Genomic DNA, 241534 nt, shown 5'->3' with positions numbered 1-241534 from the left:
TTAACCTAAACAAACAGGAGCCTGCAAAGTGATTTTTAACCTCTTATATTGCCATCCATTGAAGGAACATCAGATGTCACAGTGCAAACTGTATTCCTGTTCCCCTTCCTGGCAGGAAGACTTCTAGTCTGCACATTTTCTGCATGGAGGCTGCTGAAAGCAAGAGATGTGAGTTTCATAATAAAGATTTGCTCAGTGCTTTTAATGTAAATCTTTTCCTCCTCTTTGTTCTGTCCGCAAGGGCAGAGCAGGGCCTTGCAGGACACATCCCTTCACAATACCATTAATCTTTGGTCCCTTATTAAAAAAAAAGAGAGATCTGGGTTAGTCAGGCTGCTGGGGGTGATAGAATGCAGCACAGATGGAGAGGACTGAGTGGAAAGGGCATTTGTGTTTTAGTTTGAAGGACAGGTGTCTGCCAAGGAAGGCGGGAACCTCCCTTGGAATGCAGAATATGACCCCCTTCCCTCTGAATTATTATAACTTTGAAACGATGGAACTTTCAGGCAAAGATACCAGAAAAGGAATAGCAGTTCCTTACTAGCGTGTGTGTGTATAACAAGGCAAGCCAACACCAAGCCCGGCAGCACCGACGAGCAGACGCAGAGCCCCAGGGCCTGGTCCCGGCTGCAGGCACCTTCCCCTGCGGTGCAGTTCCGGGCACAGCCAGCAGGGGCGCTGCTGGCTCCCGGCCGGGCAGGGCGGGGCGATGATTCCCCCGGGGCTGCAGGGGGCGCTGTGGCGCGAGCTTGGCTGCCTCTCTGTGCACGGCAATGGCGGGCGAGGGTGGAAGGGATGGAGAAGGGGCTGCCTTTGGAACCCTCAGGGACGGCCGGTCCTGCTGCACCTCTGGCTGGTGAAATGGACTGCAGCAGGAACCTTGGAAGCAGCTGGAATGGCAGAGGTGAGCTGATCCTGTTGTAATAAATGAGATGTAACAGAAATTCTGCAGCATGAGCAGGGGCCGCGGAGCATCCCAGCAGGCAGGGGTATGGGTAGCGAAAACTGGGAGCAGCGGCAGAAAGCAGCCTGGCTCCTGAACACGGCTGGGAGACCCTCCCTCTGAGAGGGAAGGGGTTCGGGGTCCCAGGGCTTCCCCTGAGGCACCAGAGCAGATGGTGAAGGTCCTTTTTTAGTGAGGTAGGGTGTTAACAAGGTCCCAGTGCAACGGCCACTCCCACAAGCAGAGCTTCACTCATGGTAGGACAAGTCAGCAGGAGACGGAGCCTCTCAGGGGTGGCAAATTCTCCCTACAGCAACTACAGCCTTGTCTCCCCTCTGATGCCGAGAGAGCCAGAGAGAGCCAGGAGCTATGCCCAGCCCCTTCCCCCTACCCAAATCTCCTGGTGTCTCTGCCCCCCCTAGAGAAACCCCTCAGCTAAGAGAGTAGCCAGCCCTACCCTTCCCCTGAACGGCGGCAACTTCTTTTTTCGCTCTTAAGTACCAGTCAGTTTTGTCTCCTAGCAACATATGGGAAAAAATTCCCTGAGAGAAAGCAAACAAAAGGAGCAATCCTAACCTCCAACAATTTGTTACACATGAGAGTCTCAGAGCCAACAGGCACATGTGCAGAGGTGAAACTGCAAAGCTGGCTCATGGACCCCCGTTCCCCAAATCACAGTCTGCTTGCTGTGCCCATCTTCCTCTCGGCCCCTTACCTGCTAGATCAGAGGAGCAAAAACTCCTTCCAATCTCGTACATTTTGCTTGACAGTGGCAGAGCAAGAGAAGTTGAAGTTCACCTGTAGCAGCCCATGGAGAGCCACCTTTCCCTGTGTGCTCACTATGTGTGACTTCAAAACCACTGAAGTCAGACATAGTGATCACACAAGGAAAGGTGGCTCCCGTGGTCCCCTGCACAGTGGCCTCAGGGCTGCCAGCTGTGGTTGTGCTGCCTCCCAGCTCTCTGCAGTTCACCCGGTGTGGATTCTCCGTGAAAGGAATGAGAAGAAGGTGTTATTACAAAAAACCTGTGTGCCTGATGGTAAATAAGGCTAGATACAAAGAGGTGAAAGAAGCAGTGGGGAGAGCCATAAATAACATGGAAATTCCACTATTTGACACAGACTATTACTCACCCAAGACTGTGCTACATCTATGGATTTAGAGAGAAAGAACAGAGAAATGGGGAAAAAGAAAAACGGGGTGGGGGGGTACATTAGAAGGGAGTATTAAGCATTTTGGGAAGTCTGTACCTCTCAAGTACAGCAGCCACAGGGGAAAGAGAGAAGGGAAATGCGGCCGGGAAATTAGGATAAAAAGGAGGCTGTGTCCTCTAACAATTTTGAGAGACCTCATGGGGAATGCCCCATGGCCACTGCCTTTATTCGCATACTGTGAAAGGACTCCTCTGTCTCCTTTTTGAGCATAAACCTCTGGTGTTTGTAGATTCATTTTTCTGATATCCTTGTGAAAAATGACAATCACTTGTTTATAAAATTTTAAAAGTTTTAAATAGTAATAAAATGGTTATAAAGATAGTAATAATATTATAGTAATAAAAATTTGGACAAGTAGGATTAGGACAATACAAGACAATAAAAACAAAGAGTTATGGACAATCAGGTACCTTTTTCTGGGCAAAATAAGCCCGAAAAAGGACCCCCGTTAACAGAGGATTAACCCTTAAAAGCAATAGCCTGTTGCATATTCATACATTTCATACATGATGCATAAATTCCATTCAAACAAAGGATTCTGTCTGGTCAGTGTCAACTTCTTCCTCTGAATCCTAACGGCATCTTCATGGCTGAGCAAGACGGGAAGAAGTTGGTTTCTTCTGATAAGGGAGCAATAAATTCTTTTCCTCCGAAACATTTGGGTGTCCTGTGGCTGCTATCTCAGTGCGAGTACCTCATTCCTCTCTTTAAAAAAAGTATCTTACATAGCATAGTTTCTATTTTAGCATTATGCTATAACCTAAAACTATATTTAACACACTACTTAAGAAAATGAATACAGCATAACTTTCTAACATAAGGCATATAATATTCATTTTAATATTTGCAAAAAGCCAATCATAAAATATGCATTGTTCACATCCATGCATTATCACAAGGTTCACGTACCTTACAATTGTCATGTAACCTTTATTTATGTATAAAAAAGCTGAGATTACTGTCTCTTTTTTCCCTGTTCACTCAGGGCTCTCTCTTCAAACCAAGCTGCAGCAGAACTTTTCACGGAGCAAAATGGAAGATCCCCATTCCCAGCAACCACATGGATCCTGATGTGAGAAACAACTATTACTTTTAAAATTTCAAAGGTTTATTAAACCTTAACAAAAATACAGAGACAGTACATTATAAATGAATAATGTGATGGTTGGCTCTCACAATTAAGAGATGGATATTATGTGTATGTTGTAGTATATGGTAGAGATAATTCATGCTATTTATGTATAAAATATTGTAAAATCCAAGCTATGTCTTTTGACCACCCCAGCCGGGAGCAGAGTCTTATTTTTATTCAATTAGTTCCCGGACAACATTAAGATAATATCAAGTCTGTTAACGTATGAATGGAAACTTCCTGGGCCATGATCACTGACTTCCCTGGAATGTCAGGGCCACTCAAGAGTGATCTGCAACTCGAAGATTGCATCTACTACCAGCGCCACCGTTTACATGTGAATGCTGACTTCTCCGGAGTGCTCTGACATCATCTAGACACCTGGAACCAGACTTTTGTCTAACCCTGCCCATGTATGGCCCCAGTTCTGCATGTGAAGGGACACAAAGGAACATTGGTCATTTCTGCCCCAGGCAGAATAAACTGTATATAAGCTCGATGCGAGAAGCAGTCAGGGTGAACCAAAGGAGAGACTGACATTTTGGCGGTCAGATCCAGGTTCACCCAGCACAGATCCCGGGGTTGATGCTGCCTTGGCTGTGGTGGTTTTTTCTCAAAATTCTGTTTCGCTGACAATCTAATAAATCATTGTGAAATTTTCTTATAAAGACAATCTAATAAATCATTGTGAAATTTTCTTATAAATTTGGCTCCCGATTTGATAATTTATAACAATTTGGTAGACCCCGACATGATGATACTGGGGTTCGGGACCCCCTTTCCCACCCGGGGGGCGCCCTGCTGATTTCAGCAGCCCAAGTGGGATTGGATTCCAAAAAACCCAATCAAATTCACAAAGAGCCACAACCGGAGCCGTGAGCCGTAACCGGAGTCGTGAGCTGCAACCAGAGCCACAGCCAAGGGGGATAAAAGGGCCCAATTCTCAGCAAGCTCGGAATGATCTAGAGTGACCTCCAAGACTCGAGTTTTTTTTCACTCGGAAAAATTTACATGCACAAAGAAATCCACACAGGAAAAGGAACCATGTGTGTGAGACGTGACTTCGTCACAAAGTGAGAGCAGACCCCACGATCGCAGTTCCACCATCCCACGAGGGACATGATTGATCAAGGGGGAAGTGCAAGACTTTTTCAAACACACGAGACCCGGGGCTCAGAGAGGGAGTCTAGGGGAAAAACTGGTCACGGTTGGGATCAGGAGGGGGGAAGAGGCGAGCCTGGAAAATTCCAGGAACCCATCTGCCTTATGAAACTGGAGGAAACAGGTAAAAATCAGCCCAAAAAGTCGGCAGAGCGGTTCGCTGTTCAACTGAGGCAGGCTGGTGGCTTTTCGCGAGCTGGGAGGCCTGACATCGGAAAGAAAGATGGGACCTGCGACGGGTGTCCCGGTGAAACAAGAAAAGGTAAGAAAAATTGTAAAGCTTCTTGAGAAAATGGGGTTGGGAAAGAGCAGACTCCAGAGAAAAGCTCAGGAAAAACCCTCCCAAGTCCCTGGAAGAATTGTACCAGAAATCCCCAGAGATAGTTCCCTGGGATGCATGCTGGAACACTGGGACGAAAACCCGCGGAGGGTGGGGAAGTCCAAGGAGAAAATTATCCATTTTTGTATGGAAAAATGGAGAGGGAGATTGGAAAATACGTGGTCTGGCCGATATTCGGCACGTTTGAAACCTGGACTTGTGAGTCTTTGTTTGACCACGTGGCTGGTTGCAGCCCACGGGATCCTGAGGAAATCAAGTACGCTGACATGTGGAGGCATGCTTGTTCGGGTCTATACCTGGTATGAGCTCTCCGGCACGTGGCAAAAGCTGGAAAGGAATGGGAACCATTGGAAAATCTTCCACCCCCTTGCCTTGTGGCCCTGCAGCAGCCCAATCCCCTGCAGGCACAAGCAGCACCAGGAATGCCTCTCGAAGCAGGGGCTCTGCAAGCCCAGGTGACCGCACTGCCACCACCACCAGAGCAGGCGGCGGCATCCGCTTTCCCACATGGCCACGCAGCAGCGGCGCAGCCGTGCCTGCAGGTGTCTCTGAAAATCGAGGAAAGAAAGGTAGATGTCTCTAGGGACATCTCTCCCCTGGCACGTCTGTTGCAGTGTGATGCCATTTCCTGCTTCAGCTATCCCAGTAGTTTCCCAGGTGTGGCAATACTTTCTTCCTTCCCCTCCCCCTTGCCTCCTTGCTAAGTGCTGTCAGTCAATCTTTATCATTCCAGCAGGGGCGTCCTGTGATTGGCAAAAGTTCAAAAGATGCCCCTCAGCCCTGGGGTCATTAGGTTAGCCAAGTGTCACTTGTCCCCTGAGACCTCGCCCCTCCCACCTGGTTGGTGCCATACCTGTCCCTTACCTCCCCCTGCCTTCGAGCTTAAAAGACACGGAGACCATGCGGTCGGGATTCCGTGGAGCTGTTACCAAGATTCAGACATATGTGACTTTGGAATAAACTCTGGATTAAACCCTCTGCAGGATCCGTCTCCTTTTCCTCTTCACCTAGCCTGGAGCCTTTCCATCAGAGGTAAATTGAGTTTCTACCATGCCTGGACTTGTTCCAAGTGCCTAACTGCAACTTCCAGCCAGCCAAAGGTGTCTCTGAGGTGAAATACCACAGCTGCCACCTTTGGTCCAGCAGCAAGGGTCAGACAGGCCCAGGCACGTTCCACCTGGTAATATTGGGATTTTATTCCAATACCGCTGGGTTAGTAGGTGCCAAGAGCTGCTGTACCGGGTCCCCGCTGGCCATCACCCACACAGGTTCCCGCCTAAGGCCTCCGAGACCCTGCACAGCCGAGCCTGTCTCTGACCTTCAGCAGCGCCGCTGCTGCACCTCTGGGCCGGTGAGCGTTGGGAGTTATTGTGCCATGTCCCAGCTTGCTGCTACCCACATGGCCTCCTGCCACAGTTTCTGAGACCCTGCTGCTCACACAAGCACAGTCAAACACCCCCTAAATTCAATAACCCTCAACCTGGCACTCCCAGGTGTTCTTGAGCCCCCCAAATCCAGTGACCCTCAGCCTGGCACCTCCAGGTATTCTTGAGCCCCCCCAAAATCCGGTGACCCTCAACCTGGTGTCCCCAGGTGTTCTTGAGCCCCTCTGTATCTGGTAACTCTCTCAAGTCTCACATGCACTCTAAGCATACTCTTGGACTCTCACACACACATGCGAATACTCACAATTTTCATCTGCAGTTTTTTCCCCGGGGAATTTTTTCTCCCCCCTCTTCTTTTTCATTATTTAGTCCTCTGCTGTCCCTGGGGTGTTGACCTGCAATCGCCCCAATGGTCCCAGGAAAACTCATTTGAGCTGCTGAACTTGTATCAGAGCACATTTCTCTTTCAAAATCTCCTAGGGCCACTGAGACGAGGTTTTCTCCCGGACGACTCCCCAAAATCATCTGGGAGAAAATATCAATCCACAAACATCAGAGGTTTATGTCCAAAAAGGAGACAGACGAGACTTTTTTACTTTATTCAAATAAAGAGAGAGGCCATGGGGCATTCACCTGGGGTTTCTCAGCTTTTGGAGGATGCAGACTCCTTTTTATCCCAACTTCCCGGCCGCATTTCCCTTCTCTCTTTCCCCTGTGGCTGAGTTACTTGGAAGGTACAGACTTCCCGGAATGCCTCATACCGAAGATTTTCCTCTAATGTACACCCCCCCTTTTTCATTTTAAATTCTTATGTAATTTAGGGTTTTTCCCCATTGCTTCTTTCATCTTTCATTATTCAATTTCATTTATCAGTAAACCTACAGTTTGTTTGTAAAGGCAAATATCTTTTTCTGTTCATCAATCAGTGGAATCCTTCCCGTTGTTTCTTTTATCTCTCAATGCTAGTTTTATCTACCAGCAGACCCACAGATTGATTGTAAAGACAAATCCGTCATTTGTCTCAATGAGAAACAATGCTCATTTTTTAAATTTTAAAGGTTTATTAAACCTTAACAAAAATACAGCAGAAGACTGAATAAGGAAAAATTACAGTGCTGGGAGCATGGAGCTAAACCGCCACGTGCTTGTCTAAAAAATGGATGTTCCGCCTTTTATATTGTTAGCCCCTCCCAAAGTCTTGTCTGTCGACTCCTTCCTCACTTCCAGTGGTGGAGATCACTTTCTTACGTCTTGATATGAGGTCAGGTGTCACCATAGTACCATAGTAACAAGCTGACCCTCTCCAAATGTCCCAACTACTGAGGCCATCCTGTGACAACAAGGGGGAGGAGAAAGAGGACTGTGGGAGGACATATTACAGTAACATAACTATACATCTACAATACTTCTCTTAACATATGCGTAATATTCACCCCTCAGTTGTGAGAGCCAACCAACGCATTACTCATCTATAACACTGACACGACACTGCTGGGCATCGAGGGGCTGGGCCCATGCAAGCACTGCCCCAAAGGATGAAGGCCTTGTATCCTGATGGCATTAGGGCATATTCTGTATTCCTGCAGTCCTGTACTCCGTGGATCTGATTGGCAAACCATTGAATCCACATGGTGCAGTAATTGCAGTCATCCTTTCACCCTCTTAGCCAGAGTCAGGGACTCTCTGCTCCTGGTCAGTGTATTCAGTGTTGGATTCCTGTGGTTTCAAACCCCAAGTCCCCTCACCAAGGTCTGGAGAAGTGGTCTCAGCCCTTCTTCTGCATCTGTAATGATGAAGTTATCAGCATGATACATACATTCAGGAGCATCAACCAGTTCCAGTGCAGCCTGAATAAGTCCATGACAAATGGTAAAGCTGTGCTTCTACCCCTAGGACAGTCAATTCCAGATGTGTTGGATACCCCTTCACATAACCGCAAACTGTGGCTTTCTCTCTGCTGCCACAAGGACTGAGATAGACAGAGGGGCAATATCAGTTGTGGCATTCCATTGGGCTGCTTGGACTCTAGTTGGTACTGGAGCTCCAGCACATCTGGGACAGCAACACTTGGTAGTGTTGCGACTGTCAAGGTGATGAGAGCCCACTTCTATCTCCCCACTCCATCAAATTTTAACAGTGGCCATATGCAGTGGTTAAAGAGTGAGTGGGTTCTGCTGATCACTCCTTGCCTCTCCAGCTGACAGCTCATTGCTGGGAACCAGGGAGTGTCAGACAGTGGGTTATTGCCACCATCAGCAGCTGCTACTCTTCAGCCTCACAGCAACCCCACAACAGAGGCATCCTCCAAGAGGCCAGGCAAGAGAGACAGGTGCTTAATTTTCTCTGTACCAACAGCAGCAACACCAAAGACCCAGCAGTAGCCATCAGCAGTAGCCACAGCTCTCTTAATAGAGAGCAAGCAGGCACAACTTCCCAAGGATATTTCCTGGGAATCACAGTGAGGAACCTCAGAGAAAGAAAAAACAATTCTTATCTCATTTGCTGCTCCTGTTGTTTTGCGCATGTGGAATGTGTTGGAAGATTATTTACCTGAATTAATTTGGTAATTGGATTCTGCTGAGGATTGTTTTGTTTCCTTGGCCAATCACAAAAAGCTGTGTCCTGACTCTTGGGCAGAGAGTCATGAGTTTTCTTTAGTATTCTTCAGTAGTTAGTAGTAAGTATGATATAGTATAGTATGTATCTCTTTAATATAGTTGTAATGTAATATAATATAGTTTTAATAAAGTGAGTGTTCAACATTCCAAAGACTTGGACTCGGATGCCAGTCATTCCCAGACATTGGGGTTGCCTGATTTTACTATGCAGTACCCCTTTGGGTCCTTGAATTACCATCCCTTGACATAGCCTGTGCCAAGGATACACAGGCCTTTCGACTGGTTTTAGCACTTGTGTCCTATTAAGTTCACTTCAGCCTCCAATACAGACAACAGTTGGGCTTCACTGGCTTGTTTCCTTTAGCTTTTATTGCTGAGCTTGACTCCATTTGGCCAGTCAGGGTCAGCAGTCCTGGCTGTGTCCCCTCCCAGCTGCCTGCTTACCTGCAGTCTTCCAGCACCTGGTAGGGAAGATCCATCTCTGCAGAAATTTTGGTACATGGGTCAGGAGTGATGTATTTCATCTTGGAACAACAAGGAGACACCCACACCCCTCACGTTCCCCAGGGTTTGCAATGTGTAAAATAATTTCTTTGCCTCACGCAGAACCTATGTGGAGCTTACCCAGGTTTCACCACAGCTTTTGTTTGCTGAGTAGTAAGTATTAGCCCATGTGAAGTTCTGGCCTCTGGCCCCTCCAAAGGTCCTCCATGGCTGCTGGACCACAAGACAACTGTGTGGTGGGGTTTGCACACCACTGAGCTGTGGGGCACAGAACTCGGAGGGGAGCCTGATGGCTCACAGGGCCATAACCTCAGGCTGCACTGAGCAGGAAAGGGGGCTTGGTAATAGTTCTGTGCATACCAAGAGCCTTTGGTGTAGGATGATAATGAGGCACAAGAATATATTTAGGCACAGGTGAACCTCTGAACTGATAGCTCTACATTTCTTTTATGTGGACCACACATTTTATAACACAACCACCAGGCATGTTGGGATCTAGTCTATGTGAATTTTTTCCTTTCCCAGGTGAAGGCAAAAATATACTGAGATTCCAGATGCACAGAAATAGGCCAAAGGCTTCACACAACTCAATTGCTGTAAACCACTTGGCACTAGCCAAAGCAACGTGGTTATCATTGTTGAAGGATCAGGAACTACTGGCTGTGGTACAGTCACCCATTCATTCATTGCTCACAAGTCTTGGACAAGTCTATAAACTATTTTTCCATCCAAGAGTAGACTACGGTTTTTACAGGCAAGGTTGGAATATTACAGGGATACTTATGGGGTATTGAAGGAAAAGACCACATGTGTTGGGAGAAAAGAGGCCAGGGAATTAGAAAATTGGGGTTGGTATTGGGTGGCAGTTCCCTTTGCCCACAGCTGTGCCCACCAGAGCTTAAAACTGCTCATAGTTACCACTTTGCAGTAGTAACCTGTGTGAGCTGTTTTCCCATCCTGTGACTCAAGAGGATTTCATGGTGTGCTGGGAAACTGTCTTGGGGTGATTTTATAATGCTGCTTTATTTCCTAACTACCTGCTTTTATGCCCAGAAAACGACTGCTGTAGCTTTCCCATGGAGCTGGCGGGTTGGGCGGGGAGCCTTGGGCTCCTGTGGGCCCTGTTCCAGCTCTCTCTGGTGTAGCTGGGGACTACAATGATTGTTACTTCGTTGCCCTTTTTTGGCTTTTTTTCCTGGATTAATTTTCACTAATTTAGGCAAGAAGCTTCTGGGGTTTTTTGTTTGTTTTATTTCCCTTCCCCGGCCTGGAGGATTTTCCCTGGTAAATCTTTTCAGCAGCTTTTTTTGTTGCTTTTGTCTTGTTTTGTTTTTTGGGTTTTTGATTTTGTGGTTTTGTGGTTTTGTTGTTGTTGTTTGTTTGTTTTGTTTGGGTTCTTGTTTTGTTTTGGTTTGATTTTGGTTTAGTTTGGGGTGTGGTTTTTTTGTTTGTTTTTTTTTCTCCAGCCCGGGGAGCCTGCAGGGCAGCTCTGGCCTCTCGGAAAGACTGAGCCAGAAAAAGAAGGGACATTAAACTCCACCAACTTTGCCTGCTGCGAGGAGAATACTCACTCCAGAAACCCAACAGGTTCTCAGCTGCTGTGAGCTCTGTTCTCCTCCCCTCACAAGGACAGGCAGCCACGCAGCGGCGAGGTGAGGGTAGTGTTATGTTTGCCCAATTATCCCATCATAAAAAAAACCCAAAAATATTTGAGATAGCAGCAATTTTAATTGAATAGTTTAGAAAATATATATTGATAATATAATTTGATTAAAAACAAGGGATAATTTGGTTCCAATAATAGCGCATAAGCAAAAGATAACCGTGGGGTAGGGAGTGCAGGGCTCTTGGACCCTTGCCACCTCACGTACGAGCTTGCCAAGTGAAGATTCCCCCCTTTTATGCCATGTGTCAATGTCATCTCCTCCCATTTTCGATTCATCACACTTCTACCTCCACCCTCATCACCACCTTTACCGCGCATGCTCCACCACTCGGTTTGGTGGTCGCACAAGTCTTTGGGGGTCGTCATTGATGAAGGCCTCTACTCTTCCTCTTTGTCCTTTAATTCACCTTTGGGTTACACATGCGAAGCCAGCCAGTACAATGTAATCCAAAACTAACATATTACTGCATTTAAGCATCAAAGCAATAAATCTCTTACAGCTGGCATTTTCCTGGGACCCAACCAGATTTTCCCTTCTTTCTGTTAATTTTTAGTAACTGTTATCTCTTGCTTTTTCCTCCTGTCCTTGAACATCTGCAGGGAGGGAGGGTGGAGCCCCTCCTTTCCCTTTATTTTTTTGGCATTACAACTTTTAACTGTTTTATTATTTCCAAATATTAATTACTGTATCAGTATTGATTACTGTTTCAATTTTATCAGCACGAATCATACCTATTTACCACAGTGGGGTGTAAGGTTCCATTTCCTTTTTTTCCTGTGCTTTTTGGGTATCTTGCTTTGTTAATAAAGAGTTTTCTTTTTTTTTTCACTTTCATCCCCTGGTATCCATTTCTCTCATTGGCAGAAGAAAAGGGAATTATTAAAGCCCTCTCTCTTTAGAGAAAAACACTAATTTTAGAGCATTTTTCTCCTAGAATTTGTCTCCAAACACAAGCCTGACTGACAAGGTAGAAGGCAGCAGTGCTCAGCCAACTCTATTCATCCAGGGTTGGAACTACAGCTTTAAAAAAAAAAAAGAACAACATCAGAGGGAAGACCATTAGCATTCAAAGGAGCAAAGGAAAAGATTTGTTTTGTTGTAAGGCCTTTTTGCAATCTAGAGAGTGTCACTCATTCACTAATCATATTATTAACGCTGCTCTACTAGTTACACTCTCTGACAAGTCCTGTTGTGGTTTACACTGCTGGCAGCAGCATCTGGGACAAAATATTGCATAAACCAAATGGAGAATGGGGAGCTAAAAAGAAGTTTCCAACTTTCTCTGGAAAGCTCCTTTCAAAATTCAGGGTTCATTTTCAAATCTCATTTGAGATGCTTTGGTCAGGAGTCACTGGTTTCTCCCTGGTGTGAGAAATGACTGCGCACTTTACATTTTAAAAGGTTTATTAAACCTTAACAAATATAACAAAGGACTGAATAAGGAAACACGGCAGTGCACTGGGAGCATGTGACTGCCTGCCATGTGCTCACCCACAAAATGGCTGCTCTGCTTTTTATACCCCTGGGGGGGTTGCCCCAGGCAATCCTGGCCCCTCCCAAAGTTTGTCAATTAACTATTCTTCACCGTCCATTGGTGGAAACTAATTTCTTACAACTTGATTGGGGGTCAGGTGGTGTCATGCCACGCCACCCTAGCAACAAGCCTCCCCTATTCACAAATGCCCCAAGCAAGGGGCATGTGTACTTGCCCTCCCTCTGCACCCTGATGACCTAGGCTGATCAGGGGCAACAATACAGAGGAGGAAAAGGGGACTATGGGGAGAACAGAGGACATCCAAAAAACAGATCACAATAACATAAGCATACATCAATAAAACTTCTCCTAACATACACACAGTATTCATCGCCTAACTGCGAGAGCCAATCATCATATTACTCATCTATAACGCTGGCCAGTGACTCAGTACTGACAGCTGCAGGTAAGGGGACATCACTCCATGCCCCACCTCTGCCCACTCACAATTCTCCCAAGCAGCACATTGGGCACCGCAGGATGCCACTACCCATTGCTTTTGTGAAGCAGGCAGTGGGAACAGCTGCCAGGGAGCAGCAGCCTGGGATGGTGGAGGGGACAGGACTCTGTGCCAGGCACTCTGCTGTCTCCTGGTACCCAGATGGAGCCCTGCCCTCACTTACTGGAGACCTCCAGTCTCTCTGCTTCAACACTGAAGCACTTCCCCCTCTATAAAATCATCATGATTCATCACTATTTCTACCAGATTTTTTTTCCATCTTTCTATCAATCACATTCTCTGGAACAGCTTCCATATGTTTGCCTGATAGAGATGGTAAAATCAGTGATTCCTTGTGGTGGTGCGTGGTGTAATGTTGTTTTAATTCAGTCTGGCTCGTCCTGAAAAGCTCCCCCTTCCTCCCTGGAAATCCCCAAGTTCTTATCGTTATTTGTCTATCACGTTTCCCCTCCCTGTTGTCTCCACCCCTGCCCCTTTGTCCATCACTCGGCAGCCCTGCCTTTCCTTCTAGAACCTTCTCCCCAGGGTGTTGAGTGATTGGGCAAGGGCAGGGACCCCTCCCCAGTTTTTTGCTGATTCGTCAGTTTCATGTGTTCATCAAACTATGTATCAGTTTTTTCATACCCTCATTTGCTGTCGTGTTGCCCCTCCCAGGCCCTCCCCCTTCCCTTATAAGCTGTTACTTGCCCTCAGTTCGGCGCTCAGTCCTTCTCCCTCCACCCTGCTTTTTCTCCCCCTTCGACCTTCCTTCAATAAACCTGCCAACCCTTCCTGAAGGCTGAGTCCCTCTTTCCTTGCCTGCGCCTCCCTGCGTTTGCCGCCCTCCTTCGCTCTCGTATCGTGGATCTCTTCGGGACCCATAGGCGCGATAGGAGCTCCGGGCTCCTCAAGCGCCCCTTCGTCGCTGATCGGGGCTGAACGTGAGCCGGGCAAACTCATCATCTCAGCACCGCAGCAGTTTGGCGCCCAACGCGTGGCGTGAAGACCCTTGCATCTGAGGCAGTCTGTGGATCCTGGAACATCGTTCGGAGGACTGTATCTCGGAGCAGGAGTCCCACGACGCGCGGGTTGGATTGTTCTAATCCTTTGGGCGACTCACCGCTCTCCGTGTAGCACGCCCTCGTTTCGGGAGGCGCGGTGCTCCGGAGAGAAGAAGGCGACACCCTCCCAGCGCACCCTAAAGAGGCCGCCTTCGGCGCAGGCAGCTCCCGCTAGCAGCAGCCTTGTTTCGTCCCCCTGACTGGTGAGTCTCTTGGCTGTGTTGTGCAGCCCACCACCTGACCCCACGGAAAACCTGGCGTAGGCATCCCGGTCCTCTCCTCGGCCAGCGGGAGGGGGAGGTCAGGGTCAGTGGGGACCCCGTTCAGTTTTATTTCAGATTCTTTTCGCTTTCCCTGTTGCTAGTGGTAGAGCGAGTGGCCGACCCCTGCGTGTTCCATCAGCAATTATGGGTGCTAAACTGTCGGCCACTCAGAAAGGGGTTTTTTACCAAGTTGTGGGTACCCTGGGGGGTGGGAATTATAAGTTTAATAAAAGGGAAGTTAAAAGTTTAGTCCGCTGGCTGACCCGTACCTACCCCGATTTGAATGCCGAGTCAGTCTTGGATCCCAGATTCCTGAAGCGGGTCCAATCCCGCCTTCAGAGAGAGATTCAAGCTGGCAGCAAATCTTTTCAGAGCCATTTTTGTTTAATATCCCTTTTGATTTCTGCCCTCGCTGTTAAACCCTCCTCCCGGACCCAGCCAGCGGACCCCCAGTTATACCCCAGTTCTCCCCGTCCCCATGCACCTGCCCTTCATTCCTCGCGCCCTCCTTCCCGAACCGAGTCCCTGCGGGGAGCAGCCCGCGACAGCCCCGCGCCAGGGAGTCACCCGTCCCTGAGTTCCTCGCGGGCGACCCGGTCCCCGAGCCTCCGGAGGTCTGGCCAACCTCCAGAGGAGACTGTCCCTGTTCCCTCTTCTCGCACCCCCTCGACCCCAGTTGTTAAACCCAAAGTTCGGTTCAACTCTCCGCAGTCCCCTCGCCAAGATGGCGTCAAATCATCTCAAAATGGAGGGGACCGCGTGTTCAATCCTAAAAAATCCCCTTCCCCTTCCCAGAGTTCCCCCACTCCTTCCCGAGCCCCTCCCCAAATCCCTCCCCTTCCTCCCTCGCGGGTTCCTCCCACGTCCCCCCCCCTTCCCCCTCCCCCTTCTCCTCCCCCTCCTCCTCCGCCCCCTGCTCCCGAAACTCCTCCCCCTCCTCCCCCGCCTTCACCCCCTGCAACTCCTCCCCCTTCCCCTCCTCTCCCACCACCCCCCGCCTCCGCAACGACGTCAATGAGCCCCTCCCATAAGGGGAGGCACTTTGCTGCAGAACCCTCCCTCCAGTTCCCACGCCGGGACCCTCCCTCTCCCGCTTCCGGTTCCCACGCCCTCCCTTCCGGTTCCCACGCTCTGGGGGCTAGCGGGGAGAGAGTCCCGAGCCGGAGACCGGAGCTGTCTGCAGTCCCATCAGCAGCCCCGGTCGTTTATCATCCCGCGGGGGATGGGACAGCCCTGGCTCAATGGGTCCCCTTCTCTCATTCGTCCATGAAGGAGCTGTGCAAAGCACAGAAAGAGTTCGGGAGGGACTCCGAATATTTTCGGGGACTCCTTCAGGCCGTCCTGGCGGAGTCGGTCATTACACCTGCCGACCTCCGCCGAGTCTTCCGCTGCCTCCTCAATTCCACCGAGCAAGTGCTCTGGGAGGCAGCGTGGAGAAAGGAAGCCTTGAAGGTGCTCCCGTCCCTATGGGATTCCCCGAACTCCCGGACGAGTGTAGACGGAGAGGTCATTTCCATTGACCATATGCTTGGGACGGGGAACTGGAGTGACGGAGCAACCCAAGCCAGAGCCATACCCGTGGAGGTCCTGCAGCAAACTGCCCGGGCGGCCGAGAAGGCCTTCTTGGGGTTGCGAGCGGCCGCACCCCAGGTCCCATATGCCAAAGTCCTGCAGAGTGCCGAGGAACCATTCCTCGAGTTTGTGGAGCGGCTCCGAAAATCCATTAACTATCAGGTTGAAGGAGAACACTTGCAGGCCGAGCTGTTAAAAGAGATGGCATTCCTCAATGCCAACTTGGCTTGCAAAGATGCAATCAACAGCCTCCCTCTGGAGCCAGCTCCCACCCTGCGGGACATGCTTTTGGTGTGTTGGGAAAAAAGTATTAGTTCCATCAGGTACCGGACCACCACCTGCCGCAGCCGCCCGCCTGAGGACACCTTTCCGTCCCGCCGCCGCCGCCGTCGAGGAGCCCCCATTCACCACCGACGTCTGTCCCACTACCGCGCAACCGCTGCCACCAACGTCGACCCCGGTGCCCAAGCCTCCAGCCACACCGTGTCATCTGTGTGGGAAGCTGGGGCACTGGATGCCCGCATGCCCCCTCAAACAGCAGTTTTATGAGTTTAAAAAGTCCGTGCAGGGGACCCACGGGCAAACTGTTCAAAAAAACTAATTAAACAGCGCAGCGGCCCCCTGCGCCAGGACACAAATGCGGAGGCCTGTTCACACCATCCGTCCTGGCGGGAGAAGAGGGAGAACAGTGAGATAATGCCTCCAACTGGACTTGACCTTCATGCCGGACTGACACAAACACCACCCATTGATACTCATGCTCTTTCATCCTGTGTTTCCTCCCGTAGGTTGCAGCTTGCGGAACCATTACATCTCCGTTCCGCCGGTTTCCACCACGTTGCTGTCCTCCCGGAGGGTCTAACAAACTGGGAACGTCAAAGCCACAGTCTCCTCGTCCTAGGCGACACAAAGGCGACCCCACCAGAAGTGAGTATTGTCCCGAGCCTGCTTCCCGCTGGCTCGGAACAAATCTCACTCATGCTGCATTGTGTCCACCCCCCGCTCTTCCTACCGAAGGGGCAAATAATGGCCCAATTCTTTGTCGTGTCACCACCGTATGCTGTTTCCGATTTATCACCTCCGGAATTTCAATCGGCAACCCAGGCTCCAGACATACCCACAGTAGCCTGGGCTCAAACTCTTGGGCATGAAAAGCCCAAACTTATTTGTAAATTAAAAAAGGGGGGAGAGCAAGTCGCACTACGCGGCTTGCTGGACACAGGGGCAGACGTCACGGTTATTCCCTCTCGGGATTGGCCGTCGCGTTGGGAATTGCAAAGCGTCCCTGGCCACATCAGAGGTGTAGGAGGGCTTCAATTGGCAAAACAATCGAAGAGCATCGTACAAATTACGGGGCCCGACGGACAATTGGCTTCGGTTCGTCCGTTTGTTTTAGATTATACGGAACCCCTGTGGGGGAGGGATCTCTTGGCCCAGTGGGGAGCCCGAATTGACCTACCAGTGGCTCCCCAGGTTTTTCGGGCAGCGACCACTGCTGAGCGCCCCACCTGGAAGCTGGATTGGCTTTCGGATGAACCAGTACAGGTGGCGCAGTGGCCGCTAAACAAACAAAAATTAGCGGCGCTCAACGAGCTCGTGCAGGAACAACTACAGAAAGGGCATTTAGTAGAGTCCATGTCGCCTTGGAACTCTCCCATCTTTGTCATCAAAAAGCCCAACAAAGACAAATGGCGACTCCTGCATGACCTCCGTCAAATCAATGCAGTTATCAAAGACATGGGACCCCTCCAACCAGGGATGCCGTCCCCTGCGATGCTCCCTAAAGATTGGAATTTGGCAATTGTTGATATAAAAGACTGTTTTTTCCAAATTCCCCTACACCCTGATGACGCGCCGCGCTTCGCCTTCACGGTTCCATCCATCAACCGTGAAGCCCCAGGCAAGCGCTACCATTGGACAGTATTGCCACAAGGCATGAAGTGCAGCCCGGTGATCTGCCAATGGTACGTCGCTTCCCTGCTGACCCCTGTTCGTGCAGCTGTGGAGTCAGCCGTCATCCATCATTATATGGATGACATTTTGGTTTGTGCGCCAGACGACGACCTGTTGGCCCATGCGCTTGACCTGACAACCACTGCGTTGGTTGCTGCAGGGTTTGAGCTGGCGCAGGAAAAGATTCAAAGGATGCCACCCTGGCGGTACCTCGGCCTTGAAATTACCAAGCGGACCATTGTTCCGCAAAAATTGGCAATAAAAAATAATATCCAAAGCCTAGCAGATGCCCACCAACTGTGTGGTTCTTTAAATTGGGTGAGACCTTGGCTAGGTATTCCCACGGAAGACCTAGCCCCTCTCTTCAATTTGTTGAAGGGAGGAGAAGAGCTGAGTTCTCCCAGGACCCTCACCCCGGAGGCCAAAACCGCTCTGGAGAAAATTCAGGGTTTAATCTCGGCCAGGCAGGCCCACCGGTACCAACCGGGCCTGCCATTCCGTTTCATTGTTTTGGGGAAACTGCCACATCTTCACGGCATGCTCTTCCAGTGGGACGGAGTCATCGGGAAGAGCAAGGACCGCGGGGCGAAGGACCCTCTCTTGATCATAGAGTGGGTATTCCTGAGCCACCATAGGTCCAAAAGAATGACATCGCCACTGGAGCTGGTGGCTGACCTGATCCGGAAAGCGAGATCACGGATCAGGGAGCTGGCAGGTGAGGACTTGACGTGCATTCATCTTCCCATTAAATTCGGCACGGGCCACCTCAAATTAACAATGTTTGAGAACGTCCTTCAGACGAATGAACTTTTACAACTAGCTCTGGACAGCTACACGGGCCAAATTACGATAGATCGGCCGGCCCACAAATTGTTTAATCAAGAATTTGTTTTCACCATCAAGTCAGTACAGAGCAAGAGACCCCTCGATGCCCTGACCGTTTTTACTGACGCATCTGGAGCATCCCACAAGTCAGTGATGACTTGGCGGGACCCTCAAACTCAGCGGTGGGAGGCAGACATCTCTGTGGTAGAAGGATCGCCACAAGTGGCTGAGTTAGATGCAGTCGTCCGAGCTTTTGAGAGGTTCTCTGAGCCCTTCAATTTGGTAACTGATTCGGCATATGTAGCCGGTGTAGTGTCCAGAGCAGAGGGAGCAATCCTCCAGGACGTCTCGAACGTTCGTCTCTTCGAGCTACTCTCCAAAATTGTAAATTTAGTCTCCCACCGAGAGCAGCCCTTCTACGTAATGCACGTTAGGTCACACACCGATTTGCCGGGGTTCATTGCAGAGGGCAACAGGCGCGCTGATGCCCTTGCCGCTCCTGTTCAGGTAGCCCCGCTCCCTGATCGCTTCGGTCAGGCCAAACTAAGCCACCAGCTGTTCCACCAAAACGCGCCTGGCCTTGTTCGCCAGTTCAATCTGACGCGTGAACAAGCCAAAGCTATCGTGGCGACATGTCCCCAGTGCCAGTCCCACCAGCTTCCATCATTGGGCCTGGGGACAAATCCTAGAGGACTTTCAAGCTGCGAAGTGTGGCAAACAGATGTCACTCATGTTCCCTCCTTTGGCCGGTTGAGCTTTGTTCATGTCTCAATAGACACTTTCTCCGGCGCGGTATTCGCCTCCGCCCACACGGGAGAAAGGGCAGCAGATGTCGAAAAACACCTACTTCAGGCATTTGCTGTTCTGGGCATCCCTAGGCTGCTCAAAACTGATAATGGGCCTGCGTACAAGTCCAGGGAACTGCGCCAGTTCCTGCAGCAATGGGGAATAGAACATCGAACAGGCATCCCCTATTCCCCGACAGGCCAAGCCATGGTAGAGAGGGCTCACCAAAGCCTTAAGAAAATCTTAGAGCGACAGAAATCCACCACAAAGGTAGAGCCCCCTCACATCAGACTCTCAAAGGCGATGTTCACTTTGAATTTTTTGAACTGTTCCTTTGAGAGCCTGAACCCGCCCATGGTTAGACACTTCGGGAACCACAACGCGCTGCAACCTACAGCCAAGCCTCCGGTCCTCATCAAGGACCCGGAGACTTGGCAGACCCAAGGACCCTTTGACTTGGTGACCTGGGGGAGAGGGTACGCTTGCGTCCTCACTCCTTCTGGTCCCAAGTGGGTGCCCTCAAAATGGGTTCGGCCTTTTGTGCCCAGGGAAGCGAAACACCGGACGAAAGAGCAACAAGTCCGTGTCGCCAGTTGGAGGCGCCGAAGAAAGCCCCCTGACCCCCTTCTTCCGCCTATCTGTTTTTTATTCAGTGATGAGCCAGAACCATTCGAATATTTAGTTCACGTTTCTTAAAACCCAGTTCTCCTTCCCTGATACTGCCTCTTTTTAGTTTTTCAGGTATGGCACGGCCCCAGACACACCCAGTTGCCACCTACCTCCTTTGGGCCACGCTCACCACCAGCTGCTCTGCATGGACTCTCCCCCAGCCGAAACCTAATGTTTGGCGGACCCTCGCGGAAGCCCTGGGGCAAGATCACCTTTGCCTGAACACGGCGGCAGCTGAAGACCCGATGGCGTCTTGCCTCGTGGGGATCCCGCTCCCCCCTTCCCAGCTTCCCTCCCCTTTCAATTATATTTACTCCTTCAGAACTACCCCGAAATCCCCCACTGCTTTTTGGAACGCCTGGAGAGACCACCTCCGCTTACAACCTACTCTTGAGGTGAACCCTCCAGAGCTCCATTTGCTCGGCTCTGCACTTGCCCCAGTTTGCCTCATTTTTCGATATATCCCCAGCCCCGGTAATCCTCTATATTTTAGAGAAGCCCCGGGTTCCCAACACCCCCCCTCTGCCTCACTCCGGTATCCACGCACTCTGACCCTGTTGAACCCCTCCAATGCCTCCTATCCCCCGAACCAATGGTGCAAACGTGTTGAAAAAATCCCTCTAGCTACCTCCCCGAATGACAAAACAGTGACCCTTCCCCATGGTTTGTTCTTAATTTGCGGAAACCGAGCTTGGGCGGGAATCCCATCTAATCCTATCGGGGGACCATGTGCATTAGGCCGGCTGTCCCTGTTTACACCCAACCTGACCCATATTATCGATTGGCAGAATAAAAGCGCAAGCCTCAATTCGACCTTCGATTCAAAACGTATCAAAAGAGATTTAAAGAATTTAGATGAAGGCTGCGACTCTGTGATTGAACATTGGGACCGTACAAAAGCGACTGCCCTCACAGTTTTACTTCCTTGGGTAGCGATCGCGAAGTCACTAGGCGAATTGGGCCGCCTAGAGTGTTGGGTTGTAAAACAGGCCAACCTTACGTCAGCCGCCCTAACGGACCTCCTTTATGATGAGAAAGTCACGAGGCAAGCCACACTCCAAAACAGAGCCGCCATCGATTTCCTCCTCCTGTTACACCAGCATAAGTGCGAGGAGTTTGAAGGTCTCTGCTGCCTCAACCTCTCATCCAGGGCTGAAGACGCGAGGGTCTCCATTGAGCGCATGCAAGATCATCTAGAAAATATCAAAGCGCAAACTACCGACTGGCTGGGGGACATGTTCCGCGGGTGGGGGTTTTCAAACTGGGCAGTAGCCATCCTGAAACCAATCGTTTATTTATGTTTCTCACTTATACTTGTGTTACTCGCTGCCTCAATACTGTGGAAAGTACTGAAAAACTTTATTAACCGAGCCCTCTCCTCTCCGGAAGTCCTCCGACTCCGAGCACCCCCCAACTCACCGGAAGAGAACTCTTGGGAGGACCCTGACGAAGAGGACAGTATGGGGCCCTTGGACCAAGAACTGTCCTATGAAGAAGGCCCTGAGGACAGCGAATTTGAACCTTGAGAACATGAACTCAGATAATTATAATAAGTTAGTCCCCCCCATCCCCCCTTTCCTTTTTGTTTGTTTGCGAAAGGGGGAGATGTGGTGGTGCGTGGTGTAATGTTGTTTTAATTCAGTCTGGCTCGTCCTGAAAAGCTCCCCCTTTCTCCCTGGAAATCCCCAAGTTCTTATCGTTATTTGTCTATCACGTTTCCCCTCCCCTATCCATCAGATGTGTCTTGTTGTCCCCACCCCTGGCCTTTGTCCATCACTCGGCAGCCCTGCCTTTCCTTCTAGAACCTTCTCCCCAGGGTGTCAAGTGATTGGGCAAGGGCAGGGACCCCTCCCCAGTTTTTTGCTGATTTGTTAGCTTCATGTGTTCATCAAACTATGTATCAGTTTTTTCATACCCTCATTTGCTGTCGTGTTGCCCCTCCCAGGCCCTCCCCCTTCCCTTATAAGCTGTTACTTGCCCTCAGTTCGGTGCTCAGTCCTTCTCCCTCCACCCTGCTTTTTCTCCCCCTTCGACCTTCCTTCAATAAACCTGCCAACCCTTCCTGAAGGCTGAGTCCCTCTTTCCTTGCCTGCGCCTCCCTGCGTTTGCCGCCCTCCTTCGCTCTCGTATCGTGGATCTCTTCGGGACCCATAGGCGCAATAGGAGCTCCGGGCTCCTCAAGCGCCCCTTCGTCGCTGATCGGGGCTGAACGTGAGCCGGGCAAACTCATCATCTCAGCACCGCAGCAAGTTTGGCGTCAGGGTCCTCCCAAGAGTTTTCTTCCGGTGAGTTGGAGGGCGCTCGGAGTTGGAGGACTTCCGGAGAGGAGAGGGCTTGGTTAATAAAGTTTTTCAGTACTTTCCACAGTATTGAGGCAGCGAGTAACACAAGTATAAGTGAGAAACATAAATAAACGATCGGTTTCAGGATGGCTACTGCCCAGTTTGAAAACCCCCACCCGCGGAACACCCCCCCTCTGCCTCACTCCGGTATCCACGCACTCTGACCCTGTTGAACCCCTCCAATGCCTCCTATCTCCCGAACCAATGGTGCAAACGTGTTGAAAAAATCCCTCTAGCCACCTCCCCGAATGACAAAGCAGTGACCCTTCCCCATGGTTTGTTCTTAATTTGCGGAAACCGAGCTTGGGCGGGAATCCCATCTAATCCTATCGGGGGACCATGTGCGTTAGGCCGGCTGTCCCTGTTTACACCCAACCTGACCCATATTATCGATTGGCAGAATAAAAGCGCAAGCCTCAATTCGACCTTCGATTCAAAACGTATCAAAAGAGATTTAAAGAATTTAGATGAAGGCTGCGACTCTGTGATTGAACATTGGGACCGTACAAAAGCGACTGCCCTCACAGTTTTACTTCCTTGGGTAGCGATCGCGAAGTCACTAGGCGAATTGGGCCGCCTAGAGTGTTGGGTTGTAAAACAGGCCAATCTTACGTCAGCCGCCCTAACGGACCTCCTTTATGATGAGAAAGTCACGAGGCAAGCCACACTCCAAAACAGAGCCGCCATCGATTTCCTCCTCCTGTTACACCAGCACAAGTGCGAGGAGTTTGAAGGTCTCTGCTGCCTCAACCTCTCATCCAGGGCTGAAGACGCGAGAGTCTCCATTGAACGCATGCAAAATCATATTGAAAATATCAAAGCGCAAACTACCGACTGGCTGGGGGACATGTTCCGCGGGTGGGGGTTTTCAAACTGGGCAGTAGCCATCCTGAAACCGATCGTTTATTTATGTTTCTCACTTATACTTGTGTTACTCGCTGCCTCAATACTGTGGAAAGTACTGAAAAACTTTATTAACCGAGCCCTCTCCTCTCCGGAAGTCCTCCAACTCCGAGCGCCCTCCAACTCACCGGAAGAAAACTCTTGGGAGGACCCTGACGAAGAAGACAGTATGGGGCCCTTGGACCAAGAACTGTCCTATGAAGAAGGCCCTGAGGACAGCGAATTTGAACCTTGAGAACATGAACTCAGATAATTATAATAAGTTAGTCCCCCCCATCCCCCCTTTCCTTTTTGTTTGTTTGCGAAAGGGGGAGATGTGGTGGTGCGTGGTGTAATGTTGTTTTAATTCAGTCTGGCTCGTCCTGAAAAGCTCCCCCTTCCTCCCTGGAAATCCCCAAGTTCTTATCGTTATTTGTCTATCACGTTTCCCCTCCCTGTTGTCTCCACCCCTGCCCCTTTGTCCATCACTCGGCAGCTCTGCCTTTCCTTCTAGAACCTTCTCCCCAGGGTGTCGAGTGATTGGGCAAGGGCAGGGACCCCTCCCCAGTTTTTTGCTGATTCGTCAGTTTCATGTGTTCATCAAACTATGTATCAGTTTTTTCATACCCTCATTTGCTGTCGTGTTGCCCCTCCCAGGCCCTCCCCCTTCCCTTATAAGCTGTTACTTGCCCTCAGTTCGGCGCTCAGTCCTTCTCCCTCCACCCTGCTTTTTCTCCCCCTTCGACCTTCCTTCAATAAACCTGCCAACCCTTCCTGAAGGCTGAGTCCCTCTTTCCTTGCCTGCGCCTCCCTGCGTTTGCCGCCCTCCTTCGCTCTTGTATCGTGGATCTCTTCGGGACCCATAGGCGCGATAGGAGCTCCGGGCTCCTCAAGCGCCCCTTCGTCGCTGATCAGGGCTGAACGTGAGCCGGGCAAACTCATCATCTCAGCACCGCAGCAATTCCTCAAATCCCTTTTGAAAAGTGGAATGGCATTTGCCATGTCCCTGTCCCCTCCTGTCAAGGGCATTTTATCTTGTGGTTGCATAAGCAGGTAGATGACTAATGGTTGTTTAGTCTACAACACAGGAGTATGATCTAGTGCAAGCTATTTCTTCTTATGAGCAATTTGTCTCAAGATTTCTTCTACTTACTTCAGTTTGAAACAGATTTTATGGCTGACTCATTCCACATAAAGAAAAATCTCAGCCAGTGAATTGCCTGAAGCTGTTTTGGAGTAAACAGCATTGCAAAGGCTTCATCTGTCTTCTTGAAAACCTTACAGATTTTTTCCAGTCGTGAACCTCAGTGCTGTTGGATAATTAGCAGACAGAGATGGAGTTTATCTTGACTTGGCGCCTCAGAGAAATTTTTCATCACATCCTTGTCCAGCTGCTCATCCTGGGGTGTGGCTCTCCCCCTGCCCACATTTGGCACCCAGCTGGGCAGAGGGCTGGGAGTTTCATCCCAACCTTCCTACCCAGAAAGACACCACTGCTCACAACTGCCTGCTTCAGAGCCTGCTCTGAGCCCTGTGAGAAACAGGATGTTTCCTGCCCAGCTGCATCAGGGACAAAATTTGTGACACAGGTCTGCTGTAGAGAAGCAAGTGCTCAGGTGTGACTGAGCTTCAGAAAATTGTATCTAAAGTAGATTTATTTTTAGTAAGCATTTAATCAGTTTTTTTTATTACACTGTACCATGCATAGAAGAGGATGTCTTCTATCAATAATGTTTTAATTCACTAATTATTTTACAAACATGGAGCATATTTCCAATTCGAAGCTCCAGCCCAAACTACTCAGTTTCCAGGACTATGCACTGAGTTAATTCTATATCCATTTACATCAGTTTGATATGTATTTTACATATAACATATATAAGTCATATATCATTAACATATCATAGATAACATATGTATAATCTTAGCCATTCATTTACAGACATACACCTTTATATGTATATCTTTAATCTGGATGTTTTGGCTGCTTCCTCAGCCTGCTCTTCTGAACCTGACAATACCACAAGTGTCTTATGAAGATTTTCTTCCCCTTTACTGTAACCCTGGTGGCATTGTCCCACTTAGAGATTTTTCAGAAAAAGAGATGTGAAAAAATGTATTCCATCAGTCACATTCCCACATTTTCCATTGCTTCCACTGCACATCTCTAACATGGAGATGTACTTTCAGGCATGCTGAGCTTTCACTGCTTTATTTTCCATTAATACTTACAAGGGAGTGAACACAAAAAGGAACCACTAAACAAGTAAACACTTACTGATGGAAAGGCGTGGATTTGTAACGGAAAAAAGGAATCTGATGTCTACTTTCTAGGCTGAAAGACAGGGAGCTACTCCTATTTTCACACACAGAGCCAGTGTTCCCAGCTGCTGTGTCTGGAGCAGGGTCTAGCTCAGGCAGAAATGGAGTTTTGCTGAAAAGAAGCAGAAGTATCTTTTGTGTTTGGCTGCTGGACAGGTTGTATGGTTCCTTCAAAGATGGTCTGTGTCAACAAACCAGCCAGCCTACACAGAGTTCTCTGCCTTGAGAGCACTGAGCAGTCAGCCTCAGCCTGGCCCTATTTACACCATGAGCTGCACTGCCCCTCGAGTGTCCTCAGTAAATGGTCAACATGACAGACGTGCAGTGATGGTGTGGAAGGTGTTTTCAACATGCCAATGAAACAAGAAGAGTGCTCCTTTAAACTCTTCTGCTTTCATGAAAGACTCGGAAAGTCACAAGTGAACCATGGGCTGTGATACAAAGCAATGAGGTTAGTGGAGAGCAGCATTGCCCCGTGCTCTCAGCATTACAGTCTCTGTTTTATGGGGAGAAGCAGCCTTTTGTAGTAGTTCTTTGAGCAGCTGGTACGAGCCAAGGCACAGCATTCAGGGAGCTTTCTGGATATGAGCTCCATATCCTGGCTGGGACTGAAAGTGAGGAGTCATCACCTGTGTAGCCTGGAGAGATGCTGGACAGATGGAGCCAGCAGGAGAAATCCGTCCTGGCAAAGCAGAGCTGCAGGCAGCCCCTGCAGGAGTACAGGCTCCAGCCAGGAGCTGCCAGGCAAACTTTGCTCTCTGCATGAAACTGGAAAGGCATGGAAAATTAATCTTACTGGCCCAGTAGATCTGAACAAACCTTGTGAGGCCTGGGGATGCAGGGATGGCATAGCTATGCTTGTACCCCACTCTTCCCACGACTACTTCAACAGAAGGCAGAGGCGTCTTGTCAGAATCAGCCCCAGGTTCTTCACTGCCTGTCACCGGATCCCTATTGACCCTTCTTGGTGCTCAGTGGAAACAAGGCATCCATCAACTGGGAAAGCCCTCAACAATCAGTCTCCTGTGGGAAAATCAATGGAATAGGCCCCCTTCACCGTGCAATGAAGAAGCATATACATGGCATTCTTCTTTCTGTGCTGTCACAAGAACTGTCAGAGAGGAAAAGGTGAGATTTTAAACTCCTTGCAGAATCAGACCAATCCCAGCAGCCTTCCAGCTCTGTTAGATGCTTTGATGGGGACTCAGTTTTGTCAAAGTTGTATCTCTGGCAGATATTCCCTCTTCAGAAAGGGCTGAAGGCAAATATGCAGAGATGTTCCAACATCTCTGATTGCAACAAAAACCAATAGTGTTTTGGAAAATCTGACTTGGATTAGTTAGAAGAGAGGCTGGCAGAGACAGACTGAATTCTAGCTGTTATTTTCCAAATCCAACTTTCCTCTGAATGCAAACACTCCATTTAGCTGCACTAAATGTGCACACTGTGCAAGTGATGGGTAAGAGTTATGTTGGCTTAAGACAGTTTTATCTCTTTGTAGTGAACAGTTAATTTTTCTATAAATCTTGAAAGATAATTAATTGAATTAAAATACATTACAATATTGTTTCAATACTGTCTTAGTATTTTTAACTACAGACCTGAATGGAGGGAGTAGTTGCCTCATTACTACTGATCTCCTACATCAACTCACATAAACTGTAGATTTTGAAATGAAAGAATATTCAGCCAAAGCTTTGTGAGGGATTTAGGCTGACACAAGAACTTTTACAGCTATATCTTGCTTGTTCAGAAATGAACAGAAACCTGTGCTCTCCTGATGTTGATAAGGGCAGTAGAACAGAACAGCATTTACTCTTATCAAGGACAGTGGAACACAACAACACAGCTTTGGAGAAACAAATAAAGGATGTAAATCAGGCAAACAGAAGTCAAGCAGGTAACAAATTGCAAGAAGGATGCCAGCTCAGCTCTGCAAGGCTGACAAAACAGAAGTTAGGCAAAACAACAACATTGCATTTACTCAAAAGCAGGGGTCGAGGAATAGTCACCTAAAATGGACACCAGAATTTGAAGACTGTTATAAATGATCAGCCAGAAATCCAAATTAATAAATGCGAAAGATTTTATTTCCACAACCAAAATAGGGTCCTCAAAAACCACAGTCAAGGAGACAGCGTCGAGCCCAGGATGGGTGCTGGGTGAACCTGGATCTGACCTCTATCACAGGGGATATCCCTCTGTTCATGAATGCCGCTTCCAGTGGGGCTGTTTTATTCATTTTTTTATGCCTCAGGCAGAGGTGCCCCTATTTCTTTTGTAACCTCACATATGTATGACAGTTTCTTTCACTGTGCAGGGCTGGACAATCGCTGTTTCCTGAGTAGTGGCAGGCACTGATGTGTCAGGGAAGTTGCATATTCAGATGTAAGTTCCTTGGCAGATGGTTATCTTGATTGATGGTATCTACCAAGCAATGATCACCCTTGGGTGTTCCCTGGTGGCTCCAGAGGAAGCCCATCTCTGTGCTGGCCACGTTCTTTCATTGGTAAACGAAGCATTGTTCTCCTGCTGCCTCCAGGAGTTTCAAAATTCCATAGTTATCTGTCTCTGGTCTGCTTGTGGTCAGAGACTTGGATTTTACAATTTTTATAGTATACATTCTCCCCTAAGCATGAATTATTTTATAACATATATTACAAAGACGGACCCCAAAGAACCATGTAAGGACTTCTGGTAAGATGTGTGGCTATGTAAAATAAAGCCAAGGAAGCAGGGATAGCTAATGAATATGTAATCAGTGTGCATGATAAAATCCCTGTTCACCCAACACTCATCCCACTGGAATGGAGGAAGGATCCCCCTGAGAGACCAGCATGTTACCATAAAGAATGTCTTCTTCTAATACTCAAAACTGTGTTATAAAGTTTCTATCCGGCCAATTTCAGTATCAGTGCAAAGTCAACTGGCCCATCCAGGGCCTCGACAGCTCCATCCTCTTGGAGCCTTGGCCCAGAGCCACACTGAGCACACTTGGCTCGACTGAACAACTCCAAAAGCACTGAGGAACCCCAGCCCTGACGGCCTGTACAGCCAAAGAGCCATCTGCTTCCCAGCCCCCACCTATGCCCACATGGTGGTTATTGCTACATTGGATGTTCAACATCTCAGTGTATAATTTTGCATGACATTGCCAGCAGCACCACTTTTCTTCAGTGTCTTCCAGGAAAAAAATAGAAACAAACAATTTCTGGGAGAACTGCAGGAAAAAACCCCACAGGTCAGTCAAAAACACATGGGGAGGAGGTGGTGTTAGGGCAAATGCTGCTGCCTTTTGGGGGGTCCTGGACTGCTGTTCTGCAGCACAGGCACAGATGAGATAATAATGGAATTATCACAGAATCACTAAGGTTTGAAAAGCCCTCTGACACCATCAAGTCCGGTTGTTAACTCAGCACTGTCTGGGCCACCACTGAACCACATCCCTCTGTCGAGGAATCCATTCAGTGCCAGAGCTGGTGGTGCAGCTGCAGTGACAGCTGCAGATTGAACTCCCTGAAGGGAGGCTGGGAAATGCCAGCCCTGTGCATTACAAAGGGCACTGGATTTGTGGCCCAGCCAGGTGCTCAGACAATGCAAGAGCTGAGGACTAGGGAGAAAGAGCTAAGACTTGCACAAGCTTGGACTGTGAGGGAATAAAAGCCCAGGAGTCCTTTGTTGGGCTGCTCCTTGGAGGCACCAGATTGTTATAAATGATCAATCAAAAGCTAATGTAATATATGGTAGGGATAATTCATGCTATTAATGTATGGTATAAAATATTGTGAAATCCAAACCATGTCTTTTGACCACCCCAGCCAGGAGCAGCTGTCTTATTTAGATTCAACTAGTTCCGGGACACAAGATAACGATCTACGCCTTAACGTAACAATAGAAGCTTCCAGGGTGATAATCACCAGTTTCTTGAGTTGTCCAGAGCCACCCAAGAGCTATTATCGCCTTGCCTATTGCGATAGTCAGCTGCACCAACCTGATACATCTGAATATATGGCTCCTCCTAAGTGGATCGACGCCGATGGCACACCTGGACTCAGCCTTTGTCCACCTCTGCACATGGAAAGCAACAGTGATGCATGTGAAGAGACACAAAGGAAATTCGGTCATCTTTGCCTCGGGCAGAATAAACTGTACAAAACTTCACTGCGCAAAGCCATGAGCATGAACGGGGGAGACTCTGACACTTGGGAGGTCAGATCCAGGTTCACCCGGCACCGATCCTGGGCTTGATGCTGTGTCTTTGGCTGTGGTGGTTTTGAAGACCGAACTTCGGTCTCACCGACAAATTAATAAATCTTTGCTAAATTTTTGATAATTTCGGCTCACGATTTGATCATTTAAAACACTAATTTATCAAAAAATGAGAAAATATTTATTTATCTTTTTCCACAATCAAAATACGGTCTTCAAAACCACCACAGCCAAAGAGACAGCGTCGAGCCTGGGTGTGGCGCTGGGTGAACCTGGATCCGGCCTCTATCGCATTGGACCCTCCCCCCGTTCACGAGAGCCACTTCTAGTGGGGATGTTTTATACAGTTTAATATGCCCGAGGCGAAGGACTACAAGTTTCTTTTGTAACTCCGCATATTCATAGTTGGTTCTTTCACTGTGCAGAGCTGGACAATCGCCATTTCCTGGTTGATAGCCAGCCTTGATCGAATCCCGGCAATGTTATTCACAGGGCAACGATCGCTCTTAGGCATCTTCCTGATCACTCTTAAGCATCTTCCGATGGCTCGGGATGGCGGTGATCATTGCGCTGGGTGCGTCTATTCATAAGCTAAATGCCGATAGTTATCCTGCTGCCTTCATGAATTTTGGAATTTGAATAGACATCTGCCTCTCAGGCTGCTTGTGGTCAGAGACTCATTTGGATTTTACAATCTTTATAAAATACATTCTTTTATAGCATTAATTATTTCTCAACATATATTACAAGCTCAAGCTGTTTCACTGTTACTGTGCAGGAAATAAAGGGCTTTATGGAACGAGACATCCGAGACTCCCATGGGAAACCTGGGGTTGAACTGGTGAGAAAGCTGGTCTGCCTGTGAGAGTGGGGAGTGCAGGGAGTCAAGCAGGGCACGCCTCAACTCACTGGAGCTGCTGCTGCTGCAAAGGGGCTTCAGTCCCAGCAGTTAAAGTCACTGGTGGTGGAAGAGTGACTGCCAGAGAGTCTTTGGAATGGGACAGACTGGGAAGTTTCCTTAACACCCAGCTGCCCCATCCACATATTTTTTGAACACTTCCAGGAGTGGTAACTCCCACACTGCCCTGGGCAGCCTCTTCCAATGCCTGACTACCATTTTAGTGAAGAAGTTTTCCCTGATATCCAATCTAGTCGTTCCTTGGTAGAAACTTGAGGCCATTTCCTCTTATCCTGTCACTTGTTGCCAGAGAAAACAGCCTGGCTCCATCCCCCTGTCAGGGAGTTGCAGAGTCTCACCTGAGCCTCCTTTTCTCCAGGCTGACCCCCTCCAGCTCCCTCAGCCACTCCTCATGATCTTGTGCTGCAAACCCTTTTCCAGCTGTGTTGCCCTTCTCTGGATAAACTCCAGCACCTAATCCATAGGGACAACATCAAGGACTGTAGGGACCAGCCACACTAGAGAGCCTAAAAGCAGCTTCCTGGGTGAGAGAGCCAGGGCAATGATTTACAGTCGTGTGGCAGGAAATTCCCCTCTTTCTACCTCTGTTCAAACTAGGTCATCTAGTTTACATAATCCCTAAAAATGTAAACAGCAGTATTGATATTTCTGCTAATAGTGCCTGCACAAGTCCACACTTAAATCCTCTTCCTTCCTCTCTAGCTCTTGGTAACCCAGGCAAGTTCAAAGGTATTACAAAGAGCTGGAATTATGCTTGGTATTGTGCAAGAAGGGGCAGACATTACTTGTCATGGTACTATTTAATGGCTTTTTTGTTTCTATATGAAACAAAAATTAAATATATGTAATTAAAAATTGTCGAATTAGAATAAGGTTGGTGGGGTGTAATACACATTGTAGGGGTCTGCCCAAGGGACAAGCTACTTAAAAGCCAAGGTCCCTTCAGAGGCAAGCTGACAAGGCACAGCTGCAGACAGGCACCTTCCTGTAAGTGAGGCAGGGAGGAGGGCACTGGGCTGAGCGGGAATGAGATCTCCCAAGCGTGGGGTGGGGCTCCCAGGTGAGGCTGGCCAGGGCCATTCAGGCCTCCCTGGGTACGCTCAGCTCCACCACGGGGCCATTTCAGCCAGGCTGGCTTGTACCCAGTGATCACTTAGTGCACACTTCTGAAGAGGGATCTCAAAGAAAATCCCGGTCCTCGTAGGGAGGCACAGTCAATACAGCTGGTGTGGTCTGCCTGAACTGCTGTTTGCTCCAAGACCTGTTCAAGGGCAAAGACCACAGGATGGCACCAGAAACCAGGGCACAGGCTAGGTTTGGGAAATACCTCGATCCTAAATGTTTAGGGTAAAGCCCTACCGAGGGTAAGGCGAGAGGCCTTGGGAATGCCACACTACTCCGGGAAGGGAGTGCTTCCACTTGGAGACGTTCCTAGAAAAGGGGAAAGGCAGGAGGAGGTGGAGGATAGCACGCGGTCTCCGCGGAGCGCTGGCAGACAGGTACGGCTGCGGCCCTTGAGCGGGGATGGAGGGACAGCCGTGCTCACAGGAGGTCACCCTATCGAGCCACGGCAGCACCGGCGCGGTCCCAAGCCCAAGCAGCACAGCTCCGCCCGCGCTGCCCTCACGGCCGGGGCGGGCCGCGCGGGGCCCGGCGGGCGCGCGCAGCGAGGCGGCGCCATCTGCCGGCGGGAGGGGGAAGCTGCGAGAGGCGCCGCCCGAGGGCGGTGGGAGGCGGCGCCATGTTGTTTGTAGTCCCGACCCCGCGCAGGGGCGGCTTTCGCGCAGGCGCAGAGAGCTCCGTGCCGCGGCGGGCGGAGTGCGGAGGTGCCGCGGTCCAGGTGAGTCCCAGGCCGGCCGCGCCGGGATCCCCCCCGCACCCGCGGGACCCCGCGGAACCGCTGCGGCTCCGAGACGCGCGGCTGCCCCTGGGCAGTAGGTGCCACGCGGCAACGGCAGGCGGGCCGGAGTCAATAGCAGCCGCGCCCGTGGGCGCTGTGTGTCCCGTCGGGTGATTTCGCCGCGAGGGGGGTCGGTGCCGCCGCCGTCACCCGCCGAGACGCGCCGCTGAGGGGGGGCTCAGCGCAGCCCGGCTCCGCTGTGAGGCGCCGGCCGAGGGACCCGCTCCCCCCGCAGGAGTGGGAAATGATCCTCGTCACACCGGGCTGCGCTGGGAGTGGGGGAAACGCCTCGGAAGTGCCCGAGGTTATTGCGGAGATGATTTTTTCATGTAAATAACGGACGGGAGTGCGTCGGGCGTTCTGCTTTCTTTCAATTTATAGCTTTTCTTTACGGTATTCAGATCTCAGAATTCTCATTTGTTTTATTTAGTTCGGACAACGCAAACTGGGTGTTTATGTTTAATTCGGTCCAGCCTTGTAGGGATATGAATGGGAAAGGAATAGCTTTTGAAGATTTTCGTTGGCTTGATACATTATGTCTCTTTTTTCTGTTTAATGAATATTTTGTATTTAGTGTAAGTCACAAGGAGTAATTAAATACGTTGTCTCGAAATCAGAGGCTTCTGCTACCTTGAAGATAATCATTCTAAAGGGCACTACAGAAGATGGGGTATTACAAAACAAGCGAGGCTGTGAGCCCTGTCCCGCTGCCCGGCGGCTCGTGGCGCTGCCTCGGGGTGTTGTATTGCCGATTGAGAGCCTGGGGTCTGCACCTTCTTTGGTGGCACGCAAGGGGGTCGGAGCCGGTGTGCGATAGTGTCGTGATAAAGTACAGTCACAGCATGAATTGCTGTGAGGTTGTGACTTGGTCACACGCGTGTTTGCTCCAGAGAACAGGAGCTGTCTGGTAAGGATCAGGGGGTTGTGTGTGGGAAATCCAGAAGAGTTTTTGTGTTTGAATACTGAGGTGATGAGAAGATGGGGGTTACAAGTGGAGAGGAATAGAATACAAGTATGTAAGGCTGGGTTGGACAGGGCTTGGAGCAGACTGGTCTAGTGGAAGATGTCCCTGCCCGTGTCAGGTGGGTTGGTATTGGGTGAGCTTTAAGGTCCCTCCCAAACCAGGCCATTCTATGAAGAATCTGGTTCTGCTTTGTGTGTCAGGCATGCTTGTGAGTCTCCCATGTTCAGAGGACTTGGAGGCTCATTGCTTTAGCTTCTGCTTTGCCTTGTCTGTAGAAACATTTGTCTTCCAAATGATGGAGCCTGGCAAACCAGGTGCAGCAGCAGCAGAGCATCAGTCTGTGGGAAAAAGCAGAAAGGTGATGTAGAGTGAGGGAGCTCAATTTAAAATTAACATGAAAATTTTCTAGCACAATAATTTCCTTGGGCTAGGCGAGCAGACCTTACCAGATGTCTCGCTTAGTGAACTGGGGTGGAGTCCTGAAGAAGCAAAGTGATCAGTAGGATTCATCTGGATTATTGGCCACTGGACTGGGAATTGTTGAGGGGGCTCAAGATGGGCAATGACTGTTCCAATTTCAATTATTTATTTGGAATTTTGAGCCCTGTGTGGCACACAAAGCACCATGTCTTAGGGCAGCAGCTTCATGTGCCTTATATTTGCCTTGTATCAAGATGTTTGCAAAGGTAGAAGCTGGAAATATTACACAATGAAAATTAAACAATATTATACAATTAAAATTATACAACTGCTCGAAGCAGCATTATTGAAGCCTGTAACTATATTCCTAGCTACTCATTCTCCATCTGAGGTTAAAAATTAATTGAAATTAATAAAGGTGTTTGATTTGGATTTTTCTAATCTCACCTTCAGAAACCCTCCAGTGCTCCCATTTGCAGCTCTTATTTCACATTGGTCATACACAGTCCTCAGTGTTTTCCATTGGAAAGTGTAAGTGTAGTGGTACCTTTAGATTTTGGAAGTTTTATTACATACAACATGTACTATGATTCCTTAAAGATATGCTAGAAAATATTTTTAGAGATAATTCTGAGACTTCTTTTTTAAACATTCTTCTATTGTATGCTCAAGGTAAGCATTACAGCAAAGTAGTAATATAGGTATTTCAGTAAGAAGCACAAAAAATATAATTGTAGTATAGTTTAAGGATGAAAATAAAAACAAAAAAGAAAGCAATTCAGCTTTAAATTTTGGGGGGAGGATTGCTTTTATGTGTAAGAAGAGACTAGGGGTTTTAATTTTTAATTACTTCATTTTCATTCTCACAAACAGTATCTTGGTTTCCTCCTGAAAAATGGCGAAGCCAAACCCTCAGTTCTGTTTCCATAGGCAGTGCTGACAACATAACCCTCCCTGAGCAGCGCTTATCTTGTACTCATTGTGTCAGCTGTGTCTTGGATAAAAGTAAATATGTCTGTGCTGCCCGTGTTGGGCACTGTGTAGGGCTGGCTCAGGCTGTTTAAGTCTGTGAATATGATGGCCTGGTTTAACCTGTGATGGTTCCAGGAGCCTGAGGAGCGGTTTGGTAGTTTCCTTGGGTAATGTTGAAGACGGTGGTCCTGTTAGGTGTCTCACTACTCCTCAGTGGTTTCATGTTTATGCAAATGTGGTTTGGGAGGAATAATAAAATCCTGTATTGCTTTTCTCTGGGAATTCTCAGTGTCCTGGCCAGTCCGGTCTGTTATTAAGCAGAGCAGTTGTGATTTGGTCCTGCTGTGGAAAGGGTTGGGTGACTGTGCCTACTACTGTGCAAAGCAGAATTGATGAGAGACTTAAATAACCTCACTTGGTTTTCAGTTCTGCTCTTGTAAATTCTGAATTATAAATGGAATTTGCTGGATTTTTAATGACCTTATTGATGACTCACCATTTTCTATCTGGTCATGTCCCATTGTATTCTGTGACTGGTATAGCACCATTTATTATGGTAATCCAATGAGTGCTGTGGGAAGCATGGAAGGAATAGCTCTGTTTTCATTTGGCTATTGTCCTTTCCAGACTTGGATGCATTTCTCTATTTACAATGGGCCTAGTTCCCCAAAGGGGTTTTCCTTATTTATGTAATATAAAACTAGGAGAGGTTATAAATGTAGTGTTTAATTTTAAAGTACCCTTTACTATTTGGTCATATATAAACCAGACTCTCTTTGTAGTTAGCAGATGGACTAAAGATGTGTAGCTGCACTATTTTTTCCGTCCACAAGAGCTGGAATTGTGGCTTTTACCTGTGAGTTTGAACAGAGAAAGTAGGCAATCAGTTGCTTCCTTTTCACCTCTGCTTTGGTGATGAAGCTGTGTGTTACATCTTAAACTGATCAAAAGACTGGCTTCCATGCCAAAGGGGTGGTCACATATTCTTGCTCTCTCTTGTACCCCCTTCAGCATTTACTGGAGGTTTTCCTGATGCAGTTCAGTTTGCTGAATAATCAGAGTACTAATCCAGCCCCTCTGTGTCCTCATCTCCCCAGAAGATCAGCTTTTGCCAGGTAAGAAAGCTGAGTGAGTTCAAAAAGGTCTGGGGAGTACCAGAGACATAATTGATTTTTGTCATGTAAGAACAGTGTTCTTTTCTAACAGTGACCAAAAAGAGAAGATCATAAGATCAGGATGTGTAATATAAACCTTTGCCTGATGGTCCTCCTGTCCCTTGTCATTTGTAGGATATCAAGAGGTAGATGTTGTTTGCTTTTATTTTGCTCATGATAAATGCATTTTTCTTCTGTGAACTAGCCCTTGTCTCCCATCCATTTAAATGTAAGGCACTGCCACATCCCAGGGGAGATTTTCCAGAGCACAGAATCGCCTTGTAGGTGCTGACTACCTCTGTTTTGTTTTGAATTTGACGGTTGCTGGCTTAATTTCCTATCTCTTAGCTGTTGTATTGTTTGGACACAGTAAATAATTGATCTCAATTTACCTTCTCCATTCAGTTGATGATTTCTGTTGTATTTCACTGCAGCAATCTCTGTTTCCAGGCAGAAGAACCCTAGCCTGATTGATTATTTCTCATTTGTATTTTCAAACCTTGTTTCCTTTTAAAAAATATTTTCCTTTCCATTATGTTCCCTTGAAAGGAAGGAGCAGGCACTGCATCCAGGATTTAAGATGTAGCCATTCTATATTTTTATATGGTAGTTTCATTACTAATAATTTTCTAACGTTATTTTTTTGTGCGTTGAATTTCTTTGAACTCATGCTTTACTCAATCTGTTGTGACTCCAGCAAGATTTTCTGAATGTTAATGGTCGGTTTGGAGCACACTACTCTATATGTGAAATAAGGACAACTTATCTTGAGACTGGAACTTTATTTGTGCTGAACTTAATCTGTTGTTTTATTTCTCCATTATTACTCTCAGAGGGTTTTTCTGCAGATCTTCAGCCAGCCTTTCTCTTTGTTCTCAGAATAGCTTGTATCCTCAGGAGACTTTCACTACTCCTTGCCCCTTTTTCCGGACTTTAGGAATACAGGGTATAGTAGAGTGCTGCAAAAGGCTCCTTGCAGTCTCTCTCCCTGGGAAAATTGACCACTTATGCCCACCCTCTGTGGTCTGCGTTCAGCTGCGTGTTAGTGCAGGCAGGGGCTTTCCCACTCGTCCGGATGTTGACTGTGCGGAGCTCCGCCTGCTGTGAGCGCTGCCCAGGGAGAGGCTCTGCGCATCCTGTGCCCCTCTGGCACTCCTGCTGCCCCACAGTGAGCCTCGTCTGCAAACAGCTTGGGCTGAAAATGAGCCCAACAAATGACAAATTAATGCTGATTTAGTAGTGTTGTACTGGCAGGATACACATGTGGGGGTTTAATTAGAATCAGTTCAGTCAGGTCAGTGCATATCTGTGCTTGCTGCTGCTGATTGAAACTGCAACCTTATGGGCTGAACTGCAGTCTAGTGTCTGTGCATACGCTTCCTATTTCAAATGGTCCCATTTGATGCTGTAGTTAGATTAACACAGCTTGGTGTATGAATTACACCTAGGTCCTAATTCAGTTGATTTTGTGACTGTGTCTTTGATGGTTTCTCTGTGCTGAGGCAGATGAACAGTCTGACCCTGGGTTAAGCTCTGGAATTCCTTAAACAAAGACAGTGATTAAGGAAGGGGTTTAGTGCATTATGTAAATTAATAAGGATCTAGTAATACTTTTTATCCTATATATGGACTTTATTGTAATTTATTTATAAGCATCATAAATACTTAAAAAATACAACTGGAAATTCACAAATTTTGCTGCTGATACCCTTATAGTGTGTTCTAGAATTATTTGGCGTCTGTGTACATTTAAGTTTTATAAATACAAAGGACATAGATCTTCATTGAAATTTCTGTTCTCTCTAAACTGATTTTTCAGATCTGTTCTTTAAAATTTGCCTCGATTCTCCAGTACTGTTGTCACATGTAGTAGTTTTCTGCTGAGGGTTTTTTTGGTCTGTTTTTGTGTGGAAACTGAAGTTAGGTTCTTGTGTTTTTAACAGTTTCTTTTGGCTATGGTAGTTTTGGCTACTACTTAGCCAGTAAAATCTGGGGATGGGGGAATGGTTTCAGGATGTGAAGGTTATTTCTACCTTTGCATAGGTAGAAAGAAAAACTTGATTTGTGTAAGTGTGTAGTTTTATGACTCAGACTGGAAAAGGAGAGCTTGTGTCCAGATGGCAGATGTGACTTGGGGAGTGGTTTAAGTCTGCTTTTCTGTTCTGCCAGCTCACATGCTGCGTGGTTTGTCTCTGCCTTGGTGGAGAACTAATACAACAGCACTGGGAGTGTTGGGCAAGGACCGGCTGCTCAGTTGACAAAGAAGTGGTTTTAATCATTGTATAAGAGCTCTACATTTGCTATTTTGCTTATGCAGTTCATTCTGATATGGTTTTCCAGAAAGAAATGGCCCTTGTTACAAATTAAGCTTATTTTTTCCTTTAGTTTGGATGAAAAGGTTATCAAATACATATCATATGGCCCTCAGGAAAGGCAGGGAAGATTTTTTTTCTCATTTTACAATGCATTTGGGCTTGATCCATTGGCTGACCTAAAGAAAGGCACAGAGTTTAGTGAAAATCTTCATGTGGATTAGCTCAACCACAGAATAAAACTATTCTTTCCTGACATGTTTTAAGTAATTAATTGGAAGCATTCATTATTGGGCAAAAAAAAAAAATCAGTGAGAAATTTTTTTTTTATTACTTCTAGCAGTAGGTGGATGGAACACTCACCAGGTGTTTCCGCCAATTCATGTTTATTAAACAGTCTGTGAGGTCACCAGTCAGTGAGTGGCCTCTCTGCTCCATCCCCACACAGGTGAGCATGGTCACACTGCTGTGAGGTCAAGTGCCTGTGGGGGTCTGCTTTGGAGTTGAGAGCAGAACTGAGGGACTGCCAGGCTGCTGGTTCACAGTGAGGACATTACTTATAGAGGAGGGATATTATTCAGCATTTTAAAATGTGCAATGCCTATATCATGCAACCACTGTAGCTGCTGCTGTGGTGTTGTAAGAAACACAAGGAAGGAGATGTTGCTTAGAAAATTGTCCATCAGGATGTTTCCTTGGTGAGTCCTTGGTTGCCTGTGTTAGCCTGTGGTGCTGGGCTGTAGCCTGGGTTGTCTCCCTGGCTGTAATGTGACTTGGTAGTGTCGGGCACCACGCTAATTCGTGCTGCTCTGCTGTAGAACTGAATTATTGTAACTGAAGAGTTGGCATAGTCTAGGGCTCTCAACTGCCATTTTTCAGTTACTAACCTGTCATTGCCAAGATTTCAGCACAAATGTCTAAGTTGCAAAAGGACTGGACTTTTCCAGCAGAGTGAATACAAAAGCACGGCGGGGGGGGGCTGTAGCTTTGTAGAAAAAGAGCTAATGGAGTAGTTCAGGTCATCTTTGCTTAAGTGTAATTTTGTTTTTTCCCACTGCCACACTGAAGAAAAAGCAAGGCCTCCACCACAGAGAGGAGCAGTGCTATGGGCTGTGTGCTGTAGAGATCCAGGTGTACCCCAGCCTGGGAATGCTGCCATATGTGGTGGGGGTCTTGACATAAGAGAGTAAAGGTTTAACTTTTTTTTTTTTGCCACACTGAGCAGAACCATTGCCCAGATATTCAATACCTTTTGGACACTTAATTTCTGTATTTGTAACCGCTTTAAATAGACTTGGAGTTCATGGCTATCCTGCCCCTGGACTCAGTCGTGGGGTTGACCACATGAGGCAGGAGCCAGAGACAAGTTGCCTGTGATTTCAAGGGATCACAAAGTTTTTCTAAGCTTCTACTAAAATGCCCCAAACAACTCAAAGTATTTCCAGCTGCCAGCCAAGCTTCAGGAAAAGCACCTCCACGTGTGGGCGAGCTCTGTTGCTCTCCAAATGCTTTTTTCCTGATCTCTTCAGCAGCAGTTCAAATCTTAAAAATATGAGCATTTCTCCTGTTTCCAACATGCAAAAGAGTTATTTATGTGGAATTGCAAAGTGTGATGCTTGCAGTTGGAGAAGCTTTTGAAAAAACTTAAGGCCACATTTTTGTTTTTTGTTCTCCTGGTGTTTGAATATGTGCTTGTCTGGATGTATTCCATGTGGTCAGAGGATCTGTGACCAGACTCTTCGGTCACAGTAATTGCTGACTGATTTTTTGTGGCTGTGCTCCAAGGGAAGGAGCCATCTCAGGTCTGTGATGGTTACTCAGAGGTGTTACTTGCTTTAAAAGTAGTTGACTGTACTGCAGCACTCCCTGTCACTCAGCCAGTGTTCCAGTTCTCACCCAGGACCTGCAAGGAAGTTAAAAACCTTTGCTGATCTGATTTCCTTGGGGTCTATCCTGGTTTTTCTGAAATTCTGTGGTGGCGTTCTGGGAAGCATAGAGTTAGAGGTTCAGGGATAAAAAATGCTGTCATACTTGCTTTCCACCACCCCCCTCCCCCCACCCAAATCTTGCTTTCTGATATATCTATACTTTGGGTGGAAAATGGAAGATTTTTTTATGATTTAGTGTTTTAGTTATTGGACTGAATGATCTTAAAAGATCTTTTCCAGTCTTAAGGACATGCCACCTTTCTGATCCCTCTCTGGCCTGAGATAGTCATACCAAAGTAGTAACAGAGACTTCTTGTGCCTTCCTTAACTACATGTTTTTTACTGGTTTTGTTTGTTTGGTTTCCTGTTGATGTTGACTATGTCGTCATTAATTCTTTCTAAATGCATAGGAATGTTGGCAACAGTTTCTGAATTTTAGGTAGCCTGACAGGCCTGTATCCAGGTATTTGAGCAGTTCTTGAAATCTGGGAAACAACAGTGTCAACACCAGGGCTGCCTGGTCACTTCAGAAGTACTTCAGAAGCTTCAAAAGAATAATGAACCCATCAAGGCCTTTGGATAGTGATTGAGCTTACACTGTGAGAAATGGCTTTTGATGTGACATTTGGTAGTAATCGTCTAAATGAAGTGTTTGCAAGGGGAATTCTAGGCCACTATAACTATATATATGCTGCACTCACACCAGTATAAAAATGGCTTTAAAACTATTTGCAGAGCTTACCAGTTGGTTTCTCAGGAGAGGGAGTCTGGTGCCTGTTCCACGTGAATGCATTCCATTTCTGGCAGTGATTTTAGGCGTTAGATAATTACATTTCCTTACTGAACATTGTTTAAGAAGTCTGCCATTTTGCCTTTATTTTATTTATTTATTTTATTTTTAACTGTGATATCCTGAAGGAAGCAGAATTTCTGTAGGAATTCCAGCATCAGCAGTGAAGAGCAGATGAGAATGTGCAGTGCTGGGAGGCAGCGCAGAAGCAGCTTTTGGGAAGGGACAGTGAGCTCAGTGCTTGTGCCACTTGGTGCTGAGCTTCAGGAAATGTCCTCAAGAACTGGTTTGATCTGGGGAGAAAAAACTTTCTTCTTCTTTTTTCCTTGTTTAAAAACATGTTTTTGAGGTTGTGAAACAAGCCCAAGACAGCCTTCAAATGCCAGCTTTGGAAATTGTGCTGCATAGGATTTCTCAGACAGATGGAGGAGACATTCACTGAGCATTTTTTTATCTTTTTTTGTCAGTAGTAGAAGAGTAATGCATGTTTTTCCTTGGGCCTTATAAAAGATAACTGCTTTTTCCCCTCTTGACTTCAATTGTTTTATTTTTCTTTAATAAAGACAGGAGTTTCTTAACAATAAAAGTAATAAAACAGACAGAGAAGCCTGTGCTCCCTTTAAAAAAAGGAAGAAATAAGAAATAGGATAAAGTCCTTTGTATGGCATAGTAAACTTTGAAGAAATTCACAGCAGAATAGAAATATGAATTTTAAACTGTGTATAAATGCAGGAGAAATACTGTCAGTACTTAATTTTCATAAAATAAGAACTGTTTAGGCACGTATTACTCAGCCATTTAGGGAGGTTTCCAGAATATGAATCTCTCTGCTTTCTCTCATTGGTAGATAGTAGTTCTTGGGGAAAAAAAAATTGGAATAGCTTAAAACACATTGCACCAGAAAGCTTAATTTGTTATGTGATCACTAATTCTCTGAACTGCAAAGTGTTGTAATACAGATATCTTGCTTTCCAATACTTTTATTCACTGATGTGATATATTAATGTTTTCTCAGATCTCTAGTCTTCAACTGTTCTGGGCTATATGGATTGATTATAAACATGGCACTTATGCTGCTGTTATGATCCTAAATGAACTGCTTATGCAGAAGCCATCATCAATCACCTTGTTGGCCCAAAACTTACTTAAGCAAATACAGTCTTTGTATTGTCAAAACATTCAGTAAGGAAAAGCTCACAGAGTTTAAATCCTGATCTTTAAATATTTCATTTAGTGAAGTCTGAAGTATTTTTAGCCTATCCTTAATCACTGGACTCAAATTTTCTTTTGTGTTTTTAAGGAAACACCAAGGTTTTTGAGCAGCAGTGATTCCAGGGTCTGGGACCTCAGCTTTCAAGACTGGCACTTACCTTTCCATCCATCAAGGGACTTGTTCCATGCCCTTGGTCTCTGCTTTCCTGCAGCAGGGTTCAATAATCTGTGTGGATCAGAGGTACAGGGAAAGCCAGGTTGTGGGGAGCAGGGGTGTCGTCCTCCTAGCGTCTTCTGATGCCTCTGAACTCCTGGGTGCAGTTGCAGTAGGAGGGGGATTTCTTTCTCTTGTCTGGCCAAGCAGACAAGGCCTGCAGTGGTTTCTGAGCAACTATGAGAAAGTTCCATCCTTATTTTACTGGCATGCCTGTATACTGCTAATTTTTAACAATTGCATCTTAACAAGGACATCTACTGCTTCTTCCTCTGAGCACCTGCATTAACAGATCACCTCAATCTGGTAAGAAGTTTGGTGGAGCGGTGCTGTGCTGTTTCTCTCCTGCAGTGGCTTGATGAAGAGCCATGACTTTTATTACTGCTGATTGCATAGTAGAAGGTAGAAAACAGCTTTCAGTCAGTGATGGTGAGGGTTCTATTTTCCTCCAAGCTGTCTGCAGAGGCATTGCAGGAGAAGTAGCTTCGGAGCTTTTACCTCTTTCTTGGTTTCTTCCCTGATTACGTCTTAATTTGGAGGAAAATCAAAACACTTAATCTCTAACTGAGGTGAATATTTAACAGGAGTGTATCACGTGCCACTGTATTGAGCTTCAGTGGAAATTGTTGGTCCCTTCATTCAGTGCAAAGTTATTTCACACTGACTCAAAAGATCCCAAGAGAAACAAGACTACTTAATCCCAATGTGTGGTTTGGTAAAGGAATTGCGGAAAAAAACCATTTGTATTCCTGTGCCAAACAGGAGGTTCAGATAGATCGAAGGAACTGATCTCTGACTTCACTGTATTGAGTAATATTGACATAAGAAGCATTGCCTGAAGGGTCCAAGAAGACCAAGAGTACAGCCTAGAAAGAGATCATGATGAACTTACTCAACTAAACCAGATCAAGCCATTGTTTTGAAAAGAAATGAATGCCTGAGCCTGTGATGATTCCCTCTGCACCCTTCATTTCATCAAAGCTCTTGGACAAGGAGAGGAGAGGGTAGGATTTCTCTGCAGTAGATGGATGCTTTTTCTCTTTGCAGCTCCTAACATAGCTCATACATGAATGGAGCAAAGGTACTCAAAAGGGATAATTAAAAAAAAAAAGTTGTAGTCAACTTGAGGTCAAGAGAGAAGTATATGAGCATTCGATTTAAAATTATGTAGTAAAATATTTTTAATGAAATTCCCAACTCTGGGAGTGATGGGGGAAGCAGAGTATTGTGTCAAAGGTTGCATATACATTTATGAAAGTTTGTGGCAGCATTAAGGCACACTTCCAAAGAGAAACTGATAGATCTCCCTGAGGAAGTCCTATAAAGCAGTAAAATCATATGAATAATCAACACTGGAGCCCATTATCAGCATAATGAGCAAACTCTTGATTATAAGAGAACTAGAAAAGAGAGAGAGAGGTGATGAGAGATCAAAGGCATGGAATTAGAAGAGAGAAGGAGACGTTAAACGGTTTGGGACTTTGCTCCTTGGAAGGAAGCCACTGGGAGGACAAAGGGAAGTAGTGAAGCTTTATGAAAGGGTGACTGGTGCAGGAGGTGAGTGAAGAATAATTGGCATTTCTGAGACCATGAAGACTATTGGGACATCCAATGAAAATATAGCTATAAATCAGACAGATGGAAGATCTATTTTATACAGTGTTTTCACCATATTAACCATTGCCAGAGAATGATATGGAAGACAAAAGCACAGAGAAGTAAAAGTTAGAAAAAGAAACTGAAGGCAAGTGACATTTATTTGTATCAATAAACATACATTATCATAGTTACCTCTGAGGAAACATGAAAAAAATCCTGTGGCACTAAGTGATAAAGCAGCATTTTAAATTCAGCAGTGACGTAATGTGGCTAGACAACAGCCCCCACTGTATGTGTACAGTGATGAGCTCTGAATTGGTTTTCCAGTCAGAGGCATAACTGGGGTTTATAATAGGCAGCTCTATCAAAATATTATCTCATTGTTTAGAAAAGCAAATTGAAGGTTAGATGCTTGTGGAAAAATAATAGTGATCAAACTAGGAAACAGTGTGTAAGCTCACAATGCAGCTGTGTTGTGAGTGCTGCATGAGTTCTAGTCCCATCGCTCTCAAAGACCCAGTGAAACTGGTAGAGATTCTGAAAAGGCTGATGTGAATGATCAAAGGTGTGCAGTGAATTCCTTGTAAAGAATAATAAATAGATCAAAGCTCTTCACTTTCAAAAAGATGTCTTTGAAGAGGTATGATGGAAGTACAGTCTTAGCAGCATGGCATGTATGTGAACCCATTATTCACTGTCTCTTTTGATAAAAAATTTTAGACCACCAAATGGAAATAGTGGGTTGCAGGCTCAAAACAAAGTGAGATATTTCTAAAGTGGGAGCAGGACTTCCTCCTTTCTCTTTGGCATCAAGTCTTTAATCTGTTGGAACAATTTCCTGGATTTAAGCTGATTTATTCTGCAGTTAACACTTCATTAGAACGCTGTTCATGGGGCTTTGTAAGATTAGCTTTAGAGCTCTGTGCACAAGAGAAATCCTTTCAAATGGTGGAGTAGGTATATGCAGCCTGGCAGGCTAAAACGGCCCCTCTGATCAATTTTCATTGGGAAAATTAGTACAACTTCTCAACAAAATATTATAGTAGAAATACCTAGTAAAGTCAAATACAGTTCCTGCAGCTCAGGACATACTGCCTCACCTTGTGTGTGGTGTTTTCAGGTTGTGGTTGGAGTATTAAAACGTCTGTGACAGCAAGACCTAATGCACCCTCTTTGTCTGGTCATTAGCTGGGATGGTGGCACTTTCTTACACTGTGGTCCGTAGTTCCAGCTGCCTCTACTACAAAAATAATACGACATTAAAATACCAACCAGTTGCAATAGTGTTGTTTTTGTATTGCTCCACAGGAGTTAGAAAAGCAGGTGTTTTTGGATTCATGGAAACTGGATATGACTTCAGTGTACAGGTACTATTTATTTGCAGTTTGTCACCTATGCTTTGTTATGTTTGCATATTTATTGGCAGAATTAATTTCTTGCAGTTTTAGGCTGATGTAGCACCTTGCTAAGCACTTCTTTACTGAATTGTAAAGACAGACTTCACTAACTTAAACTCATAAACTACTCAAGTGAACTGTGCTTTTGACTTGTGTTTAATATCTGCTCCTGACCTGCAGAAGGGCATCTAGTCACAGAAGCATGTCATTATTTTCAGTTCATTAAATAAAAGCTATAATCTGTAAATCCTTGAGATATTTGGAGTTTGAAAGAGTAGGGAGTGGAGTGGTGCAGTCTGCTGGTATTGCTGAGCTAGCCCCTCATGGTCGCTTGTGTTAGCATATGGTCTCAGGAACCTTGTGTCTCCCTGGGGACACCTTGCTCCTGAGCAGGGCATGGCTGTGCCCAAGACTGAATCTGACTCTTGAGGTGCTGAGGAAATGTTCAGTGCTAAGGTGAGTTACTATCATTTTACTTTTAAAGTGTTATTGTGATCCAGAGTAATTGAATTACTGAGGTTTCACAGATAACTAAATGTCCTGTGCTCTGTGGGTGCTTTCAGACCTCTCCACTAGTCAGCTAAAGCTCATTAGCTGAAATTGCTGTGGACAAGGCTCAAAAGAGTACCCACGCTTTGGTTCCCTCATGGTGGCTTAAACAAATATGATACTCTTTACAATTGGGTTTGGCACCTGATTGTACCACAACTCACCTGACTAATACTGTCTTTCTTACGGTATGATTGGTACGATTGCCCTTCTTCAGAACATTTTAAATATTTTCTGAGGATTTTTTTAGATACCCCCAACTATAACACTGCAATACTGGACATGGGGTATGTAATAATACAGCTGCCATTTTCCAAAAGGATATGGCAATGAAGCTTGGAAAGGGAGGAAAAAAGAGTAATGTTGGAGTGAATAACTTTCATTTTATATCTAAGATGCCTGCATCAGCTTAAATTCTGCTTAAAGGTTAATATGGGAGAAATGTGCAAGTAATGTTATGGAAAGGAAATACTACACCAAGTAAAAGTATTTGATAATTTTTCTCCAGATGAGTGTTGGCAAGCCACCCTGTCTGTAGAGAGGGTTTTGTCACGCTTTTTTAGGGTCGAGGCTGGTGTTCTTATCCTTGTTGTTTGCCAAGGGCCTTGGAAAGTTCCTTCTCTGGACAGCACGTGTGGTCAGTGGGACTTGTGACTGCTCAGAGCTGTTCAAATGGTCTGTCAGAGTTAGTTTTTGATAAAATCTTCAGAATGTGCTACTTTATATTGTATATTTTGGGGGATTTTTGTAATAGTGGGGTGAAAGAGTATTCTGTAATAATAGGTCAAGCTCTTGATAATTTTTGTGTCTCAAGGAAGAAGTCTTAATATTTCATGGGTGAGGCTGCCTTACTGTTTTACTGCAGCACAAAGTGTGAGAATAAATAACTTCTGTATTCACAAGGAACAGCAGTGTTTCAGTGCACTGGGGGAAGAAGCTTCTGCAGGACTCAGGAGAGACAGACACTGCCTGAAGTACAGATGGATGTACAAGCAAAGGGGAATTATTGTCAGGTGCTCTTCTTTTGCTGTATCCTAGACATTTGCTCTTGAACTGAATCAGACTGATGATGCAATACTCAGATCTTGCACAATTCTTCACATGTTCTTTTTCTGGAAAGTATTGAACATTTTTCAGAGTTGGCAATCAATTTAATATTAAGCCTGTTATTTTGATATATTAACATCTGCCCTGAAAAACTTACCAGGAAATTAATTTCTGCTCCAACTATGCCTTTAATGTGAAGTATCTGAGTTGACTCCTTATTCATTATAAAACAGTTTTAGAAAGGGAATTTTTAAATTCTTCTGATGTGTTCATTTTCATTTTTCTTTTTATTCTGGCCTGTGATATTTTCAGGTTAAAAATCTCATTGATTATACCACTTGCAGCAAAGGAAATTCCTGTTGGATAAAAGGAAGCTACTTTTGCAATTAGAATGGTATGTAATGCTAGAATCTACATCCTTAGAGATTTTTAAATCTGTAAGGCCCTGAAAACAACTGGATCCAGCTTTGAAATGGCTCTTGCTTGGAGAGTAATCGCTCCTCCAGAAATCTCTTCCAGCTTCTATGGTTCTGCAATTGCATCCAGGTCCCATAAACAGAAACCGTGCCCATGTTCCTGCTGTGCTGTCCTTACCTGCAAGAGACTGTGATTAGGCTTCTGAGAAACTTCCTCTTAATTCTTAATTGAGGAACTAGTTTTAGACTTGGGTGTAGTCAGCTTTTTCCTTCATTGTTGCTTTGGTGTGGTGCATCCTCATCTCACGCTGATTTCTAGGGAATTAAATCAGGAATTGATCTGCTGTAATCAACTCTTTCTAAACACGGAGGGGTTAAGCATTAAACCCATGTGATGGTCCACCTTTATTCAGGACTAGAGTACTAATAAACTAAATAAATTGTATTGAGATCTTCAGTTAGTTTTGAAAGAAGTAAAATCTTCAGAGGGTCTGTTTACAATGACTGCACATCCTAGTTCTCAATTGCCCTTGGGGTAATGGATTTCCATCATAAGATATGTGATGTGAAACTGTCTTAAGCTTGTGAATATTTTCTATATTCCAAATGTACCTAACTGAATTTCACTTAGTAGGAACTACCTTAACTTGCACTGTTAAAGTAAACTCTGAGTTGATCTAACCCATGGAATTTGGTGTGGAGAAGTTTGGGTGAGGAAAAAAGAAGTTACTGCTTTTACCTGGTAGATATTGCAAGCAAAAGCTATACAGATTCAGCTTACCTTTCTAAAAACTGCTCTTTTTTTGGTATAAGTTGTTTACCCAGTTCAGTTCACACAGTAGATAGCTTTGGTTTCTCATTTTGATCACTGAGATTTTAACAGGAATTGGTGTGGGGGTGAATGAGGAAAGGGAGGGAAAGAAGGATGGAGAAAAAGGGAAACAGAAGTTCTGTTAGCATTTTAGGAAGGCAAGGGCTTGGATCTTAGAAGTATAGGAGGATGTGCCTGCTGTACTTTTGCAGATCTCAGGCAGTAATGACCAGAGCTTTTGCAGGAACAGTTTAACTCACAAGCAGCCAGAACCAAGAACATCCACTGGAAATCTAGAGAGCAAATTGGGTTTGAGTGAACGTGCAACCTGGTGAGTAGGTGAGTTTCCTCCTTAGGCCTATCTGACAGAATTTGGGAAGGCATGTTTGGTACAGAGTGCCACCTGCCTTTGGCTTCCAGCTGCTTGCAGAAAAGCATTCCTTATTTTATGAAAAACATCACTTGCAGTTTTATAACTGACTTCAAACACAAGTCGTTCTTATGAGTGATGTTTGACTTAAGTAGCTGGTGTTTTCTGTCCTATGTCTCTATCGTATTTATGCATGTGTTTGCAAACTGCCCCTGTAATTTGTAAGGGAGGATGCTTACAGTGGCTGAAAGAAAATGTGGTCCATTGCTGCATCACAGAATCACAAACTGCTTTAGGTTGGAAGGGACCTCAAATAACTCATTTCAACCCCTTGCCATGGGCAGGGGCACCCTGCACTAGACCAGGTTGCTCAAAGCCCCATCTAGACTGGCATTAAGCACTTCAAGGGGTGTTTCTACCCTCTGTGAAATAAGACATTATTACCTGGTTTATCAAAAGGCTTCTATCCATTTCAGAAACTTATAACATAAATGTCCATGCTGATGTGTACTCAGGTATTCATTTTTAGCCCTAGTTACTTGTATCCACAGACCACCATAAAGACTCTAATGAGTTTGTGAATATATTTCCCTACCCTTTTGTATGTGATCCTCAGCTTAGACTGCAGGATTTGAAGGCAGTTCCAGAGGTCACTCACTACATGTCTGGTCCTCATTACATGAGTTGGTTCTAATGTTTATGTGGCTGTCTGATAGGCTGTTTCAGCTCACTAAGCAAGCAGAAAGCTAGCCTGGCAAAAAGTCTGCATTACACTTGCTCATGTTGCAGTCAAGCGTGCCAGACCCCAAGGCAGGGTTTGGGTCGTGGCTGCAAGGGGATGGAGCAAAGGAGAGAGCTTAAGGGTCTGGGTTTTCTTTCAGAAGCTGTGAGGTGAAACTCTAGTTCCTCTATATGTCCTGAAATAATACCTTACAACAAGGTGACTCAATTTAGCAAAATTAGAGTTCTGTCCTATGTTCTGTATACACTCTATCCAGATGGATTAGATTTATCATACATACCTTGAAGCTAAGTGCAGGCCCCTGCAAATCATCCGGCAGTGTCCTGAGCATGTACGTTATCTGCTCTCTGCTGCGGGGGAAGAGCTAATGCTGCCTAGACATATGCTTTCTTACAATCCAACCTCAAATTGAAATACCTGATAGATTTAGAAAAAAAAGATGGCACACAAGGAGCCTTTTCATCAGTCAGTTCACTGATCCAGGTGAAAGGTAGCCCTGGAAAAAACACATGAGAGAGAGAATAAAGAGATCTGATTTGCCATGTTACAGCATAATCATCAGCCTGGTGCAAGGGAAGGAGAGGTAGGAAGTTCTATCTGGTGTAGGGAGGACAGGAGCATCCCTTTTGGCAGAAACTCACCGTTGTTCTAAATGAGTAATGAAATGACCTCCTGAATTGGTCTGTCCTGTAACCATTACTGTTTTTAACTGTGCTAAGTGAAGTTGCCTCTCCTGGCCAGCTGCCTCAGGAGGGACATGCAATTCAGCCTGACATAAACAAGGATGTTTTCTGTTTGGAAGCAGATTCACAGACTGGAAATTCCAGAAGGGACGGCTGAGTGGCAGTCATAATGAATCTGAAGTAATGGCACTGATACTTGAGAAGAGGTTGTCCTTCAATGACACAGGATAGGCCAAAAAGGAAAGAGCTTGTTCTGAGAAGCTCAAGGAGCAGTACTACATGCATAGGAGGATTATTTTATTAATGAAGAAGAAGGGATAAAAAGCATGTAATAAAAATCTTACTTTAGTAATTTATTTTTCATACAACATGGTCTTAAAATTTGTGTTGCTCCTGTGAATGCCCCTTTTGCAAGCAGCCTGCAGCTAGAGCAGATTAAGATAGTGAAACTGCATCCCAAGACCTATGTCTGTCTTCTATGTTTTTCGATATTCTGATTAACCATCAATATTTCATATTGAACAATACGTATTTGCTGTGATAAAACTTATGGACTCTGCCATGTCCACCATAGTGGATAACTTGAAATTGGAGCTGTTGAAGTGTTTGATCAGCTTTTGCCTGCAAGTATACTACTTTCTGATGGCCCAAATTTTTTTTTTCAAGTTTGAGTGAAGAAGAAAAGCTGCAAAGACACAAGTGATTTAGATGTATCTACATGCACAGCACAGTGAAAGGCTGTGAAGAAGCATTTGTGTCTTCTTAGCTGCTGAGGAGCAGAATTATTTGTTCTTCCTGAACTTTGCATGTGTCTGTGATGATTTTTAAGTTTGGTTTATCCAGACTGCACATATATTTGTGTGTGTATGTATATATATATGTATATACCCTGTTCATGCCAAGGGATCACCTTCACCAGTGAATACATTACTATGTTGGCTTTAGGTTGTACAGTTTATATATTTGAGTGAACACAAAGTTTAAATAAAAGTTACTCTACAAATTTTCTTGTGCATTTGATTTCAATATTTTTCTTGTCCCAGTAGCACCCCTCACAAATGAACTAAAAAATTTCAATCTAAATTGCATTAGAAAATATGAAAACTGAGGGCTAAATAATTCTTTGTTTAGCTATACAATAACTTAAATACTGGTTCCTCACAGACAGCAAGAAGGCTCAGTTTGGTGGAATGGTTATATTATGGAATGGTTTGTGTTGAAAGGGCCCTTTAAGTCCACCTTCCACTAGACCAAGTTGTTCCAAGCCCCATCTAACCTGGCCTTGAGTCACTGCAATTTAATGTTTAGTAACCGGTGAAAATGCAACTTTTTCAGTAAGATAAATGAAATGCAAAATCAGCATTAAATTTCAGTAAATTGAAATGTGATATTTAATGATAAAAATCGTTATTAAAATCTCATTTAAACAGATTTCCAGTCCACCTTGCTCTGGAATGCTTTACTTTGCTCAATGCAATATGTATTCACATTTGATTAGTTTTTTTTCACTTAAAGTGTGAAAACACAGTCGATTAGTAGGAAGCATGGCTGAAATGAAGCAGAAACAAGCTTGAAAATAAAACTGCAGAGGAAATGAAGGATCTGGTGGAAAGCAGTCAGATTTCATCCTAAGCTGCTTAAAAGCACGTTCCTGCTGAAGACAGCATTTTCCCCACTTGCCATGGGTGGGTGTGTGCTGGGGAGCAATTGAGTTCAGCTACACATAGTGAGTGCTGGAGGGTGGGGACACAGGACAGGGAGCAGATGGTAGGAGCAGAAAGTGCTGTGGATGCCTCGATGGTGACACTGCTGATTGTTTTGATTTGGGCAAACATCTAGCCAAAACCCTCAGGGGCCCTCACCGGTGCCTGGGTGGGACATCCTGAACTACAGGGCTGATGGAAGTAGTTAACCCAGAAGATGAGAAGCATCTTGGAAGAGATCCCTTTGAACACGTCCTTCACCATGAAACTGCCAAGAAGATCTCTGTGGTTTAGTCTGAGCTCTGTGGGCTCTGACACTGCCTAACACTGGTGTTGCTTTAGTATGATGCCACTGGGCAGCAATGGACATAGAACATCATGTGAGTAACGTGACTTGTCACAGCTATAGCTGGTTTGAAGCTGAACAGATAAATTTGGCCATAACAGAAACCCAAGTTGGCTAGCCTAGTTTGTTATAGAGGTAAACAAGTTCCCGGGTAAGGCAATGATAGGTTGGATTGGAACTCCAGCTCAGGACCCCAGCCAATCCCATTCAGTCCTGAATGCAGACATATCGTTGGCCAGTGAGATCTTGACCAATCAGGTGTTCAACTGCAGGAATTTTGAGCTCCCTGTGAAAGGGCACGTCCATCCACAAATGTTGGCTGTTGTCTTGTGACCCTTGGTGCGCTCAGTCGTGTGCCTGTCTCCGACACTGCAACCCTAACATAATAATGAATGGTGGTAACAGTCACAGCTTATTTCATTTGCAAAACCATTTAAAAGGGATACCATGATCAGAAGAGACTTTTTCAAAGACAATAATTTACACAATTTTCATCACAGAAATTTCTCATTCCAGTTTATATCCTGGGTGTCTCCACTCTAAAACTTCTTGGACTGTCCTGTATAGGGGAGCTAAGCATAGTTCTGTGTTTTCAGGGACACTGATCCAGATAATGTAAACCACTTTAAAGACTTTAATAGCATTCTTGCTTAATCAGCCCTATAGTCAATGCCTGTTAGTTCAGGCATCCAGCAGGAACAGTGTCCTTCTTGCTGAGCCCAGTTACACCCATAACAGTATGATATTGCTTTTAATTAAAATTGGATTCATCCAGAATTAATGGAAAGCTAGGCACAGACCTTTTTCTTACAAAACCATTGTTAAATGTAGGTCTTGTTTAAACATCTTAGAAACTTATATGCACCAGCTGACATGTCTGTCCTAGGTGTAGCTCAGATTCCAGGGATGTAAAATCATGGCTTAGGAAGCTGCTGTTCCTTTGCTCAAGTGCAGTGATGCCTTAAAGAGCTAGGAATAAAACAAAACACTTTTGAGACAATATTATTATAGGAGGTAATATACAGGCTGGTCTTCATTGGGGGCCTCCAGGGGCAGATATGGAAAAATGCCAACCCCCACATAGGGTGAATACAGCTTTGTAATTTTAGCAAATTAGTATAATTGACAAGAATCCCCAATTAGAAGCAGAAGTGATGAGGTAACTCCTCCTTTTCTGATTTCTCCCCCTTCTTAGATAAGAACTAAGCTCTGTTTATGAAAATGTGTCTCGATGAGCTGGTTTCAACCTTGGCTCCCTGAGAGTCTAACCTTGGGCCTCCAGGGCTTGGAGCCTCAGGTACATGTTTGTCTTTCTGCCTGTCAGGGTAGGGAAGAGTAGTGGAGTTAGCTAGGAACTATATAACTATGCAACAATAATCTACAGAGCTATGAATATATATGAAGGAAATATAAAAGCAAAAATAATTTTGGCAACAGCAGAACCTGGGACTGCACTGGTGAAGCAGAACACAATTTCTTTCTGTAGGCACGCAGTTTATCTTGGAGGTGGAGCACCATGTGGCACGGTTCCAAAAACACATGAGCTGGAATGCAAAGTGAGCAACCTTGGAAAATACTTTGAAACTGAATTCGGGCCCTTTGCCTGTTTCTCTGGAACTTTACCATGTCAGCCAGCATTTTAGTATAGAAAACAGAGTCGCCTGTGCAGGTTTTGGGAAGCACATTGCTGTCCAGAGGCTTGCATAGGGCAGAGGAACAACAGAACAGGAATGCCCAAGGGTCTCAAGGCCCATACATGAAAATTAGCTGAGATCTATATGCCAAGACTGTGGTTTGCCCAGCCAGGCTGAGGAGCCCTGCCAGGCAGCTGATTTTCCCCTCTATGGGAGAGTAACACAGGAGGCACAGGAAGTGGGAATCCCCTTATAAAGAAAGGGAGAAGTTGCAGTGATGAGCTACACAGCAAAATGGCTCAAGAAATAAATGCCTGAGCAGTAAGCCTGCAGATCATGGATAGTGTACTTTGGTTCTGGCATGGGTTGTAAATTGTGGATTTATTTCCATCTTCATTTGCATACCTAGGAGCAACACTTCTGCTTTCCATCTTATAAGACGTAGCTGGCTTGTCAGGGAGTGGTTCTCTTGAACCTTACCCGGATTGTCATGGCTGTGAGTCCCAAGAGAGGAGCTTCTTCAGCTTGCCTCGCTTGTCTGCCAAATGAGGGAGCATATGCTTAGGTACATTTAATGCCATGTTTTGTAGCATAGCTTGACAACTGATGGGTGTAATTTTGCCTCAGTGTGGTTAATATACAAAGTAAGAGTGTAAGTGCCTATGGAGGTGACACATTATAAGCTATAGTCAAATTGAGGTGAAAACCCAAGAATTTTTAGCCTCTGAATGCAAGGTTTGGTTGCACTGAGTTCCTAAATAGTGTGGAGAGATTGTACCTCCCTAAGAAAACAGATTTGAATTCAAGATGCAGCTCTGCAGCTCTTGCAGCTCCTAACCCTGCAGGAAGCAGTTGTGCCAGAGCTTAAATGACCAGAAAGCAGAGCCTCAGAACCTACAGATATTGCACCTCACACTCAGTGGGTGCAGGCCTGTAGTACTCATGGTCTTGACTACTGAACTTAACTCCAATTTCTTTCTTTGTATATTGAAATGATGTAAATTGAGAGCAGCCTTGTCTTTGAGTAAACATGCAAACATATATTTAAGATCTTATTTATAGGTAGATGGTCTCTTTCTGGGGTTCGCCTGCCTTATTTTTTTGTAGCCTTCTGTCTTCTACCCTGATTCTAGTCTCTGTGCCTAATAATTCACCACATCTTTCCTGGATTCTTGTCTTACTGGTTTTCAAGGAACAAAGAATCTACTTCAGCCTTTAAGAACCCTTTGGAAAGGGATAGATAGTTTCAGTTGGGGGATTTGGGTGTATTTATAGTAAGATATAAATAGAGGCAAGAGGAATACTTGCAAAGCAGGTGGTACTGGGCCATCTATAGAAAAAAATGTATCATTTATACATGGATTGTTTCAGGCAAACCTTTTGCTTTGCCTGTGGCCTGACTTCTACAAGAATCTTTTCAGTGTTATGAATATTTATGCTGGTTTGTTGTGGTATTTTAAACTTGCGTTCAGCTTATGAAATGACATGTTTGTCTCTTTAAATAACAGGAGGAATGGAGGGAGTAAATTGGCTCCTGGGCAGACAAGTCTGCAGAGCTTTTACAAGGAGTCTTAGCATGGTTGGAAGGGAGGATAGCCCAGCTCACCAACACCCCATCCTTTCCTTTGCTTCTGCACTTGGAGATGTGCTCTACAAAGGTCTCTCCACTACAAAGCATCCTCTTTTGAAAGTTTTTTAGGCCTTTTTTGCTCAAATGTGCCCATTTGCCATGTTTCAAACCAAAACACATGCTATGTTGACATAGCAGAGTGCTCAGGTGAAGTTGTGGCAAATAGTCATATAGAGCTAGTAGATTTTATGCTGTAATGACGAATTACCCAGATTTAATCTAGGGCAATCACACTGAGCTTGCTAAGATCTTGGGAAAAGAAAAGTATGTGCATCTGCCAATGGAATACCCTCTGACCAAATTAAAATGAAGTCCTGAGGCTGTGTCAGCCATTTTCTGGAGAGCTCACCAGTGAGTGGATTGGGAAAAGCTGGTTCAGCAAGCTAAAAAAGCTGCTTGCAAGGAGTGATGGTGACCCCCTATGTCTTTTCCTTCAAAAAGCCTTGAAAAAACTGTACAAGCTAGGTGAATAGATATAGACTCTAAATTTTTAGGAAAAAAATCCACTCTCTGAGGCTGTGCAGGTTTAATCTCTCTGTGTGATTTTGCTCTCATTAGAGCAGTTGTCAGTAACTTCCTGGCTCACCTCAGTATTTGGGCCCCACTGGAGGGACCCTTCATAGTTCTTACTTCTGGGTGAGAATGTGCTATGAGCTGAGAGGCTTCCCAGGCTGACTGTGCTGCAGACTCTCTGCAAAGCAAGTCTCTTACTCTTCTGCAAACTTCCCTACAGAGGTTTTCACAGCTATTTGAACCCAGCTATTGTTAAGAAAGGTGTCTCTTCTGTCTCAAGGAAGTTTCACATAAATCTCAGCATCTAAATTAGCAGTCCTTTTTTGTTGCTGTCCAGCTTGTTTTAAGGAAGGGGCAGCACATATTGCATATTATGGCTTACAGCAGCTTGCCCTAGAGAACCCCTTTCCCTTGAGACAGCATTTAGAGCAATAGTAGACTAGGAAGATAAGGATCAGATTAATTTCAGAGTTGTTTCAATATTGCTTATTGTGTGCACTATAGTTGTATCTAGAGACCATGTATCAAAGTTCATGAGATAAATGCATTTGATAATCCTTGCTTTGAACCCCTACTAGATTTTTATTCTTCTCATATAATAAATGATCAACAATGTTGTGCATGAGTACAAAATGTGTGTCTCTCCTGCTCTAGACTTTGCACACTTCATGGATGTGCTTGTATTGACAGCCAACAGCATACCTGGGCAGATTTGTGTAGGATGCATCTCAGGCCTCTCTGGGACTTTGTATAGCTCAGGGGAAAATAGAAGAGATATCTGCAAGGCTATAGCAAAAGTTTCTTTGAGCAATCTAATGCAGAGCAATTGGTGGTCTGAGATGTTCTTTGGTCAGCCACGGCTCAGTAGAGAGGAGTTATTATATTGGTGTCTTCCTTCTCTTTAGACTCTGGTTTAGGGAAAAATGCAAGGTGTGAACTCAAGGTTCAGGAAAACTCCCACGTATATAAAAACCCACAGAAAAAGGTGGCTGGTGTGTGCGCAGTTTATTTGTTCCTTTGGGTAGAGTGGACAACTTCTTTGTCTCTTGGGTGACCCCAAGAATAAGTATGACCTTCTTGCCTGCCACCAGTAGATGTCTTTTCAAAGGAGCATAAGAGAAGGGATATGCTCTCCCACTAATGAGATGAAGGTGGTCATTCTAGTACTGGGTCATCTGACTGCACCTTATCTGCAGATAAGCTTTCTGATGCTTGTTTGAAATTCCTTTTGTGTCTGTAACCTCATGTGATGCTGTTCTGGAGAGAACCTGGTAGATGTTGAGGTCTTGATCAGTCCCAGTATATATGGAAGTTGTAATTCCTTAGTAGAAATTTTTTTTTTATTCCATTATATCTCAGCAGTATGACAGTAAAGAGCTTTCCTCTGGGGCTTACAGTGCACTACATAATGGCTCTTACCCCTCTTCTGAATAAAAATTCATTGTGGAGTAAGGGGGCTGTTGCCTGTAAATTAACTGATTTTTTGAAACTCTCACAACTGGTGTGTTTTACAGCAAAAGAAGTCTGAAAAAAAAAATAATTGAGTTTCCCAAAGCTAAAAGAGATGTTCCTATGGCTGATTTTCAGAAGGAAAGGCATTTTGGTTTTATTTGTTTTGTGATAGACTGGCTTCAGCCCCCCACCCCACCCTGTGTTAGTTCTGGCACAAAGGGTGCAGCTTTGCAGCATTTGGGGTGAGGGGGACCCCTTCTCCCCAGCACAAGTTTGTGTTGAATTAAAGTGGGTGGCGAACACAAGTGTTCTTTTCCCACTCTTTTTCTTCTGTGGTTAGTAGCCGGTAATATCTTAGACAAAGAATTTGATTTGTGACAGTATTCAGACGTATTTTCATGGCACACTCAGCTGATGCCCAGGGAAGTCCACCACATGCTTACTTCTGTTCCATCAAATGAAGTTGGTGACTTTGTTTATTTCATCTGCAATAATAGGTACAATTTTCCTGAACAACCAGGTAGTCTGCACCACCAGGCGTGGTCATCTCTTGCCAAAGCCCTTTTCATGTTGCTTGCAGGTGCTTGCACTAAAAATTCTTCTGTCTAGAAACACAGCTAGAGTGTCTAGAGTAAAAATTAAATGCATTGTAAACTTAGCCATATTATTCATCCATCTTCATTGCTGTATTTATAATACTCAAAGATTTCTCCTCTGGCTCCGTGGTAACAGCAATTTCCCACAGACATATGGCAGCTTCTTATACTGTTGATTACATTTTTTTCTTTCCTTTGCTGACTCTGCACTATCTGATAGAGTGATGGTTTGGGCTGCCAAGCTAACAGTGTTGTCTCCACATGTTTCACTGGACCAGCACTATCTAGGGCGGTTTTTATATCTCACCTTGTATGGCAAGGGCTGCCCTGAGTTCTGGACTCTCGTATGCTCTGCCAGCAAGGAGCGTGGATCTCTACACCTCTGTCTCCTGTGTGTGGATGTGGTTTTGGCTGTGTGTCTCAGGAATACAGCACAGCCTTGCCTTTGCTGGCAGGATGCTGGGGTTTGGGTATGTAGGGCATGGCAGGGGAAGTCAGTATTACCACATACTAAACAGTTTTTCATTCTGCTGATCAGGTAATTTCCAGTTCGTTTCCAGACAAGCTATGGCTGAAATACCAGCAATGCATGGAAGTAGATGCAGTTTCTCACTTGAAAGGCCTGAGCTTTCAGGGCAGCTTTCTGTGGGCAGGGCAAGGAGTAACCAGACTGACACAGTGAGAGCAGCACAGGGTTTGCCTTCTGCATTTTACAGGTGCTTTGTGTTGCATCAAGAACCAGCTTCTTGCAGGCTTAATTTGAAGCACAGACAAGTCTAATGAAAAATCTCTCAGCATTCTTTGATTAGCATATCTTGTAATGCTGTTTCTAACAATATGCCTTTGTTTCAGAATCCCTATTTGCTGCTTTGAGGATTAATTGGCTCTACTTCCAGCACAATGGATGAACTGCAGGATGTTCAGCTGACAGAGATCAAGCCACTCCTGAATGACAAGGTAATGCTGGCTGCTGCTTTGTCCTCACAGGTGTACTCAGGATAACTTTGTGTCTGGCAAGGAGCCCTAGCTGCCAGAATCTGTCCACAGATTGAAGTACCTTAAGTACTGAAACCCAGTAAATTCTTCCCCCCTCTGGTAATCTACCACCACCCACTCTCCCAAAGTCTCCGGGAAAGACAGACCACAACAATTCAGGTAATTTTGGAGTCCTGGCCAAACAGTACGTCGTGCCTGTACTGAGGATTTGCAAAGGCTGGACAGCAATTGGAAAGGTGATCCCATTCCTAACCTGGTGTAGCTGTAGAACCCCTAGTAAGTTTCTCCTTGTTAGAGAAGTGCTGTATTGTATCCTGGTTTTTGTTTGGTTGGTTTTGGGTTGTTGTTGTTTCGTTTTGTTGTTTGGTTTGGTTTTTTTACTTTTTTTTTTGTTGAAAATATTCTGTCTTAAATGATCCTTTAGTGTTTTGACCCCTAATAAAAAAGCCCTGTCTCCCTGGATTTAGTAGTGGAGAGCAATTTCCTTTTAATATCTGCAGACCCCACTTAGAACAGCCCAGATTTATGCAATACTGAGACTTTGGAAAATCACTGTATTGCAGTAGCTGTTTAAGTCCTTCACTCTGTGGGCTGGGGAAGAGCTATCTGGGCTCAGCGGATTCTGCCTCAAACTGTTGCTGAGAGTGCCTAAGTTCACTACAGGGAAGATCTAGCATCTTGCATCTGCAAACTGTGATCATGAGCAATGTGGTTTGGTCACTTTCCATAGCTCGCAGCCAAGTCTAATGATGTGGGAATGAGTTCCTAAGGCTTTGCTGTTTGATGGCTGATGAGCAGGACCTGGCTTGTGCTGCCAAAGGGCTGTCTGTGGTGCTTTGTCCACTCACTGTGTGCCTGCAGAAGACTGCATTGTCCCCCACAAAATGGGTGAAATCTCTGGAAATCTGCTATGTTTTAATCTGTACTGATTAGTTTTCGCTCATTTCTTTAGTGTTCTAACATATCTGTTTTTAGTATCCGTGAAATCTAAAAACTCAGCTGAAATCTGCAGTCCAGCTGCCTGATCTGACAGACTAGTGCTGACTACTGGGCTTCCACCATTAAAAAAAAAAATGTTTCCTGGAAGGATGAGTCTTGAAAGTACAAAATCAGTGTAGATCAGCAAATAAAAATATGGAATACAGGCTTTGAGGGCAGTTTGTAATTTCAAAACAAGAGAGAAACATTTACAGAAGACAAACTTCCTAAAGGCAGTGGCCCAGATCTTGCTCATGATTCTCCTGGGATTTTCTGTATTTGAACTGGGTAGATTGCCCTTGCTTCAGTCAGCTGACCTAAGTCAGAGATGTTGAGGTATGCCAAATCAAAGTGGTTTTCCCTTTATAAGTTTCCAGTCTTTGTCTCAAGTATTGCCTGGACAGCCCCATCCAGTTCTTACTGTGGTGTCCATTGTGGTTCAAATGCAGAGTTCTCACCCAAACAGAACACCAAGTGGTGTTAACCAGGGTGCAGAAGGGCACACACAGAATGATTACTTCTTTGCTTAACTCAGTGTTGAAGTTACAGGAAATATTTATTATCTCAGTAGGGAGTAATATGAAGGGTAGCTCCAGAACCATCCTCAGTACTGCATGGGAAGAGAAATATGCTGTGGCTCTCCTTTTCACACTTTTACAAAATGAGGGCCTCAGGGAGCAGCCACCTTCAAGGTCTGGCCCTTATTAGAGCTTTCAAGCTTGAGAAAAAATGTGTACTTTTTAGATATAGTTTATGGAGCATGAGGGTGTGGTGCAATAACCTGCTGTTCTGTGCAACATATCAGAGTCCAAAATCTATTGAGCTGGCGGTTCACTAAGGTTTTTACTGACAACCCACTTTAGATATAGGAGTTTGAGCCAGCATGGATTAATGGCCAGAAATAGTACAGTAACACTCTTAAGGTGCTAATGAGTGAGTGCTCATGAACTCCTCAGACACAAAGGCTACTGTACACAGAGAAGGAGCTCTGGAGTCTCAGACTCTTAAACCAGTGGAATTACCAATGGAAGTGGAAATTGGTTGTATCTTGTTCACTGGTCTGAACTATAGGTAATGCCACTGTGGATCACTGAGTCCTGGCTTTTTTCTGCCTCAAATCAGCAAAAAGTTATGAACTTGACTTTTGAAGAATATAAACACTATTTTGTTTGCATGTAACTTGGTGTTAGTTATTGTGTAACTCATATCAAGTGCAGGAAAGTAAAATACATTATGTTTGTTCACCTCATTCAGGCTCACTAAAATGCAGCGACTTTTTACTGGGGAAGCGAAGGAACTTCAAATGTTCCCATTTTGTTGAAAGAGAGAGAAAAAGAGAGTATTGCTTGATCAGAAAAACTATACCAGTGACACTTTGTTATTCTGGCACCTTTGACTCCTATTAATTCAGCCTCAGTGAAAAGTTATCGAAACGTCAGAGCCAGATTCAGGAAATGAAATGGGCAGCCCTTAGGCTGGATTAAGTCAGCCAAGGCAGCGCTGTGCTTTGAGGTGCAGCCATCTCGTGTTTAGAGGCCTGAAAAACTTGCCTTAAAGTTTCTCAAATTAAGACAATGAATAAATGGTTTAAAGTCAGATTTTCAGTGTGTTAAAATCAAGGATGTGAGAGTCAGGGCACATCAGCTTCTTTTGCCTCATGGTATGCCTTGACAACAAGCAGCCCAATTCAGAGCCTCATTCCTTACTTTGTGTCATTTCCTTCCCACTCGCTTGGGGAATCTCAGACTTTTCTAAGTACAAATGCAGGTCACTTTCTTTTTTACTTAGCATGCACCATCCAAATCCTGTGCCATATACAGACATTTCTCGTTTCTCCATAAAGAAATGGGTGACTGAACTGACCTGCTTCATGAGCTGGTGATGGTGTCAGAAATCTCAATTAATTTCAGGGTCTCAAACTGAAATAAGAGGAGACTGCTTTTTATTTTCTTTTCCCCAGTACTCAGGATTTAGTGGTTTTTGCTATGTCCTGCTCAAAACATGGCCAGAGTTCCATACTTAACACACAGGAGGAAAGAGGGGAATGGATTCTTAAAACAGATTTGCAGATATTTCAAATGTCTCAAAGTGTAGAATATAGGTAGCAACCCTTGTTCTTATTTACAAGACAAGGCTCTGCAGCAAGGAAAACACAGCCATGTGTTTACACATGGGGAGGAATGAGGGTGCTCAGCCAGAAGAAATTTTTGGAGTGTTTCTGTTGTCCATATGTGATCCTATTAATTTTAGTACTAAGGTGCTCTGTTGATTTGGCACAGCCTGGTTTTTGGTAGTGAGGGAGGGCCACAGGAGTAGTTTCTGTGAGAAGCTGCTAGAAGCTTCCACCATGTCCAACAGAGCCAATCTCTGATGGCTCTGAAGATGGACATGCTGTTGGCCCAGTTAGAGAGGCTGGTAATGCCTCTGTGATGACACAGTTAAGCAGAAAAATTGATACACGCATGTGCGCAGTTTTCTCCAGGGGTGGTGAGGTGCCACGGCTGCTGCCGTCCTGGCGCAGCGCATGGCAAGCCTCTGCCGCCTGGCCAACCCCAGCCAGCCGTGTCGTGGGAAGAAGGGCAGGGGCAGTGGCAGCAGCCTCTCCTTCCCAGGCCCCGCAGGAAGAGAGGGGTTAAATAGCGCGGGGCTGTGGTGGCCGTCACTGCCTGCTTGGTGGTGGTGGGGCCGCGTGGCCAGCAGCAGAAACATGGTAAGAGACTCTCTGGCACAGAACCTAGATGAGATTGATCTCTCGGAGCTGCGGGATCCTGTAGGAATCTTTGAATTAGCAGAACTTGTTACCAAAAGCACCTATGAGCAGCAGTTTTACTTCCAGTCAGAGAAGAGGAAGACATGAGCACATGTGAGGGAGAACAACAGGGCAACACCAAGGTCAGTGGAAAAAGAGGGGGAAGAGGTGCTCCAAGTGTCAAAACTGAGATTCCTCTGCAGGCCATGATGAGCACCAAGGTGAAGCAGCTGTGCCCCTGCAGCCCATGAGGTCCATGGGCGATGCAGAGATCCACTCACAGCCCATTGGAGAAGTGCTCCTGCCAGAGTGGGTGGATGCCAAAGAAAGCTGTGATCCAGTGGGAGACCCAAATGGAGAGAGAGCCCCTGCCTCCAGAGACAGAGCCTTTGCTTCCAAACTAGAGCAGCCCATCCTTAGAGGACTAAACCCCGTGGACGAGTGATCCACACCGCATCAGTATTGGGAAGACAGTTTGCCTGTGGGAGTGACGCATGTCATGGCAGTTTTGGGCAGACTGCTGCTCATGAGATTAGAGCCACGCTGGAGAAGTTCATGGAGAGCAGTCTCCCATGGGAGAGGCCCCATGGCATAGCAAAGAAAAGACTCCTCTTCCTGAGCAAACGAGTGGCGAACTGACCAAAACCCCCATGCCCTGTCTCCTTGCACTGTCGGTGGGAAGGAGGAAGGGGTTGGGGGAAAAACGATGTTTTAAAGGCTTCTTTTATGTCTCATTATCCTCCTCTGACTCTGTTAATAATAAATTTCCTTTACACCTTTAAATTTGAACCTGTTTTGCCCTTAGAGTGTTTTCTCCCGTCCTCATGAGTTGAGACTCATGAGCCCTTTGGTAATTTTTTTCCCCTCTCCTCTGCCCAGATGAGAACAAGAGAGGGTGAATGAATGGCTTTCATGGGTACCTGGCATTTGGCCAGTATAAGTCATAATGGGTGCTATGCCTAAAACACACCCCTAAGCTGGGATGCCATCTCAAGTGGTTTGCTCAGCCTTCTGCTGATAGCTGTCAGTGATGTAACGTACTGTGTGGTTAGAGACAGTGTTTCACAAAGCACATAAGCACATGGACAGGTTCCTGCAGATCTTCTAACCTGCAGGATGCCAAGTGGGTGCTGTACTGACTGTGTTCACCTGCATGCAAGGGGTCACCCTTGGGGAAGAGTCAGTGATGAACTACTGCGTGCAGTTCCCATGGACTTGGATTTCAGGAGCTTGCAGGTCCCTGTGTCTGTCATGGAACAATCCTATACCTGCAGCAATGGCTGCACAGAAGCTGACTGCATGTCTTGTTTTCCTGCACTCAGTACGTGAGATCCCAGGAGTAGTTCCTTTAGGAGTTTTGCATCCAAATTGTTAATGGACACAAGGAATAGACAAAACCCAGTCCCATATGCAGCCCAGCTGTGGCCAGTGTCCTTCCTATGTGCATCTGTCCCTGCTTGAACACTCAGCTGTGCACACAGGTACTCACTTCCCTTGGCTGGTAGCCTCCCTATAGCCCTAGGACCTTGTTGTATATGAATGGGCAGATCTTGCATGGAGTTTGCTTGTACAGATCTTGCATTTCATTGCTTACCTGACTGCAGCCAGTCTTAACTGTGTTATAACAGAGTTCTCTATGGGAAGCTTTCATGCTGTTATTGGGGGTGTTCTGGAGCATTGTGCTGATCTCCTTTTTTCTTTTTTTTTCTTTTTTCCTGTTTTTCATTAACAGAATGCAGCTCGCAACTTCCAGGACTTCGACTGTCAGGTAAGATCTTGTGTAGGAGACAGGATCAGTTGGTAACTCCCCATAGCTCAGCAGTAATGTTGCGAGAGTTGATTTTAATTTTAGCTCCTGTTAAGGTTTGTTCAATAAGAACTGGAATATATCCAGTGACGGAAATTGCCCTTCACCCTTTCATGCCAAGCAGCATGAAGGTTCTGAGTTCTGAGGTGCTGACTGCTATGCCAAGGCTGCACAACACCTTGCAGGATGGCTGGTCTCCTGAATAACAGTTTATTGGAAAACTGCAGTGTGCTGAAGAACTGCAGTTCTTTCACATCCCATCTGGTTCACTGGCTGGGAAAGGAGGAGCTTGCATGCTCTACCTACATGTCTTGAGAGGAGAGGGAAGTGAGAGAGCTGTCCCAGGTACAGCACACTGCTTTGCTGGGCCTGTTTTGACACAGCCATGGTTGTTTACCAGGAGTTTATTGATGGTACAGAGGTGAGCACAATGGCTCTGCTTGCCAAAGGAATAATCCTTTTGTAGAAGTGATTGCTCCACCAGCATCTAAGACAGAGGACATGCTCTGTGATAGGCAGAACAGATCACTGAGATTCTCTGGGGCATTCTGTGGAGCACAGGCTCATTTCCCATACCAGATTATCCTGCTGCCTTCTCACTGAGCACGTGGGTATGGTTCTAGTGGCTATTGTTTCTCTCTAGCAGTTGGAGGCTGCTGTGTCTGTAGTCCTCTGCTCAGCACAGGGCAGGTCATACAGCACTGCGGTAGCACACTAGGGGCTGGCAACATCATGATAAATTTACTAGAAGTCTGTTGATGTAGGCGGTTCCAGGAAACCATTTGCAAGCCTATGCACAGCAGGAATGTAGTAAATACAGTCCTATGAAGGTAGTCCATATTTTTTCCTTCTCTGGAAAGCAGCAATAGTGTTAAGCAATGATTTTTCTTTTGAAATAAAGTTAGATAATTGGTTTAAAACACTTTCCTGTGCTGTCATGTCTCCATCTATCTGTATCTTCTCTTGCCTTTAGAGGTAAAGTTTGCTCCCGTGTCAGATGGGTAATGGGTAAAAACAGGTGCAATGCCTTTCAGTAAGTGTAAACAGCAGAGGCACTTCCTACTGTGGTCTATGTGCCAGGATTGGGAAGAATATGAATATATTGTGTATTGGCCTCTGCTGCCAGTTCTCTACTGACCCACCAAAGCTCTGGGTGTGCCCACACCTTGCCTGGCTGTGAGCAGCATGGCTTGAGGGAGCCAGAGCAGAGTGGGAAGGTGGGAAAGAGGCCCTGGCACAGAGCTGTGTGTAGCTGCTGCCTTTTGGCTCTACACTTTCCCTCAACAAGGAAAGCCTCTTTGCACTTTTCTTTAAACAGAGCCCCAGATCTGAAGCTGGGCAAACCTCACAGAAACCTGGCACTGCAGTCACCAACCTGCCCACTCAGCATGTCCCAGAGCTGTGGCTGTCCTCTCCAGGGCTGAGCTTTGGGAAAACCTGAATGGTCTGCAGCCAGGGAGTGATACTCTGGGGAGTGCTAGGCCAGGAATGACAGGATTGTTGATTCTGTGCTTTACTGTAGATCACCAGTGAGCTGGTGGTCATGGCAACAGTGGGGCAGGAGGCAAGATGTTCTTTCTGGGAAACCATATAATTAATGTAGAATACTTTTTTTTTTTTTTTAAGTAAGATGTTAACACGGTGTCTCTCATGACTGTAAATATTGTCCCAGCCTCACCTTCCTCCAGCATCTCTCCCTGCAAGGTGTAGTTTCAGGGCACACCTGGCTTGACATTCCCCCCACATCATAGCTGGAAAGTACTGCAAAGGCTGGTTTAAGTCTCTGAAATCTGCCAGAGAGGATGGATGCTGTATTGGATCCTTGGGTTTTCTGTCTCAGTTGCTAGTACCAGGAACTGTGCTTTACACATAGAGACTGAGCTTGTGTCCTGTGAAAAATTACTGCTGCTTTTTAATTTAGCAAAGCACATCTGGCTTCCACATCCAGGCCTCTGTGAACCTTGTGTGGCTTTACCAGTGTCAGGGGAATTTGAAGTGAAGAAGGTTACCAGGGCTTTCAGAGGAAGGGACATCCTCTTGTGCCCCACCCACTTAGGCTGGGGCAGTGTTTTAATTTGTCCTGAGTTTCACAGGGAGGAAGAGCCTTGGGGAGGATTTCAGTTTGACAAGAAGAGGCACAAACTGGCCACAGACTGATGAAAGCTGATAACTGGAAGATGATTTCCAGTTACAGTGCAGTGAAGCTCTCAATCAGCTTCCAATAGCAGCAACATCTGCGAGGGCCCTGGTGAGTTTTAAGGTAAAATTTAAAGAATTTGTGAGATAGATTTTATTATCTTATACAGTGTAGTGTTTGCAATATGAGACCATGGCATCAGTGATGTGAGATCTGCATTTCAGACCTTTTTATTTTTCTAATAGTTGAAAAAAAGCTGTTTTAAATGGAGTTAAAGCTGTAGTTTTGACTGGGGCTGACCACATCCTGAGCTGTGCTTGCAGGGCTGCAGACAGTGCAGTGAGGGAAAGGGGTGGTGAGGGAAAGGTGAGCCTCTGTCAGCACTGTTGATAACCCTGTCAGCAGTGCAGATCCAACGTATTCCCTGTTGGAACACATCCTGTTTTATTTGTCTGTACTACTCTGTGCCCTTGGCCTTGAGGTCATTTGCTGTAACTCTATGCTAGAATTTCACAGAGTGTGCTGAGTTGGAAGGGACCCACAAGAATCATTGAGTCCAACTCTTAAGTGAATGGCCCATATTGAACCCACCACCTCTGGTGTTATTAGCACCATGCTCTTAACCAACTGAACTAACCTCAGGGTCCCAGCTCCTTCCAGGACTGACTGATGTTCCTGCCCTAGCTTCTCCTTGGATACAGCCAGAGTAACAGCCACCCTCAGTGTTAGTTGTGTGGTGCTTTTAGACCTCCCTCTGTCTGAAATCTGGAATTTCAAAATATTCTCTGCAGCTGGGCCATGCTTCTGAATGTGTTTAGTTAAATCCCATCTCAGGAACATGTCATTAGCACTGTCACTGACTCTAGGAGGCATGTAGGATCAGGCACACAGGTTCCCCACACTGTTTTCTGTATATTTGACATGTGTTACTTTTCAATGGAACATGTATATTTAAGGTTTGTAAGATCTTTCCTTTGGTGAAAAGGGGTAATGCCATTGTGAATTTCTATTAATTTCCCTGTATGTTTGGTTTTATTTTTGAGTAACTTTCCAGGATCAGATCAGAGCAAAGTCAACAGCACAAGTTTCTTCTTCTTCCTACTTCTGAAGTTTGTTATTCTGGGGTGAATGTGTGTGAGGAAGCTTTTACCTTTTCTGGTACAGCTGACTTCCAGATACAGCTGTCCTGGTTTTCTTAAACTGTTCATATGCAAGCAACAAAAGCTAACCCTGATACATAACGGATTGCCTGGGTGTCAGTAAACAACCCCACATAATCTGGTAGCTGCAGTGAGATGAAGTGGAAAGCTGGCACAGGGGCTTAGCAGTCTTTATCAATATGAATTTAGGTTATTCTCAGAACTAAAAAGCATTAACCTACATCTGAGTCCTACATTTTACTTGAAAGCAGTATGAACCGTAATGAAGTCTAGGCTTGGCTTTTCCCAATGTCATGGGCAGATGGTCAAATAAATGGTCTGGAATGCTGATGAACAGATGGTATGGTGATCTGTTAATTAATCTGCACTGTTAATAGAGCTGTGCCTGTGCTTTTATTATTATCTGCAGACCCTCTGCCGCTTTCAGAAGTAGATGTTCTGTCTCAGCCTACATCTCTCTCTTCTTTTCCAGATTATTTGCTTTAAATAGAAATGAAGGAATATGCTGTTATATTTGTAAAACTATCCAACTAAACCTGTGTTATGTTTCAGTCTGAAATAAGCTGGCATTTGATCTGATTAGTTGATTTGATCATTTGAGCTGCCTCTACTGCTTCCCACCAACAGGAAGACAGAGAAGTGTTTGGCTTTTCAGCACACACCATGCAAAAGGGGGCTTGGAGTGTGGAGGTGGTCTGGGATTTGGCTGAGTATTTGCAGAAAGCTCTCGAGGAGGAGGTGTGAATAAGTAAGTCCAGGACATGCAGGGTTCATCTGAAACAGAAAGGACAAGGCATGCATAAACCCTTCGAGGATAGAAATTGTCTGGCATAAAAATGTGCTGTCTTGCTGGCATTAATGGAAATTGTGGAATTACTCAGTTGCTTGTGCCCAGAGTAAAACACGGCACAGTGTTTGCAGAGTTAATGTCAGACCTTGATAAGGAATTTTTTGCCACTTACTTTTACTGAAAGTGTCACTTTTCAATAAGCACATGTTTGTACTGATTCAGTTTTGGAGAAGTTCTTTTGCAAGTATGTGAACTTAAAAGTAGTTTGAAGCTTTTTGAATCTGCATTTTTAAAAGTTTGCTTATCCTTTCATTATGTCTTCACTTTATTTTTACTTGCTCTGCTGTCAAAAAGGGTATGTGCTGCTGAGAGATTATTGACATATTCCACTGTGTGCATTTCCTGATGTTGGAGAGGTTGAATTGAAACTGTCCTCATTTTTTGAAACTGTGTTCATTTTTCATTTAAGACATCTTGTGAATGCTACCCTGTGGCATTGATTACAAGATGTTTTAAGGCATCTTCTGTTTACTGTGCTGAGATAAAATAGACTGTTAGCACTTTTGAAGAAGGGTTTGGTTTCTTTGTGTGAATAATGGGGGCTGTTCTCATCCCTATTGAAACATTTTGTCTGGGATATTGAGGGCCATTTTCCTCTGATTTGTACAACGAGTTCTTTTGATAAAAGTTCTAAAGTGAAATTAATTAGAACACATAAGATGTTTTGATCTAGAAAGCAAGTCTATTTAATACCTGCTAGATTAATGCTGCTCCTAATCTTATTAAAACTAGCATCACCACTAAAGTACTGGTTTTGACTTCTGACATCACAGCAAAAAACACTGTATAGATAACAATTACTAAAATAGAATTTTATTTTGGCCTCCTTTTTTTGCATAATTTATGTTTCTTGGGAAACTTTTCCTGTGATTCCTCCCATCTGGTTTTCTATCTAAAACCTCACTTTTTTTGTAAAACTGCTGTGTTGAGTTCTGAAAAGTTTTAACTAGCTGGACTTGGACTGAAACATGACTCTTACTTCTAAATGAATGTGCACAGTCCTTCCCTGGGGTTTACATAAACATTAGTTTTGCTTTCTGTATTCTGTGACAACAGTGTGCCAAAGGGGTGATTATGCATTTGTAATATTTGAAGTTCATGTACTTTTTATGTTCTTGTGAGTAAGTTTTTAGAGCAAAGCAAATAAATGTGCTTTATGTTGAGCCATTTTCATCCATTATGCAACATCCATTAATGGTATTTCACAGCAATTAATGAGTAACTGTACTACCAGGTTTAATTCAATGCAGTTCTAGTTCCCAGGGATGTGGAAAAGTTGGAGACACAGAACACAGCCCCACATTCTCTTCTTCAAGAGATTTTAAGATGTTCACTGTCTTGAGCAAGGTACTGAAATACAGACTGGAACATCATATTAGTAGGAGGACTGTCCTTGGCTAGAAACATGGCCCTTGGCTTACCTTCCAGGTTCCTTGAGGAGTTAAGGTGGTCTGGGGTCTAGCAGTCACACAAACTATTTCAGGCTCACCTGTGTATTACCACATTCAGATCTCTGTTGTGCAGGCTTCAGGTTTACAAAGGCTGTATGTCTGCAGGTGGTGGCTTCTTTAGTCCATTGCCCAGGGGATGGGAGAGAGCCAGAGGTTCTCCGTTCTGTTTGCAGCCCAGGGGGAAGGCTGCAATCTCACACTCTGCTGTCTCGAAACAGCAGTGCAGAGTGCCCCCCTGCCAGCCCTGCACAGAGCAGAGCTCAGCTGCCATGGTTTAATTCACCCTGAACTATTACAGATCTAGGCAGGTCCAGTTTCCTGCCTTAGGTGGGGACGGGGGCGATCTACTCTCAGAGCAGGAGTAAGAAGCACCATGTATTCCTCAGTCTGTGCTGGGTGCCTTGCTTATGACACTGGATACTTGACTGGAGTGCAAGAAAGTTGTGGTTTTAACTGCTTCTTGTAACACATGGGCAGGGCAGGAGATGGAGAAGTGCATCTTTCTACATTTCAGACATGTTGTCATTAATTGCTTACTGGTCTCAGCATTGCATGGTTGTAGGAGTTCGTGATTTCTACTTTGGGAGCACAAACCCAACCTGTCAGCCGTGCTTGTGTTGTAGCTCACTTGACTGAGTTCCTTTGACTGCAAAGCCAATGTCTGTTCTCTGGCAGGATCTGTGTTTGGAAGTGACTTGCCAGTTCTTGCTGGCTGACACTGAGCATTAGCAAGGGTCAGAGAGGGAGTGGGTCCATCCTTCACCATCACCTGCCTTTGGAACAGGTGCTTGCAACTCTGTCTCCTGATGCTTTTGAGTTTGTGTAAGCAGATTGAATGTCTCATTCTTCTGCTGCTCTCAGTTCTCACTCAGAATTTCTCTGATTTAACACTTAATCCAATTACACAGAGTACCAGAAACTATTGCTCTCCTGCATAGATCATATTGTGTTTTCTATTAATAAATTTCTGCTCTGTTTGGAAGTGACCAATTTACTTCAAGATGTTGTTTTAAATCTGATTTTGATTTGCTTCCCATGCAGCCATCTCCTTCAACTCCACAATTTCTAAAATAATTTTGCACTGAGAAGGAGATGGGAAGCACTTAGCTGCCAGCTGCCTTAAGGTTGGCAGTATTATAATGGGAAGAGTTACCAGGTGGTGATGTTTTACAGTCTTACAATATTTTTTTCTTATCTTACAGTCATAGTTTATGGTATTGTTTTAGTAATGTGTAAAAATTTGAGGGCAGCTCTTGCCGAGAGCAGGACAACGGAGTCTCTGCTTTAGTCTCTCCGTAGTTAGTGGCTGGGATAGGCTGCTCCAGGAGCATAATGTGGTTGGTTTTCACTTTTGCCAGGACTGGCAAAGATGATGTAAAGTAAATAGCTGTAGCCACAGTCAGTGAAAATGGGAGAGCCTGCCCTGAGTAATCTGCATCTCTTCCACCTTACAGCAAAGCAGCAGAGGCAGTTCTCTTTGCCTTAGGTGAACCAGGAACTGAATATCCTTAAGTTGAAAGATTTTTGGGGATGTTTCTAGCCCTATGCTACTACAGACATTCAGCAAGCTTGGGCAGAGTACAAGCAACAGATGCCTTGCTGCTCTGTGTTCTCCTGTGTTTTCATGTTAGAAAAAATTTTTGAAGGGATTTCACAATGTGTTCGTTATTGTCAATCTCCAAATCAAATAAAATCCCAAATTTTTAAGGAACTAATTTTGAACTTTGAGAGCTTTACATTGGGAGTAAAACTCATCTGGTAATGCCAAAAAAGAAGCTTAATAAATTAGTCATGAAAAGCACTGGTAATATGAATTCTAGTCATTAATCATTCCCACTGTGAAACAAATGGTTTCTTCAACCTTTAATAACCTTTAAAACTTAAGTACTGGATCACACTGTGACATGGGTTTGTGGGAGCATAGCTGGAATTTGGACTGCTACCTCTGCTTCCTGTGAGTTTCTGGAGCTCAAGGCATTGAGAACCTCTGGAGCTGCTGTTGGATGCCTCACTCCTTCACTCAGAATGTTTTTTCTCAATATGGGAATTTTTTGGTGGTGTTAAGGAAACTTCCCTGTCCAATCCTCCCAGAGCTACTCTGGCAGTCACTTGCACCACCTGAACTGGGACCAAGCCCCTGGCAGCTCACATCCCACACTCAGTCACAGCAGGTTTCTAACTGCTTCTACCCCAGGTTTTCCATAGCAGAGTCACAGATGTCCAGATCCCTAAGATAATTTAATCATGGTGCAAAAGCTAAATAGCAAAGCAACAAAGAGCTCGAGCTGGTGCCTCCAAAAAGGGACCCCAAACAAAGGATCCCCTGGGGTTTTATCCCTTCACAGCACAGGGAAGGTCTGAGGGTCCTCAGCTGCTTCAGTGTCTCTGAGTCTGGGTCCCCTCTCTGGGCCTCAGGTCCTTGGCCCCTTTTCTGCAAAGGTTCTTCAGTTTATGGCCTCTTGCTGTGAGCTTAGGCTCCTGCCCCTCCAGAGCTCAACCAGTAGTTCCACTGCAGCTGCAACTGAAGCTACTGGCACTGAATGGATTCTTTAACAGGTGGAACCTGTCAGTGGCACTGTCATTGTTTCCCTCTCTGGCCAAAGGCAGAGGGTGGCAGTCAGAAATGGTTCCTACATTTGAACCTTTTTACCATGTGTCTACTTCTTTCCATAATCAGTCCCACAGTAGATTCAGGCTTTGTCAGTCATAGTTGGGTGTGGGTTTTCCTCTTCAGTTTGAGAAACATTCAGAAATGTTAAGGGCAAATGGAATAATGTCCTGGCCTTATCTGACCTGCAAATGCCCAGCAAGGAATGCCTTCCAGCAGTTCTTGTCTGAGTGTGATCTCAGATATTTTAAAGTTTCTCTTGGGTTGTGTTTTATCACTTTCCTGTATCTGAGCCACTATGGTTCACACACACTTCTGAAGTGCAAGGCTCTTTGATCAAGAGCAGAGATTCTCAGGAGCTGGCACTATAGAGATTATAGCAAAACTCACAGGACAGTGAACCCAACTGTGCACTCCCGCCTACAGATTTCTGTAAGACCATCAGCTCACTGGACGTGGGGCAGGGCAGATGGACAGGAGAAGGACTCTTTCCAGTGGCACTTCATCATGAAGTCAGCCAATCAAAGTTGCATCTGTTACACGGTGACAACACTGCATTTTAGCCACAAACTTCTGTGGAGCAGCAGGTTAAGGAGCTTCAGAGCGTGAGAAACCATCATTGACATGATTCTGAGGGCAGAGAAATGTATTCTGTGCCTTCCAAGAGCTGCTCTGCGATGGGAACCATAATGTATTCCAGATCAACATCCTTGGGGACAAGGAAAAAACTAACCAGCAAACCACAGAAAACTTCACTAGTTTTGCACTCAAAGTTCAGAACAAAGCCTGCACAGAAATAGAGAAGATTGTTGAACATAAACTGAGCAGAGAGCAAATGCCCACTCTCCATTGCAGCAGAGACAAGGAATGGTGCCAGAAAGCCAGCATGTCTAACAGAAGGGCAGGGAGGTTATTGTAAACAAAGCATTTTTTAAAAAGCTAGAGAAAATGGAAGAGGTTGTAAACTCTAACTCGTTAAATATATGAACAGAGAGGGGTTTGAGAGATGATTTGCAAAGGGGAAAAACACAACTTTCCTGTTTCAGATCTGTCAAAATGGAACCTGGAAGAGAGGCTTACAGCTAGTCATAGCAGAAAAACTAAACATAATTTTTTTCTGCATGCAGGCTTGGCACAGAACAACTCGCAGAGAGCACTGTGCTGGAATGCTTTGTGGAGAGTCAGCACAGATCCTGCCTTAACCCACAGTGCCTGCTGCAGAGGCTCTACAAAAATAATATTTATGCATTTGTAGCAGGTTGCCAGAACTGGAAGTATCAACCCAGGAGTTTTAAATAAGTTTAAAGATTAAATAGTTAAGGTGTTAAGTGAGAGGTTATGCTCCTCTGTTGAATCTGCCATGGTGCCCAATGATTCATCTGCCAGACATTTTATAAGACAGATCAGAATTCAGAGGAATTCTGGAAATACACTGACCAACTATACCAGACAGACTGATACAATTAGCAGAGTACAGTGGATCAATGACACTGATAAATATTGGGAAAGGGTAATGTAAGTTTTTAAATGGAAGAAGTCCTGCTCTGCAGAGCTGTTGGAATTCTTCATATCAATCAGTAGTGATATAAAGATAATTCAGTCAATGCAGCCTACTTGGATTTCCAAGAGACAGGACCAAAAAGAGTCTTAAGACATATCTCTTAAGGGACTTAGGAGACCATGCAGTCAGAAGAGAAGTCCACTGATGGATGAAATACTTACTAAAAAACCCAGCATTTGTCTTCACAGTCGAGATCACTTGAGGAGCACTCTGGAGGTCTGTACTGGGACCTGTGCTGCTTAAATATACTCCCTAGAGGTATGGAAAAAGTGATGGAAGGTGCAGTGACAAAACTTATCTGCCTTTGGGTAAACAAAATGTACTGCACATTGAGTCGAACCTTCCTAGAGTGGAAAATGAAAGCATGGGCTCAGAGCAGATGATAACCCGGAGGCGTAAGACCTTAACATTGCAGGGGATGAGTGACAATGTCAGCACAGGGCTTGTGGCTTTCAGCAAAGCAAATCAATCCTTTTTCATCAGGAACAGAGAACAAAGCAACTCCATTGTGCTGCTTTGTGCATCCACAACATGTGCCTGCATGCATTTGGCAACCTTGCTGAGCCCCTTGGCTCAGCAAGGACAGAGCTCCCTGGGGCAGTTTTGGAGGACCAGCAGTATGGTCAGGGTCAGCTGCGGTACTGGGGCGGGCTGGATAGTCGCAAGCATATCAGCCCAGAAAGGAGCATGTGAGGGTCACGAGCTGTTAGGGTATTGCTTCTGGGGAGTATGGAAATGCGGTCAGTTGCTCCCCAGCTTCCAAACCAAAGGCAAGGAGATGTCATGCAAAATCAGCAGATACGAGATGGGGAATTATGTGATTCTTTACCCCACACATTAATAAGGTTCAGCTGCTCTGGTCACAGGGGGAGAGCGGTACCAAAAGCACGAGTGTTGGGCAGTTGCAGCCCTATCCTCAGAAAGTTGAAGACCACGCCTCCAGTTAAGGAAGTCTTACTGGACCTACAGATTGCTGGAAGCTGGAAAAGTAACCAGATGGGAAACTGTTACAAGATGCAAGTGTTTGAGAACTTGTATCACTTTATCCTTTTCCCCTAGCACAGGCTCCTGAAGTCATTCCAGCAGGCTACAGCTGCAGCTGGTCTCCATGCCTTCTGTTCTTCCTTCATCATTGCTCTTCTCATTCCCGACCTCCAGGCACTGCTGGTGTTTGAAGCTATGAATCCCAGGTGCTCTGGGTGGATCAATGGCAGCTGCCTGCCCAGCCTCAGCAGCAAGTGTGGCACTGGCAGTGCCTGCGGCTGCTGAGGGCCGGCTCTGGGAGCCACACTGCCTCTGCTACCCACCTCCTGTTTGCAGCAGGTGGGCTGCAGCTGCTGTTTATTTTTATCTACCGTACAAATAAAGGCAAAAGATAAAAATGTCTTTTTTCACAAGAAAAACTTCTGATAAAGTTTTCAATCCCTAAGTGAAAATTGAATTCTATTCAGCTCTTCAAAACACAACCTGTGGATCATGAGCTTCTCTTGCATTCATCTCCCTTATTTTAAAGACTGCAGGTTTGCAAAAGTCTGGCTGTCTCCTGGCCACGTGTTTTCCACTTGCCTTCTCGTATCACTGCTTCCCTGCACTAGACCAGATAAGCATTCAGATGTTAGCTGGAATTGAGCACCTGCAAAGTAACAAACCTTGAATCTCTTTTCAAACTACACTGATATAGTGTGAGCAGAGAGCAGAAAGAAACCAAGTGTGCCAGAGTCTGGAAGTGTCTGTTACTTTCCAGCACAACACTTCTACACAAGCAGATGGCAAATACCAGGAGTAAACATGCCAGAACTGTGTTTTGGAACTGGGCAGCAGTTAGGCAGCTGTGAAGGGTGTCTACAAGAAGGACATGAGGAAAGTATGTTTGTCACGGGCAGAGGGTGCAGCCTGCAAAGTTCCTGTTCTCTCACTGAGTGCTCTGGTACCCACTGTAAGTGAGTTATTCTGCTCCACATTTGAGCGAGTAATAGGCCAGTAATAATGTAACTAAATAATAACTTTTGGGGGGCAGTTCAAGGTAGCAGTTGTATAAGTGTAGAGACTGTGTTGTTATCTAAACCATAATACCTAAGCTTCAGTTTAAGCTCCCATCTCATGCTGTCCTGTGGCTTTGATACATAGGAGAGCTGTTGTGGAGACAAACGGGTGATGGGGAGTCATGCGTACGCTAATTGTGTGTCATCTGAAAATGATTTTGTCCTTTGCAATCAGAGATTGAGATAAAAGCCCTAAAACTCCAGGGAAAGTTTCAAAGAAAATAAAGTTTGCTGTAAAAACTGACATTGAATCACTCTCAGGGAAACTGGGGGTAAAACTCAGTAAGTTCAAATGTAATTACAGAAAAGACTGTATTGCAGACATATTTCAATATCATCAGCTCTTTTGTTGCTTTCTTTGCTTTTCTCATTATTTTCTCAGTATAGTGTTTGTGCTTCTGTTTGATAGTTGAGCTTTTGCTGCTGCCTATAGAACCTCCGTCATCTCCTGCAGGTCTCCTCCCTTCATGAGCTGTGAATCAGTTTAATTGATCTTGTGATCAGGGCAAGGCCATTCCTTCTGCCACCCGATGCACTTCCTTTGGGCTCTGAACCAGAACCAGTATTTGCCAGACCACTCTATGAGCTTCTTAACTCACTGACCTGGCAGTAGTCTAACAAAGCAAGATTAATTAAAAAAAAAAAAAAAGGTAACTGGATAGCTGCTTATGGAAGAGCCTAGCAAGTGCCAAAGCTGGCAGAGAGACCTGCTCTTAGTGGAAGTCCTTAGTCCAGCCCTCAGGGGTGTAAGGAAGTGCAGGTTAGGGTTGCAGGTTCCGGCCACCTGGGCACTTGCTGCACTCTCCATTGAGTTCGCTGTATTTCGCCCTTCCAGCCACCTGCACTGCCAGTTGCCTTCTCCAAAAGTGGCCACTTTATTTAAAGGACTCATTAACACTTGTAGGCTTGGAGAGCACTAAACTGGAGTCCAGTGCTGTGGCTGCACAGCACATCCTTCAGAAGTACAGGACAGAGCTTTGTCCAGCTCAGCAGAGCACTCCTGAGAGCTGAGACATGGGCAAGGGGCAGAGCCTGGAGGTTTGCTGGAGGCTGAGGAAGCAGGGACTGCATCCTGGGCTACTTTGTGCAGCCTTGCTGTGAGGACAGGAATTCCTGCCACGTGGACACATGCTCACTTTGCACACACAGACGAGTCCTTTCCTACCCCTAATCTCCGAAGGAAAAGGGAGCCAGGTGAGCCTCAGATAAGGTAATGTCGTCTGCAGATGGGTCTCTGCTGCTTTGTAGATAAGTACTCCAGCTTCTGTACATGCGCAATGCAACAGCTGCATGCAGGCAAAACCAAGCCCCATTCTGAGGACAAGGACAGACAGGGGTGTCTTGTTATCCTTCAAACACAAGCTTCGAGAAGGTTTCAGGCTACCTCGTGTGATTTGGCTGGGCCAGTGTCCTCCTGTTGCCACAATCCTGGAGCAAGGGGAAGAGACAGGCTTTGGAGTCCTTGAAAAGACACACAGCTGGTGAAGGAAGGTCTTGCACTGCAAGAACTAAATCAGTCTGCCCCACAACCAGCTCTCAAGAGTGCCCAGAAAGTGGGTGAGGTGGATTTCTGATGTGCTGCAAGGCAGGTACTCTCACCAGTCCTGTATTTGATTTAATGACTTTCAGGTTGTTCAAAATTACTGTTAAAAAAAAAAATTCATATACTTTATGTAAACTAGTAAAACATATTTCTGAGGTTGTAATGTCCCATCTTCAAGCTGAACCATGTGGCTTTTTCCTAAGCAGGCATTTTCTTAATATCAAGAAAATAATTGGTGCTTTTTATAGTTACTGTAAGAGCATGCCTCTCCATTGATTTCTGTAGATAAGAGAAGGGATCTACAAGTGATATTGTGTATCCAGCTTTCCTGACATCTCCACAGCTTTTCCAAAGTCCATAGATATCCCGGAGATCTTGATCATGAGAAGATGCAGCCTCTGACCATTTGCATGTCTGTACAAAAGCAAGCTGCTTTGGCCAGTGGTTGAACACAGAGATTGGACACAGAGGTTTGACAGGATTGTGAATTGGCCAGGTTGGGTGGATCTTGGATCTACTGTCCACCTGATACAGTGGACAGTATCCCTGCATGTGGACAGGAGGTGGAATGAGATGGTGTTTAAGGTCCCTTCCAACCCTAACCATTCTGTGATTTCAAGAGCTGTACTGTGGGTAGGAGAGCAGTGTTAACATGGGAATGAGGTCCTTGCTGCTGGCCCTCAGTTAGGGTTCCCTGTGAAGGCAGCACATGTAACACTGGGGCTCCTTCTTCTCTCTCTGCAGGAACATGACATTGAGACAGCTTTCGGAGTGGTTCATGTCACCATGCGGGGCACACCCAAGGGGAACAGACCTGTCATCCTCACATACCATGACATTGGCCTCAACCGTAAGCCCTTGCATTGCCAGGACCCTGAAAAAGTGATTATTCGTGGTATTTGCTTTTGAGCATGGGGAGTAGCAGGCCTGGTATGGAGCTGAGATGAGGTCATTCCAAGGTGAAAAGATAAAGGTCTGCAGGAGAGAGAGCACATGGCTCTGTCCATTCTAACTGCCCTTGAAAGGTAGGGCCAAGGTGGAAAGATGGAAATAGGTCCACCCAACACACAGTAGTGCTCTAGCTGACTTGCTGCACTGTGTGATAGGGCATCCATTCCATGGGTGCTGGGCAGGTGAACAAGTCTCTTCTACATGGCTGCAGCAGTAGTGTAATGTTCTGGTGGTGGGGGCAGTTGGTCTTTTGACATCTCCCCACACAAAATGTACTATTACCTTCACACAGGTACTTCTCTGTGAGTGCTTTAAGTACCCAGGTGCTGTGAGGCCCTGCTTTCCAGGGCATTGTAGGCTGACTGTTGTTTGTCTGCCTGCCCTCCAGTCATGGTAATTCCATTGCTGAGACTCACTGCTGCATCGCAGTTTTGTGCAGAGGCACAGCACGTACACCATGCAGCACCCACTGCCCTATGGTCTCAGTGGGGGCTTGAGCTCCTGCAGGTGTGTGCCGTGGTGTTTGAAGGGTGGCTTGCAATAAAACTTAAAGAAGGGTCTAATTTCTTCTTGTTGTTGTTTCAGACAAATCCTGTTTTAATGCATTCTTTAACTTTGAAGACATGCAAGAGATCACCCATCATTTTGCTGTGTGCCATGTGGATGCACCAGGCCAACAGGAAGGAGCCCCCCCATTCCCATCTGGGTAAGAGCTCTGCAGTCACCCATGTTGTTCAGTCTGGACTGAGGTAGCACGCAGTTTAAGCCAGCTGGGACTGCCAGGCTGAGTGTAGTGGTAAGCAGATGCCAACATCAGAGGAAATGGCAAGATGAGGAAGCTTCCCAAGGGTCATTCAGAGAACTCTCCAATTACTAAGACATGGGTAAAGACCTCACTAGGGCTAAGTCTGGTACCACCTTCCTGACTTGAACATGAACCCAGCACACTGCAGTCGAGCTGGCATTTCATCTGTCCTTCTTGCCACAGAAGTATGACTGCCCAAAGGACCACAGCTCTGTGTTAGTCTTGCTCTGAGGGATGGGATCCACACAGTCAGCTGAAACATACAGTATTGTTGCACATTAATAACCTGTGCATGTCTGCCAGATGTTCTTTGTCCCTCCTACCTTGAGTGGAACTGGAAGGTAACCTCTGTCAGGCTGTATTTGGAGGTGCTCCCTTGCTTTTCAGGTACCAGTATCCCAGTATGGATGAACTGGCTGAAATGTTACCTGCTGTTCTGACACATCTAAAGTAAGTCTCTGAAGGGAAATGGGGTGAGGCAGCTAGATACCTCTATTCCAGCACCTACTTCCGTCTCTGCTTGCCATGACTGATATGCTCACTGAGGTGTCCCAAGAGGCACAAGTATCTACTAACCAGTGGGACCCTCTCTAGTTTTATGCTGGGGACAACATCTGCTACATGAAGCAATTTATGGCTGCTGCATCATTGCTGCATTGTTTTGAAAACAAACCATAAGTGCATAGCTGGATACAGAGGGGAAAGGCTTTGCCTCTAGGGATGCTTCAGCTGAGCTAACTTAGTTGTGCTGACTGTGAAATGCCTGTATTTCAGCCTGAAAAGCTTCATTGGGATTGGCCTAGGCGCTGGTGCTTATGTCCTCAGCAGGTGTGCAGTAAGTATCTCTTCACTGCTTGTCACTCATGTGAGCTGTGGTCATCGTTGTGGGGCATGGGCAAAGTAACATTCAGTAATTACAGTAGGGCTGCAGGGAGCCATGGGAGAGCTACCTCCATCCAGATGGTTGTGTTGGAGCAGTCACGGTTACTCTGAAGCTGTGCCAGGCATGGAAACATTGTAATGTGATGTCTTTGAGTCAGCAGAGCCCATCCTGAGTGCTAGTAAGAGTCAGTCTTGAATCTTCACAGAGACTGGCTGCACTACTGTGTGCTGTGTCCACTGTTTGTGGCACCAAAGAATGGATGTGGTGATGTACTCCAAACTAGTGTTGATGTGGAATGTGCTTTGTCACTAAAAGGAAGCAGATTTTGCTCCACCCTTACACAAGAGAGCTGCTTCTATTTCAGTACCCACTTATACATTTCTCTCTAGTGTAGTGTTCATGTGAAATCAGTGGGTATTGTTTAGTACGATACAGGAATTTATCAGGAATTCACCTGAGTCTTTCAGAGTTACTGCTAAAAAATCCCTGGAAATCTGACATTTTCAGTAAAATTTACTTCAGGTTGTTGTGTGAGAGAGTTGCCAGTTGTTTAGGCCACTATAATTTCTTCAAGCCATTGTGCTGGGCAGCTGCCCCTCCTTACACAAAGTTCTCTGTTTCCCATTCCCTACAGTCAGGATTGAGCTGGGGCAGTGTGAGGCATTGGTGTTTCACTGTTCCTTCTGTATCTTGGATAGTTTTCAGCCTTGCTAAAGAGGAATTTGTGCAAATCAGCCTTAGTCCTCAACGAAGTGCCACAAGTGTGCCCTTGACACACTCCCTGGGCTGTGGGCAGTTTCCTGCTGAGGACAGAGATGTTTCCTTCTCCTTCACATCAGTGCAGCAGAACAGGAGAGCTGCCTTGGAGTGACCCCAGAACTCAACAGAGGCTGGTTGCCTCTGATTTCTGAGTTTGTATTTGCAAGCAGTTCTCATAAGTGCTTCTTACCTGTGCAGCCCAGGTACAGCCCGAGGCACACTGGAGGGTTTTGGGTTGCTGGATGGAGCAGGGGAAGGAGTGTCCGCAGGGCGGGGGGGGCAGCAGGGGTGCTGCCTGGGGAGAGGGTGCCCCTGTAGCTCAAGCTTTCTCTACTGCAGGGGCTTGGGGGGGCTCAGCACTAACTCCCCTGCTGTTTGCCCCATTTCCACTGGGAAAACTGTCTCTTCCTTGAGGAGAATGAGGTGCTCTCCAGGCACAGTAGTTTGTCGAGGTTCTTCACAGAGGTGCTGGATTGGAGCAAAGAAGGTTGCTGATACTTGTAACACACAGGGCCTGAGCAGGACCTGCAGCTGTGCCAGGCACACAGGTCACCAGAAGGCACTGCTGAGTCTATAGGTGCTGTGGAGCACCTCAGTGCCACAAATGAGTCAGGTCTGGTCTTGCTGGGAGCCACTGGCTACCCAGCACAGAGGAGCTCCCTAGTATGTCTTGCACCTTTTGCAAGAAGCTTTCCAGCTGCTGCACCAGCTGTTGACCTCTGCGTGGACTGAATCATCCTTCTGAGTGTGCCTCTGCTCTCTCCCCACAGCTCAGCCACCCTGACCTGGTGGAGGGACTTGTTCTTATTAATGTTGATCCATGTGCAAAGGGGTGGATTGACTGGGCAGCATCTAAGGTGAGATTCTGCTTTCCCACACATGTGCTCTCCACAGCACCTAATGAACAGTGTGTAGAGTAAAAACAAAAGGACACAATACAGGATATGTTCCATTTCTGGGGAAAACTGTACAATTTCATTTCTTGTCCCTGCTGCATTCTAAGTCTGGATATAATATGGTCTCTGCCAGAGGAGTATGGTTGGGTGTGATCATGTGAATGAGAAATGCAGATTAACTGCTTGGATCACTCAGCTTTCCTCTGATTCTTCTGCTTGCAGGCTTCATTTGATTGATATTGAATGAATCTCTTAATTATTCTCTTATTCTGGTGCCTTAAAGTTATTTAAGGTTTCAGGTTTTTTGGAGAGCTGGGTTGTGTATACAGTTTCTTTGAAGCTTTGCATGTCCATCCCAAGCTTCAGACATTTGCTTCTTATATAATATGAATAGTTTCTTCATTGTTTCCTTTACTCTGAGTAGCTGTTTTGCAATGTGTGATAAAACTGCATTTTCCTGTTACTCTCCTCCTCATTCATGGTCACTCTTCAGTTTTCAGGCTGGACAACCAACATAGTGGATATTGTCTTGGCACATCATTTTGGCCATGTAAGTACCCAGCAGATGCTAATGTTGCCTGTGCAACTGTGCATGGAGCTATAACTTCTGTATGTGTCTGCTCCCAAATAGTTCTGGTCCATTAGACAAGGGTTGCCACAGGTAGTACCATTTTCTCTGTGAGTCAAGCTCACATTTGGGTTGGCATGCTGGGGGGCATACACATCCTCACTCTTGCCCTCACTGTCTCCAGGCCATGCACTGGTGATAGAACTCCTTTGTGGTGCCTGGGACACTGTCCACAGAAACAAGTGGCAGCCAGTTCTCTGTAGCCAGCATGGAAGCCTTTGGACTGTGGGTAGAGCACAGGTCAGCTGGGAGCTGGCAGTGGGATCTTGTATCTGTCCAGATGTTGAACTGCTGCATTCTGCTCTTCATCTTACCCTTCAGTTTCAGCAGAGGCAAACCAGCCCCTCCTGAAAACTTTGAATACAGCAATGCCTTCTGTTTGGGATTAGCTGTCTCTCAACCAGCAAGCTAACTGGGCAATGACAGGGATAGTGCCTTGTGCACACTGTATATGCCACACAGCAGATCAGTCCCTGACCTGGAGTCTTCTTGCAACAACACATCGGCACTGAAAGGAATGCTTCCTTCTCCAGCACCACTTCCTCCTGTGCACATCCTGCTCTCTTCCCACTGTCAAGCCCCTTCATTGTATATAGTGCTTCCTCACATTCCCTGTTCTCTCTGGTTCTCTCAGAATGTAGTTTCTTCCTAGAACTGGCTGCTGGAATTGAACTTTCCCCTGGTCACTGTCTTACAGCTTAAGTATTTTTTTACTTTATTACGTTTATTAGTATTATTACGTACTTTGCTTCTTAAACATAAAGCGTAAATGGAAGACCTGCCAAACACAGAGTGATTTGTATCTGTGTAAGCATTACTGAGGTTTGGGAGTTAACTAATCCCATCTCAGGATACTTGTACTCTGGCAGCAGCTTGTGCACTGTCAGTTGTAAAGTGTAGTCACATTACCAAAGCATGGCATGTACCAGCACATCACATGAACACCTCATGTCTCTGGGATCCTTATGCAGTGTGGAGTTGCTGCCCTCTGTGTCACTGTTCACAGAGAATGACGTGTGTGGACGCGCTTTAATGCTTTGGCATTTTTATGACTGTTGCTTCTTTACTTGTGGAAAGTGTTTCCTGTTCTTCAGTTCTTCTACTTTTGTACAGGAGGAACTGCAGGCAAATCTAGATTTGATCCAAACATACAGGCTTCATATTGCGCAGGACATTAACCAAGATAACCTTCAGCTGTTCCTCACCTCATACAACAGGTATCGGATACCTTTTTGCCTGACAAACAGCTCCCATAGCTTCCCCATAGCTCAGTAAATTTGCTGCCATATATATTATCCTACTGGGTATTGTATCAGGGGAACCTTTGTCCTAAGCCTAGTTTTCAGCTGTTACCTTGAGCCAAACCTAGCCCTTGTGTCTGCCCACAGGCACTGTCATACCTCAGTAGCTCATCTCTGGGCACACAGCAATGCCATGAGAGGATGAATCCTGTTGTCTGGGGATGACTGCTGGGACTCCTGATCAGGGCAAGATGCACAGAGTTGCCTGGGTGCTGGAGCCAGCACTCATGGTTGGATTTTGTGTGCCCTCATGATAATCAGTTTCCTCAGCAGATTAATGAAGAATTGTTCTGTTTTGTCTTTCAGTCGTAAAGATCTAGAAATTGAGAGACCAGTTGTTGGTGTCAATGAAATGACTGCAAAAACACTCAAGTAAGTTGTCTGAATCAGCCTATCTCAATTGCTGACTCTGCAGTCTCTTCAGCAGAAAAGATGGTGTTGCTTCTCAGCAAGAACTGCACCAAGCTCAAGCACTGGGAAGACTGTCCAAGACAGTTCCAGGCTGTCATACAGGACTGTCAGCTGCAATGGGGCAGAGGTGTCTGGAAGTCCTCTCATTAAGAACACATTGAATTTCTCCAGAAGGCAGGGTCAGAGGCACATGTGTGCAACAACAGTGCCAGTTGGTGTGCATGGAGAGGACAGTCTGGGTGCATCTGCAAGCCCTGGACAATTTTTTGGTACAACAGAATGCCAAGGTGATGGCAGGCAAGGATTTTGCTGAGCCTTTTTTTTTTTTTTTTTTTTTTGCTGAGCCTTTCATGAGGGTGTTGATTCACAAAGCTCAACCTTCTCAGAAACCCCTTTGATGCACTTGGAGTAACATCTCTGTTTTGGCTTTTGACCAGGTGCCCTGCCTTGCTTGTTGTTGGTGACAACTCACCTGCTGTGGAAGCAGTGGTATGTATCCATGAACTCTTTCCTCTTGTGACATTAGCCCCACAAGTCACTTAGCAACCCTGCAGTGCTTTCACCTTGCTCAGAATTACAGACAGTGGCTCTTTGTCCCAAGCTCTTTTTCAGTCCTCCAGCTATTCATGGGAGAGCCAAGGCTCAGGGGCCCTGAATGGCTCTCAGGGCAACTCCAAGGTGAGGATGGCAGAATCTGAATGAGCACCCTGCTCAACAGGTGATGCAAAGGACCCTGCTTGGGATCATGCATCCTTCCCTGAGCTCTGCCAGGCTGCTGCCTGCAGTTTGGTTCCAGTCTTGAATTGCTGTTGTTTTGCTGTTACTCTGGGGCTACCTGGGGATTAAAAATAACTGAGTGTGACTCCAGTTCTTATGGTAGAGCTCTCTTGGAGTAGTGCATCACCAGGAAGGCAGCACCTAGGAGCTCTGTCCTCTGCAGACACCCATAACCCACTTCCCTCCCAGCACAGCTGGGGCATGGCACAGGGTAGTGTGGTTGTGATGGATGTTGCTCCTCCCTGTCAGCCAGGGATTGTGGGGAGACCAGAAAGTTGTGAACAAAAGCAGCAGTCTAAAACTGTGGAAGAGTATAGGAGTCTCCTGAAGCAGTAAATTGAACCCAGGAGCCATGCATGGAGAACATTTTCTGGCCATGGCCTGTTGCCTTGGTCTATTTGATCTGGAAGTCTGAAATTAAGTCTGCAAGTTTTGACTTTTCTAGGATACTATCCTTGAAGATTCCCATTGCTTACTGGCCACAGTACAGTACAGGATAGGGTCTTCTGCATATTAGTGTGCCTGTCTGGCTGCCCAGGTTCCCTGCCCAGAATAACCTCCCCTAATGTGGTTGCTTTTCCTATAGTCTCTGCCTATTCTCTTTTTGCAGCAGTCTTAACAGAGAAGACGTGGTCGTGACCTCCTTGTCTGGCCAGGGGACTAAGTGACCTCCCTTATGCTGCATTGCACAGAAGTCTCCTTCCCTCCCAGTCTTGCTGTCAGAGCACAGAAGGTGCTCCAGGGTTTTATAGTGCATCCCCAAACGAGGGGATGATTTCAGTTGAAGTCAGGACCTGTCATCACAAGGTCCCTTAGATGGAACTCCTGTCTTTCTTCCCTGGATCTTTTATTCATTGTTCACTTCTTACATGATCTCTGCTTTCTTACTTGCTCCTTCCTGGCTCCAGAGAAGCGACCATTGCTGAAGACAGCCACTGCTTCTGGTGCAGCTACTCCACATTTTACATCTGAGTTTTCACATTTTCTGTGTGACACCATGTCCCTCTCTCCTTTTTTCTAGGTTGAATGCAATTCCCGTCTTGACCCAACCAAAACTACGCTTCTGAAGGCAAGTGCCACTCCAGAATCATTCTGGCCAGCATAAAGACACTATTTTTGCTCAGATCCACTTAGGTTTTTGCTTTCCATACATTTGGCTTTGAGAAGTTTTTGGACAGTCATTCAGAGCTGTGCTCTCTCCTCCATGGAGCCAGGGCTTGAGAGGGAAGAGTTTGTCAGGGAGTCCCCCAATCCCTGCTTTATGGCCACCTTCAACTGGCCAGGAAGACCCGTGAGAGTTAGCAGAGATGCCCTGCCTCCACCCTGCTCTCTGCAGCAACAACATCCTTTTTCCCAGCTTTGTACTGGTCCTTTCCACCCTCACCTGAGGCCCCACAATGTGCCCGACAGTGGCTGTATGGGAGTGCAAAGGGACAGGGTTGGGCAGAGTGGCCAGGCCAGAGGTGGCTGGGAAGGTGCTGGGCCTCTGGAGTGTGGCCTGAGATCACTTGGTGACATGGCCTACAAGGTGCAGGGTTCCCTCAGCAGCAGATCCCTGAAGGTGTATCACCTTGGCCTTGCTCTGGTTGTAGAGGTGAGGTGGTGGAAACTGCAGTGTGGTGCTCTCAGCCTGGTGGGTGGGTGGTGCTGGCTTGGTTTGGGGTTGTCCTCCTGGGCAGGACAGCTCAACCTGCCTTTTGTTTCCTGCTGCAGATGGCCGACTGCGGGGGCTTGCCTCAGGTGGTTCAGGTGAGACACACCTTGGCTCTCCCATGGCATTTGAGGGCAGAAGAGCCCTTTGTTCTGCTTGCACTAAAGCCACTCTCTCTGTTTCCACAGCCTGGCAAGCTGACTGAAGCCTTCAAGTACTTTGTGCAGGGAATGGGCTACAGTAAGTGGCAAAGACAATTTTGTGGTTTGGGGCAGGGTTGTCATGAAGGGAACTCAAGCTTTCTGGTCCATCTGAACCCACTGGCATCTGTGTTCTACCCCTGAGCTAGTGTGGTTGCCAGGAGATCCATCCATGCTGGAAAATCAGCTAGTGTGCTGACATGCCTTAGCAAGCCAGTATTGTTCCCTGACGTGTTGGTGACTCCCTTTCTGGTTGCTGGTGTTGGTAAAACCTTTTAAGTCTGTCTTTGTGCCAATCCAGAAAAATGTGTTCCCAAGAACAGCAAATCTGTGCATACCTTCTCCAAAGGGGAAGGAGGTAGCAGTGCAGCCCCATGACTAGTCCGGGTATGAGAGCTCCCCCATTTCTCCTCAGATGTTCCTGTTTCTCTCAGACTCACCAGGGTTAAGCAATACTCCACAATAAATCCCTCTAATGGCAGAACAGGTTTCTGGGTGACTTCTGAGGCACCCAGGGAGCCCAGAGAGAGCTGTGCTTTGCACCAGTGCATGTCCTGCCCTGTAGCTTCCTCACCATGCTTGGAGGCAGAAGATATTGTCACCTGAGTGTGTCAGACTAACAGCTGCTCAGCTCCCTGCCCTTGGTGTTCCTGAGGAATCAGAGGAGAAGGGCTTCTTCTTTATCTCCAAGAAAGGCTTTACTACTCAGGAACATCAGGAGAAGGGCTTCTCAGTGCGCTACAGCAGCTCTTTCTCGCCTACTGGGGTCAGGAGTTCCCTTTTGTGGATGACAAGCCTTCAAAAGCTGGAGTTAGGGAAGGAGTTGGTTTATGTGACTGGCTGACCACTGAGCATGGCCACCCTAAGAGCTGGGACACTTGCAGGGGTCTCCTCACAGCTTTGCCAGAGATCATAGTCAGGCTTTGCAGAACCTGTCCTTTTCCTGAAGGCTCTGCAGGTAACACACACATGTAGGACAGTCATGTTCTCTAATGTTGGCCAAAGGAACCTGATCCTGCAGAGGAAGATGCTGTGTGAGGAGGGTCCCCTCAGCCTCACTGAGAGTGTTTCAATGTTCATGTCTGTTGTATTCCTGGAGTTAGTAAAGATAGCAACTGCTGTTTTCAGAGCAAGGGGGAGCAGCACTTCAGCAGCACTTTGGTGGGGATCAGCTCTCTTGTCAATAGGACATGCAGCACTGGAGAAGGACAGGCCAATTTTCTCCTTGCAGAATTAGTAGCTGGTCCCAGAATATTTTTCCCAGCTTTCATGGGCAAGACTGTGGGACACTGGAGTGTGGTCAGTTCTCTTGGGGAGAACAAGGTAGAAGCAAAACACAGCTCGGCACTGCTAGAAATAGAGAAACCAGTTCTCCAACAGCTGTTCCTGTGCCTTCTGTACATGAGCTGAAGCAGCTGGATGTACTTCTGCTGACTCTGCAGGTGGAAGGTAACAGCCTTGAAGGAGACTTGCAGCAGGAATCTCTCATCCCAAAGACATGAATTTCTGTCCTATATCTGGAGTTACACAGTATACCCCGGGGAAACCATATTTCTGTTGAGCAGGTGTGGGGTGTGCCAGTGGGGAGTTGCTGTCACCAGGTACAGTGTGATTTTCAGCTTTAGGGTTTTTAGGTGAGCTTGGCATCTCCCTGAGATGCTTATTAGCAGCTGTTCTTACAAATCCTGGGAGCTTTCAGTGCAGTGTACAAGCTGGGAATGGAAGGAAAGGTAGCTGGGGGTCCCAGGAGTAGTGCAGCCACTAGTCACACACCGCAACTAATGGGTTCTTTCCTGTATTCATCCCTTTCCTTGTCTCATGTTGTTTCCAGTCCCTTATGTGCAGCTCAGCCACCTAAGCACTGAGTCAGGTACCTCCAACCGTGCATCCACCTCGGCCCTGGTCTGTGTGCTGAGTGGAATTGTTCTCCGGGTGCTTTGCTCTGTCTCAGCATGTCCTGCTGTGGGTGGGCTGATCATTGTACCATGCGTGCTATGGGTTTCCACCTTTCATTTGTATTTTGTTGATTGTTGCATGACTTCAGCTCTGTGGTTTTCTAGAGTGATGAGACTAACTTTCAAAAGGTCATCCATGCCACAGCTGCCTTGGTTTGCACAGACACTGGCCGTGGCTGCACTTGCAGAGGATCAGTTACACTGCTGGCATTTTCTCACCTTGGACCTTTTGAAATTGGGCCTTAAACATCTTGCTTTAGACATGCAGAGACTTAATTTTGGCAGTGAAGAGTGAGTTTACTTCTGAAGGGTACAGCTCTTTCTGTGCTTACCCAGTGACACATACCTGAGTGACTGTGTCTTGGCTCCAGGAGCTGCCTCCTTGTCTGAGTCCCACGTTTGTTCTCTCTTGCAGTGCCAGCAGCCAGCATGACCCGGTTGATGCGTTCCCGTAGCCACTCCTCCTCCAGCGTGGGCTCTGGTGAGAGCAGCCGCAGCCGGTCTCATGCCAGCACCCATGGGGAAGGGAGTGCTGGAACCCCAGAAGGAATCGACCTCCAGGCTGCACCTCAAACCATGGAAGTATCCTGTTAGGCAGGAGCCCCTCTTCTGGATTCAGACAGCTCCACTCACCCCACTGAACCCACTCAGAATTTAGCATTTCATCCGACATGGCATTAACTGTTCTCTCTAACCTGTGCATGCCCATCCAAGCAGCCACCTCCTTGGTAGTCTGTATGTGACATTACTTTGATCTTTTCTGTATCCCCTTGGCATCAGAGTCTCTTTAAAACTCATTGACATTCCACAGTCTTAGTAAATCCCATTACTGTACATGCTGATGCCATCTCCTGTCTGTGCTGTGTATCAATCCAGATGACAGCCGTTGTCTCCCCTCTTCATTTAAATATAATTTCTGTGGCTTTGTGAGGTTTAGAATTGCTTTCTAGTTGTGCTTCTGCTAAAGGGCCCTTGTGATGCAGTTGGTATGTCGTTGGTGGGACGTGAGAAGGTAAGACCATGAGGATGTGGCACTCCAGGCACTGGAGCAGGCAATGCCGTGTGGAGCTGTACCTGGGACACAGAACCCATTGGAAGATCTGTCTGTCCCCACGGCTGTTTCACATGCCATGCTGCCTGAGACTAACAAATGGTCAGGAGTACTGTTTTGGTCTTACCTGTGTATGTGTGTTAAGAAGGAGCAGAGTGATTTCTTACCTGAGCCTCTTGAAAAAACAAAGCAATTAACTAGTAAACTACACTAACAAGGTGCACTATTAACCCAGTACAAGGGATTAAACTCCAGCAGCCCTGGCTCTAGACCATTTCTGCAACCCTCTGCAGACCCAGCAGAAGGGCAGGATGCAGTGACACATGGTTGCTGTTCTCCCCTGGCACGGGTGAATATTTAATATTGAGCAGGTTGTGAAATGGGAAGCAGTGCCTCTTGCCAGGTGGAGATCCCAGAATCTCCTGCACTGCCATCTCTGTGTCCCACTGCCCCGGCAGGATCTGCACAGGGTGCAGTTATATGGGGGCAGGAAACACCAAGTGAGTATGGCAGCCAGAAGTCACACATTCCTGTGAGTCGTGTCAGAAGGGTGAGCAGTGAACACCACTGTGCAGATAGCAGTTATTGTCTTTGTGGAATTCACAGCTGTGCTACCTTTTTACACCTGGCTGGGTCACCAAGGATGCCTGCTACAAAGGATGCCTGCTGCCAAGGTCTGGTGTTAATGGGAAAAAAGGGATGAGTGGTCAGGCTGCTGCAAGTCTCAATTGATAAGCAAAACCTTTCCTCACTGCTGAGCAGCCCTGACCCAATGGGAGCCAACTCCTCCTAGGGTCATGCTCATGTTCTGCTCCATTTCAGGTAGGGAATGGGACTGTGAGGCTCTGCCTGAGGGGGACTTTGTACCGGTTATTGAATAAAGCTATAACTGAGTTTCATTGTTACACTATGTACTCTTGGTGTTTCTCTTGGCACGAGCTGCACCCCTGGGGGTTTGGCAGCTTGAGTGTCTCCTGCTGTGTACAGCAAACTCATCCCCAGGGCAGGGGGAGGACTGGGCACCTCTGCACCTCTGCAGAATAATGTGGTTGGCAGCCCTGTGGCCCCTGGCAGAAGGCTGTCCAAGGGCATTGGAGAGCTGGCCTCTGCCAAAATGCAACTAGAAACATCCAGAATGGAAACAACAACAGGTTTGCAGCAGCACAGGCTACAGGGCCGCTTCCAGCTGTTCCTGCTCCCCAGTCTGTGCTGAGCCCCTGCCGTGGGGCCTCAAAAGAGCAAACCACGATCAGGTTCCTGCAGCTTTGGGTTACTCGTTGGAGTGACAAGACTCAGCCCACAAAAAGAAACAGAGCCCCATCACACCCTGTGAGGAGATTCTGCCAGGTGCCACTGTGCAGGTGGCTGGTGGCACCAACACCACCTGATGTCCCAGCCATTCCCTATCGCCTACAGTGTTCTGAAGGTGCTCATGGCATGGGGCTGGCACAGAGGTGCTTGCAGCCACAAGGCCCATGGGGAGAAAGGTGATGGCTGCCACTTCTGTAGGATGGTTGAATCCCTGTAGTATGTGAGAGTTAAAGAGTGCATCAGGCAGCGGGGGCTGAGCAGGACAGGGTCCTGGGACAGCCCAGCCAAGTGCCCTTTGCCCTGTGCCTGCCAGGCTGCTATTCCCTGTCGGTGCCGTGTGGCAAGTGCTCTGCCTGGGCCATAGTGACTTGCTATCACATCCACCAGCTGGATAATGGGTGGCTCTACATCTCATCCTGGCTCACCTTCCCCAGCCTGCACAACTTGGTGGACCACTACTCTGGTAATGCCCCACCACCCCCCCCAGCACCCTGAGCAGTGTGTGGGGAGATGCCCCCATGCCCTGAAAGGAGGGAGGGGGAAAAAGTGGCAGCTGGTCCCTCCCCTGCCCAGGTGTGCCCAGCCTGGGGGGCAGGGCTGTACCCTGTTGATGCTGTTGGCTCCCTGCCCAGAGTTCAGCTAGGGGCTCTGCTGCCCTGTCTGCGAGCCCTGCCCCATGGAAGGGCCAAGAGCGGCCCCAGCCCTCACAGCACTCAATGTCCTCAGGAAGCCATCACTCCACTGGAACAAGATTGAGAGGTGAGGGTAGCTGGGACAGGGGCCGGGCCTCCCCCCACCTGACCCTCAAGGGGCTGTGGGCTGCCTGCGGACTGCCCTTTCTATTCTCAAGCAGCTCCCTCCTGTTCTTGGAGACCACATCCCCACCAGAGAGGAGTCTCCCATCAGCCACGGCCTGAGGGAAGCCATCAGCTCTTACCTGATTCTCTCAGAGACTGACACCCCCAAGCCAGAACCCACAGGAAAGGTGGTTGTTATAGATGAGTAATGTAATAGTTAGGTCTCACAGTTAAGAGACAGATACTATGTGAATGTATAGTGATGTTACTATAATATGTCCTCCCATAGGACATATTTTCCCCTCTTTCCCCTCCCCCTTGTAATAGCCTCGGTAGTGAGGGCATTTGGGAGGGCTTGTTACCAAGCAGCGCAACATGACAACACCTGGCCTCCAGTCAAGATGTAAGAAAGTAATCTTCACTAATGAACAGCAGAGATGGACTTGACTGACAAAACTTTGGGAGGAGCTAAGGATATAAAAGGCAGAGCATTCATTTTGTAGATGAGCTAGTTATGGAGACTCCCAACACTGAAATCTTTCCTGATGCAGTACTTTGTTGTAATTTTTGACAAGGTTTAATAAACCTTTTGAAATTTTTAAAGTGAGGATCGTTTCTCACATAGTGAAGGAGAGCTGAGGACAGGGTCCCCACTTGGCCACAGCTCTGTGGTGGACACCCATGCCCCAGCTCAGCCTTCTCCTACTTTCAGCCAGAGTCTCTTGTTCGTGCTGGGGCCCATTGACCAGAATGTGGGACAGCCAAGACCAATGCAGAGCCAGGCAGGCAGCGATGCTGAAGGAGGCAGCTGCCTGAGGGCCTGTCTTTCCTTCACAGGACACTTTGGGACAGGATGCATGAGCACCAACAGGATGCATGAACCTCAACCAGCACCCAAGGGGGAAGGAGGCAGAGGCTGCACAGAGAAGGAGCCCTGCGTGCCCTACAGGCTGCAATGGGGCCCCTGGCATCTGTATTCCCACAGCAGCAGACAGAGGATAGAAATGTTCAATAAACCAAATCCTGTCCCAGGTGGAGGAACAGCCCAAGCCTATCGGACCTTCCAAGTTTAAGCACAACTGTTTTAGGGGCATGGGTGTCTGTGCAGGCCTGTAGGCAGCAGCTGTGGACCACCAGAGTGCTTTCACCCCCATAACTCACCACTCTGCTTGGTGGGACCAGCAGCCAGGGGGAAACCAGCCCCTGACTGTGCCCTATTTTTTAGACCTTTTAACACATAGATTGTAAATTCCATAAAACAGGATCCTGCTGGACATGCAGCAATAACCATCTGTTATAAATTAAAAGGCACCTTTAAAGTTCACAGCTGAGGTGAACTTTATTGTGACTTGCCCATGGGGCCAATTTCACTGCCACAGCCTGAGGTGATTCGCTCCTCCCATAGCCCTTGGCCCCAGCTGGAGTGAGCAGGCAGCCACGGGCGGTGCTGGTCCTCAGACAACTCTCTTCAGGCAAATTCATGAGCCCAATAGGTTTAAATGTGTAATTTAACATGAACAACTGCTGTTCTAGGAACAACGGGGAAAGAAATGGGTCCATGCCAGGAATAGATTATTCAAAGAAGTAGAATGCAAATACTCAGGTAGAGCCCCGATCCCAGCTACACTGCAGGGCTGAGGGGCCTGAACGCAGCAGAAAGGCCTCAGAGCAGCCACACTTACGAGCCTCTGCTTTCAACAGGCTCTTATTAGCAAAGCTGGAGCTTCCTCTGTGGCTAGAGGTGGTGCAAAAGCAATTTTGCTGCTTGGCACAGTCCCTCTCTTCCTTCCCTCTCTGCACCTTTAGGCCAGTGCAGCAAGACCTGCCCCTTAACCCAAAAGCTGCAGGTGTCCTCCTTGGACACCCCTTCCTCATTTTCCTGTCTGATGAGCTCAATCTTGAAACCTACCATAATTTTGTTTTCTTCACCACCCAGAGCTTTACAGACCTGCTCAGCCCCAGCCTCCAGCCCAGGTGGCCTCAGCACAGAACAGGCTGGGGTTTGTCCCAGACTTGGTCCTGCTGTTGTCACGCTTGGGGATCCAAGGTAACTCAGAGGAGTTTCACATGGTTTATATTTGCTATTGACCCATGTTGTGTGAACCAATGTGGCTCTTGGGTTCCTCCCTCCATCACCAATCTGCACCCAGGTTGTTGGATGCATTTACACAAAAGACTACAGTCAAGAGCCTGGTGCTCTGCCATTTGTAACCTGGAGCCAGGTAAAATGGGACAGATGTGGTTGTAAAGGCTTTTCAAATCCTTCTCCATTGCCAGCAGCCGCTGAGCCCTCCAACTTTCCTATCCTGAAAATCTTGCCCTGGGCACGTGCCACTCATGCTGGGAAATGTCTTTCCAGGGCACTGCAAGGCCCATTCCCTGCCTGTTAGGGCTGAATGCTGCAGCCTCTGAACACCACGGGCACGAAGCAGATTTTAACAGACAGCTGAAGCACAGAGTGGGTCCAACAGCTCCCAAGAGCAGCAGTGCTCCGCCAGCCAGAGGAGAGCAGAGCAAGAATGCTGACCATGGGGCTACCCTCCCAGGCAGTGCAGGACAGGGACACTGAAGGCTCTGAAGTGACAGAACAAGCTCCAGCAAGACCACAAGTGCTAGGGCAGGGGAGGGCCCACCAGCTATCCCAGCCACTCCAGCGTGGGCAGCTGTGAAGACACAGCAGGTCTTCCCCAGTGGTGTTCCAAGTGCCCAGGATCCTCACAGGGTTCAGGCTACCTTGCAATTGTGACTCGAGGCCACTTAAGCCAGATCAGTCACACTGTGGGCGGCACAGACCTCCCCAAGAGCTGTGTCACCACTCCCTCTGGAGTGACAAGTGTTAAAAACTTGTCCCAGGAGATGGGAGTAACCCAGATTCTTGTTAATAGATCCCTTGGGGTGGATTAGAGTGAAACAATACTGAAATGCTCAATGTGTATAAATACATGTACACAGGGTTTATTTTTGAACAATTTGGCTGCAAAGGAAAGCAAGGATGTAGCTGTTTTGATTATTATCTATAGTAATATAACAATATGAAAGCATTGCAAAGTTGTCATTCTAACTGCAGGAATAGAAGAAACTCTCGAGTACCGTCTTTCAAGTGTTAGAGAATCAGGCACTACTTTATTCCAGCTCACCTAGTTCTTTGCTAGACTTTTCACATATTTATACATTTAAAACCCAAATAAATTCTCATTCATTGGGTTCTACATTATACAAATCTCAGCACTTGATCTCCTATTGGATCTCTTCACCTTTGATGCTAATTTAGTCCTCATTCTTTGGTTCTCTAATCAATCTTTTTCCAGATCAGATGACTCCAGCCTAACGAGGGCATATTTGTTAATGTCTGTTTATCTTCTCTGTATCTTCTTGCTACTCCCAACCTGTAGATGTTGATTTTTTGTTGATGTGAAGCCTGTCAGGCCTCACTGAGTGAAATTCAAACCCTCAGTGAGTAGAGTCTTTTGGAGAGAGACTTCAATTCCACACCGCCCCAACCCCTCCCTTCCCCCTTTGGCAAAGGCAAACAAACACATGACTAAAGTTACTTCGAAAATTGTAAAAGTTACATCATTTCCAACAACATAAAACTACAAAAATATCACCCAAGGATATGTATAAAGGGAAAGAGAAAGAGAAAAAGAAAGGGAGGGAGGGAGGGAGGGAGGGAGGGAGGGAGGGAGGGAGGGAGGGAGGGAGGGAGGGAGGGAGGGAGGGAGGGAGGGAGGGAGGGAGGGAGGGAGGGAGGGAGGGATGAAAAGGTGAAAATCTCACCACCCAGTCGGCCTTTGATGAGTCTTGATAGTTGGAGCTTACCATCTTTCCCTGCAGCAGCATTTGCTGGGATCAAAGGGATTTTGAGGAGCTGCAAAGTAGGCAAAGTGTCTTCATCAGCTCAGAGCCTCTGTGCAAAGGACATGGCTGTGCCTAGAGCCCGGCCTCAGAGCAGCATCCACCCAACCCTCAACCCAAGGGCACAGAAACCACCTGTTGAGGAGCTGGTCCTTCCCTGATGTCCTTTGTCATGTCTGTATCAAGCTCCATGACTTACTCACCAAGTCACCAGTCTGGAAGCCCTGAAGGTACTCACAGCATCCACTCCCAAGCCCATGCAGCCCCTCAGAATTGGGTATGGAGCACTGCAACACTCCGTGGCCCCTTCAGCCTCTCCTTCCAAACACCCCAACAGCACACAAGCACCACCAGCAGGAAAACTCCGCAGCAGGACAGGATGAATCCCAGTTTTACTGGTTTGTTCTCAGTGTTTTCTGTCTGCTTCTATGTTGTAAAAGGAAAAAAAAAGTGGCATTTACTGTTGAACTGTTTCAACAGGACGTTGTTTGGGGTTACTCACAGCAGGTATTACCCAGACGAGACAGCTAAAAAACTGTATACAGTTTTTTACCTTCACAAGAACTGCTGTGCAACCAGAAGGGTTAGCACAAAGCTGTGAAACAGTGCTGAACAACTGCAATGGCCTGAAGTGCACCAGAACCCCACTGGGAAATCAGCGCAAGGACCACCCACAAGCACTCCCACAGGTGGACAGAACAGCAGGCAGCAACAGCACGGATGGTGCACTGGCCATCATAATGGGCATGAACATGACCCATGGGCTGGACAATGGTCAACAGGTGATGTTTTGGTCAAATAACAGCGAGAATATGGCAACTCTACCCACATGAAGTCCCACTGTTGACTGAGAGCTGCCTCCTTCTCTGAGTTTGCATCTACAGAAACCTTCCAATCACACAGGTAAATAAATCAGAGGGCACATCAAAACATGACAAGCTACAGCACACATCCCATTGAATTATTTCAAATCCAGACCACAACTTCAAACCCGATTTTGACATTTAAATGATCATCAAAGACCTGCATCATGACACAGTGCAGTGAGACACAGTGAGATCTGCTGTCAGTGGCTTCGGTCTCTCCAGGCTTCACACACCAGGCTCCAGCAGTGATGCACCCTCCAGCCTTAAAATCCAGTTTCACAAGAATCCTTTAATTTTTTTTTTTTTTTTGAGAATGAAGTTAGAAAGCAAAATTTGGTATGACAAGGGAATACATCTGCTTTGCTCCCACTGGGGAAACTGAGAGGGAAGAGATGGAAGCTGAAGGTACATCAATGCCTGCCCCTGCCTTCAGGCACCCTGGGCTTCTCCAGCCCTCCCCAGTTTCCTTCCTCCTCTTCCTATGCATTTTCTCTATATGGATTGTTCAACTGCATCCAGAGCTCCTTGCTTCATACCATCGCTAATGCTGTGTTTCCTCTGAGCTGCTGTGGCTGCCCCTGACAGGCTGCTCTTCCAAACAGAACAAAAATTAGGGTCAGATCACACATACTAGGTACTAATATATTATATATATTGGTACTAATATACTACATATATTAGGATTTGGGAACAAAATGTATGAGCTCCTCATTAAACAATATCCAATACACTATTAAGGATATTTATATAACATAGTTCTGGAAAACAGTAATCTCCAGACTTTAGCAACAGTAAAGAGATATATATACCTGACAAACTACAGTACTTGCATTTCAAAGCAATGCGAAGGAAAAAATTTCAAAATTATTTGAGTTATCATTAATTGAAACAAAGACTTTACTAAGAATTTAAACAACAAAAACCTATTTTTTATTTATTTCAAACACCAAGATACAGAAGTCTTCAAGTTTTGCAAATATTGCTCCAAAACAAAATTCTATGTACAGCCCCTTGGTTCTAATAGTGCATCAACAAACACGTGTGTACCCACAGTGCAATGTTTGCTCATTCACCAAGGCTCCACGTTGCATTCACTTACCAGTGATTTAAAGAAACCAAAAAGTGACCTGTCAGTCTGAACAGCTGGTCCAGACTAAAAATAACAATGAGGAAACTTGCAAAAAAAGGGACAGAAATAAATCCAGGCAGAGCACAATGAAGAATCTTCCCTGAATACGAGAAATACTACTCTATTTTAAATAAATATTTTCAGTCTTTATCTGCAAGGGCTTCCCCAGCACTACTGAAGTCTCCAGGGTCTGCAACTTGATCTACCCATGGGAAATGCTTTTTCTTCCAAACCTCCAATACTGCCCTGAGCAAAAATAAACTGACAAGTAAAAATACACAATGAGCACACAAAAGCCATTGCTTGAGAAGAAAATCCCCCTTTGGAGCAAGAAGCCAGCTCAGGGACTGAGTGCTTGAATGCCCTCAGACTGGGAGCACAACCAAGCTGTTCCCACACGGCGTGTCCTGCTTTACAGGCTGTAAGCAGGGAACGCCTTTTCTGGTCTACTTCACCTGAAAATCACCGCCTGCCTGGGAGGCTCCTCTGATGCTCTTCTGAGCTACATGAGCTCAGGTACCTGACAGGAACGAGCCAAGGTATAAGCACTGGTCTCAACTTCAGAGAGCCAAGTGATCCTTAAAATACAATGTAAGCTTTATTCCAATTGTGTTACAGAAAAGAAAGTTTGTTTTTCTGCTGTATGTACGTTGTATTCACTATATACCAACACAGTACTATAAAACTGTGAGACAAATCATTGCCTGAACTGAATCTTGGCATAAAAGTCTTAGTTACTACCTAGAGCAGCCTAATTACTTTGTTTTCTGAAGGAAATAAAATATTCACCATGTAGAGACTGTAGCTCCTACAATAATACCGGATATTTCAAGTTTTCATTATTCTTTGCAGAATAAAAACATTACAGATATATATTCCAAATTAGTAATTTGTACAGGTATGGGCCTTTCCATTACAACTCTGTTTGAATGTTACCCTTTGGTAGTACCACTGCATACAATAAAATAAGGGTAACAAATCCAGCTTTTTAAGGACACCCTCTCACTGCAAAACCAGCTCACTGTGTTCCATAGGGAACTGAACTCAGCAATGTCTGCGAAGGAAAACTGAAGTTACAGCCATTATTTCAGGAGCGGTGATCTGCAGCTGAAAGACTCTGAACCTCTCAAATGCTCACAACGTTCCAAAGGTTCTGTATAACTTGACTGAACATCAGCAGCCTTATCACATACATCACAAAGTAAATATAAACTGAAAATTAAAACTTAAGGTATAAAAAGGGACTTTGTGAACACAGAGTATTTAAGATAATAACCCACTCACTGTCTGCAAGGACAGCACCTCATGCATAGATCTCGAGGCTTTATTTACACAAAAACTGATTCCCAAAACCACACATTCATAGCAAGTCTTTACAATGAACACATCCAGAGTATTGGAAAAAAAAAATCTAGATTTCCAAATATAACCGGAATGGCAATTATTAACAAATGGGTAGAAAATATATCACATCCACGACAGACCATGCTGCAGTCTGAACTCAGAGCGTGGCTCCAGTCCTTTCCTGGCTGCATTCCATACTACTGCAACGAGGGGATCCCCCAGCAACTGCTGCAGGAGGCACAGGATGGCCGGATTGAAGAGCTCAAGAATACACACAAACACCACCTTCATGGGCAGTACCAGGTCATGTGACAGTGAGAGGATAAATATGGAAAACAAGTGCAATCCACCTGTGACCTCCTGCTACATTATTTACTGTAACAGAAGTGTGGGTCAGGCCACTGTTACTTGAAAACCTCCACATAACACTTATAGTCGAGAGCTGGACATTCATACTTACTAAGTCTGAAACTGTTATAACATCTCCTAATGATTAAATACTGAGTGCTAGTATGCATAAACCAGAAGAAATAAAACATGACATGAGTCACTTAAACTACACAAAGTTATTTACAACCCCTGTCAACCAAACTTTTTTGGCTCTTAGAACTCTGTTTTTCAGTGGCACAATTTTTAGTCAATTTAATGATGAAGTCTACCATTTTGATAAACAACTTGTAGGGAGTGAAAATTTTAGTCTAACTTATCAACCAACAGGCAACAGGAGACAAGAGTATGACCTCTTCCACAGCATTATAATTGTCTAATAGACCTGAAATAACCTTTTTGCTCTTCTTTGAACAATACTTCTTCACAAGTGTCTGAAGTCAATCTGCATCCCATGCAAGCATCATGCTAGTTTAATTTACAGATTCAGATGTGCTCCCATCAGATAGATACTGCAGCTTTGCAGGCAGTCCCAGCCCAGAGCTCTCCAGGCTCACGTGGAGCAGCACAGTGCGATCTGCTGCACTTTGCCCAAGTCCGTTATCAGCTGCTTTATGCAATGTTTGAGCTGGGGCAGTCGAGCCAGTGGTTCTGGGGGTTGCAGCTCTCCTGTGTAATCCAGCCAACTCTCCAGAACTGCAAAGAAAACAAAATCCATCACTACTGCAGTTCTCAGCAAACAGCTCATCTGAAGTCACAAAACAAGAATTCCTTAAATATTTTGTAAATCTCGAGAAGGCAGTGGGCAATATTTTTAACAGTTATTTGAGAATCACAGAACTGAACACCTCACACCAATCTCTGCAAGTAACTTTTGATACATTACCAAATAATTCACATGGGGATGGAGGTAGAAGCTGCTGCTCCTAAGAAAAAGCAGGAAAGGAAAACTCTGGACCAGACATTGTGAAACCTCACGCTAAACTTCTTCTGATCTGTATCAATTTCAGGCAAAGAAACTGTGGTACAGGGAGTTTACACCATCAAAAATGGGACTATCAGAACAAAAGAGATTTGTCATTAATACAGAACACAACTGACCAAGACAGAACTGGGTAACGCAAAATGGGGATGAAGATCAAAAGCGCAAAGCAGCAGATTGCTCCATAAAGAAAATAAACTTCTCCTTTAAAAAGCTTCTCTGTGGGAAACAAGAACCCCCCCCAGCAGAAGACAAGTCAAGTGACAATGTAACATGCTCACAAGGAAGGTGGTCAGGTTAGACTATGATGAGTTCTGGGGATGTTGATAGTACTGCAGATGGAGATGAAACCTCGAAGACAGAATAAATACCTCTACCAAGAGCAGCCTTGCCACCAACCAGATCAACAGGTAAACTTCACCTATGGCAGCACCTGCTGCAGAACCAGCAGCATCACTCGTTACTGACACATCCCACCTTGGAGTAAGAAAGTTCCTGCTCAAAGCAGCAACACATTGCACAGACCTCTGCTCAGCAGCAGGTACAAGAAGTCCAACTTTTTGGAACCAGAGCTTTTTAGGCAGCACAGCCCTGACTGATCTTCTTTACCTGACATAGCCCCTTAGCTGTCCAACTTTTCAGTACCTTACTTACAAAGACAGGGCTCTTACTTGGGCAGAAGTTGGATTCCCCTGCAAGTAAAGCTACTGTTATAACCACTACACAACCAATGGTCAGACTTAACAATGTAAAGAAGAACTATCCCGAATCATTCAATGCAACACATTGAATTGAACAAAGGATTTATAAGTTTTCCATTACTATGAAAATCTTAAAATATATTTAGATGAAGAATTTGGAAGAGACAGGAAAGGACAAGAGCCTTGTGCACTGAAAGAGGCTACTCAGAACGGGCTAACATAGCCAGCAAGTCCCCGAAGAACAGAGAAATGCAGACACACAGAAGAGTTTTGGAAAATGACAAAAAACTAAACCCAAAAAGACACAAAGATGTTCCAGTACAACATCTGATGCAACTATTTAGAGATGACCTAACTAGAACTTCTGTGAAATTCTGGTCTTTATTTTAAAATCCACCTCCCACATCAGCAGCCTTTCTATTTTCTATTTAGAAAATGTGATAATGGAACATTAATCTCTTTGTAGGTCTGAAGAAGTAAAATTCTGGTTAATATGTTTTGAACAGGTAGGTCAGTTAAAAAAAATTGTTTTTTTAAACTAGAATAACACTACTTACCATCTAGCTCCTTCTCAATGAAATCCATTCTGTGTATGACTTCATCTTGCAAAGATTCCACATGAGCTAAAAGATTGAGCTGCCACTGCAGCTGTGAGTTCACTACTCCTTCTTTGTCTTTTTCCAGCAATTTCATTTCAATAGCTTCCTCTGGAGAGACTTTCTTAGAGACAGACTCTCTCACCTAGCAGAAATACACACATTAAATATTTGTTACAGTGAAAGAGAATTGGGGAGCCGAACTGCTTGAGTCCTCCCAGTCCTCTATAATTGCCGAACTCATCATAGGCCAGTGAGTGATAGAGACAGACCATAAACAGACACTAACCTGGTTTGGGCAAGAAGATCTCAATATAAACATATTTTTATGGGTATTTTGCTAAAAACTACTTGTACTTTACAAACATCTGGTTTTCTGAAGATAACATACACAGGTGTAGTTATCTCCCTGCCACTGTTCATCTGGAAGATCCTGCACTTAATCTGTGCATCTCAGAGAATGCTGAAGCTGTTCCTAGAACCTGACAATACAATACAATACACCTTACAATAATCAATTAAACCAACTAAAGAGCAAACAATTCAGGACTGAAAAGGGATTTTTCCTTAAGGAATCTAATCAAAATTCTACTAAAAGTTTTGCTCAACCATCTCCAAACAAGCATTACCACTCCTTACAAAACTTGACTACAACATCAGCAGTGCTCATTCTACTCCCCTACTTTTCTCATCCTTCTGCTGAAATATGATCCTTTAGAAAAAAGGCTTTTTAAGATTGAAGAACTAAAATATTTCCCTTTCTAGGAAACAAAACACAGTCTCAACAGACTGACAGAGAAGTTAAAAGTAGCAAATTACAACTTACATATGGATGAAATAAGAGCTATCCTAAGCTTTAATCTAAAAAAAGGGAGCTCAGTATTTAATGGAATCATAAAATTGCACTGTAGTTGGAAGAGGTTCCAAAAGAAGTTCCAAAACCTTCCACTACCTCAACTTGCTCCAAGCCCCATCCAACCTGGCGTTGGACACTTCCAGGAATCCAGGGGCCACAGCTTCTCTGGACAACTTGTGCCAGGGGCTCACCACCCTCACAGGGAAAAATTTCTTCCTAATATCCCATCTAAAATCTAAACTCCTTCATCTTAAGGCCATTCCCTCTTGTGTTGTCCCTCCATCCCTTGTCCCAAGTCCAGTTCTCCAGGAGCCCTTTAGGCACTGGAAGAGGCTCTCAGGTCTCCTGGATCCTTCTCTAGGTGAACACCCACAGCTCCCCTAGCCTGGCTCCAGAGCAGAGGGGCTTCACTCATTTCCCAGAGGGTTTTCAATATTTCTCATCCCACATTTCATAGGAATTGGTACTAATAGAAGCAAAATTTTTGCACTGGAGAGCAGAAAGGCCTCTACTAGGCTGACAGAGATGACAATGAGAACCAAGCATTGAAAAGCTAAACCTGAAGGGCTACAGTAGGAAGAAGATACAGGACTATTCCATGGTGATCAGTCTTAAAAAAAAAAAAAAAAAAAAAAACAAAAAAAAAACCAACAAAAAAACCACTTCAGGCTGATACCTTTTTTTTTTTCAATCTTGAAATGCTGCCTGAAGAACCCAAAATTAATTTAGCTATTAGAAAGAACATGGAAACAAGATGGACGTAGTTAGAAGCTAGCCTATGAGTGTATTTGGTAATACCATACATGCTTGGCCTGTTCTCTCTCTGCTAGTGTTTATGTTTCATTTAAAAGTACACAAAAGTAAGCAGCAATGAGCTACCAGTGGATCATAATACATGGCCCACGCTCTTCAAACAACTTGAGGTCCAGAAGTCAACCTAGAGTTTCAAATTATAATATAAAATGAAGGAGTTGATCATATTTATCATTTTAGTTGTTACTGGCAACTTATTTAAAAGTCTAACAAAAAAATAAACACAAACAGACCAAAAAGTATTTAAAAAGGCTGAAGTTCGCAGGTTGTGAGGAAAACACATGCTCTTTGCTAGAGAAGGCTATTTTAATAAAAATACCTTAGAGTAATTGTGTTTAGATTCATTTTCCATCTTGCATATTTCTTGGTCCAGATTCCAGCCAAACCTCTCTGAGAAGGTATCATCCCCATTTTCCCTTATTCTGTTTACTCCATCATCCATGGCTGAACCTCTTGTTTCCACAACCAGCCTCTGCTCTATGGCAGGGTAGTAGGCCCGAGGCTTCTGGTAACAGTGTTCACTCGTAATGTAAGATTCCTCCACAGAAGGAATTGTTGAGGGTTTCTCAACTGTCCCATTCCAAGTTCTATAACTTGCTGTCTCCTCTTTGCAACAGTTTTCCTCAAAGTGAATGATGTGTTTTGTATGGATTTTTTCATCCACCGTGATGTGCTTCCATGGATGACACCAAAGCTTTAAGTCAGGGTGTTCTTTATTTCTGTTCAAACATAAAAAAGTAAACCATCCAATTTAAATGCCGAAGTGACTAAGCAAACTATCCTCTTGCATAAAGAAGTTAAGTAAGAATAATTAAGGGGGAAAAAAAAAGCGCCAAGGTTTGGATTAAGAAAAAACTTGAAGAATAAGCTGCAAATATACACATACGACTTCTCACCAATGCTGGCCCTTCATGGAACATTTTGCTTCAGTATTTGCAATTTATTAGCAGCAGAAATTAATTTTAACAGGGATATTTTTAGTAAAGGTATGGTACACCAACATTGCAACTGTAGTGGTATCCCAGAGTGGCCAGAGTTCCCTTCATCTCTTCTTAGAAAAATTCTTATTTTAATTGTCTTCAAATTGACTAATACATTATTTATTTCAGCAGAAGGGACAACTACAGGTATCAGATTATTACAGATATAACAAACAAAAGATTCTGAGTGAGCATTGTAACCCATGTTCTTCCTTGTGTAAAGCATCAAAACAGCAGTAAAAGGAGAGCAAAGCACAATACTCTGCTATATTCAAAGGGCTGGCAGCTCATCTGCCACAGGCTGCAGGAACACAGCAGAGCAAATCCTGGCTCTAAAGCCCCTGCTGCATTGGGCTGCAAAGACGGGGGGGCTGCCCTCAAGCCTCCCTCTCTGCTTCCTTGCAAAGGTGGACAGACTTATTCTATTCAGCTGATCCAGCTTTTCTAGCTGTTCAACAAACCACTGAACAAAACATGACCAGCTGACTTTGGTATTAACTGCTTTCTAATCCATCCTGCAGCAGCTCAGGTTTCTTCAGTGTCTCTCAGAGGAAACCAAAGTGAGTACAGCTGCCAAGGATGTGCTCAGACTATTTCATAGAAGCATCTTTGACTTCAGTGATGGCAAAGCAAGGATAGAGCTCCCTGGTGAACCATCCTGAAGGCATGCCTGGAAAAGTGAAAGCCAGGTGTTCATTTACCAAAGCTTTCTGCTCGAGCTCCACTCATCTGCTACACCTAAAGAAACTGTATTTTGCTCAGAACAGAGCAAGGGATAATTTTACAAAAGACATAAAACTTTTCTGAAAAATGATGCACCAGTTACCAAAGGATGAAAATTCAAATACTAATACTTGAATAACCTTTTAACTCCTGCCTGCTGAAGGCTCACCCTCCCATGGCACTGCTGGGGTCACCTTGTGTCCTTTGCCACTTCCCTGAAACACTGAGAAACCTCTCTGAAACACTGAGCAATTCCTAATAATTTCAGGCACCTATGAAATCATCTTCTCTCTATTGCTGATCTGCATCAACAATATAATAATTATTCAAATTCAGCAATTATTCAAATCCCTTCTAATTTATATCATGATAAAGAAAACAGCAGCTGAAACTTTTAACCAGATGATCCAAACAGGACTGCACCAGGCCATCATACTGACTCCAGCATGGGAGAGAAAAAGAACAAAACCTGCAGCAACCATCACATATACACCCAGTGCTCCTTACCTCAGTACTCTGTAAATCTTGCCTGAAACTCAAATGTTGCTCTTTAAAAAAGGCCCAAGGAGTAGCCTTAAAGTATTTGTTTCAGTCTCCAAAAGGAAAGAGATTACTTACAGATCTAAATAAAAGGATCCCATAATGGAAAAGCAAATCCCTATGTTAAAATGGCTCCCCTCTTGCTTTAAGCATTATTCCATGTCAGTGGGCCTCCTGCATTACCACAGATTTAGGGGAAGGGTCTAAAAAATGCCAAAATCACTTTGTTTGCCAAACAGTTGCTGCCGTGCAAATTATCAACTAATAAATTACAATTATGGAATTCAATAAATGTAAAACTCCTAGATTTGAGTTAATTTTTTTTTCAGTCATCAGAACCCAAGGTTGACTTTAAATAGGAAAATACACAAAAAAGTTGAACTGATAGAAAAAAATCTTTTATGTAAATAATTGTTATTTTCTGTAGATATAGCTGAAATAACCTTTCAGAAATGAAGTACTGCAGGTTGCTGAGAGTGCGACCACTCTCCCACTGCACCAAAACAAGATTCTGTACCAAATAAAAAGATCTGATTCCTCTTGGAGAAGCTATGACCAGATTTCCTGGAATGGAGAAAGCAAGTGCTGCAAAAATGGCGCCATGGGTTATAAGTCTATCCTGTTCTTACTTAAAATCCATTTGGGTGATTTAGGAAAAACTGTCATTAGTTTTATTAGTTTAACCCTTTCTATACACATTGTCCATTTACACTCATCCCACTTAAACAGTTTTCAAATAGCCAAGTCCTTTCCCAAGATCACTTCAGCAATCCAAACTATGTTTTAAATCCACACAGCCCAAACGCAAGCCTGAATTTCTGGTGATTTTTACACTTGCAGTCTAATTCCTGACGAGAACATGCCGGCGGATACTCAAATGCTGCTTACTGTAATATGCTCATCTTCAGCTGCAGCCCGTGCAGGACTTCGATCACTCGCTGTACATCACCAAGCAGCTGGTGAGTGGCCACTATCTTCTTGGCATTCTGGTGGGAGTAATTTTCTTCCAAAAACGCTAAGCCATGCATGTGACCATTACTTAACCACTCCTTTTCATACCAGTACTTTAAGCTGGACCTCTGACCTGAAGTGACAGTAATGAGTGAGTTAAAATGAAATGTTGACATTGGTGGTAGTAATTCTGATTATCTCTAGGTACTGCAACAGCTTATTTGTTCTTATCAACAGAACCTGTAAAAGCAGACCAATGAAGAAATTAAGAACTTGTAAAGTAGGAAGCCAAAAACCCCTGCCCAACTGTAAACACATTCTGACACCAACTTCCACCAGAGGACATCCACAACAGACAGTTACAGATGAGGTTGAGAAAGGTGTATTTTTAGCAGAGTATCACACTGTCTAGTCTAAGCATGGTTATGACAGAAGTTACAGTCTGACTGCAGCTCTCTGCAGACAGTAAAATGCAGAAAAAGACAATCAGCTTCCCAGTGATCTTGTTTTTAACATCAACATGTACTAGGTTGTGCAAAAATAGATTTTGAAGGAATCAAGGCTAAGGTTCTGATAGAAAACTTGCCTAAGTAAAGCTATTAATAATGATAGTTCTATCTTAAGAGATATCAATATTATCTCTTGATATTGAATATCAGCAACAGCTGAAATGAAACAGTTCTGAATGTGAAAGATGTATCAATAGAAGTAACTTAAACTGCTAAACAAATGGTATTACAAGGAAAGGTGCTTACTAAATTGCAAACATATACAAAAACCCTTCACATTAAATACCTAACAAAAGCTCCCCCACATCCTGTACAAATGTACATTTACTACAGATATTCTCAGTGGACAGCTCAGCTACCAGAGAAACAACCACATCAGTCACTGCCTACGTACAGCTCAGGCAGCAAGCCCACAAAACCAGAGATAAAACTGGAACACAGACTGGGAACCATAATTGCAAAAAGGTCTCCAATATAAGCAGGTTACAAATGACTAGAGGAGAAGCTGAAAAAAAAGAAAAAGGGAGTTACTAGGCAGCAGAGTGAGACTGAGGCTAGCACTACATAGAATGGGTATTAGTTAGCATCAGAAATCACGACAGGGTAAAAACGAATTTTGAAAGATGTATCAGCTCAACCTTCCAGGCAGATACACTGTATCAAGCAGGAAGGCAAGCAGAATTTTTTGTATGGTCAGAACCACATTGGAGACACTCCTGGCCACCTGCATTGGCCCTCCCTCATTAATTTCTGCATTAGAAAAGCTGATATCTGAGACAAAGTACAGTTCAGTCCACAAGAGTAAAACAGTGACTTTGAGAACTTCATGGTCACCTGAACAACTGAGGTGATGTGCACCGTGAGATAAAAAGAGCTCCCTTTTGAAGTATATAACCTGAAGAGGAGACACCAGACTATGCCCACAAGCAATTGTGCTACATAATCATCTTGATCATGTTTAAGCAAGGGTAATTGTTAACAAATCTCTTAAAAATCCTAACCAATTCAAAAAGATCTGAGTAAAACAGCAGTTAGTACAGTTTTTAGACAAAATTACACTAAATTTGCTTTTTACTTCTAATAGAATGAATGGTGCTGTTACAAGTCCCAGCAGTATAGACTGGGGAAAGCTCCTAAGTAAGAGTCTGCTGAATCGCCATGCTCAGTTTTAAAAACCACTTCTTTGTAGATTCATACAGCCTATCAGCTCACTTCAAGCCAAAAACAGTCACTGAAAAGCCATCTTTGCAGTCAAAAAGTTGGATATGTTTTCCTTTTTCACAACAGCAGTAAAATTAAGACAGAGCTAAAAGGTAAAAATTAAGTCCCCTCCAATGTAAACTTCAGAATCTTGAAATTAATAGTTAATAATGAATTCAACAAATGAAGCTGTAATCACCTTCTGCACAGAAACACTCATTCAAGTGTGATGACACAACTTCAGTTTGCAAGTGTATTTTAGTCCCTTTAAAACTACCTTCAACTGGCATAAAGCAAAATATCTTTAATAGAAGCAAGATATTCTAAAGAAACCTTAAATATATTGCTGTCTCTGTAGTAAAAGTTTAAAATTTAGGTGTAGCATGTCTTCATTGCTGAGAGTACAAGCAATAGCAGTAAACATACTACACAAATCTATGCGTTTAAGTTCAAAAGAGTTGGTAGCTTTCAACAGCCAAAAAAACCTTGGATCACAATCCTAATATGCATATAAACCAAAAAAGTCTTTTAATCAGGTGAAAAGAGATCCATTTTCTTGCCATTTATAACCATGGCCTCAAGTCCAAACCTGATCCTTTTCACTTTCAGCAAGTCTTGGTAATAAATACAGTAGAAAGTCAGAAAATATTTGCTTAATGTAATTTTACCTGCTGTGGAGGATGGACTAAGATGTGAGAAATGGATTTGTAAAGGATTCTCAAAACCTGACTGAAAGCTCACAGGGTCTTGTACATCTGTATGCAAACTCTGAGATAAGGTGTGCTGACTTAGGAAGGCCATGGAATAGAGACGACATTGTTGAGAGAGAGATTGAACTAGAAACAAGTTTCAAACGATGGCTTGTAAAAAGACCTGATATTTTTGAGAATTAGAACTGTGAAAGATGCACTGTAGGAAGACCACATGGGGTAAAGTAATAGATGATTGCTGTTAGAAGTATGAGCTCCATTGTATGGCAAAAGCTAATAGGCTGAAAAACATTTATAAGATATTGTAACCAGGAAATAGGTTGGCTTCTGATGGAATGGCATTGAGTTTTACAGCTCATATGCCTCACCCTTCTACAAGACTGATAATGGAATAAAATCTTTAAATTGCCTCTCAGGTGCCCCATCTCTGTAGAGCTGGGATTTTCCAACACTAAGACATTTCAAAATATCTGCTAAGGAGGAGAGAACATATTGTTTAATCAACTCTGACTGTGTTACCTCAGGTAAATACCAATATATAGGTTATTGCAGGTGTGTTGGTTTTGCACAGTCTGGTTTTGGTGGTGGGGGGAGGGGGGCAGGCTCGGTGGCCACAGAGGTGGCTTCTGTGAGAAGCTGCTGGAAGCTTCCACCATGTCTGGCAGAGCCAATCCCTGGTGGCTCTGAAGATGGACATGTTGCCGGCCAAAGCTGGCCTAATTTGAGAGGTTGGTAATGCCTCTGTGATAACAGATTTAAGAAGAAAATCAAAACCAAGGTGCAGTTTTTTCTTTCAGTCCCAGAAGAGGAAGAGGTGAGAACATGTGAGGGACATAACATGGTGACACCAAGGTCAGTGGAGAAGGAGGGGGAGGAGGTGCTCCAGGTGCCAGAGCCAAGGTTCCTCTGCAGGCTGTGGTGAGGACCACGGTGAAGCAGCTGTGCCCCTGCAGCCCACGCGGATTCCCAGGGGATGCAGAGATGCAGCCGCAGCCCATGGGGGGAGATGCTCACACTCGAGCCGGTGGATGCCTGGAGGAGGCTGTGATCCAGTGGGAGACCCGGTGGAGAGAGAGGGCCCTTGCTTCCAGGCTGGAGCAGCCTGTCCTTGGAGGACTGCACCCCATGGATGAGTGATCCACGCTGCAGCAGTTTTGGGAGGACTGTGTGCCCGTGGGAGGGGCTCACGTTGCAGCAGTTTTGGGCAGACTGCTGCTCCTGAGATTGGTAAGCCACGCTGGAGAAGTTCACAGAGAACTGTCTCCTGTGGGAGGGACCCCACGGTGTCACATGGGAGCAACTTCTCTCCCGGAGCAGTAGAAGAAAACCTTGAGTGATGAACTGACCAAACCCCCATATGCGGTTTCCCTGCACTGTTGGTGGGAAGGAGGGAGGGGTTGGGGGAAGAAAAGGTGTTTTTAAAGGCTCATTTTATTTCTCATTATCCTCCTCTGATTCTGTTGGTAATAAACTCACTTTTTATCTCTAAGTGAAGCCTGTTTTGCCCTTGGAGTGTTTTCTCCTGGTCTCAACTCCTGAACTCTTTGTTAAATTTTTCTCTCTTCTGCCCAGCTGAAGCAAGAGCGGGTGAGCAAGTGGCTTCTGTGAGTGGCTGCCATTGGGCCAGCATCACACCAGAACAGCAGGTAATGCAGTCAATGACAAGAGCCACTGCTGAGGAGAGGCAGAAGCCTTCTGCTGACTTATTTAAAAGAATGCATCAGCCTAATTTGTTGGGGGAGAGCTGCAGCCACATCCCCTAAGATGTACCCATGGAGAGTCTTTGCTTGAGCTTCCTGTTTTCTACACTCATTTGCCATAGACAGACAGTACAATCCTTCTTATAACAAGTATGTGCCAGATGGTCACCACAGTGAAAACAGTCTTTTCCATTCCTGTCCTTTTGTAATTTCATAATATTGACTCATGGACATTTGCATAAATTAAATTTTCTGAAACTGAAACTTACCTACGGTGACAGATAGAGGTGGGGGGGAAAAATAGCATAGTTTTCAGAGAGATAGATTAGATATAGATGAACTAGTAGATTTACTACATATATAAAAAGGGTCTGAAATCTTAAATTTCTGTACCTGGAGGATCTTGGCAAATATAGCAGGTATATTTCTCAGGTATATTATCTTCCAGTAAGCCCATACAGACTCCATGCTGCCAGCACAGACACTCTTCACACTGTTCAAAGTCAAGAAGTGCACATTAATAGAAATGAAGGCAAGAGGAGCTCAATACCATTATGTCATTAAGAAACACAGGATCTACATATTGTAAGACAAAAAGGTCTGTTAATATACACACCCCACCTTCCACTTACAAACAAATACATTACAGAAACAGACTATAATAAAATGTGAGCCCTCCACATTTTTCATGTGTGTTTCTGGAGAACGACAATTAAAAAGTACAAGCAGAGATTCTGAAAGGTACAAAAATACTCCCTTTGGAAATGAAAATCATTCATGAGATGCATGTGCACATAACCAGATAGCTAACAGAGCAATCAAGCTCTGAATTCAAAAGCCTTCCCCTTGAGAGGAATGACAGGTTTGTCTTTACAAACAAAACTGTGGGTCTGCTGGTAGATAAAACTAGCACTGAGAGATAAAAGAAACAACGGGAAGGATTCCACTGATTGATGAATGGAAGAAGATACTTGCCTTTACAAACAAACTGTAGGTTTACTGATAAATGAAATTGGATATTTAAAGATGAAAGACACAATGGGGAAACCCCTAAATTCCATAAAAACTAAAAATTAAAAAGGAAGGGCTATACATTAGAGGGCAATCTTTGGCATCAGGTGTTCCGGGAAGTCTCTACCTCTCAAGTACCTCAGCCACAGGGGAAAGAGAGAGGGGAAATGCGGCTGGAAAAATGGGATAAAAAGGCCAGTGTCAAAAAATCGTCCTCCAAAAATTTGAGGGCCTCCAGGGGAATGCACCATGGCCTCTCCCTTTATTCAAATAAAGTAAAAGGACTCCCCTGTCTCCTTTTTGGACATAAACCTCTGATGTTTGTGGATTAATTTTCCTGACACCCTCAAACAGTAATCCACATTTAGTTATCAAATCCCAGAGATATTTATGTCACACAGGAGTGTTATAAATAAAAAATCTGCCATTTTTTTGGGGGGGAAAAAAAGGGTTGCAGAACCAGTTAAACCAGTTGCTGCCAAGGTGAAGTTCTAGCTGTTTGTTATTGTAATTCTCGTTAATTGCTCCTTTTGTATTGGTATGGCCCTACCTAAGGCTAAATTGTCCTTCTCCCCAGACGGTGATAGGAGGGGACATGGTGGGGGAGGGGCATCAGAGAGAATGCAAAATAGGCTCGAGAGCAGCATGCCATGGGAAGCAACTCCACCAAACTTACCGAAAAGACCCCAAAACCAATGAGCCAATACAGAATTAGGAGATTAGAGTGATGTCTGAACGTGAGGAACAAAGTACCGAACCTGCAAAGATGTTGCCCCTCGGCCTGAGCAAAGACCTCAGCTGGAACCAAGACCCGAGCCTGGAAAACTTAAAGTTGAGTAACAGGGGGCTACGGCCGCTGCTCCCGTGAGGCCGGGACCCCCAGCTCTGCCCCTAGTGGACAAAGCTGCACATTGCTCCTCCTCCCCGTCACCCTGGGAGCGACGACGGCCGACCGCGGACCCGTCGAGCCTCCCAACCTTGAGCTGATTACTTTTAATAAAGGCATTAAAAGGAGAAAAAGTCTCCTGCCCTGTTTAATTCAGGAGTAGGCATTATTATGCCTTAATGATTCTTGTACCTGCAACATTTTATCCACTTCAAAGGTAGCTCTACTAACACAAACCTGCAGTGCAGATCAGTTGCACCAGCTTTAGGAGCATCCGACATCTTTACAAGGCAGGACAATCATACTGGCAACGACTGAATATAATTTGGATCTCTTTAGCACAGTTACACTATTTAAAATGCAGTCACTGTTCTTAAAGCCATGCTGTTCTAGAGCAGGGAAAAAACTATTCACTTTTTGTTTGTAATTTTCTCCCCATCAGTATTTTAATGAGACAAAATTGTGATTGTAGACTACAGACCACTGAAACATGGAACAAACCCCCACATAAGAATATTAAGTCTATTTTGATTGGAAACTGTGATGTCAGTTAAAAGTTACTATTTTCCCAAGCAGTGAGACAAGAGATTATATACCCTTTATTTCTCAGAGCATAAAGCAAAAACAGAAATGTTGTCAATGTAGAGGACTGCAGTATGAGCTAAACCAAACCCTAACAGCAACTGCAAGGAATCTCACATTGCTCTTCATTGACCTACAAAGATGCAAACTTGCTAAACATTTCATCTGCGCTCAACATCACTTTAATTAATGCTCTTATCTCCTGCCCTTCTTCAAGCTAGGAGGGACAGAAAAGGACAAGCAGACTTTGAATACTTCACTGCATTAAATGAGCAGTCTAGGTGTGGAGGAGATGGGAGCTCCGGGATTGGAGAATGTAAAAAGGTTAGAGAAAAACAGGTTTCTGAAGGATGGAACCAACAATATTTTGCCTTCCAAAATGGGTAAATAGCCCTAATGCAGTTGGGAGATGTTTTCAAAAACAGGCAGACATAATCCTCCTTTCACAAATTAGAGCCAGAAAAAGTTGTTCTAAAACAAAGAAAACAGATTAAGAGAAACAGACTGTGCTAAAAATAAGAAGGGAGCTCCTGGATCTAGTCACACCTGCATCCTACGGATCATGCCATATTGTACAGAGAGCTGCACTCAGTGTTTTCCCAGGCAATTTTGCCCAGAACTCTAGTTAAGCATCTGTCCTACGTTGCAAGTGCGGTTGTAACCAAACTATGCAGTCTACTCCCATCTACATTATTCTTGATGAACTGTTAATGATGGGCCGTTTGCAAGGGCTGCCCAGTGCACACCAGCCGGCAGGCTGCAAGTGTTAGATAAAGAGGCCAACCACCCCCAAACCAGGTACATCAGGGTAGTTTTTCTTGTCTTCACAAAGTGACTTAACTGTGGTTAACTACATCCAGCCTAAGGGGGGTCATCTCTGCCACTGGGCCTTAATGCCCCAATAGGCAGCTATAAGGACCTAGGCCATCAAGGATCCCCAAAACATCCTATGACTCATAGGATTACATCATTCCATTGTGAAATTTCCCGCCCTGGGGAGGTATTGAGCATCCTGCCCATATCTGACCATAAATAATCTGGGTGCTTTAGGAATTTAGGACACCATGACTACTGGACAGATCCAGAGGAGGACCTGAACTTCCACAGGAGGACTAGACCTCCCAGAGGACCATTGCTCTCAACTTCAACCATCATTTTTGCAGGACTCCGGTCACTATTTGATAGGACTGAGACCACCACCCTGACCAACAGAACAGCAGGCTGTAATCTGACTTTAAACCAATTTTTGTGTTTTGTTGCATTTACTGTAATCTTCCTAATGACATTGTAACTCTGACCTGAAATCTCTCTCACGGTTTTTCTGTGGGGTTCATTTCTCCTGCTGGTTTACTTTCAAACCAGGACAAACATCCCAACTTTAAATTTCACTCAACTGATATTTAAATATTCACCCCTTCAGGGTACATGTGCATTCTTTAACTTGCAGGTTCTACTGCACACTGTGGCTGCTAGGCTACAGGTTACTGCTCTGGCACATGCTGGGAAACTACTCCCTGCTCAGGTGGTAATAGGGAGTTTCAAAGCATGCCAAGCAGAAGATTTAGAAGAGAAAAAACATACAGCATTGTGCAAAAAATATTTAAATTGAAATTCAAGTCACAAAATAAATAAACAAACCCAAAAGATGTGTATTTAAAGCAGCTTTTCACCTTCCAGAACAAAAATATCTCAAGTCTGTTTACATCCATCACCTCTGAGGCAATCAAATCCAGCCCCAGAATTTTCTGCATCATACACAAATTCACCAGTGTTTCGATATAAAAACTAAAAAGATGAGGCAACAACAGTCTGTCCAGATTACTTTGGGCCTCACCACAAAATCAGGAGTGCTGTGCCTCCAGAAGGAGCACAGGGCAATGCTACACTGCTGCTTTACACCAGCTCCATAAATGAAGACTAGTAACCTCTCCCTGCAGAGTTACAGAGACTGGAACAAACAGCACTAACCAACAATACACTATTTTTCTGTACTTCTTTTTCCAGATTTAATTTCTACTAACTGAAGCAGATACTTCTAAAAATGCAAATCTAGATTTCTGCATCCCAGTGCAATGAACGACATCCTTAATGCACAAATTGCTCAAGACAATTAATTTAAGGCAAGTACAGGTCAAAGAAAACTTTTTATAAAATCTTTTGAATGTGGGGGCAAATTATTAGTTTAAATACCTAAAGGAACTTCCATTTTAACTGTGTATGAGTTTTATTAAACTTTAATGTTCCCCGGTCTTTCATGGACAAGGTGCTGATGTGTTTAAAATTAACATTTTCCTGCATTATTTCTATATTTGGCACATTCATGGCAATGAACACAGCAGAAAGAGAACGCTTAGCATTCTCCCTCTTGTAAGAGAGGAGGGGATACATGTATATTGGGAGCAATGAACCTCCAGCCCGATCCATGAAGAAACTGCCCTGGCTCCTCCTTCCGCTATCAAGATGGGTACGCAGCAAACCCAAGCAGGTATCCCGGGTGCCAGCATATTTCCTATTACCTCAATCCCCACCAAGAATGCAGATACTCACAATACTGCTTATCTGCATCTCTCTTCCAGAGACCAATTCTTTCACAAATCAATTCAAATGTTTAAAAGTTTGCAATATGCTACAAAAGCCCGCCCAAACTAGTTCAACCTAGCAAGGCAATCTTAGAAGCAGCCCACGAAACTCTAAAGGAAAGGCATCCATAGGCTGCATCCAGAGCCAGGTGACAGCTCCCTACATTCTGCAATCCTAACCTAGTATTGAACTTACTTCTGCCAGTTATACTCCCAGGCTATTTCTTTGTGATTTTCTGTAAGCCATCTCCTCAGAGAGTATCTACCCCCCTTTAGTCACCACTGTCGGACTCCTTTTTCTTCGTGTACAGTCTGGTGCTATTTACTTACACTTGACCACTGCCCATCACTCCACCCTTCCTTACTAATTCATAAGTTAGTTTTTGCCCTGCATTGTCAGGATCCAACACTAAAACAAAGTTGTGTGAAGTTGTGTGAAGTCAACTCGCCACTAAGAGAAAAAGCATCATACCTTCCACAGCAAGGCTCCATGAAACAGCATGGAAACTCAAAGAAAATGAATTAGAGCAAAAAATTATGAAAAAATTTAATTGATTTTTTGACTTCACCTCTTGAAATTCATAGGAGCTGGGTGGGATGGTGAAAGCAGCTATTTAGGGACATGATTTTCTGATAATTTACAAACATCTTGAAGTAAATAGGCAAGTAACTTCCAAGGAGGTTTTTATCAACAGTTTTAAGCAGGAGAGACAATAGAAGCCTCTCCAAGTTTTCAGTGAAGCTGATTTAAAAAGAGCAGATACACGTGGAATGGACAGATGACCTTAGGCAGGTTAGGAACTCTGAATTTGCAGACTACTGCAGAACGGACAAATGACAAATGCAGTTCTGCTTTAAAGCAAAACTCTCAATTTTTTTTTTTTTTTTTTTTTTTTTTTTTCCCCCAGCCTGGCTGGAGAAAGCTCATGACAATGTTCTGAACAGGCTCTAAATTAGAGGGAGCCCAAAAACAAAATCACTGATTTCGAATATGCTTTTCAGAATCAAGAAAGTCTTCTAGGTTTAGAAAAATTCCCAAATGACAAACCAACCATTTGTGACTTGGAGTGAATGTTCCCTCTTTCTTTCAATTAAAAATCCTAAACTGCACTATGAAGCAGAAGTTAACTATTGTAGCAGTCACCTTTACAGATTACCTCAAAAAATGTTATGCTTTTGGAAGACAACAATAGTTTATTATTTCAGGTACAAAACAAAAGTTTCTCTACTGACACCTTCCACTGCATTCACTAAAATGTGCATTTACCCTCCATTTCATACCTGAATCATGAAGTCATTTTCTTCTCTTACTTCGCAAACACACCGAACAATCTCAAAATCACTCTCTTCAACTTCTTCATCAGGGTTGGTGGTTACATCAACATCCTGACTGCAGTCATCGTCACTCCAAGGCAAGCTATCCATAGATGACTCACTCAGGGTGTCATCCTCTGTACAAGAAGTATTTACATAAAATCCTGAGTAATTATAAAAAAAGTCCCTCAAAATCTCATCCCAAGTATGCAAATATACATTCCAAAAAGCATGAGTTCACAGTGCAATTTAAGGAATACCACAATTTTAACTGTTTATTGAAGGTTACTACATAATGAAGTTTTATAGTCTCATTAATGGCTCTCTCAAAATATCCATCTTAACAGCTTTTGTCATTAAAACTGTACTGTCAGCATACACCATCTCAAACCAAGGCATGAAATCTCTTCAGACGAAACTATAAACAACAAAACCAGGCTTGTACATTCAAATAGGACTCATGCTAGCTGCTGCAATTGGTGACAGAATTGTGACTTGGCACTTCTAGTGCAGAGCTCTCAAAAAGAGGCAAGAGGGTTCTGTTTTATGAACCATTCAATCTCACGAAGTGATGTTTTCATGACAGAAATACTGGGTCCAACACAGAATTTAATCCTGCTTCAGAAATTATTATTTTCATTTAATCTTCTGTTTAGGATGCATTTATAAACTCACAGGCAGTGTACTGCACAATGTATTCTTCCAGAATGCACCCACGCTACTTAGCTGAAGCTTTAGTGCATCCTAGATTGAATAAAACTGCCAAGAAAATTTTAACTGAACAGCATGCTGAATTGAGAATCTTACCTCAATAATATTAAATCAATGTCTGCATCTTCCTTGGGGATAGAATGGGAGGGTCAGAGGAAGAAGATGAGGTATTTTAATTATTTGAAAATAATTTAATGAGTTAGAGGGAAATGGAAGGTAAAAATTTTAGTCTTAAGTACAATGGTGGGGTCTCACCTACAGTGAGTATAAACTACTTTCATCATTTAGCTCATAGAAGGCAAAGCCAGAACTACTAGTCTGTGGCATAAACTGTATCTTTTGGGGAATCATCTGTTGTCAAAGGGTGAGAGCCCAACACAATGGTTTATTTCCATGTTTAAAAGTTCTATTCCACCTCTGAACTAGGACACTCTTTCCTAAAGTACCGTGGAAGTGACAGGATGGGCACACTGCACTTCCACATTACACAGAAGTTTCACTTTCGTTTACACCTTGATCTTGTTTACCTTGATCATGTTTACCTTTACACCAGATCTTGTTTAGCTAGGCACAAGTACTGCAGATGCAAAAAGCAACAGAACAATTTTAAAAGGATGAAATAAAATAATTTCTGGTATTTTTCACCACTTTCACTATCTATCAACTGATCAAAAGAAGTTTGAGCAACTGATGGCGAAGCTACTAAACTGTATGTCCTACGGTTGATATACTCCAGAAACACAACTGCTCAGATTGCAAAACGTGTTTCAAGACATTACCACTATCTGCACTTCAGTAGTTTTTAATGCTTCCTGTTTCACCTCTAAAGGGGAATTTAACTGAAGATAAAATTTACTTTTGTCTAATAACAAAGAAAGTTATGCAAACACCACCAACAACAAAAAACTAACAACAAAAAAACCAAAAACCTCCCAACAAAACCAAACAAAAACACCCAAAACAAGCTCAAACAGTTCTCAACAGTGTATCTGTATGAAAAAAAATTTAACGTTCTTGTATAGAATCAAGCTGTCATATATTTTCTATTTCCTTCAAATCTGTGACTTTTAAGAAGAGAAAAATCAACGTTTATCTTTTTTATTGTACCAGTTTGTATCAGTAAGTAGTAACATGGAGCAAGACATTGAGAATTATGAAAGCTGGTACACAGCAGCCAGATTTTTATGGGTTGTGTGTATGAAGTACTATGAAGAAGACATCAATAAACAGTACTCAAGAGCTTCTCATATGAAGCTCAGAAAGTCATTATAAGCATATTCATTCTGTATCAATACAACTACACATCACAACACCCAATGGTCTCTTGAACACAGCAAGCTCGCAAAGCACCCATTTTTAACTCTGAAGGAGTTCTTACATTGTAGAAACTTTTGGAAATATGAAAATGATTAAGTTGTAACATCGTTATTTTAGGAGTTAATAAGGCACTGGAAAAAAACCCCGCAAAATGAGTTTGATTTCTGAGATAAGGGCAACAGTCTTGAAGTGTATATGAAAGTCAAGCCAAAGTAAAAAGCAGCAACATCAAGCGCAGGCAAACGAACTGGGTCCAGTCTTGTCAAGCAGGGGGAAAGAAATACACACAGCCCTGAGTAAAAATAGCCAAATTTATACAATAAGAACCAGTTTACAAATATGTTAGTGCTGCTCACATATTTACTGATAATGAAAGAACTAGAAAGCCATAGAGGAGAGTCATCTCACCATTTGCTTTTGATCTTCCCTTATGCTGTCCAGAATCAGTGCAGTGAAGCAAGGTGCTTGGGTGAGCAAATGATTTATTTGAAGAATTAGATTTTGTGACAACTGATTTTTCAGGTGAAAGCTCTTGTGAGACATCTGTGTTCTCCGCAGTGCCTGAATACCCTGTAAAATTGTAGTAAATCATTAAAAATCTATGGTCAAAAAAAGTTGACAGAAGAAACAGCACCATGCATGCCCATAGCAGAAATGTGTAACTCACTGAGCCAGTTCCCAGTATGCTGGAGCTCTGGGACTGTGTGATGCTGCTGCAAGATGTGCAAGCTTTCCAGGGGCAAGAAGGTATTTTCTGAACCAGACAATTTTATACCGCTCAGTCGCTGTTTACTGCTGTCAGAAGTGACAAAGGTCTAAGTGACCAGCCTTTCCAGGCCAACTATTCTTCAGACTGAGTAGGTGTACAAATACCTTTGCTTTACAGGCACTTTCACACAAGCACCACTAGCTGGAGACCTCCCCCTCACATCCGACTCTTACTCACATGAGGTTATACACATTCCCTAATCTCACAGACTTCAAAGTGGATAGAAAGCACTTGTTTTCCTAGTCTATCTATGGAACAGAATGCACAGGTGGACAAGCCCAGATTAAGAGTGTGTGAAGAAAACATCTTGAATAGTTCCCCTGTGAGGCCTACATTGGATATAAATCAAAGCTGGCTGAAGTTACAAGTAACACTCTCCAGTTACCTGGAAAAAATCTTCACAGTTCCGGACTGAATTACCATAAGGTCACCATCAAAAAAAGGCATGCAACATCTTAAAACTCAATGACAGACTGAGAGGTGGCTTGTGGGGACTTGGTGCATAAATCTACAAATTATACTTTGTACTTTATCATTATACTTGTGAGCACCATACAATCAGAAATTCATTAAAATTATTTGTTGCAGTACAATTCTAAGTGACTTGGCCTATGGTTCTTCCAATACACTCTCTTGATAGCTTGCCCTATTCATGGCAGCAATCAGAGAATTTTCTACCTCAGAAACTCCTCCTCAGGGAGATCTAGTTTCACAAATGATGCCTAGCAGATTGAAGTATACTGCATCCCCATCAATGACAGAGGATGTTGTTGATCACACTTGATCCTTAAACATTTCAAACAAATTTTCCAGAATCGGCTGCGTTTTCAGTAGCGAAGAATCCATTACCTCTAACACCTGGGCCTCTGCCTCAAGTTCAAAGCTTGAAGTGGCCCCAGGAAAGCATTCCCAAGCCTCCACAGATGAAACCAAGAATGCACGTTGCTACTACAGCCATTTTAATGTAGTGCAACAGCATGAGACATGAAAGAGGGACACAGCTGGAGTTTAGACTTTAAATTGGGCTTTTACTAAATCTCTACAGAAAAAAGATTAATTTCTTTAAGAAAGAAATTAAGGCTGTGATGGGTTTAATTGGGCTCATTGTTACAGCCCACTCCCCCTCAAAGTGGAAGTGTAAGAAACAAAAAGGTTAACGGCAGAAAAAAAGGACTCAGACTTTGCAAACTCCAGCATTCATAAAGCAGTCCCAGAACTAACGTAACTGAGAACAGCCTGTACACAGGGCATCTGCACTCTCTTAACTGGGCAAAGCTTGCATAGAAGCACACTTACTAAGGAAAAGCCTGACTTATACACTGACATTCATTTAGGAGTGATATTTATTCTGTGCCATTACAAGCACTACTACAAGCCACCATCCAGCATTACTGAGGAAGCTTAACCAGGAAATAGATTATCTTGTCAATCACAATTTAAAATCAATTATTTAATAAAATAAAAGCTAAGTGAAGAAAAAGGCTGAAAAGCAATGCCTGATCTTAAGTGATCTAAAGTGATTTTCTGGAGGTAATAAAACAAAAGAATGAAGCCAGTTTCATCTACAGGAAAATGAACTTTACCAGGTTTAGATCTCTTTTTCTTTTTTTTCTTTTTCTTTGACTTGGATCTTTCATAGTCTTTGGATTTTTTTTCTTTGCTCTTCTCATGTCCTTTAACAGCTAAAATTAAAAAAATTCCAAATTAGTTTAAATAAATATATACATTTATTCTACTTCATAATGTTCTTAAAAGTGTCCCATTCTTTTGGACAATCAAGGCCAGTTCCCTGAAAAAAACAAAACAAAACAATAAACCCAAGAAGAAAACTTACTTTTAAGAATTCCCCAGCTCTCAATTGGAATAATCTATTTTAGGTCCTAATTTGACTGTCCCATAACAAAATACAAGCATCCTGTAGGAGAAATGAAATGTACAGCAGTGCCCACTTATTATTTACATGCTTCAGAGATCATAAAAATACTGAGGGATTTGTTATGTCCAGTTTCTACATTATTATGACTGGACACTTCACTAGCATTGTAACACAAAACCCTGACCTTCAGTTCAGTTCCCCAAGCAAATATTTTATTTATATTGAAAATGGAGTAAATGGTTCAGCTGGCTTTAACTATTCTCTCAACATCCGTTCTCCATTCTATTTTTATGGGATTAAAAACACTCCATAATTATGAATGACTGACAGCTGTCAATTAAGTCTATCCTCAAAGCATGCTTCCAGACCATGCACAATTCAGTATAAGACTATTGAAGGGCATGTTCACAAATCCCTGCTTTCCAGACCCCAGTGTTTGGTTACATCCTATCTTTCAGATTTAGGTCCCAGCACACAATTTCTAGATACTTATGCAGTTCCTTATGTAAATTATCCTGACTCAGAGATGTAATCAATGCCTATTATGGAAGGATCTCTTGTATCTCAAAATGGCTCTGCTCTCAGAGTGCTTGGCTGATTAGCCACTCACCATCCCATTCAGAAACCTATTTCAATGTCAGATGACAGAGATCTGAATAAGCACTTGAAGACAGTGTATACTGTAAGAAATCTTCACTTGCACAAACCATTTGAGAACCCTAGATTGTCTGTAACCATTTATAAAGTAAACCAGCAATACCAGCATATTATGTCAACCCCTTTCACACACATCAACAGTAAAGTCCCCAATTTATTGGCTGAGTATTTATGGCACGAACAGTTCACTGAGAAACTGCAAATGGCAGTCACATTTAATCTGCTCAGGTAAGCATGCAGGACAAGCTTAATAGCTTGTCCTCAGGAGTCTCTTTAGATCTGCATGTCCCCATCCTGTTGAGTCCTCAAAGATTTCCTGCTACTTTGCTATTTCTGTGCCCCTCTTAGCAAATGAGGTTAGCAAAGGCACCTCAGTGTGCTCACCCACATGGCCACACCAGGCACCTGGGCTTCAAAGGCAGCAGAACTGGCAGCACAAAAGTCACCTTATTCCACCTCTTGGTGTTGAGGGAAATTAAAAAAACCAAAACAAAGAACAGGAAAAGAAAAGGTGCATATTCAAGTGTCAAACACAGTGCTTCCAACTTCCTTCTTACTTTCATCTGTTCTCATCTCTTGTACTTCCAATGGTCAGGATCCTCTTGGTACCATTCCCTTCTCTTTGCTCACAGGGATGCAAGAAAGTTCTACCATTTTATTCTTCCAGAAGGGAAGAGAGAATAACTGAGCTCAACAGAGGGAGGAAAATTTTCCTTATTTTCATTTGAAAATTCAAATTCACATGATCAGATTACTGGATTTGTTTGAAGATATCCAAGGGCACATGGGGAGCTTCCTCAACCACTATCAAAATATCCAAGATAAACATGAAAGAAACTGTCACTTTATCCACCTTGTCCCCGTAAGCTTCCCCGTGTGTCTTAAAATCTGAAAAAAATCTAAATATTTGCAAACTTCTTTGTGAAGCTATCTTATGAAATGCACAGCAGTTAATGCATGTTTCCATGAAAAAAAATTCTTCAAAGAACAAGTATTCGAGTATTATACTAGAATCTTCCAAAATCAGGAACTAAACAATCTCGTTGTTTAAAGCTGTTTCTTCTAAGTGCTCTGAAGTGTAATGAATTTTCACTGACATAAGACCAGATAGAGAGACTTATCTAGGTTATGAGCATCCTCACAGATTCACATAATCAAACAGAAAGATAAACTGAGAAACATAATCCTAGAAATTAAGCACAAAACAACTACATTTTTTAATGGTTTGGGGTTTTTTTGAAAAGACAAAGGATTTCAACTTCCTTGAATGGCACAGACTCATAAGAACTGGGATGAGTGCTCACCATCCTCTATCACATCACCACTGTGAAAGTTCATTATAATCTCTAAATGCCACACTTGCACATAGGACACATCCCAGTGAGTGAGGAACAGGGAGGAGATACTGATGGGCCTCATTCAGACCTTCCTACAAGGAAGGGCAGTGAGGGATGCACAAGAATAAACAAGATGCTAAGTACTGTCTGTCTGCTATGATCAACAGAACAACATAGACACAGGCAGCTATGGAGGTGATCTCCAGGAGACAGAGCATCTGTCATAGATACAGCAGCCTAACCTCAGATTTTGTTTGTGTTTTCCTCATCACTGTGACTCAAGTTCTTTCTTACTGAAAGAAATCTAGAAGTATGTTGGGAATTATTTATATTTTGTATGTATATAAATAATATATTATTATTAATATGTATTGTTTCTATGAACGTGTGTGTGTATATACATACATCCCCCCATCCTGTCTGGCTGTTACCCACCGATACTACAGCAGATTTCAGTATAAACAGAGTTTACAGGATACCACTGAACAGTCAAAGTCGTGAAGTTCTTCAGAGATGTCTAGTAGCAATTGCTGACTACAAGAAGTGGTCAAGTACTATTGAAAATAATCCCCTACAAAACATATCACCCTAGGTCATCGTGCCTCATGTCCACTCCCATCCGCCTCCTTTAAGTTTAGGTATCTCAGTAGGTACAAGATTACTTAAAATATTTAATGATTTGGGCAGCCAGGAGTTTAACAGAATTAAGACCTACAACCTTTTAATGACCTTTAATACTTTAATACTTTTTACATCCTATAAATATTACCAACTGACTACGCAGAATAAACCCCAGTGCAGAAAGCATGAAAACTTACAAAATTACATTGAAAAAACACTGCTTACATTTTATGCCATACATTTATACAAAATTGCTCTCTCTAAACGAAGGTGTGAGAAACAACTGCTCACTCAAAAAAATTTAAAGGGTTTATTAAACCTTAATAAAAATACAACAAAGACTAGGTAAGGAAAAGCAGGCCTGGGAACTGCCCTGCCGGTTGCCCACCACATGGTTGGCTCATCTTCAAGGTGGATGTTTCCTCTTTTATATCTCTAGCCTCTCCTAGAGCCTTGTCAGTCAACTCCTTCCTTACTATCCAGTGGTGGAAGTCACTTTCTTACATTCTAACTGGAGGTCAGGTGCTGCCATAGTAACAAGCCAACCTTCCCAAATCCCTGGATTACCAAGACTATGCACTGATAACACATACTGGGGGGAGCAAATTGCAGTCACATAACTATACATTTTTAAAACTTCTTTTACCATATATATAATGTTTACCCCTTAATTGTGAGAACCAACCATTTACTCATCTATAAAAAAGGTATACAGAATATTATCAGTTCCTTACAATGTTTAAAACTTTCTCAAGACTTTTTCCTTTCCATGTTAACTTCCCATGTTAAACCAAAAGCCGTACCATGTTGAACTCTTTCTCTTTCCCGAGGTCTCCGCAGTGCTCTTGCTATGTGGTTCCTGGTTTGGTCTCTAATAGAATGTCGGTGACTATTTAGTGCACTTACAGGTGTTGAAGTTCTTCTCTTTTCTACTTTTTCATCTCTATATGGGGTACTCCTGAGGGTTATGTGTAGAGGAGCATCTACAAACAGAACAAAGACCAAGTCCAAGCTTTAAATACTTTCCAAAGTCAGTCTATTTCAGCAGCAGCAGCTCTGACAGACCATGTGGAATGTTTCTGATCAGACATTGCTCAACTCAGTCCTAGCCCTAAAACGCTAAAAACTCCAATGTTTTTGCTGGATTTGCTGATGAGCTTTTCTTTCAAAAATAAACAGGGGATGTCCACGCATTCCCAAATCTCTATTCTTCAGAAAAACTGTGACTTTTTTTTTTTTTAAGAAAAGATGAAAAGAGAAACAGTTCAGTTCAGCTCAGCAGAGACACAGGCTGGGTCATTTTTATTAGCTCCTCCAAGAGAAAAAGTGCCCATTTGGTTCAATTAGAGGAACCACAGCCAGTTCTCCTAAGAGTGCTTTGCAACATACACAGAAGTGGCATAAAGCAGCTCTGCACATATAAGGAAGAACAGTGTTTAAATACGTACCTCTGAAACAACAGTGTTTCAATCAAGAGTGAGATGCAAGAATTCAGAATCCCTACCTAAAATTCATAAAAATCTTAAGATGCAGACATGGCCTCATATGAGATTACAATTTTATTTACATTAAGTCAAACTATTTCATCCTCCTAACTGCAAGTAGCAACTCCTCCTGAAAAGACTCCTGGACACAGAAAAAGAGCAGTGAAGGTGATAAAAGCTAAAGCTGCATGGCAGATAGGACAGTGGACTGAACAAGACCAGTTGCCATTTAGTTTTGGAGTATTACATCAAGTATCCTGGTCAATGAGACCCAGTAGCCAAGGTGACAGGATGCTGACATTTATCAAAAATATCCACTTCTATCATCATATGCATCTCAAAAGTTCAGAGGATAAGAAAGGCAACTTGTTTCTCATCTGAAGATTAACATGCCATACTTAGACACCTTTAATAAAACAATTCTGAGCAGAACTTGAGAGTGACTGAAAAGGGAAAGAGTCCCAGAGGGCACACTTAGGAGAAAAAACTAGATCAAGCACCCTGCCCTGATCAACATTTCAAGCTGAAGAAATAACAAGGCACATTAAAAGATGTCATTGTTAGAGCTTTCAGAATCACATGGATCTCTTCAAGTAAAAGAAACTCCAAGATGCAGAAATCTGATGACATTTTCCCTGGTCCTCTCTCTCTAGGAAGTTGGAAGTGAAAGGGGAAAAAAAAATTCCAAACAAAAAAAAGAAAAGCCACTTGTAACTACTTCCACAATCAAACTTATCTTCTAGTCAACTGCCCTAGTGATCTACAGCAGCCACAAAAGACAGAAATTAAACCAAAACCCAATTACCACACAAGACCCTCTAAAAGATGCCTTTTGTCCAGACAGGCAATTTTTTTGGTAATTTTTTGTTTGGTTGGGCTTTTTGGCGCTGTCTTTATTTACTTGTTTGTTTTTAATTCAAGTCTATATTTACTTCCTGCTCCTCTGAGGACTCCCATGACTAGGGAGTCAAGATATCATCAGTTCAGATGACAAAAACAAAGGAAGAAAAGTTTCAGATGAAAACTTTTTCCATGGTACACAGTAGCTGAGAAATAAGATTCAGGTACTACATAGTCTCTTTGGGAACACCAGTACCCTAATAAAGTTTATGAAATGCAAATGGTGTATTTCAGTACAGGGTGAAAAGTCACACAAACAATATTTTCTGCAGCTTTCCTAACTGTCTACTCTGCAATAATTTTCCAAAATATTTACAGAACACCACATCAGTGAAACTCAAAATTACAATACAAAAATCCATACACACCTTACAGCATTCACTCAGGCCTCCTAACTTTCCCTTCTCCCAACAGCTCAACTCAATCTCATGAATTAACATTTTAGAACACCACAGCCACCTTGATCCTAGCAGTCTGCAACAGCACAAGGCCTCTTAGCTTCCTGTGGGCTGACACAGATGCACACAGGATCTTGATGGAGCAAAATTGTATTTCATGTCCACTGGGGTTTTGTAGCTTTGTGAGATTTAATTTCAAGGAGATTTTTGCCAAGAATACATCCTGTCTTTTATGACACACAGGTTAATCTATTTCTGTAAAATTTCTCAGCAAGCTGTAACATTGTCCTGGTGGAGGGGTCATGGTACTCTATCATACACTGGATGCTTTTCTTTTTTTTTTCCCCCAGTAACAGACACAAAGACGCTATGTTTTGAAACATCTTTGTTCCATTGAAAAGAAAGTTTAGAGGGTCTACAAGATCTTTGAGCACTCTGAATACATTTTAGAAGTTGTGAATAAATTTGAGATGATGAGATTAAAAACCTGGAAATTTATCCTAAACCTTCGAGATAGCAAATATTAAAACTGATGCAATGGAGATGCAAGCTTACAAGCCTTCCACACTAAAGTGTTCTTTTTCCTCTTCATTTGGTAGTATAACTCAGGTCAGTTTATAAAATCATTCCCTAAAGAACAAAGAACAATTATTCATAACAAACACAACTAAGACCTTATATTTAGGCATGTGGCTTTAAAACTTGCACATTTCTCACATTTTGATTTTCTGCATTAGTACCACCTGCAGAGTTGTGCCACCTGTTTCCATCCTCTGGTCTCCCCAAGCCAACCTTAACCCTCCAGAAGGTTTCCTACTCCTCTGCCTCCACCCAGTCACAGAGCATTGGGTTGTGAGGCTGCAGTGACAGCAGGACCACACTCATAGAGATTCCTATGAGGAGTACACAGGGGATCCCTAAGTGTTTCCTAAAGCTGCTTGTGCAGGCCCCATGAAGACACATACAACACCTGTGTCCCACCTCAGGGAAACCACAAATGCACAAAAAGCCTCCTGAGACCCTGGACAATGTCACTTTCATTGTCATTGAACAGTAATGTTGTGATTAAACATCAGAGCAGATTAATTTCCAGCTCAGATGACAAAGAATACCACTAACAGGAACAGGAGGTATGTTCACAAGATACTGGAGATGAACAAGATTGCTGATTAACTGCCTCCAGCCTTCTTCCATGGAGTTCTTTCAGGTCTCTCTCTCCTAAGCCTGGAAGAAGTATCCTCTGTAGTAGAAGTAGAAGTAGTAGAAGTACCAAGAGCTGACCCAGAAGCTGTGAAGGATCTTAGAAACACATACAAACCTGAAATATGAAATTACCTCAAGCATGCAGAAACCACACAGACAGAGCTTTAGAAAACTTACTACTAAACACATTGAGGTTCAGTGACAGACAAGGCAGTAGCTTTCTGTCCCCTGGAACCCTGATGTAGGACCCCAGGTAAGATAACTCAGCATTCACAGGAAGCAGAGACTGCATTCCCAAGTACGTGAATCAGACAAAGGTACCATCCACAGCTGTGAGATCATTTGCTGGGAACTTCCAGTGGTATTTTCAAGAACTGAAAGACCATGTTTCATCTTGACTTACAGCCACTCCCCAGAAACCAAATGCAGTACTGTCTTGATAAGCCAAATATAACCAGCAACTCTGCAAACACAGAGGCTGTTTATGCAGATCTTCCCTGGCTCCAAGGAAAAAGCCCACATTTGTGTATCACCATGCACACCCACTGCCTAGCAAAGAGGCATCAGTCAGCCAGAATCAAGAGGATACAGGAAAATTTCCCAAAGGATTAATCTTACAACCACTACACAACAGGCCAGTGGTTTGCCTGTTAACAGCTGTTAGAGACAATCAGATGCCCGAGATATTCTAAGATGTCAAAAACAAGTTTGCCAACTCCACCCACACACAATTCAGCTCTCATCAGTAACACAAGTAAGAACAAAATACTTATTTTTTTTACTCATATAAAGAATTCATGGATGGAGTAGTTTATACTAACAGGACATACTGTAATTAACTCTGAGTAGGCAGAATTTTCTAAAAATGAGGTTATGTGAAAAAATTTAAATCTACTGACAAAACGTTTTTTCCTTCTTTAAGTGATTTATATGGACTCCACAGTAAGGACAGATTTTTTACAGTAGGCAAACTAAAAATTGCAGGTCTCTTCCTTTAGTTTCTTCCTCATGGCAAGGAACACAGGAGAGCCAAGAGCAGCAGCGACTTGCCAGACTGAGGCTACTGTACTACACCCACACTCCAAATCAAAGCTTAATACTGCACAGTGCTTTTGAAGTTCCAAAACTGACTTTGGCTCCATTATTACCAAAACTCCTGAGAGGGCCTAAACTGTGTCCTAGGAGTCAATGGGTATCAACTCATGAAATCGCTGTCAGTCCAATTGTGCTGACACCAGTACTGAGGAGCTATTAAGAGCACACAAATCACCTCAGATGGCACTTCCATTACCAACTCCCCTACTTGTTCATGAGGTTTATGTCTCCTGAGAAATCTTCAGCATCCAGCAAGTACAGAGCTTCACCATAGTATGACATGGGGACACATCAGCTATGCAAGCACTCAAGTCTTGACTGTTGGATTTCAGAACATATGTTCAGCCCAAAGGCATTAACTATATGTTAACAAATCTCCAAATGGACAGATTTCACTAAAAAAATGAAAGTCACCAATACAGGAAAAACTCCAAGTCAAGATGTCAAAATTGTGACTTGCAGGTAACAAAGAAAGAAATGAAACAATTCTATGCCTCATGCCCTTGGAGTGGTCTAGGTCAAGAAACAACAATTTTTATTAAGAAAAATCTTTTGCAAGCACTTGATACAAAATAACATGGATGGAGAGACAGACATATCTGAAAGAGACAACTGGTACCTTCAGAGAAAATTGTTTACAGTGTCTGCAGGACACAAGTCACAGTATGGGATGATGTACTTTAACAGTAAACTAAGGGGTTGTGCAGCAAAAGAGAAGGGACCACAAAGAAAGAAACCTGTCTTAAGGTTAATGTATATGGGCACAGAATCCAGTTTTACTTAAGAGTTGGACTTGATGATCCTTGTGGGTCCCTTCCAACTAATTCCAAGAATTCTGTAATTAAAAAAATGGAGTACAGATGCACAGAACAATCAATAAGCAGCTGACAAATTGTCACAGATACTGTACCACATTTAATTTCCAAGCAATTATTCTGATAGAGCATCTCTACTTGAGCTAGCACAAAATCTAAGCAACTCTTTCATCTAAGACCAACACTGAAGTCATCTGCAGCCCAGACTCAAAAAGCCTCTTTTAGGCTTAAACACCCACACATATTTTCTACAGACCTCAATTCTCCTAACAGAGGCCTGCAGATGGCTCTGCAATGCGCCTGAGGTACAATGCAGCCTGAGAGCTGAGGGCAGGTATACCTGCATCTCCTCTAGCCCAGAGGGACATAACATCAACTGCCTTCTTCTATGTAAGGACAATTCTTTCCTGAAGACCAAAGCAGCAACAACTCAAGGAGGTAAGTATTGTAACATGCACTTGGGGGAGGAGCTGTTTCATCATCATGATCTCATACTACCTTCTGATAAATTTAAGAAAGGTATTGCCTGAACATATCCAGTAGCCATGAAATCCTAGTCATTCTGTTTAGGCATATTCTGTAAGGCATACGTAAAATACAAGCTGCAGGCAATAGCAGTACCTTCCTCTCTGTTGAGAGCAACTACAGAATTTAGAGACCTATCGGTCCATTTTGCTACTGCAAAGGCAAGATCCTTCTTTGGAAAGAGGGGGAGACAGTTCAAATCTGTCCCACACTAACCTTTCCAGCTCACTCAAGCTTTGATTCCAGTGTCAAGTAACACAACTTACATACTGGAAATTTTAATTTTGGAATCTTCACTCCAGTGCAAAGCAACTATATGTGAATTGTTCTTTCCCAAATTTAACAACACGGTCACTGAAGACCACTTACATCCATCTTCTTTTCTATGTGTTAACATTTTAATTTTAAGCACTGTGAAGAAAAGGTTTTGCAACTGTTCTCAATTTTACACGTTCTCCTACAACTTTAGAAGTAGTAAGTATTTTCACTTTAAATCCAGCACCAGATGACCCCCACCATTTATTTTATGTGTAGCATAAAGAGTAAGGAGTTCTAGAGGTCTAAAATAAAACTTGTGAGACAAGTGTAACAAAGGTCCTAAAGCAAGAGCATCTTAAATTTTATAGAATAACAAAAATCATGATTGCTGAAATTTTTATCTGTTAGAAATTGCCACCTTTTTTTAAGCACTAAAATCGACCTAATATAGTGAAGTACAAGAAAAGCACATTTGTACCAAAAGGTAAAATGATATTATTTTTAAACAGGAGATTTTTTGCTCACGAAAGGATAGTAAATATGAAAATATACCCACCACATACCAGACTGAATTATGGATTCAAAAGCTTTCACTCTAAGCAGTACCTCCTGAAAAGCCTTTTGAAAAGGTGGCATAAGTGCTCAGTAGACAGAAGGTCTTGCCTAGAAGACAGGCTTTCTATACATGCCATTAAGACACAGGAACAGAACTTCTAATACTTCAAAGTAAGAGCTCATGAATCTCATGAACTCTGCTTTCAACTGTGTAGCACCATCAAACAAAAATTAGAGTCATAAAGAACACACTGAGTTAGAAAACAATGGCACTTAGTATCAGACATATAACTAATATATAATGACATTGTCTTTCCACATCAAGAAAAAATGTACTATAGTTCCACAACAGCAGGCTTCAACTGTGAAGGTGACTTGAGAACTTTACAGCCTACCTGCCCCCCCCCCATCACCTTGATGAAATGTTCAACTGCTGTGAGCACACCCCAGGCACTCTGTGCAGAGAGCTGCTATGGAGTACATCATGGAAATGATCCAGGTGAAAAGTATCCATCCACAAATGGGGAATTAAGAGGGGTGGAGGCTTAAAAAAAGCAAATACAGTTACACCTCAGCTCCACAAGGAATTACTTGCAAGTGATGATGGTGCATCTGACTGTATGCACTAGGAGGAAAGGATAAATGGAAGGGTCAAGATCTTGAATCACTAGTCAGTGCATTCAAGACAATCACAATGAAACAACTTCTCAGATCAAAAAGAATTACACAGTTCAAGAGAGCCAAACAGAAGTCTGGTTATTGAAAAATCCATGACATGCACAAAGCCTGTTTTGATCAATTTGCAGCTGTCAGCAGCCAGTCTTCACACCATGCTTATCTCAGGTATGTTTCTCCAGGCAACACTTGGGTTCAATTAAGCTGCATACAGAGTACAATACATACAAATCATTACATCCTAATGCATTCCTACCTAATTCAAGATTATGCCTTTGCATTATTTAAAGATACAGAAATATTTGGGGTTCATATGTAGTTACAGTATGTAAAGTCACACTTATCTTGTTAGGAACAAGCAGTAGCACCTCAAATGAAAACTCATTTTCTAGACTCTTAAGAAAAGCAGCCACGAAGCAAAGCAAGGCAGGATATATCCTGCTATAGTGAGCTGGAGTTCTGTGAGCAACTTGTAATACTTTGTAGTTCTTAAACAACGTATTAACAAAAGATCAACGGCAAAGACAAAAGACGTTAGGGAATTCAGCAAGGAGAAAGACGGATTTTATAAAAAAGGCTCAATGAGAAGAAAGAAGACATGACTAGTTCTACGGACTTGAAGTACACAGCAACATCAGTCCACAAGCGCCAAGTCTGGACAGGTTATCAACAACCACTGCAGTTCACAACAGACCTAGACTGCCACTCTGGTGTCATGCCAGGCAGAGTGCTTCAGAGAATGAGGGTGAAGCAGAAGTGAATGTGATTTTGCAGACTGCAAAGCAGTTAAAACTTTTTTTTTTTGGCTAACCAGTAAGTTTTTATCCCTTTCCACTGACAATCTGTTGTGTGAAGATCTTTTTCAAGCACAGCTGAAACAACTGCACTTGTAAATACTACGATTTTTCATGACATAGAACAGTAAATACTGCAGAAACTCATACTGGATTTCCAGCTGGGTATGTGCTTGAAGGCAGTAAAGTACAGGTAAGTAAAGTCAAGAGTCTAAAGATAAGGAAGAAATAGGAGAGAACTGGAGGTACCCAAACTGTTCCCTAATACAGAAAAGGACGGAGGTCTCCAACCAATACTATTTATAAGCCAGGAGAAAAATAAAAATCAAGTCAGAAACTCAGGATAATGGGGTTTTTAAAAGGGAACAGAGGTTTAATATGCAAGTGAGCTGCTACAGAAAAATAAGAGAAGCTGCACAGTGGGATCTTTATCAGAAAATGATCTTGAATTCTAGAAGAAACATCTTCATATCTTTCTACAACATGATGTGCACACATACTATGCTTCTTCTCCACACAGAAACATGCTAAGACACAGCCCTGAAAGAGACTCCTTCAGCCCAAAAGAAAATAGATTTCTGGCATTTTCTGTCTGTCCTGACTGCTGCTGTTTAAAAAAAGAAAGAGATCAATACCATACTTACACAGTGAACCAGCTGTGGTCCGTCCTCTTTTTGACCTTTCTTGATTAGCTTTTTCAGAAGCCAAAGAAGCTCTGGTTTGAATATTTCTTTTTACAGGGTTCTGCTGTGATTCTGCAGCCTTTTCCACTCCATGAAAGTATTTCATGTGATAATGCAATAACTTGGCTTTGCGGAAGGATTTTGAACAGTCCAAGAACTTGCATCTAAACTTGTGATCTTGGTCAACAGTTGCAGCTTTTTTTGATGCAAGAAAATCTGTTCTCCTACAAGGTTTTGTTACTGTAAGAACAAAACAGATAAATTGCCCCATGCATATGCTATATTTACCGAATGGTTTCCTAAACTTCAACAGCAAAAAGAAGCATGCATTCACACACATTAGCTATGAAATGCTATAACTAAAATGTTAATGCCTTATCTGCCTTTAAGATTAGTAACTTTAAAGGGAAAACTCTATCCTACACTGCTCATAAATCTGGTTGTCATGACACCACTGTTTTTATGAATAAGTTAAAATATTTTCTTTCCCTGAGTCCTTGCCCAACAGCTGATCTCACTGTATAGTGCTCCTGAAGATAAAAGACTGAATCACACAGAGATTACATCCTTATGTCTGAACACTAAAGATTATTTGTTCACAACTATTCACATCTCTGGTGAAAGCAAGAAAACAGTTCTGCTTCTCTGCTTACAATTATTTTGCTACCTGCTTTCTGGGTGCATAGTTTTGCCACCAAAGCCTGGTTATTTCCAAAGACAATAGAAGCAATGTATTAGAACATTTCAAAAGTAAAATTGAAATTTATTTCTATTTTTAAGTAGCAATGAAACACAAAATTGCTTGCATCTTTTACAAAATGTTCCCTATGAGCTATACTTACTTAGTTTCTCAAAAAAGTAAGGAAAGTGTAAAGATTCAAATGTAAGAACATTTTAAGGCACCTATTCCAAAGAGCACTGCTCTGCAACCCAGGGCTTTATCTATCATGAATTTCAGGAACTTTTAGTTCATATTTTTTCTAAGAAACATACAAAATAAACATTTTGAACTAAATCAGATTACTGTCACCAGTATCTGTACTCAATACAACACAAGAGGTAAAAATGAGGAAACAGATCTAAATAGATCTATGCAATTATCCATCACTAATGCACATACAGCATCCAAAAATCCCTCTCCAGCTAGAAGACAATGGAAAGGAGGTATCATTTTAAAAAAATCCCAGCTTCCAAATACAATTTTTCAATTTGTTTTGCCAGTACTAAAGTTTTATTTCCATCTTTACAAGAGTTTTTGACTTTCAGGATTAAGAAAGCAGTATTTAACTGCAAGACCCAAACCTAGCAACCATGACTAAAACTGAAGGGATGCAGCACACGAGTGAAAATTAAGACACTGTATTAGAAGTAGCTGTAAGCAGGAGACAAAAGTACCCAGAAACATTATGAACAAGAATAAGATTTTCTGTAAGTGCAGTAAGGCTTTGAACAGAAGGAGTGTTAAAGGCAGCGTCAACATGATCCTGGAGTAAAAAGACAGTACAGCTTGTTTCCAAGTTTTTAGCATGCAGTAACAAAAATGGTGTTACTGAGCAGCAGACTTAAATGTTGTCACAGTGCAGAGAAGCATCCGAAACATCTATATTCTGAGGCACATCCAGCCTTTAAGTACTGTGTACAAACAAATCTTTAACATGGAGAAAACACAAGTAGTTGTACCCTAATGCACAGGGAAAGATTAAGTCATATGCAACACCAAGCTGGTTAAAAGAAAGAATATGCAATGAAATTGGAGAACGAAATAGTACAAAGAAAGACGCTAGTTTTGGGTGTTTCACAGTGGTAATGACCAGAAGGAAGACACTTTGGCATAGCCACGTTAAGAACATGCTGACAGGAACATCAATAAGACTGCAGCAAAGCCAGACTCACACTTGCAGAATGATGAAGCTTGCCAATACCAAAATCAAAATATACTGCAGACCATCAAAAGCTGCATTCAGGAAGAATGAAAAAGTATTTCAGGAAGGCTCAGTGCAATGGCCTGTGGGTTTAGTGAAAGCAAACATAGAAAGTTTCTCTTGACTCTAAAGGAAAAAAACCCAGCATTTGGGACTACAGATGCTGAGAACTTGTTACTACTTAATTACCAGCATGAAGCTGTTAGGTCCAAAGACCTAACAAAAAAACATTACAAAGATGACAAGGGAAACTATTACACCATCACACAACTGTCAGGATGAGGCCCCGCATCCAAGCTTGGAGCACTTCCCCTCCACTGAGCTGGACAAATTCTGGAGAAGATACAGGGAATGGCTTCTAACTGATCGGCTACAAGTTAAAAAAGGAAAGGACTGCATTAGCTAAAGTTAGAAATAGGGATAACAAAGACATGGGGCAAATGGAAAGGAAGCAGACAAAAAACTTACTGCAATGTGCAAAAGGAATGTATTCAGAGTAATAAAAATACAGATGATCCCACAAAATTTGAAACAAAGCTTCAGTCATTCCCATCACTACATTTTCCTTCTTTACAAGTAGCACAATAGAACTCCCTGTCACCCAGGCACAGCAGGAAACTGACAACCAACTCTGCCACCCAGGGTAGCCTCTGGAGAGTCCTTGCTCCAGACTCTCTAAAAATAACATCCTACACCAACACCTAAAGAGGCAGCTACCATCCCTACACACAATTTTTGTTCACAACATATGACACTAAAATTGGTTTCTAGAGAAACAAGTTTGGTGTCTTGTCTTCAGATTTTCAGGCAACTGCCTTTACAGAGGAGCTTGGTGGGTATTTTCCATGAGTACAGAGGAAAATGAATGGTAAATTGACACCTGCTATTTCTCCCATGATTATAATCAAAATTCAAACTCTTCACCTGCTTTTCAGTCAGCCATTACAACATTAAGCACAGACACTCATGGTCAAACATCACTGTGTCCTTTAAGCTTCACTACAGAGCAAAACATTCCTTCAGTGCTCCCATCAGCAACCACTCTCACTTTTCACTGGGCTGAATTATCCAAGGGTCAAGCTATGACCATGTTCAGCAGTAAGTTCACTGTAAAATGCACAGTGTGAAGTTTCCAAGTTCACCAGAGGTGTTTTTACACCATTACCAATTCTCTCTTTGACATGACTCCTGCTGGGACAGGAATATTTGGCAGCAGCATCGTACCTTGACTGAAGGTCTGCCATCCTGTGGCATCTCCTGCAACACCCTGGTAAACAATCCAAGAAGCCAGCAGTGCACAGAACTCTTCCCATTTTCCCCCACTTAAAGATGGCTTTACTGCAGTTTTGAGCCATTAGACTTCCACACACAACTGCTGGCTAAAATGAGGAGACCTTCACTTTCTATTTCCTGGTCTCCAAAGAAATACTAAGTGAAGATCAAATTATTTCTTCACTTGCTGTTTAACACATCGAAACTCTCTAAAACTCATATTCTTTGGCACATTATCTTCATGATAGGTCATGGTAACAAACGTGCTTGACCTGACAGTTTTCACACTGTGCGTTGGACCCTTCACACCACTGGGCAGTGTCCTCACTAATTACTTATTTCATTCAACTTATTTCGTCTGAAATCTTGTGCTGTTTTTCCTGAGCTCACCAAGTGTTTCATCATTTCAGCTCTCAAATTACATTTCTTCCTTTATTTTCAAAAACCCTCACAATATCTCAGTTGTGAAACAAAAACCATCTTGCTTAATTGCTATTCTCAAGTTAATTTAGGTAAGGACAGCATCCAAGAAGTTCCAGTGCATCCAGAATCCACAGAAGCAGATGCCTGGTGTAAGAAATACATAACAGCATCAATAATCACTGATCATTACATATTTATAAACTTATGGGGTTTTGAGCTGTAACATTACCTGGCATTGCAAGAACTACTCAAGACAGTATTTCTTATGGCATTCCACTCACCAGTTTCTCCCTGTGCCAGAAATAAATTGGTACCAATAAAAACAGCCTGTACTGGGTAGTAAAGTACATAAGCCTTGCAGTGCACCACTCACACCTCAACTTACCTTTGGGGGGGGCCAGGTGGGGGGGATGTGAAGGCTTTACCTGTACTTTGACCTGTAACTGAAACACTGCGATCAGACTGAGGTGCCCCACCCTAGGGAGCTTTAGGTGAGCAAGGCACGATGCAGTTACCTACCATATCTTGTTAGGCTCAAAAACACAACTTTCACACTACCGTGAAGGGATTAAAGCCTACTGAGGTGAGCTGCAGGAGAAATAGCAGCTCTTTCAAACTGATGAAAAGGGCTTATGCTTCTCCTTAACTGAAACCCAAAGCTAACAGAACAAAATCAGAAAAGCGGGTGTAAGTATAAGGCAAATAGAATCCCTGATGCATGTCTATGCAAATAAATAAGTAATTTCAAGAGTGCTAGCAAATACAACTACAAACAGGATAGTGCATGTGTGCAAAGCAAAGGCAGCTCACTTTCAAATTTAAAGAAATTTTTAAGAGTAAACTCATACAAACAGCTATGAAATGCTTGTTTTGATGTATGCAGACCTTTAACTGGCTACAAAAATTTGCCAACTGACTGTCACATATTTTTTGGAAAGACAGCTTGATTTAGCTAAATTCTGATCACTTCTGTCCCTTGTCATCAGAGGTGCCAAAAGCCAGAAGAACGGGATTCTAATCTTTCAGTACATGTAATTATTCAGAATTTTGGTAAAGCTTTTTAAAAAGGAACTTTATTTTTGACAAACAGTGCTATATTGCCCTTTCAGAACATGCTACATTTTAAAACATCTCAGTCACAGGAAGACTCCAGACTGTGTTTGCTGTTATAAATGTCTGCAACCACTATTAATCTTGAATCATCTACCAACCAGAGACTAGAAAAACATCCTTTAAAAGGAATGCTTATGTCCTTAAAAATTCCTGATATTCAAATGCTATAAAAATAACATTCTTCCTAAGGATCATGCAACATAAAACTTGTACTACTAGAATGTACTACTCAACAATGCCAAAATGACACTAACAAATCACACTGAGGGAAAACACAGGTTTTACAGTATTCTCCTACAGGAAGATAATTCATTCTCACTAAGTGACTAGATTTGAAGTCTACAGACAAATAATAATGGTAATACTGGGTTACAATACTGCCTTTGTTCTACATATGCAAAGCTACCAATAACTAACTTCCATGCTGTACTTCATGGGAATCTCACATGCAACAGACACCCTTCTTCTCCCACACAGACCACCTACACACCAACAATGTACTTTGCCCCCTGCCCAAGACCCAAATCTCTTTCAAACACATGGCAGACTAATGAACATAACTGACACACGGTTATTCTATCTGGAGCCTATCTGTTCCCTTGATAATCAGCCATAAATTATTTAATTCAGCTCCCAGTCTCCAACATCAGCTATTTTTAGGACCACATGCCTGGGCTCTGCAACACATCTACCCCTCCATAAGAGGAGAAGCCATTGGAGATTTTCAGAGGTATTTTCAGATCCCACCTAGAGGTGCCTGTCATTGTCATGCTGCTACACATGCACCACCAACAGGTAAAATACCAAGCCCTGCTGTTCCCCTATCAAGCAACTCATCAGCACTGGTGTGTACCAGTACAATCCCACAACCAAGACAGAGCACAGAGAAGGAAACATAGATCCACTTTTAACTACAAAGGATTTATCTGTGATAGAATATATGAATTTTCTAAAACTGCTTGTTAATAACATTTTTAATGTTGGTTAAGTATGGAAATGTAGATTTTTGCAGTTGGATTTCAGGTGACAGTATTTCCTCCAAGACCCTGCATAGTTTTTATCACCAATCCTTTACAATAAAAACACTTGCTTGCCACATCTGGATGTCCACCAAGGTGCATGTCTGATTTCTAATGTTAAATGAAACAATTTTCAATTAAATAAAATCCAGACTCAGAAGTGTGTATTTTTACATAAAAAACAGTGTTGTACTTCAAGTCAGAATGCAATGTGAATAAATATTCCCAAATTAACTATAATCTAGCTTGCTCAAGTCCTGACAAAAGAGCCAGGAACAAGAGTGCACAAACCCTATCAGAGCCTTTGGGCAGGTGTTAGCCAAGCCCTGCTCCCACAGTTTTGCTGCTTGTATCCATTGAATCAAGCTCAGGCCACATCCCACACATTCCATTAATGTGAATGACACTACACACAAAAATACTAAACATTCCGTTGGAATTCTCCCGAGCTTAAACCCAAATTACAAATGCTCAGCAACAGCTGAAGGAGACCAGCATCAAAAGAGCTTGTATTTCTAAATAGTGTAAATGCATACATTTTCATTTACACATCCAACCGAAGTGAAGAGGTCAGTTCCTTCCAGCACTGAGGGTACCCATTAGTGGAAAGGGAGAGGACATGTGACTTGAACAGTTACACCCAAGTGAGTGAGAGAAGATAAGTGCAAACAAGAGGTAAATTTAAAATAACCAACAAACAACACACAGTTTACTCCAGCAATGCTGAGAAACTGTAAATCTCTCCAAGTGCTCTGTTATACTTAAAATTAAACTTGTTAAATAGAGCATAAACTAGAAAATATGTACTTCAAGTTTCCCCAGTTAGCTGTAGATCCAAAGAAGAAAGTTATGAGAAATAATCACAAGACAGCACCATGTTTTGACAGTCTACTATCTGCACAGGAAATTTTAATTTGAAAAGGCAAGGTAAAAACACTCCTCAGCTAAAGAAAATAGAGTAAATATATTAAGACAGTTCAAACCGAAATGTCTGAACTATTTCATAAATTTGTACTAAAGTCTCCAAGTCTAAACAAAAGGATATAAAAATGCACAATCAGGATTTCTAAACAGCAGAAACAGTAATATTACCACATACTTGCAGCACATTAAGGAGAAAAGAACCTGACCTTTTATGGTGTTAAGTTCAATTTAATCCAGAATTCCAAACACTGAAAACAAGAAGCTTTCAAAAATGACAAAGTCATTTAAAAATTACAATTTCCACTTTTAAGATTGCTGTCCAACTTGAAAGCACTGAGTCCACAAGGAATAAAAATATGCATTTTTTAACCAAAGTTAACATTGCAAAAATGCACAGTTTTAACACCTGCACAAGTACAAAACACCTGGTGTCAGCTACCTTAAGAAATGCATCAACATTAAGTATGAAAAACCTGAACCTGTAGCAGCAGAAGGTTCTTGAGTTCTGACAGGAACAGAGGAAGACTCAGTGTCCTCAGCTTTTTCTTCCTGCAAACTGGCATGTGTACTGAGTGCTGTGCTATGCAATGTGTTTCCAGGTGATCTTTCTTCACCAAAACTTTGGTCAGATTCAACAGGAATTTCTAACTGGACTAGAATGAGAAAAAAATTTCCCCTGAGTAAAATGCATACAAAAGCATACTTCAGAACATTTTGGGGGGGGGGGGAAGAGGGGGAATCCTCATCACATTATAAAATACCCATCCATGCTATGACTGCTTGGTCACACAAAATTTTTGCGACACAACTAACTTGTAGTACCCCTCTGAACTTACAGGCTGCTTAGAAACACACAAGCTAACTGTTTCTAGCCCAGAATAGGATGGATCTCGTACCACTACAAGAGCTCCCTCAAAAGGGAAAGGCAGTGAAGCACAGGGCAGAAAAGGGAGTGTTATCTTAACCTTGCTTAAGCATAAAAGCAGCCCATTTGATGCTTTTAGTGTTCAACAATAGGATTAATCTGTAAGAACTGTAAGAGTTCAGTACTAGGGCTGTTACTTCTACAATCTGAAAGCGTTAAAACTTTGAAATTACCTCATTTTCACAATCAGAACCTGCATTCCCTACAAAAGAAAACTAACCAATCAAAAAAAACTATTTCCTTGGAAAGTTTTAGCCTATGAAGCTCTCCTTTGCTGGAAAAGCTCCCATCACCCGAGGGAAATGCTGAGGTTACTGACAGAAAGGGAATCAAAAGCCAAAAGCAATCAGAGCAGCAGATCAATAGAAACTTACCATGAGTTTTCTCTGCCCTGCTGATGCAAACAGGTTTTAATGGCAGATATGGAGCCTGCAGGTTAAGCAACTGAAAATATAGAGTTTGCAACAACTACATGACCACCTCGTCACAAAAATCTGAGGTACACTGTGAAGGCACTTACCCTTCTCAGATTCATTTTGGTTAGGTACTGCATCTTTCCAAGTCTGAATTTCCGTGGAAGTTGTGACAAGATCTGTATTTAAAATCTCATGGCTAATACTGGATGAGAGTCTTGAAGATCGCCTCCTGATCTGGTCTCTCTCAGCATTATCTGAAGAGCTCTTAAGTTTTTCCTGAGCTGGAACAGTTGTATTTAATGGTACCATGCAGTTACAGGAGTACAAACAGATCACAAGCAAACTTTCAAGTTCTTCCCTCCCCACGACTCCCTTCAAAGTGTGTTTTTTAAGGATTAAGGCTAACACCAAAAGCTAAAAAGCCTGGAAAATTAGGCCTCTGTAAAAGCTACAATAAGCTACAAATAAGCATAAAAATACAGCAAAAGCTCTCAAGTTTTTTTCTTCTAGTAACAGATATGAAGCATGAATACAGATCAGTATCTTACTAGTTTCTTACTGAGAAAAAAAAATTCCACTGAGTAAATGCACACAGAAGCATACTGCAGAGCAGTGGGGGTGTGTTCATCACCTTATAGTGTAGCTGGTCTAAACAAACTGTTCCATGGACGTAAATAATACCAGGAGTTAGATGAGACAATTCAGACACATCAAAAGCCATGACTGAGCTGGATAACCTACACTTACTGAAGTTTAAGACTGTGGTATTAAGGAAAGAGTTTTCTTTAGATCTTCATCTCCTTGGCCATGACACTATTACAGAGAATATAATCTTCCTTCCTCATCAACACACTCAAGCTCTTCAGCCTCCACACAAAGCACACAATGATAAAGTAGAAGCTATTCAACTGCAGTGGCATGAATATTTACATAGTATTATTAAAGTGCTCTTGCTTTAATCCTTCATCTAGTAACTGAAGAGTTTCTACAACTTCTAAGGCTTCTATAGCCTTCTGTATATTGGAGACAATATAATCACTGCCACCCATACACCTATGAACTTTTGCATCAAGGTTCACAACTTATTCCTCCTTTATCCAAAACCAACTTCCAAGATTTAGGGGGGGAATTCCAGCATGATGATGCCACATATGAATGGCAAATTTATGAAAAACAGGTGCTGCATTTCAGTCATTGCATCTATCACATTTCGAGATTAATACCAGAGCTGTTTTATCCCTCCCCCACCCATTAAGCCTGAAGAACTTTTATATTTACACACACACACACACATACACACAGTGTGAGAGCTGAATATCAAAAAACTCACACAATGTTTTTTCAATTCTGGGACGCTTCAATGGAACATCACATCCTTTAGGTATTTTCCGACGTCTTAACTCCAAAGTTATGGGCTGCAGTGTCTGAGAACTTGGCTCTACATATTTACATAACAGAAGAAAAATTGATTGAATACAAAGCTGTGAAACACTTTAACACAAATTCCCAAGCCTCACAATCTAAAACACAGCACTTGCATATATACAGCTTCATATGGCCTTCTAAAACCCATATAGTAGTATTTAACCCTGCGACAGGTATGCTTTATATTACGTGATGGTTACTTGCCTAAATCCAATCTCTGACCAAACCACCAAGGCTCCAAATTTCAGCATGTTCCTGACTGTCCTGAACGAAGATGAACTTAAAAGTTTTTTAAGAGTTTCTAGAGATTTAGGCTGTGAAAGAGCAAGACACTGCTTATTCCTTTAAGTAAGTTTAAAAGTGTTCTGGTACATGCCTAAACATTTAAGCTTGGCTACATACCCGTGGGAGGTGTTATTGGTGGTCTGCCACGCTTTCGCTTAGTTTCTTTCGCATTTTCCTGTGGACTCTTTACCTTGTCATTCTCAGGCTTCTTCTCAACTTGTGTATCTACTGAATATTCCATATCATTCTCTGATATATTCTCTTTATCTTCTTTTCCATTCTTAGATATATTCTTTTCTGAGATCTTGCCTTTTTCCGAGATGACTACAAATTTTCCCTCTTTATCGGGTTGTTTAACTCGTTTCTCAGTCTTTAATGTCTTTTCATCTTCGTCTTTCTTTGCATTACCTGTTGCTTTCCTCTGCTCTTTAAACTTCTGGTTTTCAGGAGATGATGGAATTTCATTACCTCTTTCCTTAGGCTTAGCATCACCCACAATATTCTAGAATAAAGAGAATGACAGGAAAATCAACTCACTCTAGTCTAAAAGCCACCCCTCCCCTTTGTATTTAGCAGACCTGCATCTTTGTCCAGTTTTTCAAGTGATAGAAGTACACACTCTATTGCAACCCACAGATTAAAACTTAGAGGCACCTGAACTGGTGAAGGACCAGTGCAATGTGAACAGGACAGGGCAAGAAAACCATTCTTCACCACACAATGGCAGAAGACATTTGCTGTTCCTTTGCTCCCAGAAGTAGGCTGGGGCCCTACTAGCTTGTGCAGTACTACATAAAACCTACTTGGGACACTGCAGAAACAGTGGGAGTTAGGAGCAGAGAAAACAGCAGACAGGTCAATCACTTGGATGTGCAAACTCTCTTCCTTTCACAGAAGAGTCTCATTCAAAACCGACACACAGTTTGCTTGCACTAATCATTGCTGCTACTATTGCTAAGGGTACTCCATGTCCTCCCCCTTTTGTGATCAGGCTTTACACCACTGGGAAGAGGCAGGGAGGATGGTACATGCTGATTATGTTTTTTTCCCCTTCCAGTGATCCTGCTACAGGCTGTCCTAGATGAACAGAAATCTTCTACCTTTGCACACAGATTAATAATTTATATTGGTCATGTATCAACACTGCTTTTAGTTGAACTAACTTCTCTCTTCCTGTAGCCTAACTGAAGCACTAAAGAGCAACCATGCTCTTCCCAGACACAATTCTATAGGGCCCAACAATCTTGAACTTTGACCCAGGATCAGAGGACCGGAAAGACTAAATACCTCAACACCTTCTTGGGGAAATGAAGTGGAACACGTGATTCAAGCCATATGAAATTCTGAGAATCCACTTAAGACTGACTATTTCCTCGTACTGCACTACATCTTGCCTTATCCCACTCCAGCATTCCTGTCTATCTGTGGCTTACATGAAGTGATACCTTTTAAGGTATTTTCAGACTGTAACCTTAAGAAATAATACTGCTGCATTAAAATGGTGAACATGCAATCTGTTCCAGCCTCTATAATATTATTTCAACTATACTTGGTACAGATGTGATTTTAAAAAATGTCACTGTTTAAAAGCGTGAAATGAAATTTCTGTATATTCCATGAAAACAGACAGGTAAATGGGAAGGAAGTCTTTCACACGTCTGAGCATTCCTTTTTCCAGACATCCTAGAAGCTTGTATTCTGTAAATTCCTTACAGGAGAAGCTTCAGGGGAGCAGCAACTCAAACAACAGGGAAAAACAAACAAACAAAACAAAAAACCCACCCAAACAAACAAATGAACACCTACCACCTCAAAAAACAACCTTCAGGCAACTACATTTCAACACCTCCCATGCTTACAAAACCATCTGATTTGAATCAAATACGTGGTACTGGAACACTCCTAAGCCATCCTAGTCAAAATATTCTCAAGAAACTGAATCATGAATACAGTATGTCTGAATTACCTCTTGGTGTTCCTGAACTCTTAAAAGTTGTGTGTCCTTGCAAAGGCACATTGTTACAGTTACAGGTCATTAGAATTTTACCACCACTGTTCAACATAGCCAGTTACATACTCTACACAGGGACAGATTAATACTGTAAAAAACCTGCTTATGTTGCTCCCTTCAGGAATTGTATGGTTGGGAGCACTTTTTTTTTTCCTCAACAAGTACTAAGATTTGAGCCATGTCTGCCTTCATGACTACACTCTTTCCTCTTGAAGAACAGGCACAAAGACACCTCCTCTCCATTTCCAACATGCTGCTACATTACTGCTGTACCTGTTTTTTCTGATTCTTGAGCACTCTGGTAGCTCAAGTTTGGTTTTTTTTTTTCAAACTTTACTTCTGGTTGTATAAGTAGAGCTCACTAGGAAATTCTCACTTTATGCTTTTTTATGCTAAAGGACAGAAAAAATGTTCTAGCATAATTAAAGAGATTCTCTTGGGCTGAGAGAAATCTTCGACAAAGGATAAAAGGAGAAAACAGAAAGAACCAACTAAAAACCCCTTTTCATCTCCTTTCAGAACTTTCCAAAGCTATGCAGTATCATGAAACTTCCTAAAAGAGAGACAAAATATTTTTGTTTACTTATGCAGAGTATTTCTTCAGATTGTTCAACTCCATTTATTTAACGCTAAATATCATAAAAACATTTCTCATGGAAATGAAGATTCTGCAGTAGTTCACTTGTGAGTATTAGTCAACTTTCCACCATACACAACAATAACCATTTAAAAGCTATCAAGGGCACTTTTGGCAAACGTGAAACAGTGTTCCAATCCAGCCTGGCAGATACAGAAATCTGGAGGACTGCCATACCTCTCCACAACAGCGACAAATATAAATTGTACCAATGACATTCATTACTGGAATCTGTGTTTAAGACTTGTACTGGGGGGACAGATTCAATTTCTTTGCTCAAACTTAAAGTTTCAGAAAACTAAAGGCAGAGAGTATGACCAAAAACCCCACATACTACAGTTACCACACAGAAATGCGTGACAAGAGATCAGACTTAAAACCCTGTCTGTAATGAAAATTATTCTGAAGCATTTATTTCAGAAGTTTTAACCAAGTTACTCAAGACCAGAACTTGATCAGCCTTTCCTACATGCCTGTATATGAAAATCAAAGTACAGAGCAGCACTTCTTCCTCCTCACCATCAGCAGGAGAATTTCATTTTTTAAAATGTAATGGCTCACTACTACTTTCTATCATGAGGTGAAGGTTGAACCCACTGTGCTGAGCAAGTGAAGGGTTGGTAAAACAGCCAAACCACACAAAAGAAACAAGAATAGTTTAAAAAAGCTGACCTTCTCAAAGCTGTGAGGTGAAATACTAATAGCCATGCTCCTTAAGTGCCTCACAAATATTAAGCAGTTACTTTGGAAAAGAACAGTTTCTGTCCACTCCATAGCTGTCACTCCTTTATTTTTAAATATATATGTGTGTATAAATGTATACATATTAATATATATATATATATATATATTTAAAGTAATTGCAAACAGGTAAAACAATCACAGTGTGATTCAAAACCTTACCAATAACTTTAGTATGTACATTCTGAATTTTCCAATGACTTTTAGAAATCTGTTTTACTTATATACCTATTACTTCTTTAGTTCAAAAGGTGCATTTAAAGAACCTGAGAGCTTTGCAAATCACAGCACAAAGATTCACATTTCATTTTAAGAGATTCCCATTAATGAAAGAGAAATGAAGTCCCCTTTTCCCTTTCCTGAGATATTCATCACCCTTTTTCATTTTAAGGGACCTTATTTCAGACATAGTGTATTTTATCAGTAAAGATTTTTCATTAATTTCACATTATATAATTCACCAAATCCAGCCACCTGAACTGCTCATTTAAGAATACACTAGCTGCACAAGCACCATACTTACCTGATCTTTGGAAAAAGCTTTGACATGAATGTTTTTGACTGTCTGAACTACACCATCATAAAATTTCACAGTGTAGGTACCTAAAATATGAAAACAAAGTGTAAGAGTTCAAAGATCAGCAGGTATTTAACACAGCACCAGCTAATAGCTCCAACACTCCAGCTGCACAATCAGCCCTAGATGAAAGCTGCTTTACCTGTGTTGTCAGAATCCTCAACACAGAGCTCTTATCACAGGCCAGGGAGACACGGCAAAGTGATCCAAAACAATTCTGGTCAAAATAAAGGTGCGTGTCTCATCTTAGAATTGCTCCCCAGATGCACCTTACTCACAAAACCCCAAAATATTTTTGGTGGATAATTGCAATATATAATCACACAGTTCTTTTCTCCTTGATCTTACAACACAGACAATCTAAAGCAAGCCCAGAACTAAAACGAATCATTCACAGTTCCCCCTCCCATTCTGATTTTTAAGGGGATTTTGCAGCTCTGACAACAGGTTTTATTGCAGTTTATAGGCAATAAAAACAAATTTAAGAAACAACTTTTCTCACATATATACTTAAAGCAAGTACTGACTGGATAGCCCAGCAGAAAGCTTTTTTCTCGTAAACAAGGTAAGAGGTTAAAAAAGTTAATGACAGACTAAAACACATCTAAAACACAAAATTGCATTTTCAAAGCTGTTTTCCATCTGCTGTAGTATCTTCTCCCCCAAATGAGTTTCCAGCACAATTAGAAATACATAACTACTAAGTGTGACAAAACCAGGAATCCTTACCATCTTTGTTAACAGAAGTAACTTTGGCTGGATAGAAGCGACAGTCAGACCAACATGCCAATACCCGATCATTGATATGAAATCCCTACAAAACAGTAGTTAAAAGTGTCTTTATCTGAGAATTACTGAAACATACAACTTTATTAAAACATTTCAATTACTAGTTTTCCAATGTTTAGAGGAAATCAAAATTTACACAGAAGGTAACACAGCAACAGTGAAGCATTTTAAAGGTCATCATTCATACAAACGGACACTAAACCATTACAAATATTCTCAAATTTCCACTTACTGCACAACCTTCTTCCTCATGCAATCCTTCTTTTCTTAACTGTATTTTCTCTAGGGGGCGCAAATAAGGACTGTCCCAACAAAACCATTCATCATATCTATGGTTCCAGCGCTTGAAATGGATAAGTACTTTGCCCTCTTCATAATCAATTTCTTCAATGTGTGCTGGATACCTAGTCAAAGGTAGATTTGAAATATTTTAATTATGAGTAAGGTAAGTTGTCTCAGACACTTTATACAAATTAACCTCAGTTTAGCTCCTCCAATCGTTTTAATTTGATGTACCACTTCTATAAACAATAAAGATGCTACATAATGACAGAGCTAAGTACATAAGAAAACCCAAAACTGAACACAAAATGCAAACATTAGCTGCAGCAAGAGAAGACAACTAAGGAGTTCTTACTCTGGGTGTGGAAAAAAAATTTAACTACAGATTCAGAAGTCAGAAAGATCTTCCCTACATCTAGACATATCACATTTTACAAAATCAATAGCTTCAGTTCACTCTTATCAAGACTAACACTTGGGTGCCAATACACTCACTTCTCTAAGATACCCATCACCAGGCATCATAAACCAATATAACACCAAAATTCCTGCAGGCACTAAACGTAAGTTAAGTTTTAGAATCTCAAAGTTAAATTTCATCTGCAAAATCCTGGGATTTTTAAATATAAACTTCTTAGTACATTAGTAGTAGGGGAATCTGAGATGAGTCAAATTCAAATGTTTCTGATCAGGAAGACCTTGCAAACTCTGTATTTCTTTAAATTGCATTGGTAATTTGTAACTTCAGTACAGATTTCAGAATCACATCTATTTCACTATTGCAACTGAAGGAAACATTCCAAGTACAAAGCTTTCCCTTCCACAATAGCAACATCAGGAGAAAATTTCCATTTGTTGGTGTTTTCAGTATTCTGGAAGAAAGACAAGGCCTCAGTGAATTCTTGAACAAAGGGCTGAAGACAAAACTCAAATCCACAAGTATTCTTTATCTGGTAAACCACACTTGAAAGATAGAACAAGCAGTAGAAAGAAGTGGCATGTCAAAAAGATCAAGCATGATACCAACAGTAAAGCCTAGACATGTATGAATTAAGACACAAATGCAACCCAGGCTACTGTTCTACAACCCTATACAAAGAGAAAGCAAATCTACGTACAACTGAAATCCTCCAGCAGATCTAAGTCATGTCCAGTCATGACTTCACAAAGAGCTATGAATAGGCCACACTAGAGACTTACATTGCAACTACAGACTAAGGATACTTGCTGCTACACATGTCAAGCTTTGCCATTAGTTCATCCCCATGTATTACCAAAATGCATGCAGCAAAGGCTGTGGAGAACAGGAATTCCAATGGGAGACATTTATGGCAGGGACATCTGTAACTGGCTACCAACTTCTTGTAAAAAAAAAAAACTTTCTTCCTGTTACAGTCAATATACTTTGTATTTATGTAACTCAAGTACTATCCTCCACAAGCTCTTGAGGGGGCAGTAGTTACAGTCACAACCTAAACATTATTTTTGGATATCACTAAGTACAGATAATGACAAAAATCAGCCTCCCATTCTCTACAATCTGAGAGCAGCAAAACCAGATAAGAAATCCCATATCCTCTCAACAAAAGAGCAGCCAGAAGGGTGCTCTTGCCATTGCCATTAGGAATGCAGTATGCCTAGGACTCGTTTAGACTTTTCAATGATGAAGAGGAAGCTAATAAAAAGGGCAGAGTGCTGACTCAGTACGAAGCTAATAATCCTGTCCAAACAGACAGCCACCTCTAGGAAGCACAGTCCACTTTCTACCACTGAGATGAGACAAGCCCAAGTTACAAGAGCCAGCTAATTCAACGATGCAAGACTGCTCTCTGCTTCACATCCAGCAAAAGAAGGAACTTTCTCCACCACAAGTGTCATCCCAGAATCATAGATCAGTACCATCTGCACCTATCCCACTTCACTAATGGGAGTTAAGATCATTAAGAAAAGAGTATCTGACAATGAAACCAAATTTCAGTCTACCTGAGTGTGGCTGAGCTAGAGCTTTCAGTTCTTGGAGAACACGCTGCAAAGTCTCAACATCTTCTCTTTCTGAAGCAATAAACTAGTTAACATACACTCAGCGCTCTTGACTGAAGCAGTAAACCTGTTACAAGCTCTGCTAGACCTACCCAGGAACTCTGACAGACCTTGACACCAGGACACTACTTTCCTTTCAGATGAGAGCACTGGCAGCCACTAAACAAAACAGAAAGGGTCACAGAAAGGTTCATAGGTTCTCAACAGCCCTGAGCACTACGGACTGACAGGCCAAGCTTCCTTCCTCCCACACCTTTTATAGAACTGAGGAAGCGCACTACATCAGGAGGCACAAGTGCTCACAGACCTATAAAGAGTAACAGAACATTACCCATACACTTCCTCCAAAGAACATACATAGGGGAGGGGTAACTTCAAAGAACTTCAGACTTGTTTGTTAAAAAAAAATACTATGAGAGGATACACTAAGTGAAAGGCCAATAGCTGAAGCCTAGATAAGGCCCCAGAGAACAACTAAGATATGTCCAGGGTGGCCCAACACATCCTCCCCCAAACCACAACTGGAAGTATTCAGCTGACTCAATGGATATTCAAGACAGCTAAACGGATCCTGGGTAAGAAAACCCCAAATGGTACTGATTTAAGTATTTATCTGAAACACTGTGAAATTGGAGACAACATCTTGCAACATACAGGAGGGGCAAAACTATCCTCTTCTGGGAAGAGGTAAATATCTGGAAATTCCCTGGACTAGGTCTGTTTCCCTTCTCTTTTCCTACATACCAAACTCCCTTGGAACTAGGAAGGGACAAGCTTAGTGCAGTCAAAGCAATGCAGAGAGGAAAGGAAGCATTCAGGAGAACCAGCACCATGAACGACAACAGTTACAATGGTTCATCTTTTTAGTACTTAGAGACCAATTCCTGACAGCATGAACAAACTGAACTCATGGGACTGACAATCTGAATCTTAACAGGGTAGCACCATACTCAATATTACTCAAGAGCTCTAACCATAATCAAAAGCCCCTTCACATCCATTTTACTCAGACAATACACAGAAAAACTTGGATATATCATTATATCAAAGTAACAAAAGGTAACATCATTTGCCTATTGCAGGCACCCAGTGCAGTCATCCTCTTTTCAGTAAGAGAGGCTGTAGCTAGACACCACTCAATCACTTTAAATGATTCAATGCAAAAGGTTTCAAAAAGTCAATTCAGCTGCAACAGTGTGCCCATGTCCATGGCTACAGCATCCCCAGACTGCCCTACTGCAGCAGTCTCTCTCCATCCTCTGAACTCCAGCACTATGAGACCTCTCAGCATCCACAGAGGCTCTCTCCCTATAGCAACCTGAGGCCAACAGACAAATCTTTCATGACAGTTTTGATGCATCAATCCAAGCCCTAAGAACCTAAAGTGAAACACCAAAAGTTCTCACTGTGCTCCCTGGAGTTCAAAGTAGAGGACGTGACAGACAACTGCACTAGGAATTGCAGTGCACTGCCAATATGCTATGATTCCTAATACAACAAAGCAACCTCTGGAATGCGCAGTAAAGATGCAAAATTCACTTTGCACTTTGAGAAGGAGCAGGCTCCACACTGACTACTCTGCTGGCATAAAGTGTTTTTTCTTCATTAGGGTTGACAACACATCCAAACACCCTGGAAGTCCTTAACTAGCAATTTGGAGCACAAGCCATTGACATGAAAGAGAGGTATATGGCACTCTGACATGAAATATTTTCCAAAGCATCACTGCCAATAGACTGGTAATAGTGGGCGATGAATTGACTGATGTATTTGGTACTGAGAACAGAAATCAAAGCCAGCACTTTAACTAAACAGGAAACTTGTGACTATGTTTTAGCACCAATACAGCAACAAAAGTACACACAAGAAAAGTCTGGACCTCCAAAGGGAAGAGCAAGTGTCAGCAAACAGAAAATCTTGTGCCCCTAGAAGAGTGCACAGTAACCACATCACAGAGTGGTCCTGGGGCAGATGCACAGGGGCAGATGTAAGCAGCAGAGAAAAAAACCAGTCTGCTGACCTCTATAAATCCACACCCACTGACAATTTTGCTAAGCCCCCAGCTCTTAAAAATTTTGATTGAGAAACCCTAAAAATGCAAATGTACACAATCCAGAGTTCAAAGCTTAGCAAGGAAACAAAAGATTTCAGAACTGGAGAGTTCATAACTAAGTTGTGAGACCGGAGTTGCAAAGCATTGTGTGTAGGACTGGTAATTTAAGATCAAGTGTTTCCAAAAAAACCAAAGAACATGGAACAAATAGCACACCCAAAATTCAAATTTAAGCCAAGGGATATGCAGCAAGTAAAGCAGGTTGTTGAATTCCCCCACACAAAGTTTTCCCGTGCAAGAGTTACGTACACTCAAACACTGTAGTTGAGCAAACATCAGAAGGATAAGAGTCATGGACACAAGTTATTAGCCTTACTGAAACAGCAGCTACACCAAACTGCATCTTTAAAAAGCCTACATTACTGACAGGCTAAGAGATCTTATTTTTGTAAGCCTAACTGATTTTTTTTGCTGTACTAACAAAACTCAAGAATATAAAAAATGGAGGTAGGTTCAGATCTTTGCTTACCTACACAAGTCTTGGATACACAGCTAAGCCAAATTAATGTGTGAATAGGATTTAATGTTCATATTTTACGTTCTTTATGGAAAGAGCTATGTTTTCTCATTTTCACAACTCCAATGCCCTTGTACTGGAGAGAACATGCTCCGCATGCAACCAAGACCTTTTGGAATAAATCCCCTGTGTCTAAGGCAGTGCACCATCCTCCTGAGATGCCCAAATAGTTTTCAATACTGACTTTGCACACTTCACCTGTTGGGCAGGTTCCAGAGCTTTAAGTACAATCATATCTAACCCACAGAGACCTCGTAATAAAAATCAGCTACAGATGACTTCTGGAAAGAGAAGTTATCTAAACGAGCTAACAAAACCAAATTAATTCCCGTATTTAAGAAGGCTTTGGCAATTTTCATTTTATCTCTCATTCACTGAGAATTATTAAATGCTAAGTTTTGAGCTGACTACCTGAAATGTATAGAGTCAGAAAATTCAAAGTTAGCCTAAGTAATTTGTAGGCTCTTTTTCATCATCCTAATGCAGTGGTTCATGAAGAAAAATGTTCTTCCTCACAGCTGAGAGCTGCAAGACAGGCACCAGACCAGACTTGTTAGCATGGAACATGTTTCTCCACACAATTCTTTAATTCTAAAGCTGACCACCATCATATGAGCACAGGCCTAACAAACTCAATCAGATTTTAGAGCCTATGAATTCACAACAGCACCAGGAAAGGAAGCAGCAAGGATATTCTGTACTGCAAAGAATTTATTCTTCCGTAATATCTGCTCTGCAATATTAAGTATAGCACAGAACTTAAAGGGTGAATTCAGGAGAATGAGAGCCTGAAGTCCAACTAGATTTAGGAACAGTCCTATTCCCAGACACAACAACAATACACTTCTGGAGGGCCAGCACAACATACCAGCATCTATTGCCCATCTCAATCACTGGTATATAAACTTCTATAAATTAACTACTTTCCTACAAACCAATGACTATGACTCTAAATATTGAACCAATACAAAATGTTATAGATAGTAAAGACTTAAAATTAATATAAGATGAATGGTTTTAAAAATATACCAGTTTTTTAATCTGTCACGGGCTTCCAACTGGGCTCCCACCTCAAAGTTGATCCCTCTTCTATTCGGAGGATGTTTTGTCATTTTGTAATATCAACACTGCTGATTTTATTCCCCTGAAAAATGCAATTAAATATCAATCACTAATCAAGACATACACAAAATAAGCTTATGCACTATAATTCCCAGAAGCCAGATGTTAAGGAACTGTGTAATTTTGGTTTGCAGAAAGTAAGGGGGCAATTATCTTTTAAACAAGGGTTCCCAAGTGACAGTCTGCAGAAGGATTCCAAAAGTATGTTCAAAATGGCAGCTACTGGACCATGAAAGAGTGAAGCTCAGCCTCTGTCCATTGGTCTAAGTTCCAGGTCAATTAAGAACCACACAACCCAGGGTTTATTCACAAATGAGACGGAAGTTTCGTAATATTTTCTGTCCCCCTCTCCATTTTGATGAAAACAAGGAATCCAATAAACAGGAAGTGGGCAAAACAAACACAATGACAATCTTTCAGCAGCTACCACATTAGTGAAACTCTGGAACACTATGTCACCTCATCACTAGAAGTTCAATAAAGTTCAAAGACATTAGAAATACGTCGTTTTTTAAACCAAATTTTAGAAGACTCTCTATACTCCTTGCATATTTGCATTGTTTTTGTCCAACTTCTCCACTGCTTTAACCAGAATATAAAAAAAGTCCTCATTAATATTTGTTTCCAACAGATAATATAAAAGTTTAAGAAATCTTGCTCTAGTAGTTTATCTCAAGGTACATATAGTGTAAAAGTCTGATCAACAGCTATTTTTCCTGATTTTTGTCAGTTGTTTCCAGTAATTTTAAGATACAAATTATGATCCATTCCTGTAGTCTTCAAGTGCACAAGATCCAAAAACACAATTAAGTCTTACTCAATATCACTGTCCTTAGAGTAAGGTTGTATCTTGAACATTCAACTAGAGGTGGACAAAATTGATTTGAGTTAAAATAAAAAACCTAGTCTTACACTACATGAAGAAGGAGACACGCACAGCAATAAGCACTAGTATTTTTGTTCACATAAGGCATAAATAGCAATGGTGTCAACTAAGCTGCATCTACAAAAATATTAACATCCTGAAGAAGTCCTCTAATTTCAAGTGTGGTTCAGAAATCAAAGATCCTTAGGAATATCGTTTACGACAGGGAAAAGCTACTCCTTCACCACACTTTTAGGCCAGGCCATTTGCCAAGGGCTGACCACAGAGACAGCCCAACCGTTCCATTCAATCACCACACTGCAAAAACACTTCTCTACCAAAAGTTCATCTGCTGCCTTCCTCTAAAACAGTGCTTTTAGACTGATCCTCACCTTTATTAAAGCATCCTGCAAGGGTATAGGGGGAAAAATACTATTGCCTGTAAGTCTGATTCACAGCAAAAGACAAAGTATTCTAGCCACCTAGGAACTGAAAAAAATTAATTTCCTAGAGTAATATCTGATATCGGACTGAGCTCTCACAGTATCACACTGGATCTGAATCAGCCCAGTCTTCTAATGGTTGGGGCAGGAGTCCATTACTTTTAATTGGGAAAGGAAATTAAGAAAAACTTAAGATGGATGGGGTTTTACAGTTTATGTTGCATCAGAAGGTAGAATTTGATAAAAAGAAAAAAGGCAGCAAGTGCAAAGCTATACTTTAAGACGTTTATCCACTGACACCTCAAATAGCCACTATTTTCTTTGCAGATTTACATTATTAAAATATCCCTTTCTCACTCTAGCAAGGGAATTTCATGCCTCCAAACACTGAGCAGACATACATTTTGCTTAACACTTGAAGAAATGATATCTGCAAGGTGATTCTTTCCCTAGTACGCTTATTTTTCCTCTTCTCTAAGGAGGGACGTGCAAAGCCAACCCAGAGGCACTCTCAGTGCACTATTTCAGCTTCCCACAGTGGTTCTCCTCAGTAAGAGCTGCCATCTGGATGAAAGGGATTCAATCTCAGCTCACCTCCATGGGGCTGGAGAGGAACATACACATCTGCTGACTTCAGTAACAGGATCACACACATTAGGGCTTCCATAAACACATTCATTTTGGCGCAGAAGGTCTTACTATGGTTTCATTCAAATATTTTAAAAATATGAGTATCACAGCTAATAGGAAATGTGAAGAAAACAGCCAGAGCTATTTAATCAGTTAGAGAGGCAGCACATTCCATGAAAATCTGAACGCATCTAGTCATAGTCAGCTAACACCAACATTAGTATAAGCACACACATACTGCACTTCACTAACTCAGCTAAGTTTGTTAGAAGGCAGGTCACAAAATCGAAAGAGAGAAAAAATTTTGTGATCAAAAAAATCTCATATCATTGGCCCCTCCTCCCCAAGTCTTCATTTCTCTCCGCTCCGAAGTTACAAAACTTGGGCTGCTTTGGGTTTTCTCTCACATCCTACCACTGGCTTGCACTGTGGTCCTGCTCCTCAGACCATGAAAGCAGGCTGGCTTTTCCATTTACAGCCAATTTCAGGAATGGTTTCCTCAAGCAGATGTATACTTGGCAGAACATTACATGAGATAAATTACTCAGTAGAGGGTCTCAACCATTTTACCCCAAAATATACAGCCTTAGAGTGAGACTGAAACCATGAGACACAACTTTTACTGAGAACCATGACATGGCTCTGCACAAACTAGGCCAAGAGGCAGCGCCAAAATATGCTTCACCAGCATGATCATGACCATACTGATAACTTCATTTCTCAGAAAGCAAGCACTGAACACAGGGGCTTGCCTGCTTTGAGGTTTTATGTTTCTGCCCCTGTCCTCTCCAGCAAATATTGCTTAAAAACCTTGAACTACATTAAAACAGCTTGTCAACAAACAACCCCAGACTGATGAGACATTCATAGCTACAACTTGGAAATAAGAATATTTTGCCAGAATATCTCTCCTAAAATTTTCTTCACCAGAAAATAATGTCTTACTTCTCTATGAAGATCAGATCTGTTTCAGTACCAAGTATTTCAGGATTTAGATAAGTCACTACTTCCAAAACAAAATGTTTATAAATCTGTATTATTGAAATACATGTTATTTAAAAGACACAGTCTTTTCTTCTCCATCAAAGTCATCATAAGATAATCTAACTTTTAAAGATATTCAACTAATCAGACAGATATCAGTGACAAAGGCACACTTATCTCAGGGCAATGCAGAGGAAAATACATTAATATTGATCCCTTCAGGGATCAGAGTTTTTGACTCCTAAAACAGGCTTTCTGCTCTGCTAACAGTGCATGTCCTGTACACCTTCAACTGTAGCTGTTCTTACTCTCTCCAGAGACCCAAACCTGGCATATCACCAAGTTCTAACAGAAGTGGGCTTCTCTGGCAACTGAAAATCTGCTTCATATTATCAGACAGAGCAAACCCAAGCAGTTATGCCAAACTTTCACTAATAACAGCCTCTCCTCCTATTTCCTCTGTGGAAACTGCAAAATCACTGCAGCCTTTTCCAAACCACACCTACCCTGGCAAAACTATTTTCCAAATCCCCATGGAGTGATTAAACCATTCCTTTACAAAGCGTCACACCAAAACTCTTTCCTTAAAATCAGCCCCACTTTCAAACTTAATTCTGTCTCAGTGCTGCTTCATAAGCAGTTCAGAAGAAATGCAACTCACTTCTACAACTCAGCCTATTTCTTTCATTCTTTTGTGCATCCATGCCAAACCCAAGGATTTCCCTCCGTCTGCCATAAGGATACAATAAAGAAAAAAAGAGGAACACCATGAAAAAAACCCACAGGTCTCTGACCTGATAAAGAAGCACAATCAACTTTGACAGTCTGCATAAATATAATCCTACTTTGCACTGAGAATTTCTATTTTATTCTGGATGGGAAGCTTGCTGTCCCAGCTCCTAGGAAGCACTCAGTACCTTGGTGGCGATTCTTCAGGACTACAGGGTAAGACAGGTAATAAAAAGCACTGGCAAAACCAGGAAGTAAAAGCAATTACCCAGAGACTGTCTTGTATTCCCTGGAGATGCAGCACAGATATTGCTGACCTGGGGTACTGCAGGCAACACTGCCACTCCTAGACAAGCAACACAAGTCTGTTTTGTTTCCTTCTAGGACAAAGTTGACTCCACAAAGCCTAAGGCTAAGTCTGACTCTGCCATCCTCTCCAGCACCACTGCTCCAAATCTGCTTGCACATCTATGTATGGAACTGCCAAGGACTAAGTCCATTCACATTTTGTACATCAGGTTTTTCTTACTCGCCAATGTAGTTCGTTTTGACCTTTTATCATCTGCACCCATGACACCAGCCTCACGTCTCCATCAGTGGCAAAAATGATGAAAGCCTCACCCAGTTCACCCCCTACAATATGCACGCCCCCATCAGGAATGGTCAGTCCAGAGAAGTTCATGGTCCCCACCACAATCGGAACAACTTGCAAGTGGATGACCATAGCCATGCTGTGCTGAAACCACACACCTGCAGATGAGAAAAGGTATGATATCAGACTGCAAACAGTATTTACAGACACCATTTATACTATACAATCCTCATGGCATCTTATGAAGACTAAGTGGAAGTCTCACAAGCACCACTTAAAAACTGTATTGGTACTGGTAAGCTGATTACAATAGACTTTTATTGCCTGCAGACAAAGCACCCTCTGCCTGGCAAGTTTTGACTACAGCAGCAGTGCTACCATGCCTTACTGTGTTTTGCCCTACACATAAAAACAGATAAAAAACTCCTGTACCTGCTAAACACGTTAACCCAAGAACAGCCCCTGTTCATCCAAGGATGTCTGCTCCTGCCTCAGGATGGTTTTGTGTATCATTTCACAGGTTTTGGATGTGACCATAAATTTCAGATTATGTCCCTCACAGCAGTGTTTCAAACCACAATGCTTAGATCTTCAGGCAAGTTTTTGGGTTTGGGGCTTTTTTAAGTAACAGGAACAAGAAAGATTTAAACTAGACAGGAAGACCTGACACTGCAACAAATTTCAAGGAATACTGCATCACCCCCCTTCTTCTATCCAAAAGACACATTTCAAATAAGACACAGGACTATATGCAGTTGTTATTTGCACAATGTAACATCCTCAACTACATATTCACCAGCACTTACTTGGTTTAAAAGCTTCCCAGATTCAATTAACAACTACACAGGTGAACTCTGAGACACGCAAAACAGAAACTGGTTTGAACTCATACTTATCATCTCTGTCACAAGAATGCTGAACGGCTTATTCCTCACCACTGACATTCCCTCAAACCATAAGACTTGAGTACTTGATTTCAGTCTCCTACTTTTTCTCTAGTTTATACAAGTAGATTAGGAGAACTGACCAGTAAAAATCTACAGTTGCTCTTCTCCTCAGGCAGAACCATGACCATCCCAAAGTACTCGGTGACAAAACTGAAAAGGTGTTACATGAATGACCCTCTGAACAAGATCCTCACTTCCTGAGATTACAGAGCCGGGAGAACGTCATTTTCATCCCCTCAGCAACATCTCATGTAACTGTGCTGTCAGTTTCAACTGGTGCTGAGACTGGGATAGACCAACATGGAAGCAGAAATTAGGAATATAAGCAATTTAACAGAAAAAAAATATATAATGAAATCTATTTGAATTACCAAGTGCAATTAAAGAAATAAATAGTCATTACTGAAAACAATTATTTTCAGTCATTTGATCATGTCCTATGTTCTGGTTTCTTTTCCTGTAAACACTAAAGATAAAAAACAAGCACCTAAGCACTGAACAAACAGGAAGAAATTGGAAAAAGGTTTAAGTCACATAAAATAAATTAAGTTTTTCCTAAATAAAGCAATATTAATGAAAACCTACTTTAATGAGGCTGTTTATTTTCAGTTTAAGGAAAAAATGGCAGCCTTTAAGAATACAAGAATTCAATGCAGATAAGTCTTGCAGAAGCTCTGTGATAGTATTTAAGTAAAACCTGAATTTTAAAGCAAAATTCAAAAGCTTCAGGAAATTAAAAAAGGATCTATGCTTATACTCACCAAGAAACTTGTTTATGTTGCTGCAAACATTCCAACCAGTGCTGTGTACCTACAGGAAAGGAAAAACAAAAACATGTGAATTCTGAGACTAAAAGTAGTTCAGAGTTCAAAAAAATATTCTCCCTACAGTCAACAGTAGCTGCATAATAGAATAACACCTCTAGAACAAAAATTTAATCTGAAAATATTTCAGTACAGGTCAGCAGGCTGCCGTGATCCAAATTAGAGAGACTCTTAAAAGACCTTGACACAAAGACATTCTCTCTGCATATCTACATCATATTTCTCCACCATTTATTTATCTGTTGTCAACTAAAAGTCACCAGTAACTTTATGATTACTCCTATTTTAGTGCAACAGGTACTGCAGTATTAACTAACTACATACTAAGCATGCAGTCCGCTCCTGTCAGTGAAGACATACTCAATTGGATAATCTACATTCACCACATGGCAGAAGGAGCTGTGTTTTGCTAATACAAGAACAAACTACAAGAGTTTCTCAGAATTGCTTCTTCATCCACAAATCCAATTCTTGTCAATACATGTAGGCTTCCTCACACTGCAGAAGTAGGAAAGACAGCCATTTGAATTGTTCCCAGAAGCCCAATTTAGGCTGCAGATTTGGCACTGTAATGACATTGCTCCCAATTTCTACCTGAACTGAAGCTGCATAGAACCTATTGTGGTTTAGGAATAGTACTCTTCCATCAAGTGTTCCCACTGAAAGGAGAATCAGAAGCACAAAAGTATAAAGATCATTGGTTGAGATAAGAACAGTTTACTGAAAACAGCAATGAGATAAGAAAATGAACTGTAAAAGTAATGGTATTAAGAAGTGTACAAGAGAGGCAAGCAATACACACGTGAATGCTCAGTGCAGAGCCTGACTTAATCTGACCACACCCAAACCACCCCAACCTGGAAGGGATCCCTTTCCCCGGTCCCCAGAAAATGATGTGAGGTGGCGCAGAATTTCATTCAGTACAGGTCAGCAGGCTGCTGTAATCCAAACTAGAGAGATGCTTAACAGACCCTTACAAACACACAGACACCCCTCTGCATATCCACATCAGATTCTAGCCACACCCTCTTCTGGCTATTAGGACATTATCCATCCCTTATTCTGTACCACATACATCATGTCCAAATCCTACCTGTTTCCAACTATACACATACACACACACACACACACATAAATATATATACACACAGACATAGGTATCTACAAAAGCACGGGTATCATTTCCATCATTAATGGCTGTCCCTCCAAGACGTCTGTTGAGTTCATTTAGTCCAAGACTGTGGATTCCATCCATCATAGAGGTCTTCTAGGGCAAGAGGGTTGGTGGCAAACTGCATCAGGAATTCACGACTGGTATATCTGGAGCAGTCTATACACCTTTGTCAATTGCAGTTATGGCACACAGTGGCACTATTATTCACCAACCAATATTATACAATTCAACATTACAGACTCTTCTCACCCAAAAATCAAATCCCTTTGAGGTACGCATCATGTTCCCTTGTCCCTCTGCATTACCCACAAAGAGCACCCAGGTCCTTGAGCAAAACCAATCCGCCAGATGTGCTTGCCTTTGTTTGAGGTAGGACTAACCCAAACTGTCTTCCCTAATATATTCCTCATAACCTATCCCTCATGGGGACCATACCCCATTCTACAGAATGTGGAGGTTTTGATTGTGAAGGGCCAGCTTGACTGGTGTAGCCTCAAGTGTTAACTAACCAGGTGGCTTTTGCTCTGTGTAGACGTCAATGTCTGATGGTTCCCCACCCATTACTTTCAATATGGTTGTTAACAGTCCATTATGCTGTTCAATTTTTCCAGAGACTGGTGCATGTTAAGAAATATGATACACCCACTCAACCCCATAGTATCTGGCTCAGATGTCTATGAGGCTGTTGTCTGACTCAATTCTTTCTGGAGTGCCATGCCGACAGAGAATTTGTTTTTCAAGGGCCAGATGGTATTCTGGGCAGTGCTGTGTGGCATGGGGTAGGTCCACCCATCCAGTGGTGCCTTCCACCACCATCAGCATGTAACATTTGCCTTGGTGGGTCTGCAGGAGTGTGATGTAATTAATCTGCCAGGCCTCCCCATATTTATATTTTGACCATTCCCCCCCATACCACAGTGGTTTTACCCACTTGCCCAGCTTGACTGCAGTACACATTTCACAGTCATGGATAACCTGGAGATGGTATTCATGGTTAAGTCCACCCCACAGTCATGAGTCCAATGTTGCATCTCTTTCCAGATGACACAAGGTGTCACGGGCCGCCCACCAAGCCAGAAATAATTCACCTGAGGCAATTTGACCTTGGCAGCCTGATCCACCTGTTCATTGTTGCAATACTCTTCAGTAGCCCAACTCCTGGGTATGTGTGCATCTCCACAACATACTCTTACAGTCAATTTCTCTACCCAGGCAGCCACACTTCAGCAGCCCAGATGGGTTTCCCTCTGCACTGCCAACTGGTCTTTTTTCACTGGTCCAGCCCCCCTCCCCCCAGCATTTGCCACCATCCACAAACCAATGCAGAGGTAGGATATTGGCCATTTCTCTCATTCAGCGATATTTGAGGACAGCTAGATGGCTTTCAGCTCTGCAACGACCACCTTGTCCTTCAATAGCTTCTGCAACTCACTGTGTAAGACTCCAAATGGCAGCTTTCCATCTCCAATTTGTCCCTATGGTATGACAGGAAGCAGCAGTGAAGAGAGCATCACTTTTCATTTTCTGGTAGCTGATTATATGGTGGAGTCTCCTTAGCATGGGGCACCTTTTCCTCCTCCTCTTCTGATGGTACGGATATTTTTGCCTTCGTGCCACTGTGATTATTTCCAAGATCCCTGGGTGACTGGGGTTTCCTATTTGAGCTCACTGCATGGTCAGAGCCATTCACTTATTCCACGTGATGTCAGTGACATGATGTTTAGAAGGGAATTTCCCTTGGACATCCAGTCCAGCACTGTCAGTCTGAATACCAGAAAGCGCTGTGCTTCAGTGTCAATCACTTCTGAGGCAGTGCCAACCCCTTCATAACCTGTCAAGATCTCTTCTTCAGTTGGGGTGTAACAGGCCTCAGATCCTCTTTATCAGCAAATCCAGAACCTCAGGGGTTGTCTTCCAAGTCTCCATGGGCACTTTTTGTCAGAGACTCCAGGAAGGACCACGCTTCCCAGCTGCAACGTAGAGCACATTTTTCACATCTTATCCTGTCCTGAGTAGCCCAAAGGCTGCTGCACAATCTTCTGTTGAGTTTGTCCAAAACTTGTTGTTGTTTAGAATCCCACCTAAAATTGTTGCTCTCCCATGTCACATGACAGAGAGGGCTTACAATCTTGACTATCTTATGGAATACGCATCCTGCAAAAACCCATAGTTCCTAAGAAAGTCTGTGTTTCCTTTTTGCTGTCTGGACACACTACTTTGATGAGCACATCCACTGGACTCTCGTAACATCCATCCTGCCATTTTACTCCGAGGAACTGAATTTTCTGGGCAAGTCCTTGATCGTGGCAAAAACAGCCTTAGGGAGGATTTGGATTATTTTCTCCCCTTTTCTCAAAAGCCTCTTCTGCAGTGTTGCCCCCATACAATGATGTCATCATTGTACTACAAGTGTTCTGGAACCCTGGAACCTCACCCTTTTCCAGTGCAGCCTACATCAGTCCATGGCAAATGGTAAGACTGTGCTTCCACCTCTGGGGTAGCCGCTTCTAGGTGTACTGGATGCCACTCCAGGTAAAAACTAACAGTGGCCTGCACTCTGCTGCTAAAGGAATAGAGAAAAACACTGGCAATCTCAATGGTGGCACCACTTTGCTGCCCTGGACTTCGGGTCATACTGAAGTTCCAGCACGTCTGGCACAGTAGCACTCTGTGATGGTGCGTTCAGGCCAAAATACTTCACTGTCAGTGTCCACTCTCCATTGTACCCATGCACTGGCCAATTAGGGCTACAGGACATTTCCTCTCCAACTTGCTTGAGTCTTTCAAGTCTGTCCAGAGTCTTGGACAGTTCACAGCCACCGGTCAGTCAGGAGGAAAAAAGATGATCTCAAATTGCCTGAATCAGGTAGTCACCCGGAGCACTTCTTGTCCTCCTTCTTTCATTGACATCAATATCAATGCCCTGGAGTATGACAATGGCACACTCCATCCAAATTTCTGCCACATGGATTGTTGTGAAAAACTAGAGAAAATTATTACTGGCTCAAATCAACTGAAAGGGAGGGGGCAGTTCTGCGGAAAGTGGGAGGTGCACTGCTCCATTCCACAACCCCATCTCCAGGAACCTCTAGTCCAGCCCAGAATGATTGTCAGGCACTGTCACACTGAAAGGAATGCCCCACACCCCATGCCTGCAGCCTCAATCTAGCTCCAAAGATAACCAGAAGTCCCACCTGGGAAGCATAGCCACAGGAGACCAGAGCAGGTAAAACCCACTGCTTTAAGATGCATGTGGTAACTTTCCTATCATCCTTGGAGTTTATGATAGCTGAGACTGCACTTGGATCAAAGATGGTAGCTGTATCTTGGTTTTCTCTCTTTTTCACTCCTAACTCCCCCTTCTTGGAATATGGGTAATATAAGGTTGGATGGGTGGAATCTGCTAAATGAAATGCTTTATTCCAATTGACTGTTTTGTTTTAAATTTTGCTAAATTCCTGCTCTGCTAAAGTTTACCATTTAGATTTGGTTTTTTACCCTCCCGAGAATGTTGCAGCATTTCTCTTGTGTGCCCACCTCAGGGAATGGTAGTATCTTCTTTAAAGAAACATGCCAAGTGAGTCCAGGGGCTCAACATTTATGTACTCTGGACCTCATCTGGATTTATAGGGGATTGCTCGTTATTTGAATCCCTATAGATTATCCCCAGCTCAGCTGATTCTCTTGGGTAGCGGATACCTTTCTCTACAGTGGTCCACCTTCTTGCACTATTATATCATCCTTGAGAGAGTACCTTTCCCTCACACTTGACAGGAGTTGCCTCCAGAGACTAAATGTTTGTCCTCTTCCTGATCTCCCAGTCAATGCCTGCATCACAGGACAGGGATCCCAGTTACCTGGCTAAATTACCACCCAGCACCACACCCATCAGCTGCGATATCCCAGCTCAGAGGTTGCTCTGGGTGTTCCAGCAGCACAGTATACACTTACAGCAGGCTGCTCAACCTAAGATTTTATCACCAAGCATCAACATGAATTTTAGCTATCAGATGAAAAAATTATGACCGAAAATGGAAGGAGCAAATCAGAAAGCACAAAAATTACCTGGTTACAGTACCTGAAGCAGTAACTGGACTTGGGACTTTTGACTCCTAGAAGAAATCTACCTGTAAAAATATCCATTAAAAAAAAGTCTGAAAAACATTTTTCACAGATAATTTGCAGCACCTGCAACACTGGCTAATGAAAATCCCAGAGGTCACTGCTTCCACCCAGTCAGTATACAGTGTCCTGACTCCTAGACACAGCATTGTTTCATTGCTTCTTGCCTTGACAGAACCAAATCCACCCTACCTGCTGATAAAGAAGAGGATATTTTCAAGACATCCAAATAAAGGAAAATTTTCCAAGTTATATTGCCATAAGTACTGATAAAAAATTATCCTTATTTAAGGTAATTAATTAAGTAGACAGATCATCTGTGCACATGTCACCCTGTAAGAAGGATGCAACTTGCCTATTTGTTTTAAAAGAAAAGAAAGGGGTGCATTTCAAGGCTGCTTGCAGACTTGTCTCCCAGCTGAGAGATGAAAGGACATCAGGAAAACAAAAAAACTAAGTGCCTATTTCTGCAAGCCTGGTAACAGCAACAAAAGACAGCTGCAGCATAGGGAAATGACTGATACAAATACACGGGGTCTTGGAACAAAAAAAGCCATTAGCAAACTACAGTATAGGGAAGAAGCAATTCCAGCCTGGTGTACTCACAACCTCTGCTATGCCAACACATGCTTTTAAAACTAACTAAAATTCTAACTCCAACCCTACCCATAGCACTCTGCATCCCTGATGCACAGGTCTAGGCTAAGGATGCTCAGCTCTGCATCTGGAGCACAGAGGTGTTGAACATATTTTCCTTACTCAACGACTCTGTGGAACTAGAGGATATTTTCCAATTCCTTGGGAAAGAAGTGCTGATTTTAAGCAGCAGAAATGTGAGTCAATTCTGAAACTAGTATTTTAACATTAGCAACCAGATCAGAAAAGCTCTTTGATGCTAACTTCATATTAAAAAATCCAAAACAAACAAAAACAATCAAGCCCACAAAACAACAAAAAACAACAATCAAGCCCACAAAACAAAACCCCCGCACAATAAGCAACAGTGCTTCCTCTCTTTTCATTAATACAGGCAACCAAGCTGAAGACATGTTTTCCTTTCTAATCAATTTCTGTTTAATCAATCCTAAGAACTCCATTTCAGGTAGATTTATGAAAAAATAAGGCAGACCATAGCTGCCTACACTTAAATAAGGCTGGTTGAAAATCCTCAAGCCCAGTAAAAAGACACAGAAGCATGTCAACAAACTAACATGCCTCCAAAAGGAGTGTTTATATTCCAATATTATTATCTGCAGCTAGTCACCATAGACACAGTATACACCCATGCATTCATCATCATTTAAGCCTGGTGTTTGCAGTCACAAAAATATTGGAATGCCAGTAGTTCTGAAAGGTCTTTAGAAATACACAGGCCATGTGGCTATTGGTATTTGGACAGCAAGGACAAACCAAGAGTTCCAAACCACCATTGTTCACCTGAAGAAAGTATTTTCCTGCAGGAAGTACAAGCAGTCAAAACAAACCTGTAGGCAAGCAAGGAACAGAAGTACAAAGTATGAAGACAAGGAATTAATTTAAGCAAAAAAGAAAGGATAACTTACTCAAACATACAATGAACTCATTAGCACTTCACAACACTTCTCAGTATGATGCACCAGTCCAAAGGACTGTTTTTTTTAAGATTTTAAAAAACCCCACTGTAACCATGCAACTAGACAACCATCAAGAGTACAGTTTAAATACTGACAACAACCACTTGTAGGGCTGAGCAATAAATCCTTCCCCTGTCCCCTGCACATTCTTTAGCTCAGCTCACAATGCAAGTGTTCACACGTGCACAGGACATCAGTCACACAGGCAAGAGAGCTAGTGTCAGCCTGTCAGCTGACAAATTACAGCTACAGACAACACCTATCTTCTGCAGATGCGGTAATAAATAATATGTGCAGTTAGAGAGAATTTATCATCCCCTACTATTAAATTAGGGGTTGTGCTCTCCTTTCCTGGCCAAGAGGGAGAATTTAAGTCATTATCGTTGCCTAGGTCATGCAGGAACTACAGGAGCAAAAGCAAGAGCTACAGAGGGCTTTGCCAATTAAAGGTAAGAATAAATTACATGCTTCTTACATTTCAGTCAAGGCAGTATCGTTATGAACAATTAATACTCTAGCCTCATTCCCAACTTGACCTTAAAATTACAGACAGACAGATTTTACTCTCAGCCCGCTCAAGTAAAATTTTATTTCCATTGAGGAGACATCCACGAAGTTATCAGCAAGAGCGTAAACTAGCGAACTCTTCCACAAGCTGACTTAGCATGCATTCAAATAACATGCATTCATCTAAGTCACCTCCCTTTATTACTATGAAAGTTTAGAAGCCACAAAAATTAAAACAGAGAATTATGATATGACTGATCTTTGCTTAAGCCTTCTTGCTTGACATTTTTTTTCAAAACTGGTTCTGCAAAAGGATTCATAACACATTATAGAAAATTAAATGAACCCAGGTCAAAAGCATTAGTTACAGAGATGCTCCATTACTAAGTGCTGTACAGATACTTACAAAAGGTTATTTCAAGTCACTACCATTGCTTTAACATTTTGTTTAATTCCCTACTGCATACAACACAACAAAATTCTGTAGCCTAGTGACATTTATTTTACTTAACTTGGACTCATCAATTTTCAGATATCTCTCCTGGTTTATTTTTAAGTATTTAGGCTAGAAACAACAGCCAGGGACCACAGAAACATCTCTGGTACCCAGATTTTAAGTCAGTAAAGGAGATAAAACGGTTTCCCGAAACTGTACCTGTTTAGATTAACTAAACCCTGGAATGGCTACAGATTACCAACTGCTCTAGAATTAATGGGACAGGAAAGGAACGGAAGCCTCCCCTTGCCGCGCTGAACATCTGGAAGGGCAAGTACCTGCTCAGCGCGGGTTCCCCACTCCCGGGTCGGGGTGACGTACACCGCCGAGCGGCCCCGGAATTCAGAGCCGCCGGGCCCTGACTTCCCGCTCCCCGCCGCACCCGGCCCGCCGGGCGCCGCTCCGGACCCGTCAAATCCCCGCCTCGGGCTCCGGCACAGCCCCCGCCATACGGTCCGTGCCCCGGCTCGGGCCCCGGCGCCGCCGCAAGGTCACTCGGCCGCCCCCGCCGGATGGGCCCGCGGCGCCTGCGTTCGGCCCGCACAGACTCACCTGCCCGCGCAGCTCCGCGGGCCGGCGTGCGCGGGCGGCGACAGGGAGTCAGGGACGGGGGAGCGGCCGGGGCCGGCCCGAGCCGCGGGCCTCAGCGCGCCGGGCTGCGGCGAGGCGGGAGCGGCCCCGCTCGGCGCCCCGGGGCCGCAGGCGGGAGGCGCCGCCCGGCCCGGCCCTTTGTGCGCGGGGACGCGCCCGCCCGGCCTCCCTCCCCGCGTCTCCCCGCCGCGCCGCGGGCTCGCAGCGCCGGATCGGGCAGGCGGCCCGGCCTGCCCGGGCGCCGCCGCGCTCTTACCGAGGGATCTGTACGGGAAAAAGGGTTAGAACGGAGCCACCTCCAGCGGGCCCGCAGCGCGCCGAGCCCCGCGCACCGACCGCAGCAGCACAAAATGGCCGCCGCGATGCGCCGCCGCTGGGGGGGGGGGGGGGGGGGGGCGCGGAAGACCCGCCCACTCCGGCCGGAGGGAGCGCGCAGAGGGCGGGGCCGGGCCGGGCATGGAGCCGAGCGGGGCGGGGCCCGGCGGGCCCCCGGGGCCGGCGGTGCTGCCGGGGCGGGAGGGGCCCGGCGAGGGCTCGGCCCGCAGCGGGGCACAGTCGCAGTGCTCTGCCGGGAGCGTGAGCGCTGAGGTGGCACGGCGGTGAAATACCGGGGAGAGTTGGCGGCCTGCTCCCTTGAGCCTTCCTTGAGGCGGATGTCGGGATGCGGGCGCTCCTGCGCACACCCGCCCGTGGCTGTCGCAGCTGGCTCGGCTCGGTGCCCTCACTGCTGCCCCATGTGCCGGGAAGCGAGTGGGCCTGAGTAGTGCCCCTCCGAGGGGATCGTCACTGCTCCTCAGCCGTGCTCACCCTCTGGTACAGTCAGAAGACTGTGGGTTCAGTTGTAGATAACAGAGTTGTTCAGGGGCAAATTAATTTCATTTTCTTTTTTTTGGTAGTTTTATGCTGGGTTAAAGCCCAAACCAGATTGACATAGAAGAGCAAAAATCTGTGTAGGCTGGAATTGGGTGGATAAATTCTCCCTGGTTCGGGTGGGTTTCCTGGGATAATCCTTGAAATTCTGCTCAGAGGCCACAGACCAGCAGAGGGTTGCCGCCTGTCAGGTTTTGTGACTGAAAGAGTAACTGCTGTGGCTGAGGTGTTCACATAGCACCGGGTGCTTTTGGGCTTCAGAGGAAGACACAACATGGCTCAAGGGCTTTTCCCTTCTGTCTTCCTCCTCCTCCAGCTGCAGGAACTGCTGTTGCTACACAAATCTGGCTGCTTCTTTGACACCAGCCTCAGCCCAGTTCCACAAGCATCACAGGACCCAGGGAGCACAAAGCATGGTTTAAAGCAGAGTGTCCCCATCACTGTACAGCAGTAGGTGCTAGTGCTTTTCTGACAGAGCCTGTGAACTGTGTGTGCTGGGAATCTGTGGAAGCAGAGTGGCTTGCTAAAAGTATTGCAACAGGGAGGAAAAAAAAAGGTTGAAAATACAGTTTTCAGATTTGCATTTTAACCTGAATATTTCAGAAGTGGTCTTAACATTGCAGGTGTCTAGAAGAGAAAAAAAATTGCAGAAAGAATTAAAATAGAAAGGAAAATAACCCTGAAGTTTTGAGATAAATAGAAAATTATTTTATTTTACCAAAACATCAGCATAGTGTTTGTGTAATGGGTTTTTTGACAGCACTGTATTTCATTCTGGAGTTTCATCACTTAAAAAAACCTACAGACTCATAGAACACCTGCCCTGAGAACCATTTCCTTCCCCTCCAAAATAGGTCTTCCGAGATCCCACTGGGCTCCTTTGCTTTGCTGTTCCACTGAGAGCACATGGCTATTGGTAGTTCAGGGATGTGTCTGTGCCAATTTGTGACATTTCTCCTTTTTCACTGTCTAGGGGTCCAGCTTCTCTGATGTTAGTGTCCATGGTTAAAATGATCATGAGTGCTCAGACATTTGCCAAACTTGCCTGCTGTGGCTGGCCATGGAGCGGCAGCCCTTCCCAGGCAACAGGAACTCCTCCACAGACCTGGCTGGTCTCTGCCTGCTCTGATGCAGGTTGCAGACAGATCGTGATTGGATCAGTTGGATAAATTTGGGTCCAGAGCTTCCCCTCACACAGAGGAAAGTAGTAAATGTGGACAAACTAAGCTTTGTGGCCCAGGAAGGAGCCCAAACGGGTGAGAACAGAGGCAGACAGCACTACTTTCCTCTGTCCCCTTTGTTCATCAGACCCGGCCAGGACTTGAGGCAGAGATCTCCTAGCTCCCACCCTTGCTGAGCTGCTGCAGTTTTGCACTGTGAACTTCAGTGGATTTCTCTGCAGGGATGTCATCATGCTGGGAACATCACAGTCCATGCCAGTTGAATGTGCTATGGGGCTCACGGCCCCGGGGCTGAGCAGGACCTGGGGCACAGGGAAGCTGGGGCACAGCCGATGCTGCTCCTCCCCTGGCCAAGATGGAGAAGAGCTGCAGCTGAAGCGTGTGCCAGAAAGGGCTTTGGGAGCCCAGGAACACCGTCCCTGAGCTGAGCCCCTCGCTGTTTCCCAAGAGCCCCGTGGTGATCAATCATCACTGCACCTCCAACAGATTGCTCTGCCTGTCTCTTGCCTCTGTGCAAAGAGCGAGGCTGGCGGGGCTCTGCAGTGTAAAAGCTGCCCCAAGGAACCAGACAGGCTGGAGGAACGGGCACCAGAGATCTCACCAAATCCAGCCAAGAAGGGGTAGGAAGTGAGAGCAAACAAGGACGGCAGAAACCAGGGCAGGGGAGACTGGGAAGGTGACAGGAAGGTGGCAGAAAGGTGTCTGGGCTGAATGGGAGCCTGACGAAAGAGGAGGAGAGGGCTCTCCCTCAGCCTCTATTTCTCTACTGTTTCTTGAGATGTGAACCAGGAATTAGATGTTTCCAGGGATGGGCCAAATATCCAGTTTACTGCAATTCCCCCAGTTGTGGCTGCTTGGCCATGACAGGGAAGAAGCCCTAAAAAGGGAAAGAGGGGAAAAGCAGAACCCAAACTGCACACCTTTGGTGTGGCAATTTCTCCCATCCCTTCCTGTTCATGAGGAAGCTTTGCCACACAGAACGACAGGACAGAGGAGGGTGGAAGGGGCCTGTGGACAGCAGCTCTCACAGCTGGGTCACACGAAGGGGGTGGCCCACAGGGCTGTCCAAAGGAGCCTCCGGGCGCACCAGCCTCCCCCCAGGCTTGGTGGGCAGCTTCCATGTGACACAATGTCAGCACGGTGATGTGACAATGCGGGGATGTGACATCACCATGATGGAACAATGCCCCTGGCTATATTTAGCTAGGAGACAGCTGCTGTGTCTCTGGAGTAAGAGTAAGAGTGGGATCACAACACCATGAGAGGTCTCGGCAAGAGCTGTGGAGCACCGTCCCACTGCTGGTGTCCTGCCGAAGGCAGAGGCACTGCTGAGTGCACTGGGAATCAGGGGGGAGGGGACCACTGGGCCAATATAGAGGGCTCTGCTGGGGAGCCTGGGACATGGGGTGATGCTCTAGGGCTTCAGGACTGCCATGCAGGAGGCTTGTTGGGCAATACCTGAGTGTCTGTGTCTTCCTATCTCAGCCCCAGAAGACCACACCTGGGAGAAGGAGATACCAGGAAAATGGACCCTGAACTGCTGAACCTTCCACTTGCAGTCAAGATCCCTGTGGCACCTGGATCCAAGCCTGTCTTCTGCAGGGGAAAACTGGGTGAAAAGGTAAAGGAAATAGAAAGGGGTAGAAAAATCTCTTTCACAGAGTCCCCATCATGCAAAGATTTTCTTGAGGCCACCTGCTCTACAGCAGGAGCTGCAGCCCTTCAACTGGACAGTACTGGGCAAGGGAAACTCCAGGCTCCCTGGAATACAGAGGAGAAAGCACTTGTCCATCTTTGCACTGGTTTCTGGCACTGTGCATGTGTGTGGCTGGGCCCCTGCCTTCAGCAGACAGCTGTGTGTGTCTGGGTGCCAAGGCAGCTCATTCCTCCAGCTCATCCCACAATGTCGGGCCAGGCCCTGGGGCACTTGTGAGTGAGATTCCAACCTTCTGCTTGCCTTCTTGGAACCTTTGGAATAACTTGGGCTTCCCTGCCTTGGGTATACACACACTGTTGTCCTCCAGTTTGCACTGCAGCTTCCCAAGATAGAGATTTTCTGGAGGTGGAGGTAGCCAACACAGCCCTTGGGCCTGCCTAACCCAAGGAGACTGGTTTCATCCACTCTCCACCGGCTGCATTTGAGCCTTTGAAGGTTAATTTGCAGATGGGTCTGCAGTTCTTCCTGGTGGCCTAAGATACCTATTTGCTGGTGGAGTTGCTGTGCAGTTTGTCTTTTCTCCCTTAACCCATCACAGCCCAGCCCTGTAGTCTGTCTGTGCAGGTCTCTGTGCGTACAGAAGGATGGAGAAGACCTTTACCTTTTCACAGGTACCATGTGGTACCTCTTCGCTCCACTCTCCTGCCTCCTTCATACTCTGGAAACTCTTACAGCTCCACCGGCCGTTTCCTTATTTCACTCTGGATGATCCCTACTGCCACCACCTCAGCCCAGCATACAACTGCCTGCATGACCCTGTCCTTCAGGACTACCACAAGCGCAAGGACGTGCTGCATTTGCTGAAGAAACAGGGCTTTGTCACCAGAGAAAACAAGGTAGGTTTGGACATCAGGCTGATCAAGAGCAGCCCTCTTCAAGCAGGGCTCCCACAGCCCTTGCTGCAGCTGCTGCTGCCAGAGGACAGGGCTGTGCGTTGGTGTCCCTGGGAGCAGAAGCAGCGCCAACATCCCCCTGGCAAGCCCCAGTCCTGCCCTTCTCAGCCTGTCCCACGCTGCCTGTTCAGCCCTGGCTGGGGGCACAGCAGTGGCCCCAACACCAGGGTATGGGGGGAAGGCTTGGGGGCAGCTCCTCTCCCACTGGGCTCAGGCTGTTGTGGGGAAGGCCGACTGCATGGCTTGACAGTTTTTGGGGCATTCTGCCCTTGTCCCTCCATAGGTGATTTGCACTGTGAAGGAGTTCAACGAGTACAGGCAGTACCTGACCAGGATCAAGCTACAGTCAGAGCAGATCTTGGGGCAGCAAGAAGTAGGCAAAGCGTTGTGTTCAGGGGCATGGGACTGTGCAGGGCGGTGCTGCTGGGCCGGGCGCTGTGGTGGGGAAAGGACTCCACGGCTGGGAGCTGAGCCAGCACAGGGCACTGAGCTGGGCACGGGCAGCAGGGCCACGTGCAGGCACACACCGTGCTGAGGGAAGCCCTTCTCCCCTGTCCTCATGGCCTGGCTGAAGCAGAGGTCCAGCCTGGGCCCTTAGGAATCCTCAGCATGCAGGGGCCGAGCAACATGACCCACAACCTGATGTCACTTTTCAGGAAGGTGTCACTTTTTTTTTTTTCACTTTTCACTTTTTTTTCCCTTCTGCCATCCTGGGCCCAATTAAAGCATGGCCCCAGCCTGCCAAGAATCACCAACACTTCCTGTCAGGGGAAGCTGCAGCCTCAAAAGCCTTCCAGCCTACCCAAGAGCCAAAAATTATGGGGATGCAGAAAAGGGAGAGCAGCTCTGAACAAGGGCCAAACTTACCCCAGAGCTGAGCTGGGCCAGAAGGATACCAGCACTGCTGCTGATTCCCAGAGGAAGCCAGATGGCACTGACAATGGCCTCTTGAATGCTGTGTTTAAGCAACTAACTGCAGCAGAAGCCAAGAAGCTTGAAGAGCTGGTTGAGACTGTGGTGTACAGAGTGTTGGAGAGGTTGAAGATTCCTAGGGATCAGCATGTCAGCTTTTTACAGAGGGTTGCCCGGGGAATCAGAGGAAGACTTTTAGGCTGCATGAGAGCAGAACTTTTGGATACTTCTCTAGATCACCATCAGAAAATGGAAGTGATGGCGAAAGAGCTTGTAGCAACAGTGTTGGAGATCTTGGGGGACCGTCTGGCATCCAGCACATCCAAAGCTGCTGAGGCAGGGGTTGCAGCCAAGTGGGAGGACCTGCCTCTTGCTGGAAGAGCCACCCAAGCAGACAAATCCAAGGACACTGCAGACAGAGTACTTTCAAAGACCTCCCTTGACACACTCACCAGAGAAGTTGTTGAGAGTGTTCACTATACCTTGGAATCCTCTGTAACTTCTCAGTTTGAACAAGACACTGGCTGTGAGTACACTGAAATCCTGGAGCTTCCTGGGGGAAATGTCTCCAACAGACAAGTGCAGTCATCCCAAACATGTCCAAGGCAGGGCATGGAAGCTGGACAAGGATTTCCCAGAGCATCTGAACAGCAGAGCCTGAAAGCAATGTGGCCTGCCCCTGCCGGGTGTGCCAAAACCATGGAGCCTGAAGATTGTGCAATGGTGAAGGAGAACTTGGAAAGAAAAAGGAGCCTAAAGTCAACAGCCTTAGCCAACACTTTGGATATAAGGACCATGTCAAATCGGATTGCTGACTCAGTATTAGAGCGGATTAGTCAACCTGGGCCTGCACCATCCCTCAACAAGAACTTTCAAGGGCCTGTTGCAAACCCACCCACATCCCAAGGTGGAATAGAGAGCTGTGCCACTGAGGACACTCTCTCTACCGTGGACCCATCGCCTTCCCAACAGCCCATCCCTCCAGCCCAGGCCAGAGCACAGCACAAAGCAGAGCGCCCAAAGCTCATCTGATGCAAGTGAGGTGTGTGACTGGAGAGCTGAAGAGCCCTCAGACAACAAACACAGACCACATCCTTGTGGTGGCAATAAAGTTTATTCCCAAGGCCTTGTGTGTGCTTTCTTTAGCTAGACCATACTGTCTCTGGGCATTTTCCCTAGTGTAACCTGTCCTATCTTCCATTCTTCAGCCTCTATCATGCTGAGACCAAATTTTATAGGGAATTTGAGGTAGGGAGGCAAGAAGTAGCCAGTATTTTTGTCTTGTTTAGCAAGCTTCGCTGTTGAGCAAGTGGAAGGATCAGTTTGGATCTTCTCTGCTTTCTCTGCAAAGGAGTTCAGGTGTCACCTGAAAATCCTTTCTTTATGCTCAGCATGAGCAGAGTTGTGCACTCCACACGACTCACTGTCAGAGAGCAGCAGGAGCTGTCATAGGACAGCTGACCAGGAACTGAGCTGGGAGGGCACTGCCCTATCCAGCACAGGACAGGCCAGTGGCAAATGGGAGCAAAGCAGGGACAGTGACCAGATGAACACTGGAAAATCCTACAGCGATGAGGCAGGTCAGGGGAGGAGATCCTGGCTTGGACCGGATTTCCACCATCACAGAAATGGCTGACCCGGCTCAGGCAAGGGCCTGAGGTCCAAGGGCAAAGGTCAGCATTTAGGCAACATTCCTGAGAAACAGGGAGGAAGTTCCCAGTGAGGTGTCCTTCAGCTACTTCCCCTCAAGGGCCTGGCTGTAGTGGTGCTATTGGGAAACCGGCCCCGAGCTTAGCAGCTCTGCTTCCCTACATTCCAGCCGAGACAATCACACTTGTGGCAGGGCAATGGACCCAAGGAGCAGCCCCAGAGAGTAGTCACGAAGGCCTCTGTGCCTGGCTGAAGCAATTCCCTGCCTGAGACCCTCCACTCCTCCCTGTCTGGCCACTCTGGGGCCTGCATGGCAGTGGGAAGGAGGGGAGTCTGTGCCAACAGGGTCTTTTCCTGTCTCTAGACCTCTGCCAGAGCCCTCAGCTGCCTCAACACAGCCCCCATGGGGGCCCTGCAGTCTGCAGAGCTGCTGCAGCATCCCACTCTGGGGCAGGAGCATTACAGATTCATCTGGACATGGTCTCCACCCTCCACACCAATGTGCAGCAGGCCAGGGATGAGCTTTGTGTCCCGCTCTCCCCACTGTGCTTCACCCTGCTTGTACTTGCTTTTGTCAGAGTGCTGCTGGAGGTCCCATAGGTCTAGCTGACCTCCAGACTGCTCCCAAGGTGCACACAAGAATGGGAGCTGAGTGACTCACCAGGTCAGTGTGCCATCATCATAGCAGAATTCCACTTCTGAGTACCTTCTACTTTGGGACAGTTTCTCACCCCTTCTTTGTTGACCAGAGCACCAGAGACTGGGTACTGGCTACATATCTCCAGGGACAGGTGCCCACCCTCAGCCTGTGCCCTTGGCCAGAGCAAGCACAGCCCCATCCAGGGAGTGGCTGGGAGGGACACACAGACATGCAGACATTTCTACATCACTGCACCCAGACATCCCGATTTAGGTGGGAGAAGGGAGAAGGCGGTAGATTCCTCACCTCCTCATTCTTTACAGGGCTGTACATTTGCAGATGAGGCTCTACAGGTCTTTCTGTGGTCCCTGGGGTTACAGGGTCTGATGGACATGTCCCAAGAGCAAGGAGGTAACACCCACCAGGGGACACCTTAGCCCAGTTATTTGGGGACTGTCTGCACTTGCAGTGCCCTTGTCTTCCCCAGCAGGCACCAAGGCCATGATGTTTCAGGGAAGCCTGTTTCAAGGCAGCTGAGGCAATCCAGCAGCTCACTGAAAAGGAAGGGCCCCACTCCCTCCTCCATTCCACACCCTCTACATCCCTCACGGACCACCTGGTCTCCCACCTCACTTGTAATCTGAACAAAAGACCAGACATGGCACAGACGAGATGGAAGAAATGTGTCTGTGAGTGGAGATGAACTGATGTAACCCACTAGTTCTCCTTTGGGAGAAGCTGCAGCTTTTAAGAGCCTTGACCTTCCTAACACCTTCATGACTTCAGGCCTCGATCTCTGCCAGCATCCAGCCCTGACAGCAGAGGTGACCACAGTCCTCCAGTCCTCAGACACAAGCTCCCTTTATGGTACCTGTAAACACTAAGCACTTCAGACAAAATGGATAGTTTACATGGTGAGACAGAGGAAGGTCCAGGCAGAGGCTGGGGCAGGAGATGCAGGTTCAAATCCTTGTGGCCTGGACAGAGTCCTCAGCTGGTGTCCCCTGCTTTGCAAAGAATAGTCAGACTGATGAGTGACTCCATACGTCCCAAAAGCTTTCCTGCATGGCTACCTGTAAGCACTCAACTCTGGTCAGGTCCCTATGTGGTCCACCTCACTCAGAACACCCATGCTCCTTCCTGTTCCCTCGTCATGGGATGATGAATGCCTGAGCTGGTTTCCCCAGCCCACTGCACTCACAACCAGCTCTTGCCACTGTTCACCATGGCTGACAAATGGTATAGGACAACAGGACCTCTAAAAGCAGCAACCTCAGCAACTAATTCAACTTTTCCCATCTCATTTTTTTGGGTGTCCTGCAGACAGTCCATGGGTGTGGCAGAGCCAGAGCCCTGCTCCACACAGCCCCAGCTTGGCACTGTCTCCATGGGCCAGTTCTGCTCAATCTGCCAGTGCTGTGCTGCACCCACATCAAACCAGCACTGGGGCAGCATAAGGACAGGGAGCCTCCCATCTCTGCCTCCTGCCAGTGCTGCAGGGCTCCCGAAGCAGACCTGCCCGTTCCTCTGGTCTCTATCTTCCCACGGGGCTGATTTAGTGCAAAGTTCCATGTAAGGATTGGACTAAAAACCTACATGAGAATTATACTAAAAACTGGCCTCTCATTACCCAGGAGCTTTGAGGAAGTGGCAGAACTTCTGTGCATCTCTGGTGGACAAGGGCAGGGAGACCCTTCACATTTTCAATGGAAGGAAAGACAGTGGGGAACTTCTTTACTAGAGGGGTAGCCTTGTGGTTGCCCTGTCCTGTAAAACATCAGGCAGCTGCCAAAGCTAAGCCCTTTCTCCACCTCAAGCTGAACCTACAGACAGGTTGTTCTGGTTTGAAAGCAAAACCAGTGAGAGACTCCAAGTCAGAAATACAATTTATTAGGAAAAGGGAAAAAACAAACAAAACATGCAATAATACAAAAGAAAAACCACTGAGTCAGAATACAACCTGACACCCTGTTGGTCAGAGTGTTGGTAGCAGTCCAATTGGAATGATGGCTGCAGTCTTCCTGGAGTGGCAGATGTGGTTCTGTTGGAGCAGTGATCCTGTAGAAGAGTGTAGTTTTCCTCGGAAGATCCAGTGGAAAAGGCAGCTGTTCCTCTGAGAATCCAGTGGAAAGGCTGATCTGGTGTCCCAAAAACTCAGATTATATCCAGTTAAGAATCCTTGGCTCCTCCATCTGGGCGGGGCATCTCACAATGGGATGCTGTAATTTTTATCAGTCATGCAGTGACATTCAATAGCCCACTAACAGCTGATGTCTCCCCAGAGGGAGGATTGGTTTGTGGAAGAGAACTGCCCAATTAACAAAAGATAACTGTCAGACCTCTAACAGATGGCAAATAGAATACACATTGCCTTGCAATCTAGGACACAGGTCCAAAATCCACCTGTGACCCACATCTGCCCAGCCTTTTCAGGAGCTGAGGTGGCACATGGGCAACAGACATGAGGGCATGGTGTCTATCAGCTGCCATGAGCAGAATTGCTTTTACCATTTCTGTTTGCAGGCATAGCAAAAAGTTCTTGTAAGGGTCTGTGAAAAGGAGACTCAAACCAGCCAGAAATCCAACAGCACAAGCAAGAGCACCCAGCAATGTAGGAGTGCTGGCCCCATTGGAACACATCAGTCTCTCACAACCAGCAGCAGGTAATGGACAAGCCACTGGTGCCTCTTCTCGAGGAGCTGTGTCCCAGGCCTCTAGCACCGGGTCCAACTGCACTGCTCATAGAAGGCAAGAACAAACCACAAGCTTGTTCCAAGGCCAGCTACTGCTCTGGCCATCGCTTCTTTAACTGATCCAGGTATCAGGTCATGGTGACTGCAGGAGTGAGCCTGAGTCTTGGAGCCTGAGCTGAAGCACTCAGTTTGTGGCCTTTTCTGATTTGGCAAAAATCAGCTCATTTCACAGAAAAGCTTTTGGGAACACTCAGAAATTGGGCTGCAGACATCCCCCTAGGAAAGGGCTGTGTGAGGTTACAATGTTCATGGTCTTCCTTCTGCGCTCCATTGCCCTACAGCCCACCTACAACACTTCTGCCAGCCAGACTGGTGGGAAAACTCAGTGGTATGGCCAGCATATGTGACCTAAACTGCTGGTGTGACAGAGCAGCCCTCACTGGCTTTGTCTGAAGTGCAGCAGCTTTTCCTAGTCTGACAAGACAGTGACCACCCCCCAGAGCACCAGCAACACAATCCAGAGCCTGGGCTCATTCCTGTGTGGCTGAAGTAGCACAGCTGGCAACTGCTCTGCAGCTCGACACTGTGCAACCAGCACGAGTCTCGAGCACCAACAGATTGCTCCCAGTGGTTTCTTGGACTACCAGCAAAGAAAGATGAGAGAATGCTCCAGTCTGAACATAAAAATGTCCCCATCAGGTCAGCCTAACAGCCCAATTAATTACATCTCCATCAGCAGAGACCCCGCGGGAGGCCATGCAGAGGATGCCAGTGTGGCCACCTCCTGTAGTCCACCTGCAGCACTCCCAGCTGCTGAAGAAGGGACACAAGCAGAATATCCCTCTTACTCTCCAACTGCCCATAAACTTCTCCCATACCTTTATGACCCTGAAAGGCTCCAGAAGATATGTGTAAAGCAGTATTGTCTTGTACCTGTTTCAAACCATTCTCTTCCAAGATTCATTAAGTGTCCTTTGGTAGTTGCCTGAGAATTAAGAACAACAGAACCAGCCCAAAGCATGGTTGCCAAGTGCTTACTTCATGCTGATTCTCAAATCTTACTCAAGAGCACTGACATTCAGGCTGAAATGTGCAGCCCCACGCAGATGTAATCATGCTACAGAAATTCACAAAAAAGACACTTCATAAAAGATACAGCCATGAAGATTGTATTTATTACTATTAGAACAGAGGAAAAGCTACTTTACTGATTGGTATTTACAAATCTGTTGGCAAAGACAATAATATCCAGTGTCTCTTATGAGCATGTTTTACAACCCTTGCCAGAATCATTCACTTTTATTAGCAGCAAATGCCTATGGTTTGATTGACTGCCACTGGCAGAGTGCAAGAAGTAACATGGATCACCACTGCAGTGGCTGCAGGCAAAGCCTGACACAGGCACCTGCAGCCCGAAGAGGAGGACAGGTCCCACGTGGGTGCTCCAGCCCTTGGCAGGCAACAGGACAGCCTGAGCTTGTTCAGCAATTCAAATCTCAGGACAGCATGTCAGAGCTGGTAACCTCTGCCTGTCTCTACACTTCTGGGGGAGTAGCTTCACATGTGAAGAACAAGCTGTTCAGCACTACAGAAGGACAGAACAAGCTGAGAGGCATCAAAGCATGGAGATGGGTGTGTACGTGAAACAAATGCTGGCACATTTCGTGGGCATGCTTGACAGAGCTTATCTTGACATGGGAGTAAGATTTCCTGGACCACAGGATCATCTGGTATGAGGAACCTTTATTCAGCTGGGCACAAACTGAATTCCTGCTCTGGAGTTCATTTAAACTCATCTGAACATAGGCTCTGGGAACCCTCTTAGAAAGACTCTGCACATGGCACCTCACGCCCACACTGGTACTGATTCAGGCATCAGCTCTAAACCTCACTGTCGGCAGGGCTCAGCTCCCCACTGCAGTCTGGAGAGGATGATCCCAGGTCCTCACTGGAAAGGGAGGGGGATACAGAAATACAAATGCAACCTTGCATGATACTAGCAGACTTTGTACTGCAACAGTAATCCCAAAACACACTTTTTTGCAGCAGACCTGCCTCCAGCAAGGAAAACACCTCAAAGGAAGAGCATGGATACCACAGTTGACTACAGGCAGTACCAGCATTTCTCAAGCACACAGCACTGCTGCTGCTCTGCCTGGAAGGGTGTACCTGAGCACAGGAGCACTTCTGACTGTTGTGGGCTTTCTTTAGACCTGGGCTGAGCCTGAAGGGTGTATCAAATTGGTATTTAGTTCCTGGCAGAGTAGTTCTGGGAAGGATGTGGTATTAGGAAGGGGGGTGCGAGGAGCTGGAGCTGTGAAGGCTGCTCTGAGCATAGGCTCAGGAGCTCCTCAGCAAAGCTGGTGTCAGCTCATGTTGTCTGTAGCAAACAGGAGCTGCAGGGCCACTGGGGTCACTGCTCCAGAAGATATGGCCCTCATTAAGAGGATGCCAAAGTAGTTGTTTACCTGTTTGTTGTTAGGTGTGTGGCCTTCCTGTTGTACCCACCCACACCTGTTTGGTGTGGGTGGGTACTCAGCACAGGACTGGTCTTATATGCTGCTGCACAGCTCTACAGTTCTTGAACCTCTGCACTTTCACAGTCCTCTATCAACAGCACTGTGGGATGTCAGAACAACTCTGACACCTCCAGCCAACAGTCTGCAGAGGTGAACAAGGCTGGCCCCATAGTAGTAGGATTATTCCTGATGAGGCAGCATCTTCCCTCGGATCAGATCTTGCCACAGCACAGGAGTAATGTTTTCCTACCTCAAGCCAACTCTGCCTCCAGAAGGGAAATGAAGAGTCTCACTGCCCCATGTAGCAGTTCCTCACACATGTCACAGCCCTTTCACTGAGCACCCAATCTTGTGGCTCTCAGGAAGAGGATTGTACACTGAAAGGCCAGGAACTGCTAAACCTGACCTGGCATGCCCAAGGATCTCCTGGTGCTGACAGAACCAAGCCTTCCAGAAATGTCCAGTCCTTGTGATCATACATTGGGAGATGCTGAAGGGCTAACCCAGGGCATGACAACAGTAAGGACAATGGAAGAAAAAACCTAAGTGGAGAGGAGAAGATTTAATCTAGCAACTCCTCAGAGCAACGTTTTGCAGCGTGGGGCCAGTGGCTCAAACCAGCCCTTTGATGAAGCTCGTGTCCAAGTGTACTATCAGCATGCGGAGAAAGGACATTTCTTTGCGTGTGTTCTCAAAGATAATGCGAGGGTCGTCGGACTGGCAGCGCAGGCAGTTGGGGGCCATCACCATGGCCAGGTTATTCACATCCATCTTTGTTCTGCCCACATTTGATGGCTGAGCAAAGATCTGCAGATAGCAAGAACACATTCAGATGGAGCAGTGGGAAAGGGCAAGGAAGTCCAAACACATAGCCCAAGAAAAGGTGCAAGGAGAGCAGACATAAAGCCTGCCTTAAGGACAGTGCCCCAAGTGTCACACCTCCACAGGGAAGAACACTGTGCTCTGACATAACCAACAGAGCAGCAGCCTTGGCAGACAGGAAACCAACCCCAGGCTCTACAAGATCAGGATCAGAGTTTATTGCTCCCATAAGGAACAAGGCCAGCAAACACCCCTCCATCAATCCCACCTTAAGTACAGATAAGAGATCTTAAAATTGTGCTGATGGTCCCACCACAGCTGTCCCACTAACTGTGCCTCACATGCTCCTGGCCCCAGTGCAGGGCTGTGGGGGCTGCCTACCTGCAGGAAGTGTATGAGGTAACACAGCACCAGTCTGTTGAGCTCCGGCAAAAGCTGCACCACAGCCACGGCAGCATCGGGGTTCTCATAGTTGCTGATACACTCTTGGTAGAACTGCTGGGGGATCACAGGCTCCTCCAGCTCCCGATACCACAGCTTGAGGAGAGAGGCTGGGCAGAAAGCAGGTGCATGAGAACAGCTCTGGTCACTTCCCCACCCCCTTCAGGGGCAAACTTGGCAGTGAGAGAGATGGCAGAGAAGGGATTTCTGTGCTTGTGCTGCTTCACCTTAATTCAGTCTTGGCTCTGAAATGCTCAGGGACTCAAGCAGACCAGTTAGTGGCAAATACTGGCTGCTACCTACCTGCTCCTCTAGGAAGCAGCTCTGGGGCTGCCTAAAGAAGAGGACAAGGAGACCTGAAAGACTTCCACCACTCTGCCCAGCTTGCACAGCCTTACTACATCAGAGACAGAGATTTCTCCCCACACCCAGTGTTTCCTCTATGGGCAGTGTTTGGAAAGGCAATGAAAAGACACAGAACAAAATCCCGGTCAGTGCAGACAGCTTGTGTACACATTCCCAAGCAGCAGCACACACACTGAGCTGCTCTTGCACCTGCCCCTCCACACTGCACCGTGGCTGAGGCTGCAGCAACACACCTGCAACAGTCCTATACCTGGTATGTTGGGGTCACTGAGACTGTTTGGGATTCTCCACTGATCCACCTGCAATTTCAATGCATTGACTTCATCTATGTCACCTGGTATCCTGCAGAGACACAGAAAAGGTCCTTTTGAGTGAGCCAGGCAATGTGCTTGGTGAGGCAGCAAAGCATGTCTCCGAAGCTGCTTCTGGGGCCTCAGGGAGAAGGGAGCAGGGAGAAGGCCTCAGGCACCAGTGGCAGCTACAGCAGCAGTTCCTCAGAGAGAAGGGAGTGCTGATTTTTATACACCATCTTGAAGTGGGGGCTCCAACTAGCTCAGATATCAACTATCGATGTTCTCAGGAGTGAATATTTTCTGTAACCAGGCTTCTTTGCAGCGTGTTCAGACCAAAGATGAGCAGCATCTCTGGCTAAATATAGTTATATATATACACACATCTATCTATCTGTTATCTATCTATCAAAAAATTTACCCATACAAGGTAAAGTTGAGCCTTTTAACAACTATCTTAAGTTTAGGGACTGAAAAACTAATTCAAATCTTAAATGCAAAACAAAACCACACACAAAGAAAACAACAAAGAAAACCCAAACCCAAAGTCCCCCATGCTCACCACACAGATTCTGTGTCTTGACTCCTTGTGTCTTGTGCAGCACTGAGGCCGATGTGCTGCATTAGATGAAGGGCTCTGCCAGGATGCTGGAGCTCCTCCCTCCCCTACACCAGCTAACCACCATTGCCAAATCTGATGAAAGCTCATCGCCCTGCCTGGGGATGAGTTGTCCACATAAGTCACACCTACACCAGTCCCCCCTGTGCTAACACATGCAAACTAGCTAATGACACTACAAGAGGTGATTCTTGAACCTGAGGAAAGTCAGGTTTTGTCCAGTCCACAGTGAAGTGCTATTCTTAGGGAAGAGGAAGCATGTGGAGGTCAATCTTGACTCAATGCTGACATGTGGTTTGCTCAAAAGTAGCACAGTACCGCAAAAGCTCACCTGAAAATCCCCTCAGTCTGTTCCCCTCCCAGGGCCAGGACCTGCTGTGATAGCTGTGTCTGCACCCAGGGGAGTTTGTTCCCTGGATACATGTCCTGCTGCCGCAGCATGATTTCCTCCAGGGAGCTGCCGAAGAGTGATGGCGTGAGAATGGCATTCCTGGCATGCATTATCTCTTCCACTGTTGGTTTACGGAGGCCCTGAGGACAGAGAAAAGCTTTGTGCAGCCATGACACAGCCAGCCCACAGAGAAAGAGTGACCCAGGGATGGGGATGGTGAGTGGCCAGGACAGAGAAGACTGACCCTCCAAGGTGGGCACCTTGTCAGCCTCCTGGCAGCATGGTTCTTGTTCTGCTGCCTAAAATCAGGGGTGGGTCTATTCATCAGGCCCAGGAGGAGCAGAGGAGACCACTTTGGAGAATTTGGGCTGGTTTTGCAGAGATTCTGTTGCTGTGTTTTGCACAGAAAGGGGACTGCTCCGGCTGCAGCTCCACCTGCTGCAGGAGGCAGTATGGAGTGGAGCCCAGCCCAGCCCCAGCTGTGTAAGGTCAGCAGAGGGCACCTATACCCCAACCCAGCATCAGGCGAGTGCTTAAGCCACTGACAGGTGTAAAACAGTCCTTTGGAGATAGGAATTCCAGCTATTTCCAACTCCAGGGAAAGCTTTGCTCTCAGAGGTACTAAAACCTGAAAAGTAGGCATTGGTACCTGTTGCTTCTGACAAATACCAACACTTAAAAGGGGTTTTGAATGTCCTCTGGCAGCAGTTTGGAAAAGCACAGAGCTGTCGCAGGGGGAACAGGCTGCCCAGCAAAGTGGCCTTCAGCAGTGATCCTGCAGCCAAGTGGGGAACACGACAGGGAGAAGCTCCCACTGAGCCCTCTGAGGGTTAGTGGCCAGGGCTGCAGTTGTGTGCAATGTGTGTTTGGAGGCTTACTGTCCTGCCGCTGGCAGGATGCCAGGAGCCTTCACCCCTCTCAAGGTATTTCAGCTAATTTGCTCACTACACAAAGTTCAGATGGCAGGGAGTCCCCAAAGGAATTTCCAAAAAAAAAACCCCTGATGACCAGATCTGGCTCAGTGACCTAGAACTGACAGGCCATCTACCACTTTTCATGGCCACAGGCAGAACAGTGCAGAGGGAAGAAAGGAAGATTACAGATAACACAGAGCACAGACTCCCCTCTGCGCCACCCATCTCTGCTGTATGACTGTTTGAACTGGGAATGAACAACTCTGCAGTAAAACAGCTGCAAGACCCAAGCTCTAAGTGCAAAGGGAGACTCTTCCCTCACCTGAAGAAACAAAATTATGAGTATCCCGTGCACAGACAGCTCCTTTTACCCTGGAAACAGTTAAGTGTTGGGGTTGTCTTTGTCCCTGAGGCCAGGAAGCAGGCAGCCATGCAGATGCCTGCACAGCAGGCACTGCTGTCTGCCAGAAGGATGGCAGGAACTGGACAGCAGCCCTCTCCCACACATTCATGGGGAAATGTACTCTGAGCAAGCCTCCCCTGCTCACTCTATCTCCACTTCCCATCACTGAATCAGTGGTGACCACCAGAGTCCCCCTGGCAGCCCCCAAGCCCTGCAGCCAGGGCAACTGCTCACCTTTTTGCCTCCAGTGACGGCTACTTTATGGAGTTTCCGGTAGCAGTACTTGGCGTAGGTGCTAATGGGTAGACCTGGTGGGAAAGAGGAAATGAGCGGTCATCCCACAGCACCATATACCCCCACACTGAAGCCCTTCAGAGAGCTTCAGCATAGCAGCTCATTCTGGCACAAGTAGTCCCCTCAAGGCACAGCCCACTGCAGCAGGGCAGGACTGCCAAAACTTGCATTGAGCACCCTGAAGTCTCCCAGTCCCACGGCAAACAGTGTCAGTGCATGCCGGGGCTTGGGCTTAGAAAGATTAATCTCCTGAGTGAAGGCGCATAGCTCTGCACCTCCCATCCCTGCTCCTGCAGATCTCCGCCTCTCGCACCCGGAGTGCACCTGCCCTACCCTGACTCCATGCGTGGCACCCATTCAGCATTCACAGCCTGGGCACACACACATGCCTGGGCCATGGCCTGCTGGGCACAGCAAAGGTTGTTTATTATTTGAGAACTTCGGTTCCTTTGCTAGTGAGAGAGGAGCAGCAGAGAAAGGTGTGTGGGGACAGAGTGGCAGCACCAACAGTGACCTCAGGACACAAGAAGAGGAGTGGGGAGCTGATGGGATCTTATCTTCCCAGAGATCTGCAGAAGGCTTCCTCACATTCCTGCCTGCAACATTCTCCAACACAAGCCTGTACCAGGCAGCTCAGGCATGCTCTGTGAGACAAGGAAAATGGGACACACCAAAGCCTGGGAACTGTACCTCAAAAGCTGCTGCCCTCCACAAGAGCACCTGCTCTGTTTGTGCTTGGTTCAGTGTACTCTGAAGGCAAGTGCAAGCCACCATTCACAGAGATAATCCTCCCATGACACCAAGAGAAATGTTTGCAATGACAGAGCACTGATTGCTGAGAGAGTTTTTCCAAAACCATTGGCCTTTTGTTCTTGTTCAAGTAAAACCCAAAACTGTTAGCTGAAAGCAGTGAATAGATCTGCCCTATTTGATTCCCTGCCAGGCCCAAAGCTTGCAGCACAGTTCAAATACTTGTGGTGGTGAAAGTCTACATTCTAGTCAGATGCTGTGCATTTCACATCAGCCTTTCACACACCCTATGGCTTAGTTATGCTGGCTGGGAGCTTGGACATCTTCAAATCCTCTTAATGCAGAGGGAGGACAAACTCTTCCCAAGCAGAGGTGGGAGATGTGTTATCCTCTCAGCCAGCAGAGAAACCACAGTCCTTGGCTCCTCTCGATGAAACAAGCACCTCCTGCCTCCATCAATCTGCCTCACAGCTGGAGCCACACCAGAGCAGGTACAACAGCATTCCCATCTCCCACAGGCAATGGGAAGGAAAGCCAGTTTTGGGAATTTCTCTCTAGGGAATATCTAATGCAAAATATTCACTGTAAGCAAAAATCCTGCTAGGCATGACTTACACTGGGAATATCTAAGGATTAAAAGGAAACAAACCAAATGAGATGCCCTGTGATGCTTCATTATCCCAGGTTACAGCTTCTGCTGTCCAGTGTGAGACACACCCTGAAGAGAGGTGTCACCTTCTTAGAGGGGAAGGGGAAGAAGCTGGACTGCGTCTCTGCATCCCAGCAATTTTGCAGGAGACAGCACATTCACAACTAATAATAAGAATTATTTTTTCACACTGTATTTAGACCATGAAACATAATCACCCTAAAAGCTTAACAATGTTTGCAAAAGAAACTGGTGTCCTGCAGATTCTGCATGGCTGATGCATGGGCAGCAATCAGACACATCTGCTTGAAGCCTATTTTGTATTTTCCTAGGAAGCTCCCCAGTCTCAGAAAAAGCCTAAAACCTACATCCAGCACTTTCTGAAGCGAGGCCTCCTGCTCCCATGACAACCATGTACAGCCTCTGACCCAACGGGGCCTGTTGGGGTCACATGTGAAGCTGACCAAATTTAAGTAACTGAAAAATAAACTTGCTACGTGCACAAGAGGATGGAGGAGTTACTGTCCGTAGACCTGAATGGCCAAAAAAGAGGTAAAAGCCCTGAGGAACAGGGTGAGCAGCACTCATCCCAGAGGGCACAAACCAATGGCTTCCATGCCCCACTCCAGAGTAGAAGCCATCTGCTCCAACATAAGTGTTCCTGGCTCCAAGGCATGTGCAGAGTGGGATGGGCAACAATGGAGAGAGACACGGAGAGGCCAGGAGGCCCATGCTGAGCTGCAGGAAGGAACATGAGGGAGAGGAGTAGAATTTAGCTTTAGCCTCAGCTTTTCCAAACCAGCAACCTGTCCCAACCATCTGCTGCTTTCAAAACGCTCAGCTAGAGACTGACTACTGGCACTGAGCTCATCACGCACGCTGACATTTCCAGACATGTGGGCCAGGTACTCCCTCCAGCCTCTTGCTGCAGGGCTGGGCAGCTTCATCTGCACTACCTGGAAAGGGCTAATCCTGAAGGCAACTCTGTGAGCACATAATGAATCTGAGAAATCCGAGATGATCTGTTATTCCCTATGGAACAGATGACTACTAACAGCCCACATAGTGAAAAATAGTTTTCAAAGGAAAATATTTCTCCATATTCCAGCCTAGAAACATATGTGGACAGCATCTTAAAGAACATCTCCTTTTAGAAAAAGTTAAAATCCAGACTAGACACATGCAGGAACATACCTTCTGGAACTGACTTAAATGCTTTCCTGCAAAAAACAAAAAGTCCTAAAAATTCACCAAACAGTGTGGATTTAGGACCTGGCCATAGAATATGTATTTTAGCACTACAGAAAGCTGTTGTCTAGATATTCCTCTGATTTACCACAGACTTTTGGATCTCAGCCTGGCACAGCCAGAGCAGGTTCTCAGACCAGGATCCCATCTCACTGCACTCTACAGCATAAGGGTAGGTGCTCCTGAGCAGGTAAACTGGGCTTGGCACCAGCAGTGCTGCTCTCCTGGCTTAGATCTGCCCAGGATCCATTTTACAGTGTTTCCTTCCACACCCCAACAATGCTTCTCAATCACCATTCCCTATATGGGAAATGCCATGTTCATCAGCCAGACAAGCCAGCAGCCCGCACCTGTCACCAAGATAAGACACAGATACAGGATGTCTTAAAGATTAGTATCCCCCTTCAAAAAACTCCTAGCTAATAGCAGGTGGGCAATACCCTCAGGCAGTGTTGTACCTGGACCATTAACCATCAAGAGACAGACCTCCCATCTTTGCATTTGTCCCATTTCTTTCTAAGCCTCTTTATGCTCTGAACTGTGGAGGCTGGTGGGCCAACAGGGAAAGAACCCACAATAACTCCCCTGGACAGAAAACCCCTCAAGCCATAACCACCCTTGTTAGGGTAAGGAAAAAAGCTTTTCCCAGCATGCCTTGCTGTGATGCACAGACTCAATGCATCCCATTGGCCCTTCCCACTCCCTCTACCCCTGTGCCCTCATCCCATTGGCCCTGGTGTTCTGCCCTGCCCCTCACGATCCCTACATAAAACCCTGCTTTCCCTGCCAGAGTGGCTGCTCATCCCTGGATCCCTTTGAGGAAGAAGCTCAATAAAGGCCCTCCTTGGAACCCCACACAAAGACCCTGTCTTTCCTTCTGTGTTGCCTGGATCACGGCAGAACTGAAATCACCCGGCATGAGCGCCGATGTGCCTGTGCCCCCGAGGTGTCTTCTTCAAGATGCTTCTTTGGGAAGGTCATGGCAATCTGAACAATGTACTAGCCCTTTGGGATTTCATTCTGTGCTTCAGGACAGACCATTACTGAGCCTGCTGCCCAACACCAAAACCAGGCAGCTTTCAGCTCTGCTATGGCACACAGTGAGAAATTTTACTCTTGCTTTCCCCAGGTAATCTTAAGTTTCTTTGATCCCATAGACCATCTCCCCTCTTCCCACCTCCACATCCAGCTCACACGTCACCTTCCCTGCCTCACTCATCAGCCTTGGAGGGGCCCCTGGGTAGGACATACAGAGTGGGCACAGCACGACTACAGCCAAGTGCTGCTTTGCTCTCTGTCCCTTCCCTGCAAGCTCCTGATCCCTCTTTTGGTTTCTGACCACTTCCTAGCAATGTGTATGTGTTTATAGGAATTCATATACAAGCTGGAAAATGTCTTTCCCTCCTCAAAAAGGCTCAACTGGGACCTCCCCCTGCACTTGCAGTTAGGGACCTCTCCCCCATGTAAAAACATTGCTTTTGGTGACACAACATTCTCTGCTGCTTGATCACTCCGTTTGTCACTCTCACCAGATCCCTCTGCACCCTTCATTTTTATGGCTGTTAACAATTTTCTGTCAACACTGAGCTGTCAGCTCATGATTTGCCTCCTTGTACAAATCCAAAGACCAGCTCACATTTCTGTGGGATCAGCAGACAATCCTCCTTCTGAAAACACAGCATTTATTCCTACCCATTACTCTTCTGCCTGCCAACAGGTTATTCATGCATGAAAAGACCTTGAACCACATTTGTATTTCATTTATTCACAGAGAATTAAGCTAGAAGATGAATACTGCAGAGGTTAAGTGTGGGAAACTTCAGAATTCTTTCTTTGGGTATATGTCAGGTGGTAAATGTTACTCATCAATGAGCTTCTGGACTGAAAACAGTATGTGCACATGTGTGGGGAATCACTGCTTCAACTCAACTTTTCACTGAAAGACTTACATAGATGCCTACTTATCTTCTACTCAGTTCTGACTGAAGTCAGTGCCTTTGATTTCCTTTTGGATTTCTCTGCTAAACTGATGTTACAGCATCCATAAGCATCTTAGTATTTCAGAGCCACTAAGAAACTTCTCGCAACAGCCTTGCAGCTTCAGATGCATCCTACCCAGCCCTCACACATCTGGAAAGCAGGGCTGGTCAGCCAGAAGTAGGTGCTCCAGGGAAAAACCTGACCTTTCCAGCCAGCAGCAGAGAGAACATGGCATGTTCCTGCAAGATTTCCCCTTACTTCAGGTGCAATTCTAAAGTCAGTCTCTAGGAAGAGTCCTCATAGTTTCAGTCACTGCAAAAAAGCTGTTTTGAGCGAGCTGCCAGCCCTGCTGCCTCCTCTGTTAAACCCCTGCAGAACAACTCATAGCCTGGTCCCTGCCAGAGCAGCCTCTAGGGCCAGAAAGACAGACAAGAGTAAACAGCCTCAAGCTGTGCCAGGGCACATTTAGATTGGATATAAGAGAAAATTTCTTCATTGCAAAGGTATTTAGGCACTGGAACACAGGCTGCTCAGGGCAGGGATGGAACCTCCATCCCTGGAAGTATTAAGAAATTATATGGATGCGGCACCTCGGGACATGATTTGGTGGTGGCCTTGAGAGTGCTGTGGGAACAGTTGGACTCAATTACTTTAGAGGATTTTTCCAACCTTAATGATTCCATGATTCTATGAAAGGTAACTGTGTGTGACCTGTCACCAGAGCCCCAGCTGAGGCCACACAGGCTCACAGGCACAGCTGACTTTCAAGTGCTTCCTTCTGGAAACTCTATAAAGTTATCCTAGCATGCCTTTTTCATAACATTTTAATATCTATCTATCTATCTATCTATCTATCTATCTATCTATCTATCTATCTATCTATCTATCTATCTATCTATCTAAAAATACGTATCAGAGGCAACATAGAAAATCCTGAGTTGGAAGGGGCCTACAAAGAGTCTAACTGTTGGTTTTTGTTTGTATTTTGTTTTAAATTTAACGTTTGTTTTTAGGTAAAAACTACATCTGTTTTCCTAAGCACATCTCCAGCACACAGAATTTAGACACATAATTGCACAGAACAGCCCGCTCAGCCCACAGGCATCACGTCCTGCTGAACAGAACAATCTCCATGGAGTTGTCTCAAAAAGATGTCTTAGTCCCTCGGAGCACATGCAAAATGAATTTTCAAAGGCTCAGAATGGCCTGAACTCTCCTGGGCCTGAACAGGAAAGAAAAAACACATATTCCTACCAGAAATATAATCCTTCCATGCAATTGCAGGTCTCTGCTCCAAATCCCACCAGAGACAGAGAAACAATGAACACTGTTAGTGCAGGAGCTTCAACCCAGGGCTGTCCTCACCCTTACCCCTTGACTTGCAGCTGCCTCATGAAACAGGGTGACACAACAGTGACACAGGGAAGCCATCATAGGCAGCAGCTGTCTGCTGGGAGTGCTCAGGAATGCAGGAAGCTGGACTCCAGCTCTCACAGATTAAAAACACTGAAGCCACTTGATATAAACTGCTACCTGAGAGGAATTCACAGGGCTAACTGAAGTTTCCTGAAAGCAATATAAAAAATATTGAATGGACTTTGCCTAGTAAGGCTTTAGCCAGATAAAGTGTTATCCTGCAGCCAGCATTAAACTAAGTCTGGAGGAATGCATGAGCTCTTGTTCATTCCGCACAGATGCCAGGGCAAGCGCTGGGCTGCAGAGCTCAGAAAGTGTGGGCAAAGGAAGCCAGTTCTGGCGAGAAAAAGGCAGTGTCCTTCACCAAGTACCAGCATCCTCCAGAAAGAGCCTGGGGTTAGGCAGTGATTTACAAAATCCATTAAAACAACCGAGACAGGTTCTTTTCCACACATTTTCTCATATGGCTTCTGGCTTCTAGCACCAGAATATGCTCCAGGAAATGTGGCATGCACAGATCAGAGGAATTACAGCCCCAGATCTGTATCCAACTTAAAATCCCTCACACAACTTGCACAATTGTGACAGAAAGGGCCCCCACCTGTCCCAAATGCAGCCCAGCTGCCACTGGCACTGCTGATCCATGCTCTGGTCTAATCTTGAACACCAGCCTGCCACCAGATAAATTTTCCCAAACCCAAGTCTCTGTATTTAAAGAAATGGTTTGATTTTCAGCAGAGCTCAGCATTGCTACCTGCCTAAAGTCAGTGCAGACCCCTCTCTCAGCTTCCTGTGCCTCTCCCTACCTTCATCCTCTGTGTTTTGTTTTCTCTTTTTCCTGGATTTTGTGATCTTCTTGTTTTTCAGATCCACAAGCTCCTTGATGTGCTGGGCAACTGAAAATTCAGAAGAGGGTCTTGATTAATAATGTGGTATATACTAAAATACCAAAATACAGAACTGCCCTGAGATATGGCAGCCAGCCTGACTCCAGCAATAAGAAGCTCTGTCAAAGGAAAGGTCCTGCACCACAGCCAGCTCCCAATGAACCTGAATGAGGGGCTCAGAACATCATTCAGCTTCTCCAAATGGCCAAACAGTTGAAAAGTTCATACCTAAATAAACTTGCTGCCTAAATACCAGCAAAAGAACCATCTTCACAATATCTCAGAGTACTCTTCCTTGTTGCCTGCATTCTAGGCAAAGCACAGCTGGAGGGAATGTTTTTGGACAGACGTGACAATGGCTGAAAATCTTTATAAAACTCAAACTTAGTGCTGCACAACAGGCAGTTCAGTGAAGAAATCCCACATTAAGGCTAAAATCATAAAAAAAGAAGGCAAATATTGCCAGTGTAGCACTTGCCCCTTGGTCCAACCTCTGCTGCCATGCTCATGAGCAGGGGCAGAGGGATGCTGAGGCAGAACTCCTGTAGCCAGCCTGGAGACCTGGGGGGGCTTCAAACACAGCAGGTCCCCAGAGATCAAGAGGAAAATAGGTGTCTGGTTTCTGGCCTGAGATTGGACAAAATACAGTGAGTGTGGCTGAAATAGTGGAAATAAGCCAATAAATACCAGAGTTAATACTCTCCAGGCTGGTACTTTGCTTTTTTTCTTTTCTTCACACCCCGCCTCCCCCCCCCCCCCCTCCAACTGGATGCTATAGCAATTTAAAATTGGGGTAATAACGGAATATAAGCTGGGCTGGTCCCCAAACTTCTGAAAGACAGATAAATTTCATCTCTTCACACTAAAAGCCTGTGTTCTTCAGGATCCCCAAACAGCCGAGGTCTGTTCTCAGTGTCTGCAATGGCTCCCTTAAAAACTTAGATGTTAACAATCCTTTTATTTTGCCAGCTTCAAGGATCTTAAAAGTAAATTATGTCATCAGAGAACCCAGACAAGCTCTGCCTTTGGAGGGCTGACATCAGCTCATTTTAAGTGCTGGTGGGTGAGGTAAGCACAGTCTGGGGCTTGCAATTTTTTGCCAGACACGAACTGGTGGCGGCTTCATCCCACCATTGAAAGGTGAACTCAGACAACACACTGTGCTCTCACTAACAGAGCCCAGAGCACTAGCTGGGGACTACCTGTACTTTTAAAACCCAGACAACCTTGGCTATGTGGCACAACCCACCAAGATGCTGCTGCATACAGAGGAGGTGCATGAGGCACTTACTCTTTTCATCACTGTCAAGGTGGCGGTAAATGTAACCTTCCAGGTAAGACTGAAATTTGGGTGATGGTGAAAAAAAGGCCAGACTGATGGCCATCAGTTCCCAGCCCCATGCCAGGCTTCGGTAGCACATGTTATCTGTTGTCTGCCGGATCAGCTGTATGTAGAGCTCATCCCGCAAGCCCTGCATGCTCCAGCACTTGGTGACCATGACCAGTGCCACGTGATTGCGGTCCATGCGAGTCTGACGATCTCCCATGTAGCTCTGCACCAGTTTGAACATCTCACATGCCTCTTTTTTGATGGTCCGGTTGCTAGTGATGAGCATTGGCTTTTTAATGGAGCCACCATTCCAGGACAGCATGTTGGAGATGGAGATCCTTCGTCGGAAGATGCCTTGTGTGTGCATGTTCAGGTTTTTGGAAGCCCAATCCGCCATGCTGCTCTGAGAGATGGGCTTCCGTAGGGTGCTGTAAGGGAAATGGCATTCCACACAGCCACCACGCTGGCTGCTGCCCTCCTGCTTGGGATTCAGCTCTATGTTCTCAGGCTGCAAAGAAGAACAGACATGTTAAAAGCAGCTTAGGTGACTCCTTACCTGGCTAGGAAAATTATCCACAGTGAGACATGAAGCTGCCCGCAACTGCACAGTGGTGAATCTGTACAAACATGACTTTGTACATGTAGAATGTAGTGTGTGGCACAGCCACACACTAATGCTGCCCCTAAGGGAAGTGCCGGGACATGGAGCAACAGGGCTGAGCATCCCAGCTGTTGCTGAGTTTACAGGGGATAGACAGGAGTTGAGCCAATTTCCAGAGCAGCAGCACAGCTCTGTGGCACCAAGCACACATCAAGGAAACAAGTATCTCTGCACTCCTCAGTTTCAATGGAGCTCCAGGAGCCCAGGAGAAGGGTGAGACACTGGTCTACAGTAAACCCCAAAATACACATTAGTTCTTAGAAGTTTAGAGCAAGTCAGTGTTTCCTTCTTAGTATAAAGGAACTCCTGAATTCAGGACAGAGGCTTCTGCAGTCCAACCCTTTCCCATCTCACACCCCACATGTCTCTGCATGCGGATGATGGGATTAGCACACATCACATTCCACCCCGCATTGCCAGCCTGGGGCACAATAATCTCTCCTGTTTTTTTACATTGTTCTTTTTATCCCTTGAGTTACTCCTCTATCTACTCACCCTCTGAATTCACTCAACACACTGACTAAAAATCCCCACCTGCAGTTCTCTGCCATCTCAACATCCTCAGTCTCCTTCAAACCACTTTACCTGCCTGGAGTTGGTTTTCCTTCTATCACCCTACCTGCTCCTTCAGCATGTTCCTTCTGAGGAGTCACCTCCTCATACTATCCTGAGGTTCAGGAGGCTCTAGGTTCTCTCTTCTGCCCTCTCTCAGGCTTCTCTCTCACATCTCATTCACAGCCACATCTTCTTAGCCTGTTCCAGAACTTCTGCCCACCCTCCTCCAATACTGAGTTTTCTTATCTCCCAATTTTCCTCTCTATCAAACAAGCCCAGTACAAGACATCACTGCTCACTCAAGCCACTGGATGTTATTTTCAGGTGAGGCAGTGATTTTGCTGCCAAATTTTCTGCAACTTCCTCCGTTCTTTACTTGGACTCTTGAGTATTTTTGTGAATATTTTTTTTAATTGACTCTTTTTGCCTCTACCACAACTTCTGTCTCTTTTAATCTTCTGCTTCTCCATATTACCACATATAAATTATTTTTCTTCACTTTCAAGGACATTCACAGCCTATCCCCAACCCACCATCTCTTGTGCATAATCAAGTTTCAGCTCTCCCTGTCAATGTAACAGGGTGTAACATAGCCAGAAGACTGGAGAGCAGTTTCCTACCAAGTCTAAAGAGGCTATGAAATGAAATTGCTGAACTATTAATAGTAACATGTAAGTCATGTAAACTTGATGTGTCTCTGTGCCTGAAAAGTGGGAAAAGTGGGAACATGATATCAGTTTTCCAAAAGGTTTCAGATGAAAGCAAGGCACTTATTGATCCAAAATGGCAATAAAGAGAGCACATACAGATAAATCTGATAGAGTGGAGAGGTGTCAGCCTGGCTTTCAAAGAAAAGTTACACCTCACAGGTCTGCTGGAGCAATCTGGAATAGTCAAGGACCTTTCCCAAGTTTCTTCATGAAAAACTTTGTACCAGCAAACAGAAGAAAAACTAGAAAAAAGTAAGAAGCCACTTTTCAGCATGGAGGATAATTATCAGCTCTGCCTTATCAAATTGATGTAAAGATCCTGGTTGTTCAAAATGGGAACAAAGAGTGAGCAAAGACAAAAAAGGGAAAAAGCTTCAGGAGATATAAAACTATCTACAAAGAACCTAAATCTGAACTAACACCAGGAAGCAGGACATTCCTTTGAATCCAAGTCAGAAAAAAGATGGCAAAATAATCCTGCAGAAGTGCTGTGTTAGAGAGAAAACTACTCCCCTTGTGCAGGCACACTAATGGGGCTTTAAAATAGCTATTTCCAACAAGATGCTAGAGCCATTGACACTGATTTTCTAGATACTGCTATTCCATGTTCAGGAATTGGGAAGGAGAATAGCATATGAGGAACCATTTGAAAAAGGAGAGAGAGAGAAAGAGCCACATGCTGTCATGTGGCTATGCAAACCTTGATGCCATACGCACCAACTCAAATCATTCCAGTGAAGAAAGTACATATGAGGGAAGACATGAGTGAGAGTAACATGATCAGGCAAGCACATTTACCCAAGTAGCAGAGCAGAACTACCCACAGTGCTGAGGCCTTGCTGGACATGAGCCTCATCCCACAATTCTCCTTCCTCTCAAGCCACTGGCCTCAAACAGAGTTTCCACGAGCAAAGATGTGAAGCTTTATTAGCTGTTCGCTATTCTGCAGGAACAGATGTGTCTTGCCTGCAGCACACGCCTGGAATTAAACCCCCCAGAAACAGGCTCTCTATGATGAGTCTAGAAAGTCTAGCAATGAAAAAAAATAAATTTAACATGGCACAGATGGGGAGGTACCTGCGAGGAATGGCGTGTAGCAACTGATGGAGCCAAGGTTGTCTGGCTGGTGACATTCTTTTCTAGAGAATCTATTTTCTCAAAAGTTCTCTTCTGCCTCATTTTGTCCTGTGGAGCAGCCACACTGCTGGGAAAGAATTCCCTAATCTCCAGGTCCTGTCTGTACAGAGACCTATTGCTGGCTGCGACATCATCCCTGGAGCTCTGGCTGACGGATTTTTTCAAGTGGTCAGACTGAAACCTGACCTTGCTGCTCTCTGCTGGAACATCATTCTCCAGGCTCTCAGCATCCAGGCTGGCTTTGCTTCCCCTACAAGCTGCTGACCTACCCACCACAGCACGCATCTCAGCAATCACTTTATCATTCAGAGCTGTGAGCTCACTGCTGCTGCCCACAGAGCCAGGTCTTGCTTGACCTGCTCCTTGCCTCCTTCCTTTCCTTTTTCTTAAGCTTGGAGAAGGGCCAGTTGAATAACCAGAATCCTGATGGCCGGTTGGGTACTCCTGAGTCTGCAGGCTGTTTTGCCGACTGTGGTGGAGTTCCATGTTCTTGAGAACATTGGCTTCCAAGATCCTCCAAGACTCCTTGAAGCTGTCCTTAGAAGCAAGCTGACCAGCCAGTTTAGTGGAGGTATCTGTTGTTGCAACAGAAGAGTGGGAGAGTTTGGCAGATTGGTCAACATTGACCATATGTTTTATGTATTCTCTGCCAGCTGGGCTGTATTCAGTGGAAGAGGGATTTCTTGCATGCTTCTTTGCAGCTTGCTGTTGTTGAATACTGGGATGCTGCAATAATTTGGTTGGTTGCAGCTGCTTTTTTAAGCTATTGCTTGGTGACCTTGGTGGAGACATCCCACTCACACAAATGCTTTCAGTGTCCATATCTACTGGTGGCTCGTCATAAATTGGCAACTCTAAAGATGGCTCATCATATATAGGTGCAGGAGAGGCATATGTGGGGGATGCAGGCTGGGGGGTTCCTGTCCGGCTTCTTGGAGGTGTTTGAGAAGTAGGACCATTCATCATCACCAGGCAAAACCCACCACTCTCCGTCTTTTTGATCTGCATAGACTGCTTTGTTTCTCCAGTAGGCATTTGCTTTGTGGCTCCAGGGCTCTGGGATGTGGATTGAGGCTGAGCATATATAGCTGGTTTGGGAAGAGATTTTGGGCTGTTGGGCTTTGGAGCACCCTGCAGCTGAAGAGAACTGTTTGAAAAGTTCTGCATCTGCCTCAAACTGTTCACTTTGACCAACAAGGCTGCTTTCGTGCCTGGCAGAGGCTGCCAGTGGGTAGGAGTCTCCCTAAAAGAAGAAAGATACAAATACACACAATTATTTAAGAATTATATTTACTGAAGTACCTTCTACGTCTACCAAAACCCAAAATACCAAATACTTAGTCTCAAAGTGCCTGAATAGTCCCCTGAAGTACCTGCCTTCAGATTATCCAACTATGATGATAGTCCTTCCAGACCATGCTAGTTTTTTATATAAGTTTCCAGATATGCGTTTATTTTGTAGAAAAACCTACGAGGTCTATGGGAGATATATGGGGGTGGCCATTCTCCACTCACAGCTTACATTCCCATGCAACCTGCCACGTCTCCACCCAATCTTGTCCAGATGCACTAGGATCTGGTACCCTTGACCACACCAACCGGCCCTGCTCAGCTCCCATGGCTGTGAAACCCTCCTCTGCTGGGAGTATCACCTCTGATCCGTGGCGGCACTCGGGATCCACCACAACCCAACATGCCCACTGCAACACCCCAGTTCCCAGCATATATTCTACAGTGTAGCAACAACAACCTGCTGTCAGGCTGTGACCACAGCCAGTCTGTGTTTGTGAGCTCCGAGGAAAAGGGAACAGAAAGGATATTAAACCAGCTCAGCTTCCAGGTTTTCCAAGGCATCACAGTCCCCAGGAAGGTCCCCTTGAATCTGGCCCTACCTCCATGTGAATTGTGCCCAACGTCCATGTATCTGCTACCAGCCATCACTGGGTAAGACCTGAGGGTGTACTGCATGTGTTCCATCTGAGACAGGAGATGCTCCCCTAACACCTTCATAGCTCTTCTGCTGTTTGTACCTTGACCTTGCTCCCCACTCCACATTGCTGACATGTCCTCTATGGCCTCTGTGTTGGCAGACACATCCACTTCTGCTGCATGTCCAGAGGTGCCCCCCACCATGTCTGGCTCTCTTGTGCCTTCCCTACCAAATCCCAAGGTATGTGGACACCAGCCCTCTTGCTCCACTCCTGCTCTCCAGAGCCCTGTCACCTGGCAAGGTGCCAGCCACCTCCTTCAGCACAGCTTCCCTGGGGTATTCTGCCTGTCCTTCCCCCATGGTTATCCTGCCAGTGCATTTGCACACCCCTGCTCTCCCTACACCTGCCCCCCATCACTGTGGGTGTCCTATTTCACCTGGTGCACTCTGGTCACCTTCCCTACATCCTCTGTCCAACACCTAATGTCTCACATCTGTTCCCAATCACTGTCCTCCTAAAGGGGTGGTGTTTTCCTTCCCCATCCACTGCTTACCATATTTTTGGCAGAACATGCTCTCTGTTGGCAATGTGTTGTGAATCCCATCTTGACACAATGGCATCATGAGTGGCGCAGACGAGGCTGGCACTGCCCTGTCATGGGCACAGTGCCTGACCCCTGGCCAGGGTTCAAAGGTCTCATGACACTGATCACACTTGCTGCACCTCCGTCTTTGCAGGGCTGGCTCCTTTCCCACAACAGAGTCCGTGCAGCTCTCTTGTGCAACTACCCAGGTGTGGCCAGAGAAGGTTGAGAAAGGGCTGTCTTCCTCTGCTTTGAACCCTGGGGCCCCTTCTTGCTCTGGGGCTTCTTATATACCTCCCACAGAGGCACCGAGGATTTTATTTTAAGGGAGCTCCTGACACTACTTCAAGATGGTGATGCAACTGCCATGAGGAAGGCCTGTCTCCCAGCCTCCACCTTCATTCTCTTCACAGCACTGCAGCCCAGTGCTTACCTCAGCCCTACGCCAAAAGCAGCTTGGAAAACACTGACAAATTTGAGATTTTCTCTCCATCTGCCCAAGCCACCATCCAGCATAGCCCCTGCTCTCCCATTGCTGTTTAGCCCTCAGTGGCTTGTCCTCCACATGCTTCTTCCTGGGGCATGATGCCTAATGCAGGGGTTGAGCGCCAGCGGTGCCAAGTGAGGACACACACATGGAACCACTAGCAGTAACAGCAGCATGAGAGTGGCATTCATGAGGACACCCAGCTCCACAATCCACCAGGTATTCCTTCTGGGGACACGGCCTGCTCCTTGCATCAAGGCATCTCCCCTGTGCTCCAGTCTCAATCCCAAGCCTTGCTGAAGACCAGACTCCTACTCAAAGAGTGTGTGCACTAATAGGAAGAACCAGAACAGCAACACTTTCTAGGCTTTTAAATGAGGATTTCTGACAACTCCATGGCTGTATCAGTGAGAGACACTTTGCCAGTCTCTCATTTCATGGCACAGAAGAGAGACTGGCAAAGGATGGAACAATCCACAGGCCCCTGACACAGCAGTCAGGCCACAAGTGTGTGACTGGGACATATTTTAGCTCAACCCTACAGCAACCGTCATTGCATCTGGACCAGCATTATCCAGTTGTTGGGTTGCAGGGGGATAGCCCAAAGCTGCAGATGTGTCCCACTGCCTTACAAGACCTCCAGTTATGGCAGGCCTGGAAAATAACCCTGTGCTCTGTGGAAAGGTGCTGGACGCCCACATAGCACAAGCCACCTCCTGAAGTTTTTCCTCTCCCTGACGTGCAGCACTGCAAGCCCAGCTAGCTGTGCACAGCTGAACCATCCACTCAGCCAAGGCTTGGCAGACCCATCTCAGCCAGACACAGCATGGCCAGACTTGCGCCCCCTGTCCAGGCTAATCACACACTGCTACTGTCTGGCACCAGAAAATCACATGACCAGGAACTCAGCCTAAAGCTCTGCCACCTCCTTGCTCAGCTCTGAGACACAGGAAGGACCCCCTCCCTGTCCATACAGCAGGCACTGGCACCACCTCCTGCCCCATCTGTCCCAATTCACACCCACAGAGCAGCACTGGGAACATCCCTGTTGGTCACTGCTCAGGTGTGGGCCTGGGCATCTGCAGAACACCACCAACAAGCCCATGAGAGAAGGGTTCCTGCTCCAGCATGGCATTATAACTTTTAGGGCCCTGTGGGACCTCAACTAGCAAAAACCTCTGCCTCTCCATCTGTGATAAAGAGCACAGCCCAGATTTTAGTCCTCAGATGAGTGATGAGGGATTTGATCTGAAAAAGAAAAGAGGATAGTGTGCTCATAGCCTCCTGCAGAGGCAAACTACCTACCTGTGAGCCCCAGTAAGCCGGAGAGCAAAAGGCACTCCAAAGCACAACAGCTCCTCACTGCCCAGAGTTCCTTCATCAGGGACATCCCTCACCTTGGGCCTGCCCAGGACAGAAGATATGCTGGGCCTTTAGTACAGACTTGGCCACATGGGTGGGACACGATGGAGAGCGGCAGGAGCTCTGCACTGGTATAGGACTCTCTCTGCACCTACCCTCAGCCCAGATGGCAGGACAGTAAGACAAATTAGACAGACAGCCAAAGCAAGGCAATGAAGAAGTGGCTCTGCCTCCCTGCAGCAGGATTTTGGCACTTGTAGTCTGTGCCCCAACATGCACTCCACGCTCCCTCCTTCAGGCCTAGGTCAAGGCACACACTGGGAGCCAGCCTGCTCCGGACCACCGCACCTCCCTGGAGCTGGCAGAGCCCACCCACTGACACTGCTTCTTTTTGAGGAAAAGCAGAAACATGTGGGATTGCCACAGCTAGGCTACCATGGACACTGGTAAGAGGCAAAGCACCTAGATGCCCTGCAGAGGTCAGGGGAAACTGGGAAGCTGTGCTACTCCCATGTCATCGAGTGCCACCATGCTCCCCCACCCAGGAATGTGATGGTGAAGGGAAACTTCTAAATGTGTACAGTACCCCACCTCGCCCATTTCTCATCATGGACACATCATGCCATTTCCAGCCTCCCTGGCTGCCAGAGATGAGAGGAAAGAAGCACCATCACAGAAAAGACAAAGTTGTCTTGAAAAGGCCATTTCCACAGCCATGAATGATTTCTTTGGACCATGTCTGGATACAGCTTCCTTCAACTCCATCCCCAGGCTGCTGGGAAAACCAAGCAGAAGAGAACAGGGACTTCCTGACTTCACAGCATGAAGATTCAGTCTTGTCCTAGTGAAAGCCATGACAAAAAGCAAAGCCATGGTGGAGAAGTGTCCCAATGCAGCCTCTCAGCTGAGCTCTTCAGCCAATAGCAGCAGAGACTCTGATGAATACCCTGGGACTGTTCCTGTGAGGAATGCTTTCAAGTAGCTCCAATATAAAGGCCTCAACTTGGCACTGATTTTCCTAGCCTGCACCTAGCTCCAACAGCATATCTAGTAGCACTTCCCAGGCTCCAGATCTTCAATGTTTGTTTTTCCCTTCCCAGAAGCCTGGAGAAAAGACCTTGCACCTTAGCTCTGCCCTTTCTAGTAGTTGTTTTCCTGGTGCTGTGACAAAGATGAGTGAACAGGGATGTTTGTATTCCAGCAGCACTGCTTTTCTGCCCCTAATTCCCACACTGGAGGCAGGGATACAACCTGCCCAAACCAAAAACTGTACAGAGTTGTGCAAAGAACATTGTGTTTGCATATCCTACCCCAAGGCCAACTGCACAAGCAGGAAACAAACCTGTATTAGGGATTCTGATGGTCTTTCTTGCTTATGAAAACTTAACAGTTGCATTACTTACACTGTGCCTTGAGATTCATGAGCCCATGATGAAACAAACCAGAGTTGGAAGAGGCAGAGGTATTCTTACAGCCACCTAATCACACATTCCCACTACTCTTCCAGCACATATTCCTGGCACTGTAACACCAAGCCCTTGCTCCTTCCCAGTCGAGGATGCTGAGCTGTGGGAAAGGTGGGTGAAGAGGGGATAGGCAGCACAATCTACTGCCCATGCAGAAAGGAACCTCACCTTCCTCTTCTGCGGGACAGAATGTTCCTAGAGAAGGTGGCTTTCTTACAGAGGATTTTAAGATAGCCTGTTATCGCAAAGAGAACCTCAGAAACAGCACTCTGAAACTCCCAGTGCTGACCTTATGAGAAATAGGAGAAGAGGAGTAAAAGTGCTGGTTCTGCATGGATAGCAGGGCTGGGAACAGCAGAGCCTGCTCACAGTCCTGACCTGCAGTGTGCTGAAATGCTGCAGACCAGCACACAGCCTCCCAGAAAGACTGCCTTCTTCAGGCCTTGGCACTCCACCAAGCCCTTTTTCACCCATTACCTTGGAGCCCCAGCAAAGCTCAGCATGGCTGCAGTGACTCAGAATACACTTCCAAAATGCTGCATTCAACCCCAGGCTGGTCTCACAGTCCCCAAGGGAGCATATCCATCCTTTGCAGAGCTTTCCAGAGTGTGAAAGGATAATTTGGCCACCATTTCCCCTGAAGAGAGTCCATTTTGCTTCCTAACGGGATTGTAAGAGCTCAGGATGAGTCTGGGGCTGTGAGGCAAGTGCTGTTTGCTGTCCTTGTCCAGCAAGGGAGAAACAGAGCCAGCACTGGGCTGGGCAGCCCCAGAGAGCATAGAAAGGCATGAGTGGCAGAAAGACAACATGGGAGCAAGAGCATGGGGAGAGGAGCTTCCCCGGAAGGCTCCAGAGATGGTCAATGGCACCAGTGTCTTACCCTGCTGCAAGAGGCTGCCATTTCCCTAGGAGGTCTACCCTCCTGTGCTGCCTGGGGAGGCCAAAGGCTGATGTCTAGAAAAGGCTACTCCAAGCCACTGCAAGAGCTGGAAGAGCAACAGCAAGCTGTGGGGCACTGAGGGAGGGGTGGCATGGGCATAGAGACAGAGGGAACAGGTTTGGAGAGCTTCTTTCTTCTCGAGGCTGCTGAGGGTTTCACAGCACTGAGATGTGGCAGGGGGCACAACAAATTCAGTGGTGCTGATATAAGGCACAAGAGAGGAAAGGTGGTAAAAACCAGTTTACTAAAAGAAAAAAACCTCGACCACAAAGTATAACTAAAACCAGAATGAAATCCCTTCCCCCAGATCTTTGTTGGATGGGCTTGCAGGAGACTCCTCTTGGGGACTACACTGGTCTCTGCTGGCCTCTCCATCTATCACAGAACGACAAACATGAAGGAAAGAAAACCACTATTTTTTGCACTGGCATTAAGAGACAAAAGTGAAACTGTCTTGGGTGCAAGTAGCTATAAAGATGTCAAATACTACCAACAGTACTCAATGTGTTAACCCTCTGTTTACGCAGCTGCATTTCTCCTGAGCAGAGGAGGACATGCTTGAGGTTGTCTTTGAAGAACAACACAGACAACAGAGCTGAAAAGTTTAGTGTGCTCATGCTGTTAGTATACCAGACATCCCAGCAATGGCATTAGATCCCACCTGAGAACATTTGCTTCTGGCTCACCTCTTTGCTCCCCATTTTACAAGCTAGCAAAAGGCAAGAAATCTCTTCTTGGGTGTCAGGCTCAGCTAGGGAAATCAAACTCTGCATTATAACCAGTTACACAATCCTTGCTCACACAGTAGAGAAAACACATGATAGGTGTGCAAGGAAACAGTGCCCAATCTTCTGCTTCCAAGAAAGCACATTTCGCAGACGTCAGCTTACTGGTATGAGCCTTGTAATCTGAAAGAGCCTTGCATATCCAAGTAGCCTGTTAGCTCCCATGCAAGCTGCTACTCATGCCTTTCTCAGCACTTGCCCTTCAATTCATTGCAGGCTCAAGGTGCCCCAAGATTGCTGCATAAACCTGATCTAGGGATGGAACAATGGAGACCTCCTTCCCACTTCCCCTCCTTGCAGGAGAATCAACAGTGATGGTGATGATGCCCTGGAAGATAAGGAAAGGTACAGCAAACTCCTGCCCACATTGCATCGCCCCCCTTTCTTCTATAGGAGGGGACCCTGTAGAAGGGTTTTTCCTACTGAGAGGGCTGAAGAACTGAGGGATGGGTCAAAACTGGCATCACTTTTCCCTTGAGGCACAGCAACTTCCAGTACAAAGGCAGAGGAGGCCATGTTCCCTCCTGAGAGACTGAGTCAATGTCCTGTTTGCAGACAAGGCCAGAGCTTAGTGCTGCTGTTACTCTATACCATGCACATCATGGTATAGAATAACATTTTCCCTCCTGAACCACACCACAGTTTCAGCAGGGAAAGCCAGGCACACCAGCTGAAGCGTGGCATTTTGCCTCTCTCTCCAGAGGAGGGACTGTCAGCATCAACCCCTGCAGGACCCCGTCCCTTTGCTCCCCTGCCGGTTCCCCTCCTGTTTTCTCAGTACACAACTATGGAACAGGGCGTTGAAAGGGACAGCGGTGAAAATGCAAATTGATCGCAGTTCTGAACCAACAGCACTGGCGAGGAGGAGGCTGCTGGACGGGAACAGTCCAGCAGTGGGAGTGACCCCAACCCCGCTGAGCCCATCAAGCCAAGCAGAAAGGAGCCCTGCCAAACTGAGCCTAAATGAGTGCGTTTGAGCAGTATGACAAAAAAGCAGCAGTGACCTGCAGGGCTGACCTCTAGTGAGGTGGGGTGGCTGAAATGGTGGCACAGTTACCTGTGCGGAACTGTGGGGCAGCTGCAGGACCCTACTCAAGACGATCCAGCTTTCAGGGGATATGTTACTGGTTTTTGTGGATTCTGGCTGGGAGTAGCAAACATTAGTCACAGAAGTTCTCCCACATCTTGCCTTTGTTCCCAGTGGCCACACAGGCAGCACATGAATGGCCACCACATTGCCTTTTTCCAGGAAAACCATGCAGATGCAGCTTACAAGGAGCATCTGCCATCTTGGTTTTGTTCCCAATAGTGAAAAACTTTTTGTGGGCAAAACACCTCCTCTTTTTGTATACTTATTGCTATTAACATTGCTGTTGTTATTGTGTGTGTCTTATTCCACTGCTTTATGCTTTCAGTAAATTGTTAATTCAACCTGTAATCTCTGCTTTTGTCTCTCTCTTACTGGAAACAGTGAGGGGAAGAGGAGTGGCTTATTTGGAGTTTAATTCCAGCTGGTGTTTAAACTGGCACAGTCATGAATACTTTGGACTCTGTGAAGCTCACAGTATCTTGTGAGCTTCACAGGGCCCTATCAGGGCTCTTACACTCATTTATCTGGAAACATGTAATGTAGTTTTGATGGTGCCCATCCTGGCTGCCCTGGAGTGCCAGACTGTAAATGGACAAAGAAGGAAAAGTCACCTGTCTCATGTCAAATCCCATGTGCCTGTAGCTCAACTGTGTGACCCCCTCCTAAGTCACTGGGGTTGACCTGAGAGAACTGGGAACTACTTAGGTACAGCTTGAGACATTTACTAGATTTCTCCTGGCAGGGCAGGGACCATTCTCTGGATGGATATGAAGCTCGGGGTTGCTGCTTCTGCAGGGCAGGAAGCACAGGGAGCATTATAATCACCAGTAAAGTGTTGGGTTCCTTCTGGTGCACTTTATGTGCATCACCAGTGTTTTGCAGCCATTAAGATCTGCACTGAATACAGGGAGCAGCAGACATGTGATAAGTAACCTCCCTTCAGGTGCATATACTTTCCCAAACTGCCATCCTATGTGGCTTTCATTAACTTGGCATTTTTTTCCTATCCTTGCCTGCACCAGGCACACAGAGAGGCAGCCTTGATCCAAAAACCAAGGTGTTAGCACTTGCTGCACTGCCCAGAACCAGAACAAGGCATCCCAGCATATATGGCAGGACAGTCAGGCTTACCCAAGCGCTGCTCTAGCTCTCAGGTCAGTTCTCAGCATGACCCAACTTTGCTTGCTGCACGGCCTCCCCAGCTGCCAGTACCACATCCTCCAGGGCAGGATGATGCCCAGACAGAGTAGAAGGGAAGCAGAGCAGCTCCACACAGTATCCCAGGCAGAGGGGCCAACCCAACAGAGATTGGGGAAGGGATACTTTTGTGCAACTGAAGCTGAAATAATGGTTTCAATACAATAAAAAAACCCCTGATTGTTGTCAGACTAGTTTTAGTGTAAAAAAAAATCTCTTAGTCAAACTTAAAAATAGCATCTTGTTATTGATCTTTTATTTCAGGCTTGATGAGACCATACAACTGTGCCCAGGAGCTCTGTCCCTGCAGCCCCACCTCCTGCCCTGGCTGAAGTTGCAAGACATCAGCAACTGAGCAAGGAGGAAAGGAAGGAGCCAGACCAGATGCGCTCACCCGCACCCCACAGCAGCCTGACCCCCTGCACAGGAGCTATGCCATCCCAACAAACCCTGTTGCAAGTTTTTGAGAGCATTTTCATCACTACATGACACTCCTGCCTGTCCCCTCTCCATTTGTTATAGCACCCAGAGCAAAGATTACCTTTTGACATGTATTTTTACGGTGACTCACACAAAGATGGCCTGGCCCAAGCTGGGGACATTCAGGTAGTGGTGGCAGCAGACAGCTGTACCCCAAGAAGAGGAGGGCACATGGTAGTGACTGGGGGCCTGGCAGTACTTTGCCCCACTGTTGCACCCTCCTGGGGCATCACAGCACCCTCCTGGGAAGCACAGTTCCCAACCTGCCTAACAGGGCCAGTCTGGCAGCTAAATTCACCCCATAGATATAAACAGAGAAGGTTGAAGCTCTCCCCATACCTGGCAGGATCTTTCCTCTTCTCTGCCACACTGTTCCTCTTGCCCTTCTCCATCTCCTGCAAGACAGCCATTTGGATGGGGGTGCTTCTGCCACCGCTGCCAGTGCTGCCTCGGTGTTCCAGGCCACAGCAGTCAGGCTGGGAGCTGCCCTTCATGGCCTGGAGCTGTGCCAAGGGCACAATGTCACAGCCCTGAGGCCGGTGCCACACTGTCTGCCGCGTGATGGCATTGTAGTAGTAGAAGCGGTTGTTGTTCTGGTCGAAGAGCTCCCACCACTGCTTCTGGTCTGACTGGCGCACCTTCAGGTTGGGAGGGGGCTCCCAGCTGCACTCCCCGGTGGTCAAGTTCACGTACATCCGCTCCTGGGAGCGGGGCTCGATGATCTCCACCCAGTCCGAGCTGCAGGGACACGAGAGCCACATTAGTCTGGACCAGAGGCCCAAAGCAAACAGGTTGTCTGAAGAGTCCTACAAACCTGCTGCCACTGGGTCAGGCAGCCTGCTTGCAGATCAAAGCATTGCTTGGGGCTATTCAGCAATCTAATGATTTTTTAGGAGAGGCCAGGACAAGGGTTTGAGATGGGGCTGCTACAAAAGAGCAGTCCTTTGGCACAGGGAAGGGGAGGTCAGTCCCATCAGCCTGGCCCACTCACTTCCCACTCACTAGCCCAGGACTAACCCACAGGGCTGGTGAGCACAGTCTGTTGATGCTGGGATGACTCACATCAAGGGCTGGCCCAGTCACAGGAGTGCCAGTGCCTGGGAGATGCAGTGTGCAAGATGCAAGAGGGTAGGGGACTTGACTTTCAGGAGCAGGGAGTATCTGCAGAACAGAATCTGCTCCTTTTGAGAGCTGCACATTCCACCTGGGGAGACCAAAGCCCTGGCTCCCAACAATGTGGGCAACCTGCTCCATGCAAGTGCCTGCCTGCAGGCTCCACATGCTGTGGGGCTTGGAAGGGACCTCTGGATCCCATGGACCCTGCTCGAAGCCCACACTTATATGTCCAAAAGATACATGTGGGGAATGACTGGTGGATGAGACCATCTCCATTGCAGGCTCTTCCCCCTACCCTTTGGCTGATGGGACAGAGCCTTCAGCAGGGTGTAAGGTGACCCAAAGGACAGGCCCTGCTGCTGATGCATAACCCTTTGCAGCCCTAAAGAACCCCTTGAGCCCTAGGGTCCTTTATCAGGACCCATACTGGCCCAGTCAGTGAGAGCAAAGGAGGTAGTGCTGAATGACTGCTTTTCAGGCAGATCAGCACAGTGGTTTTCACGCAGAGGTGTTGGGCTGCACAGCTGTCATACATGGCATATCAACCATATCACTGACACACCAACCTTAAAGAGCTGGCCTGAGGAGTTCAGCAAAGCCAATGCCTCCGCAATGCAGTAGCCCAAACTATTTTGGATAGCCCAGGTAAATGGAGGAAGGGAGTGCAAACCCAGCAAGGTTTCCCTCCACAAAGGAGAGATGCTACCTAAAGTGATCCTGAACCAAAGTTGTATGCTCAGCATGCTGAAAAACAACATGAGCCCCTCCTACTCCCATATCCCAAAGCCTGGCCTCCATCCCAATGCTGGTGGAGGCTGCAGGAAGGAGGGCCTTAACTGAAGCTACTTTTGCCATTAATAAAAGCCATATGAAGAGGACAGGTCCAAGGCCCCTCTTGAAACCTGTTTCTGCCAGGGGTTCACTCTGACACAACCACCAGCTGCCCTCCAGCAAGGGTATGACAGCAGAAGCCATTCCCACAGCAGAAGCCGGAGAAGGGAGATCCCACTGCCTCCCTCTCACACCCTCAGCTGCCAGCCTGCAGATCGTCAGAAAGGTCAGGAGTGATGGTGGCAGCACTGCAGTGCCTGAAATGGCAGCCCAGGTTCCTGTGCCCAGCCCTGGCTTTCTGAGGAAGGTCAGCATGTCTCCTATCACCAGGCAAGTCTGGGTGAGGGTTTAGTTGCCCACTGCACCTCCCTGCTAGGAAAACTGTGGGTTTGATTGACAACAATCAATGCTGAGCAGTCTGGCATGCACCCAATAAAAAGCAGGCCAGTCCTCAAAATTGAGGAAAAGCAAGGAGTACATTCCTGGAGCAGGACCAGCCCCAGGTTGCCACACAAGCCTCAAACATAACATCAAAAATTCTGGAAAGATGTGATAAACGCAGGATTGCAGAGATAAGGCTGTAACTTAAACACACAAAAACCAAAATTAATTCATATTCCACTTTACAAGGTTAAAGAAGTTTCCTGGGGATGGTTTAAATAATTCTTTTCTCTGTCCTCTCAGCTCCAAGTGCTGAGGGATGCAGCAAACACAGAGTGGGTGCCCACGCTCACAAGCACTGCGGTGCCTGCTCCCACCAGCAGGATCATGGCAATGGTTTCGTTTCATCTCAGCTCCTGTAACTCAGTGTCCCCAAAACAAGACTTGCCTGCAGGCCCCATCTGCAGTGCCAGACCAAAGCCCTCTACTACCCGAGCACAGGACAACCAGCCTGTTGGCATCGCAATGGCTCCAGGGAACTACCGCAGTCACCAGAGCCTGCAAGGCAGAGGGATTTCAACAAAACCCCTACTCGCTTCCAAAAGCAGCCCACATTCCCAAGGTGCATCCTCCTGTATTGTCAGAAAGTCCAGGAGCTTTCTATGTGTCCTGAGTAATACTTTCCAGACCAAATAGCTGGGAAACAGGACACAGCTCCAGCTGCTCACTCCAGCAGGCAAAGGCCCCCAGCTGTGATGGCTTGTGTCTCAAGCATGCTGATGTTTTGGAGGAGTGGCAAGGCCATTGCAGGGGTCAGCCCCCAAGCAGCAGCGTGCTGTGAACAGGATGATGCACCAGGCATGGAAAAAGCAGAAGAAAGTGTAGGGCTTTTTGTGAATAATCTCATGTAGGCAAACAGATTTGGTCCCATCTGAAGGCTTTGCCTCACAGATAGGCAGCTGTTTTTTTAATGAAGTGTTGTAATGAAAAGTACAGCTAAGAGACAAGCTGCTGTGCTCTGTCCTGCAGCCTCAAGGACACAGGAGATGGACATGTACCAACTTTGCTCCTTCAAAACCAGCTCAAGTTCCTCCTGGCTGCCACTCCTGGTTGGGAAAGCCTTGGAAAAAAATAATAGCAGTAATTTTTAAGAAACAGCGTTTCATCCTGAAAGGGCATCTGCAAGCATCTCCTGACCAGATCTTTCTCACAAAGACTGTAAATGCTTAGTAGGAGGTCTAGGAAGGAATAATTTTTTTTTTGACTAAAGAGAATTGAGCGGGACCAGAAATGGAAAGGACCAGGTGTGGCGGTGTTCACAGGGGTCTCAGGAAGAGGGGAGAGACAAGGATCTGTCCATGTTTCAGAAGGCTTGATTTATTATTTTATATATATATAAAAATATTATATTTATTATATATATATATATATATATAATATTAAAACTATACTAAAAGAGTAGAAGAAAGGATTTCATCAGAAGGCTAGCAAGCAAAGGAAGAAGAATGGAATGATAACAAAAACTCCTGACTCTCAGAGAGTCTGAGCCAGCTAACTGTGATTAGCTATTAATTAGAAACAACTAACATAGACCAATCAAAGATGCACCTGTTGCATTCTACAGCAGCAGATAATAATTGTTTACATTTTGTTCTTAAAGCCTCTCAGCTTCTCAAGAGAAAAATCCTAAAAAACGGATTTTTCATAAAACATGTCTGTGACAACCAGGTACAGGTGAAGAATCAGTTGAAGGAAGAGCTGAGGAACCCCAAGAAGTCAAACAGCCACTCCCTCAGAGAAGAGCTGGTTTTCCTGCCACCATCACCCAAGTGACAACACAGCCCAGACAGTCAAGCACAGTCTGGGACACCACAAGTTCTTCCCAAGGCTGTAAAAAGGTAAGAATAGTAGAGATGTTTTCTTAGCTGGAGCTGTCAGCTCAAGATCAGCTTGATGTGATCTGCAGCCCCACCTGTGGAAGCTGCTCAGCACCAGCTTGAGGAGGCAAACATCCACCAAGGGGAAGAGAGCACCAAGGATAGCCATGAGAATCAACTGCCTCAGGGAGCTTCACAGCAGGCTGCCAGCAAACCCTTCTGCATGGCTACAAGGACACCTCTTATGGCTTGGTCTCCCATTTCACTTCCATGCTCTGTAATTTTTGGATTTCTGTGCTTCAAGCCAAGATCCCACCTCCTTCCCCCACTTCCCTTCTTTGCGATGAGCCCTGCAGAGAGTTGGGGCAATACTAAGTCCTTCCTGGCCAAACATGGCTCCATACCAAGTGGGATTTTTCAAGACTAATGCCCTCAATGGAGGCCTGCAGCATACTCAAAGCCAGTCCCAAGACAAAGATGCCAGTTGTTGCCATCATCAGAGACCATCTACCTGAGGATGTGCCTATGCCAAAACTAAGAGCCTTGTTAACAGGTCCTCCTTGAGGAGGAGGAATGCAGTTTGGCCATCACAGATGAAGTATAATTCCCAGAGACTGGCCATGGTGTGAAACCAGGCAAAGGCAGGGAAGTGTGTGCAGGGCTACTTGCTGTAGCAATCAACTGGGGTGATAGGGATGGGCATCTGAAATTATAAACCCCACAGAGACGAGTTCAAATCCTCTTTCATTTGCTGTTAATGGCACATAGGACAAACAACCAATGAAAAGGAGCAGATCCAGTCATACAGAGAATGATGCCATGTTCACCATCCTGAGTCCTCTAAAAGGAGGCCCCTGAAGCAGACCATGGCAAGCCAGTTCAGGAATAGGGAGAGGGTACCAGCCCAGAGGCTCCACTGCTGCTGACTTTGCTGCTCCTCTGTGGGTCTAGGCTCCTGGCTGACTGAAAAACAGCACAGGTTGTGTTCAAGAACTCAAATATCACCATAGATTTTTTTTTAAGACAATCGCGCTTGCCCCTTCACCTTCCGCACAACAGGCCTCAGAAAAGTTCACTTAGTACAGACACTGAGAAACCGAGTGCAACCTCCAGATGGCTCCGATTCACTCAGATTTGCATATAAAAGCCAGGACAAGCCTGTAAAACTAACCTCTATCCTCGAGCTGCAGAGAGCCTCCAGAAGGTCTCCAGCATCAGCTCCTTATGGTAATCCTCCTTCAGCTGAGTGAGACAATTCAGGCTTTATTCACACACATTCTATAACTTCTTTTGAATACCCATGCCTCCTTCTAACAAAAATTATAGAGGAACAAAAATAAATATAATGTCAGGCTGCTCACAAAACTCTCCTGCTCCTGAAAATAAGCACTATGCAAACAAACCAACCTCTGCTTTGCCAAAGACAGATCACACTGTGAAAATCCAGAACAAATGCTGATTGCTCAAAGCCTGGCAAAGAGCACATAACATACGCCTAGCTCTAGCAAGAGCAGAACAGGGGCAGGCCTCTGAAAGCAGAGCCCAGCCTGGCAACACATTACATAGAGAAGAGAGAATAACACCATAGTTTGCGTGGTTTAGGGGAAAAAGAGAGCCTGGAAAAGGTCTTATCACAAAAAGCATCTCATTACTTTGTTGTTTTTAATTAAAAAAGAAAACAAAACAAAAAACAATGAAAAAAGCCCCAAGCCTTCTGCTAGGTGGTATTTTCAAAGACAAAGATGTCAGATGGGAAACTTGGTGGCTTTGTGGTTGCTTGGACTCTGTCAGTTCTTACCTCTTTCCTGGCTTTCCCAAACTTTCCCCCAGCCCAGGTACCAGCATTGCTGGCTCCATCTTGCTGCTGTTAGCCTCTTGATTCATCCCAAATCCAGAGCAGAACAGACAGCAAAGGGGTAGCTCAGTCCAAGGGAGAAGGTTGGGGCAACACCAAAATTACCAGCAAATTCCCTCAAGATCCTGTCTCAGAGAGAAAGAAGTAAGTAAAAAGGACTTTTGGGACACAGGTGAGATGTTTTGGGGTCTCTGCAAAAGGAGAGAGGAGGAGCATAAGGAAGGACAGACACCATGACAAGCCATGCCCCAATGATAATCAGCTTAAAATAAAGTCCAGACCAGTCTCAAAGGCATAAGGCCCAACGGCCCAGGACCAGTACCTGAACCTTGGGTGGGATGGATGCACAGGCATCTTAGAGCTCTGTATGTCACCAGGGAGGAGGGAGGGCAGCACAGGCACTCCCACACCAAACTTCATGTTTCTCCATCATCCACTCTGTGCCAAGTGTTGTCCACTAGGTTTGGACTGATTTGGGTCCTGAAATCACACCCTGGAGCCACACAGAGAGCACCCCAAGGGGAGGGGAAGACAGAAGGGCTTGAACTGCTGCTCATCCCCACCCCATCCTTCAGTGCCCCCATCTCAGGATGGGCAATTTTGCAACAGAGGGAAGACCAAGGGACAGAAAACATCCCTGTTTTCATGGCCTTGAGACAAAACACAAAGCACTTGCTGGACGGACACTCTGAGCAGGAGGTGGTCATAGTGTCCATAGTGTCTCCATACTGGAGACATAGGCACCAGGGGACTGCCTGGTGACCAGCAGACCAACACTAAAGGAAACTGCACCTGAGGGCAGGAGGAGCAGTAAAATCCACTCCTGTTAAAAAAATCCTGGTGATGCAGACCAGGTACAGGTCTTCACCAGAGAGCTACCTGCTGCTTCCCTGGAGGCCAAGGGTCTCTCACTTCTCTCTGTCCCCAAATTGTCATTGAGGGTGAGCACCTTGGCCAGTGTTATGTCTAGAGACGAGCTGTGGCCACTGCAGCCTCAGCAGAAGGCAAAAGACATGTCAAAAAACATTCAGCATCAAGAAGTTTCCAGGTGCTTCTCTCTACTCTTTGCAATGATCCACAGGCTGGCCAGGGACACATACCTGGCAGGCAGCCTCTCCTGCCTATCTGTCACATCCAGCCCCTGGGTTTCACATGCTGAGGAGCAAAATCATTTGTGGAGCTTGAGCCCCAGGCCACAGCAGAGAAGTGAGCTAGCTTCTTTGGGCTATGGGACCTGCCTTGACACCCTGTCCAGCTCTCAAGCTGCTGTGATAGCATACCTTGGGTCTCTTCTGCCTCATGGCTAGAGTTTTCATTCTGCAGGTCACAGCACAAGCCCAAAACTCCAGTACATAAACAGCCTCCCCAAAGCTCTGGTTTCCTCCAGATGAAGCAGCACCTTCTAAGCTCAATGAAAACTTCAGCAGAGTTATTATTCCTTTTAAGGGGCTAAACATTTAAGAACAAGTTGCAGAAGATAAAAAGGACCTGGCAGTCTTCATCTCCTCTCCTTCTAAAATGTACTGTGTGCATCCACAGCTGCATCCAAACCACAGCTGCTGGAAGGAAGGCAGCTGTGCGGGGAAGCAGGTCCCTGCCCAAGGGAAACAAGGCACCCTGGCAGGGAGCTGAGACATGGCACAGCTTGGTGCTGGCCTCCAACCTGCACAGCCTTAGGCTGCATCAATGCCAGGACACATGGTCAGTTCTGCCATTGGACTGGGACCAATATTAGCACCACAGCACCTGACAGTGACTGCATCCCATCTCAACATGCTCATAACTAGATTTTGTCCCCAACAGACAGGATTTAAATGAGAAAACTTCAAGTTTATCAATATCCTAGAGAGGAAGTATTTGCTTAGGTAAAGGCATTACAGGACAACCTGCCAGTACAGAAAAAATGATGACCAGTGCTCCCCCATGGAAGCATGTTGGGCTCAGTCCCAAGGAGGCAGCCTGATGACTTCCCATTGCTCCCATGGTGATGCCCCTAGTTTCAGGGAGGATTCATGCAGGCACACCGCAAGCATGGCTCGATGAGCATCGCCATGGTCATCCCACCTGTACAGGATCCCACCAAAGGGGGCAGCAGGACTCATGCAAGGTCATCACCAGATGCACTAGCAACATCCTTCCAGGAGTGTAAATCTTTGTAGGCAGGTACCCAAGGTAATAGATCTACTTTCTCCACATCTTCGGACACACAATCTAAGACACATGATACCAACTGAAGCAGACCTGAGCTTCACCCTATTCTGAGAGAATATGCAGGCACCACCAAATCATCCAGGATCTGCCCACAATGGTACTCAAAGCAGCTAAGAGCCTCCCAGCGTGAATGAAACTCTAAAATCAGGTCTGGGCTGTTTGTGTTTTTTTAAGGAGGATGCATACAAACAAAATGAAAGGACAGAGATGGAACCCCTTAATCTCCCGCCTTCTCAATGGGCCCCAGCACCTCTTAGCACTACGTGCTGATTGAAACCCTGGTCAGTGCCTAGAAAGCTGAACATGGCTCCACAGGATCTGTAAGACCCCAATACCTCTTGGCAGCTGTTGAACAGAAGTAAACTGGACTTGAAGAGGATGACATTTCCCAGTGCCAATAAAACTGCACCCTAGGTGAAGAGCATCATGCTCTTCTTAAACTGCAGGAATGAGGTGAAGAAGTTGTACCTGCCAAAATGAGGTAGGGCAAGAGCCCAGAGCCCTGGAGAAGCAGCATAAACCAAGTGCTCTCCCTGGGCCAAAGCAAGCAACATCATGTCAGCAATATCCCTGCTATTTCAAGGACACAGCAGCAGTCACTGCCCTGTCATCCTATAATTACTGACAAAGGTCTTGATTTATCTAGCTTGCTGTCCAGCTGCTTCAGGACTGAGATTTACTCTTCATCGCCTCCTATGTCATCACTACTGCTATCAGGGATTCCTCCCAGCACTGCCACGAAGCCCGTGCAGCCAGGGGCCCAGCACAGCAGCTGCTGTCTCAGACAGTTGATGCCAAAGAAAGCAGTCTGGGAATAGGAGGCTCTCCAATCAGAAGTTGCTTTATAAAAGCCACATTATCACATAAACCCAGCAACTGCTCCAGTACCTTGGGAGCAACCCACACACAACCTGTACACTGTGGAAGGAGCAGGACTCAACAGCGACTGATCTTCTGTCATTTCTGTACACGAATCATCCTGGGCTCAGTGACACAACAGCAGGCACTGCACAGACATAAACACACTGCAGTGCAGCATAGTTTCCCCATACAGGAGGGCAAAAGAACAACCATTCTTGTGCCATCTTCACTGAAGGGAAGAGAGAGCCCAACAGCTTCTAGCAGCCAGAACAGACCAAAGTAAATAGCCAGCTCCCAAGGCTCATTTGCATCACGCACAGGGATAGCTTTTTGCTGCAGACAGGAAGACTGAGTAAGGGCAATAAAACATTTACACTGATTTCTGAACAGTGTCAGAGGGTGAATGGAAGGAAGACAGGAACAGAAAAGATACTTCCAGAACCAGCAAAGGGAAACCCATCAGCCAGGTCCTCAGGACCAAATGGTCACCACAGTGAGAGCATGCAGCATTGGGGACTTAAGGACCTCTCAAGACACCCACCTATGATCTAAAATAATTCCACCAGACCATCAAAAAAACATGACAACCATAGCTTTTCTAAAGGCAGAACATGAGTTGGCAGTGGTCCGGAACAGCAGACTGAGACTGTAATTATAGGGTGGAGAACCTGCACTGCCAAGCCATGCACAACTGGACAGTGTCACCCTAGGTGCCAACAGAGGATGCCCTACAAACAGCCAGATCACAGAGCATAATGCTTTCAAGCACCACTCAGCAAAGCTACATATCTGAGGCAGCTAAGTTCCTAGAAGTGGGACATTAGCAAAATAATGGCCCTCTGTCTCTGTTCATTTAAAAGGCTACCAGTCATTTATGAGCTGAAAAACAGAGTCCCTTGAAAACTCATGCACAACATAGCCATGGACAGCAAGGGACCAAGTAATTTCTCAGATAGCAGAGTCCACAAAACACTGGGGGCTAAAAGTACAAAACAAATGTAGGTGTTTCATCATAACTTCTTTAGGGTTATTCGCTCTTCAGCAAATCTCTCCAGCTGCAGCTGTCTCTGCCAATTCCGTTGAAAAAAATCACGAGAGAACAGATGCAGTGAAGCTCTTGAAAGTATTAGCTGTCCAAGCTTGTTATGTGTGACTCAAGTTAACCACTAAAACACCAGGCTAGCAGAGGAATTTGGTTGCAAGTCAAAGGAAAGAATAGGAGAGTGTTGGCAGCAAGTCAAAGGAATAACCGCCTGCAAACAAACAAATCTCTCCTGTCCTGTGAGATGCCATCAGGAAGCTCATCCCAAAAGGACTCTGTGCAGAGGAGCCACATCAGTGTCATCATTTTCTCCAGCCCAAAGCACACAGATTTCCTCTGGCAAAGAAGAAGAGATAGTAAGTAAATAGCTGAAAACCTCAGGCACAAAGTTCATAAGCTCTTTATAAAACAATAAGCAAGAAAAATAAATATATAATGGAAAAGAGGTCCTTCCATTTGTTTTGCCTACAGGAATTGCTGAATGACAAGCACATCAGACACAACAGAGTCAGGATGTTGCAAAGCCAATGCACTGGACCCACAGCATTGGTCCCTCCTGCAGCCCCAGAGCCTCCCCTCCTGCATGCCTGTCCCACAGGGAAGCACATGGGTCTCTGCTCTATGCACAGCTCCAGCTCTGGAAAGCTCACCTATTCCTAAGTGAATTCTTAGTTTGGGATGAAAATCACAGCCCATGTTTGACTCTTTCATCTTGTTTTTTATTCTGATGTAATAAACCATGAAAAAAAGCTTCCTCCAAAAGGAAAGGCATGCTTAACTGTTACCCCAAACTGACATTCTTTTCCTGATTGTCTCTACAACTTTACAGTGTGAGTAGGAGTCACATCCCACGAGCTGTGCTTCAGCCTCTGTTTTGTCTGCTACACACTTGCATCTACAAGACCAGCAGTGACTACAGTAACACCTTGAACTCCAAGTAAACCAAAATACTAGTTATCTATAGTTCTAGTGCTTTGTCATTAACAAGCTCTGGCTTGATTTAATGAGAAACAAAGACTGAGGTGTTTGACCTTGCCTTAAAATACAGTCACAGCTTTTTAAAAATTGAACATCTCTTCAATCTCACAGATGCAAGACTTCACAAAATAAAGCACAATTAGTTAAAGCCCCAAATTAGAAACAAAGGGGGGATTAACCAGGGGAGACCTCATTGTGGTCTTCAACACTCTTATGAGAGGAAGTGGAGGGGCAGGTACTAATCTCTTCTCTCTTGTGACTAGTGACAGGACTTGAGGAAACAGCATGAAGTTGGAGGAGGTTTAGGTTGGATATCAGGAAAGAGTTTTTCACCCAATAGGTGGCTGAATATTTGAACAGGCTCACCAGGGTACTGGTCACAGCACCAAGCCTGTCTGAGCTTGAGAAGCATTTGGACAACATCCTCAGGCACAGGGTGGGATAACTGGAGTGTCCTATGCAGGGCCAGGAGGTTGCAGACTCAGTCATCCTGATGGGTCCCATCTAACTCAGCATATTCTATGATTCCCAAGAGTCCACAAGAAGGCAGCTCGTGACAAATAACTGCATCAGTCACCGAAGGCTCTCAGTTGTTTCTTGGAGATGCTCAGGAAAAACCAGCTGGGCTGCAGAAGAAGGCAGTCCTGCATGGCATATGATGCCTCCCCAGGAAGACTCAATCCTTGGCAGCATCTCTGGAGGTACTACCTTGAACAGACCCTCCCAAGAAATGGGGAGAGCAGCAATAAAAGAATGATGCAGTCACTCACTGTGGACATCACAATTACTCCTTGCTTTGGACAAACCTTTTGCAGTGCATATGCTCACTTCTTTAGCCTCTCCAAGGAGGTCGGTAGGATAAAGAATTCCCTGTTTTCACTATATCTTTTTCCCTCGGTTAATGACAGTAGGCTATCAATCCAGCAGGTCAGGGAGATCAGGGAAAGTGCAATATCAAAGACTGACTGAAGCTGCAAGTTTCAAATCTGCCAAAAAAATTTTCAAGTTGGTGAAGAAAGGGAGGGAGGGTTGTACAGTTAATACCTATACTTCAGCAGAAGAAAAGTGAACTCCCCGAATGAGAGGAGAGTGATCTGGCAAAACAACTCCTTCCTCTGGAGGGATGAAACTGGTGAACTGTGACTTGTGTACAACCAGAACCAGAGCTGGGAACAGACTCATGACCCTGGTTCGAACCCATTGCAGCTCTTCACAGATGCCCAGGCCCAAGTGGAACCACCCTCTTAAGCAAAAGCCCAGGTTTCACCTTTTCCACAGCTCTTTAAAAGGTTCCAAAAACCCATGCTGGTGATGGTATTTTTGACACCGTTCCAACTCCAAGCAGATTCATGCAGACATGCTAATGCACTCTGGGGTTTTAAACACCACTAAATTCAACTAGTGCCAAGAACAGTTGAGCTGCAATTTTAAATACTCAGAGTTTATCTTGTTTGAATAAGCAGGAGATAAGTAAAGAAATCATGTAGACCAGAGCCTGGCCCAGATCATGTTTGATTTGTGCCAGGTTCTCCGCTTCACCAAGTCAGTCTGAGATAAACACTTAAGCTACTTTGCATAGCCAGAGAAATAATTATGTATCATCTGTTTGTCCTGGTTTAAAGGAAGGAGGAGAAAGGAAAAAGAGAAAAAAAGAAACTGAATTAAAAAGAAAATTGAGGCACGACTTTCTTATAAAAAAGAGACAGCGCAGTGGGTGGCTACAGAGCTGGCAGTACTAGACAGGATCTCCAGAACAAAAAAAACCCCAGGAAATCCGCAGTGTCACTTCTCCCCACAGCTGATTTAAAATGAGCTTATTCCTTGCACTTGGTCTATGAGGAAGAAGCAACTTCCTGGCTACGATAGGGGGAAACAAAGTTATTAATAGCATCACAATGAGCAAGTATCAGAAGCTATGTTGCAGCCCTGGAAGATCTTGGCTGGTTCATGAAAATATGTGTTGCCATGGCAGAAATTGCTATACATGGTAACAGTGAACAGTGGGGTGAGAACAATTCACTTCTTGATTTGGTGCCCAAAACAAGTTCCTTTTGTTTTCTCCCACCAAAACCCACACATTTATTAGATTGTGTTCAGTCCAAAACTGAGTTTTTCACTTCCAACAGTGGCAAGGGAGATAGCAAAAAAGAGACAAATTCAGAAAGACATTGAAGCAGGCATCACTCTCTGTGCTTCTGCAATGGCATGGTTGATGGACTGGGGCAGAAACTGGACCACATTCAACTTCACTTTTTATTATTTGATATCCATCTAGACAGTCTTCATCTGCCAAACACTACGTACCCAATACATAGTATTTGCTACCGATTAAAAAAAAAAAAAAAAGAGCAAATAACTGAAGAGGCCATTAAAGCAGGGCCTCTTCCAAGATGGGCTGACCTGACATTCAATATCCAACATGGCAGCAGATCACCATGCTGTGCTATTCTGTCTTTTGCTTTCCTCTTTGCAGTTCTCAGCCCTCTCTTCCCTTCTGCAGCACTGCCAAGCATTGAGCACACACAGAGTGCTAATACTTTCCAGAACCATCTGTTACCCTTAACTCATTCCTGAATTGCAGTGCTCATGATTTCTTCCCTCATTTCTCTTCCTCAGCCACTACTTTTGTCCCCATTTCTAGATCAGGTACAAACACTGTGAGCAGCAGAGATCCCAGCCTGGGATCTGAGGTCCCTCCTCTGTACAGGAGGTCCCTCCTCTGTAAAGTCTGACCACCTGCTCCTCATCTTTGCAGCCCAATCTTTTGACCATTTATCCACCCATGATGGACTTTTCCTCAATACCCTCAGCTGAAACATTTCAGTGAGGTCCACCAGACCACTCCACTTGATCACCCCTGCCACGTACTTGGAAACACCTTCCAAGTACCAAGTGGAGTCATGTAGCTCAGTTTTGGTCTACAAAAGCCATATTGGCTCTTCCCCAACATGTCACACCCATTTATGTTCCTACTTAATACTGGTTTCTGGAAACTTTGAAGTGTAAGACATGCACCTTTCGTAAAACCAAGTGCCCCTTCCATTCTGCCTACAGGTGAGACACTCCGAGAAGTATGTTAAGCAAAACACGTAAGCCTGGTCATGCCCTTTCTCCATCTTCTCCCTCATTGCTCAAGAACTCACACATGCATTAGAGATGTTAGAGGCAGATGGCTGGCTGTTCTTCCTAGTAACTATTTCAGATTAACTGTCTATAAGTTTACCCAAATACTTTTTCAACCTGATGATGCCTTTCGCATCCGTGACCCCCAAGAACACTGAAATCAGAAGTTCATCACAGATTGTGTAAAATAAATGGTCTTCTTCCTTTAGGTTTCACTAAGTGCTCATAGTTCTAGGGTCACAAGACTTGGTAGAAAAAATTCAACTTATCCATAGAAAGGGGAAACACTGTCCCCAACTTTTAAAAAAGTAGGAAGACCCTGGGAACTACCAGCCTGTCAGCCTCACCCCTGTGCCTGGGAAGGTGATCAAACAGACCTTCCTGGAAGCTGTACTAAGGACATGGAGGGGATTTAGGACAGCCAGCACGGCTTTACCAAGGGCAAGTCCTCCCTGACCAACCCAGTGGCCTTGCACAATGGCATAGCTCAGTAGACAAGGGAGGGGACAGAGATGTCATTTATATGGACTTCTGTAAAGCCTTTGACACAGATCCCCACAACATCCTTCTCTCTAAATTGGAGAGAGTTGAAGTCGATGAGTGGACTGTTAGATAGATAAGAAAGTGGTTGGACAGTCACATCCAGAGAGTAGTGGTCAATGGCTCAGAGTCCCAATGGACATTAGTGACAAGTGGGGTCCCTCAGGGGTCCATACTGGGACCAGTGTTGGTTAATATCTTCATTAGTACATGAAGGGAACAAGTGTACCCTCAGCAGGTTTGCAGATGACACACCTGAAGGACAGGGCCATCCAGAGGGATCTGGACAAGCCTGAGAAGTGGCCCACGGGAATCTCTGAGGTTTAACAAGGCCAGATGCTGGTGCTGCATCTGAGCTGGGTATCAGTCCCAGTATTGGTCCAGACCGGGGCAGGAACAGATCGAGAGCAGCCCTGACGAGAAGGGTTTGGGGGTGCTGGTGGATGAGAGGCTGCACACGCCCGACCGTGTGTGCTGGCACCCAGAAACCAACCATGTCCTGGGCTGCATCAAAAGAAGTGTGGGCAGCAGGTCAAGGGAGGGGATTCTGCCCCTCTAGTCCCCTCAGGTGAGGCCCCACCTGCAGTGCTGCATCCAGCTCTGGAGTCCTCAGTGCCAGACAGACACGAACCTGGTGGAGCCAGTCCAGAGGAGGCCACCAGGTTAATCAGGGGGATGGAGCACCTCTCTTAGGAGGAAAGGCTGAGAGAATTGGGTTTGTTCAGCCTGGAAAACAGGAGGCTTAGGGGGTGACATAATTGCAGCCTTCCAGTTCCTAAGGAGGGCTTACAAGAAAGATGGACAGGGACTTTTTACAAGAGCATGTAGTGACAGGACAAAGAGGAATGGATTCATACTGAGAGTAGGTTTAGATTAGATACTTCTTTGCTGTGAGGGTGGTGAGGCACTGGAATGGGTTTGCCAGAATAAACATGGATGCCCATTCCCTGAGTTGTTCAAGGCCAGACTGAATGGAGCTCTGAGCAACCTGGCCTAATGAAAGATCTCCTGGTACATGGCAGGGAGTTGAAAGTAGGCAATCTTTAAGATCCCTTCCAACCCAAACCATTCTCTGATTCTATTACCTTCATGATTTTGCATACCTTGATCTTGCTATGCAAGACTTTTCCAAACCAAGGAATCACAAATTTTATCCTCTCTCCTCATAAGGCAGCTGCTCTGTCCTTTAGTAATTTTAATTATCTTCACTGCAGTCTCTCTAACACCACTGTCCTTCTCACAATGCAGAAATCAAAACAGCATGCAGTCTTCAAGACATGAACAAAGTATTAAAGAGGGTCGAATTGATGTCCTCTGCTTCAGTATTAACTCCCTTGCTGATGGTGATCAAAACTGATTGGTTTCTCTGGCAAACATCACAGACAGAACTGATGATTTCAGAGAACTGTCAGTGACTCCAAGCTCCTTCTCAAGCTATAACCACTAGTTCCAGGCTGAGTATCAAACAGGTCCAGTACAGGTAATTTTTCCCTGTTCACCATGTTTTCCTACACTAAAGCTTATCTGTCACGTATCAGTCCACTTCCTCAGTTGTCTGAGGTTCTTATGGATTTCCTTATCTTCAGTGAGCTATTCAACCCACTGCAGAAACTGAGGATCCTCTGCTAACCTGGGAATGTCACTGCTCCCCTCTATACCTGAGGTTACCCATAAGGTGCAAAACACTCCCAGCACCAGTTTCTCAGGCCTTGCTGCTGACTTCCCCAGGTTGAAAAATGACCAGTAAGCCCTACCCTTTGCAGTCTACGCTTTCACCAGCTCTTTGTCCATAACAAGACCCTTCCTCCGTGCCCATGGCGACTCTTTCTTCAAAGCCTTTGGCAGAGAAACTTGCCAAAGGTTGTCTGAAAACACAGACACATGAAGCCTAGTGGTCCTGCTCCCAGCATGCTCATCATGCTCATCCCCTCCAGCAGGTCTGTGAGGCTGAGACAGGGCTTGCCTCTACAATACCCCTTCTAACACTGGTCCAAGCAGGTGTGCTTGGCCATGCCTTCAGCAAACTTGTTCTTCATTGCAAAGACTTAGGCACAGGGGTCAGACCCAACAGTCCATGGAATCCTGAATACTCTTCACAGCCCTTCCCTAGCAGTGCACCTGGACAAATACTGAGCCACTTCTCCAAATTCCTCAAGACTCAACCTTTTAAAATGTTATTGCATTCACCACCACCAATTTATGTGATACCAAGGGCACTTTAGCAGCAGGATACACATGAAAGTATCTCAGCAATTTCAGTATTAAGATCCTTTGGCAGTCTTGAGTAAACATTATCTGTTCCTTAGTTTCTTATCAGTTCCTCTTTTGTTCTAAAGCTATTTCTACTGATGTTCAATGCGAGACAACTTCTCCTACAGTTCTTCTGTAGCAAGCTTGAAGTTTGCAAAGCTCCTCCACAGGAGTCAAGATGGCCAAAAATGGTTTAGATTTTTTTGTGATAGCTTTATCTTCTGTGCCTCTCATGCTTTGATCTCTTCTGCTGCCAGTTTCCAAAAGGCTTCAATGCATTTGAAAGTTAATCATATTTGGCAAATTCACTCCTCAAAAGTCTTAATCTGGACCACGTTATTTTGATTTTACATGTAATCTGCTGAAATAGATAGGTTTTTTGGTCTTCTTGCTTGGATACAACTTCCCCTTTTTGGTAAGCCTGCTTCTCATTCTACTGTCCTTTTTTCCCCTGCACCTTTCCCTTTTTTTGTGTCTTTCTTTAAAAGGCCAAACAAAAAAAGTCTGATCGGTTCTTGGTGGAGGTACCCATTCCTTCTGAGCTGGTAATATAACCACTAAATGCTTTCTATACCCCCTCTGTTCCGATCAGCTTCTCTTTAGCCAAGGAACAGATCTCAGGTTGCTTCCAAGACAGCAGACAGCCCCTTTTTAACAGACTCAGGAGTAAACACCAGCTCTGGGGCGAGGCAGACAAGTCTCATTTATTTTATTTTTATGCTGCCAGTCATAAAGATCCCATCATAACCCCAGGCTTCGCATTATTATGACTATTCAGCACATTGGTACTGAGTTTTCACAGGTAACTGCATATTCACAGTTTCCAGATGCCCAAAACTAGATGTTTTTCCAGCTGGAAACCATGCTACACAAACAAAGCACCTCCTGAGGCACCCACCAGGTGAGAGGTAGAGGGGTCAAGGCTTCTCCTTCCCAGGAGGAATACAAGATGACATCAAAGGGCAGAAAAGATTCCAGGAGAGCAGCGCCCTGCAACAGCATTTCCCTTCCAAGGAACTGCCACAGCTTGGACCCTCTCCCTTGTTTATTTTCAGCACTACTGAGCGCAGAGCTGTAACCAAGGTTGAAACCAGCAGGACCTTGGTGGGAGACATACAAGAGACAAAAAGCTAGGCCCAATGGTTAACAAACTCCAAAACAAGTTTAGTCAGCAACAGGTTTTAATCTAAAAAATAACAGCATTGTGGATCAATTATTGCCTGAAGCACAGTAAAAGTGAGGATTACATCTCTCAGCTGTTCATTCCTTTTCTCATCTTCTCTCACAGCTTAGCAAGGTGTGAAGTTGAAAGATGAAGCTCAATATTGCCCTGCATCTTGAGCAGCAGAAAGCTCTGCTACAACAGAGCTACACCCAAGAAGGGGCTGGCTGAACGTCCCCTGTAGCAGCACCCAGTTTTCACAGTCAGCCACCTCAATACTGCTTTCTGTCCATGGGCCCACATACTGCCTTGTCCTAATGAAAGCCCACACTTCCCAGAGGGCCAACGGAGCAGTCCAAGCTCTAGCACAGACACATCTCACTGTTAAAGCTCTTCGTGCCACAGTTAACATTTGCCTTTCCCAGGGCAAACAGCCACACTATTCAGGAGGGTTTACAGCTATAGATCCATAAGCAAAGCAGTACAGATTCCTATCATAAGAAACAGACCCAAAATGGGAATTTCTGGGGAATACTGTTAATTCATCTAAAGTCCCTCAAACCTCTTCAGTCCGTAAAACCTCTGGGTTTAAGCCAGGTCCAGCTGGAATTTGAAGGGCAAGAAAGCTGCACTGCTGGCAGTTCCATGACAAATTTGTCTGTTCTCCAACCACCTGCATGCTCTTGCTTGAAAAAATAACTACCGTTGCAAACAGCAGAGGCTTGAGCAAAGCAACAGGAATTAACTGCATGCCCTCCTTTGCCTGCACCAAGGGCCCACCAAGTGCAGGTCCTGGAGGCCCAACTCCACTTTGCAGTTGGTGCCATATGCCCTGGCAAGACCAGGGTAACAAGCTGTCTGGGCCAGCTGCAGGGGCTATTTTATTTCTCATCCAGAGTACAAGATGTACCGTGTATCAGAGGACACCCTAAAATAGAAAACTTTGCTTCTCCCCAATGAGACTCCACAGCAGCTCAAAATCAACACCTCTGTAGCTCACCCGAGCCATCCAGGCCAGAGCACAACAACTACTAGACGATACTAATTTTTGCATTTCCAGCTGAACTCTGGGTACTTTCACTAAACCATTTGATGATCATCATGCTGTTCACTCTTTCCCACCTGAAGTCTTTGCTTCCTACTCCAGGGAGAGTGAGATAGACAAAACAGCCCAAGGTGAAACTTCCCTGCACCCCTGCAGCAAGTATAACTTCACTGAACACCAGGTACCAAAAAAGCTTTTCTCCACGAACAGACAGCTCTCACAGTTCAGCAGCAGCTTTGCTTGAAGAGAAAATGGTGAGTGATTTCATCCCTCCAAGACCAAATAAAGTTTAAGCATAAAAGTGCTCAGCTATTACAACACTGGATGGCTGACAGGGAGGTGTCATTGGACATCGAGAGGCCACCTTCCTAGGGAAGAATTATGGGGAGCCAGAAAGGCTAAAATCACTGACATGCCCCTCTCACTGCCAAACTCATACAGCCTTCCTGGTTTCAAGAACAAGATCAACCCAAAAAAGTGTCACCACTAAGGAAGTTATGCCCACAGTATCTCTGCCAGCCTTCCTCTTGTAGCAGCGTTTAGAATTCAAGGCCAAAGTCACTTCAACAGCATTACATTCAAAGCTGGCTCAACAGACTATGAAGAGGGAACAGGATGATAACATCATGGCACAATGGCACACTAAATTCAGAGTGGATGATTCAGTCATATGTTCTCCATGACCCCCTCGCACTCTTTCCCCATCCCCAGCACTCATCACGTGAGGCCTGTAGAGCTCCTCAAATCCTTCACAGAGATAACTCAGCCAGCTAACTAACAGCAGATGGTTTTCTCTTGCTTTAGTGAACTCAACTACTCTGGTAACAGGACTCAGAACCAGAAAAAAAAAAAAAAGGTAAGGTGGCAATGCACAGATTCACCTCCAGATTATCACTGTCTTTTTTAATTTTTTCTGCTTATTGCCATCCCAAAACAGACTTGTACTTTGCAAGTCTCCAGAATCTTAAACATGTGTTTTAGACTAATTTCAAGCTACAGCTTTAGTGAATTCAGGCTGGATCGTCATACCACCACCAGGCATTTCCTCAGCAGCTTCTAAGCCCTCTATACAAAAATGAGTATATTTGCTTTTCACCATTCTTTTCAGAGATTTAAGAATTAATTTAACAAAAATTAGAGTAGATTACTTCAGGGGCAAGCTCCCTAAGGAGCTTCCAAGCCAAAACTGCAATTCACAGGCCATTTGTACTCTAACTCAGGACTGCAGATGAGAGCCCAAGGGCAGCACCAACTCAAGCACAAAGTTGCCCTCTAAGCCCCAATGCTACTTCCTTCACACTCTTTTAACCGGGCTGATTAAATACAACTCAGCCATATCCCACCCAGACCATTCACTGTACTACATGGGCATAAATTGCCAAGATAATACACCTCCACATTATGACATGCTAAGCGTCTGTCCTCCGGACTACATTAAACGCTCCTCACGCTGGCTCCACTCCAGGCTCTGCACCTCAGCTCACAGCCATTTCACCATCTCTCTTTGCTTCACTTCATGTTGATCAGTGATGATCAAGAATACATAAAACAGTTGGAGCTTCTCCTCTCACCCTAGCTTAGAGCAATAAATACTTGGACGGTCTAATAAAAAAAATCCCAAGCATAACTACCAGATCTAGGGAGCCAAAAAGAGCTAAACAAGGTGGTTGATGCACAGCTGGATAACTGTAGATATCAAAGGACTATCAAAGAACTACAATGTACACAGGAAGAAATAGGTACAGGACCAGAAGAAGACCAAATATGGCATTTATCACTTTACAGCAAACTGACCACGTTGAAACTAACAGCTGATCCTTGGGTTACTATTTTAACACCTATATGGAAGACTCAGTGCCTACATTACAATGGGACCACCCGCAGTTTACTTCAGGTCTGGAAACAGCCCTCCACTTGATATTTCCCACATGGCACCAATAGCATATGGGGACCAGCCCAGAGCAGATAAAACTATGTGGCGGGGTACAACTGTGCCAGCAGATGAGCAGGGGGTGAGAAGCAGGTGCTGGAGCAGGTGAGGTGGCCAGGACCAGCAGGCAGATAGGAGTTCCAACAGTATGTGAGTCAACCACTCCAGCCAGTGCAGAGGAACCTTTCCAAGCAGGACTACACAGCACAGTTCATGCACTGCATTCCCTGGGCCAGTATTTAATTATTCAGCTAGAAAGTTTCCTGTAAGTTGTTCTCTGAGTTTCCTTTGTGACTGAACATATTTTACACCAATTCATCCTTTAACTTGAGCCCTGGCTGCTTGTACACAACATATTGCACTGCTTCAGAGTCAGAAAAACCCAAGACAGCTGAACTCCATGTGGTTAAAGGGGATTTGCTGAGCTCAGTCTCAGCTCATCAGGCAGCATTGTGCAGGGATTTTCTTGGTATCACTAGCAATGGAGACAGTAAGCCTCTTTGTTTATTTTTTCCCAGATGAATGACACAAGCAAAAGCAAACAGAAAATACCAGACCTACAGAACAAAGAGGCTATCCCTGCTACAGTGCACCTGGCCCTGGGCCACAAGTTCATGATGTCCATGATCACACAAAATCCCACTATATTGAGTCTTTTCTGCCTCCGTAACAGGTTTCCAGGCAAAAAGCAGCAACCTTGTTTGCCCAGGTAGGAAACAGCCCCATCTGTCACAGCAAAGTGCCTTACAGCAGTGTCCCACAGCTGCGAAGTTACACACACAAGTGAACCCAGCACAGGTTTGCGTGGGGAACCCTTCCTGCTTGGCTTGTTTGGTTTTGGTAGATCATAAACTCTGCAGCTAAGAAAACGGTTGGTTTAGAGAGGCCCAGGACTGCTCTGCTTCAAGCTGAGACAGGAACACACAGCAAATCTGGGGAGCACAGGGTGCTCCCTCTTCATCTGTGTTGAAGCACTTGCCACCGAGGAAGGCAAAACGTAGAAACAGCTTGGTTCAGGGAGCTGGGCACAAGCAGAATACGAGAGGGGTAAGAAAATACACCCTCCTTAGAGAACCATACTTCTATTTTCCTCTGGTGGTTGATGAAGATGTCAGCAAGTAATTTTAATAAGACCCTTTTTTTCAGAAGTTCTAGCACTCTGCAGCATAGAGCCCTTGCTGGAATTTCATACAAGACTTAAAGCACAAAGAGACAAAAGAGCCTGAAAAAAAAATAAACTCAGCATCTCCAGCACTTTAATCTTTCAGCGTGTTTTTTTCAGGAAGAATTTTCTAAAGTTGATATTGTCTACCTCAAGCCCCTTCTTTTTGCCTGAAGCATGTAACAGGCGGAGGCCATGTCTCCTTGCCATGCCAACATTCACCTGGGAATCACAGAGTGTTTTCCCTCTCCCATGCTTCGCTGCAACCAAACAATCTGAATCTCCAGCACTCTCATTTTAAGTTTTCCAAATATCTTTTGGCTGTGTGAGTTGCATAACCAAAAAATGGCAGCTGACAACACACAAAGAAAAAAAGCCTGGGAGAGTAGCTGGAAGATAGTTGACACCAGCTACACCGGAATTTACTGGGCTACACTCAACTGGAAATATAAAACACTTAATTCTTACAGCAGTAACCTCAAACTCACAAACAGTAATTAGGATGAGAGAATATATGCCAAATAATGGTACTTCCATTATCCCATGAGACAAAGACCAAGCACAAAAGAATTTTCTCTTGACCTACAGTGTCTCTTCCAGATGTATGAGGCAGATGGACCTCACGGCTGCTGCTTCAGTTAATACTTTCCTGCCACTCCAAGAACTGACTGCTTTAAGAAACTATCCAAAGCAGATTACTCTTCCTCGTGAAAAGCATAAAACCAATCAAACAGACAGCTTGCTTCAATGGATACTCACGAATGAGCTACTAAAAAACACAAGAAATTATTTGCTCATTATGGCTGTCTTTCCTACATGGGAACAGCCTTCCTTGGCGAAGGCAGGAATAAACATTAAATATGAAATAATGACAGCAGAACTCAGGAACCTCCTATGAATCCAGCTAAAACCAAATCCCAGTGCCTGTTCTGGAATTTCTTTTTATTACAGATAAGAGGCACTTCCTGAACTATTTGAATCTGCCTGGGGGACTTTTTATAGAAACACAAGCATATACACGTCACAAGGCACAAGTAATTGCACTCCACTTGGGAAGAAGGACTGATGGAGCCTAAATGGAACATTTCAATTTCTAACCTATCTATTTGCTGAAAGCTTGCAAGCATCTCCTCCTAATTGCATCATCCACTGAGAAAGCCATTTTGGGAGTATAGCAGGAACAGAAACATTGGAAAAGGAGACTACAAGAAGGAGGAAATGCTGCTTTCCTTTGAACTTCTGATTAGTTTCCATCAAAAGACTCTGATCTGTCTGAAGGCGTTTCCCAAAGACCAGGCTTTATCTGCATAGGCAAACACTGGAAGGTTTGACTGCCCCATAGGAGCTAGCTCTGGGCCATGCTGGGCCTGCTGATGGAAGCACCTTAAAAAGGTTTTGGCAGCGATGGTAGACAGGACAACCACCTTGTCCTCTACAGCCCCTCTTCTGCTTCTGCCAGAAGAGCTACTGGAGGAAAACAAACTCCTGGCTTCACTAAAAGCCAGTCACCCCCTAAAACATTTCGTTCCAAGGAAATTTCCCTGGTAAGCTTACCAGGCTCAGTAGCATGTTTAGAGGAGTAGTGACAACAGGAGCAAGCTCATGGCAGAGGTCAGGCTTGCTGATAACTTCTCCCACCTGCACTTATTTCCACTGACTTTGCAGAGCTAACAGAGACTTTTGCTATCCCAGTTTATTTACTGCCAAGTGAAGTACCACAATCCAGTCTATCCAAAAAAAGGCTCATTCAGCAGACAAGAGTGGGATGACCTGTTGTGGGGCATGGGCTTGTCCTGCACTCAAAGTTAGCTACAGAGAGGATATTTATTCATGGCCTTATTTAAGCCAGCTAAGAAGAGGCTAAACCAGAACAGGGCACATGGACCCAGTTCAGAGGATGTGGAGGGCTCTGCATGGCATAACAGTGAGAGGCTTGGATGCCCTGCCAAAACTAGAAAACCTCTCTGCTGCAAAGTCACAGCTGAGCTCAGACACACAGTGCCCACCAGCAGCTCCAGGGCAGGGTGATGAAGTGTCAAAGTATTCATTCACTCCTAAATGAAAGTTGCTAAAAAACATGGAAACTGGTATTCATGCAAACTCAAAGCCTGAAATAATCTGAATTAACTAAAAACAACAAACTAGGCTAAAATGACTCAAGATTCAATAACAAAATGAAGAGTCCTCATTGTAATCACAACAAAACACATGAATCCTTTACATTTTGTATAAATCAAATTAAAACAGCCAACCAGAACAGCAGGTTTCCTGCTGAACAAGCACACTCAGTACCATTCCCAGTCCTTCCACCCAGCTAACATGACTTCAGCAACCTCAGTATTTCTGGGTAGGCTGGAAGATCTCCCTCTGCACCCATCCTGAGGCTGTTTAATTCAAACAGCCAAAAATATGCTGATAAAACAGCAAGTCCAAACTTAAAAGCTTTCTTCTCCATAAGTAAAGTGACAACCCAAGTAGTATCATTACTAAAGCATTTACTCATCAGGAAATACAGATATGACATATATGACTTCCAAAAAAGGGTTAGTGAATATTTATTAAATGGCACTGCCATTTAATGCCAATAAATGTTTAAAAAACAAGCCACCCTTGTTTTTTGGCCAAAAAGTCAGACTCCTATAGCTGTTTAAGCTCTCTTACCTTTAACTGCAGAAGTAATTCCCTTAAAGCTGATTTTATGTATCTTAAAGCTCTTCCCACAGTCCCTCAACAATGCTAATAATTCTTCCTCCACTGCTTTCAGAGGAAAAAAATCCCTTGGTTCCTGATTTACAAAACTTTACCAGTTTGTTATCAGGCAGTTACTCCAATCCTGTGAAGGCAACCCCAAAAGAATGGCAAAATGGATTTTAAAAATGCCTCAAAGCTCAGACACCAATACAAGGAAATCCACAAGATGTTCTTACCCCTTGAGCAGCTCAGGAATTCCAGGCTCTCTTTTCATCTCTGTACCACACATTATATTTTTCTAGGAATCAAGTAAGTCAGTTGAATGGGAGGCACTTCTTTTGTGTCCCTAAATCAGGGCAGCACTCAGTAAGCCCTGTTCTGCATGGCATATTATGCTTGCATGTCTCCCATGAGGATTTCTGCTGCAAATCCAGTCAGGGTGAGGCTGAAGTCAGACTTCTGCATCACAAGGATGACCGTAAAATTCTCTCAATTACAAAATGCACCAGACGTGTGGACTGAGATCTCACTGCAGCTTATGTTTGCCCAGGTAAGGCCAAGATATCTGTTTCAGCTAGGCAAACCTGTTGTGAATACAGAAGGCATGTGAACTATCTGAACAAAATTGTGGCTTCTAAATCTGCATTCTATAATCCACTGTGATCTCAGCATCCCTCCAAATAGCCTCCATCCAACTGATAGGAAGAGTTGTCTTGTCAACCCAGCAAAAACCAAATTCAAAAGCACTAAAGAGACAGCGAGGGATACACAGGTAAAACACAGTGAAATCCAGCACAAGAAGCTTTGTACTCATCTGCACCAGCTAGTGGAATGATAGCATCAAATCTACACGATTTTGTCAGCCTTTAGAGTTTACCCCAAAATGAGGAATCTACAACCTCAATCTCCAAGCACCTTTGGCTGTCACAAGCACAGAGGCAGAAGCAGCTGCTGTGAGTTGCTGCTCCTGGCAAGATGAGAGAATGCTGCTGTGCTCATCATTTTGCTCAGTCTGAATTCTGGCATTTTAGGGCCACCCTCAATGGGATTTGCTATCCCTTCCCAAGATGCTCCTTACAGACTAACTCAAACCCTGGTCTGCTGCAGGAGATGCAGAAGGAAAAAGAAATAAAACAACTTCAAATGCAAGAGAAATAAAAAATTATTCCAAACACCTTGCATCACCAATGAGGCACTGAGCAAAAGGCCAGTGCAACTCTCCCCCAGCCAACAGGAACGTGAGAAGCCGGCTGAAGAGAGAGTCACACACAGGAATTTTAAATCGGTCAAGTATTTAACCTAAAATGAAAAAAAGACACCGGCAAAACAGCACAACTGCAACTGGCATCAGCAACAACAAGGATAGTGCCTCTGCACGTTCCTCCTGGCAGAACCAAACTTAATTTAACCACTTCTCGCCGACGATCCCAGGCGCGGAGGGACCAGGAAGAGTTCTCCTTCAATGGGGTTATTCACTGGAGCTGTAAAATCCGCCTGCCTTTGTCGGAAGCCGGATGCAGCCTGGTAAACTACCTGGCCCTCCATTTTCACTGCCAACAGGTGATCCTGTCTCCCAACGCACTTCCAGGAGAGGACAGAACCCTCTCCTGGCCCTGCAACAGCCACACCCGATAGTATTTTCACTGTCATTCTGTAAAAGCGCCTATTTTTTAAGCGAAAGAGAGAAAGCTACGGGGGCACCCAGCCCAGCGCCAGCGAGCCCGGACTGGAACGGGCACAAAACCATGGTGTGCTCCCGACGAGCCACCCGTCTTTGGATGCGTGAGGGCACCCGACAGAGTCCGGCCGCAGCCTCCGGGGAGGCGCCGGGGCCCGGCAGGAGGGAGGACTCCGAGTCAGGGCCGGGCCGGCTACGCTCAGCCGAGCTCATGGCCGCCCGCCTTACTCGGAGGCCGCAAACAGCCCAGTGCCAGTCCCAGCCCCAGGCGGAGGCCCCGGCGGGAGCCAGAACAGTGCGAGAGGAAGGTCCCCCCACAGACAGCCCAGCGCGGCGGGAGGCGGCCCGGGACCACCGCTCCGCGCGAGTCTGACCGCTGGGCACGGCTCAACTCGACTCGGTTGCATTTCACCTGCCGCGGCGGCTTCCCCGGCCCCGCCTCCACCCTTGCCGGGAGTTGCTCCTGGCCCCAGCCCAGGCCGAGGCCCACTGCCCCGGGGAGCGGCAACGCGTCTCTCCCCTCTCCCACCACTCTACAGGTGCGTGGCGGCCGCACTCACCTCTCCGCCATGGCCGCTCCGCCCGCGAGCGGGGCAGGATGTGAAACCCGATCCCGGCCCCGCCCGGGGGTGGCGCGGCCGGACCCGGGACCCCCAGCCACTCCCCGGGTCCCTCTGCCGGGGGCGGCTGTGCTGGGACGGGGCGGGGCGGGGCGGGGCGGGGCGGGGCGGGGCGGGACGGGACGGGACGGGACGGGGCGGGGCGGGACGGGACGGGGCGGGGCGGGGCGGGGCGGGGCGGGGCGGGGCGAGACGAGACGGGACGGGACGGGACGGGACGGGACGGGACGGGGCGGGTCGGGTCGGGTCGGGTCGGAGCGGAGCGGAGCGGGCCGGGCCGGGCCGGGCCGGGCCGGGGCGGAGCGGGCCGGGGCGGAGCGGAGCGGGCCGGGACTGTCCGGGGCTGGCGAGGCCGGCGTCAGTGGAGGAGCCGCGGGTCGAGGGCAGCCCCTGGCGGCGGGTGCGGTCGCTACGGAACCTGATCTAGTCCGCCGAGCCCTGGCGTCGCGAAGCTCCGGCCCGAGGAGTGGAAACAAGGAGAGTGGAAGCGGAGCCAGGACATCAGTTTTGGAGCCGCTGAAGCCTTTTTTGAGCTACAGGTCAATGGTAAAACTCGGTGGTCGTGACTTCTTTTGTGAGGAAAGCCGTGGTCAGGCAGGTCACATCCTGCTCTCGCCTCGGGGGTCTTTTGGCAGCGCTATAGTTGTAGGCCCCAGGTACGGCCTGTGCGCGCCGCTGGATCACAGCTGCGCCGGTGAACCGTGTTCTCCCGACGCTGCCTCCCGCTGCCCTGGGCACATGAGGCTTTATTGGTTCTGCTCTGCCCTCTGGTACTCCCGACATCCTGCAAGAGCGTGGATGGAAAGTGGCAGGGGGGACTTGAACCAGTATGGAGCACTAAGAAAGGAAAGTTCCTTTGCCAATGCTGGATGTTGAGCTGTCTCTGCTTCCAGGTGGGAGGGTACAGACCTTTGGGTCAGCCTGCGCTGTAAGGCTGCCGTGCTCTGGGTTTGCCTAGATGTTTTCTTTTTTTTTTTTTTTTTTTTTTTTTTTTTTTTGCCCCAGCAGCTTTGTCTGGGCAGATTTTGCAGACTTTCTGTTTCTTCTCTATCATGAGCACATAGTAGACTGGTCAAAGCTGTGCAGGACTATCAGGTGTGTCTCCAGCAGATGCACAGATCCACCAGCAGCGTACAAACAGCATAGGTTTAGAGACCTCAAGAACTAGTAGAGCCCTGCTCCTCGGCCAGCATGAGTACTCTAAATAAACAAGCTGTGCTCTAAAGGTCAGCCCTGCTAGATCAGCTTCTGTCAGCCACTGCTTTGGGGTATGTCATTTGGCATGGTGACACAGAACAGCTCCTCTATATCAGTAATTGCTGCAATGTGCCACTTCTCCCAAGGAATCTTTTACTGTCCTGTTATTCCAGAATAGAAACAATCCCATGTGGATGCAAATCCTGAGGGTTGAGCTGCCCAGATTCCTCAGATCCTATAACTAGGGGCACAAGACTTGACAGATTCTTGGTGGATTTTGCCACTAGCAGAGTGGTTTGGGGCTCATGTTGCACCAGGGAGCAAATGTCTGCTATGGTAAGAAATTAGTCTGTTCAGCTTATTAATGACCCCATGCCAGCCAATGGTCAGGGTCCCACCCAGAGCAACACTGCACTCATTTTCAGATGGCATTTTGGCACTATTGAGAACTTGAGGGTAACTTAATCTTAAGACATTCCCATGAAATTCCCACTGCATTTTTAAATAGCAAATAGAGAGACAGTGACATCATGGCTGCTGCACTTGTGGGCTGGTCACACAGCTGCACTGTGCTTATGCGGGGGGGAGGGGGGAGGGAGGGCGATGGGGAAGAGTGTATCTCTGCAGCCGGGGGCCAGTGGTGAGTGGGGCCCCCACAGGGGCTGTGAAGCTGCTGGAGATGCTTGAGGTGCTGTGGGAAAGCAGGCAGGAGAAGTTGAGTTCTGTGGGACTGCAAAGCTCAGGGACTGAGGCACAGGCTAGCAGGAAAGAAAAGGAGGAGTTGAACCAGGTCTGTGTTGAAAACAAAAATTTGCTGGTGTAGCTCTACTATGATTAAATTGGCATCTCTCCTTGTGGAGATGCAGATATTGCTTACCTTTGCCAATACAGGCTATACCTGTCCTCAGGGAAGCAGTAATACTGGGAAAATGCTTATAGCAGCCTGATAGTCTCTGTCTGTTCAATGGCTCCTGTAGACACAGACTTAGTGTGTAAGAATTTTAACAGTTTGATCATCATTTTTGTGCCAGCAAGGTCTTTTGGGCATGCTGAAAATAGATGCTGGGGACATGGGAGCTTCAGGGCCCCAGCTTCAGGGCCCCCCAAAATGAGTGACCTGCCACAGTAAGTGAGTGGGAAGTTGGCTGCAGGATGGACCAGACAAAATATTAATTTTTTTGCAACATTCTCATTTTATTTTGTGTATTTCAGGGCTTGATGATAATGTGTAGGCTGTTTTCCACCTACACCTCTGACAGCCTTGCTGAAGAACCTAAACATCCTCACTTGGCTGCCACAGCTCAAACTCTTGGGATGTTATTCTGCACTAAGAGATCCTGTCTCTCTTCAGGCCAAAACGGGCAAACTGGGGCCTCTCAAGGACACAGAGGACACACTGACATGACATCTCAGGTCAGTCCAACTCATGAGCTGGCAGCTCTGTGCTGACCTGCACAAAGTCGCACAGCAGAAAGGCATCAAAATGCAGAGCAAGGAAGCCACCTTGAAGGCAGAACCTCCCCACTAGAGGAGGGTCACACACTTGCTGACATCAAGGACACTCTTGGGAGCAGAGGTCCCCACTGCTGGAGAAGGAAATCTGGGTGATAGAAGGTTCAATTATCTGGCACAACAGACAGCCCTGAGGCTGAGCCTTGCACATATAGGTGCCATTGATACACTGGTGACTCGGGGAGGGGGAGAGTAATCCCAGAGGGGGAAGAAGCTAAAGGAAAAGCTTCTTTTGTGGGAACTTTTTCAGATACTTTCACAGCTCAGACAGTCAGGGGCTGAGGAAAACTGCTAGTGGCACCTGGTGCAATAACACAAGGCAGTTCTCCTCCAGAGATACAGGTGGGTCACTGTGACACATGCTTGGGAGATCAAGCCCACCAGTCACGAGACCTGTTATCAATACACCAAAAGTGGCAGCAGGAGGTGAATGTGAAGTGACTTGAGAGCATGGAAAAAACACTGCAGTGTCTCTGAGAACAGAGGGTCCTGGCTCTCTTGCTAATAAAAGAAGAAATAGCCTTCATGAATTGTAAGGCTGTGAACACCAGATCACTGTAAGGTGCAGTAAGAGATCAGTGTTTCCAGACTAAATCATCTCGTTGCTGCCTGTTCTTGGCTGGAGGATATACTGTATAACTGTCACTGCAGAACTGCAAAATGAGGCAGCTCCCTGAGATCATGCTTGAATTTTCTCAGGTACTGCTCCCAAGTGGAAATAACTGTATCTGGAGTTGTACGCCCTTTCATAAAACCGCTCATCTGGTGCTCATACGTGGGCATACGCTCCATATCAGGAAATTGCAGCTGGAGGTCCTGGCATGAGAGGTATTTCTCATGTGGGGGTGTGAAATAACCAGTGATGCTAAAGCTATGGAAAGCTTAGGATTGCCATGCTGCTGTCCTGCTTGTATGTCCCAGGCTGAGAGTTCTGGCAATCCCCAGGCAGATATACTACAGATGTGAGTGCAGTCAGCACATTGCCCTCGAGGTTTGGGCCAGCAGGTGCTGCCCTTGCTCTGCCTCTATTAACAAACTGGGTTGCACAGCTTGGAACCAGTCCAGTCCAGCACCAGACACACAGCAAATGTCTTCCATGTACAGCAAGGAAGGGAGTAACAACTCCAGTCAGGTCTGACAAACCTTTGTTGAGAGACTGGTGATACTAGGAGTAGATGCCTAAAATGCTTGGCAAGGTCTGTGTGGCTAGGCTTACAGCCAGCACTGCCCCAGTGCAGGTGCAGCCTTGGATTCACCTTCCAGGGTACCAGCAATGGTGGGAGGATGAGTTGGGAAATGCTTCACTGGGGACTCCCGGTGCTACTCCTGAGCTGCATTTGAGCTCAGGTCCTCAGCTTTGACCTCACCTCAGCTGTACTCCACTGAAGCTTGTGCCAGGCCCACTCACTGGGTCAGCAGTCACTCAACCCTGGCTGACCCTGGTTACTGACACCAAACTCTCTGCTCCTCTTGCATGGTGAGTATGGTGCTGTCGTGCTGTCACCTTGTCTCCTGCTCATCTGTCATCCTCTCCTGCCTCCAGCACCCCAAGCCCCCATAGCTGTAAGGGGGGACAGGAGCAGGAGCCAGTCAGTGTGCTGTTGTGATGAGGAAACCAATAATACCAAAAAACATTCTGTGAAACCCCTGTGTTAAACAGGTCAAACTACTGCCCAGATACTCCTATGAGTGTTTACATGTGGGCTCACCATGGGGAGCTCTTTGCTGCAACAAAGATAAAGTGTTGGGCTCATTGAGGGGCACAGTTCACTCAGAGATCTCTGTCCTTGGAGATTTTCAAGGTTTGGCTGTGCAATGCCATGGTTTATCTGATCTAGTATTGGTGATGGTCTCATTTCAAGCAAGAGTTTGGGCTAATGCTCACCAAAGGTCCCTCCCAACCAACACGTCTGTAACTCCATATCAGGGAGCTAGAGGTTTGCACCGTATGTGGTGAATTCTTCAGTATTTCAGCACAGACATCTCAAAGACCTTATTGTATGGAACCGGGCTGACCTGGTTGCAGGCGTTGCTGGCTGAAGTTCTTTGGATTGTGTGCTGTGAGAGTTCTCTCTGGCAAATGGTCTTGGCAAGTATGAGGAAAAGAAAAAAACATCCCTGTTCTTCATTAATCCTGTCTGTTTTGTGAAGATGATGATATTGAATAGCCCAGGACAGTCCTTTGGAAAAGGATAGTTGGAGATATTTGACCATTTGTAAAAATACATGTTTTTAAGCAGGTTGTAGTGGTTTGGTGGTTTGTTTTGTTGTTTTTTTTTTTTTCCCATAGCAGGCATGATGTAAATTTATTCAACTAGCCAGGTCTTTTGCAATGGGCTTTTAAAAATTTATTTTTAAAATAAATGTGTCCTAATTTTTTCTGCCTTACCATCTTCAGCTCCTTTGCAGAGTAAGCAGCAGTGCTATCGTGTTACTGCTTGGCAATGCAGCAGCTGGCTGTAACCCAACTGTGCAGTATGGGACACAGAAACAGATGGAGCAGCAAATGCTCTTTGTTTCCTCTCCTGCTTTCTAAAACAGATTGTGAGTAAAAACATACAGGGGAGGTTTTTGCCATCTTCCCTGCTGCTGTGGCTTCCTGGCTGCTGACAAAGCCATGGCATTATATAGCGGGGGTAACATCTCCCCTCAGCAAAGGGAAGTGGTGTCCTTTGAGAGGAGAGCTGCCGAGAGTGGAAGGGCATTAGATACAATGTCAACATGCCCTTGCATGGGAAGGAAGGGTGCAGTGGGTGAAATGGCTGAACTGAGCTGAGGGCCCAACAAGTCCTGCTTCTCTTGTTGCTCTGAGTCCTGATTTTGGTGTTCACCTGAGCTTGGGTGAACCCCCTCAGCTCATTAAACTGGCACGGATCAAAAGTGAGCAGTGTTTTGACAGTTAG

At 45.2% G+C, this 241534-nt stretch overlaps 5 protein-coding genes across 18 annotated transcripts; 3 read left to right on the top strand and 2 right to left on the bottom strand.

The window, feature by feature from the left end:
* The first annotated feature begins 32468 nt into the window (after positions 1 to 32468).
* Positions 32469 to 91150, top strand: NDRG3 (NDRG family member 3). 3 transcript variants are annotated; one of them, XM_066561286.1, is made up of 17 exons: positions 32469 to 32581; positions 58948 to 59052; positions 64551 to 64586; positions 78722 to 78827; positions 79514 to 79634; positions 80121 to 80183; positions 80508 to 80568; positions 82146 to 82232; positions 82765 to 82821; positions 84013 to 84116; positions 84507 to 84572; positions 85049 to 85100; positions 86410 to 86457; positions 87102 to 87137; positions 87228 to 87279; positions 89071 to 89109; positions 89610 to 91150. In XM_066561286.1, the coding sequence occupies exons 2-17, from the start codon at positions 58996 to 58998 to the stop codon at positions 89786 to 89788; spliced, it is 1164 nt and encodes a 387-aa protein (XP_066417383.1). In that variant the 5' UTR covers positions 32469 to 32581; positions 58948 to 58995; the 3' UTR covers positions 89789 to 91150. The 3 variants fall into 3 exon arrangements, with proteins under 3 accessions (XP_066417383.1, XP_066417384.1, XP_066417382.1); XM_066561287.1 differs by lacking the exon at positions 89071 to 89109; XM_066561285.1 differs by having other exon boundaries at positions 87102 to 87279.
* On the top strand, positions 90183 to 92820 carry SLA2 (Src like adaptor 2). The gene is given in 6 exon segments (XM_066561843.1): positions 90183 to 90206; positions 90852 to 90919; positions 91790 to 92019; positions 92189 to 92315; positions 92410 to 92443; positions 92446 to 92820. Coding segments are annotated over 6 exon segments (600 nt in total). The 3' UTR covers positions 92563 to 92820.
* A 5161-nt stretch (positions 92821 to 97981) lies between these two features.
* On the bottom strand, positions 97982 to 169665 carry PHF20 (PHD finger protein 20). Of its 11 annotated transcripts, none has more exons than XM_066561826.1 (23): positions 169567 to 169665; positions 166047 to 166108; positions 160745 to 160793; positions 160064 to 160268; positions 159066 to 159194; positions 154701 to 154815; positions 148952 to 149123; positions 148660 to 148744; positions 147877 to 147956; positions 144082 to 144466; positions 143585 to 143692; positions 142359 to 142535; positions 141393 to 141566; positions 134202 to 134480; positions 125659 to 125838; positions 121948 to 122046; positions 120004 to 120165; positions 117535 to 117731; positions 111589 to 111688; positions 107014 to 107209; positions 104202 to 104601; positions 102175 to 102358; positions 97982 to 100630 (listed from the first exon to the last, which is right to left on the bottom strand). In XM_066561826.1, exons 6-23 carry the CDS (start codon positions 154781 to 154783, stop codon positions 100488 to 100490), a joined length of 3204 nt encoding a protein of 1067 aa, XP_066417923.1. In that variant the 5' UTR covers positions 154784 to 154815; positions 159066 to 159194; positions 160064 to 160268; positions 160745 to 160793; positions 166047 to 166108; positions 169567 to 169665; the 3' UTR covers positions 97982 to 100487. The 11 variants fall into 11 exon arrangements, with proteins under 11 accessions (XP_066417923.1, XP_066417926.1, XP_066417921.1 ...); XM_066561829.1 differs by having other exon boundaries at positions 166060 to 166108; XM_066561824.1 differs by lacking the exon at positions 160064 to 160268.
* Positions 169666 to 172877: 3212 nt separating this feature from the next.
* On the top strand, positions 172878 to 175934 carry FSIP2 (fibrous sheath interacting protein 2). The gene is made up of 3 exons (XM_066561794.1): positions 172878 to 172982; positions 173753 to 173914; positions 174698 to 175934. The coding sequence occupies exons 1-3, from the start codon at positions 172887 to 172889 to the stop codon at positions 175913 to 175915; spliced, it is 1476 nt and encodes a 491-aa protein (XP_066417891.1). The 5' UTR covers positions 172878 to 172886; the 3' UTR covers positions 175916 to 175934.
* A 3112-nt stretch (positions 175935 to 179046) lies between these two features.
* On the bottom strand, positions 179047 to 236449 carry LOC136563929 (rho GTPase-activating protein 39-like). 2 transcript variants are annotated; one of them, XM_066561615.1, is made up of 10 exons: positions 236341 to 236449; positions 208909 to 209307; positions 198189 to 199491; positions 195147 to 195693; positions 193775 to 193864; positions 186866 to 186939; positions 185255 to 185454; positions 184265 to 184356; positions 183589 to 183758; positions 179047 to 183192 (listed from the first exon to the last, which is right to left on the bottom strand). In XM_066561615.1, exons 2-10 carry the CDS (start codon positions 209262 to 209264, stop codon positions 182998 to 183000), a joined length of 3027 nt encoding a protein of 1008 aa, XP_066417712.1. In that variant the 5' UTR covers positions 209265 to 209307; positions 236341 to 236449; the 3' UTR covers positions 179047 to 182997. The 2 variants fall into 2 exon arrangements, with proteins under 2 accessions (XP_066417712.1, XP_066417711.1); XM_066561614.1 differs by lacking the exon at positions 236341 to 236449 and adding an exon at positions 235863 to 235963.
* Positions 236450 to 241534: the final 5085 nt, after the last annotated feature.

Source organism: Molothrus aeneus, chromosome 17 (genome assembly GCF_037042795.1).
Source record: "Molothrus aeneus isolate 106 chromosome 17, BPBGC_Maene_1.0, whole genome shotgun sequence".
Lineage (NCBI taxonomy): Eukaryota > Metazoa > Chordata > Aves > Passeriformes > Icteridae > Molothrus > Molothrus aeneus.
This window is presented reverse-complemented; position numbering and strand designations above follow the sequence as displayed.

Excerpts from the sequence above, each read along its gene's own strand:
- PHF20 (XM_066561826.1), bottom strand. The coding sequence starts at position 154,783 with ATGACAAAACATCCTCCGAATAGAAGAGGGATCAACTTTGAGGTGGGA. Across the intron at positions 144,467-147,876 it reads AAGCTTTTTCCAAAGATCAG|AATATTGTGGGTGATGCTAA; the intron begins GTAAGTATGGTG and ends TCTTTATTCTAG. Across the intron at positions 120,166-121,947 it reads GAAAAAGAGATCTAAACCTG|GGTATTCAGGCACTGCGGAG; the intron begins GTAAAGTTCATT and ends ACAATTTTACAG.
- NDRG3 (XM_066561285.1), top strand. The coding sequence starts at position 58,996 with ATGGATGAACTGCAGGATGTTCAGCTGACAGAGATCAAGCCACTCCTG. Across the intron at positions 78,828-79,513 it reads CCATGACATTGGCCTCAACC|ACAAATCCTGTTTTAATGCA; the intron begins GTAAGCCCTTGC and ends TTGTTGTTTCAG. Across the intron at positions 86,458-87,101 it reads CCAAAACTACGCTTCTGAAG|ATGGCCGACTGCGGGGGCTT; the intron begins GCAAGTGCCACT and ends TTCCTGCTGCAG.
- LOC136563929 (XM_066561614.1), bottom strand. Across the intron at positions 183,759-184,264 it reads CAGTGACCCCAACATACCAG|CCTCTCTCCTCAAGCTGTGG; the intron begins GTATAGGACTGT and ends CTTTCTGCCCAG. Across the intron at positions 183,193-183,588 it reads ACCTCATACACTTCCTGCAG|ATCTTTGCTCAGCCATCAAA; the intron begins GTAGGCAGCCCC and ends TGCTATCTGCAG.
- FSIP2 (XM_066561794.1), top strand. The coding sequence starts at position 172,887 with ATGGACCCTGAACTGCTGAACCTTCCACTTGCAGTCAAGATCCCTGTG. Across the intron at positions 172,983-173,752 it reads GGGGAAAACTGGGTGAAAAG|CTCCACCGGCCGTTTCCTTA; the intron begins GTAAAGGAAATA and ends AAACTCTTACAG. Across the intron at positions 173,915-174,697 it reads TTGTCACCAGAGAAAACAAG|CATGGCCCCAGCCTGCCAAG; the intron begins GTAGGTTTGGAC and ends GCCCAATTAAAG.